We start from the raw sequence: 288,358 nt of genomic DNA, 5'->3' as shown, positions 1-288,358 counted from the left end.
TTTTTGTGCGTTGATTTATTAAAATAAGACAATATTTTAGATATACATATACTTTAATACACGTATGAACTCAACTCGGTAGGCGCTGAAAAGTAGAACATTAACGGACCTAATCGCTATCATTTGGGACCTAGAAATTGACACAAATGGGTCGCAACGCACCATAATTTAATATGAATGTATATAAACTGACTTACTTTAAATCGTTTCTGTTTTACTGTAATTTCTAATCAGTTATGTTCGGCGAAATACGCCAGAAGTCTCAATCGAATGGCAATATCTAGCGTTTGGTTAATGCACATGCTCTCCAGATAAGAATATGACGTCACCGTTTGACATGACTTGTGGAATATGTCTAGCTCCGTTCTTCGAGCCCCTTGTTACAAATGGCGCTGAAGCGCAATATGGTACACGATTCGTGTACCAATGGTGAAATGGTTTTTTTTTGGTCTTAAATATTGGATATCAGAAGCCCATCTTTTTCCGGTAAGACCACAACATCAATGTTAATTTAAATTGACAAAAAATTAATGTTTCCAATGTCGAAGACTTTGGGTGATACCGAGTTCGAGACTTAGCTACTTTAAACCCTTCTATAATATAACTGAATCCAGGTCGGTAGATATGTCTTCTTTCAATGGCATTTAGTAATTATAAGATTATATATATGTCGTTGATATTTTGATTTTGTTTTCTTAATTAAATGTTGAATAATCAATTTTAGCGTATATTCGTGCGTGATATTTAGACATTTTCCGAAAAATACAAATGGCAATTAGCGATTTTAAAGAAACAAGGGCGTTTTTTTACGAATTGGTGAGAGTAGTCACCTTTGAATATGTCTGTTCTTATGAATTGGTGAATATTCCTTGTAAATACTTTAGTCATAAAAACAACCCATAAAACATAATCCTTATAATACATATAGAAATAGATTTCACAAATTAAAAACACTTATATGGATATACTACTTCTGAATTTATTTATTTGCTTTATAAAGATACCTGTATGTAGCATGTTAATAAATTAAGAAGCAGTATATCCATATGAGTGTTTTTAACTTACAAAACAACAAATTATTAATTGGAAAATCATTAAAGCATCTTTTTTCTCCTAAAATATTATTGTACGTGTTGTAATTAGTGACACGCGGGCCTACGCACACACGTCTTCGCCAGAGTCATCCCAAAATAAATATCTTAAAATGGACCAAGAGAACCATTATATTAAAGTGAATTATTTAATAGAAAGTAATTCCTTGATAAATAGCGCCACCTCTCGCCATTACAGCTAACTTGGTTTAATTAACGCTTACAAATTGTATCCAAATAAGTTAACCCGAGGCTTAATTTAATGCCAGGCCTCCCTCGGGCAGAACATAGGCGCGAACTTCACTTTAAGCAGACGACCCTTCTCAAGTTGTAGCGTTATTGACCAATGAAAAGGTGTTGAAAATTTCCTTCAAAATGGCTTAATGTGATTTAAGAAATGATGCCGAAGAAGTCTTAAGAATCAAGCAAACAAGCAAATGAGAAAGAAAAACACGGTGTAATTAAATCAGCGTATTTTATGTGATGAGTGGAAACGTTCTAAATGAATTATCACCAAGTTTTCTGTTTGTTTAAACATTAAGTCAGCCCGTGTTTTTTTTCATGCCTTCAGGTCTGGTTCCAGAACAGGCGCGCAAAATGTCGCAAACACGAGAGTCAGATGCAGAAGGGTAAGTCATAGATATGGTGAAATGAAATGAAATGAAATGGGATTTAACGTCATATTGTTCTGCTTCGACTGGTATAATGAAGACGGGCATACATCTTGGTGTGCGCTATGATGGGAATTTTTCCTGGAGAGCGGCGCTACGGCCTACTCTTATATCGAATTCCAACAGCCAGAGGTTCTTTTAAGTGCACGCCAATGTGTACATGGGACCTCGGTTTTTCGTCTCATGCGAACCACTGTCAAGGGAGAGCCACGCCGGAAAATCCCGATGAACTTTCCCGGCCAACACCGGGACCGAGTCAAGGTCTTATTCACCGAGCCACAGCGGCTCTAATAGATATAGTATTTCAACATAATCGGAACCGGAAATGTAATGTGATACTGACAATATGCCCCTCCTAACACTGCATGGCGTATACCTGTCTTCATTAGCCCGGCTGATACAGTAAAGCAGGACGCTAAACCGCATTTCATTTCATTTATCACAAACAAATGAAGATGGCCCAAAAATTAAAATCATTTAAAAACAACAAAACATAATAATGCATTAGCAGACAGTCAGGGTTCTTGTATATTTGCGAGGGAAAATAAATTTATGTATCAAAATATGAATCAACAGAGAGACGTGCTACCATATTATTTCGATATTTTATACGTGTACGGTGTAGATATATTTCGACGCCAGTGTCTTGTACACAAAAACCAAGTCCGTGCGATTATCGTCTAATTATTCTTCTTAAACAGATTTGGAGAAACGACGGAACTGTAAAATGTAAAAACAAAATGTCGAAAAGACATCACATACAAATACTGAATGATTATTGTAAAAAAACAAGCGAACAAATATTAAGTGCTTTTCTCAAGGGTACCATATTATATCAGTTAATTATTTTTAAATCGAATTAATGTTGCTTACCTAACAAAATACATTTCGTTAGAAAAGACATTTAATTTTTTTTTATTTTATTTTTTGTCTTTTATCCATTCACTTGATATGATATGTGCGTTTGTTGTTTCTGATGTCTGTATATTGTGTTCTGTCCCATGTTCCTAAAGCAACGACTGCTAGTTTCACAACACCTTGATAAGATGTACGTAGTTAAAGCGAGATCAAGCCTTCTATTGAAGATGGCCCTGTCCATAGGTTTGTCTTGTGTTATTGTTTGTGTGTGGTGAGGTCCCCCTGCACTTACTATAAATAACAATATGTTTAACTAATCAAGATGGGGGTTGGGATGGCCTAGCGGTCTAGAGTGTCACGCTTCGATCTCCACCTGACTGGTCACCTCTGGCTTTCTGTTGTGGTTTCGATCCCTGGTGTGAGCGCATGCGGGTACTCCGGTTTCCTCCCACAGGAAAGACGCGTGCGCTAACATAGTAAAAATAAGAATTGTCTGCCATATCACCCTGCCATATCACCAAGAACAACAACTAGTAATCAAGGTAGGCCTATCAACGATCAAGATTAAAGTCGTACTTCGCTTAAATTACCTCTGTTCCAGCTGAGACTCGAACTCAAAAATTGCTTGCTGTTTCTTCAATTTTTAATTATTCAGGACGGAGGGGTTGACAAAGAAAGCTGTCTAGTCGTTCGGATGGGACGAAAAACCGAGGTCCCGTGTACACATTGGCGTGCACGTAAAAGATCCCTTGGCAGTTGGAATTCGATATAAGAGTAGGCCGTAGCGCCGCTGTCCGGGCAAAATTTCCCTCATAGCACACTGTATGGCGTATGCCCGTCTTCATTAGCCCAGGTTAGGAGCAGAACAGTAGGACGTTAAACTCCATTTCATTTCATTTCATTTCAATTTTTAATTAATATGGTTAAAACTTAACGACATACCTGGAATTGTCATCCCTTTACTTTCTTTGTCTAGCCTTAACGCATAGAGTCCAGTATTCTCTTGTAAATTTCACATATTTCGACAGTGTCCAATTCTCAGAACATAAACATTACCACTGCGCCTGCTTAAAAAAAGTTAGTATAAAGTAGAGATATTCAAAATTGCAAAAACACAAGTGTTGAAGACTTAGTCACAACAATGATGAACTAACGAGCACTTGATTACAATAAAATTCAACTTGATTACAATAATGTTCAACTTTATTACAATTTACGCAGGCGCAGTGGTAATGTCTATGTTGTCAGAACATAAACATTACCACTGCGCCTGCGTAAAAAGTTAGTATAAAGTAGATATTCAAAATTGCAAAAACACATTGTCTGCGATATCACTTATGTGGAAGCAGACGTTTAACACCAAGAACTACTACTACTGCAAAAACACAAGTGTTGAAGACTTAGTCACAACAATGGTGAACTAACGAGCAATGTTCAACTTAATTACACTTGTGTTCAACTTGAGTACAATAATGTTCAACTTGATTACAATTGATTACAATCGAAGGATATTGTCATCACCTTATAAAAACATATGCGGGGCACGTGACAGGAGGCAGGTATGTGAAGAGGAAGAGAAGGCACATTGAGGAAAAAGGCGTACATTGTGGAATACTATACACCCCTGTGCATGAATATATGTAATGTCAGCACGCTCCTGGCTAAAAAAACAGGATGTGTTTACAGAAACATAACGTAATATTTTTACGAAAAAAACTTTCACAACAGTAAAACTGGTTTGAAAGGCGGGTTATGAAGTTATCTAAGAATGACCCAATGACGTGTAGACAAAAATATTCCCAACAAACAACGTTTACAACATTACACTATAATGCTAAGATATAATTCCTAGAAGTCATGAACTTATTTATATAGGACATGAGTTATTAATTAGCAGTATTGTTTTTAATTTATACATATATATAAAACATCCAGTCTTTGCAAGGAGTTAAAACTTGTTAGGAATAGGTTACCGAAATAGCTTTTGTTACAGCACGGTAAACAATGGGCAATACTGTTAGATTTCTAAATCAATATACATATTCGACATTTAGTATAATGATTCAAGATAAATTGAATTTGTTTAAAATTTTAAAACATGCAAATTTGGAAGTAAGACTCTTTGAGGGGAGGAAGAAAGTGGGTTTTTTTCTTTTGAATTAGTTGTTTCTGGAGGAAGAAACAGGAAACAAGATTTCTTAAAGGCTCAATACCACTCTTGGTGTAACTGAATAATATGTCCCAATCTTTATTCTGGTCAACAAATTGTACTATTTTACAATATTCCAATTAATTGATGATACAAATTTCATCTTAACACACCTTATTTAAAAATTTTGAAAAATTCAACATAATGGTTTGAAACGTCTAACGTAAACCTTTTCAAATGAAACTTCGATTTAAAAATATTTTCGAACCCTCCGGACAAGTAAAATAGGATGTAATGGATAATTTACACAACAGGTAGGACACTTAAACATCTAGTACTTAGATAGAGATATTATTTATTTTCTGGAGCTTTCAAGCCAGCAAGAGTGTTATTGTCCCTTTAAAATGAGTTTCCCAGAGAACTGAAATTCAGCTTGGTGTCCGCTAAACTAGACTAGAAATGACTCTCCTGTTTAAGGGTTCTTTTACGTGCACATTTAACAAAAGAGGAGAAAGAAAATAGCTTTAAAAAGACCAATAAGTCCGACTAGAAATAAAAATAAAGTACTTCAGCTTTAACCGGTGTGACTATAGCTGGTGAATCAATCACTTGAAATCCTGACCCGACTCTCCGAGAACATTCTCTAAAAAGATATCATTATTTCACCCCGATTTCTTCACAGCTCCAATAAAATCTTAACTCAATACAAATTGGATACTGTTTTAATGAATATTTCACTAAATTAATCACATTAGGTCTCGAGAAACCGTCAAAGGCCGTTCGACCTCTATTAACCCTCTGTTATGCATTCGACGGGCGAGGAGTTCTAATTAATTTAATTTGGAGAGTATATTTGGCTAATTGGCGATACCGCAGTCAACAGATTTACTCCATTTTGAAAAGCGGTGATGTGCTCGTACGTCCCTAGTGGGACGATTTCCTAAATTAACGCAAAACAGTTCATCTTTATTTAATTTGGTTCCAATCCGAGGAACGAGAGACGCGAGCCATAACGTATTCTAGAGAAGAGAAGGGTGGAAAGAAAACTGATGAAATTAACTTAAAGTCCAGCGTATTCAGTATTTCAACACGGCTCTCTTAATTAAGGAACAATGGCGTCCAACGTCACGTTTGTTATATGTATAGCGTCTAACTGACAGACTTGTCGATTCTTTAAGCAAGGGTTCATTTTACAATCTACATTTCATTAGTCTTCCTATTTATCGTTTAACCTTTTACTCACTCTCCTTCATTTATTCTTTTATTTTCTCTCGTCTCTTTAATTCTTGAAAGGCGCCGGGGGTCAACCATCGGGAAACCCATATCAATGTTGTCAACATGCACAGTTGCACCGGTTAGCGGGGTGATGGGGTAAAGGGTGAACGGTGATAGGGGGGCGGGGGTGGGGGCTGTATGGCGTCGGTGAAGTGTCAAAAGGATGTATCTAAGGATTTCTAAAGATTAAGAAATATAACCTTTTTCATTTCAAAATTTCCACAAATCGAGATACAACATTTGGACACACGATACCCATGTACACAGCTTAGATAGAAATGTGCATATTATTTGGGAGATTTTAAAAATGCAAAAAAAGAGTGTATTTGACTAATTTCCCGAGATACACCCTTTTGACACTTAACCGACGATGTGTGAAAGAACAAAGATGGTTCTCTATGTTAAGGGACCGTATTCAGAATTATGGTCACTGCTATCCCTTTGCGTACTAGATAGGGGCGCATCTTCAGTTTGCCCACCCATCCCCCACTACCGTTGACTGCCCTTAACAAAAAAACTAACACAGTAGACACAGGGCCAGATTAAGCTTATATGGGTCCCCTAGATGTCACTGGGACCCTTGCAACACGCTCACACAAACTGGTGCCACCAAGTCATCCCCTTCTAAGTCTAGCTCTGAATACATATGCTATATCAAGCATATTGTTCGACAGTAAGCAGTGTTGAGATATCTTTAATCAAAGAGTGTCCTTCCCAAAAAAGTACAGTTAGGGACAGACCGCTTCCCACCCTCCTGTGAGTAGGTGTGAAGGGGCACAAATCTTTGCACTTGGGCTACAATACCCATATTCCCCAAGATTTATATTTCTGATTAAACATACGTAACAACATTAAAATTATGTACATGTACTCGGTATAATTATTAAAAATATTTTAGTTTCATCACCTTGTTTCATAACTTAAAATAACTTAGTAAAATAGACCGCATAAGTATCCGTGTCGAGGCGCCAAAAAGTATCTTACATATTTTTGTTCTTGAGGAAGCCACGTCTCTCTCTCTCTCCCTCTCTCTTAAATTTCAGACAAATAAGAGCGCTAGAAGTATTAATTCTTTTCCGTCAACAACACTTGCACATCCTTCACTCAAGTGTCCAGAGGCGTGGTACAAGTTACAATATCATATTCATATCACATCAATGTTTACAAACATATTTATAAAACATACATATAACGCAGTAAAAACATTTGTAATATAAAAATAACAAATTAAAACAGACATATATTTTAAATATATCTTTATTTTCAAAAAAGGACTAGTTACTACAGGGAGTTGTTCCCGCCACCCCACCACCACCTGATCAAAAGGGGCGTATCCCAGTGTGAGTCACGACGAGGAGGGCACTGAACCCCACTGAACCAATCGGTTGCCAAGGGAACAATGGTGGGGAAGGGGCAATAATACATAGATGATTAAATAAGGAGATAATATTAAAATAAATGGTGATATAAAAGGCTGATTATATCCAAAACGACAGAAATGAACAAAAGCAACAACAACAAAAAAAGATACCCCAAAACAACCCGAACCAAACCCTAACTCCTTGACTAAATGAATTTTTTTTCTTTTGAGTTATTTTAGCAAATTCAAAATATTCTTCCATTACCAAATACCAATTTAAATTATTAGTGAATGTTCATTCGATGTTGCGATATTCTAATTGTGTTTAGAATTGAAGAATTACAACTTTCGCTAATCACATTCCGTCTGGATAATTTCTAACCAAGTTGGTGATTAATTCTAAAACTTCTTTCAAGTTATTCTCCAATCCATCGAGACATTCAAATATATAAAGTTAGTAACTTGATTATAAAAACTCGCCCATTTCAACCGAAATCTAATCGCGTAAATTACTCCTTTCATAAAGATGACATCAATTAATAATGTCATTAATGAGCTAAAATAAACTAAAAACCAACAAATTACAGCCTTTATTTGCCGTGTTAAAAATCATTTTCCACACAAAAAGATTGGCGGCCGATTCTATGATCAAATTTCGTATCTCAAACAGCAAGAAATGAATAAAAACGTCTCCTATATTCATGCTTGTTTATTTTACTAAATCAAATTTTCTCCCGCAAACAAGCGTTAAGTCATAAATAACGTATCCTCAACAGATACCAAACACTAATAATCCCGAGAAAATTTTCCAATTTGCTTTCTGTAATTGTGGGGTTGACATGGGCTGGCCTGCGTCGTCTTTAATTCGAGGTCGAAGCAATCGGGGAGATGAACTCGGGACAATTGGACCGGCGGAGTGTTATTTGAGTTGAGAGGGATGGGTTTGGTTGTGCGTTATACATAGAATAAACCAATTACTACGCGACGACTCCACTAGTTAACAACAACTCATAAAAATTTGTTTACAAATGTCCCGTTCCGCTTCACCATTCTCTCAATTCATTGTATCTTTAAAATGATTAATGATTTAAGATAAATATTAGATTTCCTCGGTTCAAACTGCAAGAGGTCATCTTTTTAAATTGTCTTCATTTGTAACACGACCTCGCTGGCCTCTCGTTTAACGGTTTTTGGGACGTCTTTATTTTGAAATACCGCTTGATTCAACACGCGGGCCTTAATGAAAAGTCATTGCCGTGATTAGTCAAACATAACGGAATGTCACAGAGGATAATTGCATTCGAAACACCAATAACGTTCGCTCAATTTACCGAGGATTGCTGGTCATTCGCTTGCTCTTACTTTGAGACGGACGAGAAAAGTAAACAGACGCCGACATAGCAATTATAGAAAGCCAGGGGAAAGCCAGTGATTAATGGTATAATAAAAGTCGTCTATTAGTCCTTTCATCACGTACACTCATATTATATTCACACATTATATTACTCGACTCCCGATGTCTGGCAGATTTACCGACACCGACCAACAGCTTCCCTTCCTTTAAAAGCTTTGGGTATAAATAAGTTTATGGTGAAGTCACTGTAGACCTGGCAGTCTAGCCGTTAGAGCTAGATCTATTGGCTGTGACTATTGGTAAGGGCTAGGTCTATTGGTAGGGAGTGTGCTATGAAGGCACTATGGTCTGCTCTTATGCCGAATTCCAACTGCCAAGGGATCTTTTACGTGCATGCCAATGTGAAGAATAGTCAGGTCTAGTCGTTCGAGAGAGAAATGGGGTTTAACGTCCACGTGACACAAACTAGGTCATTTCGGGACTAACACATGGTTTTAATTTTATTTCAATAATTTGCTTGCGCGTAGGGGTCTTTAGCAGTGGGAGGAAACCGGAGGACCCGGAGAAAACCCACGAGGTTGGACAGGCAACCCTACTCCTTGTCACGTACAACCGGGGATTCGAAACCACGCCAGTTGACTCAATATCAGGCCTTATGATACAGCGCGCGCATGCTAAACATTCGCCCCCCCCCCCGGTCCCCTCGTCATGACCAAATTCATAGCTAGATGAGCTTAGTCGTTATTGAATGGGGGGGTTGGTCTCGTCAACACCCATTTAAGGCCCTTTTTCCATGTGCTGGTTTTTGCGGCGATTCCGCGCGCGTTGCAATTGCAAATGTAATGGGGCCATTTCCATGTAACTAGCGAAAACGCGCGTGGAAAACGGACCACCCTGTACCATTAATGCTTATATACTTTTGTTCTATTTGGCTTTCGTTATTGTTGATTGCGTCAGCCACGTGTTAAACAATCACATACTTTACAGTTGACCACCGTTCTATAAAGTGATTTTATTGTGATTTTTGTCTTACAAAAGGCAATGAAATGAAATGGGGTTTAACGTCCTACTGTTCTGCTCCGAACTGGGCAAATGAAGACGGCATACGCCATACAGTGTGCTATGAGGGAAAATTTGCCCGGACAGCGGCACTACGGCCTACTCTTATATCGAATTCCAACTGTCAAGGGATCTTTTACGTGCATTCCAATGTATACACGGGACCTCGGTTTTTCGTCCCATCCGAACGACTAGACAGCTGTCCTGCATCACTGACAAGGGAAGCCACGCCGGAAAATCTGGATGAACTTTCTTGGCCAATGCAGGGATCGAACATCCGACCTCCAGACTAGCGAGCCAGCGTCTTACCCACTTAGCCATCGTGATCCACAGGCTATTCATTCAGAGCGACAAATAGTGATAAGAAACTGTCAGGGCCTTCACGGAAAACCACGTAGTTGGCCTTGAGCGCAAAATCGTCTAGCACTAGTTCTGCCATGTTTATAATTTAGACAATATGTTTAGGAACCAAAATGATCTGGTTCAAGTCCTGCTATTTAGTACTAAGTAGGCCTTCTTATGAGACATTTTAGTCCTGAGAATAAATCTATTTCTGCGCAAAACGGAAGAAATACTTTGTTTGCTATGTGAATAATTTTTTGTTTTAATTATATTTTTCAGCTGGTTTATTGATGCATTCACAAGGTACACCATTAGACCCATGTCGTGTTTCACCATTTGTAAATCTACCCAACGTTCGTGGAGAACATCTGGATCGTCTACCATTTTCTCCTTTTTTACCCTTCTACCCTCTTCATCCTGCTACAGCCGCAGCAGTAGCCGCAGCCGCAGCAACCCAGCATCCGATTCACCCAATGTTGCTGTATCACCATCATTTAGCGGCTTTAAACTATTCGTCATTACCAACTCAGACTGAAAGTAGTTTTCGTTCTACAAAAACTTCTAGCATAGCAGACTTGAGATTGAAAGCGAGACAACATCTTGCTAATCTCGGTATGTGATGCTGTTTAACGAGACTTTGTTGTTGGAGACGATTTGATTAACGAATGCACTCGCATGCTCATCCAACATTTCTTTTTTTATTCCTTTATTTATTGAACTCGACGACTTATTCAAGAGGTGCGGATTATCACAAGATTTTAAACAATTCGACTGATATAAAAGCAGAAAAAAATAAGTCAATTATGAGTGCTTTCCCTTGGATAGAGGATAAGCTATGACTTGGGACTTTATTAATGTGATCTACTTTTTTGTTCCTTATGATCTTTTTCATCTACCATTTCTACCGTTTATATTTAATTCCATGTGTTTGCGGGCAAACTAGAGATACAACCATTCGTTTAAACAATATTTTTATTCAGGATATCTGGATGTGATTGGGGAACAGGCTTAGTCTCTGTAAAACCCCTCTCCCTATAGAACCATTACTCTGATTAAAGTATTTAAAAGGTTTTTGAGGCATCTTTAAACTTTTGCAAACTACAATAATATAGTGAAAATCGAATCCCATGGGAGCAATATCAGTCTAAAAATAGTTCAAAATCGTCTCAATAATTACAAGGATATGATGAAATGAAAATTTGGCAACATCCAGTCGTTGTTTATTACAAATTTAACGTCCAATACATTAAACATGATATTATAGACAGGGCAACATCCAGCATCCTCTGCAGATTATATACGGGATATGATCAAAACAAACCAGAGCCACCCATAATCTTCCCTAAAATCTTTCATGGGCTTCTTTTTAATCCAACTGAATCCAAATCGAAGGATTATTTTGATTTTAATTTGCTTATTGCATATCTTTCTTTAGGCCTTAAATGTTATATAAACTATTAATTAGACATTTATTAACAGAAGAATATGAAAGTCAACTCTCGATGCCATCTGATTGGTACGATTTTAAACAGATTTGAATCGGATCTGCGATTAACCGTAAAAATGGATAATCGAGACTTTGTTTATCATCGTAACAACGGTAACAATGACAATCGTGGCTACAATGTTTTTGAAATTCGGTTTTCTCGGCTCAGAGTGAGGTAATTTGAAATTTTCAGCATTTTCTCTTTACATTATCTATGTTTAAACTATTATAGCGAGAACTGTGAGCTCATTATCTAATCTTCCATAATGCCGCTTTAGTTAAATGTTAAATAATCAATTTGAGTACATTTTCGCGTGGATAAAAGATGCATTATGTAAGATTTAGATAAAGAGATGACAGTTCGCGCTATAATAGTTCAAAAAAAGAAAATGTAAATGGAACATAATTTTTATTATGAATTAATAGGATCACATTGTGATTCAGTTTCATTGGTGCAAAGCATTAATTGTGATATCACATATCTCTACCATTATCTCGCGCTTTGAATGCCCATCCCATCCCACCATCCGATAAGGATAAAGCACACGATCGTGACACTTTTCTCGTAAAAAGTGTTATTTTACATATTTTTATGTTGGACCCCCTCCCCCCATTCCCCACCCCCGCCCTCTGAATTCGCCCTGTATTGTTTATTTTCGAAACTATAAACCTGGTGCGCTCGAATGCTTCAATCATAGTGAGGGGAGGGAACTCCTAATAATTTATTAAAACAATCAGTTCTGAGACTATGGACTTCATGCCTTGATTTGACCTGTAACATTTTTTAAAAGACTCCTATCATCTTAATCATTAAAACCACAAAGAGGTCAACATGTCACAATGAATACAAAGGCTGTTGGCTTACTATCTCGAGGTTGTTGTATTTTTTACTTGGTTCGGCCCCCAAATCATGAATATTCACCAAAACCTGACAAAAATTCTAACCTATAGATAGGTAAATCCAGCACTGTACTAATCTTTATATCTATATCTTCACGCATTAAATTATTAAGATCGTGATTTAACATAATGATTTATGACACCCATATGATTTAAAGCACATTACGTCATTACCCCCTCTAAAGGGGCATCAATTTTGTGATATTTTGTCTGGTATATCGTAACATTAGGCCCATTCTCTTCACCTCTCAGATCAAAAAATATATGCTGTTAAAGTATCGCTAAAATATCACATTTCTCACGGCCGAATCCACGCTAATGTGCTCAGGTTGATTATTCAATATTTAATTAAGAAAACAGAATCAAAATACTAACGCAAGATAATCTCCCGGCTTGAATTCAATCAGAATCAAAATACTAACGCAAGATAATCTCCCGGCTTGAATTCAATCAGATTTAAAACAGGCCTACAAATAAATCTCTCGAAGCAGCATAGGTCGATAAAATTTCAATTCCACATATCTGTCTAAATACTGAACTGAACTAAGCCATTTTTGACATATATTCGTTGGAGATTCACTTTTCACAATATTGTAGTTTGCTTTTGATTCATACAGCACTAATATGGCGCACCGAGAAGACTTTAATCGCAGGCCGAATTGAGAGAGCCGAACATTATGAAATCAATAATAATATTACATCCAGTATCATCGACCGCGCCCACACTCTAATCGATGTATTCAAAATAATCACCAATTGATTTGTTTTCGATGGGTGAAAAGGTTGATGTGTGAGCGATGTGACTTCTGATGAAGCTGATCATGTTAAACACCAACCAGTATGTGGTACTTATCAATCTCCCGAGGGAGGAGGTGGGGGGTGGTTAGCACGTGCGCGCTATATCATAAAGCCTGTCATTGAGTCAACTGGCGTGGTTTCGAATCTCTGGTTGTACGTGACAAGGAGTAGGTCGCCTGTCCAACCTCGTGGGTTTTCTCCCGGTCCTCCGGTTTCCTCCAACTGCTAAAGGCCCCTACGCGTAAGCGAATTATTGAAATAAAATTAAACCATATGTTTGTCCCGAAATGACCTAGTTTGTGTCGAGTGGACTTTAACCCAATTTCTCTCTCTATCAATCTTCCAAGCAGAGTTGTCTTCCCTTGCAGTTCACACTAATGCTGGATAGCGATTTGTTATAATGAAGACTAGACTTGCATGAGAGAATGAGTACTTATATGATCAGAAAACACAAATAACAGGGGCGGATCTAGGAATTTGAAAAGGGGGGCGCTGCAAAATGAAGGCATTGACCGCGGAGACGGGGCACGCCGCTGAGGGGGGGGGGTGTCCCCAAGAAAATTATCCGTCATTTCCTTGCATCTGTAGCCATTCCAAGAGCTATTTCCCAGACTGGTGTGTTTGAGTCGATGGTTTGAGTCATTTGGGATCCCTACAACGGGTTGGGAACGGACATATTTGCGTCTGAGAAAAGGCACTTTCAGCAGTAAAAAAGGGCACTGTCGAAAATTAGGGGGGGGGGGGCGCCCCCGTTTCTAATGCTGATGTATAGAATTATTGCCATCAGCTGTTCCAGAAGGAGTAAGCAAACCCTCTTCCACGTGCGGCTATAGTGTTATCTTAATTCACGCTACATTGGTTTTTACTGATACACACGTTGTTGCTGATGATACCTGCATGCGAGTATAAATGAACTTATGTAATTCTATCTTGTTAATATTACTTATAATTAGCCATTTTATTGTAAATATCGTTCTAATTAATATTATAAATAAATATCTATTATACATGTAATCGCAAGTAGTCTGATTCCAGCAAAAAATATAGAACGGATGAAATGGGGGTTAACGCAGTGGCGTGGCGTGGCGTGGCGTGGGCGGGGTCATCGGAGTTGCCCAGGGCGAAAAATTCTTATTGAAGAATACAGTTTCAAAAGAAATCTAATAATGATAATAAACATAAAGTAGCGCGCCCTTCCCTTCACATGGGCTTGAGGCTCCGGTAACTGCCCACGGATTTGGGGGCACAACGTAACGTCCTAATTGTCTGCACCCAACGGGGTAATAAAGATGGGCGCCATATAGTGGTCTATTATGGAAATTTTTCACGAACAGTGGCGTTTCCGACTGCATGACATCGAATTATAACTGTCAATGGCTCCTTTACGAGCACGCCAACATGTACACGGGTAGCCTTGGTTTTTCGTCCCATCCGAACGACTAGGCAACAACTTACTTGCCAGCCCCGTAGCCCCGTAGGCACCACCTCTAACAAGGTGTGTGTGTGTGTGGGGGGGGGGGGTATGAAATCTTGTAATTACCCTTTTACTTGTCAATAATATTATATATACTCTTCAAAAAAAGTAGGGGATATTGAAATGCAAATACCTATGCAGGTTGCGATATGATAAATAGTCATGGACATTTGACATGCTTTGAGAGTATGTTCACAGATAAAGAACTTATCGCCCCAACAGAACCACTTAGCCATACTGCACGCAGCGACCCATCTACGTCATACTTCCCAGAATGTGTCACTGCCCCGATTAGCCGCCATTTAAAACGCCCACGTGACCATTTTGGGGCGGGACTTATCGACTAAACACCGATTTGTTTAGACAACAGAGTAAAAATAACCCACGCACGTGTGTTTTATGTCAACACGCCATGTCGCTGACACTCGCGTAAAAGCGATATATAATATGTGCTATGGGTAATATTGCAATAAATTCTTTTCCATTGTTAACTGTCTTTAGAGTTTCAATCTGTTTATCTTTCAAAACAAGGTTAGATACTCCTAATTTTTTTTTCGCAAACAGAACCGCCTCTGTGAAATTATGTTTCATGGGCGCCGCCATATTGAATAACTAGAGGACTATTTTGTGATTCGGCTTTGATTAGTTTGACATCTTTCATACACACAGCGGCTAAATAAACATATTTAATTTCATTCAATATGACAATAGAAGAGAAATAAATACTTTTAAAAATTTCTAAAAGCATACTCAGTGTTTTCGACTAAAATCGTCGATGTAGGAATTAAAATGTCGGTTAATTAGCTTAGGGCCTATTCTCAGCCGGAGCTAGCTGTAGATATGCAGCCTAAGTTTGGGATGCTACTTAGCTGCACATACGACACGCAATAGCGCCATACACGTGGGAGGGGTTCATTGTCAAATTTGACACTTCAAGGAAGATTGATGAAAACTGTCGCGTGCTGGATTATCTATCCATGTTTGCTTTCCTATCGGTTCTTGCATAAGATTTATTGTTTAGCATATCTTTGCTTTAGTGCGTTACGTTTAATTTGATCGGGAGACGTGTTCGTCAACGTCAACGTCAACCGACAACACTGCAAGAATTGGCCGTGGCACTGCAAGAGGAGTGGGTCAGATTGCCCCAAATCGTGATTGGACGGTTAAGATTAGGGGCATGCCGCGACGAATCGCTGAATGTCTGAGGATTGGTGTAGAAATTACTCATTATTAAGATAAAAATCAAAACCGTCCATTTTCACTTTTGACGGTGTATCTCTTTGCGAGTGAAATGGGGCCATCAGATAAGCCGCCCATATGAACTGTTTATGTTCAAGTGTAGGCAATTGGCCTGTTATTAACATACACTGGTTACCTCTAATAAAAACAGCGGTGCATTTCCGCAGTTTTGTATTGTTTCTGAACATCCCCTACTTTTTTTGAAGAGTATATATTCGACGAAACGTCCAGAGAACATGAAGTGTTTAAGTCTCTAACTCAAATTCATCTAAAGTCTTCGACATTGAAAACCCAAATTATTTGTCAGTTTAAATCAACATTGATGTTGTGATGTTGTGATCTTACCGGGAAAAGATGAGCTTCTGATATCCAATATTTAAGACAAAATAAACATTGTACCACTGGGTCACGAATCATGAACCATAGTACGTTTCAGCGCCATTTTAACAAGGGCCACGGAAGAACGAGGCTAGACATATTCCACAAGTCATGTCAAAACGGTGACGCCATATTCTTATCTGGAGAGCATGCGCAATAAATACTATCGGTGTAGACTGGAATAACCAGACGCTAGAAATTGCCATTCGATTGAGACTTCTGGCGTATCTCGCCGAACATAACTGATTAGAAATTACAGTAAAAACAGTAACGATTGAATGTATGTCAGTTTATATACATTCATATTATTATATGCGTTGCTACCCATTTGTGTCAATTTCTAGGTCCCAAATATTAGCGATTTAGCTCTTTTAAATTCGTTGAATCTGCATCTGTTAAATTCTTGTGCAATATCAGCATGACAAAAATGAAACGTGCTTTAATGTCCTACTGTCGCGCACCGGTTGGGCTAATGAAGACGCCATACAGTGTGCTATGAGGCAAATTTTGTCCGGACAGTGGCGCTACGGCCTACCCTTATATTGAATTTAAACTGCCAATGGATCTTTTACGTGCACACCAATGTGTACAGAGAACCTCGGTTTTTCGTCCCATTCGAATGACTAGACAGATGTCCTTGTCAGGCCATCCGTCCTGTACCACTGACAAGGGAAACCACGCCGGAAAATTCCGATGAAATTTATCGGACAACACCGGGATCGAACCCGCGTCCTCCAGACTAGCGAGCCAGTGTCTTACTCACTTAGACACCGTGGCCCCCTAGGCGAATGAAGACCGGCATACGTCATACAATGCGCTATGAGGAAGATTTTGCCCAGACAGCGGCACCATGGTGTTCTCTTATATCGAATTCCAACTGTCGAGGGTTCTTTTACGTGCACGCCAATGTATACACGGAACCTCCCTTGGCCATACTCCTCGCAGTGTTTCGTTTGATTAGAGCTAATCCCACTACTCACTGCTGTAAAGAAAGCAAATTCTTGTTCTAAATTATGACTGGTCAATAGTCCGATTAACAACCAATAGCTAACTGCGTAACAATACCAAACAGAGCTCCAAATTGGACCAAATATGTTTACATAACGTTACGTCATGACTCACGATTTTATTATGCCCAATTAACCAGTACATAGCAGAATATTGCAGAAAAACTAATTGTGTGACAAACAAGGCTATCAACTGTCAACACAGATATAATGTAAACAATATTGTTTTTAAGAATGCGTTTGCGAGAGAACCATGCAGGGACCGGCACATGGTGGGTGACCGATTTTCACCATTTTTTTTATGTATGATGGGTAACCCCTCCAAACCTAACTGCCACAATTTTAAATTAATCGAACCATTTTGTACAACTAAACTACGGCGAGTAGATTAATGAAACTTTATAGCGTAGCAGATATGGTTAGTGAGTATAAATTCTGAAAGTTTGGTGGATTTTCATGGAGCGGTTTGTGGTATAGGGACTTGTTGCTGCAAGGTACCAAAATAGCTCAATTTAGGTATGTCATTTTATTCTATCTATATCTCACCCACTGCGGGTTTAAGTATTTTTTTGGAATACTGAAAAGGCAATGATCTATAGTATTAAGATCAAAAAAAAAATTGGGTGGCACTCGACCCGTTTAGTAGTAAATAATTTCCATTTTTGTACAAAAATAACGATTTTCAACAAAAATGACGAAAAATAAACCGCTTTATTTACACACTCAAAAGTGCAACATGGCACTTGAAACCAAATTAACGTGGTTTCCAGTTCCGTTAAGAGCAAGCCATAATAAAAATAGAAATAAACAAATAAACGCAGATTATATACTTTCATCAAAAAATTCAAGTTTAAAAAATGTTCCATTATCAAAACTACAAATGTTAATACTTATTACTATCTATATGTTAATACTTATTACTATCTATCTATCTATCTATCTATCGAGCGCTATCTATCTATTTATCCAATAAGTATCTAATCATGAAAACTGAGCTCACAATTACACCGTTAAAATTTTCAAACGATGAAGTTTGAAAAGCTTAATTTACTGTAAATGCCAAAAGAGCTGTTCTTGGTAAATACAATTAATCTCTCTAGACTATTTGTCAACATTTTATTAATTCGGCAATATAACCTCATGATTTAGTAGAAGGATGATGAATTTTTGAACAGCAAATCTTAAAAACTAAAAAGTGTAGTAGTCAAAAAGACAAAAAACAAATTGTATATGACCGTAAGGCCACTATTTTAGCATACTCCCTGCGGTGTTTCGTTTGATTAGACCTAATCCCACTTAACACTGCCGTAATGAAAGCAAATTTCTGTTCCAAATTATGATTGGTCAATAGTCTGATTAACAACCAATACCTAACTGTGTAACAATATAATTCTGGTTTAAACAGGGTTTCAAATATGTTAACATAACGTTACGTCATGATTCGCGAAATTTATTACGCCCAATTAACCAGTGCATAGCAGAATATTGTAGAAAAACTAATTGCGTGACAAACGAGGCTATCAACACAGCTACAATGTAAACAATACTGTTTGGAGACGAACAATACTTTCACCGTTTTTAATATCTTAAATCACTGTCCAAAGTTTTAGGGAAGACCCCAGATTAAACGAAAGTGCAAATCTAACTTCGGCCTGACGAATAATAATAATACTATTAATATGTACATTTATATAGCGCACGTACTCCATGTACAGAAGAATGTCCAATGCGCATACAATTAAATTAATTTAATTAATCTTGATAATTCTTGATGTAAAACAAGAAAGGGTTTGAGATGATTTAATGATCTCTGGAAGATTGTTACGCAGTTTAAGCGCATTCACTGAGCACGATCCGTATCCAAATGATATTAATTTCCACCTGATGAATGTGATGAATGTGTGTTCGGCCGGAGGTTACTCGAGGGAACTTTTATGTGCATAAAGTTAGATAAGTATATTTGAGCTAAGCCATTCACACACTGATACGTCAAAGACAGACTTTTGAAGATGATTGGCAGCCAATAGATTGATTTCAGAACAGGAGTAATATGAGAGTGTTTTGGTGATCTGGTAAGAATTCGAGCTGCAGTATTTTCTACAAGTTGATTTTTTTAAAAAAATTGGCACTAGATGTTAGTAGGAACTAACAAGCTGTTACAGTAGTCAATCCTTGAGAATACCAAAGAACATATAAGTGTAGCAGTTGCTTCCTGGCTAATAAAGTGTTTATATGGCCAATGTTCCTGGACCAAAGATAACAGTTTCGACAAATTTCACTAATGTAACTGTCAATGCTCAAATTGGACCCCAAGAGAGGACACCTAACCTCTTCACAGGGTCTCATGGTACAAATATTACATCTCGTACAACCACATCATTTGAACTTGTATTTTGCAGATGTGTATTTTGACCACATAAAATACATTCTGATTTACTTAATTCAATTAAATTTAATTTCAACATATTTCTTGTCATCCTATCTTTAATGTCATGTGTACACAATTTGATGTCAGAATAATTAGGGAATAAAACAGTTTTTGAAAAGGAATAACTTGCGATCAGCTGTGTATCATCTGCATAAGAATGTCGTCCTAGAAACCACGCTTATCGATTAGTTGTCCCAAATTCTTAGTATACATTACATAAAGGACAGGTCCAAGGACTGATCCTCGTGGAACTCCCGAATCATCTGTACCGGCCCTACACATTGTGTTGGTAGGCGGTTGCATGGGGCATTATCAGGCCTAATAATCCAGGCAATGCATGATTTTATTGGAAAAATGATGTCAAAAATAAAATCATTTTCTTCAAGTTCGACCACCAAATTTAATATGAAAGAAATCCGTGCCAGTGATTTTGTCAAAACCAAATATTAGTATTAGTAGTCATCAACTTCCATTATAAATATAATTGTCCTCCGCCCCGCAGTGGGTGAGATATAGCGTCATGAAATTTATATATTTTAGCATATAGCAAAAACTACGTCTCAAAATAAATTCCTCATAGCCTGAAATGGTTGTCGGAAAAATTTAATAGTCATATATATTGAAGTAGTAGACATGATCATTCATAAAAAATAATTTAAAAAAATAAAAAATCAATAGACAATTTATGGGAAATATTTGAATTTAAGGATTTTTTTATAAAAAATGACGGGTTTTTAACACTAAAATGGCCATAGCTGGTTCTCCGTAACTACGATGTTGGTGACCCTCATATTTCATGTGGGGTATACGGGGTACCCAATGACCAAAATTTGGTTTGGTCAAAATCGCCCGACACCGCTTGTGCCGGTTTTTTTTAAATTTTGCATGATTCTCTCGCGAACTCATTCTTAATACCTTAAATCATTGTCCAACGTTTTCGGGAAGACCCCAGATTAAACGAAGGGCTGTCGTGTCGCTGTGCTTGGGGATAGATTTGATTGAACGGGAAGAATAGACACACTCCCTCAAAAGCTCAAGTATCAGAAGCTAATCCAGCAATGGCCAGAGAGGGATTTCTCGGGTCATTGCTTCAGGAATATGTCCCTTGGCAGGTCCTCCCGTATCAAAGGAACGCGGTGCGTCCGGGCTAATTGGTTCATCAATGACATTGCGCCATAGAATATATCGACATTAGCTTTTCTGAAAATATGTTAAAAATTATAGATATTCACGATCTTTCATGTTGATGAATATATATCGGAATAAGACCTGTCTGTATCTGTGATATCAATCTGTTTCACGAAGGTATTGCGAAGGCCTTCTTATAGCTCTGTTTAAGATGACTGATCACACCACTTGGCGTCGATCATGGGCTCGATAGCTAGTGCTATGTTTGCATAATGTGAACTGGTCCGGGCAAAATGGTGCCTTTTACTCATTTTATATTCCCATTTACACTAAATAGAAAACATTTGTATCCGTATATTATACTTCAAACACCTTTTGGAAGAAAAAGGGTTGATATTGTGAACTAATTAACCCACACCGATGTCATCACTTTCAGTGATATTAGAGGCTTAACGAATATTTACTGTTGCTCAGTGCGCTGTGATAAATGAAACGAAATGGGGTTTAACGTCTCACTTTTCTACTCCAACTAAGATAATGAAAACGGACATACGCTATGAAGGAAATTTTGCCTAGAGCCTACTCCTATTTCGAATTCCAAGGGTTCTATTAAGGTCCCCCTCCCTTTTGCACACGGGCTCGGTTTTTCGTCCCATCGGAATGACTAGACGCTGTTCCGTGTCAGGCCCCCCGCTCCGTCCTACACCAGTGACAAAAGGAAACCATACTTTTAAATAGATATAACATAGTAGGCCCACAAATATTTGATATTAAAAATTCATTTTGGTCTAATGTCGACAGTATATCGGTTTTCCGTTCCATCCGAAGGACTAGAAGCTGTTCCTTGCCAGCCCCCAGCTCCAGTGACAAAGGGAAACCATGCCTCTAAAATAGCTATAATATAGTAGGCCTAAAAATGTTTGATGTTAATAAATCATTTTGGCCGAATATCTACAGAATATCAGGTTTTCGTTCCACCCGAACGACTAGATGCTGTTTCTTGCCAGGGCTTCCGCTTCATCATACATCAGTGACAAAGGGAAACCATACTGTAAAATAGCTATATATGGTAGGCCTAAAAATATTTGATATTAATAATACATTTAGGTCTGGCGTCGACAGTATATCTATAAGAAAAATAGCTGTGTATCCGTGTAACTTAACTATATATGAAGATTATAGTCAACATACCTCGAGAAACCCGGATAAACTCGTAAATTAGATCAGTGTTTGTTTTTACACTGGCCACTTTTTTTATTTGAATAAAATACTCTTTAGTCTCGATCGTTTTGACTATTTAATATGTATAAAATAAAATTTTAAAAAAATAAAGTAACGATAAATTCGTTCTATTGCGTAAAATTTGACTTTTAGGTCTTTATGCCATATTTATAATCAAATGTACTTTCAACTATTCACGATAATTTTCCTGTCATATTTTATAATACGTTTTACAGAAGACAAGTCGTCTCTTGAAAGTCGGAATTTCATGAATAATTAACACATTATGCGCTGCACACAGTTAAAGAAATACTAAATAGCGCAAAAAGGAAAATATAGCAAAATCATCAAAATGTCTTTCTCACCAATTGTTATATTTTTCTATGTTTTGAGGAAATCAAAGTAACAATCTTTTTATCTGTCAAATGAGTAAAATTAGCCTTTATTTATTATTTCTAAAATTATTTTTTGCTTTCTTTACTGAAGTTAATAATAATAGTAACCAACTAGGCCTATAGATCTACGGTTATTTGGTAAATTCGACTATTCTTGCACGAATGTACTGTGTGATAATCAAGACTATAGCACGAGCTGTCACCATCAGAGTCACATGATCGATGGTCTATTCAAGATGGCGACCGACGAAAAATCGGTAAAAATGTTGCAAGTGTTTGTTGGGATATTGGGTAAGTTTAACACAACTTGGTTCTGTTTTATACATCCAGTTATGCCGGAATATTGCCTGTTATTATTATTATTCGTGGTAACGTATGAATTATTACAATTCATTAAAGATTCGCCTCTCAAACTCGATGGATTTCCATCATTCTGGCTGAATAAATAAATAGTTTTGATTCATGACTGGTCAAATCGTTATCAACAACTGGAAATGACATTCAAAATAAAAAGGAAAGGACGTTGTGTGGGTGATTAAAAAGAAAAAAAGAGGGTTATATTTTAGATCTAATTAAATTGGATTTCTTAATAATATACATGACATGGCATTTGTCAGATATACATGTAATTGAAAATTAATTTATGAAATTAATTAAGATATTACTTACATTACATTACTAACTATTAGGCCTAGAATCACATTGTACTTTTGCGTTTATTTTTATATTAATACCCAATAAATCCATACCAATTCAATTTCTTTACGTACTAAACTGTTCAGTATCTATTTCTTAATCCAACAAGTTAGATGTTACTCTTTGATATTCTGAGGACGTAACATATAACATCCGAACAGTCAAAAACATGTCGCAAAAGTTGATAACTAGTTTACTTCTTTCAGCGGACAGCAAAATTCACAAATTTCAGTTATCTGTACTGCTAACACATTAAACTTACATATCATATCCATCTATGTTCCCAAAAATATTTTTTGCTGTCTATTTTAAGAGATTTCACAAAAATCTTTGCCTACAACCAACAAAACACAGTGAAACAGGAAATGACCTACATTGGCGAAAGTTGAAATCTGGCATGGTGCATATTACGAACGGAATTCTTTAAACGAAACGAAATCATGAGACTATAATTTGAAGGCGATCATTTTAAATTTATTTTTAGTGATGGTCCGATTATCGGTTTCACTATTCAGTAGCCTAATTGGCCGATGAGAGGCCTATCAGAAGAAATGTTGCTTTTTCATCAGTTAAATGTCATGTCATGATTTCATAAAACATTTCATAAATGATGTTCTAGCTCTTAAAACACAATGTTGCAGCACATTGTTTGGTGATTGAATGATCTGCCATGCTTGCTGTAGATTAAATGTACATGTATAAGGCCTACAGGCATATCTAAGCAGATCATGGGGTTTCTCTAAGGCTTGTAACCAAGGAATGGGATCGCATGTCTATCCTTGTGGATTTACTCCAGACTTACTGGTTTCCTCTTTTTCTAATGTTTAGTGGACTTTTAAACCCCGTTTTTATTAATCTCACATCACATTGTGTTGTGGCAAACTAGACATTTTATTTATAGCCTGGTTTAGAAATTAAGAATGATGAAATATTATGATTAGCACCTTGTATTATCAATAATTTATCGTGAGTATCCCCTACATGTACATTGCTATTTTTTGTTTTATTTCAGCTCTGTCTGGATGTTTGTGCCAGCAGTTAGTCGTCACTCATGCACCAAAATATATTTCATTCCATCAGCAAGATGGTAAATTACCAGCTAGTGATGTTCCTGATGTTATAGCTTCCACACTTGGTCTTAATACACAGACAGTAAGTTTATATACTGTTCTTAATACACAGATAGTAAGTGTATTATACTGGTCTCAATACACAGCCAGTAGGTTTCTCAATACACCGACAGTAGGTTTATATACTGTTCTTAATACACAAGTAGTAAGTGTATTATACTGGTCTCAATACACAGTCAGAAAGTTTCTTAATACACAGACAGTAGGTTTATATACTGTTCTTAATACACAAGTAGTAAGTGTATTATACTGGTCTCAATACACAGTCAGTAAGTTTCTTAATACACAGACAGTAAGTTTCTTAATACACAGACAGTAGGTTTATTATGCTAGTCTTATGATCATTGAATGTAGAAATTAAAAATGTATCTCACATGAGGAGAGACTCAGCGATAAAATATGACTATGTTGCTTCCCAAACTGACTTCACTTAAAAATATACTTTTGTATAAAGTTAGAGGTGTTGGTTGGTTGAGTGGTCTAACACATCCGCTTTAGATCACAATTATATGTATATAATCCCGATAAAATCAAATATGAATTACCACAGTATTGGAATTCTAAAATTTTCTTTAGAATGATGTATTTTTGTCTACTGTTTCTAAATTTATCCTGTTTTTCTGTTTTCAGGGAAATGAATGGAAGGGTATTTCTCATACATCTATATTTAAAAAACCTAAAGCTAATGTTCTCATTACTCTGGTAACAGATAATAAACATAGTTCACCTGTAAAATTAAATAATGTAGCCAGTTTTCCTGTATTAGATGTAAGTTGATCTATATAAAGCACAATATTATACAAATTTACACTTCCACTTGTCTGTAGTGCAGGACAGAGGGTCTGGCAAGGAACAGCATCTGGTTGTTCAAATTGCCGTAAAAGAATTTTTAAGTTATTTGAAATATTTATCTATATTTTCTCATCAAAATTTTCAGTGTGGTAATGAAACAGTAAGAATCTCGGAAATTGAATATGGTAAAACAGAAGCAAATAAAAGAAAAGAAATGGCTGCAAAATAATCATGAATTTGTAGTTAAGGGGAGATAACTCTCTTTAAAATAAAATCTCTGTTGTGAACTTTCGTCAATCGAGAGTTGAAACTGGATACAGCAAAACAGAAGCAATTTTTAGGAGCAAACACGAATTTTCATGAAATCGCATTTAAGGGGAGATAACTCCTTTTTAAAGCTGTGAACTTTTGTTGAGCAGGCTATTGATTTATTGAATAATTGTTTATTTCAGGATTTTTTGGGTATTAGTATGGAGGATGTGAGGAATAATTTACAGAGGACATTTTTAGATCAAGATCCTCTATCATTAGACATGTTTACCGATACTAACGTGAGTATAATACACAAAACATTTGCAATGATTGTGTTAAAGGCCACACAAAAAACATCAGATTGCAATGAAAATGGAGACTACACTATTCTCCAAATATTCATAACTTTTCTCAAAATAAATAATTTGACTGAAATATTCAAAGTTTTCCTTTTGCATTATCTATTTTTAAACTATTAAAGCTTGAACAATCAGCTCTTTATCTAAATGTTACATAATGCATCTTTAAGGGATAAATCTATTTGATTAATCAATCAACATTATTTTATGTTTTTCAGTTATTTGATCTACAAACAGAGAATCAATTTCTACGTAAATTACCGAATTCGTTACGTATGATGAAAGATCGTCTACTAGATTCTGATTCCATTATACAGAAGATCAACCCAGGATCACTGAATTCCAGCATCGGTGCCGATTCCATGTTGATGGGAGAACTTCAGATGATAGATGATGTTCTTAATACTGTGAGTACAGTTCTCATTTTGGCTTCCATATTCTTCCCACTAGCATTCCCAACCACATGAATTTTCTCTGGATTTTCAAGTTTCTTTAAAGAAATAAAAAGTCTGTCAAACAAGTAGGCTATTGAAATAAAGATTAACTGTGTTAGTCCAGAAATAACCTAATTGTTTTGAGTACTCGATGTTAAACTGTCTTCTCTCTTGTTTGATAGTAAGACCTGTATTTGGAAGTCTTGTTACAAATTGATAATGCTTGTAAAAGATTCCTTAGCTGTTGGAATATGAACACTGGCAGACGAAACTGGTCACTTGAAATTGTAATGCTCACATTACACCGTATTATCTAATATCTATCATATGTTAGTCTCAAAATGATCCACATATTATGTTGACAGATCAAAGTAAATTAAATAAACCACATGTCAGTCCCAAAATGATCAAGTATTATTTTGACAGCCTAATATAAATGAATCATATTTTAGTCTCAAAATGACCAAGTTTGGTGTTGTCAGACCATAGTAAAGAAAGTTGGTCATGTGTTAGTCTCAAAATGATCCATGCTTGTTGTTTATAAAATGATATTGAACCCTTTCTTTTTGTTCTGTGGATTTTGTGGGGCTGAATGGTCTAACATGTACGCCTTAGGTCATAAGGTCTGTCATTGAATCAAGTGGCGTGATTTCAATTTCCAGCATGTATGTGACAGGGAGTAGGGTCGCCTGTCCCACATTGTGGGATTTCTCTTGATCCTCTTGTTTTCTCCTGCTAATAACCTTATGCACAAGTTATTGAAATAAAATTGAACCATATGCTAGTCTCGAAATTATCTAGTTTATGTTGATTGGATGTTAAAACCCATCTTTGAGTTATTCTCAAAATGACTTGTGCTAAAATGACATTAATCCCTTTTTCTCTCGCTCTCTCTCTGTCTGTTTTCTAAGCAATGCATATATTTACAGTTAAAAAGTAATGACAAGGCAACCAAGTCTAAAAGTCCAGATCTACTGAGTTTCACAATCACAGGTTTACATAAAGTAGCAGAGAAACATGGAGCAAGTTCCGATAAAACAAACGATGCAAATAAAATGGTCACTGATTTTATTCATCATGTAAGTAGATTTAATAGCTGATATTTATGTCTTAAACTGAAAACATAAACTGTGTTTAGCGCTATAGGATTCCCCTGCAAACTACAATATTGTGAATGATGAATCAAACAGGAACATCAGTCAAAAAAAAGGTTACATTTCGTGCCACCTTTTAATGGTATAGGAGAAACCTAATGGGCTTAGTTTAAATCCAAATGAATCCAAGCCTGGAGATTAAGTAGCTTTGTGATTAATTAAACATTTAAAAATAATAAATCTGAGTACATATTTAGCAAGTATTAAGCCGGGAGAAATTTGATATTTTAATGAAAAATGCAAGTGACGCATCCAGCCTTTAAGAAGTCAAATTTAAAAAGAGAGGTCATGGTAGTCGTGCATTGACCTCTGATTCATTTTTATGCCCAGTTGATGTAGAAAAGTAGCGTTAAACCCCATTCAAGTCCATGCATTCATTTAAGTCCATGCATTCATTCAAGTCCATGCATTCATTCAAGTCCAGTTATGCCCAGTTAAGTCTGTCAATCAATGCACAATTGTACAAGGAACAAGCATGTCAGTTTTCATGTCAATTATAATAGAATTGGTAGAACCAATTGTTTCCCCACTTGTTCGTGACCAGGTTGTAGATTTTTTGTGGGGGCCTCTGGTTTACTCCCACTACTAAAGAACCCTAGGTGGAAGCGAATTATTGAAAGAAAATTTAACCAAAATGACCCAGTTTTGTCTCAAGTGGATGTTATAGGTCATCTCTCTCTCTCTCTCTCTCTCTCTCTGCGTTCATAAACGATTTCTTGATATATAAAATGTATTTTCAGGCCACAGATGAATTTAAGAAATTATACAAAGATAATGTTGTAGTAGAAGTATTGACCTTGACCCCTCAGAAAGGTCAGATACGTAAAGTTAGAAGTTTATTAGCATCCACCGAAGCACCTAGTGTAAGTATAAGACTATATTTGTAGAATCCACTCAAGCGCTTAATGTAAGTATTGGGACTGGTTTCACACTGTCAGTGGGACAGAACGGAACAGCATCTCATCATTTGGATGGGACTGAAAACAGTGCCATGCGTGTAAAAGATCCCTTGTCAGACACTATTCAATGAAAAGTAGGCAGAAATGCTGCTGTACAGGAAAAATTCCCCTCATAGCAGACTGCGTGACATATGCCTGTCTTCATTACAGAAAAACAGGACGTTAAACCCCCTATCATTTCAGTTTGTAAGTACATGACTGTATAGGAGCCAATCCAGCTCCTAGTGTCTATATTAGGGATTTATTGTTGCAGCTTATACACCATTTGTAGGGGATGGGGGGGGGCCTGAATGGTTTAACAAGTGTGCGTTTGATCATAAGGCCTGTCATTGTGTCAAGTGGTGTGGTTTCAATTACCACATTGAACGTGGCAAGGAGTAGGATTGCCTGTTGAACCTCGTTGGTTTTTTCCAGGTCCTTTGGTTTCCTCTGACTGCTAAAGACCCCTATGTGCAAACAAATTATTGAAATTAAATTGTACCATATATAAGACCTCAAATTACCTAGTTTGTGTGTGTAGAGGTTGTTTTCATAGTATAAACTGGATAAGATAACGTCAATATTGATTGAAATGGACCAATATTGATTTCTAATTCATGTTTTTAATTTTGAACATTATGGAATATTTTCAATATTGAGTTCGAGGTTTTACCCTCTTACATCTATTTTGCTTTGATGTATTTTCAGACGGGAGGTCTAAAGCTAAACTTAGCTGATGATTACGACGAGAATTTCCCAGCCATGTTTAATATTGTATTATGGACTATGGTGATTTTAGCGATAGCTGTATACATCATCATTTATGGAATGTGGTTTATTGATCCAGGCCGAGATAGTATCATCTACAGAATGACTAGTCAAAGATTGAAGAAAGATTAAATTTAATAGAATTAAAATGAAACCTAATTTAATTTAGCTCTTTGAATATTAAATTCTATTAGGTCTCGGGTCTGTTTTACTAAGCTTTGTAAGTAATCAAAAAGTATGATTTTTATATTTATGCTATTTAGTGAAACAGGCCCGAGATCTTGAAGCCAGGAAAGTTTTGTGAATTTTACTCAAATTTTGTAACCCTTGCTATGCTGTTATTTTGATCAGTTATGATAAATATGTCAAAAGGAAGAGAAGGGTATTCAATATTTTGTGTATTAATTTCTGAGAAAATCTTAATAAAAACCAGTTGAAATTTGAGTAAATATTCAACAGAGTATAAAAGAAACTTCTGGACACCAAGTCCAAGGACCTTATTCATGAAATATTTTAAGGGTGCAGTCATTTCATTGGTTTAGGTTTAAAATCGCTAAACAAATTTTAGCTCTTGACCAATGAAATGACAGAAATATTAAAAATGTTTTAGTTTAAATTTTCATGAATGAGGCCTCGGAGCAAAATTGTGTATGTGAGAAAAACAAATTTGAAGATATCGTATTTATGAACAAACAATTTGTGACCGCATTTTAATATGTAAATAGGATAAAAGTTTGAATTTAAATCTCTAGCCGTTTATTCATTAGAATATAGTAACAGCAATTAAAATTTTTATGTTAATTTGAATTCGTATCTCTAGAGTACAACACCATGCTGTTTCTTCATTAGAATATAGTAATTGCCAAGTATTTGTATATGCTCGAACAATTTATAATCGCAATTAATAATTTTATGTATATTTTGGAGAACCTGCCAGATGTATATCATTAAAGTCTCTGATCGTCATTGGTATTTTTCGGAAGATGTCATATATTCCATGGCTTAATCCACGCTTAAATTTACTTGAATTGATAATTTTACATTTAATTAAGAAAACTAAATTCAAATATCAAAGGTATCTAAACTCCCGGCTTGGATTCAATCGGTTTTAAAAGAGGCCCATCAAAAGATTGAAGCGAAGATTACACATGATGCTGGTTTTTGACTATATCCCATTTATATCATCTGTAGAGGATGCTGAATATTGCCATATTTTTAATTCATCATATCTTTGTAAATACTGAATTGAATTTGAACTATTTTTGGGTTGATGTTGTAATTTGCAAGGGATGTGTTAGTTTACAAGGGATGTGGTAGTTTGCAAGTGATGTGGTAATTTGCAACTGATGTGGTAATTTACAAGGGATGTAGTAGTTTACAAGGGATGCCTCAATCCTTCAAATGAGGTTCAGAGACTTTAAAGGTTGTGTTTATTTGTTGTATTGATATATGTAGGATAAAAATCATCTTCACCAACCATAGTCAAGGTATCAAGAATTATCAGATGATGTTTGTAATACCTTGATGTGAAGATGGTGAATATATGATAAAAGTATGTTTTTATATCTATATATAGGTAACCTTGGAAATCTATAAAGGGCATGTAGCCGTCCCAGATTTCTCTCATGAAGCTACTAGATTCGTTCTTATGTGAACTCATCAGACTAACATGTAAGTGATATTGTGAGGCTGTCCCCTTTATATAGTCATTATATAGGTAATTAAAGTTACTCTATGGCTGTGATTGTAATAAATTATGTATATTATATATGTGTGTTATGTATTGTAAATCTAAATAGGGGTGGACTGGGATTCAGATGCAGTTCGAAGACCCAGAAGGGGGCCTCGATTTTAAAAAAATTCAAAAATTCCAAATAAATCAAATTTATCTTCGCATCCAGAGGAGTAAGGGGCCCATCAGTTCAGATTTGAAAAAGGAAAATTCAAATGAACAGAACCGAGGAAAAAAATGATCAATACATGAGGTGTAGAAAAAGCTAATCAAGCTAGTTTCATTTTCTCATCATGTCACATATTCTACACTGGGATAGGGGGCCCAAGGAAACCTGCTGCCCAGTCCACCCCTGAATATTAATACCTGCTGCCCAGTCCACCCCTGAATATTAATGTGATACAATCATGACATTTAGCTATTAATTGTTTCATATTTAATCCATTTAATGTGCGTGTGTGGTAACATTTCTCTTGTTAGATCTATTTTCAAGTAATAATTAAGCTCAAATTGAAACACAAATCCCCTAATCTTGGTTTTTATTCATATTAATAAAGTTAATAAATTGTTATTGATTTGTGCCGGACATTTTGTCTGGAATATGTTTAAAAAACACATTCCAGAATAAGTTTTGGTGATTATCGTGAGAAAAATTTCACTTAGTGGACTACAGTGTTTACATGTATAATATGATAATAGAGTATGTATGTATATATATGTTTACAGGTTATTAGATTAGATTTCTCTCTCTGAACGACATATATTGTAAAATATCAAAATTAATAAACGTCCTGAAAATTAAATTTATGTTTATTGTACTGCTTTAAATTGGAGGTTAGGGGTGGCTGGCCGATAGGTTAGTGCATGCACATTGTATCATAAGAGGTCTGTCAAGAGGATATGCGGCTGCCAAGGCAAAATTCTCCTTCCTAGCATAGAACAAAGTAACCATATGTTAGTCTTGTACCTTAACCACACACAACTGTTCTTGGTAAATCGTAGAGATGCAGTCACACAGTGAGTAAGATGCTGACTAGCTACCCTGGAAGTCTCAGACTCACGGAGACAGTTCCTCTGGACATGCCCAATGTTAGTAGTGCAGGACAGCTGTATAGTTGTTCGGATGGGTCGGAAAATCAAGGTCCTGTGTACGCATTGGCGTGCATGTGAAACAACCCTTGGCAGTTGGAATTCAAAGAGTAGGTCACTGAAATGTCACTGTCAGGGCAAAATGTCCCTGCTAACACTGCATGGCGTATGTCCGACTTCATTAGCTCTAAACCGTCGGCTCGCTAAACCTGTTCAATCCCAGTGTTGGCAGGTAAAGCTCATCAGAATTTTCCAGCATGGTTTCTCCTGTTGCAGGATGGAGGGCCTAACTAGGACAACTGTCTCGTCATTTAGATGGTACATAATACAAAGGTACCATGTACATATTGGCATGCATGTAAAAAAAATCCTTCACAGTCAGAATTCAAAATAAGAATAGGCTACGGTCTCTCCTAGCACACTCTCATACTAAACACAGAGAATTACAAGTCTAGTAATATCTCTGTCAAAGATGACTACCTTAACATGTGCCGTCACAGCATGCGGCGTCAATCATTGGCTGAATGGCATTGTTTACATAAGACGTTACTGCCTCGGGCGGAATGCTGCCTTTTAGTCATTTTAAAACCCATTTACACTAAATAGGAAATAATTTTTACCTACAAATACGTCAAACGCCTTTATTTATTTTTCCAATACATAATAAAAAATGTTTTAGAATTTAATTTGTCGCAGAAAAAAAGTTAATATTTCTGGCCCATAAAGTCGCATCGATGTCATCCTTATCAGTGATTGTAGCGGCCTAGCGAAAATTCACTGCTGATCAGTGTGGTCTACAGTTAGTTACGATTGAGAACAGACACTAAGCTAGTTGACCGACATTTTAAGTCCTAAATCGAAGTCGAAAACACTAAGTAAACTTCGAGAATTTTGTTGAGTATTTATTCTGCTTCCATTTAGTCTATTTAGTCTTTCTGTGTATGACAGCATACCAATTTTTGCGATTGAGGACAGAGATCTATTCTCGAGGGATGAAGTACATGTAGATGGATCTCTATGTGCAGAATGAGCACACTGTACGGCATGTCAGTCTTCATTAGTTCGGTTGATGTAGAAAAGTAAACTAGAAAGACAGTGGATGTAAATACATTTATTTTACTTTGACTAGAAAAACTACAGATGAAGATAAACTTACTCTATAAGCTAGCCGACTTAAAGGAGCTAAATTGCTAATATTTGGGACCTAGAAATTGACTCAAATGGGTCGCAATGCATATAATAATGTAATATGAGAATGTAAACTGATTTACATCAATTGTTTCCGTTTTTACTCTAATTTCAAATCAGTTATGTTCTGCGAAATATACCAGAAGTCTCAATCGAATGGCAATCTATAGCGTCTGGTTATTCCAGTCTACAACGACAGTTTTTATTGTGCAAGCTCTTCAGAATATATCGTCATCGTTCTTGAGTACCTTGTTACAAATGGCACTGAAATGCATTATCTTACATGATTCGTGTACCAATGGCAAAATGTTTATTTGGTCTCATATATTGGATATCAGAAGCCCATCTTTTCCCGGTAAATCCATCACATCAATGTTGATTTAAATTGACAAATAATTCAGAGGTGGGAATAAGTCTTGGGACCTTGAGCCTGTATCAAGTCAAAATGAATATATATTAAGTATTTCAGTAAAATTACTTTATACCGAGCGAAGTTGTAAATATTTGATATTTTGGCAAGAAAGAGTCTAACTAGTTTTGATTGTGAAGTACCATTGTCACGATAATAAACAAAGTCTTGATGTTCAATCGGCAGTCTCTGTGAATGTCGTCTGTATTGTCTAATTCACTCCATACATGTATCTAAGCCATCCCATAGTCTAGAGAGTCGATTATGGGCTGGCTATGTGAATAAATGGCAAAATAATAACCATTTAATGCCAGAAAAAAAGACCTGCATTAGGCAGATTTAGCTCTTACATAATGTATCTTTAATAACAACTAAATATAATAAACATTATAATATAAACGATGTAGAAAATGAAATAACTAGAATATAAATAATAATAAAACATAAATTTAACAAAAATAACATATGAAATAATAAATAATAAAATATTACTGGAATGAAAAATCCTGGATTTGAGACAGATCTATCAAATGTCATACGGCAGTGCAGTCAAAATTGATACATTAATCAAGTTCATAGGTTATAGTTTATGGCTGATTATAATGGCACCACTAGGGCAAATGGCGGAAGATCACTGAATCACTCATGTGTACATGTAATTACATATTCTAACAATGCTACATGCTCAAATTTCATTTGAGATCTTTAAATTAAAGGTAGTAAGACCCGAAAGGGGACTAGCCTCTCTTCTTATTTATGTAACAAAAAAGAATAAAATAATACTAATAAGACAATTTACTGGTAATTAGCTATTGTAAGAATGTTACATGCACATATTTCATTTGAGATCTTAAGAATTACGTAAGAATGAAGAATAAAACTTTCAATATGACAGTAATAAGATCATTGAATGTAGAATACAATGAGATCATTGACTGTAGAATACAATAAGAGCATTGACTGTAGAATACAATATGATCATTGACTGTAGAATACAATAAGATCATTGACTGTAGAATAAGATCATTGACTGTAGAATACAATAAGATCATTCACTGTAGAATACAGATATTAATTGGTAGTATTAATATAAATATATCAATTGTAGGACTATGCTACTAAAATGAGGTATAAATAAAATTTAAATTGAGAATCCATTCTGATTCAAGGTTTTTGTCCTGGGTCCGTTCCGTATAAATGGAGTCTGTTTACTGGTGTCAGGAGTGGGATAAGATTTGATATTGAGAACTACTTTATTCCCATCATGGTCAACTGTTGTCCATTCTTTATCTGATACTGGCTGGCAAGCATGTGGAAACAATGGCACCATCTGACCGATGTCGGAAACGCTAAAAACAAGCTGAACTCTGTTTAAATGTTTTGGTTTGATTGTACCAGTTATTCGTTTTAGAGCAAACTGTACATCATAACGTACTTGAGGGGAACTCAGGGTATACAAACAGAACTCCTGGTGCTGAACCTCGGGTTCCAATCCCAGAATCACCTTATAAAATCCCAACATATCGTACCAGTTGACGTCACTCACGAACAACATAATCCTTAAATGTTCGTTACCATAATGCACTTGTCGCACGGCCCACAGAGGTAAATCGTCACTGGTATAATAAAATTCTTGGGAATTGTACGGATAAGGGTGGATCGTTTTCCTTTTCATTTCTTCTGAATGATGAAATGACCAGGGGGGATTTTCAAACTGTCCTCGCGCTCCTTGAATTCTTTCACATCCCAGCATTCCCTCTTCATACAAGAAAATAACGACAGCTAAAGAAGTTTGATAATGATTATTGTCTTTTGGAACGGTCTGTTCCGGTTCTCCAACACTGTTGTCCGTGGGGAATTCCGGCACAATATCTAAGATGTTTCGGTTTGCTTCTATGAGTTCCAATACTGGATAATATATACGGCATAATTCATGGACCTTATTATTAGAATTTATTCGCACTACAAGTTTAGGTTCCTCTATTTCATCATTATCAGGCTCGGAGCCATATAGACTGACTTCCTCGCTTCCTGTCTCTGATCTAGTGGAACTCATCAGGGGATAAGTATTCTGAAAAGACAAAAAATTCAATTTATAAAAATTTATTACTATTTCAGAATGTATGAAATAAGTCCAATCTGATTAAAATACAGATCTATATTTCGTTTCGTTTTTTTATACTTTCGATGGCCTCCACTACATAAAGATCTGACCGGTTGTAGGAGGAGGTTGCGTCAGAGCAGGGATCATACGAGAGACTTTTAACCCTATAACGTCAGTTATTAGATTAACCAATCGCTATCAATGTTCGAACAGGCTATTCAGATATACATCTTTTGCTTAGTTTTGTGTTCTATCACTGTAAATGTCTACCCACAGTTCCACACACCACATGATAAGAACTCAAAGCAAAAGACCATTTGATTGGCTAATCCCTCACATCAACCAGAATGCGGGTTATTTAACAACTCTTCCAGATCCTAGTGTAGTGAAGACAAGTAAAACAGAATTTTGAACTATATAAAAAAAGAAATGAAATAGGATCTGTGTTTTAACCAGATTGGAAAAGGTCCTTCCATTTAAAATAAAAGTACGATGACTTGTTAATCAGCTTCATAAAGAAATTATTTTTTATCAATCTCTCCTGATCCAAATACCCCAACTCTCCCACCAAAAGAAAACAAATTAAGTCCAATATAAAACAATTTACACAAATGTTTTTTTAACATTTTTCTCTGCTTATTCTGTTATGGTTGCATATTTTATGACTCTCAAGATAATATGTGAAACTTAAAATTCATTTTTGTTTATTTAACCCGAAATTTAACTATTTTAAATAAAATAGCAATAATCTTACCTTTATGTACACGTATTAAATATTATATGACATTATAATGGCCACAAGTTTTCAATTTTGAGTAAAACAAATAAATCGGCTAAATGAAATAGCAATAATTTTACCTTTATATATATATAAATAGCATTGATATAATGGCCTGAATTTTGAGTAAAAACAAAACCGTCTAAACTGATGAGAAATAATCACCAAAACCGAACTGACCAGGTGTAAATATTTACAGCTACCATAGGTAGTATATGGTTACCCAGGTGACAGTCGTAGTGTCCTGTACTATAATAATGGCATCATTATAAGATTGTTTGTTAGTCAACAGTTAACTGTTGTTTATATTAGCTCTATAGTCAGTGTTTGACAAATACGGTACTGTCACAAACACACAGCCATAGTGTTCACTTGTGACTTTCTATAAGTTATAGTCTAACACCCGAAAAATATTCTGGTTCTCAGATATTCTGCATCCTTGAAAAATGGGTGGCATGACCTGTTTTTATTTCCAAAAGTACTGCACAGGTTATAGGAAGTAGCTCGATAATTTTTTTCTAATGAATCCAGAAATGTGGTGTAGGCTCATTTATCATGTACACAACCATAAATGTTATTAATAGACCGGAGGCTCAGAGCGGGGGGGTGTCCACCAAATGGGCACAAAACCAGACCCAACTTTTCTAGAGTAAAATTTTGCGTAAAATACGATGCCGAGTGGTAATCAGTCCGCCGTTAGGGCGTTTTCGAGATATTCAGGGTCAAAGGTCAAATGAGTTCATTTGCACTGAAAGTGAATGCGCAGTCATTCTTGTATTATGAAAAGAACCTGAAAATGATCGAAAGTAATCACACTTTCAATAAAAATGTAAACTTGCTGGAGGTCAAAAGGTGAAATTTACCATTTTTGCACTAGGAAGATTTAAAGCAATAAAATGTCAACGTAAAATCTAAAATCTAAAGCCAAACCTGTTCTAATTAAAAATAGAAACATTTAAAATTTTTCTTTCGGGTGTCTTAGCACCGAACTCTTACTTTGGAACGTCGAAAATGATCTTGCTTAACAGAACCAACACACTTTAAAACCTGTTTCAAAAATACATAAAAACTATCAAATCGAAATCTCTCCGATTTATTTTCACAGCGATTATTATACATAAAGATACTAGTTATCTGAAAAACAATTGAATAGTTTCAGTGTTGGACTCCAGCCTGCAGGCCGCGTGGATTTCTGAGAATCCCAGTCTAGGAAAACTGACGTTAATCTGTGACGGGAAAACAAGTATCTGACGACGAGATTAAAAGTTTGCAAATTTGTTATGAGTTTTAATGAATTTTGCCCGAACATGGACGCAGATAAAACCGACGGATGCATTGTACATAGTAGTTCACAGGATGTATATGTCTTGTACATAGTAGTTCACAGGATGTATATGTCGTATTGGTGAATGTTAGCGGGGAAAATTTTGGTAGGCTTTGCGACGCGGCCTGCAGGCTGGAGTCCAGCTATGAAACTATTCAATTGTTTTTTTTCAGACAACTAGTATCATTATGTATAGCATTCATTGTAAAACTAATTCGGGGAGATTTTGATTTAACAGTTTTTACGTATTTTTGAAACAGGTCCCGAAGCGTTTTGGTTCTGTTATGCAAGATCATTTTCGACGTTCCAAAGTAAAAGTTCAGTGCTAAGACCACCTAAAGATAAATTTTAAATGATACTATTATTAATTAGAACAGGTTTCGCTTTAGTTTTTATATTTTACGCTGACATCTATTATTTTAAATCTTCCTAGTGCTAAAATGGAAAATCTGACCTTTTGACCTCTGTGGTCACAAAGAACAAAGGTGAATTTAGCAAGTTTACATTTTTATTGAAAGTGTGATTACTTTCGATCATTTTCAGCTTATATTCATGATACATGAAAGACTGCGCACTTTCAGTGCAAATGAACCCATTTGACCTTTGACCCCGAATATCTCGAAAACGCCCCAACGGCGGACTGATTACCACTCAGCATCGTATTCTACGCAAAATTTTACTCTAGAAAAGTTGGGTCTGGTTTTGTGCCCATTCGGTGGACACCCCCCCGCGCTGAGCCTCCAGACTATAACAATCATAAATGGTACTGGATAATGTTTGACCAATACGACCATAGTGTTCACTTTTAATTTACTATAACACCAGAAAAATATATTGACTTTGAGGATTAGACTTGATTCAAATTTAGAACGAGGCTATTCAGAATCACAATGTTTACCAATAAAGATTACGTTGTAAATACTTTTTTTTATGAATTAGGTAATACACGTGGACTGTGGAGGACTGACAAAGAATTTTAAAGAAAGACAATTACTGGTATTAAACTAAACTGAGCTAACCCTAATTGTGTTTTGTTTATTATTGAGGGCCTGACAAGGAGCGCTGTCTTGTCGTTTTGATGGGATAAAAACTGAGGTCCCGTGCACACATTGACGTGCACATAAAAGATCGCTTGGCAGCTGAGTAGGCTGTAACGCCGCTGTCAGGGCAAAATTTCCCGTATAGCACACTGTAAGGCATATGCCCATCTTCATTAAACCCCATTCTATTTCATTAGGGTTTCACACTGCATAGCCAGTGTGAAACACTATTGTTTTTGTTAAGATTATTATTCTTCTTCTTATTATTATTTTTTTTTTTCCACTTGAGCATATCTCAGAAACTATTTGTCGGATCAACTCGATGTCTTCGGTTTTACAGGGAAAGTGCGTGTGACTTAGAGATTAAAGCTATTTCGAACTTTCTGTGACAATGCGAAATGTTCAAAATCACCGAAGTTGTCGTTTTTTGAAATATTGCCGTAATATTAACAATAATTGTCGGATTTTAACATTGATACATTTTGACATAGCCTGTGACACGGCAAATAGCTACGATTGTTTAGATTTTTGATTTTCGATTAATCTTCGAAGATATTAGGCGCCAAATTTTGAAAAAAAACTTTTTTATTTATGAATATTTTTTTATGGTGCTTTACCTATAATTAAAGGGTCATGTGATTTGAGCAAAAATATGAAAAAATTTTGTATCGATAATTCACCTTGCCTAATTCAGTTTATGGGTTCTAGGTTAATTATTTATTGCTCGATTTGTATAAAACAAAGTTCATATGCTCAATGGTGCAAAGTCTCAACTTTTTTATTACCGATAAAGATTTCTGTCAGCAGCGGAAATGACGTAATTTTGACCAAAACTATAATTTTGGCGGTTAGGAACGTCTTTTCGAAAGCAAATATTATTTTTTTAAAATAAGTAAAAAGCAAGAAGTTGCGCCATGTAAAGGCGCAAAAACAGTCGGAAGCAGTTTTTTTAATTTCGATTTCATTTTTGCGCCATTTCGATTTAAAGGTGAAAAATGGTGTAAAATTGAACTATTTACAACCCATTCAGGCGTTTCATATTTTAAAATATTTCTTTGTGACTTTCATAAACTTGTAGCATTAATTCATACGAAGACAATCTATCTCAAAATTAGTTTGTAATATGAGCAGTTGCCGAGAAATTATCAATTTTGCAAGTGTCACTTTTTATGCTATTTTGCTTGTAAAAGAGTCAATTATTATTGGATTATCATAAAAGTAATGCCATTTAATGCGTAATGTCAATTGTGACAAGGTCAACTAAATTAATATTTTCAATATCATCGGAAATGACGTAATTTGGGCAAAAACTATATTTATAGCTTTCGAAACAAATAATTTATTCAGATGAGTCGTATTTGTTATTTGTTTAAAATTTGGATATTTGATTCCAATCAACTAATAGAATGAACCCATGGGATCATATAGATATCATAAAATGGTTTCTAACTTGTTCAGTTGAGGAGAAATAGGCGATTTTCAACAGGTCACTTTTCAAGGTTTTTGGTCCATAAAAGTGTCAATTATTATTCGATTTTCATAAAATTTTCACTGTGTGATACCTAATGCCATTTACGATTTCATACAAGGAATTTAAGATTTTCATTATCACCGGAAGTAACGTCATTTTGGCAAAAACTGTATTTTTAGCCTTCAAAACAGATATTTTCTTCAAATGAGTCTGATTTGTAATGTTTTTAAAATTATGATATTTGATTCCAATCAACAAATAGATTGAACCCATACGACCATACAGATACCAGAAAATAGTTTCTAACTTGTACGGTTGCAGAGAAATAGACGGTTTTCTACAAGTCAATTTTCAAGGTTTTTGGTCTATAAAAGTGGCAATTATTATTTGATTTACATAAAATTTTCACCATGTGATGCCTTATGCCATTTCTGATTTCATAAAACTAATTGAACATTTTCATTATCACCGGAAGTACTGTACACTTAAATGTAACAGATGTATAAAATGAATTGATATTGCTTGATTTGGTTGATTCGGCGTCCAATTTATTTGATGTGTGCAATGCTTATCTGGAAACCTGTTTAATGGTTTCATTGGTACCGGAAGTGACTTATGTTTAGGGTAACGTGGCACCGGTGAAACCCATCATTACTGCTTCGCAGTTCTAGTTTTCATTACGTTTATTATACAGAGAAGCCCAATTAAAATTTGCCCTAACCCTAAATACTGTGGTTACGAATAATTACCTCTTCCTTATATTTTTATGTGAACTAAAACAGTGAAACTTCAATAAAGTAGAATAAGATGATGAATTACTTCAAAACTCTAGAGATCCAATCTCAACACATTACTCTTTTTTAACTATAATGTGTCATTTTTCCTGTATGGTGGTAGTGCCAGATTTATATATAGGCTTGGCAGGCTTAAGTCTTACAGCCTCAAGATCTACGGGGCCTCCGGCCAATGTCTATGATATTTTTGACACTGTCAAAGTAAGAGCCTCAACCAGAATGTAAACACTGTTTGACAGTTAAGCACATTTTGATTGAGTGCAACCATCTCAAGGATGTGAGATCCAAATACTTATGTTGCTAGTCATTACATCAATTATTTGCCCAACCGGATCTATATTGTAAATGTTAGACGGTTATTCAAAGCCCATGCTGGGATTCAAACCAAATGGGGTTTAGGGTGGTCTAGTGATTTAATGCGTGCGCATGAAATCATAAGGTCTGTCATTGAGGGAAGTGGCAGGATTTTGATTCCCCACTTGTACATGTCAAAAAGTTGTGTCGTCTGTCCAACCTCATGGGTCTTCTCCGTATCCTCTGGTTTCCTCCTACTGCACTGCAAGCGAATTATTGAAGTAGAATTGAACCATGTGTTAGTTTCGAAATGACCTAGTGTCGGGTGGTCATTTAGTCCCGTTTCTCTCTCACTCAAACCAAATATATTCTGGATGTAAATAGTTTGATTCCTGATAAACTCATCTAACCTATATCATCTAAGCCTCTTACAATATAAATTCTACCAGCCTTGATTTGTCCATAATCAAGATAAATATAATATATACATTCAAATATTAGAGAAAAAACACTAAAAATTAAATTTTTGGCTAGTACATTGTACTTTCATCGTTATTATTAAAATAGCCTGACAATTCGTTTGATAATAATGAAAGTACTAGCCAAAAATTTAATTTTTAGTGTTTTTCCTTTAATATTTGAATTTTACTTATATGTTTAACTGAGAGTTAGATCATTTTATTAACATATATTACTAATTAGCCCTTTTAAACTTTTACCGGGGTCCATCCATCCTTAAACACCATTTGGTGCATAACCTTGAAACATAAGACATCAAATAAGAATAAGATGAGAAATGATTTTTGTCACAAATAATATTTTATGATTCATGTGAATGACCCATTAAGGAAATATTTTTTTTATTTAGCAGTCGACTGAGAGATTGATCAATGCATAGTGCTTTTTTTTTTCTAGTATAACAATTTGACCTGAAAGGGTTGAATGAATGAAATGATTGTGTCAAGTTATGTTGAGTTAGACTGTCAACCAGTTGATAAGGGATATTACACTGTAACCATGGTAATACTACACCAACAGTATCCCTATGATATGTTGATTTAGAGGGAGAATTGTGACATGATTGAAGAATTCCATTCATGTTTGGTTCGGGAACACAATCAAATTTCAGTTTGGTTTTCCCATATGTAGTGAAATTTCACAACCTCATTAAATGCAGAGATTGAATACAGTACGGTATCTACAGTTCAAATATTTAATTTTCAAACAAAAACCTGGGGGAATTAAGTCCAGATACATGTTAATGTTTTTGTCTTCAAGTTGAGGATTTGCAAGAATCTAGAACTCAATGTGCAAAAAAAGACTTCAAAGGAAGGCAAATCATCAACCTCAATTAAACCAGCAATTGATTTTCTCTTTTCTGGGACTTGCAAAATAGTGTCTTGATTCACCCCTGACTGGCTATATGAATATGCCGTATATTAACTAGAAGACAAATAATCATATTATTAACAGCTTTACTTCATAACTATGCAATTTTGACATCTTGTACTGGTCTATTGAATAAGCTTACTTCCTAATAAAAGTATGACAACAGTTATTAGCCTATACTGCACTGTGACTGTGCAGTGTAATAATTAAACATATCACAGAAAATTGCCATTATTTCCAAATTTCAGTCCGCACACATCTAAATGTACATACTTATGTAGCTGATGGGTATGCATGCATAGGCGTACGGGGAAATTTTTGACTGGGGGGGGGGGGCGGTGGTGGTTGGTGCCCAAAAATGTAGTTAGGTTCTTAGTATGTTACATAATAATAATAAATTCGCTGTTAAATTGGACACATTCAAGAACAATATTTTTTTTATACAACTTTTACAAAGTACAATTGTGTGCCCAAATTTTCCCAGCATTTGGTGCCCAAAATTGGGGGGCAGCCGCCCCCCCCAGCCCCCCCCAGCTCGTACGCCTATGTATGCATGTGGTTCACATTTTCCTTGTTCTCTAAAATCAAACAATCTGTATTTATAAAATTTTGTATTTTATTCATCTTAGAAAAGGTCTCTGACAGACACTACATTGACTATTTAAAGAGCACACAATTGGGTATAAACATTTTTTAAATAATTGATGAGGTGATAATTAGTTTTAGTATCGATTCCATGCCAGTTTGATATTTTAAAAGAGTGTTCATGCAAGTCCAAATTATTAACCTTTGTCTTAAAAATTTGCTGCAAGTTTTGAAAACATATGCAGCAGATAAAATTTCCCGTAATAATATATGTTTAATTAGACTTGTAAGCTTATAGTTTTGTGGACCACTGTTGAAAATAAAAGGAATTTGAAAGAATGTAAAATTTATACGCCTACTGCTGTTGCCTAGTTACTGTACGTATAAAATTAATTTTTATATTTTTATCAGTAGGGCCTATACCGTATGTGTGTACTTATTTTTCGAAAAGAATTATTTTTAAAAAAATTTGCTATTTTAATTAAAACAAAAATTCACAAAAATTATTCTCACCTGAGTCTGTGCTGTCTAAATAAATGTAAACTGAAACTGTTAAATTTAAATCGATTCTAATATTTCTTCAGGAACCTCATTTTTATTTTTTCATCATCAGTCAATCCTAAAAGAAACAATAACGTTGTTAGCATTTAAATTTCCCAGTCTTATAGTGTAACTAATTTGACGATAGTCTAATGTGTCGTGGTGTATACACAGAAGCCTATCGTTTACCTGTGCGTGTCTGCATTTGGTATTAGCAGCCGACGTTTACACCTGTAGCTGTAATTTCCACTGAAATCGGATATCTAACCGCGAGAGTTATCTACCCTCCCATTAGGCCATTTCCGGTTAACTGTAAAATTGTTTTTATAACAATTATCCAATTATTCGTAATTAAAAAGCTATTGTTTATCTCTTTTGAAAATATTTATTTTAATTCCTGCATTTTAAATGCCTTACATTGCATCCAGATATGAATTTACAAGAAAACACAGCCCTAGTTACCACTGGAGCAGTAACGGGGTCGCTTCCTTGGCAACGTATACACACACTGATCCCAAACACTGTACACAACCTGGTGAGGCTTCATTAATGCAGAGAAGTCAGCATTTCATTAAATTTTGTTCAAGCTGACAGGAATAATCATTCATCATGGCCCTGCCATTTCTTCCCGGGAATAGTTTCAAATCTACAGTAAGTAAAAAATCCAGTATTATTAGCATTGCCAACGGGTTTTCAGATACAACCATTGACTCAAAAATGACAACGATACTGCAATTGTGAACTATCTAGAATGAATAATCTGAAAAAATTTCGAAAAAATATTGAAAATTAAAAAAGTTATAGCGTTTTAAAGAAGGCAAACCAGAGGCGCTAAAAAACGGCTTTTTTTAAAAACCGCAAAAAAGTGACCGAAGCCAATATCTCAGTAACTATACAAGATAGGTCTATGAAAATTGCACTAATTAAAGATCTAGATGTACTTGATAAAGCCAAATTGTCGCTATAATATTCTAGTATATACTTTTTATGTTACAGAGGTTCAAAGTTGGGATCCGTGCCGATTTCGAACAAATCACAGCAAAAAATTTTTCAAATTTGTGTGTACTTAAATTGTAGCGCTTTGACATTAATACAGAGGCTTATTTTTTAATGAATAAGCACACATAAAAGTGTTTTCAGTCTGTTCTGTTATTTATTTTTTGCATGACAACACCTTAAATCACAATTTTTGACTGTATGATGTCAATGTCGAAGAGAAACAAGTTTATGTATGTAATTGGGCACCTACTGGTTCCGAGGCCATTGACCACTGGCCATTCACAGTCATACAACAATTATAAACCGGTTATACTAACGTATACTGTGGATATTTTTAAAAATCATGAAAGTGTGTGGCAAAATGAGAAATAAACCTGTAAGCTTTTGGCAGATTTGCCTCTTTTGCCACGCCAACTGCTTTAGTTGTTTAGAAGCTGCCATGTACATCAATTTGAAATTGTTTGTTTCAGGAATGAAAATTAACAATTAAACTATGATTTATATAACAGCTATATTTTTGTGATCAACATCACTACAATTTCAAATAAAAACAGACATAATTAATAGACATAATTAAAACATTTGAATATCTTAAAAGAGTCCAAATTAAAAGGTAAGCTTATAAAAAGTAAGATATAATCTACATGAAAGAGTATTAAAAAAATTAATTTGTGATACATGTGCATTACGATATACTATATTATAATATCAGTGGTAGAAGTCTAGCTTTCTTGTTGAGACATTATCCCATGAAAATAAAAACAATATAATCATTCAGATGGTGATACATCTTGCCGAGACATTATCTATGTCATAAAAATATAAAAATATTAAAAACAAAATCACAATAAGATCAAAATTCATATCTGTTACTTTTTAATATGAAATTAAAAATGTTCACCCACCGGTTTAAAATAAATGATAAAAAAAAAGAAACCATTATCACATTTATCAACAAATATAAGATTTCTAATACATGTATCTTACAAAAACAAACAATAATAACAATATAAAATAATCACATTATTCATATGCGATATTTTTCAAAATAAACAAAAACATTTGACGCATCAGGCCACTTCTTTCAGGTAGAAAATGTTAAAAATAAAATAAATATTATCACAAATATTGAAATAACAAAAATAAGATTACTAACACTGATTTCAAACAATAAATTAAACTAACTTCTATGATTCATACCAAATTTATAATAATTATGGACTTTCTTGAGAATGCTGAGAAACAGTCAGTTTCAAGCCCCCCTTTTTATAGTCCTCATGCAAATTGTATGAGTAGGCCTATATATCATCATCATTTGTCTATTTTATGTTGTACCAAGTAATATCAGGGATCGCCTTTGGCTATGTTTGGATTTGGATGAGTATATATTATGTAGCTTACTTCTTCAGCTACAGTTCCTGAAAAAAAAATCCAAGGTGGTCAACAACATTCACAATTTTTATCCTTTGTTAGTGAAATGTCTGGCTAAAGTTTGGTTGGTAGCTTTAGTAACATTCAATATAATAAAAAAACCCTGTCCAAATCTAACATCATTTTTTTTACACTGAAGTCTGTGGGGGGGGGGGGGGGTTAATTATGGTCTGAACCCTGATCAACCACGAGTTACCTCCCTTTAATTCCACATGGTTCAATTTCAGCCATTTTACGAATTCCTACGGGGGATACGGACTTAACAAATGGTCAAACTAAGTAGTTAATGAATTGGGCTTTCCAAATATACCAAAATCTTGAGCGTCGAGGGCCTTTTTCGAAAATTTCTCTCAACTTCAAATTTTCAATTCATGAAAAATATCAGAAAATCTTACCTCAGCTTCTCAAAATCCTACTCGACAGCAAGTTCATCTATTTTTCTCGATGGTAAACATCACGTGGTCAATGTTTGACACTTTGAATATTCATGACAAGGCGTAACACGACGTATACTTTTCTCGGTCAACTTTTTGTGATGTCTGTAAATAGTACAGCCAGCGCTCCTAGCGGCGTTTAGCATCGCTAGTATTATCACTCAATTTATGAAAAATTCCGTTTGTTGTTTGTAAATTGTATCAGAAATATGAATAGCCATCTATATTAACAATATTATATGAACTCACTTTTGTTGAAATGACAAATGACCAAAGTTTAAATTGATAGGTCATTATAGGAGTATTTAATAATGACTTGAACATATTATATTATTATGTTCTATGACTACTATGAGTGATATGAGTAGATGTGTTATTCTGATCTTCTTGGATTTCTTTTAGCCTTGATTGTTTCATCATTCCTGTTTTTGTTATCAGTGATGATTTAAAGTAAAGAATAGGCGACATTCATGTTTGATGTGACTCCCATTTTTGCATAGGTTTTAATCTTAAATACCTGACCCTAATCCTAACCCTAACAGAAAGTAGGAAATTCAATGAACAAGTGAATAGTAATGATTAAAAAACAAGATAATGGCTTATTATTATTATATTTTATCTATTTTTTACCTTAATCATCATAATACAAAATAAAAATCATTGTTTTGTTTTTTAGCTTGGAAAAACCAAACATCACAAATCTCACCATTTTGACTATTCTAACGATGTTGCTATGTTGGTTGGACAGTCAAAGCCAGGGATTGGCGGGGAGCCTATCAAAGGTCAGGTCATCAAACCTAGAATGAGTAGTTTCCCCCGTGGAGAAACACAACTGCCGAACTGGGTAGCTTTCGATCAAAAGGTACTCTGCTTTGATGCGTTTTTCCATGAGGAAGTTATTGAAAAGCGTGAAGAACAGTTTCGAGTACGTGAATGTAAAATCTATTTTTATTTAGAAGATGATTCTATTCAAGTTATCGAACCTAGAGCCAAGAATAGTGGAATACCTCAAGGTAATATTTTTAATATTTAGTGCATGAACACTCAATCAAGACATCAGATAAGCTTACAAAATAAATGCATGCACAAATTAAAAAAACACAAGTCCTAGTTAAATTTATGTGTGCCAGAAGATATTTAAAAGATAACCATACTTTTAACTCATTTAACTCGAAGTCGAATGGGTCATTTGGAATAAACTGTTTTGAGAGAGAGAGAAATGGGATTCACTCGATACAAACTAGGTCATTTCAGGACTAACATATGGTTCAATTTTATTTCAATAATTTGCTTGCGCATAGGGGTCTTTAGCTTTCGAAGGAAACGGGAGAACCTGGAGAAACTCCCAGAGGTTGGACAGGCGACCCTACTTTTTGACACATACAAGCAGGGAATCGAAACCACGCTATTTGACTCGATGACAGACCTTATCCAACGCGCAGCATTAACCATTTGACCACTTTACCCCCCGAAAGTTGGTGCAGAAAAGTATGAATTTTATTAAATAGGCTTTATGTTAGATTTGAGCTGGATGCTCTCTAAATATTTCAAAAATAGATAATGCAAAATGAATAGATTGAAAATTTCATTCAAATTGCTTTATTTTGAGCGAAGTTATCAGTGGTTGTAGTTTTGACAAGATGTGTGCAGTGATCGAAACCACCATACTGGTCATTTGAGTCTTAGCCTCACTTCTTCATTTTTAAATTAAATCATATGGCTGAACCATTCTAATCTACTTATAATTGGAGCCACCTGATGGCATCAATAGTCGATTATGCTCTTATCGTGTTAATTACATGTCAAATTATATAACATTTAACCAAAGAAAGACCTGCAATATGCAGATTTAGCTCTTAAATAATGCCTGTTTTTAAATTAAACCCAATTTCATTTTTAACTTTTTGCTTTTCTTTCAGGAACTTTAATCCGAAGACACAGAATAAACAAACCCAACAGTGATCAGTTTTATACGGTGGAAGATTTTAACATTGATAATGAAATCAATCTTTATTCTAAAATATTTAAAATCACAAATTGTGATAATTTCACGTATAACTTTCTGCGGAAACTTGGTATTAAGATCTCGCAACCTGCAGACATACCTGTCGATCCTTATGGTGAATATAGAAAAGGTGTAAGTATAAAACAATACATTTTGAAAATTGTCCTAAAGTGTAAAAATTGACTTTTAATGCAAAATAAAATCGGGTTTAACATCCTACTGTTCTGCTCCGACTGGACTAATGAAGACGGAGATACGTCGTACAGTGTGCTATGAAGAAAATTTGCCCGGACAGCAATGCTACGATTGGCGTCCTCTTATCCAGGGCTGCCGACAACCAGTATCGCAGCGCAATTTGCGATACATATTTCGGCCGTTGCTAACCAAAAATTAAAATCTGACGTTTTTGATTCGCAGTTACTGCGAATCATTAATGTGCCTGTCATTGTGGATATTGTCACAAGAATAATCCACATTTTGAAGACTAGAAGGCTTACTCAACACTTTCAACGTGTATAAAATGTTGAATAAAATTTTATAAACAAAACTGAATTCTCCGTGTGACATTTTCTTCTCGAACTACCCAGACACAATACTATATAACACAGGGACATAACTATGAATAGGGACTATTAAACCGGAAATAGGGAATCAAGTAGTCGCACTCACGTTGCGAGACATCAAGTAATTATATCATATTCAATTTGAAATAAATAACTCCAGTGTATCCCCCACGTATTGTAAATAAAATATAAAAAAATAAATACACGTATTGTAAAATGATAAATCAAAGTAAAAATTCCAGTAAAATATTATTGTTTATATCGCGTGTGTATAGTTAATCGAGGTGCGCCCGATTGAACAAAAATAGTAATACACGATAAAAAGCAGACAAGATTGTTTTCTAACGAAGATTTCTAACGTAACAAAAAAAATAACAATTAAAATGAGTGGGGCTTCGGAAGTCACTGTCAAGAATTGGCTTCAGACATAAGACCTAACTAAATGTCTACATCACATTTACAAACTGTCACAAGTACTTGTGGCAGTGCTAAAAAAATCTAAGAATAGTCAGAATGGAATCTAATAATATTTGTTATGAATTAAAGTAATATCTTGGTATTTAGGTGTTTTACATTGAAACTGAAAAACTGCTAATCAATTTTTAAATTTGCTAATCAAATTTGGCAAAATTGGAATTTTTGATTAGCATTGCTGCTAATCAACTGTGAAAAATTACCGACAGCCCTGCTCTTATCCCAATTTTACATGCACGTCAATGTGTACACAGGACCTCGTTTTTTCGGCCACTATACTTTTAATGCACATTGTTGTTTTGCAGACTTGTCATTGTTGCTGATGACATAATAATGTTGTCAGAATCTGACTGATAGTTTTATGCTAATATAACAGTCATGGTGGATCAGGGAGGTTCAGAGTTCGATCAGTGATGGCTGGGAAAAATCCTCAGGACCTTTCACCATGGTTTCTCCTTGCCAGTGGTGGAGGTCTAGGGTACTAGCAATGAACCGTGTCTAGTCATTCAGATGGGGTAATAAACCGAGGTCTGACATGCACATAAAAGAAACCATGACTGCTGTCTGAACGAAATGTCTCTCGTAGATAACTGCAATCAACAGTAGTATTAAACTCCTAGAATTGAAATGTCAACAATAGATAATCTCCTGGTATTCAATCGGATATTATCAATTACTTAAATGACCATCAGAGACTTTAAACTATCAAATTATTAATTTTAATAATATCTATTTTTTCCAGATGGATGGTAGTATGCAGCCATTAAGACCCTATGAGAAACACGATACTTTAAAACAGTTCTTGGATCACGACCGCCATGTTTTACGATTCTACTGTTATTGGGATGACTCTGATAGTATGTTTGGTGATCCAAGGGAGATGATTCTACATTACTTCTTAGCAGACGACACAATGGAAATGCGGGAAGTTATCCCACCAAATTCTGGCCGTGATAATGTTGCCGTTTTCTTGAGAAGAGGAAAAATGCCAAAAGATGTTGAATCCGTCCAACAGCCAGGTGTTAAAACCGATAGGACAGTTCTCAATGTTTTCGGTCCGATGGGCCACGGAGGTCGATATATCCTTGATAGTTTAAAGGTGAGCAGCTTTGACAATTTGATTCATTTTTATGGTTCTTGTGCGTAAAATCTCTTGACATCTTTGATTCGGAACAAAAATGAAATGGTTGATTTCTTTGGTTTTCATGTTGATTTTTTGGGATGACAATCTGTTTGGAGCAAACTAGTTTTATTATTAAAAAAGTAAATAGTTAATGAGCTGCCAAAATTCAAAAGAAATTAATAAATGGATCAGTTTAAATAATTATTAGTTCATCAAGACTGTATACCAGCTTTTTTCTTTTTAAAATATGATTAACTCCAGTAAACTAAACATAATATATCCAATTTGTTCCAAAGGTTACCAACATTTTAATATACAGGTAGCCATGTTTTTTTAAATGATTGCCAACATTTTATTTATTTATTTCTACCTGAACAGACTGGAGCCATTCATACCGAGTTTTATAAAGATTCTGATTTAACTATTGGTACAGTGATCAATGTCTTGGGAAGGAAATTTATCATCTGTGATTGTGATGAATTTACTAAAGAATATTATAAATCCAAATTTGGAATTGGTAAGTCTTGTTTTTAGATTGGAAAGAGTTTTGAAATCTGCTCAGGGGCTTTATTCACTAAAACTTAAAGATATTTTAAAATTAATTTCGTTTGTTGGCGAAGAGCTTAAATTTGTACTAGGAATTTAGTCATCAGCCAGGCCCCACAATGAAATGCTTGTATCCTTAAAATATTATAGTTTAAATTTTTCTGAATTAGGCCCCTAATGTTGTATTTATTGGTGTATGTTATTTATTCATAGACTAATACACCTCTTGGACTTCTACCCGAACATTATACATTTTACAATTTATAGCCCTCTAATTACATCTAGTTGTTCACAATTTTTAAATGTCATGTACCTGCAAACAATTACCATATGTTCACTTTGTTCAAATCAGCCAGAAATTAATGGTTTTTGTTGTATCTGACAAAATGTCAGGCATAGATGAAGTTGGTAGGACGTATATAAGAAATATCAATAAAAACATAGAGACAACATATCTGTACTTGTCAAATTGACGGGTACCAGAGAATTTGAACCAGTGACAGATAGCATAAATGACTGGAACCACCATAGGATTTGTACCTGACAAAACCCCAATTTGTGTCTGGCATTGTCAGTGATGAGTGGATTGTTTCCAGGCTTGTCAAATTTCCTAGTTGATTTAAATTATTTTTGATTTTGTCCTTTTATAGAACAATTTACACCAATCACCTACAAACAGAATGCAGGCTATAAATTAGATCGTCAATATCCCCCCTACAACGGTTTCGGTAGCGAAGAAGATTCTCTGTGTTCCTGTATGGGATTATTACCAAAACCACCGAAGCGTGACTTCATCAAATTTATGGAGAAAGATCGTCATGGTCTAGAGAGCAACGTTTTACGATTCCTCGCCAAACTGAACACCACGAAACCAATCGATATGGAACGACGATTCATCATTTCTTATTTCTTGTGTGATGACACAATCTTAGTTTTTGAACCCCCTGTTAGAAACTCAGGTAAATTTTAATTCAAAGTTTGATATTTCTCTTTAAATATTTTTGAAGTTCAGCTAAGATTTGATAAGTAGCTTTGGTAGGCATAGCACACTGTATGGGTTTGCCCGTCTTCATTTGCCTATTCAGAGCAAAACAGTAGGACGTTGAACCCCATTCCATTTCATATTTTAATTATTTTTTTTTCTTTATTACACCAGGTATAATTGGAGGTAAATTTTTGGAACGAGGTCGAATAAAGAAACCAGGTCAACCCTTATACAGCACAAAATTGTCTGATTATTTTAGTGCACAAGACTTGTACGTCGGTAGTAGCGTTGATTTCTCAGGACATAAGTTTATTTTGATTGATGCTGATGAGTATGCCTTCCGGTATATGGAGGAACACTCTGCGGAGGTGAGTTAGATCATAGGAGAAAAGCACCAGTCACAGGCTTTTGTCAACTTTAAATTATCACAAGTCTGGTGATAGGCAACCATCACAGACTTTGTCAGGCACAATTTATCATGCAATATATATTATATACTACAACCCGGGTATCATTTAGTTGTGTTGTTTTAGCAGGAGTTTCTGTATAGTTTTAAGCCATTGTTTTGTTTATAACTGTTTAGGTTTACTTAAATGGTGTTGAGTAATTGACAGAATAATTAGTCAACAGTGCTCTAGAAACTAAACAGTTATAAACCCAACACTTATTATCCTATATACACAGACCCTTTAAACTACACAACAGTAGAAACCCAATGGTTTTCTATAATTCTCAACAGATTTGAACAGTTTTCCAACAATGGGTTGAAACTAAACATTAAATACAGAAACTCCTGCTAAAACAACACAACTACACAAGTTGTAGTGTATATATTGAGGTTTGAGTGGTGAGCGGTCGAATAATACATCTAACTAGTGAACTGTATATCATAAGGTCTTCATCAGACAGATCATGCATAACAGCATTTTTTGATTAATAGTTAGTAGTTATTGGGCATTTGAGCATTTCTTTAATTCTACTGAACTGAAACATCAATTTAATGCTCAGTAACATCTGTCTTAAAGGGTAGCCATGGTGACTCAGTAATAATGGTGCTTGCTAACTAAGTGATCTATGGTTTGGTCCTGGTGTTGACCGAAAATGTTCCTTAAGATTATTCAGCCTGGTTTCCCATTGCAAGTTATGCAGGACAGAGAGTCTGATAAGGAAAACCATCCTGTCGTGAGTTGATAAGGCAAGGCCCTATGTAAACCATTGACAGCATGGTGTCGGTCAAAATTTGCTCATAGCACACTGGCTGATTGGTGTGGAAAAGGGAGACGATAGCCCCCATTTCATTTAAGTGATTTGCCCTGGTGGTGCAGGAAAGGAGGATTTTATACCCTATTTTATTTCTAATGTTTTAATTTTATTCACAGTTCCCATTAGCAAATATCAACAACATTGTGCAGAAAATCAAAAATAAGATCGGAAACAGCATGGAAGATGTCCGAGCTTTCTTTGCCAGAAATGATCCTCATGGAGCCGGGGCGATAAATTACGAACAATTCCACAGTCTCATGCTACAAATTGATGGAAATCTCACAGAACAAGAGATAATGACTATCGCTCGTTACTATAGTGACAGAAGTGGAGACAACTCTATTGATGCTGCTAAACTTATGGTAGTCGCTCAAGAGCAGTTACGAAAGAGAAATTATGAAGATTTTGCAAAATTGTTAGATGCTCTACAGTATGAAGACAAAGACAAGTATGTTATTTCTTTTTAATATCTGCTTTATTTTATATTGTAAAAATCTTTTCAGTGCCATGGTTGTCCTATGTTTTTATGGGTTCGAATCTAGAATATTCAAGATTTTTCATGCCAATTTATCATGCACGATAGAGAAATGGGGTATAATGTCCATTCGACACAAAATAGTTCATTTCGAGACTTTCAATATTTCACTTGCGCGTAGGGGTTAGACACACATGTGTAACAGATAAGTTGTTTCCATGGCATTTAGTAATAGAACTGGAAAGACACAGGACATGATCATAGAATTGTTTATTGTTAGGATTAGCATACAGAGCTCGTATGAAAATTGGGACACGTCCAAATTCAACCAGAAACGTTTAATAGTTACCTCCCTTTTTGCAAAAAATATAAGCTTGGGGTAATCAATCACGAGCCATAGTGGTCCAGTGAGTAAGATGCTGCAAGCTAACTTGGGGTTCTGGGTTCGATCCCTGTGTTGGCCGAGAATGCTCCTTGTGATTGTCCATGGATGGTTATGCTACATGGCGTATGTATGCCGTCTACATTAGCGATGGTATTTGTGATCCAGAATATTTGTTTTTATATGGCCTTATATATTTTGTTTCAGGAGTGGTCAAGTAAATGCTGAGGTTATACGTTCCGTTTTCCACGCTCATCACGTTCCTCTACCAGATGATATGCTTAGAGCAGTTTTAACGATGTAAGTCATTTACCGTAAAAACCCGCATATAACACACTTTTGTCCCATGCGTGTTATTTACAGGAGTAAAACACTGGTTTAAGCAAAACGTCCCTCATAGCAACACTGTATGGTGTATGCCTGTCTTTGTTAGTCCAGTTGGTGTAGAAAAATCGAATGTTAATTCCTGTTTCATTTCACTTAATTCTGCTTCGAAATCTAGTATTTGCACTAAAGTTATGTAAGGAATCCTTTTTCTACACCATCTCTCAACAAAATGTTTTTAAGACTTTAAGTGAAATATTCCCTTGTATGTCATGGTAGATGTGTTTTGTTTTTTTTTTTAAATTAAAATTATTTTTGTCATTTCAGAGCACCTGGTGATGGTAGCGGCAACATTGTATATTCACAATTTATAAAATTAATCAACTGGAAAGATAACCCAGCAGCTCCCATACAATACACGGCCACACAAGATGAAGGATGGTCGGGAACGCAGCCGAAAAACCAGATTAATTCTGTTAATTACATGGCTATCTTAAAAGATATATTTGGAAATATTGACTAAACTCAAATAAATTATTTTATAATCAGCATTATGTGATTTTTTTTTTAAATCGAAATCATCATTTCTGGGTTGTGTTCCTAGAAAATATTTTAAAATAGTCCAAACCATCTGAATTTCAGTTGAAGTAGTTTGAAATCTGATTTGATTGAATACAGAAATAAAATAAAATGTCTCTTTTTGTTAACTTATTATGATTATTATTGCACATGTCTATAGTGAACAACTGCAATATAATGTGCTCATGTGCACTTTACAAAGATATAAACAAGACAATATTACATTTACATAATAAAATGAGATGACAAAGAGCATAATTACATGTAAATAGAAATTAAAATAGCTCTATAATCTACCTATTAAAAGGATCACTGAATTAAAGCCTTTTTAAATCAATATGTCTGTAGTTTAGTTTTAAAAGTTTTGAAGGGAACAAACTGGTTTTAGCTTAGGATTAATGTCTTATGTTGGAATGTTTGACTAAAGGGAACATGTTATTTAAAATAGAATTTTCAATCAATATTTACTCATAGAATCAACTATACAATGAATTTTAGCATTTGTCACAAAATATTTGATTAATTATACAAGATAATTTATGCGTAATACTCATAACTTGTACATGTACAAACATCTTTTAAAACATAATTTGTTTGTGGAGACGAAATACTTCTCAGTTAATTTTGCACAAGACATTTTATGTGAGTTATAATCTGGAGTCTTGTTCATGAAAACTTAAATGTTAAGTACATGTATTAAGCCTTTTGATTGGCTTAAAACTAAAATCTGTTCATGATTTTAATTCTTAACCAATGAAAAGACTACATCCTTAAAACATTTTAGTTTTAAGTTTTTATGAATAAGGGAAGGCCATTAATTTTAGAGAGGAACAGTGTTCAGTTTGGAATATTTTAGTGATTTTAAGGAATTCAACCCAGAAATGTCCACGTCATCAACCTGTTTTTATCTATATTATATTCAGTGTAAATATGTACTCATTTATTTGTGGATATTATTAATCAGCGGTTTTATATATTTTAAATCACAATGTATTTTAAAAATCCATCAGAAAACTTGTATTTATTTGATATAAAAGAAAGTTCACTGTTCATACTATTATCACATCACCTGTATGATGAGAACTTTTCCCTAATGTGGTAGTTAGAATATATGATGTTGTTAAATAGCATTACACATATCCATAGAAACAAGATTTTTGCCAGGGAGATATGAAAAGATCTATTTGGTAATGTGGTAATTAGAATACAGGTTATTTTTAAATAGCATTTGCACATATCAAAGAAACAAGAGATATATGAAAATATTGTGACCAGGGAGATATCAAAAGCTGTTACCATGGTTTCATCATAATTTAAGATATTATAATTTGTATATACATGTAGTATTAATTTAACAGCATTACTGTGATTATAAAGACCAGATAAATTAATAAAATTATTTATTGAAGCTAAAGATATTTTTTGTTCTTTAAACTGGGCTCAGATGGAATGAAAACCCTTTGCTTTGGTGTACAGTAAAAGAACCCTTGACAGATGGAAATAAAAAGTTGGCTGTAGCGCAGCTGTCCGGGCAAAATTTCCCTCGTAGCACACTATGCCCCTAATAGCCCAGTTCATAGAGAACAGTAGGATGTTAAACCCCATTTCATTTAAACTGTATGTGCATGGTTTTGTGTGGCAAAATGGTGTTACAACATGCTCTGTATAATTATGTTGGGTGGTTCAAATGGTCTAAAGAGTGTGCATAAAAAGACCACGGATGACAGATCACAAAAAATGTCAGTTAAATCAACAGGTTCATATGCATTAAATCGTCTCCCAGAAGACAGGGCTGAATTCGTATGTACGTCATTTGTATTTTTCGGATAATATCACATTTTAATCCACGTTAAAATGTAGTCAAATTAATTATTGAACATTTAATTAGGTTTCAGTCGAATTAAATAGGTAATTTAATATTTTATACCTCTGAACTTTTCAAATATATTATGTAAACAAGCCAACAGTGATGCTGATGTCCCCCGCCGAAATCCCCAAATAAATAGATGACACATTAATTAATCGCACATCTATTTTTTCAAAAGTATCAAAAGTATCGAGCAATCAAACTGATTACCAACTATACACTAAGTTTCATCACTCTCTATCAGATAGAATCAAAGTTATCTTGTCCCAAAGCATCGACCAAGGAAATTGCTTATCTCTGCTTAGCTTTAGCTCGATATGTTAATCATTGAACTAAGTCAAGACGAACATCTACATCAAGTTTAACATCAAGTCTTGACCAATCAAAATGCTTATTGCTCCTTAGCCTAAGCAGACAATTCTCATCATCAAACTTAGTCAAGGTATTGATGTAATGAAACTATACACCAAGTTTCATCACTCTCACTTTATTAGAACTAAAGTTATCGTGTTCCAAAGTCTCGGCCAATCAAATTGCTTATCGCTCTGCTTACCCTGAGCAGAAAATGCTCATTATCGAACTTAGTCATGGTATTGATGTAATGAAACTATACACCAAGTTTCATCACTCTCGCTTAATTAGAACTAAAGTTATCGTGTCCCAAAGCATCAACCAATCAAATTGCTTAACTCTGCTTACCCTAAGCAGAAAATGCTCATCTTCGAACTCCATCAAGGCATTGACCTAATAAACACCTACAACAAGTTTGAAGATTCTAGGTCAATTAGAAGGAGAGTTATTGTGTCCCAAAAAGTGTGACGGACAGACAGACGGACGGACAGACAGACAGACAGATGGACGAACCCATTTTAATAGTCCCCTAATTTCTTCGAAAGGCGGGGGACAATTAATGATACAAGATAAAACCAACAGTATTTATTAACACGAAATCAATCCTACATCGATTAAATAAACCAATACACATAAATCAAAACTTTATAATTTAATCTAACACAAAATTCTGGTTTTTATAGCATAATTGAACACTTTTAGAGCAAGATAGTCCAAAACACATTCTACATATCCAAGTTCATGGCCGACTATTTAACTATTTATTCTAATATCACCCACGGTTCGGGGCTATTATGTGTTCGAATAATGCACCCAGGTGATACATATGTAATATTTCATTATGAAACTTTTACCCAATGAAATTTATATGCTGGGTGCATTATTCGAACGCAGAATAGCCCCGAACCGTTGGTGATACTAATATGGATGGATGTATTTTCGAGGATTCAACCATCGCCGGTGACCACATTTGCTCATTGATACTAGAAGTGGGATTTCAATCGACACTGTCTTTCATAATATCATCTAGGTATTATTATAGACACAAGACACGGACATCCTTTCGTGTTTGGATGTTCTTCATAATGACCAAACTAAGACATGACTGGGCAGAGTAAATTATATAATCCGGATGCGTCATGGCATTGGTTGCTAAAATATCAAATCCATAATATTAATAATTATTTAACATTTAATTAAAAAAACAAAATCAAAATACTGACGCTAGTTATCCTATCGGCTTGAATTCAATTCGATTTCAAACAAGCCTATCACTACATGTAAATGATAGCCGACATCAAAATGGCGGTTGGCTTATTTCATGGCGAGTAGCATAGATCGATTAAATTTCAATTCCACATATATTTGTAAATACTGAACGGAATTGAACCACCTTGGACAGATATCCTAGTAGAGATTCATCTTTTCAAGCGATTCCTACTCCTTAAAATGGCGCATCAGGACTTTAAGGTAAAACAAACTGATAATGACGAATCTACTGTTGATAAAGATGTAATTGTGTCTGAATATCGTCAACCTCATTACTCAATTTATTCAAGTAATCTTTACTTTCACAGTGTTCCTCCTTAAATAGTTGCCTGCAATTACAAAAAAATATAATGAACACGTGGCATATAATTAATCATGCTACGTAAAGTCTATAGCTCCCAACTCGCCATACGTGCGACTACAGACAGTCTACGGGGCGATTTTAGTAAACCCGTGCGTGAATCTTACGCGTCACATGCGTGTGTTCGGCACCGTAGAAGATCGCAGATTAACCGAGACTTTTGGTCCTGCACATACAAAATTTTCCCCACGGCGGGTTTGGAGCTAGACTTTAACTACGTTTATCACACGACTGCAGCTAGTACACCGAGTTATTACCGTGTGAATACCCTATAAAGATTCCCTTTTCAATCATGTATAGTCTAAGCTACTATCACGGATTCATGTATTCATAACTTTGGTTATGTATATATAATCCACTATTTCTGTATTTTTCATCTCTATAATATCATGTCATTATGTATATGTTATCGAGGAAAATCGAAACGTTAATCGTGTACCACAGTCCTTCCTCGATAACTACACTGTATAATAATACAATGCAGAGACAGGAAATCTGAAAGTGGTGGGTAAAGTGCCCTTTTGGACGGCTGATTCTTTTGTCGGCCATTTTTTAAACGTTTCCGTCATCATTTTGCATTTTTACCAATAGGCAAATGTCCATTAACCGCAACTCCAAACGGTGAGCGTTACAGAAATGTCAGGGAACAGACTGACACAGACAGTAATCTCATTCCTAATGGAGCAGGAAAACCCAGATCCCGAATACACCATTGCGTGTACATAAATGAACCTATGACAGTTTGAATTCAATTGCTGTGCTGGCAACATTTCCCTCATAGCATACAGCACGACGTGTGGTGCATGCCCGTCTTCATTTGCGCGATAAGAGCACAACATTTGGACGTTAAACCTCATTTCATTCATTCAACAAGATCACACACCAGATTTGTCGACGTGTTTCTTCATTTATGTCTGGATAATCTACTCCAAGGTGCTGCTGTAACGTAATGGATTCCAGAGTCTGTGCAAGCTTATCAACTTCACTCTTCAACAAACTCTCTGAAGGAACAAAATTATACAAAATGACAATGGTTAAACGCGTGCGGGTTAAATCATAAGGCCTGTCATTGCGTCAAGTGCCGTGGTTTCGATTCCCCGAATGTACGTGACAATGAGTAGGGTCGCCTGTCCAAACTCGTGGGTTTCATTCGGATCCCTCTGCTTCCTCCCACTGCTAAAGATCCCTACATGCAAGCGAATTACTGAAATGTAATTGAACCATATGTTAGTTCCGAAATGATCTAGTTTGTGTCGAGTGGACGTTAAACCCCATCTCTCCCCCTGTTTGCTAGAAGATCACCTATATATTATTCAAATGGCGTAGACGGTACGAGACACACTTTTACTTGGCAGACTAACATTATCTATCTAGAATATGTTTTTAAAACACGGTACATAATTATCTACTTACTATGTTTCCCCAGTTGTCGCTTCTCGGATTCAAGGTTTTTCAATGTTTCTTCCAAATGATCATCTTTCTAAGATTTTGTTTTAAAAAAAAAGTATAATACATATTCAAATAATTATAATGTGGGAACAGAATGGGATAAAAATAACCACCGCACTTGTCTACGGCATCTTCGGGGGCCACTGTAGCTCAACGTGTAAGGCCCTGTAAAGTCCGGGTGATGACCGAAAATATTTCTCGGGATATTCCAGTGGGATTTACCCTTATCAGTTGTGCAGGACAGAGGGCTTGACAAGGAACGATGTCTATTGGTTCGGACAATATACCAAAAAAAAGGTCCCGTGTACGTCCATCTTCATTTTCCCGGTTGGTGATGAAAAGCGAAGAGGTTACACCCTATTTAATTTTTATATCATTCCCATCATTTATATCAATATTTATTATCAAAGTCTGGAAAAATAATAGAAATATTTACATGGCAGTTTCTTGCAGTTATTAATTTAGAAGCAAGTTCAGACAACTCCTCCTCAAATTTTGCTCTGTAAAAAACAGAAATTCAATAATTCAGTGTGAAAATTTGGAACCATAGAAACCTGCACCCATCACAAGTTATGTCATCCAAGCAGCAGTAAAATCAATTGTTCTCTAAAAAGCGAGTGGTAGGGTACAGGTCTCTCGGCAATAATAATAATAATAGTGCACTTCTAAAGCGTTAAACTCCATACAATGAGTATATGCCCATAGCGCTACAAAAAGTCTAAAAACATTATGGTTTATGTGCTATAACAGTTTTATGTCTCATAATATTCTATAAACAGGTGTGTTTTTAATAAACTCTTGAATTGCAGTTAGGTTGGTGCATCGTTAACTTCTGATGGTAGTTTATTTCAAAATGTTGCTGAGTTATACTGGAAAGATCGCTGTCCAAATAATCTTAATTTAACTTTTGGGACACAAACAAAGTTTTGGTTAGCCGATCGTAATGTTCGACCAGGATGATATTATGAAACAAGTTCCGGTAGGTAACTTAGTGCGGTTTGGTGAAAACACTGATAAGTGACTGAGGGGATTTTAAATTTTACACGGGCCTCCACTGGGAGCCAGTGAGTTATATGCGCAGACTTTCTTGTTTCAATCCCCGGGATTCGAAACCCGGCGTGAATCGAGAAGAACCGTTGGGAATTCGAATATTCGAATCCCGGCGTAAACCGAAAAGGACTATTGGGAATTTCAATATTCGAATCCCTGCGTGTATCAAGAAGAACCATTGGGCATGTTCAAGTAGGGTTCCTACAGTAAAACCAAGATATGGTGTATTATCTAAATTATGTTTAGCTTTAAGTTTACCCAACAGTAATGAGGCAGTGGAAAGGTCGTTTTCAATTTTAAGAAAGATTGAACAGGATGCCAGAGGAAATGTATCCAACTTTACCACCTCCTCCTTGATGAGCATGAAAAGAGTGTTTTTCTTTTGTCCCAGAAAAGTTATTATTAAAACAAGTGTCAAGATGTTGCCAAAGTTATAAAGACAGATTGATGGAGGACAAATAGTGTGTTTGTTTATGTAAGAAGTGTGTTTGTATATGTAAGAAGTGTGCTTTCAGTAAATATTTGAAAATGAATATAGAGACATGAGTATGACAAGTGCTTTATTGTGTGTTTTCATGTGTTTTGTTAAGTTTTTGTAATTATAACAATCAAATGATATTAAAATATATCAAATATGTAAATTAATTTGTCTTTTATTCATGGTGGGTGGGTAATTCTAACGCGTGATAAAGTCTCCCTCTTTTGACCTTAATTCTCCTGACATTTTTACAAAAATATCCTGACATTTTACTTGTGGCCAATCACATTTATGTTCCTACTTGTCATGCATTTTGCTTAGTTGTTCCGATGGCCCAGTGAGGCACTGGCTCACCCGGCGTTGACTGAGAAAGTTCCTCAAAGTACACTGTATGACATAGTATGTCCGTCTTCATTATCCTGGTTGGTGCAGGAAAGTAGAACGTTAAACCCCATTTCATTTCACTACCCTGTAATTTAAATGGCAACTGAGTTTGGAAATTAAATATGTTGCATCTTTTGAGAACATTACTGTCTTGGTAACTTTTTTTTTAAAAGTTGTAGAATGGTTATTATAGGACCTACACTTCTGCATTCTGTTTCTCCTTTTCTCGTTCAATTCGTCTGTTCAAGTCGGCGATCTTTCCCCGTCTTTTCTCATTTCCTTCTTCTAAACTACAAAATATAATACATAAACCTAAAGATCTATTTTATAACATATCTAAAATACAAAATATAAATCTTAAAAATCCATTTTATAATATCTATAAACTACAAAATAGAATATATAATCTTTATGATCAATTTAATAATATCTCTAAAATATCTCTAATCTCTATATTACAAAATATAAATCTAAAAGATATAATATCTCGCTTAAAGATATTTTTTTATATCTCTAAACTACAAGATATAAATCTTAAAGATCTCTTAACTACAAAATATGAATCTATTTTATAATATATGTTATAGTCATCGGATCAATTCGATAGTTGATACAATTTCGGGAAGATTATTTTAAAACATCCACAATTTGTAGTTTTCAAGTAGCGTGCAGGCACCATACCACTCACCAACTCGAACCGTCACGCCACTTTCATTTTGCAGGTTGAACTACTCTTGCCATTCTATATATAACAGGCTTAATAAACGTACTGTGTCTATAAATGTATTTATCCTGTTCATTAGAAGCATCACGCTGTTCTATAGAAATAATATGCAACGAAATTTAATGAAGCACGAAGTTTTTGTTGCCTTGCAGAGAAAAAATCTTTCCTGAGATATAACAATATAATAATAATATGGGTCCCTATACCCAGTAATTAAACGTAACTCAATGAGCTACTCCTATAGACTAGTGAAAGAAAGGTAAAAAAAAAAAAATTTGTACCGTAGTATGTTATTTGGATATATTACCTATCGGCTTGTGCTTGTGTCTTTGCAACTTTTAACTGGGCAATTTTCATGGTTTCTAGAAAAAAATTTAACAATCTGATCAATTCGACACAAAATTATTTCAACTAACACTGACTGTACATTACGTATGATTTGTCATAGAAGCAAGTGCCGGTATGTGGATGTCCCCATAATTGCTTTCCTCCGGCATCTCCGGTCACACCACTGAAATAAACATAATATACCATTCCACTAATGACATAGCTTGTGTTAAATGGATCCCTCAACTACATGATACCCACCTTTTCATTTTAAGATCCACGGTGGTTTAGTAAGGCGCCGGTTCACTAACCAGGCAGGCGGGGGTATGGGTTGTATCCCGATGTTGGTTGAGAAAGTTACCCATGATTTTTCAGAATGCTTCCCCATATCAGTGGTGCAGGACGGGGGGGGGGGGGCTGGCAAAAAACAGTTGTCATAGTTGTTAGGACGGTACAGTTGTAATTCGAAGAAAAGTAGGTCCGTTTTCAATATCCCGGTTTGTGCAGAAGGGTAGGACGTTAAACCAACCCATTCGTTTCATTTCATTTCTTTTTGCCGGGCTATAAATTCAAAGTTTACCCATCATTTTGTGGTGTATATCTGTCACTTGTACCAACTTCATATTCACTGAAATGCACAAAAATAAACATTTAAATAACAAATAATCGCTGGTTTATGGTTTACATGGAAAACAATCACTGGTTTGTACACAAGTGCGACATTTCGACAAGTGTTCTCTTATCCATTTCAAATGGGTTGGATGATGGAATGGCTTAATGTGTGCGCGTAAGATGACAAGGTCTGTCATTGAGTCAACTTGTGTGGTTTCGATTCCCCGTTTGTATACGTGACGAGGTGTAGGGTGAGGGTCACCTGTCCAACCTCGTCGATTTTATCTGGGACTCCCCAGGTTTCCTCCCAGTATTACACCGCTACGCGCAAGCGAATAAGTGAAATAAAATTGAACCACATTTGCCCCGAAATGATCTAGTTTGTGTCGAGTGGACGTAAAACCCCATTTCTCTCTCTCGTATTCAAGAACAAAAATTACCAGTTTCAAACTCTCGCTCCATATTCCTTCGTTTATTTCTCTGTTCAGTCAACTTACGTTCCATGCAACATTTTTCTAAAAAAAAAAACATGAGCTGTGTACCATAATGTCTGTTTTAAATTTTTCTGTAATCTGAATTGGTTGCGCTTTATAAATCACATTATAATATATAGCAATTACATAGAACGGTACCTACAAGATGGCTTGTTATTCATTGTGAAATTTCTGATGTCGGGCAGTAGAATTAGAGACGCAGACACTGCAAATAGTCTTTCGTCGTTCGTTTGATAGCAACATGTCGTAGCGGTGAATTGTCAGTTCATCGAATATGAGGTAACGTTTTGAATTAATTTGTAAGGCTTGTATTTGTATTGGCGATGCTAACGAATTGTGCCAGAGGTAGAGTGCCGTAAGCCTAGTGGTTACGCAGTCAAGCGATTCTGTGGTGGGCCTAATATATTGATGATCCGTGAGGTGGGTCCCGTGCTCGATCGATCCCAGTGTTGGCCGACATAGTTGATCGGGATTTTCCAGCGTGGTTCCTCTCTTGTCGGTGGTGTGGGACGTTCGCATGGGACCAAAAACCGAGGTCTCTCGTACTGTAGTCGTAATGTGCACGTAAAAGAATCATCGGGCTTGGCATTTCAGCAGTAGGAGTTATGACAAACTGAAACTTGTCATGTCAACGATTAATTTTATCATTCCTGACCCTATCCTTATCCGGCGAGATGACACTCGACGCAATCTATTCAAATTATTTTGTTTGTTATTTTGAATCCTATATAAACTGTAAATAGGATTCTTTGAGTCAAAGCAATCGGTTGATGTTGATGGAACTCTTGAACTTAGTTGAAGATAACGTCGTTGTTATTTATTATCAAGCATTGTGAGGCAGTGAGTATACGACTAGCTACAGCTAAAAACGTTAAGACTAAGATAGGCCTATAATGGTGAGACTGAAAGATGGTCATTGTTTTTATTCTTATCTAGGCCTAGGCTACCGTATCTAGTAGTAGTAGGAGTAGTACAAGTACTAGTAGGCCTACGAGTAACGGTTTACGGAGTAGTAGGCCTACGACATGTGGTTGAAATCAAATTATGTTCATATCATACCATTCTGCACTTCTTTCAAACTATGAAGAAGTGATTCAACTCGAAAATTGTTTTCCGTGGTTGACATTGTGATAGATTTTGGCCTGTATAGATTGTGCTTGTGCTTAAAAATAAATAGGCCTACACAAAGAACAGACGACCGTATCAGCGTATCACGTTGACGTCTACACATAGATGACGTCATAGCGTTGACGAAACCTAATCGCAATGAAAGAAGATTGAATAATAAGATGAATAACTCTTTAAAAACGCAATTCTTTAACGCACTTCGTTGCGAGGATTATCATGGCTAACTAATTTATTAAGCACACAATGCGATTAAACTACACGAATAATTAGTTTACATTATAGTTAATACTATAGACACTTTTTTGTTAAACGTAATCTGAATACAGTTTAGCCAGGATTAGGCCGTTAAAAATTAGATATTTTCCCAATTAAACATGAAAACTTTGTTTTGTTGGTTTTTTTAGGCAGTTGGTGTTGGTTTTTTTGGGGTTTTTTTTCTTCTGTGGCTGTGGGTAGGAAGCCCTTTAAAATTAATTTAAATCTAATGGACACCATCCTTATATTCGTTACTGAACATTCAACATCCTATCTATAATAGGCTAATCTATCTATTTTATATTATTTTTAAAATAATTCATCAACTCAAGGGTGATAACTCCATTTTACCGGAAACTAGCAGACTACAAAAATGGCGTCCGTCATATTTCGAAGTGGTCGAACGGCCGAGAAATTAGCCTTTCAACACGCTTCTAGAGTGAGATGTTTTTATGTTTTCATTGCAATCTCTCAGATTTGTTTATTTCTTGCAGGTTATGAAATTTCAGAGCTCTACTTCTGGGTAGTTCTGAACTATATGCCTGAGAATTAGCTGAACTTGACTGGACTGTTTGACTTTCCCGTGTTCTTGGGTTAAAGTTTGGTAAACAACAAGGCAGTCCTCCTTCGTTACTGAACATTCAACATATATCTAATTTAGTTTGTGTTTCGAAAAATTTGCTTATTAATCTTTTGTTAGCATAATGTCATTATTTATGCGTGTATAAATTTAAAAAAAAAAACTAAAAAAAAAAAATTGCCCTATCAGCATTTCCATTTTTCTATTAATTATTTCAATATTTGCCACTTAATTTATTCTCAAGATTCATGTACTATGTACCTCCCTCCCTATTACTCGCATCCATGGTTCCTTCCAGGATTAACCATTATTATTGGGTACCATATACATTTTTATCGGCTATAAAGGTTGTTTTTATAGAAAACAACGGCTGAATTTAGTAATATTAGTATGAAAATCCTAACACAGCTTTTTATATGGTTAGACCCTGTTTTCACTGGATTTCCAAAACAAGTAGAAAACCAAGATAAAATAGAAACCTTGTTAAAGTAGCCAAGTCTCTAACTCAATATCTTCCAAAGTCTTTGACATTGAAAACACAAATTATTTGTCAATTTAAATCAACATTGATGTTGTGATCTTACCGGGAAAAGGTGGGCTTCTGATATCCAATATTTAAAACAAAATAAACATTTTGCCATTTGTACCATAATGCGTTTCAACGCCATTTGTAACAAGGGACTTGAAGAACAAGGCTAGACATATTCCACAAGTCGTGTCAAACGGTGAAGCCATATTCTTTATTTCTTATCTGTAGAGCATGCACAATAAATACTATTATTAAATGTATTGCAAGTTGCAACCCATTTGTGTCAATTTCTAGGTCTGAAATATGAGCGAAGCTTCAAACAGCTCAAAGTATTAGACCGTTTGAAATAATCGTTGACAGCAACTGCATTATTCTTTTAGGGTACTGTACTCAGTTTTTCTTTGAGTAACGTAACCTGATAAACTTCACTATATCAGACTATATTTGTAAACAAATTTAGGCTACGATTATAGTGTATACATGTATGTGTAAACATATTCAAAATAATGTTAAGTCACCTTTAGCTAATAATCATAAGTCTAAGCACTAACCTGCACATACATGTAGAATAAAACATTTTGCAATAACATGTAATAAACTTCTTGAAAAACAACATAGTTTTTTAAAAATATTAAACATACATTATGCAAGAGCTAAATCTGCCTATTACAGGTCTTTCTTTGGGCCTGAAATGTTATCTAAATTATTAATTAGACATTAATTAACTTATCCAAACCATGATCATCTCTCGATGTAAATGCTAGCCTGCGATATTTACGGGATTACGATCAGATTTGCTGCTCAATTTTCATTCATGATTTAATCATGAAATGGATAATCAAGACTATGTTTTTTATCGTACCAACTTTAGTAATGATGATCGAGGCTAGGCCGAAAATTCAATCTCTAAAATCTTGGTTCAGAGTGGATCTTTAAGGGATCAAGATATTGGTGATGATTTGATTGCCAATTGTCCAAAATATTGATTTCAATCTAATTTGATTAGCTAGCAGATTTTATCTTTAAAGTCTGCAAGTTGACAAGAAAAGTGCACAAAGTCATTGAGAATCAGAAAGGACAAAAAAAAACAAAAAAACACCAAGGTCCGTTCGTGTACATATTATTGTGTACATTAAACTTAAAGAACCCTTTACCATTTGAAATTGTAGAGCAGTAGACAGAAATCATTACACACAGACAAAATGACCTCAGTTTTGCTTTGACAAGACATCAAACCCAATTTCATTTCATTTTCTATTCCATTTCTGGTGTCCTTATGCTGAGGCAGATTCTCAGTATTCAAATCCATGAATTGTTTAAAATAATATGTTCTTTTCTTCAGATTTTAGGATCTGTACAAACACAGACCCAATCACAAAGACATCTTTCAATACATGAACACCTGAGTTTTGGTTTATTATCAGAAGCTGGGGTTTCTGTACCTAGATATAGAGTTGCTGAATCTCCAGACCAAGTGAAGGCCTTCGCTAAAGAACTCGGTACAGTACACATATTACGTTATATGTTTGTAATGGTTGATTGATTATTGATTAAAATTATTATGATTGATTATTGATTGTAATCATTTATTAAAATTTGATCTTACAAAATTAAATGGTGTTTTCATTGAATTGAATTGAATTATGTTCATTTTCTTTTTCAGAGGAGTTAACTAAAACACCTGATGTTGTTCTAAAGGCTCAAGTACTTGCTGGTGGTCGAGGAAAGGGATCATGGGATAGCGGTCTAAAGGGTGGCGTTAAATTAGTATTTAAGTATGTTAATTATTTATGTTAATTATTGATTCAAGTGCCATGGTTTCAATCCTGTACTTGTATATGACTAATTTAAACATACGTTATGCAAGAGCTAATCCTGCCTATTGCAGGCCTTAAATGTTATCTAAATTATTAATTAGGCATTAATTAACTGATCCAGGCCATAATCAACTTGTAGATTTGAATACATTTTGTGATGGATAATTTAATGTAAAATTGGATAATCTCGACTTTTTTTTTTTTCATTATCTATTTTTAACTATTATAGTGAGAACTGTCAGCTCTTTATCTAATCTTACCTAATGTCCCTTTAACTTATGGGTTTCTACTGTCTTTGGAAAAACTGAGGTCCTGTGTACCTTGTGTAAAAGAACCCTTGACAGTTGGAATTCGAAATAAGAGTAGGCCATAGTGCTGCCTTTGGGGTAAACACTGTAATCCGAGTATCATCTAATCTTGTGTATTTAGCACTAATCTCTTTCAGATTTGTTTAATATCAAATCTTTGTTTAGAAATTTGTAAAAATCCTTTAAAATCATCTAATTTGTACTTGTGTCCAGTTTATACCTGCCATTAAATTTTTACAATGTGTGTCAATTTACAAGCGTTTAATTTCTCAATCACTGATTCACTGTTAAAAAATAAACCACCCAATTGATTATTGATGTATGTAATGATTAATTAAATACTTATAAATTGGACACTCATCATCAAAATTAATCAGTCAGCTATAAACTGGACACAAGTACAGATTAGATGATTTGGACTGATTTTAAATAATTTTTACAAATTTTTAAACAAAGATTTGATATTAAATATGAAAGTAATTAGTGCTAGATACACAAGATTATGATACCTGGGTTACAGTGAAGGTTTCCCTCATAGCACACAGTATGGCAGTAGGACTTTAATTCTGGCCTTATTGCTTATTTAATTTCATTTTTGATATTCCATTAATTATTTTTACAGTGATGAGGAGGCTAAAGATATATCGAGTAAAATGTTGGGACACAAATTATTTACGAAACAAACTGGAACTGAGGGTAGAATCTGTAATCAAGTTATGGTCGTGGAGAGGCTGTATTCAAGACGGGAGTTTTATTTTGCTATAGCCATGGAGAGAAGTTTTCACGTAAGTTGTTTTTATATTTAGACACATTGAGTTGCCGATCCCGATTGTGGATTTGTGACAGATATATTTTCTGCCTGGTTTGAACCTGCGACCTTCAGTTTGGAAGACGTACAAGATATCCAGCAGTCCAATAAGGATGTCCTACTGGCTGAATGTATATAGGCTATAGATAATATTAACTGGCTTCATTCATTCACAACTGTCTTCATTAGGCCAGTCAGATCAGAACAGTAAGATGTAATATCCCATTTCATTTTTTTCATTCACATACAACGTATTTATAAACATATTTTCACGTTTTAATTAATCCAGGATAAAATATATTCAGATTCATTATTTAACGTTTAATTAAGAGAACAAAATCAAAATAACCATGGTAGATAATCTCCCAGCTTGGAATAAAGAGATGAATTGATTCTATATTTATTGTTACAGGGCCCTGTGTTAGTAGGAAGTTCACAGGGGGGTGTAAATATAGAAGAAGTAGCGAAGGAGAATCCGACAGCCATCGTTAAAGAACCAGTGGATATTACACGTGGTATAACTAAAGATCAAGCTGTATTTATGGCCAAAGAAATGGGCTTCAGTGATATCTGTATTGATCAGGTAAGCTTTTATCAAGAGGGATTGCATGCTCTTTAGATCATAAGGTCTGTATAGAGTAGGTGCCCTTTCAGCAAGAGGGATTGCGTAGTCTAACGCATGCGCTTTAAATCATAAGTTTGTCATTGAGTCAAGTGGCGTGGTTTCCATTCTCTGCGTGTAGGTGATAAGGAGTAGGGTTGCCTGTCCAACCTTGTGGGTTTTTCCTGGTCCTCCATTTTCTCCCCCACTGCTAAAGACCCCTACGCACAAGCAAATTATTGAAACAAAAATGAACAATAAACATCATCTCTTTATTATATGTGTAGCAACCCATTTGTGTCCATTTCTTTAAATATATTACAATATACATTTTGTATTTCAGGCTGCTGATGTAATGATGAAGTTATATACAGATGTATTTTTAAAATATGATGCTACTATGGTGGAAATAAACCCAATGTCTGAAGATTCGCAGGGACAAGGTCAGGACAATGAAATATTTTAAGTCGATTTGCATACTACAATATTGTGAAAAGTAAAAGGATTGTTAGTATAAAAAAGCATTTAGTTCCATTCAGTTGTACCATATGTCAGTCCAGAAATAACCTAGTTTGTGTCATGTATACATTAACCTTTCTCTCTAGTTTGTGTCATGTACACATTAACCTCTCTCTCTCTCTCTCTCTCTCTCTCTCTCCCTCTCTCTCTCTCTGTTTATTTATTATATGAAGCTAAATGGTGCAGGGTTAATATTTGTATTAATATTGTGTGTTGAGGTTGTCCATAGTTTGTTCTTTGTCAGTAAGCTTGGGTATGTCCGTCACATGTGATTGTGTAAACGATTTGATTGGTTTTTCACGTTAGCCGCGAAATGCAGATATTCAGTTATACTGCACTGTAGACCATCGTAGCAGGTAGACATATGAAATGAACACATTTACATGTGTATATAATTAGATCACATATTTCATATGTATTAACACGTTGAATATTCATTTAAAATCATATATTTATTGTATTCAGTAACCTGAAATAAAGATTCTTACATGTCTTTCGCGTGTTCTTTATAACTAATATAAACTATTTCATTACTGAATACTTTATCTATTTCAGTTTATTGTATGGATTGCAAGTTAAACTTCGATGATAATGCTGTTTATCGACAAAAGAAAATATTTGATTTTAAAGATTGGACACAAGAAGATTCCCGAGACAAAAAAGCTGCAGAAGCAGATTTAAATTATATTGGTTTGGATGGAAATATCGGATGTTTAGGTGAGATATATTTCATGATTCATCAGAAGAACATCATCAATGTGTTTTTCAAAAGAGATTTTTAGACAACTATTAAAACCTAATTGAACATCTCAAATTTTCACAAATTGTTATTGAAAGAGAGAGATTGATATGTTGGATATCCATATTAGACTAGAGGTATTATTGTGGTCTGAATCCTAACTCAATCAGTTATTGTAAGAGTTATCCATCTAAGGCATTATTGTGGTCTGAGTCTTAACCCAATCAGTTATGGTGAGAGTTAAGGTTAAATCCCATTTCATGTCATTTATTCTGATTCGACATTTAGCGCTATATGAATCACTTGCAAACTACAATATTTTGAAAGCTGAATCTCTAATAGGAATATCAGTCCAAAAATGGTTCAATTCCATTCTGTATTTACAAAGATATGTGGGATTGAAATTTAATCGATCTATGCTACTCGCTATGTAAAAAGCCTGCCTCCATTTTTTTTCGCGGGCGAACAGCATTGATAGGCCTATTTTAATTTCAGTTGAATCCAAGCCAGGAGATTATTCAATTTGGTATTTTGATTTTGTTTTCTTAATTAATTGCTAGATAATCAATCTGAGTATATATTAGCGTGGATTAAGTTGTAAGAAATTTGATATGTTAGCGACAAATGCCAATGGCACATCAGGACTCTTAAAGATACATTGTCCCGAAAGTATTTATTGGGTGGTTATTTCCAATAAAAGTATGGCAAATTTGGTATATATAGAAAGTATAGACACCCGATCTTAATAAAAAATACTAGATTACCCAAAAAATACCCATGTGGCAAGAACTGGGCAAGAATGTCAGGGTATCAGTAACTGGCAACCTGACTGTTGTCTGCCAGCTTATTGTGTACTAGCTTGACTGAGGGAGCGGTGGTTATTACTTGTTTAAATGATTAGGCAGTTTTGGGGACATTAACGGGTGTCCGCGTACAAAAGACTCTGCAATTAAACAGTGGAAAAAGAAGTTGACAGAAAGTAATTAAGAATTTACTTAGGCCTCAATATGTATGATAAATGTAATGAAAATTACATTCTGAAAAATGTACCGTCCCTCAATGAAATGAGGATACAGACATGGTGCCTAACAGCAGTTTATTTATAGCTTAAAAGGTATTGAGAGGAATTTGAAGAAAATTTTTGATAGATTAATTAGTTTGAATATGTTTATAGTCCAAATATATCATCAAATCATCCAGTTTGTACATGTGAAAGTATCTTTAATTGTCTAATATTTGTATGTTTTGTATTTATTTAATATAACAGTAAATGGAGCTGGTTTAGCCATGGCAACTATGGATATTATTAAGTTACACGGTGGAACTCCTGCAAATTTCCTTGACGTAGGAGGTGGTGCCACTTCACATCAAGTTACAGAAGCCTTTAAACTCATCACATCAGATAAAAAGGTGGGTATAAACAGGTTGCCATTGACAACACCAACATGTACTATACCAGGATGGAGGGCCTGACAAGGACAGTGTCCAGGCAAATTTGCCTGGACAGCACAGTTGTCCAGGCAAATTTTCCTTCAGATCACATTGTATGGCGTAAGCCCGGCTTCAGTAGCCCAGTCAGAGCAGAAAAGTAGGACATTAAAGTTTAATGATTAAACCCCATTTCATTTCATTTACTATAGTGAGAGAGTTATATTCTTCGGATTCCACTTGTCATGGAGAGAGGGAGAGAGAGAACACTAGACACAAGCTTGGTCAATTTAGAACTAACATATTGCTCAGTTTTATTTCAATAATTCACTTGCGCATATAGGACTTTTATGCAGGAGAAAACTGGAGGACCCGGAGAAAATTGGAGGACCCGGAGAAAACCCTAGAGGTTGGACGGGTGACCTTACTCCTTGTTATGTGCAAACTAAACCCCCATACACATAACATAATACAGGTTTTATCTTGTTTTTCCAGGTAGATGCTATTTTAGTCAATATATTTGGTGGGATCATGAGATGTGATGTCATAGCTCAGGGTATTGTTCAAGCTGCAGCAGAATTAGATATGAAAATACCAATTGTAGTCAGATTACAAGGTAGGACTGTAGAAATAGTAGTCAGATTTTAATGTGAGGCTGTGTAAGTAATAGTCAGATTATAATAGTAGTCAGATTAAAATAGTGGTCAGATTACAAGGTAGGATTATATCAATACAATTCAGATTACAATGTTGAATTATATCAGTAGGAGTCAGCTTACTCATTAGTCAATAAAAGTCAGATTACAAGATAAGACTTTTACCAGAATTAGTAAAATAAGATTTTACAAGAATTAGTCAGATTAGAAGATAAGACTTCACCAGATTTGATAAGAATTAGCCAGATTACAATATAGGACTTTACCAGAATCAGTCAAATTAAAAAATAGGATTTTACAAGAATTATTCAGAAGATAGAACTTCACCAGATTGCAATATAGGACTTTACCAGAATTAGTTAGATTGTAAGGTCTTTGCCAGCTTTTGCCAATAGATAATATTATTAGAAAACATGTCATTAAGACGGTTTTATGTCTAAAATATATAACTGTTCAACCCTTAGTCAATTCAAAACCCAAGATAAGGATTTGTTATGTTATATTACAGGAACTAGAGTAGATGATGCCAAAGCAATTATTGGTGCCAGCCAACTTAAAATTTTAGCTTGTGATAACTTAGATGAAGCTGCTAAAATGGTAAGTTCCATCATCTCTTTCTCTCATAGCATGTACTTATTTCAAGTATTTTCAAGTTTAAACAAAGCCACGGTGGCTAAGTGGGTAAGACGCTGGCTCGCTGGTTTCTCCTTGTCAGTGGTGTAAGACGGAGGGCCTGGCAAAAGCAGCTGTCTAGTCATTCGGATGGGATGAAAAAAGCAGAACTTGTGTATACATTGGCATGCACGTAAAAGATCCCCTGGCAATTGGTATTCGATACAAGAGTATGCTCGCCCGTCTTCATTAGCCCAGTCTGAGTAGGACGTTAAACCCCATTTCATTTAATTTCATTTCAAGTTTAAACGATATAAATATTGGGTTCTGTGTTCCTCGTGGAAACGCATTGACATGGATTTGAAAACACGCCAAAGTTTGTATAAATTCAACTCCATAATGGGTAGAATTGTATATTACAATGTATACAGTGCCAAATTTACATATAGGCTTGGCAGACTGATCTTGGGGGTCTCCGTTCAAGGTGTATATTATTTTTGACAGTCATGAGCCTTTGGTACACGCAATGTAGTCTTAAATATTCGTCATCATCCTGGACTTTGTTCAATTTTGTTTAAACCACACTTTCAATTTCTCTAATTGTGAAGGTGAGGGATTGGGAGGATGTAGCCTAGGGCCTCACTTCATCTAAATCCGTCACTGGATGTATGTATCTGGTATTATTTGAGACTTTGGGAGCTGTAGTGGCCGAGAATTTTCCTCTTGTCAGTTTTGCAGGGCGGAATTCTGACAAAGGCTGCTGTCTAGTTGTTCAGATGGAACGAAAATACTGAGGTCCCATGTACACATACATTGCTGTGCACGTAAAAGAACACTTGACATTTGGAATTTGATATAAAGTAGGCAGTAGCGCTGCTGTCCAGACAAAATTTTCCGTATAGCACACTGCAGTCAGTGCAGAAAAGTGGGACGTTAAACCCCATTTCATTTCATTTCATTTCTTTTCAATAATTTCAGATTGTAAAATTATCAACAATAGTAGGACTAGCCAGAGAAGCAGCTGTAGATGTTAAATTTGAATTACCTCTGTAAGTATCCTTCTTTTAATATACGAAGTGGGTGATCAAATGGTTTAATGCATGCACTTTAAACCATAAGGTCTGTCATTAAGTCAAGTGGCATGGTTACTATTCCCTGCTTGTACATGACAAGGAGTATGGTCGCCTAACCAACATCGTGGGTTTTCTCTGTGTGTTCCGGTTTCATCTCACTGTTAAAGACTACAAGGCGCAAGCATAATATGGCATTAATATTGAACCATGTGTTAGTCACGAAATGACCTTTATAAAAAAATTAATTTTTAAAAAATATTAATTGTTTATCTATTTTCTTCAAATATGTAAAGTGTCTTAAGGTATTTTTACCCAGGTTTCTTAGAAAATGTTTAGCACAACTTTTGATATCATAAATATTCCATCATTGTTTATTTTATCAGAAGTAACCCGGTATTCAGGTAATTATCACTTGTAAGCCCCAGTACTCGGATAACAATATTGTAACACTTGGTTAATTCTCCTGGGTCTGAGATAGTGGTAAGGCCCCTACTCAGGTAATTATCCTGGTCCTGGGGTAGTGGTAAGCCCCTTACTCGGGTAATTATCCTGTTCCTGGGATATTGGTAAGGCTCCTTCTCTGGTAATTATCCGGGTCCTGGGATAGTGGTAAGCCCCCTTACTCGGGTAAATATTATAGTCCTGAGATATTGGTAAGGCCCCTACTCGGGTAATTATCCTGGTCTTGAGATAGTGGTAAGGCCCCTACTCAGATAACCATCCTGGTCCAAAGGTAGTGCTAAGTCCCCTACTCTGGTAATTATCCTAGTCCAAAGGTAGTGCTAAGGCCCCTACTCTGGTAATTATCCTGGTTATGGGGTTGTGTAACTCGACTACTCGGGTAATTATCTTGGTCCTGGGTAATTATCCTGGTCCTGAGATATTTGTAAGGCCCCTACTCAGGTAATTATCCTGGTCCTGGGATAGTGGTAAGGTCCATACTTGGGTAATTATCCTGGTCCTGTGATAGTGGTAAGGCCCCTACTCGGGTAATTATCAGTTGAAAGGCACTTTTCAGATAATAATAATAATGTCTATATGTATGTAATGAAAATGTGTCATTTTTAAATTGATTAAACACTGAAGTTTTTGTGTATAATTTATAATGATCTGGGTTGTTTTGTTTTGTTTATTACGGTCAGTAATCAGGGTCCTGGCAGATCAACAAAATGATTAATGGAGGTGTACTTATAACCCAATCATAAAATAATCATAATTATTAGCACAGGTTAACATATACACAATTCAAATAAATTTATAATACTATTAGAAGTGATTGCCCTGTAATAAGACCACACAATAGAGAGGTTTTGCAACGTTACATTTACATTCAGGCGGTAAAAAGTTGTCAGTTTTCGTGACGTACAATGTATGAGATCAAATAGAGCACTATTTATGGAATAACAAATACTATGGTTTATTACACTGTGACATTTCAACAAGATTTCACAAGGCGTAATCAAACATATCAACACAAATATATAAATAAGTGTAACTGTTTATGCTGTTTTACCACTATCAGGATTCACGCTACGATTGAGATCGTGGTTTTTAATTGTGAAGTAATCGTGATGATCCTGTCAGGTCTAATTATACATTGAGGTCAGTCATACCAATCGTGTTGATCGTATCGAAATGTATCCAAACGTATCTGCAGGTACCAGATCGCATTGCATGACAGTGGGAACCTAGCATAAGTTGCGAAACCTCTCTAATATCTTTTTCAATTTAAACATTTATAAGTTACTAAATTCTATATCAGTTGTTTGTTTAATCACCATACTTCCTGTCAACCTTTCATCAGGTTCAAAATACGATTTATTGTAGAAAGTCAAAAGTTGACAATAGAAATCTGTCGATGAAAATTGAATTCTGATGATTTAAAGTTATATATGTTAGGTCATTTAATAATTGCTGCTCAGCCATTTAGTGTCAATTTCCAACCCTAAATTTGGAACCACGGTGGCTCAGTGAGTGAGATGCAGGCTGTGTTAGTTCCCTGTGTGAGTTGAGAAAGTTCCACAAGATTTCTAGCATGGTTTCCCCTTGTCAGTGATGCAGAACAGAGGGACTGACAAAAAACAGTGTCTAGTCATTCATATGGGACAAAAAAATAAGGTCTGAAGAATAGGCAGAAATGTAATAATCGGGAATAAAAAGAACATTGACATCAACCATGTGACTATTGGAAGCACAGCCATAACCCCATCCAACTGTGTCAGGAATCTTGGTGTGTTCTTTGACTCGTCCTTCGACATGAAAACCAGGCTGTATCCAGGCTGTGCAAAAAGGCGAACTTTCACCTGTATAACATTGGCAAAATTCGACCCTATATTGTCCTTGATGTCACGAAAATGTTAATAAATGCTTTTGTTATGTCATCTTTAGATTATTGTAATTCATTTTTGTATTCTCTTCCTAAAACTCCTGTAAGTCAGCTACAGAAAATCCAGAATAAAGCAGCTCGAATTATATCTCTCATCAAACCATCTGACCATATTACACCTGTTCTAAAACAGTTACATTGGCTACCGGTTAATCAATGCATCATTTTCAAAATTAACACAATCACTTTCAACTGTTTAAACGATCCTTTGGCACCATCCTATTTATCCGATTTGATTAAATAATATGTAACTCCTCGTTCCTTACGTTCATCTCATAAAAACCAACTTGTATGTCCAGTACAGAAGTCAAAATTTGGTGAGAGAGCTTTTGCATATGCAGCACCAAAAGAATGGAACAAATTGCCTCTGGAAGTAAAAACTTGGCTATATTTAAACGACATCTAAAAACCCTGTTTTTTACCCAAACGTTTGAACTATAAATGCTTCACTTTTCATTTGTATATTGTAACTTGACTGCTCCTTGGTATTCTTTTGTTTATTTGTATATACATGTATGTTTTTTTATAATCATATCTACATTGTAAAGTGCCACAGAGCAGTCCGACTGACTGAATGTTCAGCGCTATAGAAAACGATTATTATCATCATCATCATCATCATCTACACTCGATACAAAGCTACTGTGTGGTGTGTGGGCGTATTCCACGCTTTGTGTGGCTATCTTTAATAATTTATATGATCTTTGTTTTATGTTCTATTTTTCAGGTAAATAAACAAATAATTATATCACAAGAAATATCAGTAATACAAGAGTCAAGATGGGGGGCTACGGAAATTCTATCTCAAGAAGTATCAGTAGTTTAAGAGTCAACATGGAAAACTAGAGAAATTATTTTCAACATGAAGGAGCTGTCTCTATTGATGGAATTAATCTTTTCGAAAAATTGAAATTTTTTATTTTATACTTTCAAATAAATTTGTAATTTATAATATAAACCATTGAAAAAGACATAATAGAAATAAGCGCACATATAATATATATGTTGTGTGATAATTTGCGTCTGACAGAGTCTGTGACAGGTGCCTTATATCCAGGCTTGATGCTATCTAGGGTTATTGCAAGGAATACAGACTGCAGGAATTTCACCAAAATATTTTCAGCATCTTAGAGTACACTTTATTAATGGTTGTTGGGGGGGGGGGGGGGGGTTCAGTCAAAATTGATACTCTGGCGATATTTTCCAGAAATAAAAACTATAAAAACTTTGTTTCAAAAATGTCTAATATGGTGTTAAACACACTACATGATCTTAACCCAATTCTCTAGATAAATTTTCTCTTGTAATTTCGCTTACAGTTTAGAGATTGTAGAAGTACAGCTACTTTCATACTGAATTTTTACCCTCGAATTCATTTTATAAAGGCTATTTTCAATTTGTGAGAAAAACTAAAAATAATTTAGTACCAAAATCATCCTAATTTTTTTCTTTCCAGTCCAGTCCAAGACAGTGTGTTGATGTCATCAAGGTTTTTTTGTACAAATTTTACTAAAAACTTAGTTGAGAAAAAATTGCTATTAATTACTAGAGTTGAAGTCGTGGATTTATTTCTAAATTTTAAGTAATCCATATGTGTTCACGTTAAACTTTTGGTTAGAAAATTTATTTAGTTATCGATAAATAAAAAATACTCCCAACTCAAACAATATTTTATTTTATTTGAAAACTATGCTAATAATTAGAAATATTTATTTATAATTGCATGTTTAAAACCTTTTACCATCTTTCCATGTACATAAAAATGAATTGAAAACATAGATTATTTTATGATAAACTGTTATTTTACGCCCGCAATGTGGACGTTCTAGAGGATAAAGTTCATATCCAATTGACATTAAATTTATACACAATATCTATAGTCATGAGACAAAGATGCCTATTGATTGTCAATGATTTTTGATAATTACTGTCAGAGTTATGGCCCTTAATCACTTTAAAAAATCTTGTGGAAGCTATAGTGATGTTAAGAAATTATTACAACCTATACAAGTGTATGTACATAAAATTAAAGTTTTTTAAGATTAATTGAAGGTAAACTGGCTTTGCCTGATATTCGAGTTCCAACAATTGTATAAAGTAGATGTCGATATACCTATAATATTTTAATCCAGTCTCTCACCGATTATTATAAGTTTAATAATCTAATTAATCCAATATTCTTTAGCTAAGATCTGATTGATTTTATTTCATTTGGTTAAAGATTCTTGAAGATAGCAGATTTTATAATACTGATAGAAGAAATTGTATATTTTGAAAAATTATATCTTGTTGGCTGTTGGCTTTTTTGTTGTAATTTCTTGGTAAAATTCTTAAACAGCTTCTGATATTGAAAACACAGTGTCTATTATTAGATGAATTGTAGAGTCAGGGAACCAATAGAAATGTAGTTTATAGTTTAGTACTGGTACTTTAACCAATTATCTGATGTGTGTTATAGGACTCTAAAGAATTAACATTATAAAGTGAAAGTAAGTGTGACTTGTAATAATAACTAGACTATATTGTCAATAAAATGTATTTATTGTTTACTTTTACCTTATTTTTCGGCTTATTTTTGTTTTATTAAAGATGCATTATGTAAGAGTTAAATCTGCCTATTGATATGAAAATCGAGATTACGCTATTCTTCAAACAGTCATGACATCGCTCAGAATAAAGTAATTTGACTGAAATTTCCAATGTATTCCTTTTCTATTATCTATTTTTAAACTATCATAGCAATAACTGTCAGTTTTTTTTATTTAAATCTTACATAGTGCATCTTTAATATAAATTTTTAAACCTCTGATCATCATTTGCATATTTTGGACTGAACATTTAATTAGGAATTAAGTAAAAACCCATTTGATTTGATTTGGTGCATTCTGGGGTAATTTCAAACTTTTATCAAGTTACAAATATCATCAAAACAACAGTCACTAATGTATGAATTATCTCATATTTATTGACGAACTGGCAGCACTATAATTATATAGATGTCTACCAGCGGAGTTTATGCCAAAGTCAAAATTACCCACAGAGCTCTTTTTTGTGTAAAAGGTATCCATCGAATGCAGGCTTAGCGACTGATCTTCATATTTTCAAATGTAAATTTGAATCTCTCAGTCATCCAAAGCAACTTTTGATTTTGTGACCATACTTTAGCCAAAATGTGGGGGCCCCTAGATCTGATACTGCCCCCTGCATTGCACACTTAACCACAAAAATAACAATTATTGTATATTCACACAAAGTAACATGAAAATATCCATGAGACAAATTCCATTCCATAACAGTAGGCCTATACAGTAAGCCTGATAGCGGGGAAGTGCCTGTGCTTCGGGTGAGTCACATAAAATGAGATCTTTACGTGTTTACTTTTGGAATTCTAAAAAAGAGTTGAACAAGCTGTTGTAAGACAGTTCATGAAATTGCCATTTGCAAGATGCCCGTCTTAATTAGCCGACTCGCCACAGAGAGGTAAGACGTTATAATTAGACCCAGTTGATTTCAATTTGCTAAAAAAAAAAAAAAATATTTTGACGGTCGGTATAAGGGAGACAACTCCATTTAATGGAATAAATTTGGCTAACTACGGTTGTCAGAAGAACAAGAACTAGAAGTTGACTTTCTGCTTTTCTTCTTTAGGATTGAATATAAGCATGTTTCGTAACAATAATGACAACATTGATTTAAAACTGACTGCTTGCATAGTGATTTTAAATTACTTTTTCGTTGGCAGACTTCCTTAATCTTAACGTTAAATGGAGTTACCTACCATGTAGGCCTGCCGTAATTTACTTTCGATTGGTTGATCAAGCTCAAACTTGTTCAATTAGAAAACAACATGGTGGATGGCGCATTATTCGTCTGCTGTTCTGATGTTAAATGCTGAATAACATCTTTATATTTATTTACAATGAACAGGTAATGATAAATATCCTTGCCCACATCAGTTTGTAATTGGAAATGTGTCAAAGCGCTCAACAAAAACACAAACTAGATCTACACATTGAAATGTTGTGATTTTGCCTTTAACAATCTGACAAGTAACTTTAGTAAGGCAAGTGTCTGTAGAAACAATGAAACCAAAAAAACTTTCACTTGATGTGTAACTTTGTCCTAACTTAATCACATTTGGAATTTAGTTCCGGAGAAATTGTTTTCTTGCTCCCATGATCAGTCCATGCCAGTGAATGAGAGCTACCACTATCCTGGATTATTCTGTCGAGTCTACTGAGGTGTGCACCTACCTACAGACTACTGAAGGCTACTAACTAACATGGACCTTATAATACACAGGTTCATGGTACTACAAGGTACTAGGCCTACATGTCAAAATTATGAGTTGCATACACACATGTATGTACATTTCTAATTTATTCATGGACAGAAAGGTTTAAATGTCTCTGGACTATTATACAGGGATAACATGCTATTTACAGTAGTCAGAGTGGCTGAGTGATTGAGATTGACTTGCTAATGCTAGCCAGGAGATCCGGGCAAGGACTGTTTAGTCATTCAAATGTGACAAAAAATATGGGAGTCCTGTGTAAGCTTACACACTGCTAAACATGTAAAAGAACCCATGACATTTGAGGGTAGCAGTCCTGACAGAATTTGCCCTTCATGTTGTTAATCCATTAAGTTAGATGTTACTCTTTGATATTCTGACTAGGTAACATCGAACATATGGTCAAAAGCTATGAGCGGGTTTCTCCAGAATTTTTGGTGCATCAAATACTCACAAGTTGAAAGGCGTCTGTTGGTTTATTCCAAATGCATTACCTAGTTTATTCCATGAGCCATCATTGAACAACAATAAAACTCACTGACAAGCAACGACTGTCCAGTAAAACATATTTTATTCAAAGTCACATTCACCAATGAAAAGAAAAGTCAACAACCATGTTGTGATAGGTTGATCCTAGATGTAACGTCTTAAAAATTTTACCTGAAATAAAATATAACTTTATATAATGTTGCAGTGTTTTCAACGCTACATGTATATTTATGTCTGTCTGGCCCATAGAACCAAATATAAATGTTTTGGGACAATGTAGATAAGTACAATAACAAAGTAAATGACTTAATATTAAAAATAAATGAAAAATATATAAATTTTGTTTCGTGTGTAATCCTGTTTTAAATTTGCCAGAGTTCCACGAGGTCATTTCCTTTTTAATGGTTTGCAGTTGATTATCGGTGATGAATTTTTGGAAATCTGGTAAAATCGAGAGTAAAAAAAGATTTTATGTGAACTAAATGGACTGGATATATAGGTTTATACTGTTAACAGTGTGGATTACTGAAAATAATTGCTAATGGCGCCATCCACTGAAAGAGTGTTCGGATGTTAGATGTTACATGTACGTTGACATCGTCAAAATATAAAACGTAACATCTAACGTTTTGGATTATTCATGGTGTATGACCGTCTTCTTTAGCCCAATCGGTGCAGAAATGTAGTATGTTAGTTAAGCACCATTTCAATCATTTGATATTAAATCATTTCTTCTTTGAATGGTGGGGGATTAAATGGTCGAATGGTTAACACATGCACCTTGCATCATATAAGGTCTGTCATTGAGTCAAGTGGCGTGGTTTTAATTCCCAACTTGTACATGACAAGGAGTAGGGTCCCCTGTTCAACCTCATGGGTTTTCTCTGGCTCCTCTACTATCCTCCCACTGCTAAAGATCGTACACACAGGCGTATTATTGAAATAAAATTGAACCATATATTAATCTTGAACTGACCTAGTTTGTATTGAGTGGACGTTAAATCCTATGTTTTCTCTTTCTCTTTGAGTGGCATTATTTGCAAATTAATATACCTAATAAACACAATATAAAATGCTATTTTAATAAAAGTAAATGTTTCTCTCAAAAAAAAAAAAGCCCTGATGCGCATTTGCCCAGGCAGCAGTTCTCTAATCCTAAAGTTTATTTAACCAGTTGTTTGATAATTCAAATATTATCACTTTGGAAAATCTATGTAAATATATAAAACTTAATATGAAAGTCAATCCTCCTTGATAATTTAGTTAATTTTGTTGTATTGTTCGCACATGCACGTAATATGATATTATATTTTTATGTTTTCTCCGTAACTGTGTACTATAGTTTATGAGAATAATGTTCATTCATATATTATAGGTGTAAAGATGATTAGATATGGCCACCAGCGCTGTACCAGTTTTAATGGTTTTATATTCTAATGATGGTGTAGAAGTTCGTTACAATGATAAAACACGGCTACAGATTTCACCCTGTGGTTCTACACTTACACATTTTGATAATCCGGATGCTGGAACACATCCACTTTATGGTCAGTTTCTTTTGATACTTAAAAAATTTGTGCCATCTTAATGTGAAGGCGGTTATTATTATAATAATGAAATGGGATTTAAATGAAATGTAATGGGGTTTAAATTGAATGAAATGAAATGGGGTTTAAATGAAATGAAATGAAATTGGGTTTAAATGAAATGAAATGAAATGGGGTTTGAATGAAATGAAATGAAATGGGGTTTGAATGAAATGAAATAAGGTTTAAATGAAATGAAATGAAATGGGGTGTAAATGAAATGAAATGGGATTTAAATGAAATGAAATTGGGTTTAAATGAAATGAAATGGGGTTTAAATGAAATTAAATGGGGTTTGAATGAAATGAAATAGGGTTTAAATGAAATGAAATGAGGTTTAAATGAAATGAAATGAAATGGGGTTTCGGGTTTAAATGAAATAAAATGAAATGAGATTTGACATCTGCTCCGACTGGGCTAAAAAAGATGCAGCCCCTCTTACGTATGGTTTTGCCTTATTATACATGTAATATCCTTTTTATATTTATTATATTTTGTAGGAACAACTAAAGTTCAACAGCGAGTTCGATTTGTAACCAGTAATCATAGACACAAAGTTTTACAAGCTCTTGATTTTAGAAACAGATTCTCAGAAAGACCATATTTATGTCGAGAATTGACACCAAAAACAGAAATAACAGTAAGAATACCACCATGCATTCTTATTCCTTGATGGTTGGGTGGGCAAGTAGTTTGTTATCTGTGCATGTCATGGATTCAATCCTGAGCTTGTATGTGATAAGAGTAGAGTTGAGCGATCCCAAGTTTGTATGTGATAAGAGTAGATCATTTGAATGATCCTAAGCTTGTATGTGATAAGGAGTAGAGTTGAATGATCCTAAGCTTGTATGTGATAAGGAGTAGAGTTGAATGATCCCAGGCATGCTTGTATGTGATAAGGAGTAGAGTTGAACGATCCTAAGCTTGTATGTGATAGGAGTAGATTACGTAGAGTGGAGTGGTCCCATTCATGCTTGTATGTGATGAGGAGTAGAGTTGAGTAATCCCAAGCTTGTACATGTATCTGATAAGGAGTAAAGTTGAGTTGGTTTTCCCCAGTTTCCTTGCCCTTCTAATTTATTGTAATAAACAGTAAATTCTTACATTTGAAAATGGATTAATGAACAGGCTAGGCCTAGGTTGACTCCTCTCCCTTCTAATAGTGCGTGTATTACTATTAAATGAAATGGGGTTTAATCTTCTACTTTTCTCCACCATCTGTGGCTAATGAAGACGGCCATATGCTGTATGCTATGAGGGAACTTTTGCTTGCACCGCAGCACTACTCTTATTTCAAATTCCAATTGCCAAGGGCTTTTTTTACGACTTACATGACTACATGTATACACGACCTAAGTTTTCTGTCCCATCCAAACCATTCGACACTGTTCTTGTCAGACCCTGCATCTCTGACAAGGGGAAGCCATGCTGGAAAAACCTGAGCACTTTCTCAGCCATGATAATTATTGGATAAAATATACCATAGTCCTTACTCACTGAGCCACCGTGGATCTGTTTAGATTTTAAATCCAAGTTATTTCTATTAATATAGGTTCTCCGGTTGTATGTGACAGGGACTAGAGTCGCCTGTCCAACCTTGTAAGTTTTCTCTGAGTCCTCTGGTTTCCTCCCACTGCTAAAGACCCCTATGTGCAAGCAAATTACATGTATTGAAATAAAATTGAACCATATGTTAGTCCCAAAATGATCTAGTTTGTGTTGAGTGGGCCTTAAACCCCATTTCTCTCTCTCTTTATTAATATACCTAACACTGTATAATTTCTTCGTTCCAGGCATTGTACACGAATATTAAAGAAGTAAAATGGCCACTTTCTCTACACAGAGCTCAAGTGGAGACGTTACCAGATGGAAGTATTCGCGTCATGGCTACGGACGATTTCGCAAGTCTGGTGTTAAGTCCACATGGGCGAGATTTTACTGTGTGTTATCTTTCAAAAGTCAGCGAAGAAATTAAGAAAGCTAAAACTACCTTTTCTCCAACAGTAGTTCGAGCGAAAACCGATTTTCATAATCTTTCTAAAAATAATGAATTAGATTTTTCTGATAGTCCAAAAGTTGATTTTCTCAGAGCGGCGACTCCACCTCTTCAAGATTTCACCATCAACAATGGCAGCTCTCCAGAATTTAAAATAGATCCTATTTATACACAGAGAGTTTCCACGCCAACAAAACATAAAACTGTTTCCATCAACGAAACGCCCATCGTTACTCCGTACGGAGTGACAGCCATGTTTAAACATCCTAATAAGGAGCATTCTCCCGGATCAAATGTACATGAATTATCTAGTATAAGCAAAATATCATCAGAGGGTCTAAATGGGACAATTGATACAGTTGATATTAGTCTAGTGCCAGGTGATCATAAAAAAGCAACCAAAGCTACCCATAATGAACCTCGTCATCATCCAAACTCATCGGATAACAATAACAGTAATTCGTCCAATCAGAGTTGTGAAGAAGATAGTTCCGTGAGATATTCCTACGTGTGGGTTACCAGACATTATTCTTGTAGTCAGTGTCCAATGATATGGAGTCATCCATTAAAATTAGCCACAAAAGTTTTGGAAAACCCGGATGGTAAGTCATGTATTTGAGTGTGTTCAATGCCTAACACTTGAATTGTTGAAAATGCCCAACAGGATTTGTTAGCTCTTGGTACATGTCAATATTGACTACCCCAGTTCCTTTAAAGATACATTATGGGAGATTCGATAACGAGTTGGCATTTCTCACTATAATAGTTAAAAACTAGATAATGTAAAGGCAATTTGCTGAAAATTTCATTCAAATTGATCCACTATGAACCGAGAACTAAGCTGTTGAAATTTCCGCCTAGCCTTGATCATCATTACTAAAGTCAGTACGATAAACAGCATAGTCTCGTTTATCCATTTAATCATTGAATCATGAAGGAAAGTTATGCAGTAAATCGGCTCACAATCCACTAAAGATCGCAGGCTAGCGATGCCATCTGGAGTTGATTATGGTCTGGATAGGTTAATTAATGTCTAATTAATAATTTAGATAACATTTCAGGCCTAAAGAAAGACGTGCAATAGACAGATTTAGCTCTTGTATAATGTATGTTTAAGAAAATAAGAGACAAGTGATATATTAATACCAGTACATCCCTGAACACCCAGAATCAGTCTGAACCTGATATTCCTTAGACTGCCTTAAACCGTCTGAGATATGTGAATAGCTTTCCGACCATTTACTAGTTCGTGAAGGTGTGACAACTGTGCATGTGATGGGGATGTTGGGAGCGGGCACGACAGCTGTGCACTGGATGGAGTGGTTGGGTGCGGTCTAAGTACTAAAGGCATAACATTTATTTGGTTTTTGTGACAAATATGTGAATGACTTCCTATGTGACTTTAAAAGATTAATTAATATAGATTAAGAAAAAAATGTTTACAGAGTTCACCAAGTGGTTGATTTGGAGTCAAATTAGATATTTATAATATTTCACTTGGAATGGTTGCATGTGTCACTTGGAATGGTCGCATGTATAACTTGTGCCATATTTTGTCCACCTCTGCCCTAGACTACTCTAGATACAATGCATCTAGTGTTTACAGGGCCGATTCCAGATAATTTGGGTTTATTGGGCTTCCATGAGAGATCCATGTAGTTGTTCGGATGATACGAAAAATTTTCCTCATAGCACACTGCATGGCCTATGCCCGTCTTCATTAACCCAAAAGGAGTAGAACAGTAGGATATTAAATTTCAATTCATTTCCAATAGACCTTAAATACTATCACACATTTCATTGTACATTGATAATATTTAATCATTACAGTTCTAAAAAATAGAAAAGAAGTGGAAAGTATACCATCTCCAAATACAAAACCAAAGAAAGAAGATGTGGTCAAGAGTTGTCTACCCCTTCCACAACCTTTGACCTGTCCTTTTCAACATTTACATCGCTGGTCGACGGGGCATGGAGAGGAATTTCAGTCTGGTCGTTTGTCTGTTGTTATGGCTGATGGGGTTATTTACAGGTTAGTCTAATGATGGAGGTATTTTTGGGTAACGTCTAAACTGTCAATTCCCTAGACTCACAGGGAGTTGGGCGGCTAAACTTTCTTAATCGTGCAGTTTAGATCATAATGTCTGTCATTGAGTCAAGTGAAGTGGTTTCAATTCTCTGCTTGTATGTGACAAGAAGTATGTTCGCCTGTCCAATCTCATGGGTTTTCTTGGGGTCCAATTTCCTCCCACCAGCAAATTATTATTGAAATAAAATTGATTATAGATTGGGATATTGATTATAGATTGTTATGTTGATTGGTGGATTATATATTGGTATAGATTATAGATTGGTATATATTGATTACTATCTTAGATTGTTATGTTGATTGGTTGATTATAGATTGGTATATTGATTATAGATTGGTATATTGATTATTATAGATTGGTATATTGATTACTATTATAGATTGGTATATTGATTACTATTATAGATTGGTATATTTACCTAGTACCACCAGTATAGAGATGTATCCAGGTGATGGAAGTGTTATTTATTCTCATGGAATCTCTGGTCAATATTATCAACATCTTCTCTTTAAACAAGGAAAGGTAACTCTTGTCTTTTATTACATTAGTTTACAGTAGCCTTATTTTAGCTCTGAAACTATTTTTATACACCCACATGAAATGTAGCTGTATATTGTCGTCGCCTCCATCCGGCCACAATTTCTTATGAACACTCTACAGACTACATTTAGCGTGGGATCATTTTGAAATTTATCTATATATTTTTTACTTTGGTACGTGAGACGAAGATGAATATTTTATTTCAACAATTTGCAGTAATCACTTCCAGAGCTAAGACCCTTGCTTCACTTTCTAGTTCTATGGACAGTAGACCAGCACAGAAATAAATCAGGAGATAAATTTAGAAAGAAAGTAGATTTGTCTACTAACTTATTAAAAACAGGAAATAAATTATAACATGGGGACATTACAGTTGATGTCGCACCATGTCAGGGCTGGATTCATCTTGGACAAGGTCAATTAGTGAAGGGGGCTGAATTAAGAAAAAAAAGCCTAGGGTTCAGTGCGTCCTTGAAAATTTTGAAAAAAATCGATGAGTTGTGCGTTGGCTCACTAACCCCTAGGTCCACATTTGATCTGGCGTTGGCCAAGAAAGTTCCACAGGATTTTTCAGCGTTGTTTCCACTGGTACAGTGGTTGAGGGTCTGGCAAGGAAAGGTGTATAGTTGTTTGGATGGGATGCAAAACTGAGATCCCTTGTTAAAGAAACCTTGAATTTGATTAAGAGTAGATGGAAACGCGACAATCATAGCAAGATCTCCTTCTAAGCATGGCTTATAATCCCTCGGCAGTTGGAATTTGATATAAGAATAGGCCATAGTGCCGCTGCCCGGGCAAAATTTCCCTTATAGCACACTGTATGGCATATGCCCGTCTTCATTAGCCAGTCGGAACAGAACAGTAGAACGTTAAACCCCATTTCATTTCATATCATTTGGCTGGTGCAGAAAAGTTGGAAGTTTAACCCTATTTTATTTCCATTCCAGTTAGAAGAGAGATCCTACAGTTTAAAAAGTCTTCCTCCACCCCTACCAAACTCCCCATACTCCCTGGAGAAACTTGTCAAAAGGGGATCCCGATTTTTATCCGAAGCTTTTGAAGCTGATAAACACACTCGACGTGAAGAGCTGCCATGTTGGAAGGTAAGAGAGAGAGAGTGAAATGGGATTTAAAGTCCACTCGACACAAACTAGGTCAATTCGGGACTAACCTATGATTCAATTTTATTTCAATAATTTGCTTGGCGGAAGGGGTCTTTAGCAGTGGGAGGAAACCGGAGGACCAGGAGAAAATCCACAAGTTTGGACAGACGACTTTACTCCTTGTCACGTGCAACAGGGAAATCGAAACTACGGCAGTTGTCTTAAAGCCAAACCTTATGATACAACATGCACATGCTAACTATTCGCGCTAATCAACCCCCATCTGTTGGAAGGTAAACCGTGTATTTACACTGCATACACTGCATCTTCAAACAGTCATAACTTAGCTGAGAATAGATTAATAAATCTTACATGTCATCTTTTAGTTAATTTGAGAATAAAATTGAAATTTTCAGCATGAAGAGAGTAAACCTATGGAACCAATATCTTGTGAAATATTGGAAGAATGTTGTGTTCCAGGACGTGGCAAGTTTTCCGCATATACTAACGGTCGTATTCGTGTGGTATTTGATGATAGAACAGCTCTGGATATGGTGTGTGATTTTTCTAACAGACTTGATGAATGTTTACAGCACAGTGAGAAACCATCCACGGTACGACACATTTCAGTCTAATTAATATTTTTCCTTTAAGATGAGCTGTTATTTTCCTTCCATTTATTCAGTTGTTCCCTCCCTAGGAGGCTTGAAGAATAAGGCCTTAGCTCACTGAAGTGCCATGGGAGTAGGCTGTAAGTAGGACATTAAACACCCATTTCATTATAGGCACTAATTGTCATTTTCGTGGCCACCTGTATTCTTTGTTAATCTAAGTTGCTACTGTCGTGCGATGTGTTACGATGGGATTGTCCCTATTGAGTCCACCATCTGTTATGTGCAGATACATTCAGATCATTTCGATACGATCATCATGATTGCTACGACTGACCTGAATATATGATAAGACTTGATAGGATCACCACGATTAAAACCACAATTTCAATTGTACTGCAAATCTTTTGATGAGCCTCGTTTTAATAGAATTGAATCCAAGCAACGAGATTATCTACCATAGATCTTTTTATTTTGTTTTCTTTATTAAATACTAGATAATGAATTTGTATACATTTTAAATTTGATATTTTCTGAAAAATCAAGATGACACACAGACTTTAAACGTTCTACTTGACTGATGACAGATTACTCTCATTATCGTACGGATTCGTTGAATGCTTTAAAATAAGAACGCTACCATAATTATTCTCATATTTACTCGTCTAAGGATTAGAAATGAGAAAAGAGAAGACATGTGAATGTGTAGTGGATTTTATGATTTATATTTTCAGGCTAATGTGATGCCGAGAGTGACAGGATTTGATCGTTTGATGGGTCGTGAGTCGTGTCGTCTGCTTCTACCTAATGGACAATATATACTGGTGGATATAACTAAACCAGGAATATACAACAAGTTAGTTGATTAATAAACTATAACACATACTTATGGAAAACAGTGTATTCTCTCAGCCTTATTGCATCACCCAATTACTCTATCCATAACTATAACATACTTTTGGAAAACACCTAGGCCTACCGGTATATTTGTGTAAGGTGATAATGTTGAGAGTATACTAGTATACTAGTAGCTGTTTTCCAGAAGTTTATTACTCTATCCAGTTACTAAATGGCATCTGCTATGGGGGATATTTTGCCTTAAAACCTGCGTTTCTTCCTATTTTTTATTGAATCCCAATTTTCAGTTTATCTGTAACATACACGCCAATTAGGACAAGAGTGTGCCTCAGTTTTTCATATCATCTGAGCAACTACGCCACTGACACAAGGCTGGAAAATCATGAGAAACTACCATGGCCAACACTGAGATCGAACAAGGGACCTCCTTGTTAGTGAGCCACCACCATACTAACTGCTCCACTGTGGCCTCTCACAAGTGAGGATTTTCACAAATTTGTATATAATTTGAATAATAAGGCTGCTTGGTCATGATTTGGTTAAAATGATGTGTGAAATTGGTTTGAAATTGAACCATATGTTAGTCCTGAAATGACATACTTTTCTGCTCCGAAAAATCACGTTTGTAGCTTGTGGACACTCTAGAGGTCACAATTTTTATCCGATTTTTATCACAAAGAGCTTGGTTCCTTTCGATATTCACACATATAGGACTGTGACTTCCTCGATTATATCCAACCTCGTGGGTTTTCCCCGGGTCCTTCGGTTTCCTCCCACTGCTAAAGACCCCTACGCGCATGCAAATTATTGAAATAACATTAAACCATATGTTAGTCCCAAAATGACCTAGTTTGTGCAAGTGGCCGTTAAACCCCATTTCTCTCTCTCTCTCTCTCTCTCTCTCTCCTGGATTATGGCCCCTGATTGTATGAAAAATCGATTTTTTTGTTTTAGCTTGTTCTCTGCCCATTTCTTGCAAAATCTGGGCGTATCTTGCATGTCGACCGCTTGTAAATTAATTTATTGTATATTTTGTCAGATATGTAACAGCTGCCATAGAATGGGCTAAATGGGTCAACTCCTTACCCAAAGATCGTGGACATTTTTATCAGGACATGGAAGAATCTAACAAACAACCGTAGTAAGAGACTATTTTATTACACATTCCTCCCAAAGAGATGCTTTTTGGGCCCCTGTTATGCTAAAAAATGATATAAAAGACATCTTTATGGATAGAATTCACCAGCATCTTTAATAGCATGATGTTTCAGCAAGTAGTGTCTTCGCGTTAGCAAGGAAGGGGTTGATGTTACTCCGAAAATAACCTAGTTTGTGTCGAGTGTATATCAAACCCCATTTTTCTCTCTGTTCTAGTAATCAAGCAGGGGTGGGCTATGTTGCTTTCGGCCCTGGGACCAACTAGCTTCCTTGTTCCCCCCATCGCGGTCAAGAATATGTGACATGACAAGAAAACAAAATTAGCTTGATTCAGCTTTTCTGTACCCCACTCAAAGATCATTTTTTTTCCTCAGAATTAAGCCATTTCATTTTACAGTGAATGCGATGATTAATTTTATTTGTTTTGAAGTAAAAGTGGCCCCAACCCTTCTGGGCCCTCGGACCATTCACAGTCAGTCTCTGTCAACAAGCACGAGAGACTGCTTGTTGAATATTCACTCTATAAAAGTTACCAGTGATTGTTATCCATAAATCTGTGGTTATTGTTTTTTGACTCTTTTTGCTGTCATTAATTGTCTTACAAACAGAGGTGGGTTGGATGGCCAAATGGTTAGCATGTGCACGTTTTATCATAAGGTCTGTCATTTAGTCAACTGGCGTGGTTTCGATTTCCCGGTTGTACGTGACGAGGGGTCGCCTGTTCGACCCCATTGGTTTTCACCGGGTCCTCCGATTTCCTCCCACTGCTCAAGACCCCTAAGTCGAGTGGATGTTAAACCTCATCTCTCTCTCTCTCTCTCTCTTAAAACAGTTTATAGATTAAGCTATTTTAGACAACCAGATATTCTTTAAGAAGAAATGTAATATTTTAGCAATATCCATAAATATATTCGGGTAGAACTTTTAGAGCCCTTGCAAACCAGGATTTTCTTTTTGTGTCCAATCAAGTAAGCTTAGAAAAGTTGTGTTTACAGCTTTTGACCAATCACTGTCATAGTTGTATTCATCAATTTATCATTTGTGTTTGAATTTATTTTTTCCAGTTGTGTAGCTGCAGAATTAAAGAAAATTAATTGTTTTAATTGTATCCTTTTTGATTTTAATTGTAAAATTTCAGTCTCGTTTATTTCTAATAGATTATGTATTGAAAATATATCACTACATTGTGGTTTCAGTATACTATACTGGGACGTCCCTATAGTGTAGTTTCAATATACTACTACACTGGGATGTCACTATAGTGTAGTTTCAATATACTACTACACTGGGATGTCACTATAGTGTGGTTTCAATATGTTACACTGGGATGTCACTATAGTGTGGTTTCAATATACTACACTGGGACGTCACTATAGTGTAGTTTCAATATACTACTACACTGGGATGTCACTATAGTGTGGTTTCAATATGTTACACTGGGATGTCACTATAGTGTGGTTTCAAAATATTACACTGGGACGTCACTATAGTGTGGTTTCAAAATACTACATTGCGGTGTCACTATATTACACTGGGATGTGACTATAGTGTGGTTTCAATATATTACACTGGGTTGTCACTATGGTGTGGTTTCAATATACTACATTAGGGTGTCACTATAGTGAGGTTTCAATATATTACACTGGGATGTCACTATAGTGTGGGTTCAATATATTACACTGGGACGTCACTATAGTGTGGTTTCAATATATTACACTGGGACGTCACTATAGTGTGGGTTCAATATATTACACTGGGACGTCACTATAGTGTAGTGTTGAAACACTAGTTTAATTTTTTAACCAGGTATTGGTTCCATATACTTGGTAATCTTCTTGGTATTTATCTTTGTGGCCACACTCTGCCAATTCAAGTATTAAACTTGGCAGGCTTATTCATTGGTAAATGAATTGACATCGATTTCTGATGTGAAGTCACAATTTCAAGATGGCTACTATGACTTGATGGTTCCTAGTTCATATAGTAATGCTCGTACTTGTTCGAACAAGATGAGATTTTGCATTTATTCATTTTTATTTATTTGATTCTTTAACCCATTCTAGATATAATTGATAACACAGTCTTAAACCAGAATTCTAATTCAAGCATTTCACTAGATCATCATAACATTCCCGAATCTGCCTTCAGGGGTAATCAGGCATCCTTATATGGTAGTCGGGACAGTGGTTACACTACACAGTATAGTTCCTCTTATGCATCGCGTAATAATTATAGTGCTATGGACATACAGCGTGCTTGTCAGGCCAAAGATATGGAGATATTTAACGGTTTTAACTCTGTACGACAAGCTTTATTAAAAACATCCAAGTTAATTAACGACATTGATCATATGCTGGAAAAACCAAACTGAATTATTAACCAGTCCTACTCACAAGTTGTCAACGTAATCTGATTCCAGGCTTCAATGGAATAGTATTGTAAATATTTTTGTAAATGACTTAAATTAATGGAGACAATTTGTATAAAAATATAGAAGATTTTTAATTGTAAATATTTATTTTGTAATTTAATAAAACAAAAAACATTGTGTTCATGTTTTAAACCCTCAGCACTGGCAAATCAAATGATGTTTAACGTGCTACTCTTATGCACCAACTGGGCAAATGAAGATGGGCATACACAATACAGTGTGCTAGAAGGGAAATTTTGCCCGAACAGGGTTTCTTCCGTCCTCTGCATCCCCAGTGGTATCCTTCCGTTCTACTCCACATAGGCCTGGGTTCATCCATGGGGTGTCTGTATGAAATAGCTTAATTTAACGTCCGCTTCCACCGAAGTGATATCACTTCCATGGGGGAGACCGTATTCAAATTATCTTCCCTTGATGATTGTGCGATTTTTATCGACTAATAACAGGATAAGCTTGATAGCATAATAACTTGCTACTGCCAGTTTTGACTGTCATAAAAACATCTTTCCCATGAAAAAGATGTTTTAGGACATGTTTTTGTGTGCATGTCACTTTAAATTTCTTGAAAACCTCATATTCGAACAAACAAGCTGCCATTTTTTTGTGAACATAAACAATGAGGCTAAGATTGGTTTGTAAACTGTTTTTAGATTGCTTCGTAGAATGAAGGGCAGACAATTTGTTGAATATGTGTCTCCCCCATGGATTAATCAAGGGCGTCAGTGGAGTAGAACGGAATGAGACCACTGGGGATACTGAGGATGATTTCCACCGGTCGAGGATTCTTTTAAGTGCACCCATCTTTGTTAGCCCGGTTGGTGAAGAGGATTCTTCGTTTCATTCTGAACTTAAATTTTAAGTAAATCGGATAATTCACACCTCTAGGACGTCTATAATGTTCTTCAATGTGATCAGGGGCTTTAACTGAAAATCAATAGTCCTCTTCAGCTTAATTTACAAAGTTCCATAAAGATATCCGAGATATGGAAACAAACCAATATAGAACGGATGGAGCCCTTTTAAATATCCTCCTGGACTAACATGGTTCGATTTTGTTACTATTATTTTGATAGTGGAAGGAAATAGCTGTCATACAATTGGGAGATAGAAACCAATCTGCCGCCACCCCCTCCCCCATTATGGCTGATAGGATCAGTTTATCTATGAATGAGATTGACCTATATGAGGTAAATGTTGTCTACAGTTGTATGTCTTCTGTCTCATCTAGGTCTGGGATACGGTATTTTTGAGGAGCAAACCCCAGACAGCTGTCTAGTCGTTCAGATGGGATGAAAAACCAAGGTCCTGTGTACATTGGGATGCACATAAAAGATTCCTTGGCAGTTGGAATTCAATATATGAGTGTGCCATAGTAGGACATTAAACCCCATTTATTTCATTTCTTTGCCATGCGTGGGAATAAAAAATCAAGACATGTATGTTTGATAGCTTTATATTAGACATTAATTATTGAATACTATTTTGTATCTTTTTACACAAGGTTTAATATATATATAATAATATAAACAAACAAAATATGTTATACTTTATACATTGATCTTTACATACAGGTCAGAGGTCAAATGATACGGGGGTTAAAATATATGTGCAAATACTACATTCTAATAATCTCCTGGAAACCCACACATGCTGTCTATTGCCAACTTGCATGTAGAATTGAAAACGCCTTTTGAGTCTTGGAAATCCATACACGCGGTCTATTGCTGACTCGCATGTAGGATTGTATACACCTTTTTAAATGTTTCTCCACAAGACTATGGAACCCACACATGCTGTCTCTTGTTTATTTGCATGTATCTGAGAAGTACTGGGTACATTTTTACCACAGAATAAGCCTTGAAAAATTGGATAATGTCCAAAAAATACACATTATAATCAAAATCCCCCAAATGACCATCAGCTGTTTTAATTAAAGGATGTTTTGCATAGGTGAGGCCCAAGTTCCCTCATCCCTTTCTCATTCATCCATATTTCCAGTATGGATACTAGACAAAGAGAGAAATGTGCACTAGGTCATTTCGGGACAAACATGCTTCAAATTTATTTCAATAATCCTCTTGCGTGTAGGGGTCTTTAGCAGTGGGAGTAAACCGAAGGACTCAGAGAAAACACACAAGGTTGGACAGACGATCCTACTTCTTGTCACGTATAATTGAAACCACGCCACTTGACTCAATGACAAACCGTACAATCCAACGTGCATGCGTTATCCATTCAACCGTTTGTTTTTACTGTAGTTTCTAATTAGTTATGTTCCGCAAGTCCAAACTGAATGGCAGTCATTGATGTCTGGTTATTCCAGTCTACACTGGTATTCTCCTGTGGGATATGTTTAGCCTTGTTCACCAAGATGGCACTCAAAAGCATTCTGGAATGCGATGTGTGTGTCAATTTTAAAAGGTTTATTTTGTCTTAAATATTGGATATCAGAAGCCCATCTTTTCACAGTAAGATAACATCAATGTTGATTTAAATTGACCAATCAGTTGTGTTTGCAATGTCAGAAGACAGTGGCTGATGTTGAGTTAGAGACTTGCCTCCTTTAATGGTGGGGTTTTTCCTTTTATAGAAACATGTATGTTAATAATTCTATCCCAATACAGCAGAGGGATGGGGGTTGGCAGGTACTGATATTTTTAATGAGCTATAAAAGCTTGAAAAAGAATTAAATCTACACTTCGATTGTCGCATTGTGAATCTTTAGGTCAATAAAAAGCAAAATCCTTATACTTTATAATAATACCGGTAATAATAATAATAACAAAAAAAAAACAAGTCTTACAAAGTGCTAAAATCCACATCACAGTAGAGACATGCTGTAAATGCTGACCACACACCAGCACACTATAACATCAGTGGTACACAGACAAAGATTCTTGTCTACGATATCACTCTTAGTGGAAATGGACTTAAAACTCAACGAACGAAAACGACAAAGATTGAGGGGATGCTCAATTGTCAGTCCGAAACGATCTGAACTGACCGAATTGCAATCGTGTCACAGTTCTGACAGTCCCGACAAATGATGTGTGGTGTTGTGGTGTGAATTACATTCTGGAATCTTCAATCGAGCATCACTAATGTGACATAATCAAGGGCCATAACTCTATTACAAGTAATAATTATCAGAAGTTCAATACAATTCTCATTAATCTCAATAAAGCATATAAATTTCCAACAAATCTGAACAGCACTTTTGTCATTAGATATTTCACAAGATTCTAAAAAGTGATCAAGAGCAATAATTCTGGAAGTTATAAGAAATCACTAAAATGCAATTGGCTTCTTTGTCTCACTCATTTAAACATACATAAATGTTAAAAAAGACCGGATGATAAATATAGTCTTTACAGTGTTCACAATTTCAGAATAAATTGTTGACAACAGACCATCGGACACTGGCAACAACATACCTCCACATTCCAATAATATACAGGCAAATAAAAAATAGCAAAAGGAACTACATTTATATTGTACAAGTACAAGCATTCTATGGACTAGGAACTAAGCATGCTGTCATCACCGTCATCTTGGAATTGTGGCGTCATATCAGAAATGGAAGTGTCAATCAATGTACAATTGTACAAGGAACAAGCATGTAGTTCATACTTGAATTGATGGAGCCTAAGGCTTTTATCACAAAGCACTCCCCCCCCCCCCCCCAAGATCCAGAATAACAAGATGAGTAGTGCTTGAAGTCCTGTTCCTGGTCCATAATCAGCAAGGGAAATAAAACAACAAAAACATTAACAAAACCTTACAGACTACAGTTTACAACATGGATCTCAATCAAAACTTTGGCTGGTCGAAACTTATAACTGTTATTTTTACCAGAATAATGCACAGAAAATAGCAATTTTTAACCCAATTGTTTTTTGGGCTTTCGTTCAGAAAAATATCAATTTAGTACAAATGATATCATTTTAAAGCTGAAATTCAATACGAGGCAGTATTCAACAAGTAAATAAGACTTTATTGAAAACCCAGGTTCTACCTAATCTAAAAGATTGTCATCTGCGGTATCAATCCGTTCTACTCAACACTGTCCATTCACAGGGGAGATACCTATTCACATTATCCACCCTTGGTAATCAACGACCACTCAAGAAGTTTGATAAATAGAAAGCAAGTAGTCAGTAATAGCATAACAACTGGACACTGTCTGCATGCCATTCTTTAATATTAAATTGCTTATTAAATTAAATCTCATAATCGAGGGTACAAGCAATCATATTGTTGTGAATGCAAACAATGGCACCAAGATGGGTTTGTAATGTGTTTTTTGATTGGTTCATAGCATCAACCTGACCAATGAAATCATGAAAGGCAGTGTGGATCAAGGGGTTAGTGGAGCAGAACGGATCAATAAAAAAAACCAATCTCATTAAAATTTTATCTTTAGTTCCAAATTTAACTTTGGTTGGTCTACACCTCATTGGTTATAACTTTAGCTCCAGCTTCTGTCATTGGCTAAGCTATTTTTATTCTCCCCCCCCCCCCCCGATTAATAATGCACAGTTGATGAATTTATCTTGAACCATTTAAATATTTCTCAATGCCATGATTTTGGTACTTCAGTTCTTTACAGATTAAGCTGCCGAATATTTTTTTTCAGGATTCTTATTTTTCACAATAAAAAGAATCCACAAACATTGTCAAGTATAAGAATATGTAGGCAAAGAATTTAGTCGCTGCAGTTCACACATTGGTTATTGCAATAACAAAACAAGATTAAGAGAAATAAACATACTTCTTGGACTTTTTATCTCACTGCAATCAATAAAATGGACCATGCCAATCTGTCCCTCTGGGGGTTATTCCAAACTCTTTTGGGGTCTATCTCAATGTCGGTTTTAAATTCTTTCACTGAGAAGATGCCACTTTGGGTAAAATCCCTGAAGTTGGTAGTTACCTGTATCTAAAACTAATGAACTAAACGCTGCAAATATGTTAAAACAGAAGCTTTATCTTATCCTGTTGTTCAATTTCCACTTGGTTCAATAGCCTGATAATTTTTCCACATTAAGAAATGAATGTTTTTGGAGTGTTTGCAATAACTGTGAATTTCAGTTAAGAATAAAGCTAAATAAAAAATATCTTCACACAAGCTAAGTGTCCCTTCATTTTTTTTTCAAATTCTGATAATGCACATCTAGATATATTATATATGCATGTACAACAATCCTGATATACTGTGTATCATCGTAGCGTTGCTGCATGAACTCTCCGAAGCAGAAATCTTCATCAAAACTTGCTTCTACTCAACATAACAACAGTGTTTAAAATATTGGACCGTCCACGAAAATCACATCGGAAATGAACTTCCAATTAAAGGCATACGATGGAAGAAACTGGAAGGTTGTGTCTAAAAATTGTGTGTCACATACATCAGGCGAGTCTACATGGTGAGTTTTTTTTTGTTTTTAGAACCTAGAAAACGACGTCTTGAATTCACAAACGAAGAGAGACGACGACTCAACTGCATACATATATATATATGTATATATATATATATTACAGATATAACTCGGCATATATATGTATTATTATATAATTAAGCTATTGTTAAGATTCCTCCGGGGCTTTTAAGTCCTTTATTTGTTTAATTAAGTAAGCCTTTTCATCGTTAAATTGTTCGTCTTCGGATCGATCCGTATGAAACTTAGCTAGAAAGTCCACAAGTTTTTCTTTGTTCCGTAACAGTATTTCTAAGATGGGTTTGGGTTTGTTGGGGTTGGCTACAAACACCTGAAAATATATGAAACATCATTAGTGCACCAATAAATATAGCTTAGATCGTTAGTGCACCAGCAAATATGTCAAACATTGTAAGAACACCTGTAAATATACCAAACATCGTTAGTGCACCTTTAAATATGGCTTAGATCATTAATGCATCTGTAAATATCTCAAACATTGTTAGTGCAATTGTAAATATCTCAAACATTGTTAGTGCATTTGTAAATATCTCAAACATTGTTTGTAATAATCATAACCATCAGAAGCATATTGAACATTAAACAAAGCTGATCCATAAAATGGTAAAATATAGCACAAACATCATTAGTGCACAGGTAAAATGTGTGTGTAAATAATGACCTAAAAATCTCATTCTTGCTAATTACTCAATAGACCCATCAATGTTTAAATTCTACCACTCCACTATACACAAAAGAGAGAGAGAAATGGAGTTTAACATCCACTTGACACAACCTTGGTCATTTCGGGACTAACATATTGTTCAATTTTATTTGAATAATTCACTTGAGCATTGGGGATAAAACTGGAGAAAACCTACGAAGTTGGACCAGCTACCCTACTGCTGGTCACATTCAAGCCACTTGACTCAATGACAGACCTTATGATCTAACCTGCTTGTGTTAAACCATTTGACAATCCCCCACCCCACCCCCAATCGAAACACAAGAACCTTGCTCTACATAACAAAATGTTGAGTATATCCAACGTTCGATTGTCTTGGCTCCCAACATTTTGCTCCCCAAGCCCCATATTTATTCAATTAAAACAATAGTTCGAAGTAAACAAAGTTATTATCATTTTGTTCAATATTCACCTAGCTCTTACCTTGAAAACATGGAAGGCTTCGAACTGAATATTACGACTCTTTTCACGTAACATATTCATCATCAATTTGAGGTTGTCTGGGTTACTGATATATTTGGTCATGGTGGTGAAATTGTGACGATCTAATAACAATTCACCCAATAACTGCAACAAAAAAAAAGCAACTTGAATAATAGCAACATTTATATTAGGTCACCTTCAAGGAATTTGTTGTTACATCTATATTATTTCCTATCAATCTGTGATCTATATCGCTGAAATTTGGGGTTCGAACGTTTGGGAATGGTGGCTATACATGTACATATTCATCATCAATTTGAGGTTGTCTGGGTTACTGATATATCTGGCTGGGGTAAAAGGCGGGGGACAATAAAAAGGCCACGAAAAGTGATTTTAGTTGCCCGGTCGCATTAGACAAAAGAAAGATTATTTTAAGGTCAGTCTAATAATAATATCGCCGTTTATGAAGCATGTTAATACTGAAGAACAGTTTCTAAAATCTAGTTCACAACCTGTCATACACGCACTATCGGTGGGAAATTTTAGTAAACCTGTGCGTGAGACAGCGTCACTCGCGTGTGTTGACAGACTGGCTGTAGAGACTTTTGGTTCTGCACATACAAAATTTTGCACGGTTTCTTGCGGCCAGTCTGCGAGCTACCAAACCCTACGATCCGTGCGTGTCAAAACACGCTAGGCTTACGGCAGTGTTGGTTGCTATAGTCACTGATTATTTACAGATCAGAGTTTTGAAATAAGAATGTTTTGAGTTGAGTTTTAAAATGGCCCACTCTTGTTAGCTGTTTGGTAGTTTAAAAGTTATATTTACCTTCAAAGCTTGTCGTCGTGTGACATAATTTTCTGAGTTTAGAAGAGATTGATAGTTGTGGAAAACCTGATCATAATTATTCTCTAAAAATTCTGCCGATAACATTTTATGTTTTATCAACAATTCCTGGAAATACAAAATATTTAATCTTCAACCATCTTTAAATACAATGAAATGGGGTTTAATGTCCTACTTTTGTGCACCAACTGGCTTAAATACAATGACAGCAAAGTGAAATACCAATATTGTTTTCGACAATGTTTCATCAATAAATGTAAGATGCATTAAGTAAGATTTAGATAAAGAGCTGGTCGATCTCGGTTCAGCCAAGGTGTAGCCTTTCTTAAACATGTTGTCTTAAACATATGTCATTAAACATATGACATATTTCTCAACTTTGCTCAATTGTGTTTAAACACATTTCATCTTGCTGTAGTTGTTAGGGTTGGGGACTTGGGTAAAAACTGCAGATTTCCCTAAGGTCACAAGATGTAAACAGGGTTAGGGCATGTGATTGTTGCCGAGGATTGTGGTTAATGGTTAGGTAAGGTTTAAGGCTAGGTCTTGGGTTAGTGTTCGCGATAGACCTGTTTCCATTTCGTGACCATGAGGAATTCTGCAGGTGGCCTTCTGAAATAAATCTAATTGGGGGAACTAAAAGGGGTCTCATAAGTGGAATAGCCTGCGCCCTCTCTACATCTTTATGAGGATTGTTAAATGGGGTTTAACATCCTACCGTTCTGCACTTACAGTGCAAACCAGAGAGAGAAAGAGAGCGATGGGTTTTAACGTCCACTCGACGCAAACTAGGTCATTTCACGAATAACATTATATGGTTTAATTTTATTTCAATAATTCGCTTGCACGTAGGGGTCTTTAGCAGTGGTAGGAAACTGGAGGACCCAGAGAAAGCCAGCGAGGTTGAACAGACGACCATACTCCTTGTCACATACAACCGGGGAATCAAAACCACACCAGTTGACTCAATGACTAGCCTTATGATACAACGTGCAAGCACTAACCATTCGGCCATCCAACCCCCACCCAGGAAACAAATACATGCATAAATGTGATATGTCTTAATGCATGTGTATTCTATCGACACTAGCAACCAATTTTATATGTAGTTGGGAGTTTATAAGCACATAGAAATGAATTATTAATTGTAGTTTATAAGTCTATCCAGTTACAAAATGCCTCTAAAAGAGTCATTAATAGCGTGATAGCAATTACTTGGTTAAATTTCAAGAAAGATAAAAAAAAAAAACAAGCTAGAAACCTTAAATGTGGAGAAGGCATCAGAAGCAATGTCAAATGTTGATAATTCTACGTATCGAAAAAAATCATAAAATTCTTCCGAGTTCAACATGAGTTTAGCCAGGGCCTCGTAACGGCAACATTCTCGTAACATCATACCACAATTTAAAGCCACTTCTGGTGTCTCATATCTGAAGTATAGAAAATCCATGAGAACTGTCTTCAATATCCCATGCCCTTGCATACAAAAATACTTAGCCAACATTGTTTCCATGTTAACAAAAAGATAGGTTGTCAGGCAACAAAACATACGCCCACAGCAGCTAAATCGTCCGAGCAGTCAACAAGAGTTGTCGCATATTTTTACTTTTTTCGGTAATGAAACATTTATAATACACTAAAATCTGATTAAGAGTAACAACTCATTAAGTGATTATCAGAAAATCATTAGAATTTGTTTGGTTTTTATAAAGTTCTGCCCCGTGCTAACGTTTAGTATACAAAACATTTAATATCATGGATTTAACTGTTCAAGTTGTCAAAATTCATTGAAAATCAATATACTTCTTCATCACTTAACCTTCAACTCTGTGTATCAATCTGAAGTCAATCAGATGATAACTTTAGCCTCCACAATATATTTTGAAGTGATCAAGGACCATAACTCTGGCAGTAATTATCTGAAATTTCTGAAAATCAATAGGCTTTTTCGTCTCATGACCTTAAACACTGTGTATAAATTTAAAGCTAATCGGATATTAACTTTTGTCTCTAGAACGTCCACAAGATTTTTTGACAGGATCAAGGACCATAACTCTGGTAGTAATTATTGAAAATCGCTGAAAATGATTAGACTTTTTCGTCTCATGACCTTTAACACTGTGTAAAAATTTAAGGTCAATCGGATATTAACTTTAGCCTCTAGAGCATCCACAAGATATCTTGAAGTGATCAAAGGCCATGACTTTGGCAGTAATTATCCGAAATTGCTGAAAATCAATAGGCTTCTTCGTCTCATGACATGAAACACTGTGTATAAATTTAAAGTCAATCGGATATTAACTTTGGCCTCTAGAGCGTCCACAAGACTTTTTGAAGTGATCAAGGGCCATAACTCTGGCAGTAATTATCCAAATTTGCTGAAAATCAATAGGATTCTTTGTCTCCTGACCTTAAACACTGTGTATGAATTTAAGGTCAATCGGATATTAACTTTGGCCTCTAGAGTGTCCACAAGATTTTTTGAAGTGATCAAGGGCCATAACTTTGGCAGTATTTATTGGAAATCGCTGAAAATCAATAGGCTTCTTCGTCTCATGACCTTTAACACTGTGTATAAATTTAAAGTCAATCAGATATTAACTTTGACCTCTAGAGCATCCACAAGATTTTTTCAAGTGATCAAGGGCCATAACTCTGGCAGTAATTTTTGGAAATCGCTGAAAATCAATAGGCTTCTTCGTCTCATGACCTTAAACACTGTGTATAAATTTAAAGTCAATCGGATATTAACTTTGGCCTCTAGAGCGTCCACAAGCAATTGTGCACGCCGGACCGACGGACGGGGGCGACGACAATATACGACCACATTTCAATGTGGGCGTATAAAAAGGGATTAAATCAGAGAAATGTCTAATCAGCAAAAGGCACACTTACTATATTAATAGGTTAATGTAAGCACAAAGTCAGGGTTCCCACAGGTTACACAAGGTAAAAAAATCCAGACTTTCAAGAACCTCAAATTGGTACTTTCAAGGAATCTTAAGATCATAGTTTGATACTTTCGAAGACTATTTTAACATATTTCGATGTCCAAATGCCTGTGTGAATACTCTTTAATTTGGATTGTTCACATATTTCACCATACATAATTACCATAAAAGTTTTAAAAACTGAATATAGCTCACTTTAATATGGCATTCATATTACATTAATATGTGTTTTTAGGCCCATTTACGTCTATTTTAAGGTTCCAAAAAACAGAGAGCCATTTAAAAATACCAATAATACTTACCCTTTCATGAGAGCTATTAATACATCTTTACGAGTACAGATATATTCTACAGTCGGTGAACGTGTTCCAATCTGACGACGTAATAGATTGTTGAAAATCTGTACCACATCTTTTCTTCCCTGAAATCATATCACAAAAATAATATTAAAACTAGATCACATGTCATGGATTATACATGTTAAATAATTATTAAAATCAGTCAAAAACTGATGAGCCCCCTTTTTTTTAAATTCAAACAATCAATTTTTAGTACATTTTAGCCTGGATTAGGCAACGAAAAATTAGATATTGTCTGAAAAATACATGATCGGTACCAATCTGATTAAAATACAGATCTGTATTTCAGTTGTTTTTTTTATACTTTCGATGGCCTCTACTACATGAAGATTTGAGCAGTTGTAGTGGAAGGTCACGGCAGAGGTCACATGAGCTGCTTTTTAACCTACATGTATGACGTCAAGACATTTGATTAATCAATCAGCGTTGATGTTTCATGCACCCCACACCAAAAACTTGCTGTAAACAGATCGTAAACAGACCGTTTCATTGGCTAATCCCTCGCATGATCCAGAATACAGGTTATATAACAATTCTTCAAGATCCTAGTGTAGTAAAGACAAGAAAAACGAGTCTTTGAACTATAAAATCCGAAATAAAATAGGATCTGTGTTAAATTAATCAGATTGGATCAGGACATGACAAAGCGTGTCAGATTTGTACTTTATTTTGCAATATTCACGAAAACTCCTCACCTCAAAATCAATCTTCTCCAAATTTTCTACCATCATTTTGAGAACTTCACCCTGGTATATCTCCATTGAAAGTTGGGCGACGTTCTCAGGTTGTGGGTCAGAGCCAGCTGTTCCATATAACATGACCTTCATGTTAGCCAGTATTTTAGTTACATCATCTGATGCCTGTCAAATAAAGTAAAATAACACATAAATTCATTTGTGTGCACGTAAAAGAACAACTGATAGTTGGATATCGAAATAATAGTATGCCATAGTGCCGCAGTCCGGGCAATGACATTTTCTGCTCCATCATAAATACAGAAGAGAAATAAATGGGGTTTAACGTCCACTTAAAATGAACGAGGTCATTTCGGGACTAACACATGGTTCAATTTTATTTCAATAATTCGCTTGCGCGTAGTTGTCATTAGTAGTTTGAGGAAACCGAAGGACTCTGACAAAACCCACGTGATTGGACACTACTCCTTATCATGTACAAGCGGAAATCAAAAACCTCACTACTTGACTCAATAACAGACCTTTGGTTTTAGGCGCACGCATTTAACCACTGGACCCACCCACCCCACCCCTTCACTAAATACACAAGACATCAAGCATCTGATTTTGTTACAGTTACCTTTTTTAAGTCTTTATCTTTACTAGGGTTTTGTAATGTCTGCAGAGCATCTTTCAGCCCTTTAACTAGCTCTTGTGGGTTTTTCTGTGATTTACCAAAGAGAGGCATACTAACTAGCTAGCTCTACTCTAGGCTTTTTAATTAAAAATTGAGAGTTATCCTTCTTAATCTGATTCAATTAAATACCAGAATCTGAAACATAGAAATAACATATGTAAACTTTTAGTTGTTAATGGGGCATTATGGAAGATTAGATAAAGAGCTGGCAGTTCTCTCACTATAATAGTTTTAAACAAGCCAACAGTGAGGCTGATGTCCCCCGCCGAAATAGGAAAATAATTAGAGGACACATATAAATTTATCACAAATTATCTTTTACAAAGTATTGAACAATCAAACAGTATATCTTTACTTATAGTCTAACAATCAAAGTAGGAGAGTTATTGTTTTCCAAAGTCTCGACCAATCAAATTGCGTATCGCTCTGCTTACCCTGAGCAGAAAATGCTCATTATCAAACTTAGTCAAGGTATTACTGTAATGAAACTATACACCAAGTTTCATCAATCTCACTTAATTAGAACTAAAGTTATCGTGTCCCAAAGCATCAACCAATCAAATTGCTTATCTCTGCTTACCCTAAGCGGAAAATGCTCATCTTCGAACTCCATCAAGGCATTGACCTAATCAACACATACACCAAGTTTGAACATTCTAGCTCAATTAGGAAGAGAGTTATCGTGCCCCAAAGTATCAACCAATCAAATTGCTGCTTACCCTGAGCAGAAAATGCTCATTATCAAACTTAGTCAAGGTATTACTGTAATGAAACTATACACCAAGTTTCATCAATCTCACTTAATTAGAACTAAAGTTATCGTGTCCCAAAGCATCAACCAATCAAATTGCTTATCTCTGCTTACCCTAAGCGGAAAATGCTCATCTTCGAACTCCATCAAGGCATTGACCTAATCAACACATACACCAAGTTTGAACATTCTAGCTCAATTAGGAAGAGAGTTATCGTGCCCCAAAGTATCAACCAATCAAATTGCTTATCTCTGCTTACCCTAAGCGGAAAATGCTCATCTTCGAACTCCATCAAGGCATTGACCTAATAAACACATACACCAAGTTTGAACATTCTAGCTCAATTAAAAGTTATCGTGTCCCAAAGCATCAACCAATCAAATTGCTTATCTCTGCTTACCCTAAGCGGAAAATGCTCATCTTCGAACTCCATCAAGGCATTGACCTAATCAACACATACACCAAGTTTGAACATTCTAGCCCAATTAGGAAGAGAGTTATCGTGTCCCAAAGCATCAACCAATCAAATTGCTTATCTCTGCTTACCCTAAGCGGAAAATGCTCATCTTCGAACTCCATCAAGGCATTGACCTAATAAACACATACACCAAGTTTGAACATTCTAGCTCAATTAGGAAGAGAGTTATTGTGTCCCAAAAAGTGTGACGGACAGACAGACGGACAGACAGACGGACGAACCCATTTTAATAGTCCCCTGCTTTCTTCGAAAGGCGGGGGACAAAAAACTAGTTAACCTAAAGGTAATATGCTGAAAATTTCAGGCAAATTGCTCCACCCACTCTGAACTAACATATTAGCGATTGAATTTTAGGCCTAGCCTTGATCATCATTACTTAAAATGTACGTCAGTACGATAAAAAAAAAAACATATGTAGTCCCGATTATCCATTTTTGCATTTACATGTAATTAATGAGCATTGAGCAGCAGATCCTATTCAAATCCAGTGAAAATCGAACACATTAAGATGGCATCAGGAGTTGATTATGGTTAATAAATCTTAATATCAGGTCTAAAGAAAGAGATGCAATAGGCAGATTTAGGTCTTGCATAATGTATGTTTAAATATAAATATGAATATGTAAAGATTAGTGAAACTACTATTCGGATATCCGTTAACGGATTCAAAATAAGGGTTATGCGAATCATTTTACTATCCGTTAGTTTTCTGACATTCCGTATGCTCTATATTTAGCCATTTTTACATCTGATTACTTTGAAATTTTCCCCAATGCTATTGATCACGTACGCAGCTTTGAGCATAAATGTTAACATTAGCGATAGTAACTAATAAAATCTTAATGCAGTTCAACGAAAACAGTAGTCTAAATAAAAAAATATTCATTCATTCCCTGTGCTAGTTTACGCTAGATAGAAGCTACTTCTTGGGTTTACGGAATACAAGTTTACACTGTGTTTATACTTCCCGCAATGAAATTTATTCATAACGACCTAGGTCACGTATATTCTCACTTACTGACTTGTTCAATAGCAGTAGATTATCATAATGAGGCAAACGACCTTGACGGAATAAATGTCAGATGTTTTTATTTTACTTTTTTCATTTGCGTTGATTGAGCAAAAATGATAAGTGGGAGGGCTGCGGATTACAGGAGTAGTTATACACAAATTTATTCACCTCATTGATTTTTTTTGGATATCATGGATAGTCTTAATAATTGCAGCTAAAGGTAGGCACTTTTTTTTCTTCATGGCTCAAACAATTTGCAAATCGAAAGTAAGATTTCATACTCAGCATACACAAACACTCATAAACATTGAAATAAGTAAGAAATTATGAGTATATGAACTTTTGATGTGATTTTGTTCAAGAATTTCACGTTTCCGAATTATCCGAATAGTATTCGGATAGCAACAAAAGTATTCGGATCACAAATCTTGATCCGATTTTCAACACTAGTAAAGATGCATTATGTATGCCCATCTAAGAGCTAAATTTAACCTGCGGCTGCCAGGCAGGATACGCCCACATTTTCGAGAGATGGATAGAGAACAAGCTAAGAAGAAAGTGATTTTTCCTACAATCAAGGGCCATAATTCAGGAAATTACAATTCGATATGCGCAAATATCGAAAGAACCGAGATCTTTGTGTTATAAACTTACATTTCAAGTTTCAACAAAATCGGATTAAAATTGTGACCTCCATAGGGTCCACAACCTTGATATACCATATTTTTACGCTATTTGAGAACGAAGGGCGACCATTTTGTCTGTCAGTTTTGGGCCGATTTTCACGAAATTCGAATTCAGCCGTCCTTAGGGTGTAACAGTGACATAATAATACGTTTTTTTAAATCGGATAAAAATTATGACCTCTATAGGGTCCACAAGCTAAAAACGTGTATTTTCGTACAATCAGGGGCCATAATTCACGAAGTTACGGTCCGATATGCGCAAATATCGAAAGGAACCAAGATCTTTGGGTTATAAACCTACATTTCAAGTTTCAACAAAATCGGATAAAAATTGTGACCTCTATAGGGTCCACAACCTTGATATACCATATTTCTACGCTATTTGAGAACGAACGGCTGCCATTTTGTCTGTCAATTTTGGGCCGATTTTCACGAAATTCGAACTCAGCCATCCTTAGGGAGTAACGGTGATATAATGATACGGTTTTTTAAATCGGATAAAAATTATGACCTCTATAGGGTCCACAAGCTAAAAACGTGATTTTTCGTACAATCAGGGCCCATAATTCAGGAAGTTACGGTCCGATATGCGCGAATATCGAAAGGAATCGAGATCTTTGGGTTATAAACTTACATTTCAAGTTTCAAAAAAATCGGATAAAAATTGTGACCTCTATAGGGTCCACAAGCTAAAAACGTGATTTTTCGTACAATCAGGGGCCATAATCAATGAAGTTTTGATCCGATACATGCCAATATCGAAAGCAGCCGAGATCCTTTGGGGATAAACCTATATTTCAAGTTTCGTCAAAATCCAATAAGAATTGTGACCTGTAGAGAGTCCACAAACAATTGGACAGGGGCAACGGCATAATACGTCCACATGAAAATGTGGGCGTATAAAAATTGACAATCAAGACATTGTTTATTATTGTAACAACTGTAACATTGCTACTAGCAATGAAAATCGAGACTACATTATTCTTATCAAAATTTCCTACATTCATAACTTTGTTCAGAATGAAGTAATTATCTATTTTTTAACTATTATTATAGCAAGAACTGTCAGCTCTATAATGCATGTATAACCTAGTTAATCTTTAAGAGAGAGAGATAGGGTTTAACGTCCACTCGACACAAACCAGGTAATTTCTGGACTAACATATGGTTTAATTTTATTTCAATAATTTGCTTGCGCATTGGGGTCTTTAGCTGTGGGAGGAAACCGGAGGACCCGGAGAAAACCCACGAGGTTGGACAGGCGACCCTACTCCTTGTCACGTACAACCGGGGATTTGAAACCACGCCAGTTGACTCAAAAGTTATTCTTTAAACCTTTCATGATACAGGTATAGGACCCTGTACTCATTAGGTCATCACAAATTGTGGGTCTGTTAAACTGCACCCATTCTAGGCCTAGAATGTCAATGAGAACAGTAAATATGAAACCTCAATGAAGCGAACTGTCTTTACATGAGTCCCAGATCACCAGGTGATCTTAATCTATTAAATTGTATTCATTACGCAACTGGATAAGGTACCGGTTTTAATAAACTATAAAACGGCTATCGGTACTAAAATATTTGGACGATAGCTTGACAAAGAGTATTCTCTCCATGTCATCAAGCTAATTATTATGAGTCAGTTTACTATCTGGTTTAGCAATCAATCCATCAATCCGATTTAAAAGAGATAATCCTAATGATTAGACAAGGCTCTACACAGCATTTTGAACTTACTTGTGCAAACATAAGTAAATTTTCAAAACCACTAGCCAAACAAAATTTTCAGTTGCCAAGTCTGAAGATTAGAATAATTTGTCATATGATATAGCTAAATTATATTGTGAACATACATAACTCTTCAACTTGTCGTCCTATAATAATAATAAAAGATGTTTTATACATTTTTTTCCAACTGGGACTCACTGCGAGACGAAGATGGTGAAGCTTGTAATTTTGCTTGTTTGGGTGGTGTAGCGTCAGTAGCATGACTATCATCATTTTTCCCCGACTGAGACTCGCTGCGAGACGAAGTTACTTTACTAGTAAAGTAAGACGATATAGGTTCGATTCGTCTGCTAGCCATGCTGTCAGCTGTCTCGTAAACTTTCAATAAATACAGCGCATGCACAATGAGAATTTTCTCGCAGAGGACAATGTGATTGACCCAATTTCAAACCAGGAAGTAAACAAGAGTGACAGTCGACCGGGATCATTGCTGATTACGTTATCTTTACAGAGAAAAGTTCAGATAGCTATAGTGTTAATTGGGGACTTCAAGATATATGTTCACTCGCCAGAAACCTAGCATTTATAAATATCTGGTCGCCATTGTCAAAATTCAGTCGCATTGTAGCGCCTTGTTAGAAAATCTTAAACTTGGGGCCTGATAAGTGTGAAACCAGACCATCACTTACATACATGTACATGCATATACATGTTCCGCTTTCAAGAATCACATAATTTTGTTTATGGTTATTTATACTTTAAAAAATAATCTTAAGTTTTGCAATGACAAGCTATTTGGAATGATTAAAATTACTTGACATCAAATTTTAAAATAATTAAATTTTCAATTTGAATGACATAGACAAACTAAATTTTGATTTTTGTGACTCAAAGATTAGGCCTACTCTGAGACTGCTTTCGTAAGGATCTTTATTGGAAAAAATAAAGGTTCTTTTTAAGGCCGGTAAGGTTGTTATTCGTTAATATCAGGAGAATACTGCTTGTAGAATGTAATGATTACATTGAAAAACTAATGGTAATGTAATTAATTACATTTGCAATGTAATAATGGCCCTATGACAGCTCTGAGGTTGATTTTAGTCTTTTTACAGTCATTGTTGTTTGTATTTAAGAGGAGGGCCAAAGTAGGAGAGTGATCAGTTGTTTGTATGTACGGGAAATGATTCTGAAGATCAATAACTGCATGTAAGGGGGTCATTCGTGGTTTCGTAAATGATAATACCCCCCCCCCCCACATGACTTTATGAAGGAGAGCGATTTTCAATTTGAAGGGAGGGAGAAAAACCTTTCCTCGGTCGACATTCAGGTGTACGACGGTGCTCGAAAGCAGTTGCTCGCCTTAAAAAACAACTGTTTTTAGATTAGCTAAAACTAAAACCATTTTGCCAAGATGAATATCTACATGACATGGCTCGAAATGTTCGCCTGTCTACTTGTTGCCGACAGGCAATTTTTTCGTCTGACAGGTAGCAAATAAAACTACCCGTCGCTTGCGACAGGTGGGCTAAATTTTACTTGATGTTTAGTAAATTGACCACAATACTCACGTCCACGTCACATACATTTAATTATTCGTAACTAAATGCAAGAATTAAGCACAGAAATACCGCGAAAAGCCACCATTTGCACTGTTGACATTTCGCTCTGTCGTAGGCTACAGTTACTCACACAGTTGGGAAGTAGACAATTTTATAACAATGAATTTCACCCCATCTGCTTCACCAAACTAGTTTATAGCATTGTGGAGTATTATATCTAAATAAATTAAAGCACCCCCAAGTCACAAAAATACTTCTACCGTAACAACAACACAATAAATATAGTGGTGGTTGGAACGGAAATGCACATGGCTCGTTGCTTGGTGTATTTAGTTTTAAACAATTTCCATAAATAAAGGCCATGAATGATTTATAAGACAATTTGACAAAATCAAATAATCAGGTCGGAAAAATATTTAAGATATTTATAAATATAATTTGTAGCGTAAATATAGTACGGATATGTGAGAAGGGAATTCCAGGTGGCATTATCTGTCCTTCGCACGCGGTACATGTAAATACGGTGCCATGCACAGGTGTGATTTGTGTTTTGATATTCAATTTATTACGGATATTATAAAATCTGAATTCTACAACTCAACGGCGAAGTATTCGATTTAGTACGGAAGTGTGGTACCATGATAATGTGCGGAATTCATGTGCATCAAATGATAGAATTGTATTAATCTTCGAGTCGATGAGCCAAAGCAGATTCACCTACTTTCAAGAATTTTTAGGTATTCCGATGTCGAAGAAATAAAAAGGTTTCATATTACAATATTTATATGGAGCAATATATGTCGAGACCTAAACAAACGTGTGTGTGTACCTACATGTATGGATATGTGTGATGTGATTAGTCTTTGAGTTTGATAATTGAGAGTGACAGGTTATTTACTGAAGCGACAGGTATGAAGAAAAGCTACCTGTCGCTTGCGCCAGGTAGCTTTTTTTAAACATTTCGAGGCCTGCATGAGAAGGAATATCACACTTCAAAAATGGTTCTTCCTTTCAGCATTTACATTTACCAAAATATCATGAATTAAAATTTAGTCAAAACCTAGCTTCACCTGTCATCTTTGCTATGTCTATGGATGGGTTTATTTTTAATCTGATTTAAATATGAAGTAGATTTCTAAATTCTTCATCCACATATTATTAACTTCAGGGCAGAATTACATGTTTGAAGACACTGTACATCATGTACTTCCCATATGCAAATAATTTAAATTATAAGTAGGCCACAAATGTTATTGTTAACAATCGAAACTGGTAGTGGTATGTATTACATTAATATAGATATATGGTCATATGTACACAATTTTGAGGCCTAATTCTGACCTTCAACCGTACATTTTAACAATTGTGTTATACATGTACACACAAATTATGTATAAAATTATCTGCATGTCAAATTTTTCTTCTATCCATGTAATGAATATAAATACGCATTAATAAATTACATGTTACATGCATAAAATTATTCACATCAAATTTTTCTCCTATCCACGTATGAATTTATATATAAGCTTATACATTTAGACATGGACAAAATTATTCACATGTCAAATATGTTTTTTCTGTCAATCTGAAATGTGTCAAAAAATTATGTCACACTGTAGTGTTTAATTTGTCAATTATCTTTCCTAAAATAAATAATAAAGAAACTATCACAGAATTACAATAAAATATATGGAGACTTGACGTCATAAGAAAATTGAGAAAAGACTTACCTGTCAAGTGAAATAGATTTGCCATAAATTTTTGTGTGTTTTTTTTTTAAGAAAAAGATGTTAAGGGGAGATAATATAGATCTAGCTGTCATGTGCTGACAGTGACAATGACATTCTTGAAATATTTCTAAAAGGTACCGTAGATTCTATTCAATTCAAGAATTCCAGTGAGAAATATTACTGAATTTATTTAAAAGATATAAGCTCACTCAAATTATTATTGAATTACAAAGCAAACTGGATAATTAATATGGCAAATATGATCACTGAGAATGACATAATTGATGAAAACCCGTTCGCATGATCCATGCCATTCGTCCTACACTAAAACACTAAGTGAGATGTCACACGCGTTCGATGAATCGTCAGCTCTACTCACCAGATGACATACACGCAGCACCATGTAATATTTTCTGCATCGCCATATTGAAATCGTTCTATTTTAACATAATAATAATTTGATTGATAAAACATGTTGGCTATGAAAATGTAGGTGAACGAAAAACGTGTTTCCGGGTTGAAAACAATTGTCACTTGCGATGTACTGAAAAATGGCCGTCTGTTCGCATTCACTCTCACTTCCCTGCCCAAAAACGGGGACAATTGTAAACGTATCAAATCACCCTGTGAATTGATTATGGGGTATATTCGATGGATGACACAATCATTACCCAATTCTATGACTGGTATAATCAAAATTATTCCCAATTAAAGCATAAACTTACTTAATATCAGTACATCCACCACCCAAAAACTTTCAATGAGTGACGTCAATATATACGAATTGCGCATGCCCGGAAGTCAAATCAGACATTTATCACGTGGCCCCTTTGACATGTAAATAAACTTTTACTTTCGCAAATTGGTGGGTGTGGTCTTTGCTCGGTTATCTTTACGTACATGTATATTGTGAAATATAGGCGCGACCTAACACATAACAAAGACATGAATATGGCCATAATAATATCCCATTATAGTCAATAATATAATCACAAGTAAAAACTTACATTTAAGACTCGGTAAACGTTAGTTTAATACGAGAACGTAGCTAAAAACGTTGAGATGATATTGCACTGTGTTTGGGCTGAGAGATGAGGTTTCTTATCTAGGTAAACAGCAGTATAAATTGATTATATTTAAAAAAGAAATATTATTATGTAATGTGATGGTATCCTGGCCATATTGGCCTTTTATCTATGAAATGAAATGGGGTTTAATGTCCTACTTTTTGCACCAAACGGGCTAATGAAGACAGCCTACTCTTTATTTCGAATTCCAACTGTGTCAGTTTGTGTTTTTACATTTATGACGATTACAAATAACTCGGTAAACACCGACAAGATTTAATTTTACAAATATTTCTCGATAAATGAAATTCTAATTAACTATATTCCGTGAGCTACCTCTAACCTACTACCCGGTTTGAAATCTGCCTAAATAAACAAAATTCTTCCATCCATACATAAGATATTAAGTTGAAGAATTTCGAGCCAATGTCGATTTGAAAGAATTTCAGACGTTACTTGACTGCGTCCCCCCATCACCTTAGTGCCTAGGTGGGCATTTCTAGTAGCCCGCGACAATCACATAATACATGTAAAACCAGAATACACAAGTGTACTGCATAATGGCATTTTTAAAAGACGCCGTTTTCCTGTTTGTTAAGGGTGCCAGTAACGCAGAAGGCGTTACAACAAAAAATCTAGATCATACTGCCAACTACATCCTACCTATAGTGAAACAACTACAGATATCAGAATTTCTCAACATGCAAGCAGCAAACTATTTTGATATTCTCGGCGATAAAATTGATGATATCTCCAGTTACCTACAGGATAACTTTTCTGCTGTCGGAAACTATTTTTCCTCCCTGGCCACCTATGATACACAAAAAGCTTCAGCCGATGTCGCTTTTGTTCAAGGAATGTTAAACAACTTTGATCTTCAAATAAAAGAATGGTCGAAACCACTGACAAATAAGCTTACCCTTCTTTTTCAATAAGGCATTCTTCGGTGCCACAGCAGTCGTTCTTTTATCTAATATTGCTTCATTGGTTTTGGCAATTGTTGGCGCTTGCAATCCATTAGAGCATATTTTAGGGAGCCCCGATTTCAATGATATTGTTGGTGTGAATATTGTTAGATTAATAGCCTTTTTAACAACAATTTTACCCGCTTAGCCGCCGTGGCTCAACTTTTAAATGCAGGTTTTGCTAAAACAAAAAAAACAAAAATAGGGCATGTTTGAAACTTGGTTTGGTTTATAGGTTGAATGGAAATGATCCTGGTATTGTAGACAAATCCAAACGGTTCCTACAGAATTACACTGACTACTATTCCGCAATACAAGAAAGTCATATTGCTGCGCTTGGTGCAGCTTGGGAGACAGCGATAGAAGAGGTCTGTGATATTACTTTTAGCGTTACAACTGTCCATTCTACGATTTTTGAAGCTGTAAACGCAAGAAAGGGTGGTTGTTTGACCATTCATGTGGACATGACCAAATATATTTCGATTAACGAACAGATTTTGGAGTTTCAATTTGAACTGATATTATAGAGTCTCTAGCACAAGCTAAATTAGCTTTCGGCATGACAGAAAAATTACAGATAGCTTACAATGAGACACGAGAAATCGATAGCTTGTTTTGATGAATACAGCCGTCGTCTCCCAATTGGTCTCTACTCTATATATTTAGAGAATTGTCAACGACTACTGCAATATTATCACCTACTTGAATGGCGGGGCAGAGGCAAGCGTATGTACAAATGCCTTGAACTTGCCATCTGATACTGCTATCACAAAGGTCAACAGCTACAGGTCTGACACAACTGGTAGCAATAAAGATACCTTCTACATACCCACAACTCTTTCAGTAGCCGGAGCCAATATGTTGCCTTGGACACACTCATCAAAGGGGATGAAGCCACTCTGAAAATACCAAACTTTAAGTGGTTGCAAGATAATTCAGCATTTACAACAGATGATTCGGGCTATTCTTTCTTCGTTAAAAAGTTTGAACGGCACTTGCCAGTAGAGGCTACTGAGCATATTGTGGTAAAAGTTCCTGTCGATCCTGGACTGACCAACGTTCTACAACCAGGTGGTACCAAATACATCATTCCATATTGACCGGTTACAACACTAGGTATGGAATGAACAATCCCAGGTCCGCTGCGAACATGGAGTACTTACCATATGATCTATGTAAGTCTAAAGACAAGTTTTGTATGGTTTCAGAGAGTGCCAGAGTTAGGTCTATCCAGCCCTCTATATACAATGAATGGACCATCTAAGTCACGATGGAGTCAGATTAATCTACTTCTGTACCAAAAACACCCAATTTTAAACTCTTTGCAAAGGTCTTTCCCTGCACTAAGGTTGCAGCGAGCGTATAAAAACGGTCGATAAGGCAGCAAGGACAGGATGTAATGGAATATGGTCGGGCTTCTGGGGGATTGGGGAGACATAAACGCTCATCATCATCTTTTTGTTGCACGGGTAACCAATATTTGGTTGGTAATACATGTAATTGTCAAAATTGTCCTGCTGGTTCTTCAAGAAGGCTATCCGGTTATTATTGCCAGTGATACGGTTATTCGGTTATTTGACTCAGTTATATGATTCTCCGGTTATATCATTTATATTCTAGCTTCTAGATATTTATAAATTTCATTTAGATTGATTCGATTAAAATGTTATATGTGTAACAATAAATGAAAAGACGCTCTAAAAAAATAAATATATCAGTACGACATGTCTTTTTGTATTTATACCAGTGGGACACAGTGCCCCACCCCACCCCACCCCACCCGACGACTCTCTTCCCTCCCTGAGAAAAACTAACCATAATGCACATCAAACATATTTACACAGTTAAACTGCCAATTCGGGGACACGCCCCATTCTACTAACCTGGATGGTTGGGTGGCCAAATGGTTAACGCGTGCGCGTTGCATTATAAGGTCCGTAATTGAGTCAAATGGAGTGGTTTCGATTTCCTGCCTGTATGTGACAAGGAGTAGGGTCGCCTGTCCAACTTCTTGAGTGAGTTTTCTCTAAGTCCTCCGGTTTCCCCCACTGCTAAAGACCCATACGAGCAAGCGAATTGTTAAAATAAAATTGAACGATATGTTAGTCCCGAAATTACCTAGTTTGTGTCGAGTGAACGTTAAACCGGTGCGCCCCCGGTGGCGAGAAAGTACCTGTCTGATTTCCCCATTCTATGCAGAGTTAGTCAATTCCTTTCAACTCCTTCAACAGCAGTGTGCTATGATGATAATTTTGCACCAACAGATGCGTTTTCGCCTACTCCAACTGTAAAGAATTTTTTCTACTATCTGAACCCCAGGTGCTGTTCCCGCCAAGGCCCTTCGTCTTGCATTCCCTTGAAGTGGTGCCGGACAGAAGGCCTGGCAAGGGACAGTGTCTAGTCGTTCAGATCGGACGAGAAACCAGGTGGGTGTCGTAAATACGTTAACATGCATGTAAAAGCCCCACCCCACCCCGCCCATTGTCCATTGAACGTTGCTTGGTCCACGTTCGTTTTCATTTCGTTTACTTTCATTTCTTTTCAAGTCTTGTATACCGTAAATCCTTATTGTTATTTCAAATTTTACTACATGAAATCCCCAATGCGTCATTAAGCGCTACAACAGGGGTGTCAAACTCATTTCCATTCAAGGGTCACATGAACTAAAACTTTACATCAAGTGGGTCTGAATTCTAAAAACTAAACCAAACGTCCAAATTACATGTTCTCTTGTATTACATACAACTTCTTAGCTATCTATGACATACTGAAACCGGAAAACAATAATAAATGATTTCTACCGCTAGTTTCTAAGAATTATCGACACGTTTCTAAGAATTATCGACACGTATAGTTTGTTGAAATTTGTTCCACGGGCCACATTTAAACTCTTGGCGGGCCGGATCTGGAAACATGTTTGACTCCACTGTGCTACAGGAACATTGCAAACTACAATAAGTGGAAGTTGAATCTAAAAACGGTTCAATTCCGTTTAGTATTTACCAAGATATATCTGTGGAATTGAACTTTGGTCGATTTTATGCTGCTCGAGAGTAACAATGTAAAGCTGGGATTCGCCCAGAGTTCTTACAGGGCGAATAGAACTCTGAACCTGCTTAATTGTTTATGATGTAAAGACCTGAAAATTAGAATGCAAAACAAAAATGAGATTATTTATTCTTTTTGCTGGTGTGCGAGTGTTTCCGCGAGTAAATAAAAATATTTTTGATTACACCACCCCATCCCCTCCACCAGCAAAAACCAATACTGAATTGTTTATGGTGCAAAGTATTATCCTGTTGTTACGCAAACAATTAAATAGTTTTCTTGTTTCTTTAAAAGAAATGAGTTTAATTGAAACTGAAATAATACAAAAACTACGGTTTAAAAAATATTTATGAAGCATCTGAAAACAACTCAAAACTTGTATAATAATATTTTAGTTTATATAAAACGAATGTATTTACAAAATAATGGGAGGTATATGAAAACAATTCAAGACTTATATAAATTGTCGTTAGCAGATCATGTTACTTGTTACTCAAGTTCCCTGGCTCAAGGATTGGCCGCGTGTGTGGGGGGCGGGGGGGGGGGGGGGGTCAGACCATTTTTTGTAGGTGGTAATCAGTGTGCTGTCCAATGTCTAAAATTTGGTGGAAATGTGATAATGTTCATGATCACAAATTAGGAGAACAGTTCCCGCCAATTTCCAATTTTAGGCATTGTCCCGCTGCTAGATAATAATGTTTTACTTATGCGTAAAATGATTATCAACATTATCACATGTTCAGGGAAGGAGCAGAAAAAATTAGACATTAAACCCCGTTTCATTCATTTTTTATTACTTGGCGTTTATTTAGATCCCTATGGTCTATATAAAGACTGACCAAGAAAATAAATGAAATCAATTTTGAATAACATCATAATATCATCCCCTACAATCACATGTATAGTTAACATGCTATGGTTCCTTTGTTATTGGTGCAGAGGTCCTGGAAAACAACGGTATGCGTCTAGTCGTTTGGATAGGACAAAAAAGAACCAACCAGTCTGGCAAGGAACAATATCCAGCCTTTCGGAAGGCAAGTACAACTGAGAACACATTGTACCATTGATAGTTGGAAATCGAAATAAAAATAGGCAAAAAATACCCGAGCATAATTCCCCTTATAACACACTGCATGTCGAATGCCCGTTTTCATTACCCCGGATGGGGCAGAAAAGTAAGACGTTAAACCCCATAGAGATAGAGTCTTCTATTCGCACTCATTGAATAAACAATTAATTAACGAATTAAAGACGAGACGCGATCAATTAATCGATCATATTTTCCACCAGTTATTATAACTTCTTTAAAGAGACAGGGGATCCTGTAAACCGATCCTTGGCGTTCAATGGGCGAATGGTTTAACGTGTGCGCTTTGGATCGTAAGGTCTAACATTGAGTGAACTGGCGTGGTCTCGTTTCCTCGCTTGTACGTGACAATGAGTAGGATCGCCTGTCCAACCTCGTGGATTTCCTCCGGGTCTTCCTATGTCTTCTCACTGCTAACCATTCGGCCACCTACCCAAAAGAAATAAGAGTAGGTCGCAGCACCGCTGTATGACGTAGGCCTGTTTTTATTAGCCAGCTTGGTGCAGAAAAGTAGGATGTTGTTAAACCCCATTTTATTTCATTTCATTTCATTTCCTTAACTAAGATATCTTTACCGTGTTAAATAAGATTGACATCTTGTGCACCGTTATCCTCCGATGCCGTGTCTCTTTAACAACACGAGATTCTACAAATCTGCTACCAGTACTTCAGTCTTTAAGTATCTGTAGAACTCTTGCTAACGTAATCAATATAATTTCCGTTATGTAATCACTGTAGGGCTATATAGAACGGAACAGACCCATACTTCAAATCACTCTTCAAACAAAATCTACATGCTTTTACGTAGTCTAATCCATACATATATTCTTGAGGTTAGAAAAATTGTTCATTCTCAGATGTTTCAGTTCCGTTTTTATCTTTTTATTGTGATTTGACATTTTCGAAAATGCAGAGTTTGACAATTCTGCTGTTTCTGTTTTGCCTGTGCCGTTTGGATCTTACGGAAACGGTGAACAAAGAAATCGTCACGGGTTACACGGGTAATATAGAAATGTCCTCGACTACTTCAAAAAATCCGTTGGCTGATATTACTACCGGAAACCCGAACAGAAATTGGTCGGAATGGTTACTTGAAAGAAACTTAAAATATTGTGGAAGAACAGGGATCTGTAATGGATACAGAAGAAGATTTTGCGAACCCTGTGAACAATGCTACTGTGACGATGATTGCTCCCTCTACGACGATTGTTGTGCGGACCACAGATTAATCAACCCAGAACAGAAATCACCATTTTCTTGTAACTCTATCTTGTATCGCGGTATTCCCAATGATATATACCGTGCGAAACTCCCGACATCAGAGGGATATCAGATGATTTCCTCATGTCCAGACAAGAACCATGACCTTTCTGCATCCTGTCGGAATTCACCATTGCTCGGTCCAGTCACTGCCTTTGACAATAAAACAACTTACAAAAACGTCAACTGTGCACGCTGTAGGAATGTTCATCGAGTACAGCCATGGCAGCTGAGCATTGCGTGTTCGTCAAATATCGGATTTATTTTTAATTCTAAAGAAGAAATGGTAGAGAGTATTAGTAAAAACTCTAACTGTAGCGTGTCTTTCTCGACACCGGAGCATATTAACGTCAGAAGGTGCTTCGATGATTCGTCCACCATTACTAAATGTAACGTTACTGGACTGTGGGTTGTGTTTGATGAATCTGTAGAAGTTGCATGCTCTCGATATACAGCTGTAAAAATTGTCGATGGGCAAAAATATGCGAACCCCTTTTGTTACCTCTGTAATGCAGCCAACGACTCAAAACTTCTTGAATGTGTCAAGGGTAATCGACAAGTTTTCCCGAAAGCTTTTTCCGTTTTGTTAGATTTTGAAAATGACCAACAACAAACACCGCCTGCCAAGTCGCGAGACATTTGCCGTCCTGATGAAATATTTGATAACAAAAAGGTATGGTATACATTCTTAATGAACATTTATCCATTTATATTTCGAAAGTCATATATCAGATTTTACAAATGAAATGCACGGTGTTTGTGTGTGTTTGTGTGTGTTGGGGGGGGGGGGGTCGTGAAGCTGTCAGCGTAGCGAGCCAATATGTTTAGAGCCTCAATTTAAGAACAGCTTTACGGGTCACTGAGATGAGATTTTTGTTATGTCGGAAGGCGATCATTTTGTAACCCTGATGTCGCGTTTGAGGATATATTCAGTAATTGTAGATCCAAAATATTCTATAGGATTGTTCCATTTAAACACGGGAGTTTGTAATTGATTCTATGGGTGATTGGTCACCGGTGCAGTTTCTTTCAAACAGGTGCAACATGGTAATTTTTATCTGATGCTGTATTTATGATCTCGAGACCTTCGTTTATTGGGATGACCAAACGTAAAATGGCAATCGCTCGGTTCCTTAATAATACAACCATTCGTCGGTGAAAGGTCACGGACAGGTTTAATATTTTAAAACTTTTCTCATTTTATTGAATTCAGATGTATCTGTTTTATCGTTAGTATTCTTTACATTTCCTGAACTAAAATCCCCTAGCAACACACTGACAAGACGGTGTAGACTATATAAAAGTATTTATTCCAGGACGTGTTACTGGGGGATTTTATTTTGGGACTATTTTCAAAGGAAGGATTTCTTTCGCGTCTTGCTCCTACTGCATCGCTGTTAGGGGGATTCTTCCGCCAACTACTGCTTTCAGTAAGAAGTTGACCCATCGCAGGCTTGCAATTATTTTTTCTTTACATTTCAGAAACTATGTCGAAAAATTTACTGCAGTTATGGCAAACAATTTAAGAATAATCAATGTGTTCCAATATTCGACGAGGCCAAAGGAATGGCCTATAGACTCTATTTTAGACTTTCTTCCAGTCATACAGATATAGCACGAGAATCAGCAGACAAGATCATGGTCTTGCTGGAGAGGTACCTCTTTTATGGTCCATTGAGCAGATCAATTTTCTTTTACCTGGAGGTTTTGGCGCTGGATTTCAGATCAAATAGTACCGAATGCACAAGAGAAACCAAGATGGCTTTTTTTCTTTCACACCTGGTGGTAGCAAGACCCACGTTGGTTGTGGAGTTTGAAAACATTTTACTGGGGATAGGAAACACGTCATTCAATCTATCAGACGACAATAATACCTGGGGCTTGTCAACTACTCGTGAATCTATCTTCGCGAATTGTGTTGGGGCCATGGACTGTTTCGTCCACCGAAATGTGTCGTGCATTGAGGTCTTCGAGAAAACAGAGTTCGATCGGAATGAACACGATGCCGGAGATGACGCCGGGGTTGTGTATATTCCAGTGGATGGTCTAATGAAGTGTCCACAAATTCTTTTAGAAAAGGGTGAATTTCAAATAGACGAATATGGTGGGTTGAATCTTGACTGGAAAAACAAACCGATCCCCCGGGATCAATATCGCATAGAAGATGGCGGAATGGTAAAGATTTGTTTGGATAATATGGCCCTGAATTTGAAAAGGAACTTTCGAAACGTTCCTATTTCAGACGCTACACCTGTCGCTATCGTCTCCGTCGTCTTCACCGCCCTTTCGCTAATTTGCCTGATACTTGTCTTCGTCGTCTACTGCGTCTTCGAATCGTTAAGGAGTATGCCAGGACTGAACAATATGAATTTGGTCATTTCTCTGTGGTTCGCCCAGTTTCTCTACGTGGCCGGATCGGGACAAACTGAGGTGAAGGTCGTCTGTAAAATCATGGGGGTACTCATTCACTATTTTTGGTTGAGTGCTTTTTGCGCCATGAACGTCTGCTCTTTTCACATGTACCACGTGTTCACGTCCATGAGAAACAGGGATGATCCCAGCCATAAACGTCGTCAGCTCTTGCGATATAGTGTCTACATTTACGGTGTTCCCGCCTTAATTGCTGCCGTGACAATTAGCGTACATTCAGCGATCTCAAATGGCGCTTCTATTGGTTATGGCGGGAATGTTTGTTATTTGTCATCTGCGCTGGCCATCGGCGTTGCATTCGCCACTCCGGTCGGTCTCATAGTCGTAATGAACATCGCGTTTTTCATCTTCACCATTCGAGTAATAAAAAATCGACCCAATTTAACGAGCTCGCAGACAGATAGAAGTCATGTATTTGTGTACGTTAAAATGTCCTCGTTGACTGGTTTTACCTGGTTAATTGGGTTTATAGCTATTATTACCCAGTCTGAACCACTTATATACATTTTTATTGTTATCAACGCAAGTCAAGGAGGTTTTCTTTTTCTTTCCTTTGTTTGCAATGCTCGAGTTTTTGAACTTATCAAAGGTCGGTGCAAATGCGTCGATGCATCACAAAGCGATTCTACTAATTCGTATAGTATGACTACAACATCAACAGTTACCTTGACGACTTAGGAAGTAACCTAGCATTGAAACGAGCAGACTATGAATTTGTGAATTTGGAAGAGAGAACTTAAACATATTTGTTAATTTTATGGATAATATGCATATCTAAAACATGTTTTTCCTTGTCGGTCCCTTTTTGCAATACTTTGAGAGCTATCATTGAGAAAAGCCGTGTCAGTTCTGGTCGGGGCTTGTCGGTGATGGGCCTACCAGAGCCTTTAATACGCGTATGTGTAAGAATACTTTCCGAAATAGCACACTGTATGGCGGAACAGTAGGACGTTAAACGACATTCCATTTCATTTCATTTCACCTTGTAATACTATAAGGTTTAACCGTATCCAATTAATATTAAAATAAATGTCATAAATTAAGGGTAATGTAATTGAATAATTAGTGGTCTGATTAAGCAAGTACACTGATCGGTTACGGGAAGTAATGTAGCCTACCTATCTTAACGCACAGCAACGACGAACCAGACAGAGGAATTCCGGCATATAAGCAGATATAGTTCTAAAGAGGAAATGAAAGAAGTGTTAACGAATCACCAAAATTTACAGTGCAAGAAACAGAACAATTCTGAACAGGACCTGAAATTATGTAGTGTTAGGAACAGTGAACTTATTGACATTGAAACAGTAGGGTTTTTTTTATTGTGTTGGAACGTATAACCGAGAATTTATATTGACAGTGAATCAGTGAACTTACATTATGGTAGCATGTTTATCAGTATAATGATAAAAAAAACTGACAGAGTTATATGGGACAACAATCACTGGTTTATTATACACAGGCACAACGTTTCGATAAGTATTCTCTTATCGTTATCAAGCATTGTGCATAATAAACCAGTGATTGTTGTCCCATATAACTGTGTCAGTTTTGTTATGTTTCCAATTGCTAAATGCCACTAAAGGATTACAGTATAATGATATTTTAGAATTAGGACTTAACATTTTAATGGACATATTCAGTGCTTTTAATTATTGATATTGTATTGTATTTATTGCATGTGAAACAATAAGCGTTAATTAAGCAACATTGCTTATTTAACGCATTGAAAAGGGGCGTATTGTAATACTATAAGGTTTATTATAGCTTTAAGAAAGGTGTTCTGTTTAATATAGAAATTCGTTACCTACATGATGTGTGACGAAAACTAGGGTAATGAAGTAGCTTGCATTATTCTACTTCTATCTTAGACTAACTCACCGACAGTTATGTCAGTATCCATTGCTGGAAGTAGGGTACTATAGTCCAGTTATCTCGTGCACAGATTAGTACAATTAACTAGAATAGTGTTGACGTAAAACGGTGCTTATGCGAAACACTTACCAAAAATGGTAATTGTCCCGCCCTTATAGATGACGCATTATAATATCTATATAGGAGAGATATGGTTTGATTTACCTTCAGATATCATAGATCGGCCAGAGAAGGGAATATCGTAGCCTCTCCGGCTGAGAGGCTAGGGTAAACACATCATCCTAGCGCGAACCTTATGTAGAGCTATCAAGAAGTATGTGGCTCTGTCCACGTTTAAGCCGTTCTGGTCTGAGTTAGAAAGGACATTAAACTCAGACCGTGGATATTTTAATAACTCGAAAAGTACTATCATAACTTTGTAGTTTGCTTTATTTGTTTAATTATATAAACTTAGTAACAACATAAACGGTGTTCCAGAGTCAGTTAATTGATGATTGAAATAATTGATCCCACAACGTGAAGTCGAAGAAACGCCTAGAAGAAAGTGTCACATATCTGTCTCCATAGTGTCACAACCTCGGTTAAAACAGCGGTAAAATCCCCTGGTCTAACAACTGTGATCAGACTTGGAATGGTTGTGAACGTATTGGACTACAGAGACAATCTTCCGCAGATGTTACCTATTACATCAGCTTTTCATTTTTGATAGGCACCACTTACTCCATAAATTAAAGTATGATGGCCATCTTTGACCTTCAAGATTTCCGCTATGCAAAACCTATATCTCAGCATTTAAACCAATCTGATCAAAACATAGATCATATTTCGTTTTGTTTTTTATAGTTCAAAATTTCGTTTACTTGTCGTTACTACACAAGGATCTGGAAGAGTTTTTATATATAACCCGCGTTCTAGATGATGCGAGGGATTAACCAATGAAACGGTCTGTTACGGTAAGTAGAAACATCAACACTGATTGACAAATCAAATGTTTGACATCATAGGGTTAAAAGCGGCTCGAGTGACACCGACGCGACCTCACATTACAACTAGTCAGTTCTTCATGTAGTGTAAGCCATTGAAAGTATAAATAACCCATTGCTTGTAAACCACTTAGGATCGAAATCTTGGTGTATAAACCAACATAATATTATGGTCGATGTCTTGGATCTTCAAGATCTCTGCTATTTGAAAACCCATATCTCCAATAACCCAGCTTCTAAACTACGTATGATCGCAACGGTGTGTATATACCTACATTTCTGTCGTCGAGAGTAACAACTAGATTGATTCCTTGTTTTAATAATGGGGTGGGGGGATGGATGGCCGAATGGTTTGCACGTGCGCGCTGTATCATAAAACCTGTCATTGAGTCAACTGGGGTGGTTTCGAATCCCCGGTTGTACGTGACAAGGAGTAGGGCCGCCTGTTCCACTGCTAAAGACCCCTACGCGCAAAAAAAATATAGTAAATTAACAAGCGCCAGTTTCCCCCTCTGTGCCCGTGCCTGTGCCCATTCTGCATTTGTTATTTATTTCTATTAAATGTTCCCGGTCTTGTTGTGGTATTTCTAACTTATTATTTAAACTATTGGTATACAGCAATCTGATCGTTTTCCTTGTCTTAACGATCGAAAGTATAAAAAAAACCGAAACGAAATATAGATCTGTATTGAATATACAGAGTAATTAAAGTCATGTTTAACACCGTTTCTATTTTTCCATCGTGTGAGATGACATTTATTTCTCGCCTAGATAAATTTTGTGCAATATTTGTTTTCTATATCGAACGCCTTGAATCTGTCCATTGTTGTTCGAAGACGACGAACCACTGTGTTCTGTAATCAAACAATAAATATAGATAAACACACGACAGTTCATGGTATCATCTTTTAAAAACGTCGAACGTCTAAGTTAAATACCTGAATGTGTTCACTTGTTAAGGTGGCTATTACTCCAACCAGGCTCCCAAGAGCTGGGATCTCGAGTCTCGCGACTCGAATACGACTCCGACTTAAATGACCCGACAATTGCGACTCGACTTGAAATATTTATTGCGTCTCGTGAATTGCTGAACTGTCGACTTGAAGGGGACTCGGGCTTTCTGAGGACTTGGAACTCGACTGGATTCGGTACTAAAGTCAGCGATTTGGAACTCGACTAGGATCCGACTCAACATCGTCTCGAGGTCACCATTGTTGACACAGAGAGAGAGAGAGAGAGAGAGAGAGAGAGAGAGAGAGAGAGGGAGATGGTTTAACGTCCACATGACACAAACTAGGTCATTTCGGGACTAACATATGGTTTAATTTTATTTCAATAATTCGTTTGCGCGTAGGGGTCTTTAGCAGTGGGAGGAAACCGGAGGACCCGGAGAAAACCCTCGAGGTTGGACAGGCGACCCTACTCCTTGTCACGTACAACCGGGGATTCGAAACTACGCCAGTTGACTCAATGACAGGTTGTATGATACAGCACGCACGTGGTAACCATTCGGCCATCCAACCGCCCGTGTTGACAGAGAAGAAGATTCCTCGAATCCAACGCGGTTTACTCTTGCCAAGGGTACAGGGAGTGCCTGGCAAGGCAGTCTCAGTCGTTTGGGTGGGACAAAACACCGAGCACCGTCCCCACCCCCGCGTACAGCGTAGAACCTTTGACAGTTGGAATTCAAAAAATACAAAAAAAAAGGGTAGGTCGTATTATAGTGCCCCTGTACTTGCAAAATTTCGCTCACAGCACACTGTGCACACATATGAATAATCAAACTTCGAGGAGACTTGTTATTTCCCCCATGTCTGCAGTGCGTGCAGGACAGGAGCCTGGCACGGAACGGTATCTAGTCGTTCGTAAACCTTGCCGAAATCTGCAGGTGGCCTTAATATTTAGACCAGGGGGTGTCAAACTCATTTCGATTCAGGGGCCACATTAACTAACATTTCACATCAAGTGGGCTGAAATATACAAAAAAAGGAGGTTATATCATAAGGTCTGTCATTTAGTCAACTGGCGTGGTTTCGATTCCATGGTTGTACGTGACAAGGAGTAGGGTCGCCTGTCCAACCTCGTGGGTTTTCTCCGGGCCCTCCGGATTCTTCCCACTGCTAAAGACCCATACGCGCAAGCGACTTACTGAAATAAAAGAGTGGAGTACGTTAAACTCTCTCTCGATATACAAAAAGTCTAAAAACAAAGCCTAACGTCCTTGACACAGATAATTTTTTTTAGACTGGTTTCCAAATTGCCATGATATAATACTGAACACTATCACAACGTACTCTTGTATTCTACATGCAACGTATAGATATCTATAGTACACAAGTCAGTGTTTTACTGAAACCAGAAAACAATAATAACTGATTTCCACACTCTAGTTTCTAAGAATTATCGACACGTCAATTTGTTGATTTAGACCTAATAAGATCGTTTGAATAACACGCACACGTAAAAGAAGGCTATATCTATTTGATAAGGCCAAACGCATATTTGCCCAAGGTCACGAAATGTGGGGTTAGGGCATATATGATTGTTGCCGAGGATTGTGGGTTAGAGTTAGTGTAAGGCGTAGGGCTAGGTCTTGGGTTAACAGTACTGTTTAAATTACGTCTCGTGTCCTTGCGGAAATTATGCGTTTGGCCTTGTCAAATAGATCTTTCATTCATATAACACGGCAAACGGTATACCGTATCCCTGTAGTTACGTAGTACACTGGACGTTAAACCCAATTGCATAATTCATTTTATTTTAAAATTAAATTACATTATGCAAGAGCAAAATCTGCCCCTTGCAAGTCTTTATTTCGGCTTTAGATGTTATAGAAATTATATAGTTAGACTTATTTACATGACAAGTTCAAAATCGACTCTGTAAACCCTCGCGATCGGATGGCTTGCGCACAGCCTGGATTTAAATAGTCGCCCATTTAAAATTAAATCAATAAATGGCTGACTAATGTTGAAGGGGGTATAATGACCACATACAAGGGTTCTTTCCTTTGAAAATAGTTTATTATCATTGTCTACGGCCAAAGTAAACAAGAAAAACCCTGCAAATATACAAGTAATATAATAAATACAATGTATAAAACAGTATTAAAGCATGGTTTAATAGTAATAATAACGATACTATAAAATCATATGTATAATATGTATAAGTGAACTATGAAATACAGCTATACTCGTACAAGTATGAAATATACTTATTATTACAGCCAGGGGCGGATTGGGCCATCGGGCCGGTCGGCAGAAAATGAAAAAAATAATTTTGTCCAATTCGTCTAAAAAACCTTTTTCTGCTGAACATTATATGGGCGGGGGGGGGGGGGAGGGGGTATTGGACCGGCCATGGAGCGATGATGATCATGTTGTATGTGGCCGGTGGCTTTAACGGGCCGACACGCCATCACTGGAGTCTGGAATGGGCTGCTATAATAGACTTTCTGGGCCGGGTGTGCTGGGTGTGGGCCGGAATTCGGAATGGTCAAAATCAAAATTGTCTCAACCAGTCCCATTTTTTAACCAGATAAATTCTCTTGACTCTTGACGATGCAATGATAATACGTTAATTAATAATATGACGATGATGGTTGTAAATTATTTGCAGGTCGGGGTTTTGGCCTAAATATGAGATATATTATTTGACAGAGATTATAATCAGATATGCCACCAAATCGCATATTTGGGGTTCATTTTTCAAAATTTTCCCGGGGGAGAGCCCCCCCCCCCCGTCTGGGCTCCGCGGTCAGTAAAAGGGGCCGCCCCGACACGGGATCCCGGGCAGGTTCCCGGCCCCAATCCGCCCCTGATTACAGCTTAAATAATAATAATACGAATAATTAGATCTTAAAGGACAATATTCGTGCCAGTCATTATCACATATTATTTGATAGAACTGGTTAAACACATTCCAAATATTATTTTAGCGCAGAGATCATTGCTACGATAGAGGCGTAATCAATGCTTCAACAATCAGAAATGACGAACGCAAAAGGAAAACACGAGTAATCCCTCTATATAATTGATTGAAGTGACGGGTGATAACAGGTACATGGGCGAATTTCTGCCCACTAATAATTCCTTCGAAGACCAAAAGTTGTTATATGAGACTGTAAGAGTATATCTGACAATTCAAAAAAGTAACTGAATGTCATTAGATAAGAGAACACGAATAAAGTAGAAACAGTCCGTACATTCACGCGTGTTTATTCATTCTATCCCTATAAAAACATGGTAATACTTGGACTTTTTCTATTTTTCTTTCATGTTCTCTTATCTAGTAACAGTCATTTTTTTTTATGAATTGTCAGATATCCTTTCACAGTCTCACACAACAACTTTTGGTCTTCGAAGGAATTATTAGTGGGCAGAAATTCGCCCATGTACCTGTTATCACCCGTCACTTCAATCAGTTATATAGAGGGATTTCTCGTGTTTTCCTTTTGCGTTCGTCACTTCCGATTGTTGAAACATTGATTCCACATCTATCGTAGCAATGATCTCTGTCATAAAATAATATTTGGAACGTGTTTATTTCAAATCACCAATTTATACTTTAAAGAAATTCAACATGGCTGCCACTTTAAAACAAAGACCAATTCCAATAATATAATAATAAACATACTTGATAAATAAACTGTCACAAAACACCAAACCACTATCGAAGAAGCGTCAATATTTTCATTTAGCAATACTTGAAATATACTAATAAATACGCAATATAATAACCTTTATATACTTAAGGAGAGGAAAAGTGTCTACCTTTGCATATAAAACCTATATAGGATGAATGTCTCCAAGGGGACCTTCAAAGAACACCTCACTAGACAAATAAGAAAGGTTAAAGTTGAAAATGTAGTGAGTGAACTCACTGCAGACCAGGTGTAGAGTGGACAGTATAGGATAGGTTTAAAGGGACAGTACAACCATTATTAGTTTATATTAAGTGCGGATTAAAATGACTAAAACCAACTGACTATATATATTAAAAATATTACTCTGTCACACTAAGCTAACATTCACCGTTAGTCACTTATGTCACTACTGGAGACTGCCGACGAAAGGCCTGCCAAGCGAGGGTACCGTAGCCACTAAGAATGTTACTTGGTAACTGAGAATATGTGGGTGGAGTTATCGCCTATCAATTAAACGGTCGGCAATTCTCGTAGACGGTGCGGACACAGTTGATGACTATTTCTATTTCTACTAGTCCAAACTTCCCTCAGTGACAATTCCGTTCAGAATAAAGTAATTTGATTGAAATTTTCAATATTTTCTTTTTTTATCAGCTATTTTTGAATTAGTATGGCAAGAATAGCCAACAGTTTAATAAATTGTTAACTAATGTTACACGACGGAGCTATATATAGGTTATGAGATCGACCGGGATAATTTTACGTTAAGTTTTTGGAATATGAGACCAATCGGGATAAAACGTTTCTTGGTGGACCGAGTGACAGTTTTTGGAATATGAGATCGATCGGGATAAAACGTTCAAGTTCTTGGTGGACCAAGTGACAGTTTATCATATCACGTGACACAACTGTATCACGTGACATCAACACTGGGCCAGACTTTGACTTCTTCAAAGAGCATGTAATCGGGGTTGTGAAATGTTCTAATACCTTCTTGAGTTTCTGACAGGCGAATAGAATCAGAGAAAATGTCATCCGATTCCAATGCAAGGCGTAAAGATGTCGTTGTTATTGGTGCCGGAATTTCTGGTCTTGTCGCGGCCAAATGTCTAAGAGAAGACGGCTTTAATGTGATTATTTTAGAACGGACAGGAGAAGTTGGTGGTCTGTGGACATACAGGGAACATGATTATGGTGTGATGAGGTTTACTCACATGTATGTAGCACTGTTGTTTTTATATTTTTATTGGGGATTTAACTATAAATATTGGAGATTTAAAAAAATAAATAATTTATATGAATCCATAACTTAATTGAAATAAATCTTGCTTGAATGAATAAATATACAGGTAGGCAAAATGATTCCTTAATCAAATTGAATTTAATAATATATGATTGAATAAATAAACAATTATACATGAATCCATTATAAAATCGATTTGATGCCACAGAGAAAGTTCTGTTCCCCATGTCAGTGGTGTGGGAAGGCGGAAAGTACAGTATCTAGTTGTTTGGATGGGACAGTAAAAAAGTCATGTTTACACTTGGCGCACATGTAAAAGTTGGGCGGAATTTGAAGACAGTATGCAACGCTGCTGCCCGAGCATTATTTCCCTCATAGCACATTACTCATTGGTGTTCAAGGAAAAAAAATCCTGTCTGAATTTGACAAAGTCGAGCCGGCGGAAATGCTGTTCTCCGGAAAAAATTATTAGGCCAGTTGGTGCAGAAAAGTATGACGTTAAGCCCTATTTCATAGGATAAGCAGATGACCATACTCCTTCATAGTTGATAGATAGATATCCAATAAAGATAAAAAGTAACCTACTACAAATGTATTTAACACAAGTCCGTGAAATATTTCATGTACAACATTTATCTCTCTGATAAAATAAATCATTTTGATAATTTCTTATCATAAACTTGTACGTGCTCTTGCCAATGAAATGAAATGAAATGGGATTTAAGGTCCTACTTTTCATCACAAACAGGACTAATGAAGATTGACATATGCCCAGAAGTGTGCTATGAGGGAATTTTGCTTTGTCAGCTACATTTCCACTATATTCATCAAGAATATCTGATCTTTTAATGGTATAAATGTTTTTAAAAGAAAATAAAAATAAGGGCACGGAACATCGTCAAATCGTTCGGCTGTGACGAAAAGTCAAAGTAAGGTACACATTAAAAGAACCCTTTGCAGTTGGAATTCAGCAAATAGTTAGTACCACACTTCACTGCATATTCATGATTGGTGCAGAAAATAGGATGTTTATCACCATTTCAAGAAATTTCAAGAAGTAGGGCTGTCGGTCTAGCCTCTAGGGTTTCTCATCGGTAAAAGAAGAATATGTATTTTGTAAGAAAAGTATATAATAGTGCTACTGTTCAGGCAAAAATCTATCCCTCGCAGAACACATATAAGATTTTAATTCGTGTTAATTTACTTTTTCAGAAATGTTTCAAAGCATAATTACTGTTTTTCGGATTACCCATTTCCAGATGATGCTGCAGACTTCCCACACAACAAAGATATGGCCAAATATATTTATGACTACACAACACATTTTAAACTTGAAGAAGTCATTCAATTTAATACAAAGGTGTTGTCAGTTGAAAGAATGGGTAATTTAAAGAAATATTTAGTCACAGTGCAATGGTTCAATGATATTAGAAATGGTGGAGTTTGAGTGGAGGATGGGGGTACTTGAGCGGAGGATGGGGGAATTTGAATGGAGGAGGGTGGGTACTTGAGTGGAGGAAGGGGGAACTTTAGTGGAGGAGGAGGAGGTACTTGAGTGGAGAAGGTGGGGGGGGGGGGTACTTGAGTGGAGGACAGGGGTACTTGAGTGGTTATTATAAGGCCAGTCATTGAGTCAAGTTTCAACCCCAAGCTTGTATGTGACAAGGGGTAGGGTGGCCTTGTGAGTTTCCTCTCCCATTTCCTCTTACTGCTAAAGACCATAATTATGATCAAGCGAATTATTGAAATAAAATTGTACCATCATATGTTTGTCCTGAAATGACCCATTGCATATACCTGTAAGATTAGTCTAGTTCAACCAGACGTTATGTAATAGAGAGATAGAAATGGGGTTTAACGTCCACTCGACACAAACTAGGGGTCATTAGATGTGGGAGGATTCCGAAAAAGCCCACGAGGTTGGACAGGCGACCCTCCTATTATGGCATATTGCTCACGTGGCACACAATATGGCCACCCCCATACAAAATGAAAAGCATCTGGTTGTTCTGATGTAATGGATTCATCATTTCATACATTTCAACCAGACAAGCACTAAATAATGATAACCAGCAATCAAATGATAGGGAAGTCGTGATGGGTATTGGGAACCAGGTGTTGGTTGAAAAAGCTCCTTGGGATTATCCAGTCCGGCTTGTCCTCGTCAGTTGTGCTGGATGGGGGTCCAGTCAAGCAAAAGTGTCTAGTTGTTCAGATTGGTCAAAAAATGAGGTCCTGTATCTTGCACATAACATAACTGGTAGTGTGTGATGACCGGGGCCCATATAATGACACACTTAAATTTATTATGGAAAATTTTTATTGAAATGTTTTCTTGGTGGCGGGCCTTAGAAAGTCTGATTTATATTGCTCATAGTTTGTTTGCATATTTATTATTAGGTGAAGATTGGCAGATAACTACATGTAGAATGGAAGAAGACGGTAAAACTGGAAAAGAAACGGACGAAAAACAGGTTTTTATTGCAAAAAATGTTGCCATAGCAAGCGGGCATCATGCTATTCCTACAGTTGCCAAATTTAGAGGTCAAGAAACATTCAAAGGTTTGTATTTGAAAACATAAACAGGCATATCACTGAAGGACATTTAGAAGTGGACAGGGGTGTATATTATTCCACAATGTGCCTTCTCTTCTTCCTCACATCCCTGCCCCTGTGGCTCACTCTTATCTTGGGGTGTCCGGGGGGGCACTTTTCCCCACCACACCCCCACTCCCGGGGGGGCACTTTTCCCCACCACACCCCCACTCCCCTTAGGGTCGAAACTTAGTCAGAAAATATCCTTCCTCACCTCACAACTAAGTAAAAAAATATGCTTCCTCACACCAAAGTAGAAAAATTCCTTCCTGATTCATAGATGAAATATTTGATTTTTGTTATAAAGTGATGACCATATCCTTCCTCACAGCCGACAATCCCGCCATCGCCACACCTCCCTCCAAATCCTTTTGAGGAAATTATATCCGTTGTGATAGTCCAAAGAAATTTTTTTCAAAGAGTAAAGAGAAAATTCTTTTTTTTTATGTCATGTACATTGTCTTCATCACTCTCTACCCTTGTTTCCTCCATATTGAAGCAAACGAAGCTAATGGCAGTGGCGTTATTTTACTAGTTGATCACCTTAAATCATATCGGTTTACTGGCTGGTCCTTCCTCCCTGTATTCACCAAAACATTGAACATAATGGAAATTCATGTCTTTGATTCTAGACCAAAACGTCAACAGATTTTACATACTAAAGGGCGGAGAAAGAGAGAATTGCTATAAAATTAAGAAACTACAAATAATAGGTACAAATAAAAGGGAAGTGATGAGTCTGAGTCCTTATACAGATGTTATAACCAATAGATGGCACTATATGTATTACATGTGTCTACTTTCAGGGGAGATAATTGATTCCGATGATTATAAGGATGTTATAACCAATAGAATGCCAATAGATGGCACTATATGTATTACATGTATCTACTTTCAGGGGAGATAATTCATTCCGTTGATTATAAGGATGTTATAACCAATAGTTTTACTGGTAAAAGAGTACTGGTGGTTGGTATTGGTAACAGTGCCGTAGACGCGGCAACAAACTGTGCAGCCGCAGGCAGGTAGCTTACTAATATTAATACTTCTATTTCCTCCACTATTTCTCTGTGATATTATAAATGTGTCCAATATGAATGTATTCGTCATCACTGAATCACGTGTGACTCAGTGACGAAGGCGCTGGCTCACTAAGCAGGATATCCAGGGTTTGATCCCAATGTTGGCCGTGAAAGTTCCTTAGGATTTTCCCTTATCAGAGGTGTAGACAGGAGGGGATTGCAAGGAACAGTGTCTAGTTTTGTGGATGGAACAAAAAACAAGGTCCTGTGTACATGTTTGTGAGCACTTAAAGATCCCTAGTTAGTTGAAATTTGACAAAGAGCAGGTGGACACATCCTCGGTATCTCCAGTGGCATAGCTACGTTCTACTCCACTAACCCCTTGATGATTTCATTGGCCATGTAGGTTTTTCTATGAACCAATCTAAAAACAGATTACATACCAGTCTTAGCATCATTAAGTTTATGTTCACCACAATACAGCAGCTTGTGCGTTCAAATATAAGGAAGTTTGCAAGAAATTTAATATCAAAGAAATGACAGGCACACAAAAAGATGTCCTAAAGTATTTTGACAAAGTATACAAACGATTCCGCGATCTTAGTATCAACAACATGTCAGTTACTACCCTTCGACCACTCGCTTTCTATGTTTGATTGGTCAATAAAATAGTATCAAGGGCAGATAATTTGACTATGTGTCTCCTTCTTGTATGGATTCAGGGGTTAGTGGAGTAGAACAAAGCGATACCACTGGGGATACCGAGGATGAGGTAGATACTGCATGGCATATTCCCCAAAATTCACTCTGGGGACAATCTTCGTTGTTTTCAGCACGAACAAACATAAACGACTTCACTCAAATAGAAATGACTTTAATTGGCCCTTAAAAGTTTGAACTCAAAGGTTTTTTTTATTATTTTTCTTATCTAGATGTAAGTCAGTGTATGTTAGTACAAGATCAGGGGCCTGGATTGTTCCAAACTACGTTTTTGGTCATCCAGTAGATGTGTATGCTTGTCGGGCATTCTTTATGTTACCATGGCGCTGGGCTAATTTTGTGTTTGAAAATGTTATAAAGCTTATCTCAGGAAATCCCAAAAGGTAAGTTATTTATCTTTTAGGTTGATTGGGTGACCAAATGGTTTAATATGTGCACTTTAGATCATAACGTCTGTCTTTGAGTCAAGTGGCGTGGTTTCAATTCCCTGTCCAACCCTGTGGGTTTTATCCAAGTACCCCGGTTTCCTTCCACTGCTTAAGACCCTTACACGCAAGTGGTCTATTGAATTAAAAATGGGAGCTTATGTTAGCCCAAAAATGACCTACTTTGTGTCAAGTGGACGTTAAACCCCATCTCTCTCTCAAATCTAAGTTCAACATTATTTAGATAGGTTTTAAATCCTTTTAAAGTCATTTAAGGGTTTATTAATCCTTGGCAGAATACCTTACATCTCTAAACGGAGTATCACTATTTACAGCGATATGATGAATTGAAAATTTGTCAACATTTGACATACTCTAGAAATGGGATATATACGTAGACGGTCAACTAAAACCAGGGTATAGTAAACACAAACCAAGCGCCACCTATAATTTTCTCTGTAATCTTTTGATGGGCCTCTTCTTAATCAGATTGAATCCAAGTCTTTTGGTTTTGATGTTAGACGTTAAACCCCATCTCTCGATTTCTTCCAACATAGTGAAATAAATTCAAATGTTGGTTTTTGTTAGCATTACAAATTTTATTGTTTGATTTTCAGGTGGGGCTTAAATCCTAAAATGGGTGCCTTACAAACTCAGCCTACTGTTAGCCCAACTATAATACATCACATACAGAGAAAAGATATCAAAATAGTTCCTAATATACTGGTAAGATATTAAGATAGTTCCTAATGTACTGGTAAGATATTAAGATAGTTCCTAATGTACTGGTAAGATATTAAGATAGTTCCTAATATACTGGTAAAATATTAAGAGAGTTCTTAATATACTGATATCAAAATAGTTTCTAATATACTGGTAAGGTATTAAAATAGTTCCTAATATACTGGTAAGGTATTAGTTCCTAATATGCTGGTAAGATTTCAAAATAGTTCTTTATATACTGGTTCGATAATAAAATAGTTCCTAATGTACTGGTAAGATAATAAAATAGTTCCTATATATCGGTAAGATATCAAAATAGTTCCTAATATACTGGTAAGATATTAAGATAGTTCCTATATACTGGTAAGATATTAAGATAGTTCCTATATATTGGTAAGATATCAAAATAGTTCCTAATATACTGGTAAGATATTCCTAATATACTGGTAAAATGTCAAAATAGTTCGTAATATACTGGTAAGATATCAAAATAGTTTTTAATATATTGTTAAGTTATGTACATGTATACATACGTGAGTTATTAATACTGTGTATGCTTTTTCTTACCATGTCGCTTTAATACCAAGTTCAGTCAATCCCAAGTCTGCTTAAAGCGCAAGTTCATCAAATAAGGCAAGTTAGAGTTATGTTCCCACATTCGCGACTCCAAATCTTAGCTCTTTCAAGTCGTTAGTTATCACGTCAAGTCACGAGTAATATTTCAAGTCGAGTCACAAGTCAGGTCTTTGATGTGACTTATGTTGAAATGTCCTGGGATCAAGTTTCAACCTCTGCCAGGTCCTTCGTCCTGCACCGCTAACATGACCAACCCCAACTGGAAACCCTCAGAAATTTTCTCGTTCAACATTTTTCAGTCAAATTACGTTATTCTGGGTGATTATCCATTTTTAAATTCAGTTATTAAATAGTGACTGTGTTTCAATCTTTTCAAAATCACAACTATATCCGATGATCTAGAGAGTTCATTATGAGCTTGACATGTTAATAAGTGTCCAAGTAATAATTCATTTATTTGAAGCCTAAATAAAGATCTACAATAAGCAGATTTAGCTCTTATATAATGTGTCCTAAAGTTTATTATATTTATAGAGGAAAGATGGAGAAGATTTATTATTTATTATGTTTATTATATTTATAGAGAGGAAAGATGGAGAGAAGATTTATGATTTTTTAAAATTATTACATTTATGGAGAAAAGATGGAGAACATTTATTATGTTTATTATATTTATAGAGAATAGAGGGAGAAAGAGTAGAATTTATAAATGGTGAATCAGCTGAGTTTGATGTTATTATATTATGTACAGGATATAAAATAGGTCTTCCATTCCTTCATCAAGATATACAGAATCAAGTTCTAGAAGATAATTCAAATTCATTAAAGGTGAGATATCCTCATAATATAATTATTAGATGATTTTTGGGACCTAACATATGGTTTATTAATAGAACACAATTTTTATGGGAAACAATCACTGGTTTATTCTAAAAGCACGACGTTTCGACAAGTATCCTCTTATCGTTATCAAGCACAATTGTGCTTGATAACGATAAGAGGATACTTGTCGAAACGTCGTGCTTTTAGAATAAACCAGTGAGACGTTTCAACAAGTATCCTCTTATCGTTATCAAGCACAATTGTGCTTGATAACGATAAGAGGATACTTGTCGAAACGTCGTGCTTTTAGAATAAACCAGTGATTGTTTCCCATAAAAATTGTGTTCTATTAATGTGTTTTCCAATCGCTAAATGCCACTTAAAGATTATATGGTTTATTGTTTCATTGAATCCTGTCTTGGTTGGCCGAGTCGGAGCAGAACAGTAGGATATTAAACCCCATTTCATTTCATTTTATTTTTAGTTATACAAGAATGCCTTTAATCCAGAAATAGGATCGTCATTAGCATTTATAGGATTTGTTCAACCAGCGTCAGGTGGGATCCTTACCATGTCAGAGATACAGTCAAGATGGTTTTCACAGTTATGTAAAGGAACCGTCAAACTACCTTCGAAACAACAAATGCTAGATAACATCAAAGAAGAAAGGGTAGATCTCACTTTACATTTAACGTAGCAATATGAGAGATGGATTGAGAAGGAATCTATGAGCCCATTGCGAGCCCCTAGCAATATCAAAGATGGATTGAGAAGTATTCTACACTGTAACCCAGGTATCGTTTAATCTTGTGTATCTAGCACTAATTTCTTTCACATTCGTTTAATATCCAATCTTTGTTTAAAAATTTGTAAAAACTGTTTAAAATCACCATAAATCGTTTAATTTGTACTTCTGTCCAGTTGAAAGGTTCTATTCAATTTTGATAATGAGTGTCCAATTTACAAGTGTTTAATTTCTCAATCATTGTTAAAAAATAAACAACCCAATTGATTAATGATGTATAATGATTAATTTTTGAACAGTGATCAGGAAATTAAATACTTGTACATTGGACACTCATTATCAAAATTAATCAGTCAGCTTTAAACTGGACACATGTACAAATTAGATGATTTTTGGTGATTTTAAACGATTTTTACAAATTTTTAAACAAAGATTTGTTATTTAACGAATGTGAAAGAAATTAGTGCTAGATACACAAGATTAAACGATACCTGGGTTACAGTGCTATGATTCCATTACGGGCCCCTAGCCATATCAGAGATGGATTGAGAAGGAGTCTGTGAGCCCATCGCGAGCCCCAAGCAATATCAGAGAAGGATTGAGAAGGAGCCTGTGATTACCTCACGAGACCCTAGCAATATCAGAGAAGGAGTCTGTGAGCCTATTGCGGGTGCCTAGCAATATCAGAGATGGATTAAGAAGGAGTTTGTGGCCCATCGCGAGCTCCTAGAAATATCAAAGATGGTTTGGGAAAGCGGTTGGGGGACCCTAAACAAGTTATTGTTCTTACACAGTTTGGGGGCCCTTTGTAGATTTTTTATACCGCACAGTAAATTTGTGAGTAAGCTAGAAACATCAGGATATACATTAGGAAGCCCCTTCTAGTCAGTTTTTTAAAAATTATCTTGTACCTGGTCCGTACTTCAGCAATATTGTTATTGATTAATGAAAAACCAATCACATTCATACTTTGCTTGTCTTGACCGGTTATTGTTAAATGATTTTATATGTTCGCATTTCTTTCAATCAACGCTATAGTTATAATTATGTTGTATGTTTTTTTTTAGAATAATGTGACTGAGAGATATTATAAATCCGATCGGCACACCATTCAACGAGATCCAATCACATATAATGATGAAATAGCTGCCTTGATTGGGGCAAAACCGGAATTGTGGAAGCATCCCTGGTTAGCCTGGAGGTAAAATGCCAGAAATTTAATAGGAATGAAATGAAATGAGGTTTAACGTTCTACTATTCTGCTCCGACTGGGCTAATGAAGACGGGCATGTCATACAGTGTGCTATGAGTGAAATTTTGCCTGGACAGCGGTGCTACGGCCTACTCTTATATCAAATTCCAACTGCCAAGGGATCTTTTACGTGAACGCCAATGTGTACACAGGACTTCGTTTTTTTTTTTGTAACATCCGAATGACTAGACAGCTGTCCTTGTCAGGCCCTCCACATTGCACCAGTGATTCTTTTCCCTTAGGCCTTATTCACTTTCTTTTTCTTTCCCACAAGCAAGTAAACTGTTGAAATAAAATGTTAGTCCCAATATGACCTCTTTATCTCTGTAGATATATAAATAACCAGGTGTTAGTCTCAGAATAATACAAAGTATTGTATTGACTAGACATTAAACTCTATTCCATTCCGGTCCAATGACAACCACTGCCTTGGTGTAATATACAAGAATTGTTGATTGTATTTTAGGTTGATGTTTTCGTCGTGTGGAGCGTATCAATGGCGACTACAAGGACCCAATAAATGGTCTGGTGCAGAGGAAGCTGTTCGTAAAGTTCCTTTAACAGAAATGATGAATTATTCAGCCATAGCCTTGTTTGCTGTTCTTGGATTCATTATCTTATATTTATTAAGATTTTTATTTAAAGTTGCCGATTTTTTGTTTTAAAGAAAAAAGGAGTAAAACACTTCACATTATGACGATCTACATCTTACTCTAGTCCCTAAACAAAATTTGAATGCATTATGCAATGGCTAAATCTGCTTATTGCAGGTCTTTCTGTTGGCTTCAAATGCTATATAAACTATTATTGAGACATTTATTCACATGACAAGCCTATAATCGCCATTTAATAATTTAATTTACAAATGGATAATCTAGACTTCATCTCGATTGCCAAGTACTGTTGATTTTTTTTGTTTTAAAGAAGTAAAAAACTTTTACATTTCCTATAAACTTAAAACCTCAAATTCTTATGATATGTGGCAACCAAAATGTCACTTGTTAATCAGTTATGGCAAAATAAACAAAAGACCTAATAATTATTACGAAGCTCAAGTTATAATCCAATCTGAACGTACTGGACTAAAGAGACAATCTTCCACAGATGTTATCTATTACCAGGGGCGTACATAAAGATTTTGTTTGGGGGGGTGTTAAGCAAAAATGCGACAGATTGATACACATGTCCCTACTACGAGTGACGCAGTCAGGGGCCGAGCACCACAGGTGATAGTTTTCTAGGGGCCAGTAGCTGATCTGGAAGCTGGCTATAACACTAGGCGTCCCGGTAGAACATAGATCGTATTGCCTATAGTTGTGAACCTTAGGGGCAGTGGCTATAACACTGAGCAACCTGATAAAATTTTGAAAAATTAAACCAATATCCTGGCACTTGAGGTCATTGCTGGGAGCAAATTCTTGTGAACAAGAGAAGCAGAAATAGGAGTCAGTGGGACAGAATCTCAAAATCTGCCCCTGTCAATTCCACCTGTTTTGCCAGAGCATTTGTACAGTCTGATGACCCACACACCGGTGATACTACTAACTGGGCAGTTCACTATAACCGTGAATATGACAGGGTAGTGGAAGAATGATGCCATAATGGAATCTAGCAGCGCAGGCGTGAAAAAAATTCAGATATGTAACTGACCTTTTAATTTTTGGGGACTGGGCCTGAAAAATTATAGTCAATGTCATGACAAATGGGATCAAATTCTCCTTAACGAGAGGATAAGAAATGCGACAGAATCTTGAGGCCCGTCCGTCAACTTCGCCTGTTTTGTGAGAGTAGAAAGAACAATTTTACACATTAGAAATGAGCGGTGTAGGCGCGAAAAAATTTTAGATTATGTAATGAGCTTTTAATGAATTTTAATTAACAGGAGTTGATTTCAAACACACAGGTAAGTTTATAATAACCAAAGTTAAGTAGTTTGATCATAATCGAAGAAATCCGTTTAAAATTTACGATGGTTCAGACAGTAAGTTATTATATACTAGGCCTATACCGTTGCAATTTAGGTGCACGCATTCACACAAAATTTTTCCCTTCTGTTTCAGGCGTGGATCCATGCAGAGGGGGGGTCCAGGGGGTCCGGACCCCCCCCCCCCCGGTCAGGCTTGAAAATTTGAAGGGTTAGGGTAACTTAAATCTAAAAGCCTGAATCTGATCCAAAAATTGCGAGTTTGTATACATTGAGTTGAGTCATGACTTTCATTCCATTGTGGGCAAAAACAAATAGTCACAAACAGCTCTGGCAATTAGCAAAAAACGTTGACAGCATAAATTGCCGTCGGGACCAATTGACCGCACGGCAAATCGCCTATTGACGACGGCAATTTTTTAATACCGTACTGTATGAAAAAATAAGTTTATTGAAATTTAAAGAGTTTTATTAACGCATACCGTACTGTATGAAAAAATAAGTTTATTGAAATTTAAAGAGTTTTATTAACGCTGTTTGCCTGTTGACGTTGAATATTGTTGTGTTTGCTTTTTAATTTTATCGGCAGCGTTAAGAAAAAAAACCCTGGTCATTTATGTGTGAAAATTCCCTGTAAACCTCTACATTTATGATTAAGCCTGTGCAACTATTGCAAGCTATATTATTTATTTTTATGCACTGAAAGTAAAAACAGTAAACCAAGTCTATAGACTTTTCGTCTGTGAAAGTTTGTGCTCTGGAAAACCTCAACCAACTTTCCTATACTTAAATGGACTGGTTACTCTAATAGTAAATTGATACTGCTAATAAAGCTTGTTAAGAACAACCTGTGAAGGGAGCATCCCCCATCAACATTTTAAGCAATTAGTTAAGCAATTATCCAACCTAGCCCCCCCCCCCCCCCACAAAAAATCCTGGATCCGCGCCTGCGTTTTGGCATTGTTTACCTCATTAATTCATTTAGTCTGAGACGGACTGCAGTGAGCACTTATTTTGAGACCAACTATGTGACTAAGAAATTTAGGTGCACGTATATTAAGTATTTGAGGTTTTTCCCTTCTTCTATTCTGACATTATTTGTTTACCTCATTAATTCAGTGATTGTAACGGCCTAGTAATCAGTTTGGTATTCTGTATGTACCAATCATAATTTTACTCTAATACTATATCCCATCTAACAATAGATCTACTTTAAAGTGTATTCCAGAATTCTGATTTGGGCGTCAATAGTTAAACCCAGCTTACCCCTTCATGGTCACCTCTTTTGTTTAATATTACCATCCACAAGATTTACAGGTATTTTGATCTCATTTTATTAAGGGGTACTGACAGTACAGAAATTTGAGAGAAATTATGGTTGTATTTTTTCAATATTAATTAACAACTGTTTTACAGTTTTCAATAAACAAAAGAACAGTCAACCATGTAATAAGTCAAACCATGACACCTGGGCGACCTTTGGTTGCACAGATTTTCGTACTTTAGTACGCTCGAGATAGTTCAGACTGTAGTCGCAACCATGGTCTACATCCGAAGGTTGTCCAGAATGTGGAATGTTCAATTGAGTATCATCAATCTGATCCATTCATCAAGTGCAATAACTAATTTCTTTTTTATGTAAAAATATTTCATGTGGATGTATTGTTACTGTATAAATGGATGTATTGTTATTGTAAATGTGGGTGTACAGTAAACTGCGCACAAGTCGGATTCGTATAAGTTGGATCTTTGCTCAAATCCGATAAAATCGTTTGGACCCTTTGATCCTGCACTTATTTATATTTCTGCACGTAAGTCAGATTTCCTAAGTCGATCAAAATGTTCGGTCCATTTGATCCAATTCCGGCTTTTTTCCTTCACCTAAGTCGGATCGTCAGTATGTTCAGAATTTGACAAGTCAGTTTCGTACCGATGGTCTAAAACACAGTTAGGTATTCCATGCACAGAGCCCCAAAATACTTTCTCCTATCATTTTGACTCAAATCAGCCTATTTAACGCGATGCAATAATAGAATTTTCCGGGAAAATTTGAAACTCAATGTCTGCTGTACATGAAATTTTCCGGGAAAATTTAGGAAGTTATCTACTCGCACAAACAAAAGCTTGAAATGTGCCTTTGAATCAATTATTATCCGGCTCTTGCAGTTTATTTCTAATCGAGCTAAGATTGAATTTCGGTCTTCGGCCAACTCGGATCTTCGCTTATCTCAGATAAAATTGGTCAGTCCACTTAGATCCGACATATGCGAAGTTTACTGTATTGTTCTTGAATAAGTGGATGTATGGTATATGTGGATGTACTGTCACTAGGGACCGGGTATCATTCATATTTGATGAAAAAAGGAAAGAAACTGAGCTTACCATCTATAATCTAATACACATATTCAGTTAATAGATTGCCATGCAGTAAGTATTAAATACCATCAAGATTCATCAAATAATGCCCAGTTTGTGATACCCGGTCCCTAGTGTGTATATTTGGATGTATTGTAAAGTATTGTATATTTATTGTAATAATTCATGTTTATTTTATTTTCAAGTAAGTATTATAAATTTAGACAAAAATCAACAGAATTATACCCAAAAAATCATGTTTATTTACATCTGTATGACATATTTACCGCCTTAAAATCAATATTTACCATCTAAAAAATCAATAAAATTATACAAATATTTATTTACATGTATTATATAATTTATGTATATTGACGACATATTTATAGTGATAAATCAACATTTTAATAATATATAAATAATATTTATCATTTGTTAATTTCAGTCTGTAATATAAGAGAAAACTTGAAATGGCGCAATAGAAACTTCTGTTTTAGTATTATGATGCTTTATAAATAGAGGATTATTATTATTAAAAAAAAATTTAAAAATGTCCTGCTGTTTAAGACAATTATACTGGTAAACTGAAATATACCGTAAAACTGTATTATACAATCATGTTTAAATTTATAATTTTTGACAGTTAAAAAACTAAATTATTTTTTTTTTTATCAATTAAATAAATGCAAGAAAAGCACAAAAAATTGAGTTCCTCTTCTATGTATCAATAGGGGCTTGATGAATGAAAAACAAGCACTGTGGTGATTGTGTTTGCAATACAGAGCCTGACAAGACCCTGTCTATGTGTATTACAGGGCTGTCATTTAATTAACTCTGATTCGTCCACAATTTTCTTAGTTCATTTTTCTTGGAATCCTCCATGACTTGTTTAACACGGGAATATAACTCACGATGTAGGTCTTCAATAGATTTATCAGCATCAATCTCCTGTAGTAAAAAAAAATAAAATATTGAGAACCACACCACACATTAAAACAACAAAAGCACTGTGAAATTGATATGGCTAAAATCATGAGCAACTTTTTCGGCACAACAGCCTACTCATATCAAATACCTAGGGATCTTTTTACATACGCCTTGCTTTTTTGTACCATTCGAACAACTATACAGTGGCCTTGACAGACCCACTGCCCTGCACCAGACCAAAAAATCCTTATGAACTTTCTCAGCCAACACTGGTATCGAACAGGTGGCTCTCAACATTCTAACTCTCTTTGGAACTTTGAAAGAAATCTGCTTTGGATAAATAAACTAATAGGTATACCTCCCAATCACCATCTTTTAACTTTTGGAAATTTTGGGCGACTTTCTCTTGGATGTCTTTCTTTTCGTATCTTTCATCTCCAAACCCACCACGTCTACTAACGGCTTCTGATGATAGCGTGAGGTAGAAAACTTTATCAGGTTGAGGCAAACCAATGTCGGGCTGTTTACACCAATCAAGCGTAAAACCCTGAAGTAATAAAAGGTTTAAGGTTTTATGAGATGAAGAAACCTATTGATTTTCACCAATAGATGTATGATCTACCACCTCGCACAAAGAAATGGGCTTAAACGTCCACTTGATACAAACTAGGTCATTTTTGGCCTTTGGTACAAATAAATGGTAAGTACACACATGCCATCCCCAATCAAGAAATGTGACAAATGAAATTAAATTGGTTTTTATACATATTCTTTTCTGCATGAACCAAGGTAAGTCAGACATGCCCATCTTCAATAGAATGGCTTTAACTCTGTATATCTTATCAAGCCCTTCACGCAATACCCTGCATATTTCAGCAATAATTTCAATCAGCTACTGACACAGCAGGGGAGCCTATCAGATTCCTTGATCATCGCAAAAGGTGAAAGGTCCACCTGTTATAATTAAGTTATAAGGTTCGTTCAATTTCACTGTTTTCATGGAGGTCGCCATGTTTGAATTGAGTGTGTTTGTGTCACAACCTCTGATCGGATGCCATCATTCACATGTATGCATTAAAGGGAGATAACATAGCTACATGTATAAGTTCTGGAATTATTGCCTAGTCTAGCAATATCTAGATGTTATTAAATCGAACCATATGATAGTCTCAATATGACCTAATTTGTGTCTTGAGGTTAAACCCCATTTCTCTCTTTGGATTCTAACTGACAGTAAGTATACTGGTGGACCTTAATTTTCTGTACCATCAGTATGACTAGACAATGAAATTTTGGAATTTCAGTGCAATTAAATGTCTGAAGAAATAAAGTTACACAAATTTTTGTTGAGGAACTGATTAAACCAAATTTTGTTTAATGAATGAAATGAAATGGGGTTTAACGTCCTACTGTTCTGCTCCTGACTAGGCTAATGAAGATGGGCATATGCCATACAGTGTGCTATGAGGGAAATTTTGCCTGGACACCAGCACTACATCCTACTCTGATATCAAATTCCAAGTGCCAAGGGATAGTTTACGTGCACGCCAATATGATTAAAAGTCTAATTGATACATCCAATTTCATTTTGCAGACGATCTATTTTGCAAGATGGGGGGTTGCGATGGTCTAGAGTGTTGGTCTCGCTTAGAGCATTAGCTGGCCGATCACCTCTGGCTTTTGGTCATGGTTTTGATTCCTGGTCTGAACTTATGTGGCTCCAACAGGAAAGATAAGTGCACTACGCATATCACAATCAATGAAAGCAGACAAACTCTAATAGAAAAAGAAGAAATAAATATTTTTACTTCTTTAGCAGCTGTATATGCTACACCAGAATAAGCATATCTGTCAATTATTAACGTTGTTCCTTGATTTATTAAACTTTTCATGTCGTGTCTGAAAAATAGATACGTAATAAATATCAAAGAATATATTATTTTTTATCGTTCTTTTCATTGTACCAATAACTTGAAATGAAATGGGGTTCAATGTCTGACTGAGCTAATGAAAACGGACATATGCCATACAGTGTGCTATGAGGGATGTTTTGCATGGACAGTGGCACTACACCCTACTCTCGAATCAAATTCCAACTTTCACCTCCACAGGACTATGAGATGTGATTTGCCAGGCCCTTTGTCCAACACCACTGACAAGGGGGAACCATGCCGGAAAATCCAGATGAAGTTTCTAGACCAACAAGGGGATCGAACACAGGACCTCAAGGTTAGCGAGCCCAAGTCCTACTAACTGAGCCAACGTGGCTCCCTGTTATTATACCAATAACTTGCATTGAAAAGGAAATCTCAATCATTTGGGTGGAATTAAGTATGCAAATCAATCGTTGAAATGTTAAGAAATAGGACGAATATACTGTGTCAATATTAAGGCGTTCGGAAAACTCACAAGATTCGACGGGTGACCCTACTGTGTCAATATTAAGGTGTTCGGAAAACCTGTTATAGAAGAGTTAGAGAGAGAAATGAGGTTTAACATCCACTTGACACAAACATATGGTTCAATTTTATTTCAATAATTTGCTTGCATGTAGGGGTCTTTAGCAGTGGGAGGAAACTGGAGGACCTGGAGAAAACTCACAAGGTTCGACGGGTGACCCTACAAGCTCTAGGTCTAGAAACATTTGTGCATGACACCTGTCACAAAATTAAACTATAATTTGGACCTGGATGACAAATGCTAAAGGTGCTAGATTGATTAGTCATCTCTCACAGCAATTTAAATGGCCAGTAGCAGTTGGGTCACCAGTCCAGGGGCGTGCTTGATTGTCAGTCCCAAATCACATATGCTCGAATATCGAAAGGAACCAAGATGTTTTCGTTATAAACTTACATTTCAAGTTTCATCAAAATTGGATAAAAATTGTGACTTCTAGAGGAAACAAAACCATGGTATTACATACTTTTACACTATTTGCGTACAAGGGGCGGCAATTTTGTTTGGCTGTTGCGGTCAAATTTTTACGAAATTCGAAAACAACCTTCATTCAGGTGTAACGGTGAAATATTTAAACGCTTGATATACGATACTTTTACACTATTTGCGTACAAGAAGTGGCCATTTGGTCTGGGAGTTTTGGTCGATAATATATTCAAACATTTTAAATTGGATAAAAATTTTGTCCTTTGGAGGGACCACAAGTTAATAACATGATTTTTCATACAATCAGGAACCATAATCCAACCAATACCAACCAATATTTTAAGTTTCGTTAAAATCAGATAAAAATTGTGACCTGTAGAGTGTCCACAAACAAATTGTGGACGGATGGACAGGGTCGATGAAAATATACGTCCACATGAAAATGTGGGAGTATAACAACAATTATGTTTCCATTGTCATTGTTGGTTGAGATATTGTAGCCAGAAATCCATATTTTCACTCAATTGTCATAATTCATTCATGCGAATCAGTATCCTGCAGAGTTCTAAACAAAACACATTTTTTAGTTACATGTATGAACGTTTCAAATCAGAAGTGACATCAGGTATTCCAGAAAACAATCATACTCTGCCTTGAGCACAACACTCTGTGGCATATAAATGTTTTAGCTATAAATACTGTAGCACTATTTATTGAAGATAGCAAATATTTCGACTTACATAGCCTCCCAGCGATTGGCTGAATAGAGAAGATGAATTGCATGGTCATCCAAGTCACATGACTGTCCAAGATAGCTGTTGATAAGTTGACCGATTTTAGTGGTTCGATCTGAAAGAAAACAAGAAATATAAAAAAATTATTACCGTATTACTATGCCTGTTCTTTAAAAGCCTGTATGTCTTACTGTTCTGCACCAACCAGACTAATGAAGACAGAAGCCATATGATACAGTGTGCTATGAGAAAATTTTGCCTAGACATCAACTGAATTCCAATGTATAAATGGGACCTCAGGTTTTCGTCTGGCCTGAATGACTAGATTCTTTTCCTTGCCAGGCCCCCCAATGGCCTCCATCCTGCACCACTGTCAAGGTGGAAACCACGCTGGAAATTCCTGATGTGAACTTTCTCAAGCAACAGTAATGGTCAGCGAGCCAGCGCCTACTCACTGAATAAAACTAACCACCAATTTCATCCTTCTCATTTATAAGAATAAAAGTTTAAAAAATAATACCTCATTATTGGTATGGCCTACAGGACTCATACTCGTCTATGGCAAAGTGTCACTGTTTGGGTATAGGCTAGTCACAGTGGTTTGGCGGTTCATGATTGCGGTCATGGTATGATTTTGATTTTTGGTGTGTGTGTGTTTGTGGGAGGTGTGTGTGTGGGCTATTCACAGTGGTCTAGTGGTAGCACGTCATTTCGGACTTAACACAGACAACCTTTTTGGACTCAGTTTGACAACGTTTCAGACTTACTTGACGACTTCTCCGATTCGGATAAATAATTAAAAGACTGTTGAAAATTTATGTGATATATTTGTAATTTAGCTGGGTTTTTTTTTCGTTTTATATGAGTCCGATGATTTTACACTGCTTGTTCTATTTAATTTTGTTTTGTTTCATAAGCGAGTACTGAACTTGACAATAAAATATTGTTGAAAATTTGTGTATATTTAGTAATACTGCTAATGTTTTTTATAATTGTAGAAGCCTACGTGATTGACAACTCACGTTTTCCTCATCCACTAAAGAACTGTAACTGTACTGTAAGGTTTCTTTGCGCATACAATAACATAGGGATTATCGGTTAATCAGCTTTAATTATCTCACTTTGATCGTTGCCATTTCTAATATTTTCCAAAAAGATTTTTCTTTGTATGCACTAATTTATCGATTGGTACTCCTATCTATGGCAAATTTGTCGAGGAATGCATGTCAACGTGTAGCTTACGGATTATCGTTAAAAAATTCTAGAGGCTTGTAAAAACATTCAACATTGAAAATTTTACAGTTCCTAGAGAGATCAATACGGTGCATGATCCACGATTGCAAGAAGTAAATTTTGCCTGCATGTTATTTTTTATAAAATCGCTTTTGGTTTATTATAGATTGATTTGACAATTGTGTTCAACCTTTCCTTTCAACTTATTCCCCAAGTCCGAAACGTCGCCTACCCTAGTCCGAAATGTCACCTGCTTGAGTCCAAAACGAATACCTGACAACTCATCCCAAGATAAAAGACAACTCATCCCAACTTAGTTTTGTTTGGTTTAATACAGGAGTCGAGATATCAACAATTTATTAAATAATACATTTTATTACATCAACACATAATACATTTATATGGTTTTTTTTCTTCATTTTCTTATTAAGTTTTTTCTTCAGTCAGTTAGTCTGACAGTTTGTCGGTCCATAGATTCCTCCACATCTTTTTAATAACTGGTTGTTGCTAACAGTTTGGTTTCTATAAGAATTCCACAGTTGAAATAGCTTGAACTGTGTGGATCTGGTCTGCTTCTATTGGCGTCTTCTCAGACACCATTCTGAATCTGAATGAATAGTCGTAGATGCCAAGTACTGGCTTTTGATCTGGGTTGGTGGCTGTGTTGCCTCCTTGTACAACAATGTTAGTAGAAGATAAAACAACAAAGTACTAAAACATTAATACATTATACAAACAGTGATACACAACCATCAATTTGATTAAAACAACAATATGAATTTGATTAAAACAACAATATGAATTTTATTAAAATAACACATTGTATTAACACATATATAACTAGCACTTATATTTGTTGGGATAAGTTGTCTTATATCTCGACCTATGTTTTAAAGTTGGGATGAGTTATCTTTTATCTTGGGATGAGTTGTCTTTTGGGATGAATTTGTCTTTGGGATGAGTTGTCTGTATACCTTCAAAACGTCAAGGCCGTATTTTTTTCAATCTGTTTCACAGAGGATTACGAAAGTCTTTCTAATATCTCTGTAACAGATGACTGTTTCGACAAGTGACGTCAGATCATGCGGCGTCAATCATTGGCTCAATGGTGCGTACATTGTTTACATAAGACGTTACTGATTCGGGCTAACTAAATGGTTAATTTTACTTATTTTAATACCCATTTACACTAAATAGGAAATGATATTTATCTACAAATAATTCAAACGTCTTTATTTATTTTTCTAATACTTGAAAAAAATGTTTTAGAATTTAATTTGACGGAAGAAAAAAGTTAATATTTGGGACTCATTAAGTCGCATCGATGTCATCCTTATCAGTGATTGTAGCGGCCTAGCGTATATTCACTGCTGTAGTGCTGATTAGGGTATCAGGCGTATTCAATACCAGGCTAATTCATTACCGGTAAAATCGGCGTATTCAAGACCAGTATATTATAGGGTTGGTTGATCGGTATATAAAGGTGCTAAGTAGTACTCTGTCTATGGGTGTTAATTGATCAATTAAGACAAGACAATAGAAGGATTAACAAGTTATTATTTATTTATTTTAAATAGTCATAATACAAACAAGAGTTGAAATATTTAATATTCGAAGACAATATTTACATATAAAACATCGTATGCGATTAATAATAGCCATAGTTTCGTATTCAACTTTGAACTGAGTATTGTGTTTAACTTGACGTTACTATTAATATTATATATTTTAAATAATCATAATACAAACAAGAGTTGAAATATTTAACATTCGAAGACAATATTTACATATAAAACATCGTATTCAGTTGATGCGATTAATAATAGCCATAGTTTCGTATTCAACTTTGAACTGAGTATTGTGTTGATGTTACTATTAATATTTCTTTATTTATCACATCAAAAATCAATGTTTTCAGCTGATGCGATTAATAATAGTTCGTAAAAAACTGTGAACAGGGTATTGTGTTCATAATTTTTTTTTTCTTTTAGTTTTATACTTGAACGGGGTATTGTGTTCATAAATGTGATACACTATTAATTTTTTTTTCTTTTCTTTTATGGTTGATACAACACAAACAACACTACAATACACTTACAACACAAACAACACTACAATACACTTACGACGATGTTTCCGCAGAGGGACCGTACAGAAACGCACACTCTCTCAATAGCCTACTAGTATCCATTTCACCTGCATTGTAGTTGGTCCATAGAGAGAATATGCGTGTCTGCATCAGTCCAACTCTGCTTCGTTGGCATCTGCTGATTTTTCCTTCGGTGAGCATCACCATATCCATTTTGAGTTTCTTAGCTTCTTTGTGTAGTTCTACAAGCAATAAATAAAATGGAACTGGTCCCCGAGTGTTCAGTCAAGAGTTGATTTGGTTATGCCACCCCTCGACGTCATTATTCGTGCGAACGGAGCGCATAAAAACGGACCAACTCTTCGCACTAAACATTCGGTTCGATATCCATTGGTTCTCCACGTACTCATCCCCTGTCTGTATTACTGTCGCCCGACAGTAGTCCACTTTCGGATGGTGAACACAGCGCCAATTTGTGTTTCCATTAGCTGTTTCTGAAAAACACAATATATATATTCAAAGTAAATACACTAAATTATGTTTATTACATTCAATTACATTGTTAAACACACAAAACAATATAATATATTCAATTGCGTAAAGTAAATACACTAAATATAAAATAATTACATACCCTAAAGATGTAGGAGTAACCCTCCATGTCCAGCAACTTCTTGTTTCCCCTCTCGGTACCACCTTCGAGAATGATGTAACGGGGGCCCTCAGCTGCGGGTACATCAAAGACAGGAGCATCGTCGTCGATCGAATCTTCCAGTATTGGTTCGGGTAAAACGTAGGATCTTTCCAGAGGGACAGCCTCGGAACTGGTCTCCATAAGAGGCAATTCTTCTTGTTCACGTCCAACACTAGTATCCATAGGTACTTCTTCGTCGAAAGTAGCGGTAATTTCATGAACAGCAACATGAATAGCCTAAATAATAAAGTAAAATACGTTATGGTAAGTATATTGAAGTTGACTAAATTAAAACATCAAATACGATGGGAAGAATATTAAATACGGTAATAACGTAAAATACGTTATGGTAAGTATATTGAAGTTGACTAAATTAAAACATCAAATACGGTGGGAAGAATATTAAATACGGTAAGAATATGAAAGATGTTTCGTTGATTATAGAAATTGATGTTTCGGTTCTGTTGATTTTTTAAAAGTTACCGGTACTTACGGCATTTATGCAAGGAGTACATGTCCATTTAATCTCTTCCAACCCTTTCACCGCTCTTCTATATGCTGCCTGGGATATATCTAAAGAGAACAAAATTGTTTAAATAAAATTTAGTGAACATAAGTTGGAGTAAGTATAGCTAGCAAAACTCGTGTAATTATTTCAATACTTATGATTTATTTCAATACTAATGAAAGCAAGCAAAATCTGTGAAATTATAAATACATACCTGTACATTTTCTATGCTGCCATAGATTACACTCTTCACACTGAAGACCTTCTTGTCTTGGATGCACGGTCGAACGGCAAGCGATACAAGGATTCATTATAATTAGGCTATACTTAACTTGATATGTATCTGAGATACCGATATCAAATGGTGAGAGTATTTTATTCGAAATATATACAAATTCCAAGCTTGCATCGGAATTGGTTTGATGTTTAAAATACAAAATAACAAAGCCGGGATTTACAATCTCAAGCTTAAGATTAAATAATTTGAACAACAACTCAATAATAAAACAAACAATTTTAATACATCAAACACCAATCATTAATTAATAAGTAAAGTATCGTATAGGCTTCTATCCACACTGATGAGTACTAATTAGCACCTTTATGCACCGACCAATCAAAATAACAAAGCCGGGATGTACAATCTCAAGCTTAAGATTAAATAATTTAAACAACAACTCAATAATAAAAAAAAAACAATTTTAATACATCAAACACCAATCATCAATAATAATTATCGAATCGGCTTCTATCCACACTGATGAGTACTACTTAGCACCTTTATATACCGATCAACCAACCCTATAATATACTGGTCTTGAATACGCCGATTTTACCGGTAATGAATTAGCCTGGTATTGAATACGCTAGGATTCCTGATTAGTGTGTATTTTTTTGAGTATGAAATGTTAAGTCCGAAATGACGCGGGACCGAAATACCATATGATGTAATCGGTCTAAATCATGCCATGGATGGTGCCTCGGGCTCTAGCTGGGGCCATGGTTTCGATCCCTTGTGTTAGCGTATGTGGCTTGGAGATATTGTGTTCAAAATGGTGTGGTGGACTGACAACCCGCTTTCTTAAGATGGCGGGAGATACTAGGATTATATAACTAGTTTATAACGGTACGGTACTTTTGATTGTGTTTTACCTGGAAATTTGAGATATTTAGCTTTACGTCCATCGGCCTCGAGTTGTGCAATCAGTTTGTTGCATTGTGTCGTCTTTCCACTTCGGTCACAGCCTTCAAACACAATCAGACTTCCTCGATCAATCATTTTGTTCCGATTCGTAGTAATTAAATGTTTTGTAAACAACGTAAAAATGCGCGCTTTCAGCATCGACTTCTATAAGGACTAAGACTAGTAATTATTTCCCCTTATTTCCGAATGTAGTGCGAGTTATAAATAGACAATTTTTCCCTTAATTTTTTTCTCCCCTCTTCCTGCATTTTTGGGTTGACTTTTTGGTCTAGAATTGGAGAAAAGGGATCAAATTTGCAATTTCATAGCAGTTTTGGGTAATACTGATGATATTACAGCGGAGGGATAGGGGGTGTAAAGTGTCTTTCTGCAGAGCAATCATTGTGTCGGAAGTGAGATTTTCACCCCTGTCAACTTCAAATCCGTGTAGCAAAAAATCTAAACGGTCAACCCCCTACAAAATTATGATGAGGAGATTGCCAAATGTTGTCCCCATTGTGCCTATAAAGATTGGAACCAACGGCATGTTGAGCAAAAAGCTACAGCCTGTGATGTTACAGTCATTTAACATTGAAGTCAATGGGCAAATAATTGTTAGTCTGAGTCCATAAGACTGGATAATCTGCAAGTGGACGGCCTTGACCTTAGGGAAAGGTAACTCTCAATGTATATTTATTATTGGGAAAGACCTGAAGTATTTATTTTTCGTCATTATGTCAACATTTTGATGAATATAAGTTGCCCTTCTATTGAAAACTTTCCTTGTTCAGTGTAAGTGTAATAGCATACACCCATTTCTAGTTTTAAAACATGTAACCGAGAAGTGTTTTCAAAAGCAGTTTGTCCGGCATTATCATTATCTCTTACAGTAATCAATATGTAATGTTATGTTGCACTTTTTAAAAGCTTCTTCCGTTGTTATAAGTTATAATGGGAGAAAAGGAACCATTAATGCGGATCTATGACAAAGCTTACTATAGCGCCATAAATAATCCTCCTAGGTGTATATTGGAGATGCTGTGTTGGTGTAGAATTTGCCATTGACATTTTTTTTTTTTTGCTGATTGAATTAGGTCCCACATGAACAAACTGCGATAATACTATCAAGCATTATTTAACCTGTACAACGGCACAGTGAACATTTAAACGCTAGCTCCCTGATCCATTCTCCTCAGTGGATATGTTTGTTGTTTATCGCTTTCATTTCCGTGTACCGTTTGTCAGCTCTGCCCTTGGTTTTGTGATATGTGATTTGTTTATGTGGGATTCAGTCCTCCATATGTTTCAAAGATATACATACAACTCATCCCGAAGACAACTCATCCCAATATAAGACAACTCATCCCAAGATAAAAGACAACTCATCCCATTCCAAGATAAAAGACAACTCATCCCAACTTTAAAACATGGGTCGAGATTTAAGACAATTCATCCCAACAAATATACGTGCCACTAGTGCCAGTCATATTTGTTTTAATACAATTGCTTTCTTTAAGACCACTCAGACCATTCTGATTTTGTTAAAAAAATGTGTTATCTTAATAAAATTGATATTGTTGTTTTAATAAAATTGATATGGTTGTTTTAAATTTTAAGTTGTTTTAAGTTTTGGGCACTCTGTATACTTATCATAGCATACACATTTCAATTCCTTCTTTGAACCATATATAGATGCGACTGAAAATGTTGGCCCCAGTCGTGCTGATTGTTTTCATATCATTGTCTGATAGAAATTCCTCAGAATATGACATTATATCCTTATCTGTATGTATGAGTTTCACTGTAGGTAATACCTTGGGATGAGTTGTCTTCTATTTCTAACTTGGGATGTGTTGTCTTATATAGGGATGAGTTGTCTTGGGATGAGTTGTCTTTGGTATAAGGTATTCGTTTGAAATCACCTTCAGTAATATAGTAAAATACATAAAAATGATTCTCACAAACTTTGACATCAGGAAATTCCACAATGGTAACTAATTACGTCAGTGATCATGATTCTTTTGTACAGAGGGGTAATATAGCATGCCATGATCAAAATAGGCTGGGAGTTTGAATCATTGAATGGTCTAATGGGTTGTGATTTAGATCATGAGTTCTGCAGCGAGTCCAGTATCGTGGTTTTTATTGTCATATTCGACAGTCTGTATTGACTGACTGTGAAATTGACTGGTAAAAGAACTTTCTTGTCAGTCAAAATACATGCCATAATGGGTGTTTGGGTGGTCTAGTGGTTTAAGGCATGCGCATTACATCACACAGTCTGTCATTGAGTCAAGTGGCATGGTTTTGAATCCCCGCTTGTACATGACAAGGAGTAGGGTCACCTGTCCAACCTCATGGATTTTCTCTTGGTTGTCCAGTTTCCTCCCATTGCTGAATACTCCTATCCTATGTGTAAGCAAATTACTGAAATAAAATTGAACCATATGTTAGTCCTGTTAGTTTGCCATAAAGTTAAAATTTCAAAGAATTTTACCTTAAAACGCAATGAATATAGTAAAATTGGTAGTTTTTATGTGTAAAAACACTTCAAAATATATTAGAAATTGAGATATACCAAAAATTGACATATTCTTTTAAAAAAAATATCTTGCTAATCTTCAATAAACAAATTACATGAAGAATTGATGTAAATTTTTGAAGTGAAAGCCTTAGTTTATATATCAATATTTCTTGTAAAATAGTTCCACATATTAGTTATTTTTTGTAGGTGCAATGGCAGAAGATCTTCCAATAACTGGTGTTTGTATTGTTGCTGATCCAGCAAAATGTCCACCAAATTACACATTGGTACGTACACTGTATGGATTCCAACATGTATGCTGCTGCTGGGACCTACATGTATTGCTCAATTTATATACCATTTATATAAATAGAATATGTTTTTCCTACTCCATTCCCAACATGACTGGGTTATAAAAATAGTCTGACCGTCAATAAGTGTCTAATTTCATCCTTTCATCCTTTCTTTCAAAGCACACTATGTGGTGTATGTCGCTCTTTTACAGTGCAGAAAAGTACCACTTTAACTTCATTTCATTTCATGTTTTTTTTATTAGATGGATAAAACGTATGGTGCTATTCCTGAAGATGCTGACTTGTGGAAGGATAAAATATGGGGTCGAAAGGTCACGAGATACATGTGTGTTGAAAGGGGCTATGCAGCACAGGTTTGTAATAACACTGATAGAGAATAGATTGATTGTTCAGTTTTTACTGTCAAAAAAAATATAAAACTAGAAAAAGGTGAATTGAACAAATAAGCTTGCACATAAAGATCCCTTAGCAGTTGGAATTCGATATAAGAGTAGGCCATTGCGCCGGTGTCTGGGCAAAATTTCCATCACAGCGCACTGTATGGCATATGCCTGTCTTCATTAGCCCAGTTGGAGCAGAACAGTAGGACGTGTTTACAAGATGTTTACAAGATGTTCAAGATTCCCGAAATTCACAATCCATGCCAAGATGTTAAATTGTGCTGGATATGTTTTAACGATATCACCGATATCATCTTTATTTGTGTGTAAAATACGACTTGGAATGACATTTATATTACATGAACACTTGATACATGATCTACTGCATGTATGGCATAATTTTGTTGTAGCAGTGCATGTTTGCTACATACCGATGGGCTAATAACTTGGATCATCTTCATTCACCACATGACTTAAATTCATAAAGGCAACATACTGGACATGTTATGAACAATCAGCAAGCGCATTTTTCAGCAAGCGTGTCTTTCAACAAGGGTGATGATCAAAATTACTGTTAAATGTGCTAATTATTCTGATTATGAACCACATGGCCGATTCTCTCTAAGGTATGACTGTTATTTTAGCCAACAAGAAAGTCTAATCCAGATGTAATAATTAAGCCATTGTAATTGAGCCAAAAGTAGATTGATTTATGATAACATCCTCACCAGTTTATTGTTTTATCTGTCGGCCTTTCAAGCATCAAGCGGTTGAAGCCGATTATAATCAGCCATTTAAGATCCTTTCATTAACCCAAATTCAACCAAATGTTTCTATACTGTAATTAATGTGTGTATGTATTGAAGGAAACCAACGTACTGGTCGATGTTGCTATTATTAATGATAGAGATCCAGTCCCTCCAGGGTTTACAGTTGTAGATAATACTTTTGATACACGTGAGTAAGCTCCCTTTGTTATGATACACATGAGTAAGCTCCCTTTGTTATGATAAACATGAGTAAGTTCCGGTTGTCATGATACATGTGAGTTATTGTGATAAAACAACTTACTTAAAGGACAATATTGGTGCCAGTCATTATCACATATGTGATAGAACTGGTTAAACACGTTCCAAATATTATTTTATCACAGACATCATTGCTACGATAGATGAGTAATCAATGTTTCAACAATCGGAAGTGACGAACGCAAAAGGAAAACACGAGTTATCCTTCTATATAACTGACTGAAGTGACGAGTGCTAACAGATACATGGGCGAATTTCTGCTCACTAATAATTCCTTCGAATTGATCAGTCGTTGTGGTGGCGACCCATGTCCGATTGACCTCAAAACTACAGTACTATATGGAACAGGTAAAAAATGTGGCAGCATCACTATCTTGATATTGTGATGTCATATCAAAAATCAAAGTCTGTCAGTTTAGGCAGAAAATGCCCCCCCCCCCAAATCATTTTGTTTGCAGGTCTATAACTTGTTATTTAATGAGATGAAAGTTAATTACTGAGACACAGGATACAAATTTATGGAAATGTGGTCATATAGTGAATCCTCTAGAGACTAAAGTTATCAGGCAATTGACATTAAATTAACAGACAGTGTTTATGGTCATGAGAGGAAGAAGACTGTTGATTATAGCCTATGTTATCAATGTATTAATTTATGTCACATTCAAGGTCTTACTTACTAGAATTAAAGTGTAAATGTGTGGGTAATACAGGACACAATTCTATGTAATACAGTTATTGCTGAGCTACAAATAGACTAGGGTCCTCTAACTCTTTATCGATTAGGGGGTGTTAGGTGGATGAACGGTTAAGCCTGTCATTGAGTCAAGTGGTGTGGTTTCAATTCCATGCATGTAGTGACAAGGAGTACTGTTGTAGGTCTCTCTCTCTCTCGCTCTCTCTCTCTCTCTCTCTCTCTCTCTATCAAGCAATATTGATAACACACTTGTATAATTGTAGGAGAAAAAGCTATAAAAAAGAAAGTATTATGTGTTAGATGGATGGATAAAAGTATGACACAAGATGTGATCACAGAATTAGTATTGTTGGGTCGCGGATCTCGCAAACCTCCTGTGAATTATACATTAATCGGGTAAGACAATTATCATTGCTATACAATATCAGGGGTGTCAAACATGCTGCTCGCAGGCCAGATCCAGCACACCAAGGCTTTAAATGTGGCTAGTGGAACAAATTTCAACAAACTGACATGTCATTAATTCTTAGTGGTGGAAATCATTTATTATTGTTTTCCAGTTTCATTAAAACTCTGACTTCTGTACTGTATGTCATAGATATCATAGAGGCTCCTATAAACTTTAAAATCCTTACACTGGTCTACAAGTCTCAGCATGATTCAGCTCCATCCTGTATCACAGATCTTATGCAGCCTTATGTACCAAACCGACCACTCCGTTCACAGAATAATCTATCACTTGTTGTACCTTCAACTAAATTAAAATCTTTTGGTGATAAAGCCTTCAGTGTATATGGTCCACGACTATGGAATGACTTACCTGACAAAATAAAGTGTTCAGAAACAGTTGCTCAATTTCGATCTAGACCAGTGATGGGATTTTGCCCGTATATTCTGGACTTGTCCGAATCTTTTTTCCAAACGCCCAAAATTGTCCGACCGGGAATATGCCCAATCGGACATCAAGACATGGTGAATAATATTCAAAATTCCGAAATTAATATAGTTTACTGAGTGTATAACTACCACTCAACCCGATTATCGTCGATAATACGCTGGGTTTATTAGGTAATTAAGTGATCAACGTATTTATCGTGTTATACCGTCTATAGTATAAACCTACCTTGATTTAACGACTTAATCTGCCTTGATTGACTGGCTTAATCCTTTGTCGGACAATTCATCAATCTAATCTTAAACAGAAGTCATTGCTTTCCTTTTGTCGGACTATTCATCAATTCAATAAGAATCGTGGTTTCTCATTTGTCGGGCATCTTAATCGCATTGATGTGAGCCGATATCATCTATAATAAACTAATCATAGATGTCACATATCGTAAGAGTAAATAACACCCTAAATCAATGGACAGTCATTTTGTCTACGATATCTTTTACGTCTTTTAAGAATCCATATAGAAATTCTCATCCACAGTGGCACTTTCCCTTGATCTCGAGCGCGGCACGAATATTGCTGCCAAAGTTATGGCCCTTGATCACTTTTAAAAACCTTGTGACCCTCTAGAAGCTAAAGTTATCATCCGATTGACTTCAGATTCATACACAGAGTGTAAGGTCTTGAGACAAACAAGTATATTGATTTTCAATTAATTTTTATGACTTGAACAGCTAAATCCATGATGTTAAAAGTTTCCTATACTAAACGTTAGCATGGGGCAAAACTTTATAAAAACCAAACAAATTCTAATGGTTTTCTGATAATTACTTAATGAGTTGTTACTCTTAATCAGATTTTGATGTATTATAAATGTTTCATTACCGAAAAAAGTAAAAATATGTGACAACTCTTGTTGACTGCCCGGACGAGTTAGCTGCTGTGGGCGTATGTTTCGTTGCCTGGCAACCTATCTTCTTTATCTTGATACTTCATGTGGACGTAATATATTGTCATCCCAACTGTCCGTCCACAATTTGTTTTTGGACACTCTACATGTCACAATTTAGGTCTATCTCCTAAAGATCTCGGTTCCTTTTGATATTGGCTTGTATGGAACTGTAACTTCATGGATTATGGCTCCTGATTGTACGAAAAATCACGTTTTTAGCTTGTGGGTACTCTAGAGGTCACAATTTTCATCCGATTTTGATGAGACTTGAAATGCATGTTTATAACCCAAAGATCCTGGTACCTTTTAACATTTGCGTATATCAGATCGTAACTTGCTGAATTATGGCCCCTGATAGTACAAAAAATCACGTTTTTAGCTTGTGGTCCCTCTAGATTGCACAATTATTATGATTTAAAAAAAACCATTTGAATATATCACCTTTACACCATAATGTCAGTTGAGTTCAAATTTCGTGAAAATCAGTCCAAAACTACTGGACAAAATTGGTATGTTAAGGTTGTAGACTCTCTAGAGGTCACAATTTTGATCCGATTTTGATGAAACTTGAAATCGTGTTTATAACCAAAAGATCTTCGTTCCTTTCGATATTCGTGCATATCAGATCGTAACTTCCAGAATTATGGCCCGTGATTGTACCAAAATCACATTTTAGCTTGGGGTCCTGCTGGAAATCACAATTTTTTTATCCAAGTTAAAAAACGTTTGTATATATCATCGTTACACCCTAATGATGATTGAGTTCGGATTTCGGGAAAACTGTTTACAAGTATGTAATATGAAGGTTGTGGACCCTCTACAGGTCACAATTTTTGTCTGATTTTGATGAAACTAAAAATATATCTTTATATCTCAAAGATCTCAGTCCCTTTCGATATTCGCGCATTTCAGACCATAACTTCTTGGATTATGACCCCTGATTGCACGAAAAATCGCGTTTGTTTTTAAGTTGTTCTATATCCATCTCTTGCAAAATGTGGGCGTATCTTGCCTGGCTATCGCTGATTGTATACATGTATCACCGGCCCACTTAATTCAAAATTTTAGTTTATGTGGCCTCTTAATCTAATTGATTCTGACACCCTGATACATTAAACAAAAGTTTGCTTGTATAGTTTAGTCTTTTGACTTATGGGGGGTTGGGTGACTGAATGGTTAACTTGTGCGCATTTGATTATAAGGTCAAGTAATGTGGTTTCAAAACCCCCACTTGTACCTGTCCAACCTTGGTTTTCTTCGGGTCCTCTCATTTGCTGTCACTGCTAAAGACCCCTCCGCAGTAGCGTGTGATTGAAATAAAAAATTGAACCATGTGTTAGTCTCAAAATGACCTAGTTTGTTACCACTGTACCTCTCTCTCTCTCTCACTCTCTCTCTCTCTCTCTCTCTCTGGTGAAATACAAAATCAGTTATATCTTAACACTTTAACACTGAATTAAATTATCATCCCAAAAAACAAAGTAGTTCATAAAATCCAGTTAAATCAACAGTTTTATTTTTAATCCAAATTAAAGAGATGCAACCATTTTAAAGAAAAATATGTTGGGATTGCACAAAATGTTTGCATTAATGAATGATATGTTCATAATTCTATATTTTTTTCTTCCAGTGAATTAAATGGTTTTTCGTTATGTTATAAAATTGGTAGACTTGTATTACCAGGTGGTATAAGTTCATCCCAGGTTGAATCAAATACTGTTAATAATTATCATAATAATGTTCTCAACATGTGAGTATTCAACTTGTTAATTATTATTTTGAGTGAGATGTTGGGTTGTTAACCTAGAAATCTTGTGTTCGATCCCTGTGTTGGCCGACAAAAGTTAGATGGTCGTTAAGATAGGACGAAAAACTGAGGTCCCATGTAAAATCGATATAAGAATAGACCGTAGCGCTGCTGTCCAGACAAAATTCTGATCATATCACACTGCATGGGTATGTTTCTCTTCATTAGCCCAGTAACTGATTATGTATTGTAATAGTAACTGATCATGTATTGTAATAGTGATTGATTATGTATTGTAATAGTGACTGATATATATATTGTAATAGTAGCTGATCATATATTGTAATAGTGATGTTATTATGCTATTTATTTTAGGTCTAACGTAGGATCTAGTTTACCATATCCTCTCAATCCGGACCAACCAACAGCTGCACCCTCTATTAGACCCGCAGGTGACGACCACGTTACAGCAGCTAATGGTAAATATATGTTATCAATCATTTAGGGGAGAGACAGAGAGATGGGGTATAACACTGTTTAACGTCATTTCACGACTAACATATGGTTCAATTTTATTTCAATAATTCACTGTGATGGGACTGTGGTAACTGGAGGACCTAGAGAAAACCCATGAGGTGGGACAGTCATGTACAAACAGGAAATCAAAAGAACGTCACTTGACATTATAATCAAAGGCATACCCGACCCCCCATTAATGATATTAGGATGGACTGAAGTAGACGAATGATATAAGTAATTCTTTGTTTGAAAGTTTTGGCTAAGAACCTTATTTTTGGGGGTTACCAAATAACAGACCAATAAACATTTTAAGCAATCAGAGACAGTGATGGGATATACGGGCAAAATCCCATCTCTGATTCAGAGAGACATATGAAACTAACAATGCGCCATTGACAATTGTCACTAAAATATAAAGTATATCACAACTTAAAGATACATTATGGGAGATTAGATAAAGAGCTGGCAGTTCTCATTATAATAGTTACAAACTAGATACTGTAAAGGGAATTTGCTGAAAATTTCAGTCAAATTGATCCACTATGAACCGAGATTTTAGCGATTGAATTTTCGGTCTAGTCTTGATCATCATTACTAAAGTCGGTAGGATAAAAACATAGTCTTGATTATCCATTTTGTGATTTAATTCTGAATGGAAGTCAAACAGCAAATCGGAACATAATCCAATAAACATCGCAGCCTAGCGATGCCTCGAGAGTTGATTATGGTTTGGATAAGTTAATTAAAGTCTAATTATTAATTTAGATAACATTTAAGGCCTAAAGAAAGACCTGCAATATTCAGATTTAGCTCTTGCATAATGTATGTTTAATCCACGCTAATATGTATTTAACATTAAATTGACAGAATTAATTATATCATATTTTAGAAAAATTGACAGAATTAATTATATCATATTTTAGAAAAATTGACAGAATTAATTATATCATATTTTAGAAAAATTAGTTTCCATTTGTTATTATAGCACTGATTGATCAATGTACAAATGTATGTTTTTAGAAAGAATTTTTTTTTATTATAGCATTGATTGGTGTTCCCTGGCAGTTGAATCCAAAATTTCTAATGTTATCTGAGTTACAAAATGTAAGTTGTTGATGACTATCCATTAAATCTTTACCCTTTTCAGTAGTGCATGACGAAGGCTCTGACAACGACAGCTGTCTAGTCGTTTGGATGGCATGAAAAACTGAGGGCCTGTGTACATAGTGGCTCGCACATAAGAGATTCCTTTAGCACTTGGAATACGATATAAGAGTAGGACGTAGCGCCGCTGTCCGGGCAAAATTTCCCTCATAGTGCACTGCATGGCATATGTCCGTCTTGATTAGCCCAGTCGGAGCTAATCCCAATTTCATTTCATGAAAGGAATTGCCTATATCCTAGATTGGGGAAATGATTGAGGTGTGCCCAGAGATACTTACACAGTTACCCTGTACACATATATTTTTACCCACCTCTGTAGCTACCTAGCCCAGTTAATCTTGATAATCATCTGCATTATCTTCTGACATCAGAGTTATTGCCCTTGATCATTGACCTTGATCTTGTGGATAGCTATTATCTGATTACCAAATCAAGCTCAAATTTTAATTATTTCTGATAATTGCTTCATCAGTTGTTGCCCTTGATCACTTTTTAGTGTCTGGTAATTGTTCCTGTTACCAACTGCTTGGGTAACTAAGCTGTTGTGATATGTATTATTGCCTGTAGGGGGGCAGGGGTAACGTTGGATCATACGGTCTGTCATTGAGTCAAGTGGCGTGGTTTCAATTCCACACTTGTATGTGACAAAGTGTATTGTCGCCTGTCCAACTTCATGGGTTTTCTCCTGGTCCTCCGGTTTCCTCACACTGCTAAAGAGTGGACGTTAAGCCCCATTTCTCTCTCCCTCTCTATTATTGCCTGGCAACCCATGTTTTATTGTGTTTGTATAACGATTGATTGCTGTATTTTATTTGTAGATTACGATTCCCAGGATACCATATAAATCTTTATATGATGTGGAAACACAGGTAGTCATTTAAACAATATATTCTTGTTTCCTACAATAAAATGGGGGATGGGTGGTCGAATAGTGTTAGATAGTAAGGTCTGTCATGGAGTAAGTTCAGTGGTTTCCCCCCTTGTCCGTGGTGCAGGATGAAGGACCTGATAAGGAACAGGGTCTAGACCAGGGTTGTCAAACATGCGTCCCACAGGCCAGATCTGGCCCATCAAGGGTTTGAATGTGGCCTGTGGAACAAATTTCAACAAACCGACATGTTGATAATTCTTAGAAACTAACGATGGAAATCATTTATTATTGTTTTCTGGTTTCAGTATAACTCTGACTTCTATACTGTATGTCATAGATATCTGAGTTGTATGTAATACAAGAGAACGTTGTGTTCAATATTATATCTTGGCAATTTGGAAACCAGTCTAAAAAAAACCTGTGTCAAGGACGTTTGCTTTGTTCAAAATTCAGTAAAGTTCAAGGACGTTTGGCTTTATCTTGATATATTTGTATATCTTCGGCCCACTTGATGTAAAATTTTAGTGGCCCCTGAATTGAATTGAATTTGACACCCACGGTCTAGACATTCAGATAGAACGATAAACTGAGGTCCCGTATATACATTAGCATCAGGGCTCACACTGGCTTTCAATTTTCTTCCGCCAAAATGGATGATAATTTTTATAAATAAAAATGTTCATATTTTTTTCCCACCAACTGAAATATTTTATCTGCCAATGTGTGATAAAAAAGACAACATCTAACAATTTTAAGTCTCAGCCAGGCTTATTTTAATAAGCCTAGCTGAGACATAAAACCGTTAATTGTTTTATAATATTAAAATATTATAAAAATATTATAAAACAATTAACCATATATAGAATACAATATACAACAACTTTAAAAATCTGTCTGTATATAATACATTAGCACAGTTTGGATTTAATAAGGTCAGGTTTTTTTTGGTGACTTTAGTCTATTTGAACACCGTACTGCACAATATATTTTCACTATTTACACGTTAGATCTCATTCAAGGATTGCCAATTTTTTATAAATTATGTGTTGCGTGTACAATAGGCCAATAGTTATTTTCAGGTACCGTAAAGGTATTAGAATCTGAATCCCTGCTAGAATGATATAAATTTCAATTATATTTTTGTAAGAGATGCTTACAATTATACCCGTCGTTCATCTTTAGATCATTTTGGTGACGGTAATAGGATACATATGGCGAAATGATTTCTCGCTCAAGAATCGTCGCTATTCAACTCGTTCTTACGTTTTCGACCAGTGGTGATAATATAATTTGATAGGCATGCTTGTATGTCTTACATGACGTATATGAAGCCACTGTAAACGAATTCAGGTATCAAATATTTAATTCTTTTCGAAAGGAACTGTCGGCCATTTTGATTGCATGTATTAACATTTTTTTAAGACGAAACAAAACATCAAATAATCACCGCTTTGATTAATCATTAGGAGTAAATAATGACTTGAGATAGGCTTTATATACATCATTGGCCATTATCAATCAACTAATCATTAATTCAAGACAACTTATTAGTATTACTCATTGACGCAATCCAGATTATCAGCCAGTTGATTAATTTATAGTATTCCGCCACGTGATTAACACTCAATTAATGGTTAAACCAGGATAAATACGATTAGAATTTTAAGATTTTTTTCTGCCAGTTCGCAAAAAGAATCGCCAGTACCGCAAAACATTATCGCCAAAATCAAATTTTAGTCGCCACTTTCATGTTTTTATCGCAAATTGCGACTTTGGCGACCGACAGTGTGAGCCCTGATTAGCATGCATGTTAAATGAGCCCTTGTCATTTGGAATTCGAGGAAGAGATAATAAGGGATGCCACAGTCTAGGCAAAATTCCCCACACTGATCCACAGTGAATATTCGCTAGGCCGCGACAATCACTGATAAGGATGACATCGATGCGACTTAATGAGCCACAAATATTAACTTTTTTCCTCCGACAAATTAAATTCTAAAACATTTTTTTTGATGTATTAGAAAAATAAATAAAGACGTTTGAGGTATTTGTAGGTAAAAATTATTTCCTATTTTAGTGTAAAGGAGTATTAAAATGAGTAAAAGGCGCCATTCTGCTCAAATCTGTAACGTCTTATGTAAACAATGCACGAGCCATTGAACCAATGATTGACGTCGCGTGATATGACGTTATTTGTTGAAAGCAGGCATCTTTTACAGAGATATTAGAACAGTTTTGTAATACTCTGTAAAACAGATTGAAAATTTCCCTCATAGTGTACTGTACTGTATGGTAGATGCCCATCTTCATTAGCCCCATCGATACAGAAAAGTAAAACGTAAACACCGCTTGCATTTCAAATATTTTTTTTATTTTTTTTTTCAGTATGATTATGATTTTAACGTGGAGAGATCGACAAAAGCTGCAGAAAAATGAAAATTTGTTTACTCCACTACACAATTATTTCTATATTTCTACCATTGTAAATATTTACCGACAGTGTGCTAGATAGTCGTACATCAACGTAAAACATGTTGCCTTAGTAACCAGCAAGTTTACTACACAGCTTTAACAGTTTGTGTGACATTCACAAACTTTATAGAAACACAAAAAATTACAATATTATGCTGCCAAAAATGTAAATATAAAGAATCGTTTGCAGCTTAGAATTGTTTTAAATTGAACCATCTAAAAATTGTGTATTTTCTTGATGTTGCGGCCTTCTCCCCCAATAAATATTATATGTTTCGTGAATCATGCTGATCCCCGTAAGTGCTGTTGTGTAGTCAACTCTCTTTTAGCTCGATAGGAATTTCACTCTTTTTTGAAAGGCTTTAATTTGAATGGATGTTTGACAGAGCTATAGAATTTATCTGTTATACACTGTCATTTAAATTTTTATAGTTCAAATATCACAATTTGAGCTGACCAATAATACAAGAAAAAATTATCCTACCCTATTAAAATATTTTCTCCCGCATCCCCACTTGTCTTTGTCAAATATTTCCTTATCCTTTTCCAAAAGACATTTGTCTGGGAAAAATACAGTTCTTTGTTGAAGGACTAATGGCTCATATTTGGGCCATTTTAGCTAGGCAGTATCTAACTTTAATTAAGAATGTCTTTACTTTCACTTTGTGATTGGGTGCCCCCTAAAATGAATGCCAGAGGGCTTTGACCCCCATCCTCCCACCCCACCCCCCACATCTGATTTAGCACATAAATTACACAAGTTTGTTAGTGGCTTACACTTCTTGTTTTAAAGTAAAATATTTGTATTTTGATTTGTGATATACCCTGTAGAAATATAATCTTAAACCATTGCCATGGAAATTATTATTCTACAAATGTTTATATGTATGGTTAAATTAAATTTTTTGTATACATTATTAATATCGGAATACACCTATAGAGGGCAGACAGCTTCCTTATATAATTTAATGTATGTCAGAATGAAATTAATTGGTAAATCTGTTAACTGGACATATTTATATTTATATATAATGTATATCTCAAAATATTAGCACAACGTAAAGCTGCACTACTTTGTTTCACAGTAAACGATGAAAAAATGAAAGGTATGCCAACACAAACTGATTTCAACAACATTATTAAAGGTTTTATTCACTCATCTGTGGAGCTAGTCGGAAATAATTTGATTATCATATATCTACTGTTAATATATTATGTTTATTGTAAATAGATTGTAAAATTATTGGGCTGTTTGTCTGGCTGAAGCCATCTCAGCATTCATGAATGATGGGGCTTGATTATTTATTCATCTATATTGTATTGTGCAGCCTCTAGCCTTAGTTGCCCAGCTCCTGCTTCGAATATTGGACTGGACAAATTAGCATTAATTGTGTATACAGTAACTGGCTGTCTGGTTGTTCGAACAATTCCTTGTACATTGTGCATCGATTGTCAAACGATTTTTGATATGATGTCACAATTGCAAGATGGCAGGGATGACATCATGCTCGGGTCCTGGTGCACATAGTACGATCATTCTTTTTCATCTTAAACAATTGAAAGATTTATTAAAATCTCTGTATGATTGACCTTTGACTAATATCCAGACTAATATTCCTTGTAGTCAATGTGGAGACAATTTAGGCTGAAATATAGGTTTATATCCCAAAGATCTGGTTACTTTCGATATTGGCATGTTTCGGACTGTAACTTCATGGATTATGGTTCCTGATTGTATGAAAAATCACTTTTTTGGCTTGTTCTCTGTCCATCTCTTTCAAAATGTGAAAGTATCTTGTATGGCAACCCCTTGTTAGTATTCTTTATTTGTCACCTATAAAAATGAAATTGTGTTTAATCAGTTTTTATATACCCATATGGACATATATTGCCGTCACACCCGCCCGTCTATCTGTGAACACTCTTACGTGAAAAATTATCATCTGATTGTTTTAAAATTGATATAAGTTGTTTACATTAGTGAGGTGAAGAAGCCTGTCTAATTTCAATAATTCTGTTTATTATGTCTAGAGTTATGGCTCTTGTGAGTTGTTGAACCTTGTGAATGCCAAAAGTGATCATCCGATTTTTGTGAAATTTATATGCATTATTTAAATTAGTAAAACGCAGAAGCCTATTGAATTTCAGCAATATCCATTTATTACGTCTAGAGTTATGGCCCTTGTTTCACTTTGTTGAACCTTGTGAACCCTCCAACGCTAAAAATTATCCGATCTGTCTGAAATTTATATGCAGCATTTAGATTAGTGAAACCACAAAGACTATTGAATTTCAACAATTTACAATAATTACTTCTAGAGTTATGGCCCTTGTTAATGCTCGATTGATGAAAGTTATCATCCAATATGTATGAAATTTATATGCATAATTTAAATTTGTGAAATGGAGGTCTTAAATTTCAGCAATTTCCGTCAATTATTCCTAGAGTTATGGTCCTTGTTTTACTGTATGAGATTTATATGCATTATTTAAATAATTAAAACGAAAACATCTTGTCAAATTTCAAAATTTTCTGTAAATTACTTCCAGAGTTACGGCCCTTGTTTCAGTTTGTAGAACCTTGTGAACCCTCAAATGACAAAATATTATAATCTGATCTGTATGAAATTGTCTTGTAAATGCCCCCAATTACCTGCAAAAGAATAAATATTTAGCTACTGTTGGCATATTTTTTGTTGCCTGGCAACCTATCTTTTTCCTGGGTGGTCTAGTGGTTTAACACATACACTTTAAGTTGTAAGATCTGTCATTGAGTTAACTGGCGTGGTTTCAATTCCCTGCTTGTTCGTGACAAGGAGTAGGGCTGCCTGTCCAACCTCGTGGGATTTTACTGAGTGCTGTAGTTTCATCCCACTGCTGAATACCTCAAGGCGCAATTGAACCATTTGTTAGTCCTGCAATGACAGAGTTCTGTGTCAAGTGGACGTTAAACCCCAGTTCTCGTACTCAGGTCACAATATGAACTGATAGTCTTTATGAAACTCTTGTGTTCGATTCATGGATAGAGTTTTCATGAAATATAAATATATACCCAGTGTAGATTGATTTAGCTTTTGTATAAAGTCACGCAATTATGCTCAGTTTGTTGTCTGCTCATAGGATTATGGTTTTTGTTGTCTTTAAATATTTATTGATAATGTTCTGTATATACTTTTTGATTTTCTATCATCTTAAACACTATATTTAACCTTAGAGATTGCTTTCGATCTTGAACAATATTGTATTATTTAAATTCCCTGATAGTTATTTGCATTTCTCAGACAATATCTAATTTTTACACGGCTTAATCCATGTTAATATGTACTAAGGTCAGCAACTTGGGACTCGACTTGGACTTGGTCCTGCAACTTGTTCCCACCTCTGCATATTAGGGTCTCTTACACTCTGTATTTAGCCTTTATTCTGGCATGGGTGGAAACTTTTGTTTGCCTTTCAGCACGAACACGCGTATGTGCATAATATTTGTTTCAATGTATATATTATATTGTATGTGAATGTAGTCCAAATATGATTTCATATACATGTATACGATGATATTGAGGGTACTGTCTTTATTTAGGTTTATTTGTTTTAAATTGTAAAAAACGTAAAAAAGAATCGTGGTGTGAATCTGAGTGCAAATCTTGAGTTAATGCCCCTGCTTATCTTTAACTTGACCCTGACCTTAAAGCAGTTAAATAAAACTATAGTTGTTTTGTGTGTAAACTCTTAAAAATTGATTTATAAATTGGAATATTCACTGAAAAACAAAACCTAGCTAATTAATGAACAGTCTTTTCATTGGCTTAGACCTGAAATTTATGATAATATTTTAACCCTCAACCAATAAAAAAGACATTCCTTTAAATACTTTACTTTTAGTTTTCGTGAATGAGGTCCCTGCTCAAAAATACAGATAGTGTTCTCTAATTAGAAATGGTTTGACGCATCTGTCATTGAGTCAAGTGGCGTAGTATTGATTTCGCGCTTGTACGTGAGAAGGAGTAGGGTCGCATGTCCAACCTCATGGGTTTTCTCCAGGTCCTTCCCATTGAACTAAAATTGAACTATATGCTTGTCCCAAAATGACCTGATTTGTGTGGAGTGGATGTTAAACTCTCTCTCTCTCTCTCTCCACTAACATTCAAAGAGGATTCAATTTAAGGGAATTAGTCTTATGAAATTATAAATGAATTAATATATAATTTATCATTAATAAGTCCCCTATTCTTTCATTGTTCTACTGACATTCAAAGAGGGTTCTTCATTTTAATGGAATTATTCTATGAAATAAGCAAATGTATTAAGATGATTTATTTGTGTAAATTATATGATTGGTTGGGTTTAGCTGTTAAGTATTAGATAATATATATGGGTAGGCCATGTGTAAATTAAATATAGCAGGCCTACTGTAGTTGATCTGGGCCTAAAGAATATAGTAGGCCATGTGTAAGTAAAATGTAGCAGGCCTACTGTAGCTCAAGTGATCTATTAATTATACTAATGTTTTTATATTGTAGATTAAATACTTATCATTATTCAGAATTTGTTGGGTTTTTTTTTTATCCTTTTAAGAACAAGTATAAGTGTATACAAGTCTAAAGTATTTTTATACCAATCAGGCCCGTAGCCAGCTCATAAAATTTGGCGGGGCTACAGAATTTTTTGGAGGGGCTGAGGATGTGGCCGGCTATGCTCCTAAGAAATCATTATTGTTTTCGAAATATTTGGGGGTGCGAATTCGAATTCACACCCCCAAATATTTCGAAAACAATAATACCAATACCGAAGTCCAACAACGGCCAAATTTGCTGATCCATAACTGCAAGTATTAAGGTAAGCTGCCGATGGATCCAAGCATAAAATTTTTACTAGATATCAACACTAACAAACACAAAGATTTGATTAAGAGGTCACCCCTGTTATAAATGGTCAGTCATGAAACTCCCTTGTATGACTAGTTCATCTAGTCTTTCGAATGGGATGATAAACCGAGTTGCTATGCTATGTATACGTTACCATGTTGCAAAAGAACCCTTGGCAGTTGGAATTAAAATAGAGTAGGCTGTAGCGCAGCTGCCTGGAGAAAATTTCCTTCATAGCACACTGTATGATGTATGCCAGTCGGAACTGAACAGTGGGATGTAAAATCCCATATCATTTCAGCAGCTTTATTAGAATTATGACATCATGTCAGAAATCAATGAAGACTAACTGTCCAAAGAACGTTGACAACAGCATGATGACCAACTGTGTGGAAACAAGTTCCTGGTTCAAGAACACTGAGCAGTACATAAATCATTGACAGATCATATGAACCAGAGATGCTCATTTATGTTTTTAGTTGGGGTTAACTGAGTCCAGAATTAGGTCACCAAAAGTCGTGGAATGTGTTCTGTGGTTTGTTCTGCCGGCCAACATGTGGACATTGGGGATGGTTTCAGGTGCAGCATTGGGATGGTTTCAGAAGCAGCTTGGGGATGGTTTCAGATGCAGCTTGCCCTGTTGTTCCCGGTTTTCAGAGTCTGAATAATGTTTATGATTAGTTCAAGAATGAGGTGGCCTGGACTCTTATTTATGAAACCATTCTTACGTAAAGCTGCAAGTTGTGAGATTAAAAATGGTAAATGGTAAGATATAAATGACAGATTCACTGGTTGTTCTAATAGAAAGCTGATTTATTGACTTCACCTTGGCCATGTGTAGGTAAATTTATCATAAATTGTTGCATATTCCAAATTCACATAATCAATTTCTATTTTTCTTTAACTGCATGATTTTTTGACGAGGGTCTTGCCAACTTTTATTCCACTATGAACATGGCTAAATAAACACAGAACAAATTTTTTGGATCAAAGTAATTTTTTATTTTTCTGTTATCAAAATTTAATAACGATAAAAAGTATAACAATAATTGTTAATATAAATATTCCAACAATCTGTTTGGTAATTATGGACATTTCAAAAGAAATAGGCACAATGAATAATAAATAAAACAAGTTGTTGATATGTTCTATTTTAGTTCTTCACAAACTTGATAATTAAATAAATAGCCACATTAATTTGGTCAACAACGTTTTGTTTGCAATTTGAAACCAAGAACTTTTGGTTTTTAAATTAGTTTTTTTCCCTGAGAAAAGGAGAAGAAAAATAAGATTAGTTGTTTTGAAGAACAAAAATTTAATTAATATTGAATAAAGATAACTGCAATCAGATCTAATTTAAACTACATCTTAAACTACATCTTTATTTCGTATTTTCCATTCACAACAAGATGTCCTGCACTGCTCTATGTTCATGTAATCCATTTAAATGGCAAAATTCGCGTATGTGTCTTCAGCTGTGAGAGGAAACCGAAGGACCCAGAGAAAACCCTGAAGGTTGGACAGGTGATCCTACTCCTTGTTACGTACAAGCGGGGAATCCAAACCACACCACTTACGACCTAACAGCACGCCTTTAACCATTCAGCAACCTACACCCCCACCCCCAACATATTTTATTTTCATTTACATACTTAAACTACTTTTATTATCACAATCCTATGAAAACTTTGAGTGCACCTGTTCAGTCTAGCAACATTTAGGACCATATTTAGACTTGCGTAGTTTTTTTTACCCAATAAACACAATATATACAATCCCAAAATGGCAAATAAAATAAGACGTTTTAAGTTTAACATCGTAACATATGACCAAAAAACATGTACATCCATATGAATAAAACTTTTTTACCAACTTATAAAATGACTTACATGTAAAGGCCTGACAAGGACAGCTGTCTAGCCATTTGGATGGAATTAAAAATTGAGGTCTCATCTGGCATGTACACATTGGCGTGCGAATAAAGAACTCGTACTTGTAATTTCCACACAGAACTACCTTTAAACAATCCTAACACCCATTACCAAATTTAAGTAACAAGCAAGAAATTTAATAGGTAATTCTTAGATTCAATTTAAGTTTCTACTTATAATTCTTGTAAACCTGTACTCATATCACTGTAAACCCAATATAGTTTAATCTTGCGTATAACTTCCCAATCAATTATTATAAATTAGTAATCAATATGGTTGTTTATTTTTGAACAGTGGTCAGGAAATTAAACACTTGTAAATTTGATGCTTGTAATCAGAATTGAACAATTTTTGTCAATTTTAAAGATACATTATGGGAGATTTTTATAGAGAGTTGGCCATTCTTGCTATAACAGTTCAAAAGTAGATGATGAAAGAAGAATATATTGAAAAATTCAGTCAAATTACTATATTCTGAACATAGTTATCATCGTTGTAATATTTGACTAAAAATGGTAGCGAAATGCGTATTCACCTTCGCTGATCGTTTGATTGACAGGCGTTAACTCCACCTACATGTCTCGATTATTAAGTAAAGTTTTCAATGGCATACGGAAACGCTTTACAGCGGCCTCGCTAAGTACACTCTATCATTTAACCTCGATCTAACTGACGTATTTTCATCAGGTTACCCCTTATTTGATTTAATCAATTAGTGAAATCCTATTTAAATCCGAGCTGTAGGCGAGCCATCCGTGGGTCTACAGAGTTGATTTTGGTCTTGTTGTTTAAATACAGATCTAATTTATATTTTCTATAACATCTGAAGCCTAAATTAAGACTTGCAATAATCAGATTTAGCTCTTGCATAATGCATGTTTAAACAATTTGTGAAAGAGATTGGGGCTCGGGTTACAGTGCATAGTGCCCAGACATTATAGAAATTTTTTTCACATAAAACGAAAAGTAGCTCAAACAATCCAGTATTTAAGGAAAATCTTGCTCATAACATTATGAAAATTAATTTTTCTACATTTGATGTCATTGTGGGCCTTTTAATAGTTATATTTTACATGGATAAATGGCATTGTAAAACCAGAGTCGCTTAGCAGCTATACTAGCTTGAGAGTGTAAGCTTTGCAAGTGTATTTATTTTAATTTTAAGATATAAACTTTAATTTTGCAATTTTGAATGTACCAACATCAGATAATGATGATAACACATGAGATATGCCAAAAAAAGGGCTTTTATTAGGTCATACTATGGTTCTCAGACAGTCCTTACCAAAAATCTGATGCAGGAGGGAGGTTTTTTTTTTGTGTGTTTTTATTTTGTCAAGGGATCACTACTGGGCTAAATTATTTCTCATAAATAGCCACTCATGTCCTCTATAATGACTTCTTGTTTAAAATTTCAAATCTCTAATAAAAGCATTTAAACAGAGCAATCAAATACTTTTTGTTTTAAATTATTTTTTTCCTCCCAAGACATAGGAAGCAAAACTTTAAAGATGCATTATTCAAGAGCTAAATCTGCCTATTGCAGGTCTTTCTTTAGGCCTTAAATGTTATATAAATTGTCATTTAGACATTTATTAACATGACAAGACCATAATCAAATCTCTAATCCATCGGATGCTCTTGATTTTCAACAGATTTAAAAATGATTGACAGATAATGATTTAATTAAAAATTGGATATCAAGACTTTGTTTACTATCATAATAATGGTAGCAATGACAATCAAGACTCCAAACAGCCCTAACATAGCTCAGAATGAAGTAATTTGACTGAAATTTTTCAACATATTCCCTTTCCATTATCTATCTTTTAACGATTATAACGAGATCTATCAACTCTTTATCCAATCTTACATAATGCATCTTTAATAGAACTATTATTGTGAGAACTGTCAGTTCTTTATCTAGATCTTTCATAATACATCTTTAATAGAACAATTATAGTGAGATCTGTCAGCTCTTTATCTAAATCTTACATAATGCATCTTTAATAGAACTATTATAGTGAGAACTGTCAGCTTTTTATCTAAATTTTACATAATAAATCTTTAATAGTATTATTATAGTGAGACCTGTCCGCTCTTTATCTAAATCTTACATAAAACATCTTTAACAGTACTATTATAACGAGAACTGTCAGCTCTTTAATCTTGCATAATGCATCTTTAATATTAACAAAACACAGTTTTTATGGGAAACAATCACTAGTTTTATTCTAAAAGCACAACGTTTCAACAAGTATTCACTTATTCTTATCAAGCACGATAAAAACTGTGTTCTGTTAATGTGTTTCCTGATCGCTAAATGCCAATCAAAGAGTATCTTTAATAAGCTTTCCAGAAGAACAAAATTTCGAAGTGGTGTAACCTAAGGCAATGAATTTCATTAGATTTTCAAAATTCGGGATCAGACCCATCAGAATCCCAACCTGATGATTCAATTTTTGCTTGATTTTCAAAATCTACTTCGATGTCATACTCAAATCCTGGATCACCAGGTTTTTTACGATTCTTTTCAAACAAAGCATCCATTTGTAATTTTTTGCGTTGTAACGTTTCATCGTCAACTTTGTTCAGATTTTCTTCAGGATCTATTTTTTCTAATTCACTGTTTCGTGCAAGGCTTGCCTCCAGACTCATTCCGTTTAATTTGTCTTTAACAATAGTCAACAACCGAACAAGCTGTCCTCTTGGAATTAATTTCACAAATTGTCCATGTTTTGCGGATTTTAATTCTGTAATAAATTCGTCTAGTTTAGAGTTTTTGTGAAAGTCTCGTAGCGGCATTGTTCTCCGTCGAAGTTTGTTGGTTTTTATATCAACATAAGCCAACACTAAAGATGGCGGATCAAACTTGAGTCCACATTTTTTTATCAGATATTCATCCCCATCACCCATCTTACATAACGTACTCTGAAATTAGAATAAGTTTACATTAATAAACCTGCACGGTTAACGGAATAACATTTTAGTTTAGATAACATGCACTGCATCTCGGGCATCGTGTAATTAATTATCATGCTGTTTTAACAGGAGTTTCCGTCGTGGTTTCGATCCCTGGTGTGACTGTATGTGTCTTGGAGATAGAGGCACCTCCTCAACCTAGCGGGATTATTCTGTGTACTCACACAGGAAAGACACATACATGTGAGTTAAGATAATAAAAATAAGACAACTTGTCTGAGATATCACCCTCGGTGGATGCGGACGTTAAACACCATGAACAACAACAAATGTGCAGTATAAATTATTGGCTTATGGGTTGAAATAACGATGGATTTGGGTAGATTTGGGTGAATTTGGGTAAATTATGCTAACAGTACACTTCAGTATATCAGGCTACACATGTATAACATGTAGTTTTGTAAATGTACTAATTTTCCAAAAAGAAACTCATTGACATCGAAAAAAGTAAAGTATTCTGTTTATATTTATTTAATCTTTTGGATGGGACAAAAAATGAGGTCTGATAATCTCAAGACAAACCATCGACTTAGGATCTTTCAAAAAAGTTTTTAAAAAAATACGTGCGCCTCGCAGCTTTATACTTACAGTGTGCAGACAAAAAATTAATTTTCAAAAATACTTTATTATAAACGGCAGAAAATTTACAAAGAAAAAGTTTACAAACACAAGCTTCAACATGTAAACAATAACAACCTTGACCTTCAAACATTGAGAGAGAGGAAAGTTATAGCCGCTGTTTCACAATCACGAAAAAAAATCATTCATTAGATCATAGATAAAGAACCCGAAATCATGTGAACTATGTTAAAGATAAGTATACTAAATGTCATAATATCATTTAAGAATTTGCACAAACAAAGAATTTGTATATCATATTTTATACGAAAACATGGATAATATTTCACGCACGCGCAATAGCCTCCCGCAAAATTGCAATGGCGGCGTTTTAATAAAAATATTTTTGTCGTGGTTTACAAATTCAGTTTTTATTGATATTGTGGTTTTCAATAACCAAATTTAACCTCTATTATCCCATATTGATTACGGACAAACAAAAGAATTATTTTAAGGTATGAATTTTGGAGAATAACTTATTATTGATGCAGAAAACAGGAATAAAAATTAGTGAGGTGAAAGTTATTTTTTGGTAAAACAAAAGAAAACTCAGGGATTTGTAATGCCATCTAAACTTCCACATAAAACCAATGGTTTTTCATGCGATAGCAAATATACTTTGACCTGGTAGTTTTTTCACTCAGTAAGACCCTTTTCAATGCAAACTGTAACTGTAGAAAAATCAGTATAGTATGGATTTTAAATCCAAGCAAGTGCAGTCAGCTATGGAAAAAAATCAAGCCAATTAATTGACCTATCAAACAAACTGGGTAGTAACTTGTACACAGCTATAGACGTAGTTGCTTAAGGCTATTTGTACATGAATTCTGTTGAAAATAGCCAACAGAAAAGAGTGTCAGTGCTAAATTTCCAGCATAGCACACTGTATGAGTGTATGGTCCTATGCCAGTCTTCTTTAGCCGGACAGGACAGTAGGACGTTAAACCCCGTTTTATTTCATATATATTATTAGATTTTATTTCTAAATGGATTGTTTTTAATTTGTTTTCAAGGATCAATGTGAAGATGTCGTGGCCAATGTTACTTGATATGTCAAGAGATGATTGTAAGAGAGTGTTGAGACGACTTGAACTTGAAGGTTACTCGGCCGTTCTCTCAGCTTTTAGAGCCCAGGGAGATCTGACGAAAGAAAAGAAAAAAATACTTCTTGATCTACAAAACATTTTAAGGTTAGTGTCTAGAATTGTACAAGACTATGTAAACAATACGTCAACAATGGTGGATTTTGACAACATATTTTCTTTATGTATATCAAATATGATTTAAAGTTTACTTTTAATTTCAGTATTTCAACAGAGAGACATAGAGCTGAAGTCCGACGAGCCGTGAATGATGAAAAGTTTGCTACAATAGCTCACAAGTAATTGAATGTATTTACTAGAATTCAAACCCTATCCTAATTACTAGAGTCAGTGCCATTTCTATTAGTAAATGTTGCTAAAAGGGATATGTATGAAATAATAAAATCGCTAAAAATTAATATGTAACTGACATTCCCTGAGTAGAGCGAAGCTGATTGTTGTCAAATAAAAACCTACATAATTAAGTTTATCAAGTGATGCAAAATTTCATTTGAAATTCAAAATTGTTTTTAATTTGAATTGTATGATTATTCAATTAATTTTGTTAAAAATCAACAAGTGTGAAAATATGTATATGACGTCAATGATAAATTAGCTACGCAATCTCGCCCAATTTGGTAGGGGGTAACTATGACTGGCACACTGCCTGTTTTGTCTGGTTCCAATCTCAATTTTTTTAAGCCAACAGTCTCTGACAGTTTCAGTGCACTGCGCTTCACTCTCACAGAGATGCAAAGCACCAATAATCATCCAGTGTGCCAAGTGTGAAGCATGCGTCAGAGGTTGACCATCCTTTGTGTGCTGGCTTTCATTACAACTTTCTACTATTTACAGTATAGCAGGGTCTAACACAACGTCAGAATGGTTGATAGAGGGCCGAAGATTGATACCATTGATGCCACGTCTTGTACCACAGACAGCATTTACTGTTACAGCCAATCAGGTGGCTAATGCTCAGGCAGAGAAAAATGCGATGTTACCAATGCCTAAGAATACAGCTGGTCGAGATGGTTGGTCATATTTTAATTCCTATTTAATTTTTTCAATGTATATAGAACACATACATGTAGATGTTAAAAAGTACCAAAACTGATACCTTTTTATGAAAGATTTTTTGTTTCTCAGCGAATCCCAGCTTGGCCAGGGAAGACTCTCAGGTTTTATCCAACCCAATAACCACTTGTCAGGGTTAGCACAAGTTCGGGTGATATGAAAACCGTGATAGTAGGAAATCAGTGAAGAGTAGACAGAAATGCTGTTCTTAGGCTAAAATTTTCCTCCCTGGAAAGGCTGTAGTGGTTAAACCTGTCTTGAGATTCTAAATTCCATTCACTGGTTGATCTAGAAGGTTGAAAACATGCTCATAAAATCATAACATCTGTCATTGAGTCAAGTGACTCATTGAAATAAAATTGAACCATATGTTAGTCCCAAAATGATCTGGCTTGTGTCGAGTGGTAGTTAAAAACCATTTCTCTCTCACTCTCTTGTTTACATTATTTGTCTAGAATGACAAACTTGTCTCCTTTTCTACTGGTTTCTGATAATTATTTTGTTTCTTTTTCTTTCAGTACCACCACCACCAATGTATTCTAGCAGTATGTCATCAGTAGGGACATCAACATCTAAATTATCTCGTCCAGCCAGTCCTACTTCTAATGTGGTAGTTCTACCAAGTGGTGCATCAATCCATATTAAAGGTACATTATATGCAGGCAGTGGTTCTGGCAAGGGACGACGTTTAGGAATGCATGTAAAAGAACCCTTGGCTGTTGGAATTCGATATAAGCGTAGGCCGTAGTGCCGCTGTCCGAGCAAAATTTCACTATAGAACACAGTATGTTGTATGCCCGTCTTCATTACTCCAGTCGGAGCTAAACAGTAGGACGTTAATCTCCAATTCATTTCATACTTGCAGAATACCCGGCTTTGTCTGGGGCCCAAAATCGGCGGGAGCCCAATTTGCTGGGACCCAATTCGCTTGGGGTCCAAATTCAATGGCCTAAACATTCACAGGGTCATGCTTGTAGATTTGATACCACATATGTGAGGATGGAGCGCGTCGACGAAGCTTGATGGGCGAACATGCACACATATACACACACATACATACTTTGATTTTATTTATATAGATTAAAGGTGATTTTTGCTTATTTATTGACAGAATTAGGCCTCTAATTTCAGTCAGCTTTGCCAGTCTTAAATGATGAGCAGTGAAATTTGGTTGTCTGAAGAACTGCCAGTCAGTTTTACTTGCCATAGAATTAAAATTTCAAAGAATTTAACCTTAAACCAAAATTAATACAATTAAATTTATAGTTTTTATCTATAAAAGTTTATGTAAAAAAAATTTGGATACTGTTAAAAATTGTCAGATCCTTTGAAAAAAATTTCTTGCGAATCTGAGGTATCGGTATACAATATTGATCATATTTAAACTGTACCAATTGTTTTGCTGATCTATTTTTAAGTGATCTATTTCAATTAGGTTGAGAACAATCTGTGAATGGACTGCAACCTGGGTATCATTTTAAACATGACACAAGTACAAATTAGATGAGTTTTCGTGATTTTAAATGCTTATATGAATTTTCAGTCAGAGAATTGATATTGAATGAATGTATGATAAATTAATGCTAAATACACAAGATTAAATGATACCTGCAATACAGTGTATAGTATTCTTTAATAATTTATATTTGAATCGTTATATGATTGTCAAAGTTTTGTTGTAAATTTTAGGAGTTTTACATCCAGATGATGAGGAAGAATTACAGACTAGAAAACGACGACGAAGCCAATCCTCTGACACAATGAATCTCTCGTCTGTGTCAACGCAGACACCACGAATAGCATACAGTTCAACACCGCAATCTTCCCATAATACCATGTCTCCCGTTAAAATTACCATCAGTAAGAGTCCCCAAGGGCGTGGCATACCTTCAACTTCACATTCACAACCACCAAAGGTTAAAATTATTTTTATAGATTTGGGGAGAGGGGAAGGGGTGGTTGAGTGGTGAAATGCTTGATTTTTATATCATACGGTTTGTAACTGAGTCAAGTAGTGTGGTTTGATCCTAAGCTTCAGCATGACAAGGAGTAGGGTCGTATACCTGATGGGTTTTCTCAGTGTCCTTGGGATTCCTAAAACTGTTAAAGTTCCGCACACACAAGCAAATTTTTAAAATGAAATTGTACTATATGTTTGTCCCGAAATGACCTAGTTTGCCTCTGGTAGACATTGTCAATTTTGAATGCTTTTTACAAAGATTAAATAATACCTCGGTGACAGTGTATATTGCCTCGTTATATTTTATCATTGTTTGATAAAGATTAGAGAAGCCCATTAATAAACAAATAGTTTGTGTCAAACTCTAATCGAACGTTGATGTTTATGGGTTTTTTGTTTGTTATTTTAGGTTATTCTTGTAACAAGTTCAGGACAGTCCATGACCCCAACAGTTTTACATAAATCAGTATCCGTACCAATAGTACGTGCTTCTACGGCCACGTCAACAGCTCTAGCCAGTATGACGCGTGGTTCTATTATGATGCCTAGTAGTCCGCCTGTATCAATATCATCGCCTAACATCGTCACAGTTTCATCGCATGCATTTACATCACCAACAACAACAAGTAAGTTGAAATAATTCTATACCTGTAGTTATATCATGTGTGTTGATGAACTTGTACTTATATACTATCCAGACAGAGCTGCCGACTACCAGTAGCGCAGCGCAATTTGCGATACATATTTTGTCCGTTGCTAATCAAAAATTAAAATCTAACGTTTTTGATTCGCAGTAACTGCGAATCATTAATATGCCTGTCATTTTGGATATTGACACAAAGATTTATCCACATTTCTCAACACTTTCAACGTGTATAAAATATCAAATAAATTTTATAAACTACCCAGACTCAATTGATGATACTATATAATACAGGGACATAACTCTGTGAATCGGGACTATTAAACCGGAAATAGGGAATCAAGTAGTACCACTCACGTTGCGAGACATGTCAATTTCGAGTAATTATATCAGTATTCAATTTGAAAAAAAATAAATTCAGTGTATCCCCCACGTATTGTAAATAAAATATAAAAAATAAATACGTGTAAACGTATTGTAAAGTGAGAAATAAAAGTAAGAATTCCCGTAAACTATTATTGTTTATATCGCGTGCGTCTAGTTAATCGAGATTATTCGTAAAATACCGCGTGCTTCCGATTGAACAAAAATAATAACACACGATAAAAAGCAGACGAAATTGTTTTCTAACGAAGAAATAAGAAGCCACTGCCAAGAATTGGCTTCAGACATAAGGCCTAACAAAAGTCTACGTTCATTCAGAAATGTTCACAGCTAGCTGTGGAAGTGCTAAAATTCTAAAAAATCTTAAGAATGAAATCTAATCATTTGCTATCAATTAAAATTAAAATAATCTTGTTATTTAGGTGTTTTATGTTGATTTGAAACTGAAAAACTGCTAATCAATTTTTAAATTTGCTAATCAATTTTTAAATTTGCTAATCAAATTTGGCAAAATTGGACTTTTTGATTAGCAGTGCTGCTAATCATCTGTGAAAAATTACCGACAGCCCTGTATCCAGATTACCCAGACACTCGAGTCACTTAATGTGTAACATGGATCATCTGGGCAATGTAGGCTTGATTATCTGGACACTATATTACAATACCCTCATTTAAGCCTGCTGTGTCTTATTATTATCAGTATATTTATATGATATCCACCTGTCTCCAAATTGTCCAGGACTACTTTACTTAACAATTTACAATTAACAATCCATTAATCATAATTATACTCATTGTACAATGTAAAATCAGATTCACAATGCAACCACTTTTAAGGACGGTTCTGACAATTTAGCTGCTGTGGATGTATATTTCATTTTCTGGATATCTAAACTAAATTTTTAGTTGATTCAGTCTCTCGTTGGGCCTAGATATAGTATTAGACTGAACCTCGGCTGTATCAAATATCCTCTATCCATGGCTTCATGACAACATGTCTCTCTTTTTTTATTCTTATCGTGAAAGAAAATGTCTGTTTTTAATGGACAACTAATTGGTTGAGTCCGATATTGATATTATCTGCAAGGTATTTATATTTGATATGTTTTGTTGTAGTATCGACACATTCCCCTTTAATGGGTTCACCACCATCATTTAGTCCTACACTAGCCGGTAAACCAAGATTTAGAACAATACCACGACAGAGATTTCCTACAGTACGTATAAAAATATATACATCTTTTATTATGAAAAACCTTGTGGGTTTTCTCCAGGTCCTCCGGTTTCCTCCCACTGCTAAAGACCCCTACGCGCAAGCGAATTAATGAAATAAAATTAAACCATATGTTAGTCCCGAAATGACCTAGTTTGTGTCGTGTGGACGTTAAACCCCATTTCTCTCTCTCTCTCTTTATTATGAAAGGGGACATTGGGTTAACACATGCAGCGCGTCAAATTACAGCGTCTGTCATTGAGTCAAGTCGCGTGATTTCGATTCCCCGCTTAAACATGACAAGGAGTAGGGTCATCTGTCCAACCTCATGGGTTTTCTCTGGGTACTCCAGTTTCCTCCCACTGATAAAAATCCTTGCACGTAAGGGAATTATTGAAATAAAATTGAACCATATTGCAGTCCTGAAATGACCTAGTTTGTGTCCAGCGAACGTTGAACCCCATTTATCTTTCTGTCTTTATTATCAAAATTATAATATATGAAATTGAGAAATTCAAGTAGTTTATGACTAGGGGGATGACATGCCTTAAACAATTGGTTTCGGAAAAATGATTTTAATGGTATGTTTATTTTTCAGCAACATAAACCTGGAGTAGTTATACCAATGACATCACAACCTGTTCATCCATCACCCCAGTCATTACAGAATATACAAGTTAAAACATTGTCTAAACCTACAATACAGATAAAACAAGATGGCGGTAAGTTTCTCTTGTTGAAACATTCTCTAAACATATAACAAGATGGCTGTTGGTTGCTCTTGTTAAAACAAGATGGTCGTAACTTGCTTTTGTTAAAACAAGATGGCCGTAACTTGCTCTTGTTAAAACATTGTTTAAACCAACAATATAGATAAAACAGAATGGTCGTAAGTTGCTCATGTTAAAACAAGATGGATGTGAGTTTCTCTTAATGAAACATTGTCTAAAACAAGATGGCAGTACAAAACAATTTGACAAAGTACATCCTAAAGTTGACTTTTAAAAGTTATAACACTTAGAACAGGTCCTTAAAATCTGGGCAATTTTATTCCATAAATTTTACGCAACATATGAAAAAGATTGTTGACCAAAGAAAATATTTAGGTATTGTCTTGCAATCTAAGATTTCTAATGACATGAAATGAAATTGGGTTTAACCACGTACTGCTCTGCTCTAATTGGGCTAATGAAGACAGGCATATGCCAAGCAGTGTACTATATGCGAAAAATTTTGCCTGGACAGCCGCTCTATTGACTACTCTTATCTCAAATTCCAACTGTCAAGGGTTCTTTTACGTGCATGCGGTTATTGCAAACAGGACCTCGCTTTTTTGTCCTGTCCGAATGACTATACATTGTTACTTCCCAGGCCCCCAGTCCTGCACAACCGACAAGGCGGAAACACGCCAGAAAATCCTGAAAAACCTTTACGGGCCAACACCAGGATCGAACACAGGACTTCTGGGTTAGCAAGTCAACGTCTTACTCACCAAGCCATATCTCCCAGCTTAGTCTGTATTTATTGATGTTTTTGTTATAGGTATGAAGATTATTACACAGAGTATCCAAGGTACAACTAGTAAAATATTACCTAAACCATCACATTTATCTAGTACCACCTCTACAGGTACACCGGTTGTAGTCGTTAATACTGGATCAGGTAAATTACATAATGATAAATATTAATAAGTTATTTTAAAATACAAATGTGACGTCATCCTTTGATGTTGGCGTACCATTATTTCAAATAATGGTACAGGCAATGTGCCAAGCATATATTATTTATACTAGTTGAAATATTGGACCTGTGTGACGTATTTCTGTGAAATGCACTTGCTCGATAGTGTCTGTATTTTAAGCTGTTTAAAGGTCTCGTGGCAAGACATTGTGTAATATATAGATATATCCCTCGTGCAATATCAATATATTACTTTAATGTCTTGCACTCAACCATTAAACTACACATATTGCACACAATTCCATCAAAGTTAATGCTCCACTTACTACAATACAAAAACATCATGTGACCTATAACCTTTGGTACTCTATTGAGCAGCCATTATGACTGACTGCATAGTCTGTACTGTATATCTTCTTCACTAAAGATGACAGGTTCAAATCCTGGCAGACGCTATACCTGTCGCAAATAGGTATTGTTATTGTTGTTCAGTGATAGATAATTTAATAAGATTTACAGGCCGACATCTTTTATTACGCGAGTGTTTCTTCCACCAATATGTCTGACAGTTAGCGTGTAGATTCACCTGGAGTGCTCTAAATATCATAAGTTGATTATTTTTCTAGGTTCACAGACGTCAAAAGTATTGAATATTTCAACACCTGGTGGCCGTGTAATCACAACAACAAAGCCAAATGTAGTTACTGTCAATCCTAAAACATTACATTTAACGGCAGTAAAAACAGCAGGTGGCACCACAGGTAATACGATATTATATTACAAATAGGGGGTTGGGTGGTCTAGTGGTTCAAAGCATGCACGTGAAATCATAAGGTCTGTCATTGAGTCAAGTGGCCTAGTTTCGATGCCCAGCTTTTTACGTGACAAGGCGTAGGGTCGCCTGTCCAACCACAAGGGGTTTCTCCCTGGGTCCTGCGATTTCTTCTCACTGCTAAAGACCCCTACATGGAAGTGGAAGTGAAATATTGAAATAAAATTGAACTATCTGTTAGTCTGAAATCACCTAGTTTGTATCGAGTGGACGTTAAACCCATTTCTCTCTTATATTACAAATATGCCAGACTATCTATGAAAAGTAAGGCCATACAAAAAAAATAATCTGGTTATCAGACAATCCTTACGAAAAAACATCTAACACTGGAGGGAGTTTTTTATTCTTGTGTTTTTATTTTGTCAAAGGATCATTACTGGGCGAAATGACTTCTTATAAACAATTACGTTAAATTTCAAAGAGCGCTAAATTTATCTCTCATGTTGTTTATAGGAATGTGTAGCCTAAATTATCCAGTATCAATTATATTTGTCAGTTACATTTATCAGGGTTGCATACTTGATAAATGAGCCTATGTCACATTTCTGGATTCATTCAAGTTTGTAATAGAGTTGCTTCCTGTGACCTGGCTAAATAATTTTATGTGCAATAATTAAATAGACCGCTGGATTATCTGAGAAACCGATTGTTTTTTATATGGCCTAAAATATTGTAAAGATCTGTATTTTAATGAGATTATTGGTCAATTAAAACTGAATTTAGCTTTCATACTTAGTTTAGGTTTCTGTTCTATTAACCAATCAGAAAATTGAAAAGGACCAGGATGTTGTAATTTTTTTCTAATTGTCTAATTGATAGGTGCCGTCCATTCTATTTTATTCTATTTTTAGTAACATCCATCGTGTCATCGGATTTTGAACTAATCATAAACATTATTTAAAAGACGATATGCTATATAACATAAGAGATATTTCTATTGAAAATCCATCAAAGGGAATGGAAGCTTATTGACCTTATTTCCTGAAGCAGACAAAAATTTCTAGTGACCTAATTCTGGATCCAACTAAAAATGTTTGAAATAGCATCCCTGGTATAAATGTCTTGATCAACACAAATAGTCTGATGGTTGAAATATTTGTTCTCCATTTCTTTCTTTTTTAGTATCGAAACCAAATGTTATTGTTGTCCAGAAAACTCAACAACGCCGTCCCCATACTCCTACCATGATATCTAAATCATCCTCTACAGTTCTCGCTAATCCTACAGCTTTTGAAAAGGTTAGTGATTCTATTATTTTCTTTTGTATGCGGGGATTGGGTGGCCAAATGGTTAATGTGTGCACGTTGCATCATAAGGTCTGTCATTGTGTCAAAAGGCATGGTTTTCGATTCCCCATTTGTACATGACAAAGAGTAGGGTAGCCTGTCCAACCTCGTGGGTTTTCTCTGAGACCACCACATGCAAGCGAATAAATGAGATTAAATTGAACCATATTTTAGTCCCAAAATGACCAAGTTTGTGCTGAGTTTATGCAAACTCCTCAGGCTTAAGTGAGATTGTTCGGCTATTCCTTTTATATAGTCATTGGCAATGGTCTGAACATGTCGTGGAAGCTATAGTCCAAATCGAATCCCAAAGTCGCCACATCTTAAGTCCAATACAAGTCACTGACTTTAGTACTGAGTCGAGTTTCAAGTCTTCACAAATCCTAAGTCCTGTTATCAAATGAGTTGGCAATTTATGCTGAATTAAGCAGGTTAGTGTTATGTCCCCTCAACGCAACTCGAATAATTTACTCTTTCAAGCGCAGTTATCACGACTATTGAGTCTCGATAAATATTTTAAGGCCAGTTGCTAGTCAGATCTTGAGTTCCCCGAAGTCCAAAAATGGTTCATTTTCTTTCAGTATAATATAAACAGGATATGCTCAAAATTAGGTTATTGGATTTAAAAAATTAAAAATGGATTTATTGGAACAAATAATAAATGTTTTAGGAATTGGTTACATTTATACAGAAACAGGAAGGAAACCCAGGGGTTAATATTAGCCAATCAACATCAACCTTACCCTCAGGTAAAATAGGTGAACGTAAAGTTATCATAACAACAGCATCTACAGGCGGACAGAGTAAACTGGTAAGTATATTGGTTTTTCTTATTTTTCTTTTGCTTTAATATAACAAGGAATAGGGTTGCCTGTCCAACCCCTTATCTTAGAGGGTTGGGTTGTGAGATAGTTTTAACGCATGCACGTTTGATCACAAGGTCTGGCATTAAGTAAAGCGGTGCTGTAATTAGATTCCAAGCTTGTACGTGACAAGGAGTAAACTTTGTGGGTTTTCTCCGGGTCCCTCAGTTTCCTCCCACTGTTAAAGACCCCTATATGCAATCAAATAATTGAAATAGAATTGAACCAAAAGTCTCTCTCTCTCTCTCTCTCTCTCTCTCTCTCTCTCTCTCTTTTATTAGGGTGGTACTGAGGTATCTAGAAATAAAGGAATTTTAATGACGATATAATGATTGTTTTTATTTTTAGGGTGGGGCTGCGGTACCCAGAAATAAAGCCGAGAGTGAAGGTCGTACCTCGTCGTTATTAGCTGAATTAATACAAGCTGCTGGTATAGTACCTGATACAGTTACTGATTCATCACCAGGTACACTCATTTAACAATTTAATACTTTTTATTGTGCAGATTAGGTTTTTTTATGCTGCTTCATATGCAAGAATTCAGTATTTTAACAAAGACATCTTCCGTCTGTCCAACCTCCTGGGTTTTCTCTGGTTCCTCCGCTTTCCTCCCACTAAAGACCCTTACACGCAAATGAATTATTGAAATAAAATGTTAGTTCCAAAATGACCTAATTTGTGTCCAGTGGACATTAAACACCATCTCTCTCTCACTCTCTCTCTCGCTTGACAAGAAGCCATATGTTTGATTATCTTTATTTAATAATGGCAGGACAAGTGGTCAATACGGTTGGTGGTAACGAATGGTTTGAATATGATGTAACAGAAGAACAGGCCCAGGCTCTCGCAGCTAGCGGAACAACCGATCAGGCTACTCTACAGGCCATATTAGGAATGTCATCTGCTCAACAGACGCAAGCTGAAATAGAGGACAAGCCTGCTGATAATCATAGGTAAGTGATGGATTGGACGCTGCAGAGGTTGAAAAAGTATCAGGACCTCGGAACATTGTTCACAAAAATTTTGTGGGATGAAAATATACTATTCAAAAAAAGTAGGGGATATTTGATTTTTAAGTGTTATTAAAGTCACCTAATGAAACTGACAAAGAAACAAATGACAAAATGAAATGAAGTTCACATTCATCGATTTATTCCAAATGATCGTTAGACTAAGTAAGGCACAGACTGACCATTATAAGGGTAAAATGATACCCGGGGTCAAACAGCAAAGTTACCACAGCATCACAACCAAGTCAGTAACGGGTAAATCCTCCTCTGTTTGCCAAACAAGCATTGATCCGACGTGGCATACTCCTAATGAGACGTCTAAGGTCATTTTGGTCCAGATTGTCCCATTCCTGTTGCAACGCAGCAGCAAGTTCTTGGACATTGGCAGGACGTTGTTGACGTTGACGTAACCTCTGTCCAAGCATGTCCCAGACAAGCATGTCCCAGACATGCTCGATGCTGGCCAAGGTAATGTGGTGATGTTCTGTTGTTGGAGGTAACCTGTAACGATCCTGGCCCTGTGACATCTTGCGTTGTCATCCTGGAAGATGAAACGGTGGCCATGACGTCGTGCGAACGGCACAACATGGACTGCCAAGATGTTGTCCCGGTAGTACTGGCCTGTAACACGCCCTGCAACAACATGTAAAGCCGTTCTTCCAGCAACAGTGATGCCTCCCCACACCATAACAGAACCACCCCCAAATCAATCATGTCTGATGACGTTAACGTCTTGGAAGCGCTCGTTTCGACGACGCCACACCCTCCTACGTCTGTCCAAAAAATCAACAGTGAACCTTGACTCATCTGAAAACATCACATTGCTCCAGCGTCGATTATCCCAGTGTTGACGATCCCTACACTAACGACGTCTTGCCTGAATGTGATGATCTCTCAAACAAGGGATCGCTCGAGGACGTCGGGCGCGAAGGTGACCCCTATGCAGTCGATTCCAAATCGTCTGGCCACTCACTCTCACACCAGTGTCTGTTTGAAGACGAGCGCTGATCTGATTTGCTGTGATGACACGATTTCTCAAGGCCAAGGTACGGATAAATCGATCCTGGGCTTGAGTTGTCGCCCTTGGTCGACCTGAGCGTGGTCTGTCCTGTACAGATTGTGTATCACGGTATCTGGACCATAGCCTGCTTATGACAGACTGAGAAACATTCATCGTCCGCGCCACAACCGCCTGTGTTGTGCCGATCTGTAGCATGCCAAGGGCACGTAACCTTTCATTTTGGGTAAGCCGACGCATATCAAAATTTGTTTTCTGGTCACTAAAACAATTAAACTGATGTTTCCACCCTGGAATTCAATGCCACAATGACTGTAACATTCAAAGTCAGAGTCGTGCAAATCTTGGGTTGGACCCCCATGATGATCCCAAGCATCACCTGCATTCCATGCGGTAGCTATTGGTGCGTTTGGGCGTCACATGTAACTGGAAATGTTTCTTCTGTTAGGTTCTATAGTGACTTTTTTCGTAGTCATTTGCATATTTTAGTATTATGCCCCCAAAATCAAATATCCCCTACTTTTTTTGAATAGTATAGTTGCAGAAATGAATTGCAACAGGGTTTCACATCCTACTTTTCTTCACCTATGGGACTGATGGAGATGGTTATTTGCAGAAATAGACAAAAGGAAGATTGAGGTCTGTTTGAGAAAAGGCCAGGATGAGGATGATGATGACAGTTGTTTAAGACTACAGTGCATGTAAGAAAGGCTTATGGTAAAAATATTTTACACCTTGGCCGGATGCCACCCAGTTCTTGAGGCTCTAGGGTTCAGCTTTCAAGGTGTCTGAAAGTAGATCCGGCACTGGCATTTAAATTGGTGAAGCTAGTTATAGTAACGTGTTTATTTGGTGAAGCTAGTTATAGTATAGTGTTTATTTTGTAAAGCCAGTTACAGTACAAGATTTATTTGGTAAAGCTAGTTATAGTACAAGGTTTATTTGGTGAAGCTAGTTATAGTATAGTGTTTATTTTGTAAAGCTAGTTATAGTACAAGGTTTATTTGGTAAAGCTAGTTATAGTACAAGGTTTATTTGGTAAAGCTAGTTATAGTACAGTGGTCTCTGTCACATCCGATCTCTGATCACTCCGGATTGCTGTGACATCCGGTATGATTTTCATGTCCCGATTTATTTCCTTATTACTTCAGCCAAAAAATCGCTGGTAAATCCGAATTCTGTATGTTCCGGATTCCGAAATCAATCAGCCGTCCCGTCACATAATTTCCATTGAATCGACACCGTATAATCCGTACTTCAAACGGTGGGTGTGAAGCATCCAATTATCGGTGAGATTAAAACTCAATGGGTGTGAAGTCAGAAAACATTAACAAGTAATCACCAATCAATTATCGGTGAGATTAAAACTGTGTTGATTACTTTGATCGGTAAAGCAGTGAACCAGAGTTGTTTTAAGGGAGTGAACAAGATCTACCTGCCAGTCAATTGGTCGGCCAATCGCAAAGCTTGGATGACAAGTGCCGTTTACTTTGATTGGCTTGAAAAACTGGACATAGAACGACAGATTATAAATGACAATTGACTGAAGACGGGGACGATGAAGAATATACATTAACGACCGACTTGACCTATTCAAAATTCCTAAGCATGCTCCACGACATTAAACACTTCGCACAGATTAAGGACGAAAAGATGATCGCAACAATTCATTTGTTAGAAGATGTTGCCCAGGACTCCGCCTTACGATATGCTTCCGGTAATCTTAACTAAGCAAACTACTTTAAACGATTACATGCATTGATATTTATAAATATATTGTACGCATGCATTGATATTACATGTAAACGATTTATGAATATATTGTACGCATGCATTGTTATTGTTAATTATTTAATATAATAAAATTTTGAAAGTACAGAAAAGTTTATCATTTATAAAGGGAATAGCATTCTGGTGATTCGAAGCTACAATATAAAAATACTTCCGGTTTTCGAAGTTACAGTATTTCCGGTTTTGGAGAAAACTCGGTATTCCGAAATGCTGTGTGTTCCGAATTATTGTAACGATCCCGCACGATGTCGGATGTGACAGAGTCCACTGTACAAAGTTTATTTGGTGAAGCTAGTTATAGTACAAGGTCTATTCGGTAAAGCTAGTTATAGTGAAACTAGTTATAGTATAGTGTTTATTTTCACTTTTGACGGTGTATCTCTTTGCAAGTGAAATGGGTCCGTCAGATAAGCCGCCCATATGAACTGTTTATGTTCATGTGTAGGCATTTGGCCTGTTATTAACACACGCTGGTGACCTCTAATAAAAACAGCAGTGCATTTCCGCAGTTTTGTATTGTTTCTGAATATCCCCTACTTTTTTGAAAAGTATAGTACAGTGTTTATCTGGTAAAGCTAGTTATATTATTATGTTATTTTGTATTTTTAGTAATGAGGTTTTAGAATTAGATCAAACAACTGAACAACCAGAAGAAACATCTACATCAGAACATTATTATACTCTTGGTAGGTCACTCATTTAATGTAGATATACTCTTGGTAGGTCACTCATTTAATGTAGATATACTCTTTGTAGGTAATTCATTTCATATAGATATACACTTTGTAGGTCACTCATTTAATGTAGATATATTCTGTGTAGGTAACTCATTTAATGTAGATATACTCTTTGTAGGTAATTCATTTCATATAGATATAATCTTGGTAGGTAATTCATTTAATGTAGATATACTCTTGGTAACTCATTAACTCAATTCATATATATATAATCTTGGTAACTCAATTAATGTAGATAGACACTTGGTGACTTGGTAGGTAACTCACCTGACCTTTCTGCGGCTTTTGACACCCTTGATATTCCTGATCTCCTAAAAACCGTCGGGCTTGAAGTCAGCTAACGATCTTTTGCGTTTGCAGCACCATATCCCTGTAACCAGTTACCAATTAAACAGGGTTCCCGCGGTCCTTGAAAATCCTTGAATATCCTTAAATTTAAAATTTCATTTTCAAGGTCTTGAATATCCTTGAATTTCGCGGAAATAGGAAAATATCCTTGAATTTCAGTTGAGATCCTTAATTTTGTTTCAAATTGGTAATAATAGTAAGTTGATATGAAAATCCCGTTTAGATTAGAAGTTTTATAACGATAGTTGGTAATGTTTTGGTTATTTTTAAGATGAAAAATTGTAACTTTAGGCTAAAAAATGTCCTTGAAAATCCTTGAATTTGACGTATATTTATCCTTGAATATCCTTGAAAAAATGTTTGATGAAGCCGCGGGAACCCTGTTAAAAATTAGACAATCCAAATCTATCAAAACATTCAAGTCAAGATCAAAAACCCATCTTTTTTTTAAAAATAGTTTGATGTGACCAAAGAGGAAATACTTGATAGCGCATTAGGAACTAAATGTTTTGTAATCAAGTGCTATATAAATCATGATATTATTATAAGCAGAAGATTTTCGTATAGACCTAGACATATCACCATTTTATTATCATTTATTAAGAAGAAACTGTACGATTGTTAACTGTCAAAATGTCAAATAGAAAGTAAACAAATGAAAGTCATCTGTTTATAAGGGAAGTAACTCTCATTATGCTAGGAACATTGCATTTGAGAAAGCAGGTTTGTCAACATTTGTCGTCATGGTTACTTAATGGTAACACTATAAGGGTCAGTTAAGAGTTAAATGCATGCCATCGTATACACAGGACTAGACAGGCCTTCGATCCTGCATGATTGACGAGGCTAATTCTTGAGGAACTTTCTCGGCCAATACCAGGAGAAAATCCGAGACCTCCTGGTTGGCAGGTCAGCGTCTAAATCACTGAGTCACTGTGACTCCCCCAGCCAAGTACCCTGTTCAACCCTATTTGATTATTTTGTAGAACAAGCTATGTCGTTGATAGAACAAACGAACCCTGCTTCAGTCAGTGTGACCAGTAGTGCAACTAGAGAAATAAAACCACAGTATACTATAGCAACACAACCACAACTCAAGGTAAGCTGTTTGATAAATATACCCACAGTACACTATAGCAACACAACTCTAGGTAAGCTGTTTCAGAAATATGGTTTGTTATTTTTCTCATCAGTCTACATCTAGGCCTGAATATAGGCTAAGGTCATCCTATATTGTATCCTCGATTCAACAAGGGGACGTTGGGTGGCCGAATGGTTTAACGATAATGTCTGCCATTTAGATAATAATGTCTCTCATTGAATCTAGTGGCTTGGTTTCTATGCCTGGCTAGAACGTGACAGAGAGTTAGGTGGCCTGTGTCCAACCCTGTCAGTTTTCTCCGGGGCCTCTCACAAAGACATTGATATTTTTCTCCACAATTTCAGGAGAAAGTTGAATCCACGATGCCAACCACCCCACCACCAACCCCAGCTGTTATAGTGGAGAGAAATGTCCCGATTGATTTACCAGAGATATTGAAAGATAACGAGGAGAGAAGGGATGAAACGTTTAAAACAACTGAACACCAAGAAGATCCGCCATTACAAGAACCTCCCTTACAGCCTCAAACACCTCAATTTGTCGGAGAACTAGATCCAGAGACGGGGCTATTTTACACCGAACCCAAACCCAAGACAAGTGCTGAGTTAGATTTAATACGAAGTTCACTGGAAGAGGCTAATATTGATCTAGGTACATTTCAGTATGTTATGGATCCTGTTACGAATAAATTAGTGAGAAGGGGAGGTAACTTTGGGTCATCATACGGAACAACGATTGACTTAACAGAAGATGATGATCAAGAACCGGTCGTCGAACGTTCAGGTAAGGAAATCATCAATTGCATCATTCTGAAAACTTTACATTGACTATGGGGATACTATGGGGTGTCAATCAAGTGAAAAGGAGAATTTCAGAGTACAACGCATGTGCCGAACTGACAATCAGTATCATCCACAAACTTCGACATTGAAAACAAGAATTATTGGTCAGTTTAAATCAACAATGATGTTATCTTACTGTGAAAAGATGGGCTTCTGATATCCAATATTTAAGACAAACTAAACATTTTACCGTGTACCATAATAGTTTCAGCGCCATTTGTAACAAGGGACTCAAAGAACGAGTCTAGATATATTCCACAATTCATGTCAAACGGTGACGTCATATTCTTATCTGGAGAGCATGGACAATAATTACTACTAGTGTAGACTGGAATAACCAGAAGCAAAAGATTGCAATTCAATGAGACTTCTAGGGTTTTTAGAAATTACAGTAAAACAGAAACGATTGAAAGTAAATCAGTTTATATACATTCATATTACATTATTATATGCATTTCGAACCATTTGTGTCAATTTCTAGGCCATAAATATTAGCGATTTAGCTCCTTTAAACCTATTTCATTTTTATACGCCCATATGGAAATGTGGTCGTATATTGCCGTCGCCCCCGTCCGTCCGTCGTCCACAATTTCTTGTGAACACTCTACAGACTACATTTATCTTCTGATTGTTTTGAAATTTATATATGTTGTTTGTATTAGTGAGATGAAGAAGCCTTTTTAATTTCAATAACTTCCGTTAATTTCTTCTGAAGTTATGGCCCTTGTTTCACTTTGTTGTACCTTGTGAACGCTCTAACGACAAAAGTTATCAACCGATCTGTATGAAATTTGTATGCATCATTTAAATTAGTAAAACAAAGAAGCCTATTAAATTCCAGCAATTTCTGTTAATTACATCTAGAGTTGTGACCCTTGTTTCACTTTGTTGAATCTTGTGAAAGCTCTAATGACAACAGTGATCATACGATCTGTTTGAAATTGATATGCATCATTTAAATTAGTGCAACGAAGAAGCCTATTGAATTTCAGCAATTTCCCTTTATTACGCCGTGAGTTATGGCCCTTGTTTTACTTTGTTGTACCTTGTGAATGCTCTAACGACAAAAGTTATTATCCGATCTATATGAAATTTATATGTATCGTTTAAATTAGTAAAACTAACAAGTCTATTGAGTTTCAGCAAATTTCTGTAAATTACATCTAGAGTTATGGCCCTTGTTTTACTTTGTTGAACCTTATGAATGTTTGAACGACAAAAGTTATCATCCGATCTGTATGAAATTTATATGCATTATTTGAGTTAGTAAAACGAAAAAGCCTGTTGAATTTCAACAATTTCTGTAGATTACTTCCAGAGTTATGGCCCTTGTTTTAGTTTTTAGAACCTTGTGAACCCTCAAACGACGAAAATTGTAATGTCATCTGAAAGAAATTGTCTATTAAATTCCCCTAATTACCTACAAAAGAATAAATATGTGACAACCTTTGTTGACGACTCGGACGATTTAGCTGCTGTGGGCTTTTGTTTTGTTGCCTGGCAACCTATCTTGTATTACTTGAACTGTTATCATTAGCCCAGTCGGAGCTGAAGAGTGGGATGTTAAACCCTATTTGATTTTGTTCTATTTGAATCAGGTGGTGCAGGAGGTGAAGGTAGAGAAGCAGACGTTATTATACCTCTACATGATATAGAGAATCTGGTGACGACAGACAGTAAAAAATCAGGTTTACAACCAGTACAGGCCAATAAACCATCATCAGTTACCATCCTCACAGAGGTACATAAATACTTAAACTAATTCTTGATTTATATTTTACTAGTAGAAGGGGCCAAATTACCGGGTTCACATCGCAGTTTGCGATTTATTTGATTTGATTAGCAAAAATTGTCGACTGTTATTTTGTTCCCTGGCTAGGAGCCATAGTGGTTCAGTGGGTAAAATTGTAACCCAGTTTTCTTTTAAGTTTGCATATGTAGCCATAAATTCTTTCACATTCATTCAATATTAAATCTCCGTTCGAAAATTCTTAAATAAAAAACAAACCTAAAATCACCAAGAATCATCTAATTTGTACTTATGTATGTCCAGTGTAAAGCTGACTGTGTGTGTGAAATAGCTTTATGTAATTTCCGCTTCTACCGTAGTGATGTCGCCTACAATAAACAAGTCGAATCACTCATGGAAATTTTTTATTTATTTCAGACAGCAGAGGTAATATGTAACTATGGCGCTGGTGACACGCCTAGTATACCGGTTGCTATGGATGATACAGATCGCAACGTGATGGTACGATTAGAACCGAGTGGTGGAGACTCCCTACCTCTCAAACTAACAAAATTTACCCCGCTATCGGAAGAAAAAGAAGGTGTTGGTTCAGGAGGGGACATAACTCCTAGAATAATTTTAGAATCTCGAGATCCTATAGAAGAGAGTTATCTATTGGCAGCTAGTCAGTCTCTTGGTAGCCATGGTAATTATGATATTTATTATTACATTATCTATAGTGAATTGACCGACTGAAGATATATACAAACAGACAGACCGATAGAGATATGAAACTAATCAACTGAACTGTTAGACTTTACCTATGGATTGCATTGGCCGAGAAAGTTCATCCAGATTTTCCGGCGTGGTTCCCCCTTGTCAGTGTTGCAGGACGGAGGGCCTGACAAGGACAGCTGTCTAGTCATTCGGATGAGACGAAAAACTGAGGTCCCGTGTACACATTGGCGTGCACGTAAAAGATCCCTTGACAGTTGGAATTCGATATAAGAGTAGGCCGTAGTGCCGCTGTCCGGGCAAAATTTCCCTCTTCATTAGCCCAGTTCGGAGCAAAACAATAGGACGTTAAACCCCATTTCATTTCATTTCATTTACCTATGGATTTTCTATAAATATATAAATATATAGCCACTTAAATCATGTGGAAGATGTTTTGTTTAAGATTTCAAAACTTAAAAATTTGGAACTGAAAGTTCCTGAACAACGCAACAAAGTACTTTTGGTTTCTATATGCCCACATGGAAATGTGGTGGTATATTGTCATCGCCTTCGTCCGTCTGTCGTCTACAAGTTCTTGTGAACACTCTACAGAGTACATTTATTTCTGTGACACAGGAAGTAGTTCTGATAGTCAAGGGGAAGCTGATCCAACACGAAGTAGTAAGAGAAAACGTAAATTACCTGTTACTGTAGATGAAAGTCATTCACCAACATCTTCAACATCATCAGTATCATCTGTATCACAAGCTGGTTGGGTTCGATCAGCTGCTGGGTAAGATTAAACACTTATAATTAGATTGATAACATCACATTAAATATACTAGTAGCTGTTTTTCATAAGTATGTGTTTTTTATGCGCCCACATTTTCATGTGGACTTATATGTTGTCGTCTCCTCTGTTTGTCCACCTGTCCGTCCAACATCTGTTTGTGGACACTCTACAGGTCACTCTAATGATGGTTAAGTTTGAATTGTACGAAAAATCGCTTTTTTTTTTTAGCTTGTTCTCTATCCATCTCTTGCAAAATGAGAGCGTATCTTGCCTGCTGGCAACAGCTTATACAGTATTTAAGTATAAGTTATATTTAAATATTTTAATCCCAATTGCCTTTTGAACTACTTGGGTTCGATCAGCCATTTTATAACACTTTGTACATATATCAACTTACTATAGTCTTATTCTAATTAGATATTTTTCAGATTTCATCACTTTTGCATTTCAATGGAAACAAATTTGATTCAGTTTTGACAGAGTCTTCTTGTAGAATTTTTTTAGGTATAAATATGCGTGTATTTCTGTTTATTCATAGATTATTACAGAAAGTATCCAAATATCGTGGAGTGAATCGTGAGAAAGGAGAATTAAATGCTGCAGCTTGGTTTACACAACCAGGTACGTTGATAATCTTATGCGATTGGTTGTCTGGTCATTAGGTCGGTGAAAGAGTCAGGTGGCACGGATTCGATTCCCAGCTTATACGTGACAAGGAGTAGGGTCTTCTGTCCAACAAAACAGGATTTACATGTGTATTTTAGTCAGATTGGTGTGAATTTGGCACTAATTCATTCTGCCAAAGATGTTTGAAACTTAACAAGATATATTGCATAGATAGTTGGGACTAGAATGAGTTACAAACACCATAGAGTTAAACATACATTATGCAAGAGCTAAATCTGTCTATTGCAGGTCTTTCTTTAGGCCTGAAATGTTATCTAACTTATTAATTAGACATTAATTAACTTGTCCAGACCATAATCAACTCACAATGTGGTCGCTAGCCTATTATATTTACTGGATTGGAATCCGATCTGATGCTCAATGCTCATTGCTGTTATCTAAATTATTAATTAGACATTAATTAACCTATCCAGACCATAATCAACTCTAGATGGCATCGCTAGTATGCGATCTTTAGTGAATTGTGAGCCGATTTACTGCATAACTTTCTTTCACGATTTAGCGATTAAATGGATAATCGAGACCATGCTGTTTATCGTACTGACTTTAGTAATGATGATCAAGGCTAGGTAGAAATTCAAACGCTTTGTTCTCGGTTCATAGTGGATCAATTTGAATGAAATTTTCAGCAAATTGCCTTTATATTATCTAGTTTTTAACTATTATAGTGAGAACTGCCAACTCGTTATTGAATCTCCCATAATGTATCTTTAATAAAGTGACGGTACTTTGATTAACCTGGAACTGAGCCCTTAAAATCTGCCGTTTGACATTTAAACCTGTGTTTTAATTAGTTATATTTGATTATATTTGTAGTTGATCCTGTAGATGCACCTGATTATTATAATATAATTAAAACACCCATGGATTTCGGCACCATTAAAAAAAAATTAGAGGTAAATAATGTGACTTACTCAAGTCTTGTATATGCATGTACCAGGGCTTTCCTTGTGGTCAGATTTACTGGTCTTGAGACTGACCTTAAAAATATCTCTGTTTCGCTTAATGCTACCTACCAACTAAAACCACTCACTAACTTAAAATATTTTATTGTTCATCGCTCATTGATGATTAAATCCAAAAATGGATAATCAAGACTATATGTTTTTTATCGTACCGACTTTAGTAATGATGATTGAGGCTAGGCTTAAAATGCAAAAACTAATATCTCGGTTCAGAGTGGAGCAATTTTGAATGAAATTTTCAACATATTCTATGAAAGTGTCATATGTGTTGCTTCTAAACTATGAATCAATATAGTTGCAGACAAAGAATATTCATGTGGAGACCCTCTGGTTAGTCTACACTCTACAAATATAAAACAGCTGGATGTCTCCAAAGACTCATTATAGCAATCGATTTCTAGAGAACAGTATCATTTATGATTGTCAATAACATTTACCATTTGATAATTGAGTCCACAGTACATTTCCTGGGAAATACATAAATAATTTATCAATAAATAAAAATAAAAACGGGTTGTGCAGTTCTTTTTAAGTGATGCAGGATTATCTGAGAACCAGATTTTTTATTTTTGGCCTTATGTAGGAATGTATGAAATAGTAAATGTTTATATTTGTTTATTTTAAGTCTGGTGTTTATAAAGAATTTGAAGATTTTCATGCTGATATGACGTTAGTTAAAGATAATTGTTTCCTCTACAATCCACCAACTAGTCCTGTACGTGGGGATTGTAATGACGTTTTTAATTATTATCAAGCAGAGGCTGATAAACTGATAGAAAAATGGCAAAAGGTAAAACAATTGAACTTTTTTTTTTAGGCCTCCTTCAATAACTATGTTCTCTAGACCCTGTTATTCTGAAAAGGGTATAAGATGAGATAAATTTTTTAATTTTATTGTATCAATACGCACATTAAGAGCAGCATACATATTTTTAAAACAAAATGAAAATAGTACAATAGAACAAAAACCATTTGATGTAGTAACGAAAAAATACTAGATCTTAGAGCCCTATTTGGAGGTAGACAGGCGATTTCCCTTTTCAAGCTCATATATGACTCCAAGCTGGACTTGGTCTGTCAACCATAACTTGCCTTTTTCAGCAAGTTTCACAGTGTCATTCTAGGTGGAAATGGGCGTTAACCTCAAGGTGCATGTAGAAGAAGAAGCATTCTGCATCAGCTTTGGCTTCTACATTTCATTTCAGATTGTCTGCACTGTTTGAGTATTTCCTATTACATCTACATGTATTTATTTATGTATTTTCAGAGTCACATTGGGTCACCATCCAAGAAGACTCGAATCGACAAAAGTCCAGGAAAATCGTAGTCCTTATTAATTAACAAATATCTCATCTTGTATATTCATCGCAATCATTTCAACCCATCGTATGATATTATTATTTTGTGCCATTTACATTTATTAGTTTCAATCATGCCAGCCCAAATTGTCTCCACTTGACTACTTTTAATTGGAGGGTTGGGTGGACAAATGGTTAACATGTGTTCGTTGGATCAGACGGTATGTCATTGAGTCAAGTGGCGTGGTTTCGATACCCCACTTGTACATGACAAGGAGTAGCGTCGCCTGTCCAACCGCATGGGTGGTTCCCAGGTTCTCCAGTTGCTCACACTTCTAAAGACCCCCTACCCGAAAGCAAATTATTGAAAAAGAAATGACCTAGTTTTTGTTGAGAGGAGTTAAACATCTCTCTCTCTCTCTCTCTCTCATAATTTCGATTTTCGCTTGTACGTGACAAGGAGTAGGGTCACCTGTCCAACTACTGCTAAAGACCCCTACGCACAAGCGAATTATTGAAATCAAATTTAACAATATGTTAGTCTCGAAATGACCTAGTTTGTGTGAGTGGATTAAACTGGATTCCTCTCTCTCTCTCTCTCTCTCTCTCTCTCCCACCACCTCTCATAAAGACATGTAAATTATTGAAGTATACCATGTGCTTGTGCAGAATGAACTGTCCAATTGATGACCTAATTAAGACAGAAGGATTATTTATATCTTTAAAGCATCTCTCCATGAATTTTATTAATTGTATATATGTATATCTTATAGATATCCTGCATGTATTGTATATTATTTATAGTGTATCATCACACAGTATTCTCTAAATTCAGTAAATATTGGGTTACTGTACTATCTAGATTCAGGGGCCTGGCAAGGAACACTGTCTTCGGATTTGAGAAAATAATGAGGTCCTGTGTACACGTTGGTATCCCTTGGTAGTTGGAATTCGATATAAGAGTAGGCTGTAATGCCACTGTCCGGGCAAAATTTCCTTATCACACTTTATAGTGTATGCCCGTCTTTATTAGCCCAGCCGGAGCAATACAGTGGGACGTTAAACCGCATTTTATTTCCCTAGATTCAGGAAATATTGGGTCTCTAGATTAACTAACTAATGGGTCACTGTGCTATCTACTTTCTAGATTCAGTTAAAAGAATTTTAAAAAATCAAAATATAAAGTAGAAGAATTGTGCTAAGTGAATGTTTTGTTATGTTTTATTTTTATACTCTTGTTGTACATATTAATTGTAATATGTAATAGAATAAAACTTATAAAATACCTACATATTATATGCATTTTATATTTAGTTTTTTTTATAGTCCCACATTTTCATGTGGTTCTAGATTGCTAACACACCTGATCATTCATCGGTCTGTAGAACCACCTGGGGCCAAGTGTGAAAGGTGCTGGATCAATGACCAGGAGCTACTGATGTTGGCCAGAATTTCCAGACAATTTCCTGTCACAAGACATGAAGAAAGGTCACGTGACGCGATTCCTGGTTCATAAACAAACATCTAGGACTTTAGTTTTAAAAATAGACTGATATGAGAAAATACCTTGGGGGTTTTCAAGGTAGGGTTTCGATTGAAGAGCTGTTCTCAGTATTTTTATTTACTACTTCCAGTCCTTAATAAACACAGACTAGTTCTATTAATTCATTCAAACAAAAGCTGGTCTCCATGCATGAAGAGAACCATCACTTGCCCCTGATAAAACTAATTCTGATTGGCCAGGATACCACAGATGTACAGTTGATAACAAGGTTTCTGGTTGGCTACTATTAGCCATGTGACCTTCATGTTTAAATATAGCTTCTAGTTTATTTTCCGTGGTGATATTATTTATGTTGTAAATCTGAATATTTCCATCAAAACCTGCAAAAGAAAACATAAGCTTGCATATCTTGTCGCTCATAGAATTAAAGAATAAAATTTCTTAAACATACATTATCCAAGAGCTTAATCTGCCTATTGCAGGTCTTTCTTTAGGCCTGAAATGTTATCTAAATTATTAATTAGACATTAATTAACCCATTAAACGTGACTTTTTAAAACGTTAACTACCCCCTATTGTGTAATTAATTAGATGAAGTGACGAAGAACTATGTACTATGTTCTAAGAATAGGTTGGGGAAAATACCTCCAAAATGTTATATTACGCCCTACACACAGTGAGTGTCAGTTGTCCAGGACGTAATATAACGTCCTACACATGCTGCGATCGTGGGGAAATTCCCAAGTGACGAATTATGTTCTAAGAATAGGTTGGGGAAAATACCTCCAAGGCGTTATATTACGCCCTACACACAGTGAGTGGCAGTTGTCCAGGACGTTATATAACGACCATAATCATCTCTCGATGTGGTCTTTAGTAATGATGATCAAGGCTAGGCCTAAAATTCAATCACTAAATTCTCGGTACAGAGTGGATCAATTTGACTGTAATTTTCTGCAATTCCCTTTACATTATTTAGTTTTTATACGCCCACATTTGTGTAGTTTTACTCTCTGAAGAAGTAAGTTTTTACACGTACGAAACGTTAGATTCTATAAGGATGGTTTTGTGATACCCAAGACTTTGTTTTACAGGTACAAAATAGAAAAAAAGATATGTTTCCGTTTTATATAATAAACAATTTGTTATCATTTCATGCAGAAAGATATGCTGTTAAAACATGTTGCAAATTTTTGTATTACATGGTAGGCCGTAAATTATCATATAAATTAACACTTGGTATTTTGATTGAGTATTTTACAGCAACAAGAAAGTTTCCGTTTAATCTAAAATTCCAATAAACAATCTATTTTTAATTCGAGTGGAAAGTGCTACAGGTGATAGATAATATTTAAATGTTGTATTAATGTGTAACTTATTATGCTGATAGATGTTTATATGTAGGGTCCACTTGGATATAAAATACGATTTTGTGTGAAATAGGCATTCTGAATACAATAGGAGGCTTATGAAATTTTACAGTCTAGTAGTTTATTCATCCCTTGATTCTGTGAAATAAAGAACATTTTGACTGGTTTAAATACTGTTTGATGCAAAGTGAACATATCCTTTTAATTCTTCAAAAAAATTCTCCCTACTCAAACTTTCCTACAGAACCATAGTCGGATTCTGGATTAATATACACTATTTGCCTACGAGGGGTGGCCATTTTGTCTGGCAGTTTTGGTCAGATTTTCACGAAATTCGAATTCAACCATCATTAGGGTGTAACGGTGATATATTCAAACGTTTTTTTAAATCGGATAAAAATTGTGACTTCTAGAGGGACCACAAGCTAAAAACATGATTTTTCGTACAACCAAGGGCAATAATTCAGGAAGTTATGATCCGATATCCAATATGTGCAAATTTTGAAAGAAACCCAGATCTTTGGATTATAAACATGTATTTCAAGTTTCATCAAAATCGTATCAAAATTATAACCTCTAGAGGGTCCACAACCTTGATATACCATATTTTTACACTGAAGCGTTATTACAGTTTAACAGTGATATGTTCAAACGTTTTTTTAAATCAGATAATAATTATGACAAGCTAAAAACACGATTTTTCATATAATCAGGGGCCATAATTCAGGAAGTTATGATCCGATATGCGCAAATATCGTAAGGAACCAAGATCCTTGGGTTATAAACATGAATTTCAAGTTTCATCAAAATCAGATGACAAATGTGACCTCTAGAGTGTCCACAAACTAAAAACGTGATTTTTTGTACAATCAGGGGCCATAATCCATGAAGTTATGGTCGGATATATGCCAATATCGAAAGGAACCGAGATCTTTGGGAGATAGACCTATATTTTAAGTTTCGTCAAAATCAAAAAAAAATTGTGCCCTGTAGAGTGTCCACAAACAAATTGTGGACGGACGGACAGGGGCGACGCCAATATACGTCCACATGAAAATGTGGGCGTATAAAAACACTAAGTTAACTTCGAGAATTTTGTTAAGTAGTTATTCTACTCCCATTTAACAAAATAGAATAACTTTATTTAGTCTTTGTGTGCTATTTATGGCAGAGATTAAGGTTGCAACGATATCAAATTATTTTATCACGATAACAGCTTTTGGAATTATCGCGATAAATTGTAGTATTGCGATTATGTATTTTATCATGCTAGTTCTCTTTTATCGCGATAAAAATGATGGTGAGAAAGAAAATTGAAACAGCCAGGGTGTTGAGCATCAAAATTGACCAGATTGACCAGCCTCGAATATGTTGCTTTATTGGACAGTGTGATTGTCCGTGTTTCCAATAAGCGTAATTGTCTAAATACGAAAATATCAGTTTATATTATATACTTTTGATTGATATTGGTTTGTATGATTATAAAAATAAACAACTAAAAAATAATGTTAAAAAAGACACTTGAAAGTGTGAAAAAATATTCCGGTTACTGAACCCGGAATGAGAAAAGAGGCTGGATGATCAGTTATAACAGTTGCCCTGCATCCTCGACAACACCAGAAATGAACTTGTCAGAGATACGATCGATGAATGTTGTTTATTTAAGGCTACACTAAATAAATGTCTTGTTTCTCGGGCAACTGACAGCTGAAACTGTAGGGGGGGGGGGAGGGCGGTTTATTTATTTTTTTTACCTCATTTCTGGCTAGAGGATGGTGCAAAATAAAATTTGGCTATTGTTGAAAATTGTTGGGGTGGGAGGGCGGCCTTGTATTTTTTTTTTTTTTTTTTAATGAGAAAGTCATTACTTGTCTACGGTTTTGCTTTCAGTTATATATTATACATACTTAGAACATAAACCCAAAAATCAAGTCTACTCAAACACTGAACACTGACTGAAAGGAAAATAATTTTCCATATTTAATTCACGTAATGTAGCTTACTAATGGTAATGGTGACAACCATAATTGAAATTGGTTTAAAATAAAATTCCGTACGACTATTAATAGCCGTCCAAAATAACGACAATATTTTAAAGAGTAAGCCTCTGTCAGCATGTGTATCAAAAATAATCATCACGGTAAACGACACTTAGATCTAAATCTAGATTATCTAGTATCGCTGGTTTATAATAATGATTCCAACCAATGCATGTCATGTGTCATCGGGATTCGGGAAATGACTGTTTCTCAGGATATTCGGTGTGTTTCTCAGGATATTCGGTGTTCTATCTGGGGTTTATATCGAATGACTATTTAAATTTAACTAACAACTGGTCAGTAAAACCATCAAATGTGTAATCCAATTATTATTTTCCGGATTATCAAAACTACCGTTAAATGTGCTAATGACCCAGATTCTGACTAAGGTATGGTGACCATCATCGTATCGTATTCATAGCCACAAGTTATAATAATTAATCTGTTCTACGATTCATTGTTTTATACGTAGGATTTTTTCAAACATGGACCGACTGAAGCCGGCAATAATGAGCCGATTAAGATCGAATGATTGAAATACATTGCATTGATGTCAATGACTTTCGGTGTTTAACACGAATCAAATTCTAGTTCACAAGGGGAGGTAATTAAAATCACGTGATACAAAAATGGAGGTTCTTTCGATATCAATAAAAAAGACCCGAGAAACAACTTATTTTATTTTAAAAAAGACCCGTAAATGAGCGTTTACATCTGAATCAGTTTAATACATTTGAATGGATATTCACGTATGGGGCATGTAGATACATGCGGCATATTCTTTTTATGACTTGCTTATCGATGTTCGGGCGGGCGTTACAAAGTTTTTATTTTTCATCAAGACTAATAAATAGGCCGCACGCGCAACCAATTTTGCGTGCGGGCGGTGCCCGAGAAACAACTTATTTTATTTGTGTTGCCTAAAATAACTTCTATTCTTTCAATAATCAGTGATCTGGCGATTATTAGATTAATCGCGATAACTGAAAAAATGGCCCGATATACCGGGGATGGCGATTATCTATTTTGGGCCGATACGATATCATAATTTAAAAATAAACGCGATTAATCAGCATCCCCGGGTTATCGCTGCAACCTTAGCAGAGATCTATTCTCGAAGTATGAAGTAGATGGATTTCTGTGTGCAGAATGAAGCAAATCTAAAGCTCATTTGTTAATGGCTCAATATTTTTATTAAAAATTTTACACAAATTGGCTTTGATGTTTTAACTACATAGTTACACCTGCTTTTATTGTGCCCCATTAAATACATGGTTTTGAGCGGAGAGAAAGAAAGTAGAGACTCTTACCTGACATGGCCAAATATTTTCCACTTGATGAACACTAAAAAAAAAAAAAAATATTGATAAATTTCATATAGAAAAAGTCCCAAAGTAAATGAGAGAGAGGAATGGGGTGTTTAACGTCCGCTTAACACAAACTAGGTCATATTGGAACTAACATATGGTTCAATTTTATTTAAAAAATTTGATTGCGCATTGGGGTCTTTAGCAGTGGGAGGAAACTAGATGACACAGAGAAAACCCACGAGTTGGACAGGCGACCCTACTCCTTGTCATGTACAAGTGGGGAATCAAAACCACACCACTTTACACAATGACAGACCTTATATGATGCAACACAAATGTGTTAAACTATTTGGCCACCCAACCCCCTGCTAAATAAAGGATTGGTATCAGGTGTTCTAACAAGACTAAGCTTGTGATAAGTGTTTATATCTGCTAGAAATATGGGATCTCATCTTTTAACAAAATAAAATCTAACTTACTGATAAATTGATCTTCTGACTGGTGCTTGAGAGTTTGGTTGCTATAGTAACAGTGTTTTTGGAATTTCTTATATCCATGTATCTAAATTCTCCTTTATTTGAAATTTGATAAATATATTTCATGTCTGGCGACACACACATCGTCCAATAAGATTCACTAGAGTTATGACAACTGTTACTATGGATACTGGTAATAATTGAGTTACTATGGAAACTAGCATAAAGGTCACACATCAATTTACTGTCCCTTGTGTCTATGGTATATGTTTGACCCCTTGACCTTTCACATGCTAAACATGTAGAGCCATCTAGTGGTGCAAGACAGCTAATAGGCAGTGTTTCTTTGCACATTTCACCTGAAAGAAAAGAAATGGAGGTCAACATTTTGTCAATCCAACTATTTGTCATTCAGAGACCAAAATCAGTAAATTTTCTCCTCTTACATGACAGATATCCTGATTTTAATTTTAAATCAAATATAGAGATACTGTGTCTGGCTGAATAGATGGGTTTCGATTCAGCCCAATGGGTATTTGATCATCAGATGTATGATGTTCTTCAGTTACATGCTTCAGGGTTCTAATAAACTTATATCTTCGGTGATGGATCCAGGGGTGGGTGTGGGGGGATTTGGGATCTTTATATATACAACTCAAGAATCTGGAGTTTAACTTCCAATGTAGGCCTACAGACATTTTAAGGAATTTGAATTTTCTGCATATAATTTAATAGGATATATTTAGGTGTGCTATTGTGTTATTTAACTGTAAGAGATTCCTTGACAACATAAAGAAACTAAAAGTGAAAGTGTAACATGTTACATGTGAGACTATTGTTCTAATGGCAACATAAATAAATAAAATTGAAATATTAACCTGTGAAGTGTGAGATTATTGTTCCTATGGTAACATCAGTTAAACAAAGATCATTTACTCCGCTTCCAAATAAAACCTGATTATCGGATAAAACACCAACATGACTTGATTCCCTGAAAAACAAACAAATCATCATTCAAATACCCTACAGCAAGAAATTAGTACAAGCTACAACTAATGAAATATTCCGTTTAAAATGACCTTTATTTAATCGATAATAAATAAAATTTATACTAACCGTAATGGTGTCTTGTTGACAATAGTTTGTTGTTTACAGATAAGATCTGAAATTAGAAATCAAAATTTATAACTACACAAACTGAAGAACAAGAATTTGATGTGTTAAATACCCTCTATTGTCACTCATATTAATTTCTATATACATTTGTACATTTCTCTTCTAACAGAGGGGGATCACGGTGGCTAAGTGGGTAAGGCGCTGGCTCGCTAGCCTGGAGGTCGGGTGTTCGATCCCTGCATTGGCCGAGAAAGTTCATCCCGATTTTCCGGCGTGATTCCCCCTTGTCAGTGATGCAGGACGGAGGGCCTGACAAGGACAGCTGTCTAGTCATTCGGATAAGACGAAAAACCGAGGTCCCGTGTACACATTGGCGTGCACGTAAAAGATCCCTTGACAGTTGGAATTCGATATAAGAGTAGGCCATAGTGCCGCTGTCCGGGCAAAATTTCCCTCATAGCACACTGTATGGCGTATGCCCGTCTTCATTAGCCCAGTTAGGAGCAAAACAGTAGGACGTTAAACCCCATTTCATTTCATTTCATTTCTTCTAACAGAGGTTGTAAGGCAAGGAAAAATACACCAAATAACTGCAGAGTCAAATGATGATTAATCAGAAAATATACTAATCAACAGTGATTAACACAAATGATTCCAATCTCATCTTATCAAAATCAACCTGCACTACTCAAATGATTCCAACCTGCACTACCCCAATGAATCCACCCTGCACTACACGATTGATTCCACTCTGCACTACCAGAATGATTCCACTCTGCACTACCCAAATGATTCCTCCCTGCACTATCCAAATGATTCCTCCCTGCACTATCCAAATGATTCCACTCTGAACTACCCAAATGATTCCAACCTGAACTACCCATATGATTCCAACTTGAACTACCCAAATCATTCCATCCTGAACTAACTAAATAATTTCAAGATGAACTACCCATATGATTCCAAACTAATCTTCCCATATGATTTCAACCTGAATTACCCATTTCCACCTAAAATACCCAAATGATTCCAACCTGAACTACCCATATGATTTCAACCTGAAATGATTTCAGTAACAACTATCAAAATGATTTCATCCTGACCTACCCAAATTATTTCAATATGAACTACAAAAGTGATTCCAATCTTAGCTACAACATTCAATTTGAACCTACCTGAGTTTTCGCCACCAATCTGTAAAATGCTGACAGAATTATCTACATCTGTAGAGGCTACAACATTCCTGAAGAAAATTATTTCAATGGCATTTATCAGGATTTTTACATAGGCTACATATCTTGAATAAAATATTATTTATAATAATTTAGTAACTGAACTGTCAATATACAAAGGAAATTCTATATATACTATTCAAAAAAAGTAGGGGATATTTGATTTTGGGGGCATAATACTAAAATATGCAAATGACTACGAAAAAAGTCACTATAGAACCTAACAGAAGAAACATTTCCAGTTACATGTGACGCCCAAACGCACCAATAGCTACCGCATGGAATGCAGGTGATGCTTGGGATCATCATGGGGGTCCAACCCAAGATTTGCACGACTCTGACTTTGAATGTTACAGTCATTGTGGCATTGAATTCCAGGGTGGAAACATCAGTTTTATTGTTTTAGTGTCCAGAAAACAAATTTTGATATGCGTCGGCTTACCCAAAATGAAAGGTTACGTGCCCTTGGCATGCTACAGATCGGCACAACACAGGCGATTGTGGCGCGGACGATGAATGTTTCTCAGTCTGTCATAAGCAGGCTATGGTCCAGATACCGTGATACACAATCTGTACAGGGCAGACCACGCTCAGGTCGACCAAGGGCGACAACTCAAGCCCAGGATCAATTTATCCGTACCTTGGCCTTGAGAAATCGTGTCATCACAGCAAATCAGATCAGCGCTCGTCTTCAAACAGACACTGGTGTGAGAGTGACTGGCAAGACGATTCGGAATCGACTGCATAGGGGTCACCTTCGCGCCCGACGTCCTCGCGTGATCCCTTGTTTGAGAGATCATCACATTCAGGCAAGACGTCGTTGGTGTAGGGATCGTCAACACTGGGATAATCGACGCTGGAGCAATGTGATATTTTCAGATGAGTCAAGGTTCACTGTTGATTTTTTGGACAGACGTAGGAGGGTGTGGCGGCGTCGAAACGAGCGCTTCCAAGACGTTAACGTCATCAGACATGATCGATTTGGGGGTGGTTCTGTTATGGTGTGGGGAGGCATCACTGTTTCTGGAAGAACGGCTTTACATGTTGTTGCAGGGCGTGTTACAGGCCAGTACTACCGGGACAACATCTTGGCAGTCCATGTTGTGCAGTTCGCACGACGTCATGGCCGCCGTTTCATCTTCCAGGATGACAACGCAAGATGTCACAGGGCCAGGATCGTTACAGGTTACCTCCAACAACAACGTCCTGCCAATGTCCAAGAACTTGCTGCTGCGTTGCAACAGGAATGGGACAATCTGGACCAAAATGACCTTAGACGTCTCATTAGGAGTATGCCACGTCGGATCAATGCTTGTTTGGCAAACAGAGGAGGATTTACCCGTTACTGACTTGGTTGTGATGCTGTGGTAACTTTGCTGTTTGACCCCGGGTATCATTTTACCCTTATAATGGTCAGTCTGTGCCTTACTTAGTCTAACGATCATTTGGAATAAATCGATGAATGTGAACTTCATTTCATTTTGTCATTTGTTTCTTCGTCAGTTTCATTAGGTGACTTTAATAACACTTAAAAATCAAATATCCCCTACTTTTTTTGAATAGTATATATAAATTTCATATCAATGGGATGGCAACTTGAACCTCTAGATGCATTCACATGAGTTTTAAACACCCACATTGATATGTAGTTGTATATTGTCATTGTCCCTGTCCTTTGGTCAGGCAGTGGTTCACAATGACTTGCAAACACTCTACTTGAAATTTATACGGTATGTTCATGAGATGAAGAAGCTTATTGATTTTGAACAAATTACAATAATTATTGTACTAAAGAACTTTAAAAAATGTTGTGGATGATGGATGGACTGACAGGTTAGGGTGATGGCAATATATATTTAATATAATTTAACCCCATTTCAGTTCTGATTAATTTAACTAGTGTTAAGTAGATTTTATAAAAAAATAAGCATGTCCTCTACAAACCTCCAGTATCCACAGAAAAATAGTGATAACCTATGGATAATTTACCTTGTATTTGGTAGATGATAAAGTAATAATCATGATTGATTAGTGTTAAACTGTGGATAATTCACCTAGTGTTAGGTAGATGTGATAAGGATGTAACAATGTCCTCTACAAACCCTTTTCTGATCAAATTTTCTGAATAAATTACCTTGTATTTGGTAGATGTGATAAAGATGTAACCCTGTCTTCCACAAACCCTCCAGTTTCCACACGAAAATCACGATCTTTTAACAACGCCTGGTTGGAAAGCAAGGTTTACATATAAAAAAAGATGCATACAAATCAACACAAGTCCAAAAGGATGATCGTTTACCTTGGATTAGCAAGATATATTTTACAAAATTTAAAATTTTAAAATACATTTTTAATCATTTTTACTTATAAGACATCTAAAATCTAACAGTGGTTTTTTTTGTGCTTTAAACTGTCTCATATGTGATTTCTCCATTTGCTCAATTTTGATGCCAGTTAGACTGCTAAACATGAAAGGAAATGCAAGAAAATGGGGCTTAACATCCTCCTGTTCTGCTGTGACCGAGCTAATGAAGACTGGCATACACCATACAGTGTGCTATGAGAGAAATTTTGGCAAGAGATTGGTGTAACTGTCTACTCGACACAAACTAAATTATTCCGGTACTATCGCATGGTTCAATTTCATTTAAATAATTCCCTTGCGCGTAGGCGTCTTGAGCAACCCCATGCCTATTGTCACGTTCACGCAGGGGATTGAAACAATGTCACTTGACTCAATGACAGACCTTAAGATTTGAAGTGATGGCATTAGACCACTCGACCATCGCAAAGCCCCACAAATAAAGCGATTCTGAAACTTACTGCTTGTTCTTCTCCCACCAAGATGCGATCAGGAAGAGATAACTCTAGTATTTCGTGCTTTCTACCATTTGAAATAGACACACATAAACCTTTAATTAATCAAAATTAAATTTTATTCGTCAACATCTCACTTATAAAAGAAGTTATTATACTGCAATACACGTGTTTAGTCTGCCATTATTTATTTTATTGGATCTATCTGTCCGTTCGTTACATGTCAGACGATCAATTTCTGGCGAGAAAATATTAAGAGGTTTTTAGCAAAAAAAAAATGACATTGTTGAGCATATGACTGAAATGAGAGTCCTATACATGAATCATTTGAATACAAATATCAGATTAATCCCCTGCCTGACTTGAAATAGGAGTAGGCTGTAGTGGTGCGGTCAGTCCACTGCCTTGCATAGGCCAGTTTTCATTAGGCCATTTGGTGCAGAAAAGTAAAACATTAACATTTCAAATCATAAAGCTTGTCCCATCACTCTATTAGAAATAAAACACCAGATCAACCCTATTTTAAACTAAATCAAATCAGTTTATCTTTAAACTCTGTGTTGTGTACCAGACCAGAATGTTAACACAATCCTGTGAATAGGTATCATAAGTCAATGAAGCATGGAATATAATAGAATAATTATAATATATGCTTTGAGGTGAATTGAATCAGTGATAATAAGTGAAGTGTAAAATATAAATTGAATATATCTATTACCTTGCTCACTGATCCAGTCAGCCGATATCACTTGTTGTTGTAGATCATACATATATAAACTATTATATCTACAAAATATATCATAAAATTTTAATATTCAATTTTAAATTTAATTTCAACCAGGAATGTTTACATGCAACATGCGTCATTGTATTGACTATGCCGTTGGCGCAACATTTCTCACATTTCTTCAATAGCTCATGTTAATTATATCCTTTTAGGGATTTAATTTTCACAATTCTATTTACCAGTACAATTTATATTCAATTGTACCAGGGATGTTTAGATGCTCAGTGAGTAAGACGCTGGTTTGCTAGCCTGGGGGTCTAGGGTTCGCGCCTGGTGTTGGCTGAGAAAATTCATCAAGAGTTTCCGGAGTGGTTTTCCCCTTGTCAGTGGTGCAGGATGGAGGGCCTGACAAGGACAGCTGTCTAATCATTCGGATGGGATGAAAAATCGAGGTTACATGTACACATTGGCGTGCATGTAAAAGATCCCTTGGCAGTTGAAATTCGATTTAAGAGTAGGCCGTAACGTTGCTGTTTGGGCAAAATTTACCGCAAAGCACACTGCATGGCAAATGCCCATCTTCATTAGCCCAGTTGGAGCAGAACGTTCATTCATTTTACATCCAACATGCATCATTTTATTAACACCGCTGTCGGTGCAATCTTTCTCATATATACCTCTGTCTTCATCAGCTGAGATTTATTACATGTATATCCTTTTATCAATTCAACTTTCACAATTTTATATTAAATTTTATATAATTTTCTTGCATTAATTTTAACCCTTTTATCATTGCAAAGCCCTAGTAATCAAATTTTGCCTCTTGCAATCAACAAGCCCGCAAATAAGGCACCCACCAGTTGCACCTGTCATGGATTTTTCAGTGTTTTTAATAACATTTTTTATACATGCCCGGTACTAAGTTCTAAATGTCAGGCCTGGAATTCAAATTTATGCCTCTATCTGTATCTTCCACAAGCATTTGTGGACAATGGTGTATGAACAGATGTGGGTTACAACAAAACATGGCCACATTTCAATGTGAGCGGCGATATATATTTAACAAACATTTTTCTGTGGACTGGATAATTTAGAGATAATGAGGTCCTAATAAGGAGATAATCTGTACTTATCCTCTGTTTAACTTACAGGATTCATACAGCATAGTGAAGTAGTATTAATGAAGTACCGGTAATATAATTGTGCATTACACTTCTTCATATTAAACTTATGAGAAAGAGAAATAGAGTTTAACATCTAATCGACACAAATGTGGTCATTTTGGGACTACACCATATGGATTAATTTTATTTCAATAAATTGTTTGCATGTAGGGGTCTTTAGCGTGGGAGAAAACAGGAGGAGTTTAAGGAAACCCACGAGGTTGGAGATGTTAAACATGGAAAACAGCTACCAATATATTTGTTTAAGCAGCATTTCGAAGCGTATTCTGTTAACGTTATCTAGCTAAATGACCTTCCAATCGTTGAGAGAATAGTCTTCCAAACGTTGCCTAAGTATATTAGCTGTTTTCCGGCAGTATATGTTAAAGTATTAAGTTGACATGTTCTATTTCAATCCAAATGAAAAAATAAATAATATCAGGAAATGAAATTTTAACTTCCAGAATTGTTTCCCCTGGTGCACGACTGAGGGCCTGACAAGAACAGTGTCTAGTTGTTTGAATGGTATGAAAAACTCAGGTCCTATGTACACGTTGGCGTGCACGTAAAAGAACTCTTGACAGTTGGAAATCAAATAAGAATATGCCTTAGTGCTGCTGGCAAAATTTCCTAAATTCAAACTTACTTTTTTACTGATTCAAAGAACCAGTTATCAGCTAAATCAGGATCCATTATCTCTTATTTATTTCAAATCACTGTTTACCTTGGCTGGGCACACACCTGTAGGCCTGTTTACCTTTGGATGCACACCTGTAGGCCTGTTACCTGGAATGCACACCTATAGGCCTATAAAACATGAAATGAAATATATTGAATGTGTGACAGGATGCTCCTGTTCAGAATTGAACCAACGACCTCAGCCATGGAATCCATACATTTCGTCTGAGCGAGCAAAAGGGAGTTCAACAGTATCATTTAAACTCCAAACAGCACAGGACAGAACCATGTCCATTCTTTACGTTCACATTTATTTCCATGAGTCTGACAGTTTGGCGCTAATTAAAGGGAGCATTTTTTTTGCATGAGGGACCGGAAGTTTGACAGGCTCATGTGAGACAAGCAAAACTTCCTCCCCACCCCCCCCCCTATGAAATTGTTTGAGAAATGAGAAACACATGGTCTCTATCATCATTTTGGTGTATATACATACACATTGAGCTTTTTAAAAAGGACGTCAATTTTTATTATGAATTAATAGATGATATTGTGATGCGAAGCATGTGATATCACACATTATGTCTGTCTATATTATTATTTCACCCTTTAAATGCCCATCCCATCCCACCATCTTACGATAAAGTAAAGTATCTGAGTGGGGGGGGGGGGTAGGTTCTCCCAAACACTGGCTGGATCCACCCCTACCTGGGAGCCTTTACTACGTTGGGTTGGGGTTTTATTTTAAAAGAAATTGATTCATGTGGTTTGAAAAAAGTCTACCGACAGAGATAACGATAAAGAAATGTTATAAATAACTTATTTTCAAGTTTTTTCTTTGGATTTTGGTGGAGAATTGATAGTAAAGCGAAAGTTGGTAAATAACGTGTAGTAACCTACTGACCTACTTACTGACAAGTTTATCCAGTAAAATCGTGCAAAATGCCGTTAAAATAAAGTGTCGTGTTGATCAAGACTACCGAAAATAACTTTCATTCATTAAACTCCATTCAACAAGCCACGTTATTCAATAAACACGAAAAGAATATAACGTTGCGTTATTTATATATTTACAGAGCGCGATTATCAGTCGCCCGCATAAAACTAACTGTTAAATACATTATTATATTACGAATAAACTCTCAGCCTTTGTACTTTGACCCAATCGTACGACGTAAACAAAACTATTTTTAGTGCAGACGATGGCAGCCCGCCAAACATGCGGTAAAAGACACGTGAACGATGTATGAAGTTAGTTCACTATTAGTTATTAGCTATTCGTAACATCTGTGTAATGTATAATACTTATATTTGATAATATACCGTTCTATATGCCAAATTTTTAATTGAAAGTAGCTACTGTCTGAACCGTCGTAAATTTTAAACGGATATTCTTTTCTTCGATTATGAACAAACTACTTAACTTTGGTTATTATAAACTTACCTGTGTGCAGCTAGAGGCGCCAGAACCCTACCAGGGTACAAATGGTACCCTGCCCTTTTTGGGGGTATACATGTATACCCATGCCCTAATGCTGAAAGTTTTCAACCTTTTTACTAGTCTATTCATTTTTAAATGATAGATATGTATTTGCTCTCTAAATCTACTGTCTCATTTAAAAAGCTTATTCTATTTTCTTGATGAAGATTAGTGTATTGAATGTCAAATTAAAAATATTTTTTTATGAGATGAATTGCTCATGACACGAAAATTGTGAATAATTAGGCTTTTGTCTCTTTCATTATCATGTATTTTAAAGGGTTTTATGTTGGAATTGGAATGCTAGAGGCGCTCTAAACAGCGTTCTCGGAATTGACAAATTTCAAAATTTCTATCTTTTTGTACCCTGGCCCGGCGCCCCTGTCTGTGTGTTTGAAATTACCTCGCTGGTTAGCGATTTAGCTCCTTTAAAATCGTATCGCTTTTGTCTCAAAATGTCTTGAAGTAATAACCAAGGGAAATATTTGTGTAATGAACAAATCTACCCAAAAGCACCATTATTTCAACATCACATTCTGGCACAATAATGCTAAGATTTTAAATTAAAAATGACTATTTGTCATTAAGAACGGTAAATTATCAAAATTCGATAAAAATGACAATTGGGCATTAAGAACAGTAAATTATCAAATTTTGATATAAATCATCATGCTACATTTTCATCTATACATTATGTACATTTGTATGTTGTATGCTGCTTCTTGACTTCCTTGTATGTGTTTTTGGTTCAATAAATGCCATTTTATCTGATAGGCAAACTGGACTATTTGTTATTGAGTCAAGGGTTGGGGCCTACCCGGACCACTCGGACCAAAGACCACTCGGACCAAGGACCAGTCGGACCAAAAAAAGACCACTCGGACCAAAAGAGAGACCACTCGGACCAACCTAAAAGACCACTCGGACCAACCTAAAAGACCACTCGAGCCTATCAATTTATATTGGAAGATGTGGTTTGCCTTCCTCGCTTGTACGTGTCAAGGAGTAGGGTCGAATGTCCAATCTCGTGGGTTTTCTTCAGGCTCTCCAGTTTCCCCCTACTGCTAAAGACCCCCCCCCCTCCTACTAGTCCTAGGCGCAAGCGAATTATTGAAATAAAATTGAACCATGTTATTCCCGTAATGACCTAATTTGTTGTGTCGAGTTGACATTAAACTCCATTTCCCTGTCTCTCTCATAAGAGTTGAAATGATGTTGAATTTGGGTAGACTTGGTGAAATCGTGCTACCGCCTTTGAACAGGTTCGATATGAATTTCGAATTTTGAATAATAAACGATTTCAATATTCAATAGATGGCGCTCTTGGCCTCAACAGGAAGTTTTCGGTGATGCGTGGAGCTTAAATGTTATTCACGTCAGTGAAGTCATATAATACATGTTAATTTAACCTTGTCAGAACTTATCACAGGCAATTCTATTTATACAGTTAAATTGTAAGTATGTTTACTTTATTTTAAACACGCTTGATATGTGAGTGTGACTGTCATTTGTAATTCTAATAAACAGATTCCACCAGTGACGAACAAAAAAATAAAAATTACATTAACAATCGCAACCGGCGTGAGTAAGTTGTAAAACGTGCCAATGCCACTGCATTTCTTTCAGCATTTTTTTTTTTTTTTTTTTTTTTGGCACTGCTGGAAACGGAATAAGAATCATAACCTCGTGATTACCGTGAATCATTATTGACACTAATTATACCCAGCTTGAAAAATTCCAGAACGAATTAATAATGAGTAATGTTGTAGGCTAGTTCTAGTAATATTACTAGTAGTTGTGCATGATGTCTATTGACAGTATTGTATAGCCTAGTCATCATAATATTCATAATTTCATTATTGCCAATTGCAATGCCATTGCCATAGGTTAATGTTATATTTTTATTTTTGAGTAAAAATAAAATGCCCCAAAATGGCAATATTGTCTATATATATTATTGATGCTTATAGGCTGTTAGAGTTTCAGTTTGGGACGTACAGATTAGAACTTAGAAGATAGTTAAAAATTGATCCTCTATCTATGAACTGAGAATTAAGCGATTGGAATTTCCGCCTAGTCTCGATCAGTATTACTAAAATCAGTACGATAAACAGAATAGTCTCAAATATCCATTTAATCATTAAATCGTGAATGAAAGTTATGCAGTAAATCGGCTCATAATCCACTAAAGATCGCAGGCTAGCGATGTCATCGGGAGTTGATTATGGTCTGGATAGGTTAATTAATGTTTAATTAATAATTTAGATAACATTTCAGACCTAAAGAAAGACCTCCAATAGACAGATTTAGCTCTTGCATAATGTATGTTTAATGAACTATATCCATGGTTTCTTTTTGAAAATCTTTAAGATTAATAAAAACATAACCGTCAATATTACAAGATTTAACTGTACACTTATATATATTTCGGGGATGTTCACATAATATTGTCTACAATTTCTGTTACAAAGCTGTCAAATCATTGGGGAGATACTCCTTTTGATTTTAAACTCACAAGGGGAGGCAACCCAAATGGTAAATCATAAAGAAGGAAACATTCTCTGAATAATTTATATTTTTAACACAATTCTGCAGCGCAAAAATAGGCAGAAATGTTGCTGCCCTTGCAAGATTCTGGTCATAGTCTTGTATCACTAAACCACTGAAACCAAGAAGAGAGCTGCGGTGGCTCAGTGAGTAAAACGTTGGTTCGCTAACGTGGAGGTCCGGTGTTCAAAAAAAGAGTGTGAGAGAGAAAGAGAGAAATGGGGTTTAACGTCCACTCGACACAAACTAGGTCATTTCGGGGCTAACATATGGTTTAATTTTATTTCAATAATTCGCTTGTGCGTAGGGGTCTTTAGCAGTTGGAGGAAACCGGAGGACCCGGAGAAAACCCACGAGGTTGGACAGGCGACCCTACTCCTTGACACGTGCAACTGGGGATTCGAAACCACGCCAGTTGACTCAATGACAGGCCTTATGATACAGCACGCACGTGCTAACCATTCAGCCATCCACCCCCCCCCCCCCCCAAAAAAAAGGGTAGACCGTAGTGCGGCTGTCTGGACAAAAGGTCCCTTATAGCACACTGTATGGCGTGTGCCCATCTTCATTAGCACAGACAGTGCAGAAAAGTAGGATGTTAAATGCCTTTTCATTTCATTTTTGACACAAACTAAGTCATTTTTTTGGGACTAACATTCAAAATTAGCAGTCAGAGGAAACTGAGGTACCCAGAAAAAACCCTGCAAGGTTGGACAACCAATCATAATTCTTAGATCTTATGATCTAAAGTGCATATGATAGACCACTCGACCACCCACCCCTCATATAGGCATGCGCTCTAGATCATAAGGTCTGTCATTGAGTCATATGTTATGGTTTTTCAATTACCCTCTTGCACAGGTTTTCTCTGTTGTCCTCCGATTTCCACCCACTGCAGAAGACCCCTACACTCAAGTGAATTATTGAAATATAATAGATCCATCTGTTAGTCCCGAAATTACCTGTGTCAAGTGGTCATTAGACCCCATTTCTCGCTCTCACCCGTCATATAGATGGAAATTGTTGAATCGGTATACTGACCTATTGTTTATGTCATACAGCCGGTGCCGTATGGATCATTTGTATCACATGTTGTGTAGACACTTATTGATTAACAATATTATACTGTCATACAGTATAATACATGAATAACTTCCTTGTGTAAAGAGGGGGTGGCATGAGGGCCGTATGGTTTAACGTGTGCGTTTTAGATCATAACGTCTGTCATTGAGTCAAGTGGCATGGTTTCGATTTCCCGCTTATACTTGACAAGGATTAGGATCACCAGTATTTGTTAGGGATTAAAACATAATTCATAACATATATTTATTAAATACACATGTACAAGGTTAGGTCATTCATCTAAAATACAAAAAAACATGTTGTTGGGACTATATGGATATGTATCAATATTGACATATTAATTAAAAGGGAAAAACCCATCATAATAGAGTTTTTAAACAATAACAAAATTATGAGTCAGTCTGTTACATTTCCTATCAAAAGAAAGGTGGTCCTCCGGTTTCCTCATACTGCTATTAGAATAAAGATATGTACTATATTTTAGTCCCACAATGACCTAGATTGTGTTGAGTTCACCTTAAACCCCATTTCTCTCTCTCTCTCTCTCTCTCTTTCTGATGGGACTACATTTATGTAATAGTATTAGTAATGACATTGATATTAATAAAAGGGGAAAACACATCATTAAAACTTTTAGCATCAAGATTTTAAACAATAACAAAATTATCAGCACCTTTAATTGTCCTATCTTCCAGTGTGGTTTCCCTGAATACATGACCACTCAGACCAAAGACCAGTCAACTGATAGATCACTCGGACCAAACAAAAAGACTACTCAGACCAAACAAAAAGACTATCCGGACCAAACAAAAAGACTACTCGGACCATACAAAAAGACTACTCAGACCATACAAAAAGACCACTCGGACCAATAATAAAGTGTTGTTTAAATAAATTGTGTTTGTTTTGATATGACTACTCGGATCGCTAATATGTCACAGGCATATTAAAAATAAAAATTGTTGATGTAATAAATATGAATATTTGCTCTTATGTACTTTCATAAGGAAGACATTTTTAGATTATGTATAGATTCACCTATAAATTATTTGCTTCTTTGTATTGTGATTTTTTAATAAATGATATATATTTAAAATCTGTATTTTATTTCTTAAGTGAATAAGTGGATTGAGAAGCGACCCTTTGGGTTGGTCCGAGAGTCAACATAAATATTGGTCCAAGTGGTCTTCCAACATAAATTGATTGGTCCGAGTGGTCTTGTTTTTTGTCCGAGAGTCAACATATATATTAGTCCGAGTGGTCTTCCGATCTTCCAATATAAATTGATTGGTCCGAGTGGTCTTTTAGGTTGGTCCGAGTGGTCTCCGTTTTGGTCCGAGTGGTCCGGGTACAGGTTTCCCCTTGCCAGTGGTGCTGGACAGAGGCCTGACAAGGACAGCTGTCTAGTTGTTCGGATGAGGTGAAAATCTGCGGTCCCGTGTACACATTGGCGTGCACATAAAAGATCCCTTGACAGTTGGAATTCGATATAAGAGTAGGCCGTAGGGTCGCTGCCTGGGCAAAATTTCCTTCATAGCACACTGTATGGCTTAAAATGCCCATCTTCATTAGCCCAATTGGAGCAGAACAGTAGGACGTTAAACCTTATTTCATTTCATTTCATTTTCCTATCCAAAGAAAGGAGGTACATGTACTTGGGTGTCATCACATGGCTACAGACTCCTACACCCGAGCGAATTATTGAAATAAAATTGAACCATACATCTATGTTAGTCCCAGAATAACCTAATTTCATTTGTGTGGAGTGGACTCCCCAGACTGTAACCACTGTGTTGGCCTCTTTCTCTATCTCTTTCACCTCTCTATCTCTCTCTTTCTCAACCTGGTAATACATGTATTTATTTAATCCTTGAGAGGCATTTAGCAATTGATTTATGATATAGTACTAGAACACTTATTATAGATACAATTACTTGGTTTATTGTATCCATAATAAATGTTCTAGTACTAATATTTATTTGTTGGCCCCCTCTCTCTCTTTCTCTCTCTGTGTGTCTCTCTACCAGTTAATATTGTTTAGTAATTGATGACTAGAAATAGAAACAAGGAAGAATTTATATATAGATATATATAGTTCCTGACTATTGGTGGGGTATTTTCTCTCTAGTAACATGACTCATGAAATAATTGACTTGTACTTGTAGAATCAAATCTGTTTTCTCCAGAATCAAATTTCAGGTATTAAGCATAATGTACATGTAACCTGAAGATTCTATGAGAAAAATACATTACCAGGGAAGTGTAGTTGTGTGGAAATATGCAAGCATTTAAGAAGCAGTGTTCATTTCTCCATTTAGTTTAGAAGATAAAGTTACAGTGTCTAGTTGTAAAGATTGCATAATTTCATATTTTCCTATGTGCTGGACCTGTAAGTATGTATTACTTTAATCAAGGTATCATTTAATAAACGACCCAATTGATTATTAACATATAATGATTGTGACGTTATTTTTGAACAGTGGTCGGAAAATTAAACGCTTGTAAATGGGATGCTTGTTATCAAAATTTAAGGATCGGCTTTAAACTGGACACAAGTAAAGTTAGATTATTTTGGGAAAATTAAATGCTTGTAAACTTGACACAAGTAAAGTTAAATTATTTTGGGAAAATTAAACGCCTGTAAACTACACACAAGTAAAGTTAAATCATTTTGGGAAAATTAAACGCTTGTAAATTGGACACAAGTAAAGTTAAATTATTTTGGGAAAATTCAACACTTGTAAATTTGAATTATTTTGGGAAAATTCAACACTTGTAATCAAAATTTAACAATCAGCTTTAAACTGGACTCAAGTAAAGTTGAATTATTTTTGGGGGATTTAAGACTAATTTTCAAACAAAGATTAGATATTGAAAGAATTTAAAAGAAATTAGGGCTAAGATTAAATTACTGTGTTTATAAGCTTTCGTATTGTATAAAATTTATAATGATTTAAAATATTTGATTCCACTTTATGTAAATCAAAGTCTTTACAAAAATATTTGAATACATAATGCTATTCGAACAGATTTTTTAGTATCATTATTCAGTGTCAATTAAAGGGGCATAATGGGAGATTTGATAAGGAGTTGACAGTTCTCGCTGTAATAGTTAAGAAATAGATAACGGAAATAGAATATGCTGAAAATTTCGGTCAAATTGCTCCACTCTGAACCCAGATATTAGCTTTTGAATTTTAGACTAACCTCGAGCAACATTACTAAAATCGATACGATAAAAACAATGTCTCGATTATCTATTTTTACGTTTTAATTATTTTTCAAAAAATGTATTCCAATCCGCTAAATATCACTGGCTAGCGATGGCAATGAGTGTTGATTATGGTCTGGATAAGTTAATTAATGTCTAATTAATAATTTAGATAACATTTCAGGCCCAAAGAAATTTCTGCATTAGGCTGATTTATTTCTTGCATAATGTATGTTTAAGACTAATGTAATTTGGATTTATTTTTTTGTCTCCAATGAAATATTTATTAGTATTATTGCCGTGAACTTATCCCATTACATTTGAATTAGACAAGACTGTTTTGCATACATGAAAAAATGGTTCTAGCATTATAGTAAACGAACAGATACATGTAACAGAAATATGTTGATTTGAAAGATTTACAATTTCTATAGAATTTTGAAAATTCACCATAAATGGTAAAAGACTTTGATTATATTAATTGAATCAACACCAACTAGGTCATTGCTGGATATAATGTCTGAGAATATTTAAATGTTAAAATCAGCACCAAATTTTTATCTAAAAATAAAGATGAAAACGATCGATTTAGATAATTTTAATATCAATCTGATTTTAACACAGATCTTATTTTGTTTTGTTTTTTATAGTTTCTAGGATAAACATCAACGCTCATTGGTAAAGATTAAATGTCTGATGTCATATGGTTAAAAGTCACTCGTACATGTATGCCCCCTGACATAACCTCCCACTACAACCGATCAGATTTCATCAAATAAGGCTAACCCTAACCCGCAATTCTCGACAACAAACACATGCCCTAACCCAGTTTACATCTCGTGACCTTGATTAATCTGCAAGTGGCCTTAATATTTAGACCTGACCAGCGAAACAGCATCCATAAATAAGAAAGAGTGTGTATATTTATTGATTTAAATTTAAATCCGTCACGAGAAGTAAGAAAATCAATACACAATGTGTCAAGAAAAAATAGATTGAATATTCAATATATATTATATTCCCCAGGAATAATTGGAAATTTCCAGGAAAATTATTTTATACAGAATGTATTTTAAGTGCTAGAATGATTTCAGTGATTTTGTTGCCTTTCTTAGAAAGTATGAAATTATCGCTGTACATATTCTCCAGGAATTTTTTGAAATACCAAACTGCAGTCTCTAGGAATAATTTAAATATGTAAATACATAACAGGTTCTTATTCATTGCAAGCATAATATCTGTAGCAATTTTGTTCTATAATTAGTATATGTATGTATGTGTGTGTGTGTGTGTGTGAGAGAGAGTCCACTCGACACAAAGTAGGTAATTTCGAGACTAACATATGGTTCAATTTTATTTCAATAAATCTCTTGCGTGTAGGGGTCTTTAGGAGTGGGAGGAAACCAGACGACCCAGAGAAAACCCATGAGGTTGGACAGGTGACCCCACTCCTTGTCACGTACAAGCAGGGAATCGAAACCATGCCACTTGACACAATGACAGACTGTCTGAGCATATTAACCATTCGGCCACCCATCCCCCTCTCCAGGAATATCATTTACCACAGAATGTTGATGATGCAATATATCATTATTTTTATCAGGAAGTCGATGACTTAAGATTGGCACCAGGAAATGTACATTTTATTGATTCATCAGAATTATTCATTCAGATAAATTGTTTCAATGGCATTTAGTATAATTGAAGTGAAAGTACCAGATCACACTTCTATGGAATACAATTACTGTTTATTACTGAGCTTATATTCTCTAGGATTGTATACTAGTTTATGCAAGCTCCACAGCCACCCACTTCATAGGGGACAATTTTAAGTGATCCAAGTGTTAATTAATTTATTCAGGAATAATTTGAAACTTCCAAACAGCAGTCTCCAGTAATATCATTGACAATGAATTGAGATTGGAACCAGATAAACATGTTTGATCTGGCAAAAGGCAATTGATGTTTATTGATTGATCAGAATTATTGATTGATCAGAATTATTGATTCATCAGAATTATTCAAAGCTTTGTGTATTCAATAGTTATTTTTATTTTGAGTGAAGCCGGTGTCATTGCCGGTCTACATGTAGATCTACATGTATACAGCACATTGGACGCTTACGTCCGACATCATATCTTTGCACTAGATTTGATAGTAATTTTGTTGAATACGTCGGTGTGTTGTGTGTCGTGTCCGCATGTTTGTCTTATTGGTTTATGGTTGTTTATGTCCGCATGTTGTGTGTCATGTCCACATGTTTATCTTATTGCATTGGTTTATATTTGTTTTACATGTATGTCCATGTGCTGTGTCCGCATGTTTGTCTTATTGTTTTCTGTTTGTGTTGCATCCTTGTATTTGTCTTATTGGTTTCTCTTACTAACAAAACATCTGTTTATGTAATCTAGATGACATCAATTACATCAGCCTCAACATGACTGTTTTTCTCTAGGTCAAAGTTAGATGTCTGTAGGGAATACATACAGTAAGACATTTGTTTATGTAATATACAGAAGTCACATATACCTGCAGGGCGAGATTTAACTACCTGTGGACTCTTGATGCAAGGGCCCCAGTGACATTTTCAATCAGTGGCCCCATACAAGCTTAAACCAGCCCCATGCAAGGTCATCTTAACACAATATCGTCTTGTGTTGCTGGTGGACTTTGATAAACTTTTATTTGATTAATTTCTAAACCTCCTCAAACATCTTGAAAATGTTGACATAAAAAGGTGAAGGACTAGTACATAAATTCTTCACTTGGTTTAAAATTTAAAGAGACAACCGAAATCAGGATGGTGTGTAAGGCTGATTAGAAGTGTAGTTCATAAGGTCTTTTATTTAATTCTCTCATCAAATGGTGAAATGAGAATGGCGTGGGTTGCTGATTGGAAGTGTAGATCATAAGGTCATTTTTTTAATTCTCTCACAAGATGGTGAAATCAGAATGGTGTGTAAGACTGATTGGAGTGTTGTTCATAAGGTCTTTCATTTAATTCTTTCATCAGATGGTGAAATGAGAATGGTGTGGATGGCTGATTGGAAGTGTAGTTTATATATAATGTAGAGTCTTTTATTTAATTCTCACATCAGATGGTGAAATGAGAATGGTGTGGGTGGCTGATTGAAAGTGTAGTTATAAAGGTCTTTAATTTAATCCTTGTCATATGCTGAAATGAGTAGTGCTGGCACGATATATTGTTGTATTGATCTATCGGGATTCACCTTCTCAAGATTTGCGTATTGAATCGCGAAATGCGGAATTATGGTTTTTTTTGTCACTTGAGTAAATAATCTGTTGCTCTTAATTATCCACATCACACATTATCTAAAGGTACCACACAATTTGATCCACATCAATATCATGATATAAAACAATTTTTCTTTGACATTGGTCGGACAAAATATATCAATTATTCATTTATCCTGTTGTTTTCTTGGTAAATATTGACCTGGTTATGAATTGTGATACGAATCGTATCATAGTACCTGAATCGCAATACCTAGCAATAGAAATGATTAGTGTTGGTGACTGATTGGTCTTTCGAACTCTAATTCTACTTGTCTTGTTCACCCAACCACACATTTATTCAATAGAAATAGAAATTGAAATTGAAATGTCTGTTTCCTTTTAGAAACGTTTTCCTCCTACTCAATGATGAATTAATCATGCCAGTACAACAAATATTGTTTCCTTGGTTGTACACTTGACTTCAACAATGTGTTGTATATTATGTTGTATGATAATGGTCTAGCTTTATTAAACAGACTTTATGTAAGAGCTAAATCTTATATAAATTATTAGACATTTATTAACATGACAAGACCATAATCAACTCTCGGTGCTATCGGATGGCTCTGATTTTAAGTAGATTAGAATGGTTCTGCGATTTAATGATTTAATTTAGAAATGGAGAAGTGAGGCTAAAACTCGAATGACCACATCTTGTCAATAATAGAACCATTGATAACTTTGCTCAAAATAAAGTAATTTGAATGAAATTTACAATATATTTCATTTTGCATTATATGTTTTTGAAATATTATAGCAAGAACGACCAGATCTTTATCTACATGTAAATCTTACATAATGCCCCTTTAACAATCTGATCCTATTTCATTTCGTTTTTTTTATAGTTCTTGGTGTGCTATGCACGGAACTGTGGGTATCCTACTAAAAACGACGACATTCAATGTTGATTGGTTAATAAAATGTCTGACGTCATAGGGTCAAAAGCTGCGACCTCCCACTACAATTTGTCAGATCTTCATGCAGTGGAGGCCATCTAAAGTATAAAAAATCAAAAGGGAATATAGATCAGTATTTTAATCAGACTGCCCCTTTAAGGGACATTGGTGAATGTGGTAACCCGGTGATTTAAAGGAGCTAAACCACTAACTCAATATTATCCATAATATTTGAAATTAAAAACATGAATTAGATTTCAATCAATATTTCACCAATTACAAAAATTGAACATAAAACACTTTATGTATACATCATGTATGTGCTTTTAGATCACCTTTTCGTCTATTTTAAAGTTCCAAAAATCAGAGCCATGTATGTCCTTTAAACTCATGCTGTACAGTGTACAGAACAGTAAAATAAACGATGTATGTATATGTCCATTTAATTAGTTTTAAGATATTACATCCAGGCCTGATAATAATCCTATTTAAAGAACTATACCTGATAAACATGTATTAACTTGGTTCCAGAGACATATATTATATGAGTCAATAAATGAGGGAATGGAAATATATACCAGATATTTTAGCTGCTTCTATACTTGGCCGTAATAAGCATACTGTACTCAGAACCGTTCAAGGCTATAATAAAATTCAAGAAATTTCACTGTTACATCACTATATACAATAACCATTCTCGGAACGGTACATGACACACTCAAAATTATTTTCAATCACTGGGAAATGGTCAAAGAATCAAATTTACTATACTACTAACACGTGTAGAAATCCCCGCTGAGAACCATTTTGACACAGGATGGGGTTGACACTATGAAAACACTCAGCAAACCTCGGCAGATTCTGTTACTCTACATCTAGCCACGGCATGACAGTAAGATATATGTACCTACGCCTATACAATTGCGATGCGGTACTGGTTTACTTATTAGGAAAACTGGCCGCTTTTAAAATAAAGTTATCAAAATTGCGTTGTTCGAAGCGTGTGTAGAATTTTCGGTGCAAAGTTGCACTTGTTTGAAGAAAATCGGAAAAACAGCTTCAGACATTAAAATATTTGTATGATAAAACATTCTTCAAAGGTGTCGTCATGGGCAACACCGTAGGTAATCTGGGAACTTGAAAGTAGTTCCAATGGCGGACTTCGTCATACAACCGAGGCTAGATGTAGGGTACTGGAATCTGTTGAGGTCTGCTGAGTGACTATGGAAATTTACATGATTCCAATCGCATCAAAAACAGTATGATGTTACACCCCACTTCATTTCAAGTTTAGTTTTATTTTCCTTCACTTTATATACCATAACATATTGACTAAAATTCTTAACTATATTGTCCCTTGACTGAAATTGTTCACTGTGTTGTCTCTTTTCTTATAACAGTAGTAAAGTTTCTCAGAGTCCTATATAAATGTGATAAATGTGGTTGGACTTTGTGAGCTCGCTAACATAACAAGTAAAGTGTTTACTTTTTTCTTGAAGTCCAATGATTTATATATTGTACCTTGAGCTTTGATGTTTGGAGTGCCATTTGTTATTCAAAGTTTTTACAGGTAGGTTATAAAAATACATTTTAGTAACATGAGGATTGGATTATAAAGGATTGATATTGGGAGTTTGTTTTGTTATTTATATTTTTTTTTTACAGGTAGGCAGTAAAAGTTGATTGATGTACAGTTGTAGATATTTTAGTAAGATGGGATGAGATTTTTTGAAGTTTGATATTTGGAGTGTGTTTTTTTTTTTTTTGTTGACTGATGTAGCGACGTAGACATTTGATTTAATCACCTCAGTACTTTTTATCTTGTCTTTCAAGTGAAATATACAGTAGTTTATCTTGTTGACCTACTAGTAGTTGTATATAAATCTATATTGTCATAAACTGTCATAGTTATTATCTATCATAGTATATTGTTGTCTTTCTTATTACAGTATTACAGTATACATGTAATATATACTTATAATTCTTGTCTATCATTAGTGTCAAGTAAGTACATGGGTTGAGTGACCGAAAACTAAGGACTGTCATTGAGTCAAGTGGTATGCTTTTGGGTGTGTGTGTGTGGGGGGGGGGGGGGGTCTAATGGTTTAATGCATGCATGTGAAATCACATTCACAAGGTCTGTGGTTAAGCCAAGTTAAGTGGTTTTCGTTTCTCCAGCTGTATGCAACAAGGAGTAGGATCATCTGTCCATTATGGTGGGTATTCTCAGAGTCCTGTACAAAAACTGTAGCTCTAGATTCCTCCCAATGATAAAGGTCTGTCATTGAATCAGATAGTGTGGTTTTGATTCCCTACCTGTCTAACCTGGGTCCTCCAATTTCCTTCCACTACTAAAGACCCCCACATGCAAGCGAGTTATTGTAATAAATTGAACCATATGTTATTCCCAAAATATCATAGTCTGAGTTGAATGAACATTGGTCTCAAATAAATTATTAATTACACATTTATTCACATGACAAGCCTATAATGAACTCTCAAGACCATTGGATGGTTGTGATATTGACGGATTGAAACATTATAGCCATTTAATGACTTAATTTTAAATGACTAGTTGAGATTTTGTCTATTATCGTAACAATTGTAGCAATGAAAATCGAAGCTACGTGATTCTTCAAACATTCCTAACTCCGCTCAGAATGAAATAATTGGCCGGAAATTTTCAAAATATTCAATTAATGTGACGGAAATTTTTTTAAATATTCACTTTGCATTATCTATTTTTGAACTATTATACCAAGAACGGCCAGCTCTTTATCTAAATCTTACATAATGCATCTTTAACCGGTGTACTAATAGCCATAATAGGTGTACATGTACATTCGCTAACTGTACATGTATGTCTAATAATATCTACATGTATAAAGGTTATTATATACTCAATGATCTTTCAACTAAGCTACTCATCTACTGATAGTTAATAGATGTTTATTAATTTGTTGGCTTATTTAGGCATTGGAATGTGAGAAACAATTCTATCTATCCACAAGAAGCTTAGATGGGAGGAATGTTGGGCAACCCAAAAATGTGCAAACTGAATTGATTTGCTTGGAGCCATCATGGAAATAAGGCAATCTCACTGTCGAGCACAAATTCAAACCTTGTCAGGTACAAATCTTCTGGCATCTGTCATTACGTCTGACACAGTTATTGATATGTTAACTAGATGTCTACTACTGTCGTTTGTGTATTGGTCTGTCTGTTCAGTGTTGGCGGCTACATGTACACTAGGACTGTCCAGAGACTGAAATTTGGTGTATAGGGTTAGCTCGGACTGGGAACTACGGGAAGTAACATAGATCTGGTGGTGATGCTCTACCAATTGCAGTTTCAGAGTTATGCTACTTCCAGTTCATGACTATACCTGTGTTACGCCAGAGAGAGAGAAAGAGAGAGAGAGATGGGGTTTAACGTCTACTCGACACAAACTAGGTCATTTCGGGACTAACACATGGTTCAATTTTATTTCAATAATTCGCTTGCGCGTAGGGGTCTTTAGCAGTGGGAGGACCCAGAGAAAACCCACGAGTTTGGAAAAGGCGACCCTACTCCTTGTCACGCATAACCGTGGAATCGAAACCCTGCCAGTTGACTCAATGACAGACCGTATGATACAGCACGTACGTGCTAACCATTCGGCCATCCAACCCCCCATGTTACGCCAGATCAACTGCTATTATGTAGTTTATTAGTGTTCGGCAATCTGTTGGGTACAAATGAAATGTCCAGGCCCAACTTGGAGGTCAATCATGTGACATGTTAATTTTCAAACTAAGTGAATTTGACTACTAGTACATGGATGTTTTGAATTTAGAGTCAGATCTACTGCTTAAGTTAGTAGAGACTTTATTGTAATATATATGTTCATGGGTATTTGAGACAAATACATGTACCAATTTCCAAGGCTTTATCAAATTAAGCATGTAAGCATATATAATAGGTACACATTTTAACTTTTCAGTCAGATACACAATTATAAATGCTGTAAGTCACGTGTGAGTTGGTTTGAAATCAAATATATTTTATTAGTAGTGATAAAGGTATTTATAATTTTTTATATGTATACAGTAGATATACAGATAAGTGAAATATTTTGGTATCTACATACGTACATCTTTAATAGGTGCGATATACACCAACTACCTTCGTGTGACATACGTGTCAGTGAACAGGTGAAATTTACCTTTATCTTCAGGTTTTTTTTATGTAAAGAATATATTCAACCACCTTTGTGTCAAACAGGGTTTTTTTATAAAAAGAATATATTCAACGACCTTTGTGTCAAAATATCGTAGTTGTACTTTTAGTAATTTTACCATTTACTTAAAGGTGCAGTATATAAGATTTAGAAGAGCTAGTCGTTCATGCTTTAGTAGTAAAAAAAATAGATAATGCAAAATGAATATAAAAAAAACCATTTCATTCAAATTACTTATTGAAGCAACAGTACTGTCAACCGAGACTAAGTCTCCATTATCTATTTTATTGTTCAATTTTTTTAATCTTGCGGGTGTTCAAATCCATTTGAATTTCTAATGGTCTAGATAGTTGATTATAGGCGGGTCATTTGAATGTCAGGCATCTAATGGTCTAGAGAGTTGATCATATGCGTGTCATTTGAATTTCAGGCATCTAATGGTCTAGAGAGTTGATTATAGGCATGTCATTTGAATAAATGTTTAAATGATAATTTGAAACCAAAATAAAAACCTACAATAGGCAGATTTAGCTCTTACATAATTCACCTGTAATGTTACTTTTGCAAGATTGGTCCATCTTACAAGCGTATTATAGGATAGATTATTGTAATAAGATTAAACCTTATAATGAGATAATAATCTCCCATGGAAAGCAAGTTATTAGGAAGGCCAAATGAAAAATAATTGTGTTTACGATTAACTGACCGACCCTATTTTTTTTAGAGCTGTTATCGTTAAGAGCCATCATCTTTGATCTTAACTTGATTTCCACATTTTTCTAGGTCTTATAAATTGGTTTTTGGTGCGGTTTACTGCAGACCGAATCAACATTATTTTCCTATAACCTTACTCGGTAATTACACAGTAAGCTAGAACTGCTAGGAAATAAATAATAAACACTTTACTGTATTTAAAATGACATGACTGAGGCTTCAGAATACACAAGCCTGCATTGATATAATATGTTATTAAAAGATTAATTTATTAGTTCAGTCTTACCTCTCAAACCCCACTTTAAACCCTCCCACCACCCCCACCACCCTCCCAAAAAAACCCCAGATTTCCCAACAGAACATATATTTCTGTCCAAGTAGGCCTAACCTTAAACACAGGTATTATTTTCCATGGCCTTAATATAACAATTTTTGCTTAGATATAGTTACCTGTATTCATACACTAGACTTATTAAGATGTATATGTTTCTGGAGATAATATTTGATAGCAAGCAGTAGCTGTACATGTACTTGTATGAAGGTTAGTACGATGCAGAGATCTTTTTATCAATCAGATTCCAGGGACTGGGAAGATCATTTTAATTGATGCCCCATTGAAAGTGATTTCAATGGGACATTTTCAGAGATAATGGACCAAACAGTTTTCAAAATTGACTCACTTTTAAGCCATATTCATTCATCCATCTTATAACTGAATGATATTGAAATTGAGAGGAGAACTTATAACCTGTCAGGCAATTTACTTACATGTCATGAAATTATAATTTCACAGAATTTAATCTTAAAACACAAGATGCACTTAAATTCATAGTTTTTATGTGTACAAGCACTTATCAATATTTTTCAAAAGTTGGGATATTCTTTGGAAAAACTAACTTGCTAATCCGAGGTAGAAAAATTATGTCAAAAATTGGCCATCTGGCAAAAGTGTCAAGTGAAAGCCTTGATCTTATGTAATTATACATGTATGTTAAATTGGCTGAGAAAGATCATTGTGGTATTTTTAGAGTGGTTTCCCCATGCATGTGGTACAGAACAGAGAGCCTGACAAGGAACAGTGTCTTGTTATCTAGTTGAGACAAAGAAACGTGGTCCTGGGTACACTGTAAGGGTTGATCTGAATGATCATATCAGTTTAGGAGCCACAGATGGGATGAAAAACCAGTACACATTGACATGCATGTTAAAGATCCTTCGGCAGTTGGAATTCGATAAGTGTAGGCTGTAGCGCCACTGTCTAGGCAAAATTTCCCTCATAGCCCCACTGCTAAAGACCCCTCTTTTAAAATCTAGCGGAAGTGTTGGGTGGCAGAGTTAAATGATGTGGTTATAATCATAGGCTCCTATGTGTCATTGATTCAAATGGCATGGTTTTAATTTCTGGAATACCTAGTTATGTCTGCCTAACCTTACATTCAACGCTTACATTTGACATTTTTATAGTAGAATATGTAAACATGTAAAATCCATTTGAAGTAAATATGGTAGATAACAACATTCCAGTACATGTACCCATAGGTTATTTTTGGCTGAATAATGTTGAATTCTTTTGATAAAATCAGAGTAGAAATTTAAGAAGTTGTTTTTCTTCTTCCCGAGATTGAAATAGAATGACTTTAAAGTAGCCATATTGTTATTAATTTATAAGAATAAACCCGGTCCCATCTTTATTATGGTCAATCTTACAAACCCCCATATTAAACTCTAATTCTTAAATTGGTTGGCCACCTAAAAAAAGCAAGCACCACTGACAACCCGGAATCGAACATCTAGGCCAGCGAGCCAACGTCTTACTCACTTGGCCACCGTGGCTCCAAGTACCGAAGCTTTAACTTTTAGATCTCTCTCTCTCTCTCTCTCTCGACTTACATGCACTTTTAGAATCTCTGAATTAATATGCATTTGCTACATTTCATAAATTAAAAACTGAATAATGGCCACACATTATTCCAGCTTGCTCAGACTTATTGGTGAGTTAACTTGAGAGCAGTGATGGGATTTCAAAATTTTTTTTGTCAGACATTTTTACCGAAAATAAAGGGACATAACTCTTATCGTTATTTAAAATGGCAGTTTTTAGACCACACAAAAAAATCACGTGTAAACAAAATATTCAAATTGTCCGTAATATAAAAATAGGTGCACCTCGTTATTTTTCATATCTAATTCCCGTACGGTATTCAAATTTATGTCAGTAATATTCCTACAAAATTCGTAATTCGATAGAATGAAAGTGTGCCGACTGCTGCCGATCTGTACTGTTCCAAATTCCTCCAAAATTACCGTATTTTCGGGTCATAAGTCGCTACACGAGGTTAACAAACGAAGATTAAAATTATAATGGATTGATGAATAGTCCGACAAAGGGGAAACAATGGCTTCCGTTTAAGATTAGATTGATGAATTGTCCGACAAAGGATTAAGTCAGTCAATCAAGGCAGATTAAGTAGTTAATCAAGGTAGGTTTATAGACTGTATAACACGATAAATACGTTGATCACTTAATTACCTAATCAATCCAGCGTATTATCGACGATAATCTGGTTGAGTGGTAGTTATACACTCAGTAAACTATATTAATTTTAGAATTTTGAATATTATTCACCGTGTCTTGATGTCCGATTGGGCATATTCCCGGTCGGACAATTTTGGGCGTTTGGAAAAAAGATTCGGACAAGTCTGGAATATACGGGCAAAATCCCATCACTGCTTGAGAGTGACAGATTTCACAGCTTTGTTAAACTTAAACGGTCGGAATCGAAACGACAATACTTGACTCAATGACATTCCTTGTAATCTAAATTTCTAGAATTTCTAAATTAATATGTGTATTCAACAATTTATAATTTAAAGCTGAATAATGACGACAAATAAATTTGGCTTGCATATAGACTTACGGCCACTTTAAAGTTTTTGTACAATTCATGAAGGAAACATTTAGACTTTAATTGTTTTTATGTTTACATTTAACTGTATGTACACATGTTCAAGTTAAATTATTTATTGGGTCACTGGTTTTTGTTGTGACTTACTGTATCATGTGTCTGCAAGGGTGTCAAGGTCAAGTATTCATTTACAGAGTATTAAAGAGGGATGAGGTTTTTTGATGGATGTGAAAAAATAGAGGCATGAAATAGGGAAAAAAAGTACAACAAAAGTCTAATAACAAATGTTTGAGAGAGAGACAGATTGAGAGACAGACAGACCAGATCGAGAGACAAATAAGGGCACAGATAAAATGAAATGGGGTTTAACATCCTTTTTTTTTGGTGCTAACTGGGAAGTTTTTCCCTTCCTTGAATTTTCTTGAGGTACTGATAAGTGCATGCCAATGTGTACTCGGGACCTATGTTTTCCATCCCATGTGAAATATTTAGGACTGTGGATTGCGACTCAGTCTCAGAATTGTATTGCAATATCATTATTCCCAGACTAGTTGAAAAAAGACTGTCTTTAGCTACATAAACTTCTCAGACAAAGTTTCATATCTATAAATCTAATCTAAACTTTGTCTTCACATTAGTCTGTGACAAGACACGTAATAACTTATCTGTGATTTGTTAGATAACATACGATATTGATAAGTCATTGACAGTACAGACACGTAAAGCATGGTCGTCTGTCTAACCTTAACCTTCATTCACTAAAGTGACAAAAAAGATTAGGGATCCTAATAGTACGTGCAGGATAAACAAAATCTACAAGACAAACCTGCAGACAAAACAGAATATAGACATTGCAGAAAAATAAGCCACCCGTAAGCCGTGAGGGGGCCAGCCATAAGCGTCCACTGCACTGTACAGTCCCTGGCCTGTAATGGTACAGGCTTCACTCAAAAAGTAAAAAAAAAAAAAAAAAAAATACTCAATCTTCAGTATGACGTTAAACTCCATTTTCTAACCTCGTGGGTTTTCTCCGGGTCCTCCAGTTTCCTCCCACTGCTAAAGACCCCTACACGCAAGCGAATTATTGAAATAAAATTAAACCATACGTTAGTCCTGAAATGACCTAGTTTGTGTTAAGTGGACCTTAAACCCTATTTTTCTCTCTCTCTCTCTAAACTCCATTTTTATTTACCTAATAAAACTAGTACCTATAACTTTGTACTGAACATGTATTGAAGATATTAACAAGAAATAGACAAAATGTCAGTACCAGGGGATTTGTGACAGACAGAACCAGAATTGTTCTCGGCATTGTGGCAGGTGACTTGGTTCCAGACTTCCTTAATAGAAATATTATATTATAAGGATTCAATGTATAGACCTTGACACATGAGAAAATTATGGAAAACACATTAATTAGAAGTTTATTTCTGGCCACGTTTCGAGGAGGTGTTCTTAATTCTTTGCTAGATAAATTGTGTAATGTGTTATTCTCATTTAATACATGTACCAAATGCCGATTAAGCAATTTATATTGACCTTGTGAGAGTCTCAGTGACTAGGAACAATATCTAGTAATTTGGATGGGATGAAAAACTGAGGTCCCATTCACACATTACAATGAATCTTTTTATTCATAAACATTCACAAACAATCCTAGTTAGAGTTCTACTACATCAGTTTTTTCCGGCATGGATTCCCCTTATCCAGTGGTGCAGGACGGGAGGGCCTGACAAGCACAGCTACATGTATCTAGTCGTTCAGATTGGAGGGAAAACCGAGGTCCTGTGTGCACATTAGCGTTCACGTAAAAGATCGCTTAGCAGTTGAAATTCAATATATATGGCGTAGGCCCGTCTTCATTAGCACAGTCGGAGTAGAACAGTAGGACGTTAAACTTTACAATTTCATTCCTTTACAATATCAATTTGTTACATTTTATTAATCTTAAATAGTGAGATACTTTGTTAGACCCCTGTGTATACGTGTACATACACCTACATGTATTTTTATTAGATTTTATTAAACCTCTGTGTATTCCACTTACGGTACACTTAACAGATTGTATCAGGCACTTGTGTATACACCATTTATTAGATTGTGTTTTTATTTTTCTTCAGTGTGAAACGGTTGAATGATTTCTGAGGTCAGAGTCTTTCTGCTGTCACTTAGTACATCATTATCACTAGATGATCGCAATTATTGTTTATTGATTGTCGTACCACGTCAATTACTGCTGACAGTTGACATGATGTGACAAACACAAGTCAAACAATAAGATTCTAGAAATACTACTCAATACATATCTTTCTATATTTAGATCAATGTAAATCTATAAAACGTTAATGGGAGAAAAATGTAAATGCTGTCAACATGATTGTAGGTATTTAATACTCAGATAATGAAATCAAGCCTGATATAAAATATCAGTGATCTCGGACAGAGGTCTTGGCAAGATACAATGTATAGTCATTCGGGTGGGATGAAAAATCGAGGTCCTGTGTACATATTGACATATGCCTGTCTTCATTAGCCCCCAGTTGGACATTGAACTCCATTTCATTTCATTTCAACAATAAGTCAAATAACATTATCCAGATCAGGAAACAGAGTGCCCATCTATATTGTATATTGATACATATATTTCAGGTTCAACTAGATGATTATTTAAGAAGAAAATGAGTGATATTTTAGTTAAGGCCGTGATCGGTCTGATCAGGGCTGTGGTGTTTGTTTACGATGCTGTTTCTTTTCTACCGTATTATATAATTTTTGACCCCAATAGTAAACTGCGACAATCCCGCCGACAAAAGGTACGTAAACGACTTTGATTTTAATAACGTTTAAAGATGGAGTTTAACATCCACTTAATACAAAGTAGGTCATTGCGGGACTAACATATGGTTCAATTTTATTCCAATAATTCGCCTGTGCATAGGGGTTTTTAGCAGTGGGAGGAAACCGAAGGACCAAGAGAAAGCCCACGAGATTGGACAGGCGACCCTACTCCTTGTCACATACAAACGGGAATCGAATCCATGACACAATGATGTGATCTAATTATGATCCAACGCACACACCCCTTCATGGAAATGAAAAATACCATAGGTAGGGTGACCCGTGCACTTTACAGAAAATTGGTCTCGACACGGCTAAATGTGCACGCTTCAGTTGCGTGTCTCGAACTGATTTCTGACTACCCCGCACTCGCTTTGAGTCGATAAATAGCCATGGCACGTGCAATTCTCTACAAATATATCAACTATTACAGCCGTAAAAAATCTATTGTTGACGATTTTGAATAGCAGTAAAATTTAGCTTCTTGGTTATTACAGCAGCTTTAGTAATTACGTTTGTTTTATTTTTTAAATTGCTTTATCATTAACTGTACCGTTAAGAGCGGCATCTTTTGGTTTAGTACAAATACTATCTCTGAATCACTTTCTTTAGCAGGAACATGATACTAGCAGTAGTTTCATTTTACTTTTACAAGTTTCTTAAAACAATTGTTGAGTTGTCTAAAGTGCTTATTTCTAAATTCAATTTCTTGTTCTAGCTTTCTGTTATGTTTCGTAAAAAAGTAGTCTTGATTATCCCGACCTGTCAATCAGACGTAGAATGGTCGATAGACTGGTTAAGCGAGACTAATTTCAAAACAAGGGCACGTAACCTATCTTTTACTCAAAAGTGTCTGGATGTTATGGACGCAACTTGGAACCAGTTTTCAGTCTAATATTTATAGATGATTAATGGTCATAGCTTATTAAGTACAACATGATCGTTTATTTAGTGACTATAATTGTGTGAAACTGATTTGAGGCTTGGCATATATATAAATATTGTGGCGTAATTGTCGAGATATTTGGAGATATTTATTTATGGTGGGTCACCCTACCATAGGCAAGTCTCAATATAACCAAAGTATGACCTTTAACTCATTCCATTTGCTGTTTTCAGGCATGGCCCATATCAGATGAAGACGAACCACCATGGAGATCCGTTGATGTACCTGGCGGGGAATTAACAACGACTTTATTTGAAGAATGTTCCACACTTGATGATCTTTTCGTACGAGCTGTTCGGCTATACAGTACAAGGGATTGTCTTGGAACAAGGGAGGTAATCTGTGAAGAGGATGAAAAACAACCCAACGGTCGAGTTTTTAAAAAGGTAAAACTTCCACATCTATTCCGTAATCTCACATAACTTTCTAATGCTTGACAAATCACATACTGTCATTGGTCAGCGTTAGTCAGGCTACACAGTGATAGCAGTAATAGCACTAAATTTGAAATTGATTGGATAATCATTTGGTATAATATGTCATGAATTAGTGTTGTCGGATAGGAATTTCTTTTCATCATTTCATCTTGGTTAGATCTCTATGTAAGCCATCAAAGTTATAAAATATAAAAGGGAAAACAAATCAAATTTTAATCAGATTGGTACTGTAGACGACGCTATCGATTGATTGTCTATATATTTTTTACAGGTGATATTAGGAGATTATAGCTGGATAACCTACGAACAAGCATACACTAGAATGACATACTTTGGTAGCGGTTTATTAGCTTTAGGACAGAAACCACGTTATAATATTGTTATATTTGCTGAAACACAGGCAGAATGGATGATAGCAGCACAAGCTTGTTTTAAATATAACTTTCCTAGTAAGTAAAATACATCTATATATTGGTTTAATTTTCTTTAATAATTTCCTTAAACGAAAAGTGATATTGAGTGTCCTAGAATAGGTAAGCATACCATTTAATACCCACGGGGGTTGGGATGGCCTAGTGGTCTAGTGTGTCACACTTTGAGCTCTAGCTGGCGTGTGGTCATGGTTTCAATCCCTGGTATAAGTGTTTGTGGGCTGGAGATAGGGGCGCCTTCTCAACCTCGTGGGGTTACTCCGAGCACTACACTTTCCTCCCACAAGAAAGACCTATGCGCGTGCGCTAAGATAATAAAAATAAGACAACTTGTCTGAGAATCGTGGAAGCAGATGTTAAACACCATGAAAAGCAACAACATTTAATGCCCCAATAAATAAGGTGATTTGCTTGTATGGTTTAGAATAAAATGTACTGATTATACTTTTGTTTTATTGTTTTAGTTGTAACACTGTACGCTACACTCGGACAGGATGCAATAATACATGGAGTGAATGAAACTGAGGTCACGCATGTTATCACCACTAAAGATTTAGCTTCAAAATTTAACGTAAGAATATTATCTTTTTTGTTGATATTTTTATTAAAATTTTCTATAAAAAGAATTTATTTTATGCTAAAAATGCTGATGATGCACCAATGTGCATTTGGTTTGAAATATGCAAGTTTTGATCAATGCCAGCTTACAAAATATCTGACTATTCTGTGACTAATTACTTTTTTGGAAAATGTCAGCCAGGTGTAGGGGGGAAGAACTTTTGGCTCTTGTTTGTTAGCAATATATCATCTACGCAAAATGACCTCAGATTTTAAACTAAGTAAAGTACATGTATTAAAAATATCATTAAGAAAATATTGTGCCTGATAAAGCCTTAACTTAAGCAAATTATTGAATAAAGAATTACCTTTTGTTAGGCCCAAAATGATTTAGTGTGTTATGAAGACATAATACACCTTTTTTCCCTTTCCAACCTGTATTTCAATAATTGTATATATATTTTACAGGGTATATTAAAACTGATGCCGAAGGTAACACATCTGATAGTCATGACAGAAAATACTAGATTACCACAAGTTAAAGAAAAACCTGATCATGTTAAAGTATTGTCTATGAAAGATGTTGAGTTAAAAGGAGCTGAACCTGATAATAGTAAGTGCTTTTTTCCTTGTCATCATCTTGATATCGTCCCTGTTTGTTTGGCAAATTTCAAATGTGTTTAACTGCAAGAGTTAACCTATTGTTATAAAAGTTCCATTTTGCATCACATGGTAAAGAATTGACTGACTTTTCAGTGAAATCATGTAGCAATAGGCACCATCAAAAGGGAAATTTCCATGACATCTGGTCTGTTCAGTGCCAATTGACTGACTCTTCAGTGAAATCATGTAGCAATAAGTATCATCATGGGCAGCACCATGGTTTGGCAACTTTCTCATGATGTCAGTGTTATTTCAGTGTATTCTGAACACCGCCTGGACCACAGTGGCTAAGTGGGTAAGGCGCTGGCTCACTAGTCTGGAGGTTGCGTGTTTGATCCCTGCATTCGCCGAAAAAGTTCATCGAGATTTTCTGACATGGTCTCAAATGATGTTCATAGACTTTTAATTAATAAGCACCTGTAATTAGCTATGAGTAGTGATGACCCTTGACCCTTTTGCAACTTCCATCTTTATAAACCTATATAAAGAACAAGCAGTATATCAAATTTTGTTAATTATTGTTGATAATTACTTCAGGGTTGTTGCTCTTAATTAGTTTTAGTTTCTTGTAAATACTCTCATTAGCTACAAAAGAATAAATATGTGACAACCTTTATGGGTGGCTCGTGTATTGGGTGTGTGTTTTGTTGCCTGGCAACATGTTTGTTTTATTTTATAAAATTTTGTTTTCAGTTAACTCTCCAGTAACTAAACCAAGTAGATCCGATATAGCTGTAATAATGTATACCAGTGGTTCAACAGGCTTACCTAAAGGTAAATTATCTAGATTTAAAAATATTATAATTATTTAAAGCTATATTAAGCATTTATCCTGTTTCTAAAGAACCCCACTAGTATAAGTTTAGAAATAACATAGGCCCTTAACTATACTATTAGGCAAAAGCAATATAGGTAACTTCACATTATCCTGAAAGTTTACAGTGATATAATTTTCATTATATATTAATTATATATTATCTGCCTTGCTTACAGGTGTTTTAATTAGTCATGGTAATTTAATGTCTGGCATGTCCGGACAGTGTGAACGAATTCCACATTTAGGGTGAGTGTCTCTCAGTTTGAATGTGATTGATTGTCAGCAATCCAGAACAGGAAATACTTTTCCAGGTCCAATTCACTAACAAATAGTTTTTAGAATCAAGATTTAATAAGTTCTGTTGCACCTCATTGGCTAGTTCTTATCCGTTCTTATATTGCTGCAATATGAAAATACCACTCTTCCCCATCTCTGTTCTAAGGTTATTCTGGAATCCTTACCAACTATTTTTCACCCTGATTCTTCTTTATTCGCCAAAGGAATCATTTCTTTCTACAGCTGACACACATTTATAATAATTCAACACTATTTTCAAGTAGAATTCGGCAATTAAAACATCGACAAAATACTTGTGAACTGTTCAGCCTTTACAAGACTTGAACATGAACAAACCAGATGTTTATTTAATCGCTAAATTCTACTTGAAAATGGTGTTGAATTATGATAGATTTGTGTCAAATATAGTGAGAAATAATTCCTTTTGGCGAAAAATAGAGAATCACGGTGAACAATAGATGGTAAGGGTTTCAAAACCGACTGAGAACAGTGGTGGGGAAGAGCGGTATTTTACCGTATTTTCATATTGCAGCTAATAGGGACAGATAGACACTGTCAGTGGACATTGTCCGCTCAGAGATAGTTCCTAAAGGAACCACTGATTTGCTGATATTTTGAATAAATTTTCAATATATCATTTTTCATTATCTATTTTTGAACTATGGTAGCGAGATCTAAATCTTACATAATGAATCTTTAATGATTATATTTGTTATAATTATTGACTGTATATGTTATATAATAATAATGATTATATTTCAGACCACCTGATATTTATATAGGTTATTTACCTCTAGCTCATGTATTAGAACTCAGCGCTGGTAAGATATGTTATATACACTCCTTTACAGATATACTCAAAAACATTTATACCAATCCTTGATTCTGATGGGACAAAATACTCAAATTCACATGTGTACTCAAAACACTTTATATCAATCCTTAATTCGGATGAGACAAAATACCAAGGTCCTTGATATCGGGAAATCCAGAAAACATTAGTACATTATTTAAAGTGTAATAATTCAAAAAGTATTGTACCGATATTATTAACATTTCACATGTGGTACAGTATGGATGTTTGACAACTTCACTCCAAATTTGCAGGTCCACCACTTAAATAGTGTTAAGACAGGATTAGTTTGTCTAATGGTGTTCTAGGGGGGTTGGATGGCTGAATGGTTAGCGTGCGCGCGCTGTATCCTAAAGTCTGTCATTGAGTCGACTGGCGTGGTTTCGAATCCCCGGTTGTACGTGACAAGAAGTAGGGTCGCCTGTCCAACCTCGTGTGTTTTCTCCGGGTCCTCCGGTTTCCTCCCACTGCTAAAGACCCCTACGCGCAAGCGAATTATGTAAATAAAATTAAACCATATGTTAGTCCCGAAATGACCTAGTTTGTGTCGAGTGGACGTTAAACCCCATTTCTCTCTCTCTCTCTAATGGTGTTCTAGGTTTTTCTGGGTGACCCAATATACTCAATCTATGAATCATAAATTGTGCTCATAACTCTGTCAATCCATAGGTATGAGACCAAAAAACCAGATCCACACATATACATGTAAGTTGGTGTGCACGTGTTAAACCATAGGGTCTGTCATTGAGTCAAGTGGTGTGTTATCAATTCTCGCTTGTACGTTATAAGGAGAAGGGTCGCCTGTCCAACTTGCAAGTTTTCTCTGGGTCCTCTGGCTGCCTTTCACTGCTAAAGACCCCTACCCACAATTGAATTATTGAAATAAAATTGAACCGTATGTTAGTTCCGATATCACTTAGTTTGTGTCGAGTGGATGCTAAACCCAATTCTCTTTATCTCTCATATTACAAACATTCCCCTCATAGCTCACTGTATGGCGTGTGCCAGTCTTCCATGCCCAGTCGGAGCAAGAACAGTAGATTGTTGAACCCTATTTCATATCATTTTGTTTAATATACATAGCAATAACTATAGGGTATTATTGTATATTGTGTATATCACATGGTGTCTGTATAGGGTATTATTGTTTATTGTAGAGATATCGTGTATATCACATGGTGTATGTATAGGGTATTATACTATTATTGTATATTGTAGAAATATTGCGTATTTCACATGGTGTACATGTATGTATAGGGTATTATTGTATATTGTAGAGATATTGTGTATATCACATGGTGTATGTATAAGGTATATTGTAGAGATATCTCATGGTGTATGTATAAGGTATTATTGTATATTGTAGAGATATCGTGTATATCACATGGTGTATGTATCGGATATTCCTCACCTCTAACATTAACCGATACATCAAGTAAAATAAAGAAAGGAGGTAAAGGCGATGTCTCAGTTTTACGCCCAACTTTAATGGCATCAGTACCAGTAAGCATAAATTTAACTTATATCTTCAATTCTTTGTTTGCGAAATATTACTTTACTATTAAATTTTTTGCTCCCAACTGTGTCCTGAGATCTGCTTGCCTGCACTGTACAGGGATTCCTCTGCCCATCGGCTGACACCATCGTTTGATACAGTATCAACACAGATCTACTGGTCTGTCAAGCCTTTGTTACTCTCTTAAGGGAGTGCTGCCGTTCCCCTCCCGTTTCTGATTTCTAGTATTTCTAAACAGAGCTAGATAGATCTGAAGTACATTGTGAATTGATAACAGTAGGAGTTGTTAACATGAATATTCATTCCCATTGTATATGTGAATAGTAATGAGTTCTGTGTGTGTACAGCCGTAGACAGCGTTCAGTGGTCTTCTGTACATCGAAACAATAACATGATGTGTTGTAATGGTGTATGGTTGTGAGAATAAAGAGAATACAAATTAATATAGTGTGGTCATTTAGCAGGAGTGTGTTGGCTCATTAACAAGCAGATGTCAGGTTCATTCCAGGTATTGAAAGTTTCCCTTCAGATTTTCCAGCTTGGTTTCACCCTTGTCAGTACCGCTGGATAGAGGGCCTGCCTCAAGCCTGGTTTCATCCTTGTCAGTCCCGCTGGATAGAGGGCCTGCCTCAAGCCTGGTTTCATCCTTGTCAGTACTGCTGGATAGAGGACCTGTCTCAAGTCTGATTTCATCCTTGTCAGTACCGCTGGATAGAGGGCCTGCCTCAAGCCTGGTTTCATCCTTCTCAGTACCGCTGGATAGAGGACCTATCTCAAGCCTGATTTCATCCTTGTTAGTACTGCTGGATAAACGGTCAGCTAAGGAAAAGCCTCTAGATACATGTATACTATTGGCTGGGTTCAAAATCAAAATAATTAAGCAGACTGTAGGAATGTTTTCCAGACAAAATTTCCCTCCAAGCACACTTTATGGCGTATGCCTGTCTTCATTATCCCAGTCGGAACAGATAAGTAGAACCTTAACCCGCTTTTCATTTTATTTATCGTTGAATGTTTAAGATATATATTTTTTTTATGGTAATTTTGATATATTTCTAGGTGATTTTAGATCGTATATATAAAGGTGTGTGGGATAAAGTAAATGGAGGAAGTGTTTTCGCTAGAGCCTTATTTAAGTTTGCCTATGATTATAAGAAGAAACAGTTAGAAAATGGCTATGATACGCCAATATTAAACAAGTTAGTAGTGAACGATATTTATAAACAAACGTATTTTACTCACATACTGGTCCTAGATGTTTCCTCAGGATATTTTCATGTCTGGTTTCCACTTCTGAGAGTTACAATGGTGACAAAGGACCTGGCAAAGGAAAAGGGCCTAGTCAATCGGATGGGGTAGAAAAACCCAATAAGCAAAGAAGAATGCCACATGGCCCTCTTCAATAGCTCAGTTGCTGTAGACCATTAATTTGCATCCATACTGGTAACGTTGCCACATGTCAGGTTTATCCATGAACACATTTATAGACATTTCGTTTAGAACGCCCTTGATACTTGGAACTCAAAGAATATTAGCGATAAATAACTGTTGTCTTGACAAAATCCCTAAACTGTGACCAAGGGCGTGGATTTGTCATAACTTTTGGGGGGGACGAACGAACCCTGGAACCTTTCATTACCAAACCAAAATAATAATTACGAACAGTTTACCAACCAGTGTTATTTCGATGAAAGCTGTAACTAGGGGTAATATGATGACGATATGGTAAAATTGACTACCTCCAATTAAGGAGGAGGATATCGTGAAGATGAATTACAGTGGTGAGACCCACGGCAGTGGTTAGATGGCCTTCAGAACGGGACATTCATGTGGATATAAACCTGAAAATCTGTCCTTGCGATCAAAATCATGGGGGGGGGACAGAGACCTATTCGTCCCCGCTTCTGATTCTAAGGGGGGACCCGCCCCCCCCCCTCCTAAATCCACGCCCATGACTGTGACTATAGTAAATAAATATATGACCTGTGTGAAGTGTTGATTAGATGTGCGTCTGTCCAGGCAAAATTTCCCTCATAGCATACTGTATGGCATTTGCCTGTCTTCATTAGCCTAGACAGAGCCAAACAGTAGACGTTAAACTCCATTTCATTTGATTAGAAATTAAATTCTGTTCAATTCATGTACTAGAAACATTGTTTTTTTATATTTGTCAGGTTGATATTTAGTAAATTATGTAATTTATTGGGAGGACGAGTTCGTCTTATGTTATCTGGTGGAGCTCCATTATCAAATGCAACCCAACGATTTATGAATATCTGTTTCTGCTGCCCTGTAGGCCAAGGCTACGGATTAACAGAGACTTGTGGAGCTGGAACAGTGACGGAAGGTAAATGAATGTAAACAGATCTTTAACTATTTTGATACTAGTCACTACATTTAATTTACTGACGGGAGGGGGGGGGGCTCGTTGGATCATAAGATCTGGTTTGGATTACCTGCTTGTACATGTCAAGGTGTAGATTCAGCTGTCCAACCTCGTGGGTTTTATCCGGGTCCTCTGGTTCTCTCCCACTGCTAAAGACCCCGACGCACAAGTGAATTATTCAAATAAAATTGTACCATATCTTAGTCCTGAAATGACCTAGTTTGTGCCAAGTGGACTTTAAACCCCATTTGTCTCTTTCTCTCTCTCAAAAGTTTACTGTACGTGCCCTCTTCTATTGCCAGATTTTCAAATGATACTATCTTTGTTAATACTGAATTAATTCAACCATATCTCTTTAAGCAGAGAGGGAGACACGGTGGCTCTGTGGGTAAGACATTGGCTCAGAAACTTTAATTATATGTATATTTTGATTGCAGTTAGTGATTTGAGTTTAGGAAGAGTTGGCGCTCCGTTAATCTGCTCTGAAATCAGGCTACATGATTGGCCAGAGGGTAAATATAGCAAATTTGTTGAAATATTTGTTGAAAGGTTGTTTCATAGATAGACATTAAAAAAGGGAGAAAAATCCAGACTTTATTGTTTTGAGTGTTCACTATAAAACAGATCTTTTCATAAAAGATTGCTTCCATATTGTTTAATTACAGAAGCTATCCCACATTGTGCACTGCATCGTGTATGCCTGTCCTTATTGCTCACTGCTTTGTGTATGGCTGTCCTCATTGTGCACTACGTTACATATGCCCGTCCTCATTGTGCACTGCGTCGTGTATGCTCATTGTGCACTGTGTTGTGTATGCCTGTCCTTATTGTGCACCGCATTGTGTATGGCTGTCCTCATTGTGCACTACGTTACATATTCCCGTCCTCATTGTGCACTGCGTCGTGTATGCCCATCCTCATTGTGCACTGCATCGTGTATGCCTGTCCTTATTGTGCACCATGTTGTGTATTGCTGTCCTCATTGTGCACTGCGTTACATATGCCTGTCCTCATTGTGCACTGCGTCGTGTATGCCCTTCCTCATTGTGCACTGCGTTGTGTATGCCTGTCCTCATTAGCCCAATTACTGCAGGAAAGTAGTATGTTATATCCCATAATTAAATGGAGTTTGTGTACCAATCTAGAAAGTTGATGATTGGCTTGTCATGTGAATAAATGTCCAATTGTCCTGGCTGATTATTGACGACAGGTGTCAATGTTACAAGTCATAGCATGTTCTCATTCGTTACCAGGTTTAAGTGAATCTACCCCCCCCCCCCCAAAAAAAATTGTTTTAATTGTAAAGCTATATAATTGAAAACGATACAAGGAATTAGAAAATGTAATGAATAAGGGAAAGCTAGCTCTTTTTTAAACGTCTTTTAGGAAAACTGTTCTATAAGGCGATACAATAATGACATTCTGGTTGACCGACAATCTGTCCCCAAAATCTGATGTTGGAGGGAGGTTTTGATTTTTATTTTGTTTTGGATTTATTCAAATTTACTTTCTGTGACGTGCAATAATTAAATAGACTGTTTTATTTTGTATTTTTTTTTTAATAAAAAAAGGTCATGCAGCCTTTTATAAGCGAAGCAGGATTATCTGAGAACTAGAATATTTTTATATATGGCCTAAATTTGACTTGATATTTATTATTTACAGGTAATTATACAAATAGTGATACTCCATTCCCTCGTGGTGAGATATTGATAGGAGGAGGTAATATAACCATGGGTTATTATAAAAATCAGGAGAAAACAGACGAAGATTTTGTCACTATCGGAGGAGTTCGATATTTTTGTACCGGTGATATTGGACAATTCGAAGAGGACGGTAACTTACGAATCATAGGTGAGTCATACATCCACAAAGTTTTAATTCAATCGAGGAAGGGGCTGACAATATTTGAAGGCAGATATCGCAGATAAGTGTTTCATAAGAAACTTGCGAGAGGAGTTTGTCATATGCAAGAAGCTCAATCTACTTTGTTTTTTGAGATGGGAAAGTGATTAAAGAAATTTAATTGCTTCCATATCCTACATGTAAAGGGGCCCATGTGCCTTTTGAGTTAAGGCCTTCCATACATTCAGCTGGTTCAAGGTTTGTTACAGCTCTACTTTAAATAAGATTGATATTGAAAAAGCTCTAATTGTCTAGATGTGTCCATAATTTATTATATATTTGCCCAAAAATTGCAAATTACGCGTAGAGATATGAGTTAAAATAAACTTTCTCTTTTTTGCAGATCGTAAGAAAGATTTAGTGAAACTACAACATGGAGAATATGTTTCGTTATCTAAAGTTGAAACTGCATTAAAGATCAACCCTTTGATTGAACAGATTTGTTTATGCGCGGACAGTAGCCAACTTTACACGGTTGCAATTGTTGTTCCTAATCACAAAAATCTGCTTGAGTTTGCTAAGGATCTGAGTTTAAATGGCACTGATATTAACCAGTTAATACAGAATTCAGATCTCCTTAAAGCAGTACAGAAAAATCTAGCAGAATTTGGTATAAAATGTAAGTAGTGATGATTGATAAATTCAGTGTTTTTAATCGTTACTTTACATCAGAAGCTGCAGTGGCGAACTGATTAAGGCACTGGCGCAATCCAACTGTTGGCAGAGAAAGTTCCGCAAGATATGGAGCCACGGTGGTCCCCGGTGTGATCTCAGTGTTTCTTAGAATCTTTCGGCACGGTTTCCTGGCATCAGCAGTGCCAAGCGGTGAGAGCCTTGGGCCCTTGGCAAAGAGCCACATCTAGTCCTTAGAATGTGATGAAAAGTGAGGTCCCATGTACACACTGGCGTACACATAAAAGAAACCTTGGCTACTTGTATTTAGGGATTGGGTGATCTAGTGGGTTAGCACGTCCTGTTGAAATCACAAGGTCTGTCATTGAGTCATGTGGCGTGATTTCGATTCCCCGCTTGAATGTGACAAGGAGTAGCATAGCCTGTCCAACCTAGTGGGTTTTCTCTGGGTCCCCCGATTTCATCTCACTGTTAAAGACCCCTACGCTCAAGCAAATTATTGAAAAAAAGTTGAAACATGTGTTAGTCCCGATATGACCTAGTTTGTGTTGAGTGGACGTTAAACCCCATTTCTCTGTCTCTGTCGGTATTTGATAAAGAGTAGAAGGAAACACCTCGGTCAGGGCAAGATGTTCCCCATAGTACACTGTATGGTGTACCCTCGTATACAGGTTTTGGCTTGCTTCATTACATGTTTTTCACATCACATTACTGATATTTGTTGATTCATTCTAGGAATACATGCCATTATGAAGCTTGGAAATAAGCCATGTGGCACAGACCTTGTCAGGCACAATCACTCGGATGGCTGTCACTTTATCTGGCACGGTTGTTTTATTATTAATACATGCCTGGCACAAAGATCAAAATGTCAGGTACTACGAGTTCGGTATTGCCTAAAGTTTTGTCAGATACAACAAAATCTGTAAATTGAATACCTGACAACATAGTTAAAACAGATTAATTTATTTTATCTTTCAGCAAAACTGGAAAAATTTGAAATTCCACAAAAGATCAAGATAGTTAATGATACATGGACCCCGGATACAGGCCTCGTGACAGACGCCTTTAAGTTAAAACGTCGTAATATTGAAGAGAAGTACAGAAGCGATATTACGCGCATGTATAGTTAGAGATGATCATGTCTCCATCATTCCTAGTTGACAACAAACAAAACTAAATTTTACTAAATATATTTAAGATAAAATGTAAGTAGTGGAAACAATTGTGAAAATAATTTGTTTTAACCTTTTTGTTACTGATTACAATGGATACCATGGTTACTGATCGTCATGGTCACCAGGGTCACTGATTGCAATGGTCACCATGGTTACTGATTACCATGGTTATTGATTGTGATGGTAACCATGGTTACTGTGCCCATTCTATTCTAAGGTCTTCTGGTAATAATATGGGATTATCGGAGAGTTGACATGTGTGATGGCCAAATGACCTGGCCCTACATTATAAAACAAAAAATGAATTTTAGTTTGCTTAATACAGAAAACTATTTAGAAATCCTAATTTAACATCAATTGATATATATATATCAATCTTAAAAGTTATTTGAGATAAATTGATTCAACTGTAGTATTGAGAATAGTATATAAATTATAAATGAGTTTATGGAATTCGGCAAGTGGCTAGATTTTTTGTTATGTTGTCTGTTTGTTTGTTTGTTTAAGACAACTGAATCAGATTTAAAGAACTATATTAGCATTGTTTTTTGTTCCAATGTGTGTTGTTTTTAGACCAATCGAGTTATCGTTGTCCATCTGTAGAATCAAAATTATTAAATCATCTTAAGTAAACAAAGGCTTTAAGATGTAGTAAATTCATCACATACAAAATTACGGTGACCAATGCCTATTTTTTCACGGCTCAATACAAACTAAAATGCATTCAAATTGATAATATAACATTTAGATAAAAAAACAAAACCAAAACACCAAAGGGAGATAATATTCTTTCTTGGATTCAGTCAGATTAAAAGAAACATCAAAATATTTTTACAACACTTAGAGGTTGTGCTGGCTAGTTCATATCGTCTGCAGGGGTTGACTGTGGGTATCTCACTAGAAACATCAATGCTGATTGATTAATCAATTTCTGATGCCATAGGGTCAAAAGTCGCTCATATGACCCCTGATGCGCTCTTCAGATCTTCATATAGTGCAGGCCATCGAAAGTATAAAAAAAACGAAACGAAATATAGATCTGGATCTGTATTTTGATCAGATTTTTGATTGATACTTTATGATTCTTTGAATGGCATATAGTAATTGGGACATAAACAATTAAAACACTATTGATGGATAATAACTACTATGGCTTATTACACTGATGTTTCAACAAGATTTCACAAGTCGTTATCACATGAAGTGATATACTTATTTCCTGTAAATGAAATACATTATTAAAAATCTGGTCAGAATTAAAGGGCATTTAATCGTTTTCATGAAGTAAGTTAAACTATAATCCTTGAGTGGGATAAAACAAACACTATTTATATGGAAAATAATCACTTATTTATAACACAACATTTCGACAAGTGCTAGATAAGGAAAACAATAAGGGAGTCACGTCGGCTAAGTGGGCAAGACGCTGGCTCGCTAGCCTGGAGGTCGCATGTTCGATCCCTGCATTGCCCGAAAAAGTTCATGCGGATTTTCCGACATGGTTTTCCCCTTGTCAGTGGTGCAGGATGGAGGGCCTGACAAGGATAGCTGTATACATTGGCATGCACGTAAAAGATCCCTTGGCAGTTGGAACTCGATATAAGCGTATTCCATAGTGCCGCTGACCGGGCAAAATTTCCCTCAAAGCACACTGTATGGTGTATGCCCATCTTCATTAGCCCAGTCGGTGCAGAACAGTAGGATGTTAAACCCTATTTCATTTCATTTCATTTTCAGGAAAACAATAAGAGAATACTTATCGAAACGTGCTATATGTGATTGTTTTCCATATAAATTTTGTTGTATGAGGGTATTGTAAATGGTGATAATATTTGTTATTGTAGAATTATAATTATAGAAATAATCGTAAAGAATATCCAGACTTATATTTTAACTATTTTCTAGCACAAGCAACCACTTAGTTTAGTCTTGTTTATCAAGAACCTGTTGTAGTTATTTATTTAAAGTTTATGTATTAAATATATACATCTATATAATAATATATTGTACATTTATCTAGAACATCAATCAATATTATCATGTATATATATATATATATATAATAATATTTTTACATCCAGATACAATGTTTATGTGGAAAGAATGATATGTGTAACCACCATGAAAAATCAAATTACAGAATCGAATTGTCTACATTGTAACCCTAGTATCATTTAGCCCCAATTTCTTTCACAATATCAAATCTGTGTTTGAAAATTCGTAAAAATTGTCTAAAATCACCCAAAGTCATCAAACTTGTAATTGTGTACAGTTTAAAGCTGACCGTTCAATTTTGATGCTGATCGTCCAATTTTCGAGCTATTAATTTGCTGATCATTTCTATAATTTTGGCGGGTCACATGGTTCATTGCCGGAAGCCATCTTTCCTTTTTGTCATATGAACTACTCTGCATGGTAGTTGACTATGGGAAGAAAGCGAATGGTTAAATAATTATGTACCATGTTTACCGAACTGGGGTATTGAATTTAAAGTACCTAGAACCGAATCGTGACAGGTGCCAAAGGGTTAAACAGTCTAGACACAATCTGTAGTCCTATGATAGAAATTTGAAAGTACCTTCCATTTTTTCCACTTTTATTTTGCTCAATTAAATGTTTCATAAATTATCGAATATATTATGGTAGTACTTTATTAATAATACATGTATAAAATATATTAGTAGTACTTTATTGATAATAGATGTATAAATTATTTAAACTTAAAGGAGATGATCCAACAGGTTCTATATTTTAACAAAGGATAGGAATTAATGCTAGCTACTCTGATCAACTTCCAGAAAAAAACATTGGTGCCCCCCGTTCAAGTGCGACGTTTCATTAAAAAAATTCCAACTGTCAATGTGTACATGGGGCCTCCGGTTATTTTTTTGTCCCATCTGAACAACTAGACGCTGTCCTTGTCGGGTCTTGCATCCTGCACCACTGACAGTCACAAGGGGAAACCACACCAGAAAATCCTGAAAAAATTTCACAGTCATCCTGGCTGTCTTTAATTTAATGTGTCATTTGAACAGAAGAGTATAGGAGTTTGCTAAATGCTGAAGTCAGTCGCTGTTATCGTATCTACCATATTTTGCATGCGTACATATAAGGCAAATAGGTGGACCATCTTCCATCATAGATACCATTTTGTATTGACAGAATGACTTTGATTCTCTAGTTATAGACTGCACTTTTAAAGATGTATAAATCCTTAGGGGAATCCTAGAAACATAGTTTATTAATAGCCATAGTAAAGAAATTTCTCGGTTATAGTTTATGGTTCATCAATGTCATTGAAGTTTACACATATTTTTATGGAAAGTCACAGAGAGAATTTTTGATGATGCATTTTGTTCAAAAGCATTTAATAATACAAACCTGATGAATATAAGGCACCTGTCACAGGTGTTTGACAAAGTCTGACAGGTACCTTATATCTAGGCTTAAGTATACAGATGTCTTCTATTAATGTTTATTCTTTAAATAGGGCAGAGATAAACTGTATTAATTTTTGGATATCTTTTCTTGAAGTATTATCGTTATTTATCATGTGAGAGCTTCATTTGTAACAATAAGATATAACAAATTTTCAACAAATCGTGTTTTTGTAAAAATATCAATGACCAATGATTAAATTATATATTCTCGATTTTAAAAGAATATTTCATCCGTGTTTTTACATATACATGTAAATATTAATTTTGAACTTGTAGATCAAGATATTTCTGGTTTGTTTATGATAATAAAATTCAGCGTAATGACATTCAAGTATATGCATGTACATACATGGTCAAACGTGTTCATTTGACCGTCAAATCCCTGAATGTTTTGCAGCCTATATACTGGATTCCTATGTCTGGATATAACGGAAACAAAGTCATGACAAGAGATACGTTGTACATGTAAATGTCAAATCTGGGAATCCATGTGCTCATGTTTAGCAAGTTTGACGTATGAACTCCAGCTGCTTGTATTTAGCAAGTTTGACGTGTGTACTCCAGCCACTCGTGTTTAGCGAGTTTGACGTGTGTACTGTCAAATCTGGGTTTCCGGACATTATGTTTAAAAAAGGGTTATGCGATTTTGAAAGATTAACAACTCAAATCAATGTTAAAAGACAAAGATAATATTTACTGCAAAGAAAGGCATATCATACATTTTACTATAATGTATACCTCCATATAGTTCACTTCAGGTACACTATCCATCAGCATTCTGTTAATTCTTGCGGGTTTCAGTGGTCGAAGGGTTTAATACTTGAACTTTAGATGATAAGGTCTGTCATGGATTCAAGTGGCCTGGTTTACTTATATGCGACAAGGAATAAGGATGCCTGTGCAATCCAGTGGGTCCTCCCACTGCTCAACACCTGTTGTTATTGCACTTCTCATAATTTGACTGAATTCTGAATTGAAATTGTCCTTTCACAACTCAAAATTTGATCTAATTCTAATTTAAATTTCACATTTTCCATATGAGAAAATTCAATTCCGAACTGTTTAATCGAATATTACCAGTGTACCATCAGTGATTACTAATCCCAGTGTTATGGAATTGAGAAAAGATGCATTTATGATGTTTATCACAACAACTTTGTTTATTTTTATCAGGAGTCCCAAACCTTTTTAGCTTGACAGCCACAACCTTAAAACCAATGCATTGCCATAGAAGGAAGGGGCATCAGACCCCATGGCTCGAGGGTTTGTGTTCCCTGGTTTATATGTTTATATGATCGTTTATTATTTATCTTTGTTTAGAATTTAAGTTTTTATATTTTTTAACTATTAAGAATAATTAATATTTTATTTCAACTGTTATAACTGTTACCTAGTAACACCAAAAATAAAGAAGATTAGTTACAAGGTCAGAGATCAATTCAATCATCTTATTGAGAATTTCAATCGATTGACAGGACTTTCACATATGTTTATATTTTCACCACTGAACCCCTCATCCAAATATGGACACTTTGACTGCCTTTAATTATGAAATTCGAAACATTCATATCTTTTTGAAAAATTTTTGAACGCTTTTTAGATTCTTAGTAAAAATATTGATTTGACCTCAGATTTTTCGTTAACTCAAGAGGAATTGTTAACAACGTTGCTCAGGCCATCTTCCCCAAGCCTTGGGTTCTAATGCTATATTTAGATGATGGTGTGAAGATGAGCCCTGACATATTTGGCTTCTAAAGCATCATATACAATGTATATATCGGATGATGTCGTGAATACATTCATGAATACATATATCCTCGGTGTTCCCAGTGATATCATTCCGTTCTATTCTTTGGCAGTTGGAGTTCTATGTAAGAGTAGGCTGTAGTGCTGCTGTCCAGGCAAAATGTCCCTCAGCACGCTGTAAGTTGTATGCCGGTCTTTATTAACCCACTCTAAGTGGTGGAGTAGTACGGAATGCTACCACTGGAGGGATACCTGGATAGAATACATATATTATTATTCTATATTTGTTTTGTTGTGTGAAAAGTATTATATTAGTTATATATCAATACAGAATTGTTTTCATAATCCATTAATTACAAATGGGTGTAGGGCCAAGATGCACATCTGAGTAATTTTAGTAGTTCCATAAAAGATTTAGACACAGAATTCTTCAATTTCCATTGGTTATTGGAGAACCGATATAATTATGTTCAATAAGATGTGAAGAAGCAATTTATTTTGTGAGAGATTTTAGTCGATTGAACTATGCAAATTATTATCTTGATTACCGTCATAGGCATAGGAGCTGGTTGGGGTGGGCTGGGTGCACTCACTACAGACCCCCTCTAGATTTGGTGAACCTGTCCATTTTTTTTTTCGGCATCAAATATCAAAATGAGACCATATAGAAATATAATTGTAAAATGAAATCGCTCACAGTTAACATTTTGAATACTATAATACTTAAGAGGAATACACGTTTTAGTTAAAATGGTTGATTCATACTGAAAATTTGGGTGACAAAGAAAATTTTCGGGCAGCAGCACCCTGAACTGAGATTGGCCTCCTACGCCTATGATTACGGTATGTATATATAACAGTATAAAAGAAGTGAATGGAGAAATAAATGGTCGACCCAGTAAGAGATAAATCTTCCTATTGCAGGTCTTTATTTTGGCTTCAAATGTTATATAAATTATTACTTAGACATTTATTCACAAGGCAAGCCCATAATCAACTCCCTAGACCACCGGATGGTCATGATTACTAAATAATATAACAATTAATAAATATCTTTATTATTTACATATCAAAATTATTGTACTTGCTGAATTAGTGTGATGTGTTTAAAACTAAGTTTTAGATAAAATATATATGTGCTGTGTTCTCTGGGTGAAGTTTTTATGCTTAGTGTGAAGGTCTGGTGTGCTCGGTGAGTGGACATAGCGTGAACAGTTTTATCAAATCTATTTTAAAGTATTAATTACTATTATTATTAGTTATTATTGGAATGATATATGTGAAAAGACTTTTTATTCTATTATATTTATTTCTTCCTGTCATGTTAATTCTGTTCTATAAATAGATTCACTAGCTTCCACACTTCATTTGATGAATAAAACAAAATCAATCACATGTTTATTTTCGCTACTTTATTCCAGCTAAACTGAAAGAGGCGGTGGGGGGTTAAGTGATCTAATGTATGCGCTTTAGATCATAGGGTTGTCTGCCCAACCTCATAGAATTTCTCAAAGGCCTCTGGTTTCCTCCCACTGCTAAAGACCCCTACTGGAAGTGACTTCAAGGAGCTAAGTCGCTAATATTTGGGACCTAGAAATTGACACAAATGGGTCGCAACGCATAAAATAATGTAATATGAATGTATAAACTGATTTACATTCAATCGTTTCCAATTTTACTCTAACTTCAAATCAGTTATGTTCGAAATACGCCAGAAGTCTCAATCAAATGGCAACCTCTAGCGCCTGGTTATTCCAGTCTACACCGATAGTATTTATTGTGCATGCTCCCCATATAAGAATATGACGTCACCGTTTGACATGACTTGTGGATTAGGTCTAGCCTCATTCTTCGAGTCCCTTGTTACGCATTATGGTACACGATTCATGTACCAAAGGTAAAATGTTTATTTTGTCTTAAATATTGGATATCAGAAGCCCATCTTTTCCCAAGATCAAAACATCAATGTTGATTTAAAGTGACAAATAATTCGTGTTTTCAATGTCGAAGACTTTGGACGATATTGAGTTAGAGACTTAGCTACTTTAATCTATGACGGAATCTGCAATGGTTTTTGGCTTTTAGACCTAACCCATATACATGTAGTCTCAAAAGAACTGAAGTATTGTTGATGCAATGTTATGCCGTATTCCTGTCAATTCACTCAGACAACCAGAATTGTATACTTATATTATTGGACTTGTTGGCTGCCTTATCTGCTTGACATTTGATTTCAGTATATCTTGCACAAATACTTTTTTAACTAATGGAAAACAATCTATTATTATCACTGACAAATCATCTGAAGACTTGGCCTTCTATACGGTGTCTCACAGGGCTCTATTTAGGGTCCAATACTGTTGAGTTTTTATACCTCGTCTCTATACCTAATATCTATTATCCTTATGCAGATGTTAAATTAAAGATGCTTTTGTTTGAATTAAGAGCCATTTGGAATCCTGTATCTGGGAAATACGAAAATGGATAAAAACAGCTTGTCAACAGTCCAAACCATGAGATCCACCTCGGCCATATATATGCCGGTCATGCCCGCTTGATAAAAATATTGACAGAAATGTCCCAGGACTCATCAGTCATTTTACACGCTGCAAAACTAGCATACTTTTCAAAACTCCATTTTCAAACATGACTGCGATCGACCTCCGCAATGTAACTATAAAGTTCTACGGCCTGTACAGAATATTACACATGTATAAAAGCCACATTATCTCATGATTTCAGATAATGTTATTTCTATCGACAGCATTTCTGTAAAACCAACAAATGCTACCAGAAACATTAGTGTAATATTTGATAGTCAATTAAACTTATAGACTCAATATTGTCAAAATTATGTTATTACAGAATGGAACTATTTCCAATATATCTCTGTAGTAACTCAGGAACACACTGTTCTTCTTAATTACGTTTTATATCAGGAATAGCTATATAAACACATGTACAAGTCTAGATGAACTTTAAAAATATGTCTTTCTATCTCTCTAAACTAACTCTAGAGCGGCAATCGAAACCACAACCCGAAGCCAGAGGTGACCGATGAGCTAGAGATCGAAGCGTGACACTCTCGACCACTAAGTCATTACACACACCCCCCACCCAGTCGGAGCGAGTTCTGGTCTTTTAAATCCCGGGATGGTCGTTTATTCATTATTTTATTGGTTAACTATGCCTGACTATGTAGAGAATTGGCCAAATATGTAAAAAAAAGAATTGAATTAATATATTTGATGGTTTGACAACATGTCTAGGAATCTAGATAGCATTTTATTTACGCTATCTGTTAGTCTCCAAAACCCCTTAATTGTGAAATAAGAATCATAATTTTAAAACAAATTAATTACGCTTTAAATAAATAACCGATTGTTTTTAGAATTATATATAGAATACTTTTATTGACATATAAATGTTCAATGGTATGGCACCCTTTCGCCTCTTTTAGATGTTTACAAACCGTCTCGTACTTTCCTAAAAATCTACAGAATAGTACTTTCCTATAGACATTTCCCTAATAAATGTACAGAATAGTACTTTCCTATAGACATTTCCCTAATAAATCTACAGAATAGTACTTTCCTACTGAAATTTCCCCATAAAATTAAAGAATGCTATAGTACTTTCCTATAGAAATTCCCCAACAATTCTTCAAAATACTATAGTAAATCTACAGAAGACTATAGTACTTTCCTATAGAAATTTCCCCAATAAATCTACGAATATTATGGTACTTTCGGATAGAAACTGCCCCATAAATCTACAGAATATTATAGTACTTTCCTATATCTGTAGGAAAGACTATAGTATTTGTCTTAAACTGTAGAATATTATTATACATATTCCACTAATGAAAATGCTGCCCGCAACCGCAATGGTATTTTAAAGGACTATGTTGTGCTTTTATGTGATAATGGATCCCGATGGAATGTTTTAAAACTCGGCGAGATTGTTAGGGTAGAAGGAAGAACCCAGTCGAATTCCAAAATTTTGGGGCTCGTAAGTTTCGAAAGCGTTTCGGCGTTTTATATTTCCGGTCATAATTTGACTTTTAAAGCTAGTATGATGAAATTTACAGTAGGACTTTTTGAAGAAAGTTGTTGACCCAGTGTTCATTTCTTCTGTCCCGTCTGGGCTAATGAAGACGGGTATGTACTCTATACAGTGTCCAAAAAGGGAAATTTTGCCCGGAATTCCAGCTGCCAACGTTTCTTTTACATACACATCCGAAGGACTATACGTTGTCTCTTGCCATCACTGAAAAGGCTGTAGGTCTATTTCCGAAGGCCACCTGCAGATTTCCTCAAGTTGATGAGATGTCAATACAGGACTAGCGCTAACCCTAACCCAAGACCTGGTGCTAACTCTAAACCGCAATACTCGGCAACAATCACGTTCTCTAACCCTGTTTACATCTCGTGACCCTGGGGAAATCTGCAGGTGGCCTTCGGAAACAGATCTGACCCTGACAAGTGGCGAATTCTATACTGACACTACACTTGGGATAAAATCAAAAGTACCGATACTATGCAAAACTGTATTTAAAGGAGCTAAGTCGCTAATATTTGGGACCTAGAAATTGACACATATGGGTCGCAACGCATACAATAATGTAATATGAATGTATAAATTGATTTACATTCAATCGTTTCTGTTTTTACTGTAATTTTTAATTAGTTAGGTTCTGCGAAATACGCCAGTATTCTCAATCGAATTTTAATCTCTAGCGTCTGATTATATTATAAGTCTACGCCGATATTATTTATTGGGCTTGCTCTCCAGATAAGAGTATAGCATCACCGTTTGACATGACTTGTGAAATATGCCTAGCCTCGTTTTTCGAGTCCCTTATTACAATTAGCGCTGAAACGCATTATGGTACACGATTTGTGTACCAATTGTAAAATGTTTATTTTGTCTTAAATATTGGATATCAGAAATCCATCTTTTCCCGGTAAGATCACAACATCAATGTTGATTTATACCGACAAATAAATCGTGTTTTCAATGTCGAAGATTTTGGATGATATTGAGTTAGAGACTTAACTACTTTAATTATTTCAAATTGTATTCACGTGGTTAAATCTATACTGTTTGAAATACATTTGTCCTGTAGTAATCTGATAACATTCTAGAGAATCCCACAAATTTCTAAAGGAACAGAGCCATATGTTTGTCTTTAGGACATTTAGTAGGGATTTCAAAAATTTGATAAGGCGAAAATTTCAATGGAAATTTGAAGAACAAAATCTGACAACAACTGTGGCGTGTGGAGGGTTCACAAGATAAGTTGGGTGAACCGACGGACACAGTTGGAAGACTATAAATATAAAGGAAACTTTTGAGGATATTCTTAATCAACCTTACCGACAATAAAAATAAGCGTGGTTGCGAAAATACAAAACTAATTGCGCTGGCTCACTATCCCTTAGCCTCCTGTTGGAACCCCGTGTCGGCTGAAAAAGTTCCTGGGGATGTTCCGATGTGGTTTCCCGTTGTCAGTGATGCAGGGTGGAAGGGCTGACAAGGAACAAAATGAAATGAAATGGGGTTTAACGTCCTACTGCTCTGCTCCGACTGGGCTAATGAAGACGTTCATACGCCATACAGTATGCTATGAGGGACATTTTGACCGGACAGCGGCACTACGACCTACTCTAATATCGAATTCCAACTGCAAAAGGATTTTTTTTATGTGCACGCCAATATCAATCTGAACGACAGACCCACCCTACCTGCAGATAAGTGACCATTTAATTTTCGTACGTTAGTTACGTACTCGCCAATGTGTACAAGGGACCTCAGTGTCTAGTTATTTGGATGAGACAATAAACCGAAGTCCCGTCTTCACCTTGACATGCGCGCAAAGAACTGGTGAGAGCTGGAATATGTGGGGTTTAACGTCCACTCGACACAAAATATGTCATTTCGGGACTAACACATGGTTCAATTTTATTCCAATAATTCGCTTGCGCGTGTAGGGGTGGGTCTTTAGCAGTGGAAGTAAACCGGAGGACCCGGTGAAAACACACGAGGTAGAATTCTAGGACATTGTCGTATCAGACCATTCCTAACTAACTAGAATTCGATGAATATAACAGAATAGAAGGGAATAGAATTTTAATATATCGAAAGTAGGCAGAAACGGTGTTGTTTGGACTAAATTTTCTAAATATCACACGGCATGGTGTGCTGTACGTAAAACTAAAACCCCATTTCATTTCATTTATCAAAATTAAAAAAAAAATGTTTTAATTATAATATGTGTTAAATAATTTTATTTCATAAAACATATATTTGGTAAACAAGCGTTAAATAATCTATGGTGTTCTATTTCAGCCGCGTCGCACGTCGCTTTTTTTCAATGTTAAAAAACAAATATCCATACCTGTCCATATTCCAAAACCGATCCGTTATAATTTAGTCACGGATGACCAGCAAAGAAAGAGATTCTTTATTTACGTCATATGACATTCGCGTCTACACGAGAATTGGGGAGAAATAGCGAGAGGTTGTTGTCAGGGTAAACGCTAAGCGATAATCCGTGGTTGATTGTTCTGCAAGAAAATAATGTCACCAGTCAGTATTGGAACCATTTACCGTTAGAGTGGACCCTTTCAACTTATAAATATTTAAACAAGCGAAAAGATGAGCGGCGTGGGCGTGAGTGATATATAGTGTTTATTTCTTTATTTTTTATTGATCAGAATTGTAAATGTTTTTGTGGAAATAAATAGGCATATTCTCTAGCCTAAATAAATGAAATGTTTTGTTTATTATAATATAGGCCTAGGCTTAGGCCTAGGCTAATCCTTAAAACTACAAGTTACGTATAAGTATAAGAAATTATAGAAATAGATTTCACTAAAAATAAACACACTTATTTGGATATACTACTTCTGAAATTTATTAACATGCTACGTTTCAATACACATACACTGCTGATACAGGTTTTTCGATCGTTATCAAGCTTGATACTTAATTGATATTGATAGTATCAGTGATAATATTAATTTATTTCTTGTGTTTTTCTTTAAACAGAAGAAAGCAAAGGGTAAAAAGAAGTCAGTGGCTGATTCCAGTGTAGCCTCACCGAAAGCATCAAAGAGTAACACACCTCTGCCCGATCCGCCTGATGAAGAAGAGCCTGCTCCAGTACCTGGTTAGTTATTGCTTAGTTTTATAAGCTTATGTTGAAGGGGATGGGGGGGGGATTTTATTGAGCCTAGTGGTGTGAATTTCGATTCCCCACTTGTTTGTGACAAGGAGTAAGGTTGCCTGTCCAACCCCCTGGGTTTTCTCCAGGTCCTGCTATAGCTAAAGACCCCTTTAGCATGTGAATTATTGAGATAAAACTGAACCATATGTTAGTCTGAAAATGACCCACCTTGTGTCAGGCAGACATTAAACCCCATTTCTGTGTGTGTGTGTCTCGCTTTTATAAACTTTAACACAAACTATTAGATAATTGATTTGTGTACCAGGAACTTTACACTACTTAAGAAGAGCTACTCATCTTGTTCTTGTGTTAGGGGGCGATGCTCTTTGAATAAAGACTAAGGCTCCAACATGAAATTTAACATGTTTATTCATTGAATAATTACAGACGTTGATTTTTGATATGTGTAATATGGTGCTAATGATGTTGTTCTTGGTTCATAGTACGCTCCTATACTTGTTTAATTATTATTGATTACTGTTCAAACAATCCAAATCAACGTAACATTTGTTTACTTTTATGGTCAGTTATTAAACTTACAATATGGACCAGGAACCGAGCATGATGTCATCATATCAGAAATCGAAGTCGTCAATCGATGTACAATTGTTCATGGAAAATGAATGCCAAGTTTTATATCAATCATTCTTAAATTGATTGAGGATTAGGCTTTTTTCGAAGAGCGTCACCCACAAGAACAACAAGACGATGTTCAGTGCTTGGGGATCTGTTCCTGGGTTAATAATTATACAGTTTCAAGCAACTATTCAAATTTTTTGTCTTATTTCTGGGAAACATTTTTTTTTTTAAATAAAAATACTGGGTAGATCTTCTGATCATTATAAGTCATTATAAGTTTCTGAAATATCTTTTTCAGAAAATGAAGTTCCAGAAGAGGTTCCGGTTGAACCTGAACCTGTGGTTGAACCAGCAATAGATAAAATAAATGTGGTAAGTCTGTAACAGCTTTAGAGAACCACTGTGGCTCAGTGAGTAAGACGTTGGTTCATTAACCTGGAGGTTCTGTATTTGATCCCAGTATTGGCTGAGAAAGTTCATTGTGATTTTCTGCTGTGGTTCCTCCTTGTCACAGGAGCAGGAGCGTGAGTCTGCAAGGGGCAATGTATAGTCATTTGGATGGGACAAAAAACAAGATCCCATGTACACATTGGCATGCTCGTAAAACATCTCTTGACAGTAGGAATTTGAAATAAGAGGTCATAATGCTGCTGTGTGGCAAAATTCCCCTAATGCCCTCTTTCATTAGCCGAGTCGATGCAGTACAGTAGGACGTTAAAGCCCATTTCATTTTGTAACAGATTAGTCCATGGGCTACTCACATGTATTGACTCAGATCTTGATTAAAACCCCGATGCTTTATTTATATAAACATTAAGCTATAATATTGTAAGAACTAAAATCGGTACTAGGATTTTAACTCCCAGCCAATGAAAATTCTGAATCCTTAAAATATATTAGTTGAAAGTAACGATGCGTTATTTGCATTATTCATTCAACTATAAAATTTCAGATTGATTATTTAACATTTAATTAAGAAAAAAAAATCAAAATATCAACGATACACATTGTCCCAGCTTGGATTTAATCGGACATAAAAAGAGCCTATCCCTTCTTTTCGCCCTCAACATTACATAGCAAAGCAGAATGATTGTCTTTGATTTTTATGTACATGTACATACATTTGTTAGGATTATGTTTTGAATTAATGTTTTATATTTTTTTTTTCAGTCTCAACTTATAACAGACAGAATTACAGTGGTTGGTTTAAAACCTGAAATGTGGACAGAAAAACATCATGAAGCCATTTTACGATTTATTGATGACCCAGATACCATGTTTATGGTTGCCTATAACGACCAATATCGCGGTTTCTCAATCGAATATTCTCTTCCATCGTTTAACGTGGAACAAATCTCATACTTTATTAAATCAAAGAGAATAAAGGAAGAAATAAACGGAGAAAATTTCTTCAAGATTGTACAATATGGAACAGTTAAAGGCATGCATATCGAGAGTTTGTTACGTGTTATGATGGGTATATATGCTCCGATATTCTTTGACAACACATCATGGCCAGACAGTATCCTTTTTGTTTCTACAAAATATAAAATATTACATTTTAATCTAAATTGTTTCACTGTCGATTAGTAATTTTTTAATGTAGTTGCAGTAATAAGAAGTGGCAGTCACGGCAGCTAAATGGGTAAGATACAGGCTCGCTAGTCTGGAGGTTGCATTTCGATCCCAGCATGGGCCGAGAAAGTTCATCAGGATTTTCCGACGTGGTTTCCCCTTGTCAGTGATGCAGGACGAACGGCCTGACAAGGACAGCTGTCTAGTTGTTCAGATGTGTCTAAAAGTTAAAGCAAGGTTCCGTGTATACATTGGCGTGGACGTAAAAGATCCCTTGGCAGTTGGAATTCGATATAAGAGTAGGCCATAGTGCCGCTGCCCGGACAAAATTTGCCTCATAGCACACTGTATGGCGGATGCCCATCTTCATTAGCCCATAGCAGAACAGTAGGACGTTAAACCCTATTTCATTTAAGATGTGATTATTACATCAAGGTGTTTAGGGGTTGGGTGGTGAACTGGTCGTTTAATCCCATCTCTTTCTTTTCATGTTATCCTTAATTGATAACAGGTATAAAAAATGACTTTTCTGCGCAGCTACACAAATTTCTGGCCAGTTTAACTGATACAAGATGGAAGCTAGAAGGTAAAACGGTTCTTTACATACCAACAGAAGGCATGAAAATACCCATAGAAAAAGCTGCTAAAAATAAAGAATTGGTCCAGCGATTAGAAAGTAAGTAAAATAATAAAGGGTCTTTTTATCCCTAACTTTATAAAGATGAATAAACCACTTCTCATTTCTGAGTCATGATTTTTAAATATCTAAAATGACCTAGTAAGTGTCGAGTGGATGTTAAACCCCATTTCTCTCTCTCTCTCTTGAAATGAAATCAGGTTTAAATAGTTTATTATAATGCCCTCTTTTTTGGCACAAATCGGACCATACTAATCTTCTTTGTCTACAAACACTAAGCTAGTTGACCAACATTTTAAGTCCTGAATCGACGATTTTAGTCGAAAACACTAAGTATACTTCGTGTAATTTGTTAAGTAGTTATTCTGCTTCCATTTGATAAAATTGAAACAAGTTTATTTAGTCTTTCTGTGTATGACAGATTGGTATGGCGCGATTTAGGGCAGAGATCTATTCTCGAAATATGTAGTAAATGGATGCTGTGTACTATGAGTGAGATTTTGCCCTGAGAGTGGTTCTTCAAGTAGTGTATAGTAGTGTTTTTTTTTGCTACCAATAAACTAGTGGAATTAACATGGTCGGGAATACCCTTGTTACTATAAAAAGAGATAGCTAGTTGTTATCTTTCTTCACAGTTTAGATTTAGTATATGTACCATAGCACAGGATCAAATAGAATCAATTACAATCTGATTAGAATATATATCTGTATTTCGTTACGTTGTTCATACTTTTGATGGCTTCCACTACATAGAGATCTGACTTGTTTAATTGGGGGTTGCATCAGTTTTTCTTGACACTATGACGTCAGTCATTCGATTAACAAATCAGCGTCTGTATTTCAAATGGGTATTCGGTATTATAACTTTTGCTTTGATTTGTTTTCCATTGCTGCAAATGTCTACCCATAGTTCCATGTGCCAGATGATAAGAACTCGACCCAGCAAACTATTTGATTGGCTAATGCCTCACATCAAAGACAATGCGGGTTATTTAACTACCATAAAAAAACAAAATAAAATAGGATCTGTTTGTTTTTTTTGTGTGTGTTATAATCACATTGAATTGATTACATTTATTCTACATTTATTTCAGCTGCTATGATCCACTGGGCTCGACAAATAAAAGAAGTGCTAAATAGTCAAGATGCCTTTGAGACGTCAGAGAATTCCGGTCCGTTGGAGGAAATAGAGTTTTGGAAGAATCGTTGTACAGATTTATCAGGCATCAGTAATCAGTTAGATAAACCAGGTGTTAAACGAATCACAGAAGTTTTAACACTGGCCAAATCATCTTATGTCACACCATTTCTGAAACTCTCTGGTCAAATCAAGGTAAATTAAAATCTCTAGTTAAATCAAACTCATTTAAACTCCCCAATCAAAGGAAAATTAAGGTAAATTGAAATCTCTAGTCATATTTAGATAATTTAAACTTTCTATAGTCAAATCAAAGTAAATTATACTTTCTAGTCAAATCAAATTAAATTATACTTTCTGGTCAAATCAAGGGAAATTAACCTCTCTTGTAAAATCAATGAAAATTCAACATTCTATTTAAATTAGCGTAAATTAATACTCTCTATTTAGATTAAGGTAAATTACATTCTCTATTTAAATTAAGGTAAATTACACTCTCTATTTAAATTAATGTAATTTATACTCTCTAGTCGAAAGGTACATATATACTCTCTAGTCAAATCAAGGTAAATACATACTCTCTATTCAAGTCAAGTTAAATTTAAATTCTTTACTCAAATCAAGCTCATTTAAACTCTCTTGTCAAATCAAGGTAATTTCAACTCTGATTTTATTTTCATTTTCTATTATGTTTTGTAGGATGGTTCTCATCAGGCAGAAAGTAATTTAAAATTTTTAATGGTGTTAAAAGATCCATGTCATGAACTGTCAGACGCCAAACCTAAAGACATTCCTGCCATGATCCCTAAAATACTCAACCTCATTCGAATGATCTGGGTCAACTCCGAATTCTATAAAACACGAGAACGATTGACGGGTATATTGAAAAAGGTAAGTTGGTGTTTTGATAATATTCGGGAGCTGAAGTAGCTCAGTGATTAAAGCGCTTGTTCACCAACCTGGAGGTACCATGTTCGATCCCGCTGTTGGCAGAGAATGTTGATCAGGATTTCCCAGTGTGGTTTGCCCCTTGTCAGTGGTGCTGGACCAAAAATAAAGGCAATGGGGTGTTGAATGGTTTAATTCATGCACTTCAGACCATAAGGTCTGCCATGGAGTCAAATGTCGTGGTACATAACAAGAACTAGTATCGTCTGTCCAACCTCCTTGGTTTTATACGAGTCCTCCGGTTTCCTCCCACTGCTGAAGACAACTGTGCGCAAGCAAGTCATTGAGATTGAATTGAATCCATATGTAGGTACAGAAATATCCTAGTTTGTTTCGTGTGGATGTTAAACCCCATTTCTCTCTTCTGCTGATAACTTCCGATATGAACCCACCCGATAATTTTTGTTTGTTTTTCTAAAATTTAGATGAGTAATGAGATAATAAGACGATGTTGTAAAGAAATCAGCCTGGAGAAAATATTTGAAGGTTACGTTACGACTGGTAAACAGAGTCTACATGAATGTATCGATTGTTGTCAACAATGGAAAGAAATCTACGATCGGGTATGTTCATTATTTTATTATTATTATTATACAACACTTATATAGCGCTATCTTCCACATACGTGTTCAGGTGCGCTTCACAATAAATACATGTATAGAAAATATATGTATTTATATGTTATCTGTATGTAATGTTATTTGATGTAAGACTTAGTAAGAGGTGTTTTGTATACCACTATATTAGTATAAAGTATAGTTTGACAAAGAGGGGAGCCATGGTCGCTCAGTCAGTGAGTAAGACATTGGCCCTCTAACCTGTAGGTCTGTGTTCGATCCCTATGTTGACTGAGAAAGTTCATCAGGATTTACCTTCATGGTTCCCCCTTGTCAGTGGTGCAGGACATAGGGCCTGGCAAGAGCCAATGTATAGTTGTTCAGATGGGACGAAAAACCGAGGTCCTATGTATATATTGGCATGCAGGTAAAAGAACCATTGACATTTGGAATTTGATGTATGAGTGGGCCGTACTGCTGCTGTCCGTGCAAAATTTCCCACATAGTACACTGTATGGCATACGCCTGTCTTCATTAGCCCAGTCGGAGCTCAACAGTAGGATGTTAAACCCCATTTCATTTCTTATAGTTATATAAATAGAGGATTATTTATTATTATAGTTTGACAAAGAGTATAGTTTTATTTGTTTTATTTCAGACGTCTAAACTACATCACAAGTTTTCGCCGTCTGGATGGATTTTAGATAAAAGTAGCGTATTTGCTCAAGTTGATGCCTTTATACAGAGATGTAAAGATTTACTGGAGGTGAGGCCAATTATAGATTAATTACGATTTGTTGCTTGAGCATGGCACTGGCTGGCTAGTTAGGAGCTCTCGGGTGGGATTCCAGTGAGAGGCCAATTAATTATAGTTTATGATTTGAAGCTGGAGCCATGGGGGCTCATGGAGTATGAGGTCTCGGCTTCTTTACGATTTTATTCTTTCCAGAATTTTTCCGAGTGTAGACAGAAATGTTGCTTTCTGAGCCAAATACCCAAATCTCACTTTCCGCCATTAACTAGGATGTTTTTGTATTTGTATTTATCAAATATAGGCTACTAACTGTGTTGTATCACTTTTCATTAATTTAATCATCAATTACATCAAATCCATGTCCACATTCTTTATCTTATAAACACTGAACTATCAGATAGTGTCCCTAGCAACGTAAGTTCTAGTTGCACATACATGTCCAGATAAAACGAAAATGAAAGTTACTTATCCAATGTCATAACAGTGGTCGTAAGTTAATTATCGAATGTCAACATTTATTTTTGTATGTTTCTTAAACTGACTATTCGTTGTTTGTAGGTGTGTGAGGCACAGATTCATTTCGCTCGATGTGAAGATGGTAATAAGACGGAGATGCCACATTTTGCGGGTCAGAAAGGACCCGAGATTGCTCGTGGTATTTTAGATATAGAAACACAGTTTGAAAAGAACTTACAAATTTTACGTAATGTGAAGAAAACAATCTTGGATGTTAAAGCAACTTCCTGGCATGATGATTATAACAGGTAATTAATTATTCCATCATATATTCTTTTATTTGGTTTCTCTTAAATTCTCAGATCCTCAATTAAACATTCATTATGCAAGAGGTAAATCTACCTATTGCAGGTCTTTCTTTAGACCTGAAATGTTATATAAACTATTAGACATTTATTAACATAAAACATGATCAACTCTCGATGCCATCTGACGGGTCCGATCATCATTGGATTTGAATCCAATCTGGCCCCGAGTTCACAAAGCATTCTCAGACTTAAGTTGAGAATTTACTCACCTTATTTTAACTAAAATATAGCCCTTTATAATAATTTTGTTGTTTGAATGTTACCGATATATCAATAAGAAACTATGTGCAAAGTTTTGTGTTTCTGCATCAAAGATATTTCTCATAAACAGTGATTGAAAGTTGAGTAAATCTGAGAATGCTTTCTGAACTCGGGGCCTGCTGTTTGAGATAATTAAACTCAAAAATGGATAATCAAGACTTTGTTAATTATCGTGACATCAGTAACAATGACTATCGAAGCTACAGAGATTTTAGAATAAGGTTTTCTCAGTTTAGAGTGAAGCAATTTGACTGAAATTTTCAGAATAATCCATTTTCATGTATTTTTTAGGGATATTGAATTCATCGCAAACTACAGTATTTTTTAGGTTATTTTTAAATTCAGTCAGAATATTGTTTTCACATATACTTTTTAAATGATACATATTCTTCTTATTGAAGTCTTTAAAATGGTTTTTATCAGGTTTCCATCCTGGTGTTAAACATCTTTTATATAAATTGATTGTTTTATTTTAATCAGGTTCCGGGCTGGTATTAAAGATCTAGAAGTGATGATGCAGAATGTGATAACGTCCGCATTTGATACCGTAACAACAGTCGAAGCGGGTATAGAATTACTTGATATATTTATGCATCTCAAATCACGGGAGGTGAGTAGAGTTACTGTTCTTGAAATTAGTACATTACGAAACATCTGTTGAGGAGAGATGTTTTTGTTATTTTGTTGATATTTTTTTTAGAGAAGATTTTGACTCTTAAACCAATCAAAAGGTTGCTTTCTTAAGATACTTCAGTTTAAGTTTAAATCTACATTTAGATATTTATAGCCTATCCAAAGAACTATACATAAAAAGGCAGTTGGCGTTTTCTGTTCAGGAGGCATGTTATTTTGTTTATATTTTTTTAGAGAAGATTTTACTCTCAAACAATTAAAAAGACTGCATTCTTACATTCTTAAGGTACTTCAGTTTAAGTTTAAATGAAATCTACATTATATTTTCAGGCTATCCGAAGAACTATAGATAAAAAGACAGTTGACGTTTTCTTCATGTTTAATGATGAACTCAACGCAGTGAAGAAAGAACTCACGCATAAAACAGTCACTTTAAGTCCTTCACATCCTAAATTCTCAGGTTCCGCCCACTGGGCTCGGACATTGAAGAGAAGAATTGAAAGAGGCATGATGGTAAGTTTATTGTGTCAGTCAGGGTGGTGTGGATGGGTTATTCATCTTTATAACATTTCGGGTTAAAAGACCCTTTATCAAGTGATATTCTTTTAAGTGGAATCTTGGCTCTCTCATTTCCATAATAATACAAAAATAACTTAAAATATGACGTCATAATAAGATGACATCATAATTTGATGACATCACAGTAACTGAAGTCTATTTAGGCATCAATAGGTGTCTTTATTTGCATAAGGCTGGGCAATTCTTCTGAGAACATCTGATACCACTGCTCATGCCTATTCTACTTAGTTAGAACATCTGATATCACTGCTTTTTTTTTTATTTTGAGAGTCCACATAGCCTTTATTTCCAGTTGCACTTGTGTATAATAATGATATTTATATGTTTTATTTGTTATAGGTTTTAGATCGAGCTCACTTTCTACCGTCTATAGGATCAGGGGAGGAAGTTCGAACACAGTATTCACATCTTAGTATAGCACTAGAAGAATATATACGTAAGACTTTCTATGAATGGACAACAACTGTCGATAAGGTAAGTTTTGTTTTTAACGATGAATAAAATATTTAATCTCTCTTACTCTCTCTACTTAAAGCGCAAAAAAGCACAACTTGTTCTAAAAAATACATTTCTCTTAAAGATACATTATGTAAGAGCTAAATCTGCCTATTGCTCATCTTTCTTTTGGCCTCAAATGTTATATTAATTATTAATTATACATCTGTTCACATGACAAACCCATAATCAACACCCTAGACCATCGAGTGGGTGTGATTTTGAACAGATTGAAACAGTAGCAATGAAAATCTAGACTACGCTATTATTCAAACATTCATAATTTTGCTCAGAATGAAGTAATTTTACTGAAATTTTCAATTTATTCCTTTTTCATTATCTATTTTTAAACTATTATAGCAAGAACTGATAATTCTTTATCTAAATTTTACATAATGTATCTTAAATGCTTTATTTCACTTGGCAATTCTATTCTAATATCACACAGTAAGGAATTCCTATTATATATGGATCAAGCAGACACAGTTGTGAAAGGATCACAAATTTTTATGTGGGTTCTAACCAATAATAACGTTAATTAATAATTATGTCTTCCCCTTTTTGCAGCTTAATATTTCTGTTCCAATATAAATGACCACATTAAAATCATACTTGTTATATTTATTTGGTATAATTATTAAAACATTTCATTTTATTGGCTGTTTTTGTGCAATTTAAGACCATTTAGTAAAATAGGTGGAAATTATGTTTCTGAGCACCAAAATTGCCGATGGTCTCCCTGGCCTTGCTCCACCACCACTCTGAGAGATTGTTAAACGATTATTTCTGTATATTTGTTGTGAATTCATCTGATAAAGAATTTATCTTGTTATATTCTACTACCATCACTCACTCTTTATTTCTTCTTTTTCTCTCTCCATTTCTCTGAAAATAGGATCAGGTAATATTGTTTGTATTAAATTAATTCAAATAGTTGATGTTGAACTGGACCACTAAAACAGACAAATGTCCATTTTTATTTTGTTGAGTGGTGAAATGATCTAACTCACCTGTAGTCTATACAAGTCAATGGTTTCATCCCTAATTTATGAGTGGCTTACCTACCCCCATGGGTTTTCTCTGGGTATTCTGGTTTCCTACACTTTTAAAAAAAATACTGAGTGTACAAGCAAATTATTGAAAGATCATGTGTCAGTCCTCAAATAATCCAGTTAGTTTCCCTGTAGTGGTTTCATCATAGTCTAAAATTGTGTTAAATTGTTTTTTGTTTTTTTTAAATATATTTTAAGATGAGTTTTGGGTTTCTTCAAATATTTGCATGTTAAAAATTAAATTATATTGTTTTGTTATATAAAAGATAATTAAAGTTTTTAATTTTTGTTATTTTTTCTAATTACAAATGTTGATTTTAATTCTCAATATCAATATTTATTAAGATACTTTTTTCAATATAAACCTTATTTAATTTAGTGATAAATAGACTAATGAGTTTGTTAGGTTATAATGGCAAATTATTAAAATGGTTACCCTTTTTCCTGCACCACTTGTAAATTATTCAGGTGGAAATACACAATTGAATGGAATACAATTACTGTTTATTACTTAGTGACATTTCGACTAGATTTATCAAGCATTATTGATAATTATTGAACATTATTATATGTATCTGAACAACAACAAATAGAACTTAGTTAATGACCAATCAGAACCATGCCTTGAATACTTTATAAATTAATTAATTTAGAAATATTATGGAGATGTTTATGGTATTCCAGTAGGTTGGTTAAACTAAAGACATGTTTCTGTATAAAGTTATTTTATTATATATATGCTATTTATAGGAACCCCATAAACAATTAGAAGCTGCATTAATGTGTAGAAGTGTGGAGAGACCACCCATGTTAGATATTAAATTTAACAAGTAAGTCTTAATTTAACAAATCTTTATAATATGTCACCCATTAAACATGGGAGCCACATTGGCTCAGTAAGATGCTGGCTTGCTAGTCTGAAGATCGCGGGTGGACAGGCAACCCTACTCCTTGTCACGTACAATCGGGGAATCGAAACCCTGTCAGTTGACTCAATGACAGAACGTATGACACCGCGCAGCGCGCACATGCTAACCATTCGGCCATCCAACCCCCCAAACCACAATCAAGCAACCCCTTTAAGCATTGCATGAATAATATTAAACCATGCAAGAGATAAATCTTTATAAAATTAATTTGAATAATACTTAGACAGATCTGGTGGTAGCCATTTTGATTTTCCATACAAATATCTCACAGATTGAGAAACATTAATGGCACCGTTGTTATTTTTTTTTTTTTTTCACCCAATCTTTTAATATTGATTAATTATTGAGATTGAATTGTTTTATTTTAAATTATATTTGTAGACAATTATTGAAAATGTTTCAAGAAATCCACTACTGGGAGAGATTGATGTTTGAGATTCCCCATTACGCAGCCGCTGTTTACGCTAAACGTGAAGATTTACGTGGACTTAGAGAACATGTACTACTGGTTGTTAGAGATTATAACAGGTAAATTGGTAGTCTAGAATATAAAGCTCTGCAGAGTATTTTACTGTATCTTTACTTTTTGGATGTATTTATTTTCCATCCATCTTGAATAAAACTAAAATGGATGAAACTAAAGGTAAAAATTAAAAACATTTGCTTGATATTTTGTTTGAAATCTTTTCAATGGTAGTGGTACAGAATAAGATTGAGCTTTGAATCCTCTGTGGTCTCTCTAATCCTGTTTATGATGAAAGGACCTAATTAAATTGTTATGGAATGTTAATTATCTTTTGTTTTATTTGATCAAATTATTCTATTTATTAAGGCAGACTAAGTTTTGAATCTACTGTGGCCCCTCTAATCCTTTTTATAAACAAAAGACCAAATTAAATTGTTATGAAATATTTATTGTCTTTTGTTTCATTTCAAAGAATGATTTGAAATCTTTTCTGTACAACAAATTGAATTTTAAGTCCACTGTGGGGCTCTCTAACCCTTGTTTTAAGAAAATAAATTGAATGAAATGTAAATTATTATTTATTTCATTTTCACAGAATTATTGCTGCTTTATCAGAAGAAGAAAGAGGATTATTCCGAGAAAGGATTCGATTCTTGGATAAAAAGATTCAACCAGGTTTAAATAAATTAACGTGGGCCTTTAAAGGAAGTTCGGATTATTTTGTGAACGAGTGTCGTATACAGGCCAGTAAAATACAAGCGATAGTAGACGATTATAAAGGTGCCAATATGACAATCAGTATGCACTGTTGTAAAATAAGTGAATTGTTGTTAGTTAAAATAGACAGTAAAAAAGTTTACGAGAATCTGGAATTTGATGAGGATCAGGTAAGAAATAAACTGTTTAACACATGACACAATTATATGGAATACAAGTTACTTAAATGGTTATTTGTGCGGATGTTTGGACGATGGTTCTTGCATCTTTATCAAGCAAAGAATGACGCTTAGATAATTTGATTTCAAGGGAAGGGGGATTTTACATAGGCTAAGCCTGTTACTCAATCCCATTCAGATATCCTGATTAAAAATAATGATTAAATATAATATTTTTAAAAAATTCAAAGTATTGAATGATCTCCCCTTTATTTTTCAAAACACTAATTTGTAGGGATTAAGGCATCCACAATAATGTATTCTGTTAGTAAACTGACTCAAATAGAAAATTACCGTAACACATAATCACATAAGATCACATTAATATTTCAGTAGAAGGTTACCTATATTTTTGTTTGAATTCTATTTATTTCAAATTACCTCCCCATTTAATTTTCAAAACTAACTTCTGACAATGAAGATATCCTAAAAAAAAATTTTTTTTTTTTTCACTGGAGTAGAAAATACTTTTCACACACTCTACCAGATCCATATTTTCAATACAATTCTATTTATTTCAATGTTTACACCTGATTATCTCCCTTTAGTCTTCAAAACATCAAAAACATAAATTTTAAGGGACTAAAAGATTTCCACCATTTTTTTTTTTTTTTAATGGTATTTTTTAAAAAAAAAAATTCTATTTACTTCAGATTATCTCTCGATAGTCCCTTTTATGCCATATTATCTCCCTTTAATCTTCTAAATATCAAATCCAAGAAAATGCACTATTGAAATGTTTATTTGCAGGCACATCATCGTGAGATTATCCGTAAAAGATTAAAACAGACACATGTGGATATAATCAACAGTATGAGACAAACGTATGAAGTCTTTAAAAACGATTCAGCCGAGGTAAGAAAAAAGCTAAACATTACGGGATACTCGATTAAAAGTTCCAGATTTGATTTCTCTCCATCGCAAAAATGCAGATAAAACCACGCATTACATTTTGAAATCTGACAAAGAGTAGGTGAAAACGATGCTGTCCGGGCCAAATTTCCCTTACAGCACACTATATGGTGTATGCCCGTCTTCATTAACCCTGTCAGTGCAGAGCAGTAGGTCGTTAAATCCCATTTCATTTCATTGACATGTTTTACAGGCAAATAAGAGTTCTATCTAAAATATTTACTGTAGAAAAAGTTATTCTACTGGCAAGATGCAGTCTCATGGGATCTCATAATGTTAATATTTGATGTTGAAGAATATTGTGTATTTCAGGTAGGGTTGCCTGTCAAACGTCATGTGTTTTCTCCTGGTCCTTCGGTTTCTGATCACAGAGAATTATTGAAAAAAATGCAACCATATCTTAGTTCCGAAATGACATAGTTTGTGTTGAGTGGACATTAAATCCTCCCTCTCTCTCTCTCTCTCTCTCTCTCTCTCTCTCTGTATATAACATTGTTTACTTCAGGTTCAACAGAATTGGTATCGTTACACCAAGAAGATGGATAAAATGGTTGAAGCAGCATTCAGATTAAATGTTAAATCATCTTTACAAGAATTATCTAAAGCTATAAACGGTGACGGCAAGTCGGCACCTAACCCACTGTTTAAAGTACAAGTTGTTTTAGAGGGAGATAAGGTGAATAATCATACACTAATATTTCAATATAGAAACCAATGTTGTTATGTGGGTTGGATGGTCCAGCGGTTTAACGCGTGCAGGTGAATTCCCAAGGTCTGTCATTGAATCAAGTGACATGGTTTTAATCTCCCTCTTGAACGTGATTAGGAGTAAGTTCGCCTGGTTTTCTACCACTGTTAAAGACCCTACGCGCAAGCGAGTTATTGAACTAAAATTGAACCATGTGTTAGTCTGGAAATGACCTAGTTTGAGTTGAATGGACTTTAAAATAGAACATTACTGTGATTTGCTCAAAACAGAATTTAAATAATGTATCTTGAATGAAATAATATTTATATTAAAAACAAAAAAACCCAGAAAAATTTTAATATTGTTTATTTCCCCCCCGCCCGCCATTTCCTATAATTTCTTATCTATGTTGTTGTTTTTGTATTTGTTTTGTATTAAATGAATGAATGTTTGTTTTTGCAGGTTGAGTTTTCCCCGACGTTAAAACAGTTAGCTACAATTGTTAGTAATATTAGTAATCATTTACGTGAGGCAATAATAGATATAGAAAGATTACCAGATATATTAACACGTGGTAGAAGAAAATCAGCTGTAAGTATTGCTAGAAAACGTAACCAGTATTCTGGTTCATGTAAGGGATTAGCCAATAAAACTGTCTCTTGTGGCGAGTTCTTAGTGTGCAGTGCAGGAAACAGTGGGTAGACATTCACATCGAAGACAAAGCATTTTCAAATACCCACTTGAAATATCAACACTGAGTGGTTAATCAAATGTTTGACGTCATAGGGTCAAAAGCCGCTTGTTTGACCCTGACACGACCTTCCACTGCAACCGGTCAGATCTTCATGTTGTTGAAGCTATCGAAAGTATAAAAAAATGAAACGCAATATGAATCTGTATTTGCATTTTTTCAGAAATTATCAAATTTAAGCTAAGATGAAGCCAAATTGATTGTTTAAAATTTAATTAAGAAAACAAAACCAAACTATCGACACCAGATAATATCCTGGTCCCCCGAGTTCACAAAGCATTCTCTGACTTAACTTAAGAATTGTTTATCTTATTTTAACTAAAATACAGTCATTTATAAAACTTTTGTTGTTTTAATGTATAAAATACATCAATAAGAAACTATGTGCAAAGTTTTGTATTTCTGGATGAAAGATATTTCTCATAAACAGTGATCGAAAGTTGAGTAAATTCTTAACTGAAGTCTAAGAATGCTTTGTGAACTCTGGGCCTGAGTTGGATGCACTTAATGATAAAATGAGACCCATCAACAGGCACTGGATTATGTTGACCATGCGGCCCATTCATCATATCTTTTTAAATACTGCATGAAATTAACCATTTTAAGACTAATATTTATTTTAGAATTAGAAGCAGACTAAATCTATTTATTTTAGGTCAATTAAGTAATAGATTATAGTTCAGTAATAAGTTCTAGATAATAGATTATAGTTTAGTTACAAACTATTAGATATGTACCTTCTGTTTTTTACTTGAAGAATTACATTTATCTTCAATTTCATTTTGTGCAAATATTATAATCACTTTTAAATCCATTTGTGTATTTTATCTGTCTTACAGGAACCAGGAGCTAAACCTCGAAGTATAGCGGAAGAAATCACCAGTGAAAACGAAGTGAAGAAAATACAAACTGTAGTAAATAAGGGTATGCAAGAAAACGCGGAGAATTTACGAAAGTATCTGAGCGGTTGGGATGAATTCAGGGAAATCTGGGAAGTGCAGAAGGATGCTTTTATTCGACGATATCAGAAATTTAACCCATCTGTTAATTCTTTTGATGCTGATATTCAGAGGTAAGTAGACTTCTTGAAATTATCTCCCCATTGTCTTCATATTTTTCAGATTATCTCCCTTTAGTCTTCAGACATTTTCAAATGACCTCCCTTTAGTCTGCAGACTTCTTGAAATGATCTCTCTTTAGTCTTCAGACTTCTTCAAATTATCTCCCTTTAGTCTTCAGACTTCTTCAGTTTGTCTCCCTTTTGTCTTTGGATTTTCTATGCAGAAGAAATATCTCATAATGTTCATTAAATTTAGTTATTTCATTAAATTTGTTTAAATGTTTGTTTTTCAGATATACTGAGGTGGCCAACAATGTCCAGTTACAAGAGACTATATTGAACATACAGTTTGTGTTACTGGACTGTTCTCCGTTAAAATATGCCATACAGACACATTGTCAAGAATGGCAGAATAAATTCACCACCCTACTCAGTCAGATAGCAACATCGAAACTTAAAGAACTTAACGATTTCTTGAAAGACAATGCCGACAAGTGAGTTCTTTTATATATCAGGGGGATTGGTTGGCTGCAAGTTTTAATACATATGCTTTAGATCCTAAGATCTATCATTGAATCAAGTGACAGGGTTTGGATTCCCCGCTTATATGTGACAAGGAGTGGGGCTGCCTTTTCTGTCCTCAGGGGTTTTCTTTTTCTTCAAGGATCCACTAAAAACTTAATAAATTTACAGATTTAAAGTTCATGTTTTCAAATCCAAACATATCTGTTCTTTAAAATGAAAAAAGTGGCAGTAATGTTAAAACATTGTTAACTTGCTGTAAATAAAAACCTACTTTTAATGACAATGGAGACGTTTTCACAAACAGAGAAAGATTCAAGTTGGGTGTGACTATGTTTAATTCTTTGTTCAAGAGATAGTTTCATTGATGACATAAAAATATTGTGTTAACTTGACGGTAAACCCCTTTTTTCTTAATGTTAGGGTCAGTAAAGCACCACAGACATTGGATGAACTGGGAGAGAGCTTGGCATTATGGGATAAATTAAATGAAGATATCAAAGCCACAGAAGCCAAGTTTCAACCTTTACAGGATCAGTTTAGTATTCTAGAGAAATATGATGTCACCATTCCTGAAGAAGTAAGTGGACAGTTTTTTTTAGCTATTCAGTGGTGCAGTGCATCGGGTAACCACAGTGGTGTAGTGGGTCGGGGAACTATAGTGGCTCAGTGCGTCGGGAAGCTGATGTGACTACGTACGCGGGGAGCTGATGTGGCCAAGTGCATTGTGGAGCTGACGTGACCAAGTACATTGGGGAGCGGATGTGGCTCAGTGTGCCGTGGAGCTGATGTGGCTCAGTGCGTTGGGGAGCTGATGTGGCCAAGTGCATTGGGGATCGGATGTGGCTCAGTGCGCCGGGGAGCTGATGTGGCTCAGTTCGTCTTGGAGGTGTTTGTGGCTCAGTGCGTTGAGCTGATGTGGCTCAGTGTGTCGGGGAGCTGTTATGGCTCAGTGAGTCTGGGAGCTGATGTGGCTCAGTACGAATGGGAGGGGGTATTGTAATTAGTATATCTTTCACACTATTCTATTCTGTTTCTGATTAGGTTTTTTCTTGCTTTGGTTTTATTTTAAGATAAAATGTGAATATTTGTACCTGTATCTCTGTTTTTCTAGGTAACTGAAATGTTGAATAATTTACCTGAAGAGTGGACAGCCTTCCAACAAACTCTCATAGATTCGGAAGTCATGCTGAAAAAACACAAGGTAACATATACTTTTGAATTACGGAGGGCCTGGCAAAGACAGCTGTTTAGTCAATAGGATGGCACAAAAAATAAATTTGAACCTAGATTGTGTCGATTGGATGTAAACCCCATTTCACTCTCCCACTGTTCACATCTGGTTTTCACTCTCTCATTGTTGACATCTTGTAAATAATAAGTCTAGCCTCGTTTTAAGACTACTATTGTTATTTTTTACTTTCACATTTCAAATAAAACTAAAAAATTATTGGGAACACACAAACCAAGGAAAATAACCACTTGTTAGCCTCATGACTTTGAGAAAATGGTGAAACTTATTTTCTGTCTTCAGGAAAAGTTCAAGAGCAGTTTATTGGCCCAGTCCGATGATTTCAAGAAACAAGTTAGTATTTTATTACAAGAGTTCCAGAGCAAGGGTCCTTTCTTGAGTACGATACCAACTGATGAAGCGTTAGAGGTGGTCGCAACCATACGAGAACAAATGAATCAACTGAAAGAACAGGAAGCACAGCTACGTCGTGGTCTCGCCATCTTTAAAATTGATCAACCAGCATCAAAAGAAATAGCATCATTAGAAAAGGTTTGTTTTTAATTTAATTTAAAATTTAAAGATGCATTACGGTAGATAAGAGCTAAATCTGCCCTATTACAGGTCTTTCTTTTGTCTTCAGATGTTATTAATTAGACATTTATTTACATGTAAACTATAAATCTATTTAACTAAGATTACATTATAACACAATTTTATTCGCAAAACTACGTGAGCACCCTTCGGGACTAAATCAATTGCGAAAGTTGTGAATCCATTTTGATTTAAATTGATTTAAATATTATCCAATTGGTGACATATCATTTATGTCACAGTCGGAAAAGCCCAATTATTTGTATTGTAACATTTCTACTGTGTATTTTCAATTTATCAAACTTTATTTCACCAGGAATTAGAACAGATTGAGGCTGTCTGGGACCTTACAAAAGAATGGGAAGGATTGTGGGCTGAATGGAAAATTGGACAATTCCTGGAACTACAGACTTCGGACATGGAGACTCACTCTCAATCTTTATATAAAAAACTTTACAAATATAACAAAGATCTCAAGGTTAGTAGTCTTTTAAACATCCATCGTCTTCATAAGACAAAAAAAAGTTTTTATTGTCTTAAATGTAAATATGCTTTGTGCTGAAAGTTTGTTTGAAACAACAGTTGCCACAAACATGGCGTGAAGTTACTGCATGGACTTGATCATAAAATCAAGACACGATGTTAATACTTGTTATGTTGTCTTGTTATATTTTATCATTGCTTGATAAAGACTAGAAAAGCCTAGTCGAAACGTCGCTCAGCAATAAGCAGTAATATTGTATTCTATAGAATTGTGACCTGTATGTTCCAGTTCAGTTACTAAATGTCATTGAAACATTTAATAGTAGTTGTGCCTTTTGAAAATAATTTTTGTGTTTTGAAGGAAACTTGACTTAGTTTTTTCTATACAAGTGCATAGAATGTTGATGGCCGAGTCTTTATGTTAAATACGTACTGTCAACCTGATCGTATTTAATGTTTTATTTTATACAGGATAAGAATTGGGAGATTGTTGAAACCAGTAAAAATAAAGTCGATCAGTTTAAACGTACCATGCCATTAATTCAAGATTTGAAGAATAAAGCCATGAGACCTCGGCACTGGAGTAAAATACAGGTAAATAGAATTATATAGATTGGGTACAGTTCCACAGTTGTGTAGTAATAGGTTAAACATGTTCAACTCGACCCTGTGGTTGCCAGCGAACCTTGTCAAGTTGCAGTCATGAACCATTCTACACACAGAGAACTATCTATTCTACTTCAAGAATAGATATTTTCCCTAAATTGCTGTCATATCCAACAATTAGTATACTGGGGCCTGTTTCACAAAATTTTAACTAAAGATAAATCCAAATTTTAGTAGATACTTCAATTTTGATTGACTAAGCACTAAAATTAATCTAATATTAATTAATCAAATTACTAAAATTTGGATTGTATCTTAGTTGAAATATAGTGAAACGGCGTAAGATTAGTATGGTCATGAACAGGAGATTCCCCAAGAAGAGCAGCGAGAATGCAAGTATAACAATTAGAGCCTTTATGGTGAAAATTAATTATTGTGTAGATTGTCTACCCATAAGTAAAGTTTGTGAAAAGCTCTTTATGTATCATTTATACTTCCCTTACAGACTGAGATGGGTCGACAGTTTGATTATAAAGCCGAAGATTTTACTCTAGAGAAGATAATTGAGTTTGGTTTCGATCAATATGCTGAACAGATCAATGAAATATCTGGAGCAGCTACCAAGGAATTGGCCATTGAACAGGTTTGTAATTATTTACATATAAAAAATTTAGCATATAAAGATAAAATATTCTTTTCAAGTTTTATAGAAATAGGTAACACTAGACAGCTATATAAAATATATAAATATAGTGTAATTTTCTGTGTTATTTTAGGGTCTAGAGAATATAGAACAAACATGGAATCTAACAGAATTAGATATTGCACCATATAAAGATAAAGGTCACTTCAAACTCAAGTAAGTTTATATGCAGTTTATTATCCCGTATTGATGGGGAGGGATATTGAAATGCACTCTGTTCTTCGTTCATTTTGTTTCTAGAGCAGATCTCATGGAAAGCTCAAGA

General features: G+C 35.6%; 15 protein-coding genes and 1 long non-coding RNA gene across 22 annotated transcripts in view; 10 read left to right on the top strand and 6 right to left on the bottom strand.

Moving 5' to 3' along the window:
* LOC126811914 (short stature homeobox protein 2-like) overlaps positions 1 to 10,779 on the top strand; it is a 24,877-nt gene extending 14,098 nt beyond the window's left edge. Inside the window, exons 3-6 of the mRNA XM_050537974.2 lie at positions 1,663 to 1,720; positions 9,069 to 9,083; positions 10,439 to 10,512; positions 10,714 to 10,779. Coding sequence (XP_050393931.1) covers positions 1,663 to 1,720; positions 9,069 to 9,083; positions 10,439 to 10,512; positions 10,714 to 10,779 — 213 coding nt within the window. The remainder of the gene's footprint in view (positions 1 to 1,662; positions 1,721 to 9,068; positions 9,084 to 10,438; positions 10,513 to 10,713) is intronic.
* A 13,960-nt stretch (positions 10,780 to 24,739) lies between these two features.
* Positions 24,740 to 31,671, top strand: LOC126811922 (renin receptor; the record flags this gene model as incomplete). The annotated part of the gene is made up of 7 exons (XM_056098334.1): positions 24,740 to 24,754; positions 25,070 to 25,207; positions 25,684 to 25,782; positions 26,061 to 26,249; positions 27,206 to 27,355; positions 28,171 to 28,293; positions 29,077 to 31,671. Coding segments are annotated over 7 exons (906 nt in total), but the record flags the coding sequence as incomplete, so codon positions are not given.
* Positions 31,672 to 33,058: 1,387 nt separating this feature from the next.
* Positions 33,059 to 44,152, bottom strand: LOC126808718 (protein FAM124A). The gene is made up of 3 exons (XM_050533651.2): positions 44,063 to 44,152; positions 43,847 to 43,952; positions 33,059 to 35,625 (listed from the first exon to the last, which is right to left on the bottom strand). The coding sequence occupies exon 3, from the start codon at positions 35,608 to 35,610 to the stop codon at positions 34,696 to 34,698; it is 915 nt and encodes a 304-aa protein (XP_050389608.1). The 5' UTR covers positions 35,611 to 35,625; positions 43,847 to 43,952; positions 44,063 to 44,152; the 3' UTR covers positions 33,059 to 34,695.
* Positions 44,153 to 44,367: 215 nt separating this feature from the next.
* LOC126821297 (EF-hand domain-containing family member C2) lies at positions 44,368 to 56,864 on the top strand. The gene is made up of 10 exons (XM_050549704.2): positions 44,368 to 44,524; positions 47,414 to 47,750; positions 48,657 to 48,874; positions 50,522 to 50,878; positions 51,281 to 51,419; positions 52,099 to 52,407; positions 52,605 to 52,801; positions 53,813 to 54,144; positions 54,761 to 54,853; positions 55,205 to 56,864. Exons 1-10 carry the CDS (start codon positions 44,483 to 44,485, stop codon positions 55,398 to 55,400), a joined length of 2,220 nt encoding a protein of 739 aa, XP_050405661.2. The 5' UTR covers positions 44,368 to 44,482; the 3' UTR covers positions 55,401 to 56,864.
* Positions 56,865 to 58,555: 1,691 nt separating this feature from the next.
* On the bottom strand, positions 58,556 to 65,972 carry LOC126816032 (uncharacterized). Its single transcript, XR_007678189.2, has 9 exons — positions 65,882 to 65,972; positions 64,769 to 64,843; positions 64,297 to 64,344; positions 63,697 to 63,751; positions 62,866 to 62,955; positions 61,190 to 61,253; positions 60,718 to 60,784; positions 60,188 to 60,305; positions 58,556 to 59,272 (listed from the first exon to the last, which is right to left on the bottom strand). It is a non-coding gene; the product is annotated as an uncharacterized LOC126816032 (long non-coding RNA).
* A 582-nt stretch (positions 65,973 to 66,554) lies between these two features.
* On the top strand, positions 66,555 to 80,816 carry LOC126820069 (succinate--CoA ligase [ADP-forming] subunit beta, mitochondrial). The gene is made up of 12 exons (XM_050548057.2): positions 66,555 to 66,644; positions 68,657 to 68,813; positions 68,978 to 69,089; positions 70,062 to 70,224; positions 70,660 to 70,830; positions 71,192 to 71,291; positions 71,923 to 72,084; positions 73,374 to 73,516; positions 74,030 to 74,150; positions 74,699 to 74,787; positions 75,781 to 75,851; positions 78,989 to 80,816. The coding sequence occupies exons 1-12, from the start codon at positions 66,579 to 66,581 to the stop codon at positions 78,990 to 78,992; spliced, it is 1,359 nt and encodes a 452-aa protein (XP_050404014.1). The 5' UTR covers positions 66,555 to 66,578; the 3' UTR covers positions 78,993 to 80,816.
* A 1,217-nt stretch (positions 80,817 to 82,033) lies between these two features.
* On the top strand, positions 82,034 to 95,534 carry LOC126816095 (uncharacterized protein C5orf34 homolog). The gene is made up of 12 exons (XM_050542703.2): positions 82,034 to 82,188; positions 84,420 to 84,591; positions 85,131 to 85,270; positions 86,424 to 87,228; positions 88,457 to 88,658; positions 89,121 to 89,238; positions 90,204 to 90,359; positions 90,776 to 90,973; positions 91,705 to 91,826; positions 92,868 to 92,969; positions 94,051 to 94,091; positions 95,050 to 95,534. The coding sequence occupies exons 2-12, from the start codon at positions 84,438 to 84,440 to the stop codon at positions 95,355 to 95,357; spliced, it is 2,346 nt and encodes a 781-aa protein (XP_050398660.2). The 5' UTR covers positions 82,034 to 82,188; positions 84,420 to 84,437; the 3' UTR covers positions 95,358 to 95,534.
* Positions 95,535 to 96,854: 1,320 nt separating this feature from the next.
* On the bottom strand, positions 96,855 to 116,289 carry LOC126817247 (protein Mo25). Of its 2 annotated transcripts, none has more exons than XM_050544456.2 (8): positions 116,227 to 116,289; positions 107,495 to 107,686; positions 106,876 to 107,040; positions 106,124 to 106,242; positions 104,132 to 104,300; positions 102,853 to 102,978; positions 102,024 to 102,167; positions 96,855 to 101,186 (listed from the first exon to the last, which is right to left on the bottom strand). In XM_050544456.2, exons 2-8 carry the CDS (start codon positions 107,600 to 107,602, stop codon positions 101,004 to 101,006), a joined length of 1,014 nt encoding a protein of 337 aa, XP_050400413.1. In that variant the 5' UTR covers positions 107,603 to 107,686; positions 116,227 to 116,289; the 3' UTR covers positions 96,855 to 101,003. The 2 variants fall into 2 exon arrangements, with proteins under 2 accessions (XP_050400413.1, XP_050401163.1); XM_050545206.2 differs by lacking the exon at positions 116,227 to 116,289 and adding an exon at positions 112,219 to 112,236.
* Positions 116,290 to 125,124: 8,835 nt separating this feature from the next.
* LOC130010588 (uncharacterized) lies at positions 125,125 to 126,407 on the top strand. Its single transcript, XM_056098333.1, has 3 exons — positions 125,125 to 125,272; positions 125,777 to 125,947; positions 126,403 to 126,407. The coding sequence occupies exons 1-3, from the start codon at positions 125,125 to 125,127 to the stop codon at positions 126,405 to 126,407; spliced, it is 324 nt and encodes a 107-aa protein (XP_055954308.1).
* Positions 126,408 to 133,790: 7,383 nt separating this feature from the next.
* Positions 133,791 to 145,380, top strand: LOC126824028 (flavin-containing monooxygenase 5). Its single transcript, XM_050553184.2, has 10 exons — positions 133,791 to 134,077; positions 135,317 to 135,486; positions 136,505 to 136,666; positions 137,598 to 137,724; positions 138,654 to 138,824; positions 139,484 to 139,592; positions 140,844 to 140,993; positions 141,472 to 141,657; positions 142,800 to 142,933; positions 143,451 to 145,380. The coding sequence occupies exons 1-10, from the start codon at positions 133,890 to 133,892 to the stop codon at positions 143,647 to 143,649; spliced, it is 1,596 nt and encodes a 531-aa protein (XP_050409141.2). The 5' UTR covers positions 133,791 to 133,889; the 3' UTR covers positions 143,650 to 145,380.
* Positions 145,381 to 146,788: 1,408 nt separating this feature from the next.
* On the bottom strand, positions 146,789 to 157,681 carry LOC126824173 (thymidylate kinase). Its single transcript, XM_050553394.2, has 5 exons — positions 157,484 to 157,681; positions 151,814 to 151,922; positions 149,999 to 150,089; positions 148,549 to 148,737; positions 146,789 to 148,211 (listed from the first exon to the last, which is right to left on the bottom strand). Exons 1-5 carry the CDS (start codon positions 157,671 to 157,673, stop codon positions 148,092 to 148,094), a joined length of 699 nt encoding a protein of 232 aa, XP_050409351.2. The 5' UTR covers positions 157,674 to 157,681; the 3' UTR covers positions 146,789 to 148,091.
* A 508-nt stretch (positions 157,682 to 158,189) lies between these two features.
* Positions 158,190 to 175,619, top strand: LOC126824084 (multivesicular body subunit 12B). The gene is made up of 10 exons (XM_050553307.2): positions 158,190 to 158,306; positions 160,246 to 160,325; positions 160,595 to 160,705; positions 161,599 to 161,689; positions 162,721 to 162,853; positions 165,932 to 166,051; positions 166,424 to 166,527; positions 167,610 to 167,671; positions 168,550 to 168,600; positions 170,988 to 175,619. The coding sequence occupies exons 2-10, from the start codon at positions 160,251 to 160,253 to the stop codon at positions 171,036 to 171,038; spliced, it is 798 nt and encodes a 265-aa protein (XP_050409264.1). The 5' UTR covers positions 158,190 to 158,306; positions 160,246 to 160,250; the 3' UTR covers positions 171,039 to 175,619.
* A 1,305-nt stretch (positions 175,620 to 176,924) lies between these two features.
* LOC126823054 (centrosomal protein of 19 kDa) lies at positions 176,925 to 181,568 on the bottom strand. Of its 2 annotated transcripts, XR_007681074.2 has the most exons (3): positions 181,441 to 181,568; positions 177,982 to 180,801; positions 176,925 to 177,951 (listed from the first exon to the last, which is right to left on the bottom strand). XR_007681074.2 is itself a non-coding variant. In XM_050551847.2 (2 exons), exon 2 carries the CDS (start codon positions 180,784 to 180,786, stop codon positions 180,283 to 180,285), a length of 504 nt encoding a protein of 167 aa, XP_050407804.2. In that variant the 5' UTR covers positions 180,787 to 180,801; positions 181,441 to 181,568; the 3' UTR covers positions 176,925 to 180,282. The 2 variants fall into 2 exon arrangements, 1 of the variants encoding a protein (XP_050407804.2); XM_050551847.2 differs by having other exon boundaries at positions 176,925 to 180,801.
* Positions 181,569 to 181,780: 212 nt separating this feature from the next.
* LOC126811932 (BRCA2-interacting transcriptional repressor EMSY) lies at positions 181,781 to 206,579 on the top strand. Its single transcript, XM_056101619.1, has 25 exons — positions 181,781 to 181,925; positions 182,484 to 182,660; positions 182,777 to 182,851; positions 183,408 to 183,583; positions 184,145 to 184,273; positions 185,316 to 185,542; positions 185,996 to 186,212; positions 187,730 to 187,830; positions 188,425 to 188,548; positions 189,369 to 189,488; positions 190,133 to 190,267; positions 191,461 to 191,576; positions 192,295 to 192,435; positions 192,836 to 192,953; positions 193,260 to 193,440; positions 196,916 to 196,992; positions 198,378 to 198,490; positions 198,838 to 199,276; positions 200,934 to 201,076; positions 201,503 to 201,770; positions 202,418 to 202,574; positions 203,113 to 203,195; positions 204,078 to 204,157; positions 204,852 to 205,016; positions 205,494 to 206,579. Exons 2-25 carry the CDS (start codon positions 182,497 to 182,499, stop codon positions 205,551 to 205,553), a joined length of 3,609 nt encoding a protein of 1,202 aa, XP_055957594.1. The 5' UTR covers positions 181,781 to 181,925; positions 182,484 to 182,496; the 3' UTR covers positions 205,554 to 206,579.
* A 148-nt stretch (positions 206,580 to 206,727) lies between these two features.
* On the bottom strand, positions 206,728 to 221,172 carry LOC126815972 (WD repeat-containing protein 73). 5 transcript variants are annotated; one of them, XM_050542107.2, is made up of 11 exons: positions 221,086 to 221,172; positions 219,925 to 220,085; positions 218,107 to 218,174; positions 217,395 to 217,483; positions 216,706 to 216,794; positions 214,515 to 214,582; positions 213,340 to 213,385; positions 213,102 to 213,214; positions 212,227 to 212,582; positions 211,748 to 211,781; positions 206,728 to 207,408 (listed from the first exon to the last, which is right to left on the bottom strand). In XM_050542107.2, exons 2-11 carry the CDS (start codon positions 219,969 to 219,971, stop codon positions 207,194 to 207,196), a joined length of 1,125 nt encoding a protein of 374 aa, XP_050398064.2. In that variant the 5' UTR covers positions 219,972 to 220,085; positions 221,086 to 221,172; the 3' UTR covers positions 206,728 to 207,193. The 5 variants fall into 5 exon arrangements, with proteins under 5 accessions (XP_050398064.2, XP_050398050.2, XP_050398054.2 ...); XM_050542093.2 differs by having other exon boundaries at positions 220,858 to 221,166; XM_050542097.2 differs by having other exon boundaries at positions 219,925 to 220,064; positions 220,858 to 221,166.
* A 1,584-nt stretch (positions 221,173 to 222,756) lies between these two features.
* LOC126811940 (fatty acid CoA ligase Acsl3) lies at positions 222,757 to 263,784 on the top strand. The gene is made up of 11 exons (XM_056098332.1): positions 222,757 to 222,887; positions 242,956 to 243,119; positions 244,264 to 244,476; positions 244,799 to 244,976; positions 245,423 to 245,529; positions 245,985 to 246,129; positions 246,873 to 246,953; positions 247,173 to 247,242; positions 248,056 to 248,114; positions 249,304 to 249,337; positions 263,715 to 263,784. Exons 2-11 carry the CDS (start codon positions 242,985 to 242,987, stop codon positions 263,782 to 263,784), a joined length of 1,092 nt encoding a protein of 363 aa, XP_055954307.1. The 5' UTR covers positions 222,757 to 222,887; positions 242,956 to 242,984.
* The last annotated feature ends 24,574 nt before the right edge of the window (positions 263,785 to 288,358 follow it).

The sequence above is a fragment of the Patella vulgata genome, chromosome 1, assembly GCF_932274485.2.
Source record: "Patella vulgata chromosome 1, xgPatVulg1.2, whole genome shotgun sequence".
NCBI lineage: Eukaryota > Metazoa > Mollusca > Gastropoda > Patellidae > Patella > Patella vulgata.
The sequence above is the reverse complement of the archived record's forward strand: the minus strand, read 5'-3'. Positions and strand labels throughout refer to the sequence as shown.

What these genes read in the sequence shown, in the direction of transcription:
- LOC126817247 (XM_050544456.2), bottom strand. Translation starts at nt 107,602, where the DNA reads ATGCCTCTCTTTGGTAAATCACAGAAAAACCCACAAGAGCTAGTTAAA. An exon ending in ATGCCTTCTCCACATTTAAG is followed by an intron (nt 102,979 to 104,131) that starts GTTTCTAGCTTG and finishes TTGTATTTCCAG; the next exon opens with GAATTGTTGATAAAACATAA. An exon ending in AAGCCTTCCATGTTTTCAAG is followed by an intron (nt 101,187 to 102,023) that starts GTAAGAGCTAGG and finishes ATATATTTTCAG; the next exon opens with GTGTTTGTAGCCAACCCCAA.
- LOC130010588 (XM_056098333.1), top strand. Translation starts at nt 125,125, where the DNA reads ATGGCCCTGAATTTGAAAAGGAACTTTCGAAACGTTCCTATTTCAGAC. An exon ending in CGTCTTCGAATCGTTAAGGA is followed by an intron (nt 125,273 to 125,776) that starts GTATGCCAGGAC and finishes GTCATGTATTTG; the next exon opens with TGTACGTTAAAATGTCCTCG.
- LOC126823054 (XM_050551847.2), bottom strand. Translation starts at nt 180,786, where the DNA reads ATGGGTGATGGGGATGAATATCTGATAAAAAAATGTGGACTCAAGTTT.
- LOC126816095 (XM_050542703.2), top strand. Translation starts at nt 84,438, where the DNA reads ATGGCCACCAGCGCTGTACCAGTTTTAATGGTTTTATATTCTAATGAT. An exon ending in TGGAACACATCCACTTTATG is followed by an intron (nt 84,592 to 85,130) that starts GTCAGTTTCTTT and finishes TATATTTTGTAG; the next exon opens with GAACAACTAAAGTTCAACAG. An exon ending in AAGAGCTGCCATGTTGGAAG is followed by an intron (nt 90,360 to 90,775) that starts GTAAGAGAGAGA and finishes TGAAATTTTCAG; the next exon opens with CATGAAGAGAGTAAACCTAT.
- LOC126824173 (XM_050553394.2), bottom strand. Translation starts at nt 157,673, where the DNA reads ATGCTGAAAGCGCGCATTTTTACGTTGTTTACAAAACATTTAATTACT. An exon ending in TAAATATCTCAAATTTCCAG is followed by an intron (nt 151,923 to 157,483) that starts GTAAAACACAAT and finishes GTTTTCTTTCAG; the next exon opens with ATCGAACCACTAAAATCGGT. An exon ending in GCCAATCGCTGGGAGGCTAT is followed by an intron (nt 150,090 to 151,813) that starts GTAAGTCGAAAT and finishes TCTATTTTTCAG; the next exon opens with ACACGACATGAAAAGTTTAA.
- LOC126811932 (XM_056101619.1), top strand. Translation starts at nt 182,497, where the DNA reads ATGTCGTGGCCAATGTTACTTGATATGTCAAGAGATGATTGTAAGAGA. An exon ending in CACATTCACAACCACCAAAG is followed by an intron (nt 185,543 to 185,995) that starts GTTAAAATTATT and finishes TTGTTATTTTAG; the next exon opens with GTTATTCTTGTAACAAGTTC. An exon ending in AGAACATTATTATACTCTTG is followed by an intron (nt 196,993 to 198,377) that starts GTAGGTCACTCA and finishes ATTATTTTGTAG; the next exon opens with AACAAGCTATGTCGTTGATA.
- LOC126821297 (XM_050549704.2), top strand. Translation starts at nt 44,483, where the DNA reads ATGGCCCTGCCATTTCTTCCCGGGAATAGTTTCAAATCTACA. An exon ending in ACCCCCTGTTAGAAACTCAG is followed by an intron (nt 52,408 to 52,604) that starts GTAAATTTTAAT and finishes TTATTACACCAG; the next exon opens with GTATAATTGGAGGTAAATTT. An exon ending in CTTAGAGCAGTTTTAACGAT is followed by an intron (nt 54,854 to 55,204) that starts GTAAGTCATTTA and finishes TTGTCATTTCAG; the next exon opens with AGCACCTGGTGATGGTAGCG.
- LOC126811940 (XM_056098332.1), top strand. Translation starts at nt 242,985, where the DNA reads ATGAGTGATATTTTAGTTAAGGCCGTGATCGGTCTGATCAGGGCTGTG. An exon ending in TTCAACAGGCTTACCTAAAG is followed by an intron (nt 246,954 to 247,172) that starts GTAAATTATCTA and finishes CCTTGCTTACAG; the next exon opens with GTGTTTTAATTAGTCATGGT. An exon ending in GAACGAATTCCACATTTAGG is followed by an intron (nt 247,243 to 248,055) that starts GTGAGTGTCTCT and finishes ATTATATTTCAG; the next exon opens with ACCACCTGATATTTATATAG.
- LOC126815972 (XM_050542107.2), bottom strand. Translation starts at nt 219,971, where the DNA reads ATGGATCCTGATTTAGCTGATAACTGGTTCTTTGAATCAGTAAAAAA. An exon ending in TGACTGGATCAGTGAGCAAG is followed by an intron (nt 217,484 to 218,106) that starts GTAATAGATATA and finishes GATTAATTAAAG; the next exon opens with GTTTATGTGTGTCTATTTCA. An exon ending in GATTGGTGGCGAAAACTCAG is followed by an intron (nt 213,386 to 214,514) that starts GTAGGTTCAAAT and finishes TTCTAATTTCAG; the next exon opens with ATCTTATCTGTAAACAACAA.
- LOC126808718 (XM_050533651.2), bottom strand. Translation starts at nt 35,610, where the DNA reads ATGAGTTCCACTAGATCAGAGACAGGAAGCGAGGAAGTCAGTCTATAT.
- LOC126824028 (XM_050553184.2), top strand. Translation starts at nt 133,890, where the DNA reads ATGTCATCCGATTCCAATGCAAGGCGTAAAGATGTCGTTGTTATTGGT. An exon ending in GTGATGAGGTTTACTCACAT is followed by an intron (nt 134,078 to 135,316) that starts GTATGTAGCACT and finishes TTACTTTTTCAG; the next exon opens with AAATGTTTCAAAGCATAATT. An exon ending in CATCCCTGGTTAGCCTGGAG is followed by an intron (nt 142,934 to 143,450) that starts GTAAAATGCCAG and finishes ATTGTATTTTAG; the next exon opens with GTTGATGTTTTCGTCGTGTG.
- LOC126824084 (XM_050553307.2), top strand. Translation starts at nt 160,251, where the DNA reads ATGGCAGAAGATCTTCCAATAACTGGTGTTTGTATTGTTGCTGATCCA. An exon ending in AAAGGGGCTATGCAGCACAG is followed by an intron (nt 160,706 to 161,598) that starts GTTTGTAATAAC and finishes TATGTATTGAAG; the next exon opens with GAAACCAACGTACTGGTCGA. An exon ending in TATATGATGTGGAAACACAG is followed by an intron (nt 168,601 to 170,987) that starts GTAGTCATTTAA and finishes TTTTTTTTTCAG; the next exon opens with TATGATTATGATTTTAACGT.
- LOC126820069 (XM_050548057.2), top strand. Translation starts at nt 66,579, where the DNA reads ATGGCGTCCGTCATATTTCGAAGTGGTCGAACGGCCGAGAAATTAGCC. An exon ending in GGCGTTAAATTAGTATTTAA is followed by an intron (nt 69,090 to 70,061) that starts GTATGTTAATTA and finishes TTATTTTTACAG; the next exon opens with TGATGAGGAGGCTAAAGATA. An exon ending in CCATGGAGAGAAGTTTTCAC is followed by an intron (nt 70,225 to 70,659) that starts GTAAGTTGTTTT and finishes TTATTGTTACAG; the next exon opens with GGCCCTGTGTTAGTAGGAAG.